Source organism: Schistocerca gregaria, chromosome X (genome assembly GCF_023897955.1).
Source record: "Schistocerca gregaria isolate iqSchGreg1 chromosome X, iqSchGreg1.2, whole genome shotgun sequence".
NCBI classification, from domain to species: domain Eukaryota; kingdom Metazoa; phylum Arthropoda; class Insecta; order Orthoptera; family Acrididae; genus Schistocerca; species Schistocerca gregaria.
Window position 1 is genome coordinate 546,012,770 of NC_064931.1, and position 246,303 is coordinate 546,259,072.

Here is a 246,303-nt window from a genome sequence, read left to right on the forward strand (position 1 = left end):
CATTTCTCCTAGTTTTGTGTGTGTGAGAGATTATGACACGACGTGTGCATATATATTGTGTGTACTCTATGTGTGCTTATAAAAACACCATATAATATTGTGTGTTTGTGTGTGTGTGTTGTGTGTGTGTGTTTGTGTATGCGCACATATGATTTTTTTCTTCTCCTGCAGCTGATGTTGCTAGTCCCCATTTACCATGTATATATTGTAGAGAGAGCATTAAATGATAAGGAAAAGAATAATTGATTAAATGTAAATACAATGGTCAGAACGAAAAAATGTATATATGAAATGGTGATGCAACTGATCTGACTGAAATACAAGTATTGTGTAAATGAGTATATAGAAATAAGTTGGAAAATGTAGTATTTAGATTTGATACCCCAAAAAACCGGAATTATTTTTTAAAAGCTATATATTTTCAAATTGTTTACAAAAAAACCTTATCCTCTTCAAAGTACTCTCCATTAAAACTAATACATTTGTCCCTGAGGTGAGTCCACTGTTGGAAACTTCTTTGTAGTCATCTTTAGAATTGGCTGACAGCTTGTACAGCCCTCTCGCAGTGTCCGGAGCAAGTATGGTGGGTCTGACACACCGGTGTCAATGTGTTCTTTTTTCCATTTCCAGGAGTGTATATATATATCTGTGTGTGTGTGTTTTTGTGTAGGTGGGTGTAGGTGTGTGTGAGTGTGGATGTGGGTGTAAATAGATAAAACATTTTGAAAGTTATTGTATGCAGAAAATAGCAAACGACTGTACATTAAATACAGTTAGTAAACAAAAAATTATTGTAAATAAAGAAAACTGTATAACAAATAGAACTGTTAATAGACAAAGGATTTTAAACAACATATTGAAAAAAGAAATTGTTGATAATAAAATATTAGTTAATTTGTTGTATCACCAGTATTTTTACAGCCCCCTTCACTACACAACTACTAGCGTCACGTAGCTGAACAACATGGCGAGAGAAAATTACTCTTGATAGTTTGTTGTTGTTTATAACAAACCTCTCCTGTATTGAAGCTCAGACCTCAAATGAAGAGCCCCACACACAGTTGAGTCAGTTAGAAAAGATGATAAGGGGGAGGAGGGGAGCTTGAATCTTGTTGGGCTATTAGGTTTTATCGTACCCCCATTGGTTTAGAGGAGTTTCCTCCAATTTTATGTCACAGGACTACTGCAGAGCTACGTCATGACCATGAATGTAATTCACACAGTTGGTTCTCTTGAGTGTTCTTGATCAATTCCGAGTGGTTCTCTGGCGGAGAGGGAGTGAGTGTGGCCCTGAATATAAGTCGCCTAAGTGGGTGACCTGACACTGGATGTGTAACATGACACAAGATTTGGTAAGGTCGTTATCTGACCAGAAAGGAATCTAACATCTTACTACTTATCATCAGCAGAATATCATACCACAATCCCGTATTGATAATGTGGCTGGTGGCTACCAGGATCCTGCAACTTTTTCTGATGTCTTTCAGCATGTTTTGAAAAGGGTATCCACCACATGCTTTGTGACACAACACACCACTGAGGATACTTCACCCTATGTTTACCTGTTCTCAAATATACACTGCTATTGTATTATAGTTTCATGGGTCTGTCACATAAAGGACAGATTGAGATCAACCACCAGAATGCTGTCTGCAATTGTGGGCCACTGTCTTAAGTCCTCCCTACCTTCCATTGCCAATTCTTGTATTCTGTGTTATAATGTGGATACATGGCTACCACTACTACTTGTTTCAGTTCCTTCATATTTACTATCAATTTTGCATTTCTGTTATTCCTTTCCAAACCTGTGCTTGCTTTAGCCTTTCTAACATTGAAGAGAAAAGTCGGAATAGTACAGTCAATTCCCAGTGTTCTGTCTGCTCTGCCTATCCACCTATCTTTCCTGCCCCCATCCTTGCAAGGTATGTGATGTTCTCTGGAGACCATCCAGAGAAGTCTCTCCTTGTTGAAAGCTACACTCGCTTAGTGCTGTATGCTCCACTGCCTTTGCTTGTAATTAGGGATCTGGCTTTCTCATTATTCGACTCTAAGCATGCGGAAGCCTGTGCTGTGATTTCAGGATTTCCTTGTGGACTTGCTGACACGTGTTAGAAATCAAGGCTGCCAATGTCCATCAATTTCTGGTCGATGTCGCTGACCAATCACCTCGATCGAAAGACAAGCAAATTCATGGGGTTTTGTAATGTCGGTCTCCACGCGAGTGCTGACTGTAGTGATTTGTAAGCATTCAATACGAATGCCTTCTGCCTCTCCTACCTCTTTTAAGGGCTGATTCAGTTTCGCACCATTATGTTACGAACATTGGACGACTCGTACACATCCTGCCATTACTCGAGTTCGTCGCGTACCACGGCAGCACCCTGTGGAGCACCGCTACTTTATCAGTTCAATCACCAACTCACGCATAACTATTAACTTTCTATCTACCAGCTTGTGAGGAACATATCTTTATGTAATTTTAACAAATACCGATTACTGAACGATTATAAGATTTGCCCATTGCGACACATAGTGTTGATTTTTTTAAAATAGTATTAGCTAGTGACACCACTGGCATATGGCAAACTGTTGATATTTATACTCGTTGGGGCATGCCGAAATGTTGTAATTAAAACGAGGTGCAGTATTCTACTCGTATTTGCTCTGTTTGTTAGTTTTGTGGGTACTTTACCATTTCAGGACCTTCTCTCGTTCTCTGGTACAATGTTTGAATTGTTGGACAATTTGCTGTACACACCTCATTGGACCATAATAATAGTTGACATGGACTTAACCCTACTAAAGGAAGCTGAAGTAGCGTTGCAGCGGATTACCAGTCGCTTGATAGCACATGAACCGCTCTTGAGAAGATCTGCACAGAGCGGGCTGCTTCGTACTATATAAGTTCTAAAACAGGTGCTTTCCACTACCCAAGGAGAACCAAAAAGTATTTTGGATGCTGTACAATCCTTCTGTACTAAGGGAGCTTTGTTTAAAGCGCGCAGCGCCGTGCAAAAAACACTATTTAGTATCCCTGATCGTCTAATGCTGACAGCTGGAATAAAGCCACATCCTTTGCTACTCAATGTCATGAAAGTGTTGTACGTCAGCATGTGTGACCCGCACACGTCGAAGATAACCTCCTGGTTACTAGTAAGCAAATTCCTAATGTAGCCACTGAGCTAGCACAACAGTATGAAGAACCTAGGAATTCAGTTCAAAATGAGTTAATCAGTATGCACCTTGAACTGTCGAACAGAACTGCTACTTTAGAAGTTACAAATTTTGAAACTTCCTGGAAGATTAAAAATGTGTGCCCGACCGAGACTCGAACTCGGGACCTTTGCCTTTCGCGGGCAAGTGCTCTACCATCTGAGCAACCGAAGCACGACTCAGGCCCGGTACTCACAGCGTTACTTCTGCCAGTACCTCGTCTCCTACCTTCCAAACTTTACAGAAGCTCTCCTGCGAACCATGCAGAACTAGCACTCCTGAAAGAAAGGATATTGCGGAGACATGGCTTAGCCACAGCCTGGGGGATGTTTCCAGAATGAGATTTTCACTCTGCAGCGGAGTGTGCGCTGATATGAAACTTCCTGGCAGATTAAAACTGTGTGCCCGACCGAGACTCGAACTCGGGACCTTCGCCTTTAGCAGGCAAGTGCTCTACCATCTGAGCAACCGAAGCACGACTCACGCCCTGTACTCACAGCTTTACTTCTGCCAGTACCTCGTCTCCTACCTTCCAAACTTTACAGAAGCTCTCCTGCGAACCATGCAGAACTAGCACTCCTGAAAGAAAGGATATTGCGGAGACATGGCTTAGCCACAGCCTGGGGGATGTTTCCAGAATGAGATTTTCACTCTGCAGCGGAGTGTGCGCTGATATGAAACTTCCTGGCAGATTAAAACTGTGTGCCCGACCGAGACTCGAACTCGGGACCTTTGCCTTTCGCGGGCAAGTGCTCTACCATCTGAGCTACCGAAGCACGACTCACGCCTGGTACTCACAGCTTTACTTCTGTGGCTAAGCCATGTCTCCGCAATATCCTTTCTTTCAGGAGTGCTAGTTCTGCATGGTTCGCAGGAGAGCTTCTGTAAAGTTTGGAAGGTAGGAGACGAGGTACTGGCAGAAGTAAAGCTGTGAGTACCGGGCGTGAGTCGTGCTTTGGTAGCTCTGATGGTAGAGCACTTGCCCGCGAAAGGCAAAGGTCCCGAGTTCGAGTCTCGGTCGGGCACACAGTTTTAATCTGCCAGGAAGTTTCATATCAGCGCACACTCCGCTGCAGAGTGAAAATCTCATTCTGGTGACAAATTTTCCTGTATAGCTCGCCTGCAACTCAGCTGCACGACAAGAACCTGCATGCCACCATTCAGTTACGTTTGCAACAGAGGCTCAGTCCTAACCTATTACCTGCTGAAGCCTTCCTGCAGTCGTTAACAAACATTTCATTTCATTTATCGGCACCCATACAAATTCTCTACCCCATGTGGGAATCGACTCTGCCACATTACAACACAAGGAGCAACGGTCACGATCTCTAGGTACGCTGCGTGTACATATATCATTACCTGTCACTTCTGTAAATTGTGAATTCGAATGTTGCAGCCTTCACCTTTTTCTAGTTGCATGGGTAGCTGCCCAGAAACATATGATCTGGCAAACAAGGTGTGTTCTACAAGGTGTTTTCAGTAAGTAATGAAACACATATTTTTCTGGAAGCAGATTGGTTTTATTCAGTATTCTAGTGCACTATATTATTCCCCACAAATTTGGCTTCAGAACCCGATTTTTGAACATAATCTCCGTTTAATATGACGGCCTACGTCACCTTACTGGGAGGGCTGTATGCCCCTATGGTACTACTTTACTGGCCGACATAATAGCCAACGTCTCGCTGCATCAATAACATCCCCATCATCCATGAACTGCTTCCTTTGGAGTGCATCCTTCATTGTGCCAAACAGATGGAAGTCAGTAGATGCGAAATCCTTTACGCAGAGTGCTTGAGAAAGCACAGTCCAGTGAAGTTTTGTGAGCTCCTTTCGAGTTTGCAGACTTGTGTGAGGTCTTGCGGGGCATGGAGAAGGAGAACTTCGTTTGCACCTTCATGCCGATGAACTCGCTGAAGTTTCTTCACTATCCTGAAAGTAGCACAATACACTTCATCGTTGATCGTTACACCAAGATGGAGGCCATCAAACAGAATAACCCCCTTCAGAGTCCCACAAGACTGTCGCCATGGTCTTCCCAGTTGAGGGTGCGGATTTGAGCTTTTTTTTTTTTCAGAGGAGAGATGACGTGGCGCCACTCCATGGACTGCCGTTTTGTTTCCGTTTCGAAGTGATGAACCCATATTTCATCACCTGTGGCGATCTTCAACAGCAAATTGTTACGATCAGTCTCGTAATGCTCAAGCAACTCCGCACAGATGGTCCTTCGTTGCTCTTTATAGACTTCTCTGTCCGTCCCGATAGCTGATTGGTCAGCGTGACGGACTCTCTTCCTCAGGGGCCCGGGTTCGATTCCCAGCTGTGTCGGGGATTTTCTCCACTCAGGGACTGGGTGTTGTGTTGTATTCATCATCATTTCATACCTATTCGGCGCGCAGGTCGCCCAATGTGGCGTCGAATGTCATAAGACCTGCACCAAGGAGGCCGGACCTGCCCCGTAAGGGGCAAACGCTCATTTAATTTCATAGTCTTCTGTAAGATGGCGAGGAGCCCAATGCACACACAGCTTTGACCACCCCAACTCTTGGACGAGTGTGTCAGCACTACCAATAGAGACATTCAGTTGAGCAGCGAACTGTTTGATTCTGATTTGTCGATCACCTCGAATGAGAGTGTCCACATGTTCCAACATTGCAGGAGTCACAGCTGTGTAGACATGTAGGAGATTGGACAGGTTTGCAAGACCTAGCTGCGATGATGACAAACGTCTCACCATACGACTCACTGTGTTTTGTTCACTGCCAGGTTTCCGTAGATATTCTGCAAGCACCTATGAATATCTGCACTGCTCTGGTTAGCCGCGAAAAGGAACTCAGTGACAGTTCTCTGCGTGGAACGCACCTTCGCTACAGATGCCATTTCGAAAGCTATATATAGTGCTGCTACCAAACGGAACTTCATGAAACTACAGGGGAATATTCCACGATGTCCCACAACAAATTCCGCATTTTTTCAACCGAAAAATAAGAGTAAAAATATATTGCATTAATTATTGAATGCTCCACGTAACTGCCAGTAAAAATTACCAATTACACTCCGCCAAGCCGCTTCATACTTTCCAATCCTGCACCCATATCAATTATTTTATGTGTTCTACCCTATCTTTTAGCACAAGGGTGAGGGACTGTGAAGTCGCACTGTTCCTGTAGGAATCTGGGATGCCTCCTTTTCCTCATACAGTTGTTACGATACACGAACCGCGGTTTGTCCCTGATCGGAACAGCTTAGTGTACTCCATACTACAGCCTACAGTAGTAGCTTTACTTTGTTACAACCATGCATTTGTGTCTCAGACCTACCGGGTCACTTTGATTGTCTGCCTATGAAAATATGCACACAACACTAGCTAAGAATCTTTTATACTGGACCTGCCTAAAGCCCCCCCCCCCCCTCTCCTGGTGTTAGCTCATCATGACAGCCTGCCTACAATGCGAAACAACACCAATGTCCACTTCTTGCAATCTAGCAATGATTTATCGGTTCAAGAACGAAGTCAGACCACCCTTGACTGTGCTGCCACACACGTTGTTGAATGTAATGCTGAAGACTAAATACACAGAACAATTATTCCTGGTGTTACATACGTTCCTTTAACTATGTTTACTGTCTGTCTTGTTATATGGGTTCTATAGAAACGCTTTAAGTCACTGCAGCTAGCAGTACCTCAGCAGCAGCTATCAGGTGAATGCCATGGCTAGACACTTTGGTGTAGGGTGTACTTCAGGCATCTATATCTACATGCTTACTCTGCAATTCACAGTGGTGAGCAGGCATACTGAGTATAAAGTTTTAGTGGAATTAATATTTCTTTGGATTTGTGGTCATATATGTTGTACAGTGGACCTATGAACGTAACTGGGCTGATGTGCCAGCAAATGTTTGTAGATACCGCATGTACCCACTCTCTGTCTGTGTGATTAGCATTCCCAATTCCCATACCAGATACTGCTGACAGGGAATGCCACTACAAAGTGTAGCTGATGGAAAGACACTCTGCCAGCCAATCAGAGGACTGGGAATGGTCATGTGGACGACATGTTGTCCGCCAGCTCTCGTCCCGAGCAGATGTGATTTTCTGCCCCTCCTACTGAGCATGGTGCTCCTCAGACTAGCTGTAGTGCATCAGTTTATATCTTTCTATATGCCTCAGTAGTAGGAGATGGGCAAATAAAACTCCAGCCATTGCATCAAACTCAGATTGTCACATCCCACCTAAATCATAATCTTGGTCCATTCATGTACATGTTGTACACAAGATTTTAACACTGCAGGAATAATCACACGTGCCTTGGATGGTTCTGAATGTACCAGAATGACGCCTTTGTACACTATAAGTACATGCCATATTCGAGTAATATTTAATCTCTGACTGATTAGGTAACTTCTTATCTTAATGAAATGTCTTCCTTACTTGCGTATATGATTATACACTGGTTGTACAAACGATTAGTGACAGATGAAAATTTGTGCTGGACTGGACTCGAACCCAAGTTTCCCACTAAACATGTGCAGTTACCTTAACCACTTTTGTTATCTGTGCACACCTCCCAGATTGACTCAAACTTCCATAGTCACATAATCTATGACCCATATTTGCACATAACAGTATTCCTATAATTCAAGCACAGGAAGAGACACTGTTATTCTTGGCAACATGCCTCGCTATGGCACGGAATACATGTAGGCAATGTCTGTGCTGTTCAGTGTCTATATAGCCTATTACAGTTTCCTTCAGACATGTATGGTTAGTGACAGTTGAAAGTTTGCACCGGACTCGGATTCTAGCACAGATTTCCTGCTTTCTTGCTTGCAAGTAATCAACTATTTGGTGGAACTAGATTCCACATTTCTTGAGGAAAAACTTGATTTCTTCCACTCTTCAAATGCATGTTTTGTAATTTGATGTGATTAAGTAAGGAAGAGTCAATCAAATGACTATTCTTCCTTTTTCTCTGGAAAACAATCAAGGTGAAATGTGGTATATCAAATTTTCCAGACATATAGTAATTGGTGATTACTACCTCAAAATTTATCTTTCCATTCAGTCCAGCAACACTGTGGTTTGTGGTTAAAAGAAAGAAATAGGAATTTTCGAATTTTTTAGTCTTTCTTTCTCTAGCTCGAGCGAATATTCTGGTTCATATAGAACCAGCCCACCGGAAAAGGCATCTCTAGCACTTGATAATAATGTAAATTTTACAGTTAAATCTCGTTGCCAAATAATTTATTTGTAATCTTTGAAAAATCCACCAAATATTTCTAAAGGGTAAAGTACTCAATTTTTCTTACTTTTTGTCTTCTCATCACTGAGGATATGACTCTCCATGTATAACTCAATAGCTAGAGACGAAATAAATCGCTAAGGACTGATGAAGAAATAAATGGATGTTTCAATCTAGACAAAATACTGTTTCCTTTCCTTAAGGTGATAACCCTGAACAGCTTCGCCATGTAGTTGTCAATCAATTTTTATTGTATTTTCCGCCAATCAGTTGGATAATCTGTACCATCAGCTCCAATAATATTAAAGCTCATGTACATTTGAGAATGATTATCTCCAATGTTTATATTAATCTCTGTGGTCTTGTTGGGAAGATTTAGGTTACTTTTAGACCCCTCATTCACGGGGAATGGTTAAAACTGATAGCTCTCTATTTTGTTAATTTTTTATTAATGGTAAGAACTGACTAATTCATTTTTGCTATTGTTACTGTTATTTACTGAGCATCCATTTTATCATATACAATGACATAGGAGTTGTCATGTTACATGATATGAATTTGTAATTATACAGTAAATTAATAACATAGGCCTACAGTGGTAAAACATATATAAATATATTTTTCATGCAGCATATAGTAGAGAATAACAAAACAAACAATAATTAATTATTTATAGAGCATACTACTTTCATACATTTGTTTTTCATATATGACCTTTCATTATCATTGACCACTATAGTAGAGAGTAACAGAACAAACAATAATTAATTAATTATAGTGTGTACAGGCAGACTATTTTGATACATTTGTTCAAATACAAATTATCATTATCATTGGCCACTATGAGTAACAGAACAAGCAATAATTAATTAATTACAGTCTGTACAGGCAGACTATTTTCATACATTTGTTCAAATATGAATTATCATTATCATTGACCACTATGTCACTATGTTCTGAAAATCCATGTACTCTGTAACACTGTAGAAACATTCACTTAATAACATATTTTGAGTTCATTTTTTAAAATGTACAACTTTTCTATCTTTTTGGTGCTTAACGGAAGAGCACTAAAAAGGATTTTGGTGTTATATATTGCACTTTTGTGATATTGGGCTGTTTTGTGTGTTTCTCTGTGGAAATCATTCCTATGTCTTGTTGGGTAGTCATGGCACTCACTATTTAAAGAAGAAGATTGGGGGTCAGATTTGAAAAAGCAGATACTTTCATAGATATATAGAGATGAAGGCGACATTATTTGAAATTCTTTGAAAATTTCCCTGAAGCCCCTTTCATTATTCTTAATGCTCGTTTTTGAATAATGAATGACTAGTTTGCCAGACCTGAATTACCCCAAAATACGACACCATACCGCAATAGACTATGCATAAGAGTATAATAAGCACATATTGCTGTTTTTTCACTGTAGCAGTTTTTCAGCATTCTGAGTATGTAGCAGCATTTACTTACCTTTTTATTGAGCATTTCAATATGTTTATCCCACTTTAGGTGCTCGTCTAGCCAGATACCTAAAAATTTTGTGTTTGAAGTCTGTAAAATCTTCTGTTCACCAAGTTTCAAAACTATATTGGGCTTTACTTTATTCGATACATGGCTGAAATTCATCCATACTGTTTTTTTATTATTTACAAATAAACAGTTATCTCTAAACCATTTCCCTGCTTCCTCTTTTGTTATTTCTCATTTTGAACTTTAATAAAAAATACTTGTATCGTCCGCATACAATACATCATTAGCTAGTATTAAACTGTTTGGTAGGTCATTTATGAAAATCAAGAATGAGAGGGGTCCCAGCACCAAACCTTGTGGCACTCCATTAATAACTTTCTTATATTCTAAAATGTAAGTGGTTCCTTCGTGAACAATTTCTATTTTCTGGTATCTGTCTGACAGGTATGATTTAAACCAGCTGTGAACAGTACCATAGCAATAATTCATGATCATACATATCTAATGCCTTTGATAAATATAAAAACACCCCACCATTTATTTCGTTATCATCTATAGACATCAGGAGAAGTTTTTAGGAAATAATATACAGTGTTTCAGTTGACCTATTTTTCTGAAGCCATTTTGCTCACTGACTAATATTCTACTTGTGATCAGGAAAGCGGAGAGGCTTTCATGCATTATTCTTTCAATAAATTTAGAGAAGCAGGATATCAAGGATATGGGCCTGAAGTTTTTTACATCATGAGCATCACTATTTTTATATAATGGTTTTATTATTGACAGCTTCAGTTCTTTAGGGAAAGTGCCAATGCTGAAAGAGGCATTAATTATGTCTACAAGGGTACGAGCAATATTTATGCTGTGATTAAGTACTTTATATGGAATGCCATCAGTGCCACAAGACAATTTATTTTTTAGTTTGTTGATTGCATTCTGTACTTCTTGTACACTCACAGGGTATAAGAACATAGTTTTAAGATTTGTGGAGATGTTATGTTTAATCTTTGTTTGTCTTCGGGTTTTTAAGAGGCTTTGTACAACACTTGCAACATGAAGGTTGAATATATTGGCAATACTTATAGTTTTGTCCTCACTTTTAATAACAAAGCTGCTGTCTCTTACTTTACTTCTGCCTACAGTTGTATTTATCACATTTCAAACTGAATTCATTTTTCTTGTTACCCTTGATCCTACTGATGTATTAGTCATTACGTAACTTTTTTGCTGCATTAATGACTTTCCTGCACAAATTTCTGTAGCAGGCGACATACTGTTTCAGAGCTGGATTTAGCCTGGCTGATTTACTTATCTTTCTACGTCGCTCTCCAGATTTCCGTATCCCCTGTGTTACCCAAGTATTAGGCTTGTTTTTTATTTTAATTTTCTTATGAAGGAATGCAATTTCATTGTATAGTTTTAAAATGGACCACTGAAGTCAATCAATTTACCATTTTTATCAGAAAAGTTATTTCTAAGGCCTGAATGTTACTGTACACTGGAATATGTACAAGAGAATGTGGTTCATGGATTAATGGTCCACCAACCATTGTGTTAGGCTTGAATGAAGCAATAATATCATTTTCTCAATGAATGTGATCAGTATGCGTTACAAACATTCCATCAGCTAACTAAATTTTATATTAGTTACTTCCAGTGGAATAAATTAGGCAACAGCTTTTGTATTAGCTTCAGTAGTTTGACCACTAAATCCAAGCACACTTCTAATACTATCTTTAATAGTATAAAATTTAACATAGCTCTCAATAATAACTCTATTTAAAATTTCATCTGCTTTAATGTAAATATTTGGCTTTTTTGTACCAACTAATTTTTCCAAACTTTTCAAACTATATTGTCGTACAAGAATTTATATTGTTTCTCCATCACAGCATAATTTATTATTTGTCTATGTGTATCTGGAGCTAATAAAGTTTTATAAAACCCAACTAGTGGAACATTACTATAAATTTCTCATATAGGTACAGTCAATCTTTTTTTGAGAACAGATAACTTATTACTCAACTGAAATAAGAGACTCATATAAGGGATATCTAATTTTTAAAATATTTTGAGTCAAGATGATGCAAATTTAAGTCACACACATAATGATTTTGTTGGTGGATATTTAAAATTTGATGATTTTAAAGGTAAATGTAATAAATGTTGAAACGAGGACCAATTTGACATTTTTACAATAGACATGACTAAGAAGCCTAAAGAAGAAAAGTACAGACATAAGATAATAAATGTCTTAACTTAGTAAATTTGTTTTTATTCATGTTTTTATCTTTAATAAATGTTTGCAAAATGTTACCCAGGGGTTATTAAAGTGCTAGACAAAATAGAAATATAAAGGAACAATTAAAAGAAGACTATAAACAATGGGAGAGACAATCTAGAACAGAGTATGGAAAATATCAGAAAGAGGATTAACCTGTTATTGGCACAATGGAAGGAGTGGGGGATGAAGTTTTTAAAGCTATTGACGAAAACAGATAGGTTGAAAAACAGATGGTTTCTTGTCAACACCACCACTGTTTTGATGAATTTGATGACATACCAACAATTAAATAACATGGAAGTCCATGGTGTAGCTGTACACTAAATAAATCATAAATACAAGATGCATTTATGAAATATGAAGAAGACATCAAAGTTAGAAAAGATCGGGGTGCTGTTAAACAAATAAACGAGGCTGATGTCAAAAAAAATCTAGAAGTGAAAGTACTCTAGAATATATAAACCATGGTAAAGAACAAGTTCTTGGATTAACACCTGCTGGTACATTTAAATTTGTTGCTAAATTACCAGTAAAATTTGATGGACATAAATTAATAGTTGGTGATAGCACATATGAAAGTACAAATGGATTGATGAATCTTTTAACTAAAAATCAGATAACTGTGGAAGATATGAAGACAAAATCTGATGCTGTTAATTTATCAAATTATGCAGATATTTTGTAATGTTCAGGAGAATCATATTCTCAAAACAATCCAAACAAACTAAAATTAAGTTGAAGTGTTAAATATAATGAACTGAGGAAAGAAATTGTTGATGTCTATTTCCTAAAATTAGTTGCATATTTACACTCAAGTGTAGATGAGAAAAAATGTGAAGGTTTAGTAAAAGATATAAAGCAAAACCAGCTGAATATATATGGATGAGTGATGTGCTTGAACTGATTTGTAGATTAGCAGTAATTCATGGTGAAGAATTAGCTGAAAAAATATTTGATAATGAAAAAGTTGGAATAATGCAAATGTTAACAAATACATTTAACGGTTTCATTATCAATAATCCGAAAGGAATTCAATATTCGATCAGGATTTTGAGTAATTTACAGCACACATTTTGGAAAAGTGAAAAACATGGGACAGGCTTAGTGAATTGTGCTTTAAATCATTTACTATTGTCAGAGACGCATCTACCAGGATTTTCGCATTGTGAACATTTTTCTGAACTGGAAGAAGGACTAGCATGTGGCGATAAAGGTACAAATCCACTAGATGAAGTTTGTAAAAAGCTGATGTTGCCTATAGAGATAATAAAGATTCAGAATCTAGACGTCATGTGGGTAAAGAACTTCAGTTAATTGTAAAAGAGAGAATGTATTCTAAAGAGGCATCACTTGGCAAAAAATTAGCAGCAGCAACAGTTAGAGGAATAATGTATGGAAAACGAAAATTGGGCATTGGAACTGATGAAAATGTTTGGGGTTTATAAAAATATTACTCCTTACAAAAATTTTTGGTTTATAAAAATATTACTCCTTACAAAAATTTTATCTATATAAATGAATAGCTTCAGCATTGATTATACTTTGCCACCTAGAGACAGAACTAAACCAAAATCAATTAAAATTGAAATAAATAGTGAACAGTTACATAGTACTGATCATTTAACTGATGTACAAAAAATCAATAAAGATAAAAAAACTGATGTTAATTTACTCATAACATTAGATATTCCCGCAGTAAAAATTACTGAATAGCTAACAAAAAGGAACAAGGGTTCAGGACTAAAAAACATAAAGGTGGTTTTCTTCCATTACTTTTGGCAGCATTAGCATATCTAGTAACTATTGGTTACTAGCTGGTGGAGCAGCTGGTACTGAAATAGCTGTAAGGGACAAGAAAAAGATGATGCACAATTACAAGAACAAAAAAGACATAACTTAGCAATGGAGAAGAATGAACTGAAACAACAAAAATCCAAAAAGTAGTTGATAGATATCCTAATGTATTAAGTAATTCTGATATATAGAGAAACTTGCTAAACATATCATACTAAACACTTTCGTGGGATTTTTATGACTAATGAGTAACCTAATCATCCTAGAGAATGTGAGTCTGCAGTAGTAAATTTAGATACATCTGATCATGCTGCCACATGTTGAACCTGTTATTATAAGAATGAAGATAAAAAAATTGTGCTTTATTCATTTGGAGGGAATATTCCTGAAGAATTGGTTAAATATCTTGGCTCATGTGAGTTGTACTATAATAGACAATGAATCCACAATTTCAATGGAGAAATTTGTGGCCATTAGCGTATATATGTTTTAAAACTGATGTCAGATAATAATAAGCTTAAATAAATAATGAATCTAGTGTATGGGCTTTTTGGAAATAAGCTGCAGCCTAAAAGTGGCATAAATAATGGACAAATAAACAAAATGAAACTGATCCAAAAATAAAAAATTTAATCAAACAATTTCATAGAGAATTACATACTATTTTTAAAGTAAGTGAAGGATATATTGATTTTAAATGTACAGGACTAGCAGATATGAAATAACGATAAGTAGTTATGATGCAGTTAGCAAAAATACTTAGAAAAAGAATATGTTGCAAACTCCGAATACATGAGTATTCTAACACAACTGAATAACTGCTTTACAAAAAGGAGATTGAAAAAGCTTTTACAGATTATTTTTCAGAGACAGATTTAACACCATACCTCAGTCAGTTAAGTGATCTTCAAAAAAGGATATGTGACAATCATAAACTGAAATTTCATTTTAAGACTGGTGAGGAAATATTAAAACACACATTTGAGTGTACTAACTCATAAGAACCATCTGCTTCAATTTCGTTACGAGATAAATTACTTCTAACAGCAACAAACACGCCATCACCAACTGTATTTAGCTTATCCTTTCTGAACACCTTTAGGTCAATCGCAAAAATTTCAGCTGCATTGATATCCAGCTTAGCCAGCTGTCAGAGACTGTAACGAATCGAGCATCAGTGCTTTCTATTAGGACTTGGAGATCTACTACTTTCTCAACACAGCTATGGCAATTTATCACTGTTATGCCGATGGTTCCTAGATCTATGTTCTTCCCATGTTCAACCAGCACCCTTTGAGACTGAACCCCTTTTAGTGTTACTGTGAAACCAAAAAAATCGTCCAGTCCACGCCACACTACTCGTGTAGTTACCTCCTGTGTGTAACGGACTCCTGATCTATTTAGTAGAACCTGATACTTCACCACACTATGGCGAAAATGGAGCAATCTGCATCCTAAATGATCGCAGAACCATCTGATCCTTTAATTCAGAGCCTCCACTTGGATCTCTACTAGGGATATGCCATTGGTCCTGTCGACTATGCTGCAAATATAGAGCTCTTCTTTCATCTCGAAAGCATGACTGGCGGCCTTTAACACTTGAGGTAGCGGCTCTAAACCAGAAAGAATCTCTTCCCATATGAATTGACACATATCATTGGTACCGACATGAGCTACCACCTGGAGTTGGCTGCACACTGTCCTCTTCATGGCATCTGGAAGGACCTGTTCCACCTCTGGAATGACTACACTCAGTATGCACACACAATGCACACTGACGTTCTTCCCCTCCTTGGCAGCCATGTCTCAAAAGGGCTTCATAATGTACCTAATACTGGAGCTCCAAACTACCAATAATCCCATCCTCTGTGGCTGCCCATACCTTGCAGGCTAAGTGGTTTTCTCTGAAACAGGATAAACGACTGCATCTGGCTGAAGGACATTGTCAGCCACAGATACCACCTGTAACCTGTTTGCCTTATGTTCAGCCTCTTGGGAAATCTTTCACAGCTCTCCACGCTTTGAGGCGACATCCTGCTCACTCACAGGTGAGGGATTAACCTCAATGCAAGTAATAAGTAGGCTGGCCACGGGCGTGGAGCGATCAGCATGCTCCTGGGTCGTACTGGACGTCCGTTGGATCCCCAAAGTCGGCCCTTAAGAAATTAAAACAGTTACCTGAAATTATCGAGCTTTTGAATCCAAGAGATGTCTTTTATGGTGTTGAACTAATACAATAAATTTAAGAGCTAAAGCAGGCGGTGTTATCACAAAAATAAAATATATTGATGTGCGTAGTCTTTACTCAACTGTACAATATTATGCTTGAAACTCCTTGGCACATTAAAACTGTGTGTCAGACCGAGACTCGAACCCGGGACCTTTGCCTTTCGCGAGCAAGTGCTCCATCAGCTGAGCTACGCAAGCACGACTCACGACCCGCCCTCGTAGCTTCAACTCTGCCAATACCTCGTCTCCTAGAGTCTCGGTCTGGAACACAGTTTTCATCTGCCAGGAAATTTCATATCGGCGCACACTCCTCTGCAGAGTGAAAATCTCATTCTGGAATATTATGCTTATTATCCTGTGTGATATCCAACAAAAATATATAGACCAAGATATCATTCTAAAAATTGTATGCGTTTATAAAACGTAAAGTACTAGCACCTAGAGGATTGTATCATCCTGTTTTGCCAGAACGAATAAAGATCGGAAAAAAACGAAAAACTGTTTCTTTGTGTGTCAAATGTATGGAAGAGAAAATAAATCAATGTAATTGGGTAATTTACTGGAACTTGGACAACTGATGAAGTAAATAAAGCTGTAGAAAAAGAATACAAAATTTTAGATATGTATGAAAAAAATAAAATTAGAGAGCAGTCCACATCATTTTGAAACCAATGAATTATATATAAAAACAATGAAAGAAAAACTAGTATTGAATTAGATCCTGATAAAGCAAAATCCAGGAAAACGTGCTGATGCTAAGATATGGCTAAATTCCTTTTGGGGAAAATTTGCACAACGACAAAACATGAGTAAACTTGAGTATGTTATAGACTTACAACAATTTACAAGACACTATTCACTGTCTGGAGTGTCTCCAGACACATCTTTGCTGGTCATTGGAGCTCAGTTCAAAGTGGGTCTCATCACTGAAGCAATTCTACTCCAGTCAATGATATCACAGGCGGAAGACAGGTCTGGAGCCTCCCCATACAGTGGTGGGAAACCAAACTGACTGTCGCCCACCATTTGGCCCACCAACCAGGATTGATGATCTGAGGTGCCACTTCTGTTCATAGTAGGTCCCCTTTGGATGTCATACATGGCACCCTCACAGCACAGCTGTACATCAACGACATTCTATGCCCCATTTTGTTGTCCTTCATGGACAGCAATCATGGGCTTACATTTCAACAAGATAAGCAGTAAATGATGCAGGCAAAAAGGAATACAAACTTCTCAAAAATGAGATCGATAGGAAGTGCAAAATGGATAAGCAGGGATGGCCAGAGGACAAATGTAAGGATGTAGAGGCTTATCTCACTAGGGGTAAGATAGATACTGCCTACCTTTGGAGATAAGAGAACCACTTGTATGAACATCAAGAGCTCAGATGGAAACCCAGTTCTAAGCAAAGAAGGGAAAGTAGAAAGGTGGAAGGAGTATATAGAGGGTCTATACAAGGGCGATGTACTTGAGGACAATATTATGCAAATGGAAGAGGATGTAGATGAAGACGAAATGGGAGATACGATACTGCGTGTAGAGTTTGACAGAGCACTGAAAGACCTGAGTCGAAACAAGACCCCCAGAGTAGAGAACTTTCCATTGGAACTACTGACAGCCTTGGGAGAGCCAGTACTGACAAAACTCTACCAGCTGGTGAGCAAGATGTATGAGACAGGCGAAATACCCTCAGACTTCAAGAAGAATATAATAATTCCCATCCCAAAGAAAGCAGGTGTTGACAGATGTGAAAATTACCGAACTATCAGTTTAATAAGTCACAGCTGCAAAATAATAACGCGAATTCTTTACAGACGAATGGAAAAACTAGTAGAAGCCGACCTCAGGGAAGATCAGTTTGGATTCCGTAGAAATGTTGGAACACGTGAGGCAATACTGACCTTACGACTTATCTTAGAAGAAAGATTAAGAAAAGGCAAACCTACGTTTCTAGCATTTGTAGACTTAGAGAAAGCTTTTGACAATGTTGACTGGATTACTCTCTTTCAAATTCTGAAGGTGGCAGGGGTAAAATATAGGGAACGAAAGGCTATTTACAATTTGTACAGAAACCAGATGGCAGTTATAAGAGTCGAGAGACATGAAAGGGAACAGTGGTTGGGAAGGGAGTGAGACAGGGTTGTAGTCTCTTCCCGATGTTAATCAATCTGTATATTGAGCAAGCAGTAAAGGAAACAAAAGAAAAATTTGGAGTAGGTATTAAAATCCATGGAGAAGAAATAATAAGTTTGAGGTTCGCCGATGACATCGTAATTCTGTCAGAGACAGCAAAGGACTTGGAAGAGCAGTTGAACGGAATGGATAGTGTCTTGAAAGGAGGATATAAGATGAACATCAACAAGAGAAAAACGAGGATAATGGAATGTAGTCGAATTAAGTCAGGTGATGCTGAGGGAATGAGATTAGGAAATGAGGCACTTAAAGTAGTAAAGGAGTTTAGCTATTTGGGGAGGAAAATAACTGAAGATGGTCGAAGTAGAGAGGATATAAAACGTAGACTGGCAATGGCAAGGAAAGCGTTTCTGAAGAAGAGAAATTTGTTAACATCGAATATAGATTTAAGTGTCAGGAAGTCATTTCTGAAAGTATTTGTATGGAGTGTAGCCATGTATGGAAGTGAAACATGGACGATAAATAGTTTGGACAAGAAGAGAATAGAAGCTTTCGAAATGTGGTGATACAGAAGAATGCTGAAGATTAGATGGGTAGATCACATGACTGATGAGGAGGTATTGAATCGGATTGGGGAGAAGAGAAGTTTGTAGCATAACTTGACCAGAAGAAGGGATCGGTTGGTAGGACATGTTCTGAGGCATCAAGGGATCACCAATTTAGTACTGGAGGACAGCGTAGAGGGTAAAAATCGTAGAGGGAGACCAAGAGATGACTGCACTAAGCAGATTCAGAATGATGTGGGTTGCAGTGGGTTCTGGGAGATGAAGAAGCTTGCACAGGATAGAGTAGCATGGATAGCTGCATCAAACCAGTCTCAGGACTGAAGACCACAACAACAACAATGCTCACCTGTACACGTCAAGAATTTCTAATGTTTGTCTTTGTGCTTGCCAAACCCTACCCTGAACAGCAAGGTCATTGGATCACTCCGCACATGAGAACATTTGGAGCATTATGGACGAGACCCTCCAACCACCTTAGGATTTGGACGATGTAAGCTGCCAGCAGGAAAGAATCTGGCACAATATCCCTCAGGGGAACATCCAAAAACTCTGTCAGTCAATGTTATGCTGAATAACTGCTCGCAACAGCGCCAGAGATGGATCAAGACGTTATTGAATTGTTCAATTTGTGAAGTTCTTTCTCTTGAAGAAATTGTACAATTTTTCTGAAACTATAGTAATTTGTTTGTCTGTACATGCACATCACATCTACCAATTTCCTTCACATTCGGATAATTCCTTTGTGGTGTGTCTTTTTTTATGTTATAGTGTATTTGTAACAAGTCATATTCAAATCTGTCTTTCCTGTGATTTCTCTAAATCACTCAAAGAGGATGCCAAGATGGATACTTCAACAGATCATGACTAGTCCTCTGCCTTACACTTCTACATTGTCTACATGTGTTCTGTCAATAATGATGTCTACTGGAGGCTAGATTCTAACTGTCTTTGTATTTCAAAAAGTAGCATTTTGGTAGGTTCTGGGTCAATGATTCCTAAGTCATAGAACTGATGTTTGGTTGGCTGCAAAAATTTTTAGCAGACTGCTTATATGAAACAACTCAATTTGCACAAGATTCCATCATCAGCTTGAAAATCTCATTACAGGTGCATAGAAGATTTTTTATTTGGTTCTAGTATGACAGTATTTAACCACCATAATTTATATAAAATGAAAGTAGGAACAATGTACATGTAACCGGCATCTGACACTCTGTGGAAAGGAGACATTCATGATTCGATGTCAGAATATAAGGGTGACAAGTATTCGAAGAGTGTTCTGGATACAAGTGACAGTAAGCCACTTGGTTGTATGAAAGCCAGTAATTCAGTTCCTGCATTAAGGACGACTGCTATTATATATTTTAGATTTTTATATCTGCTTGAGCTATAAACTTGACTAAGGCATTATATGTTCTTCCAGGTGGATCAGCAAGAACTAGGATAGTACATATAGGTTGAGAAGGACCAAGTCGCGATTTGTTCCTGTGAAAAGTTGACTCTGCAGTTTCATATTGCATGCACTGAAATAAAATGTGACTAATATCACAAATTGTGAAATCATCAGACTGACCCTGAAGTATCCTCAATAAGCTGAGCCGATCCATGTGCACAATAGACATTATTTTACTTGAGTATTTGGACTTCACAAACCATGGCCGTCTCAGTATGTGTGGCTTTACCCCATATTTGTCGACTATTAGTCATGCCTCGCACCTTGAAGGAACTGTTTGTTGTTTTAGTTACACAAGGCAGTCAATGTATGGGAGTTTGATGTCCATAGGCCTGCTGTTAATTGCATCTCTTGCTAGATGGCCTGTTTCATGCTTATATATATAATGCCAGAATGAGATTTGATCCAAGCGAAACCTGTAACGTGACCAGTCTTTTTTCCTTCATAATAGTGATCTACTAAATATAAGGTATATTTACAAGCTCATTTGCTCCAATTCTGATAGCTAATATATTTAATAATGCTTTGCGAGTCAGTGATTATCACTGCTTTGGAGATTGGTAAAAAGCTTACTCATTTTACCACCTGCACAACAGCGAGAAAGATGGAAACATCGCCTAGAAGCTGAAACTCTTGATGATTCCTTGCAGGAGACTTGTTGTAAGAAGATGTCCAGTCAGTTTATTCCGAAAGCGAATCCAGGTGTGTCTTTCAGCAAAGGAGGTGCTTACTCCGCAATCAGCTATGGTGGGATTCCTGTGGTTTCCAACATCTGTAGTGACACAGGTATGTGTACATTATCATATGCACCAACAACATCAAGAAAGACAGCTGTGACATTCTCCATCCATGTGGTCGCGCCATAGGTATCAGATGTTAAAATATTTAAAGAATCAATTATTCCCTTGCCTTTTCGAAACCAATACTGACACCACAGCAGGATTTCATTGGATGCCAACTATTATTCCAAGTATTTTTTAACCAAGGGCTCTCAAGTTCTGCCAGTGCAAGAAGAAAGAGAAATAAGTATATATGATGTGGCCTGTTCCTCATCTTTATGTGGTTTCAATACAGATATCACTACTTGGGTTGTCCAGTCTTTTATTAGTGCGCTATTCATCCAAATTTGATTAGATATCTGTAACAGTTTTCTAAGTGCTTTGTCAGGGTGATTTTCTATCATTTCATAGTGGATGCTGTCCTTGCCAGGAGATGAATTTGCCGCCTTTTGAATATTCCTCCTCAGTCTGTCATATGAAAGTGGTACCACAATAGGATGACTGTGAACTCTGAGTTCAGCTGCAGAATCGGTGATATTACGTTCATGAAGTCTTCAAGTAAGACACCAGTTAATAATGGCTGACGATTAGTTGAGTTATTGTGCTTAAGAAACTTTCCATCTATCAGTAAGACTAAGATTCACACAAAGTTTTCTATCTGTTCCTTTTAATGTATTTTAACTGTATTCGAACTCTCGCAGCTATTTTATGACACTCTTATCGTTTCGTTGTTTCTGAAAGGTGTGGTATAAATTTTTCGCTGTGCTATAGCCTTAGAGAACTCCAATGTCCACCAGACAGGGAGCCATTGCTTCAAAACAATTACTTTCTTTTTCCTTGGTGTAGAAGGTGTTGAAGCTTCTGTGATAATTGAAATGAACTGTTGATAAACAACTAGGAACCTAACAAATTTTAAAGGAATGAAATTCCTCCTGGACTGTCTCAGTATACAGTGGGGACTCTGCTTCCTTGATACACCAGTTGCTGGTTGGTTATATAAGGGTACCTGGATTTATGGGGAATTGTCGCAATTTCCGGATGGAAATGTTCTGAGCCAAGAGAGTCTTGTCTAACTGTCCACCTCATAACATGTTGAAAGACAGTGAAGTGGAATGTCAAATCAACAGCCGATGGTTGTCCGTATGGGTTATGTAGAATGGTAGGAGAGCCATTGTGGAGAAGTACTAAATTGAGATTTCTGAGGCTTGTGAGCAAATCTTTGCGATCTGCATCATCCAGTTCATAATAACAAGCAGAGTGGTGTGTGTTGAAGTTTTCACAGAGAGGAACTGGTGTTTGGAGCTGGCCAACAATCTGATCCAGAACAAGATTTCGCTAATTTACACTGAGTAGGTTTGTACATCGTGGAAATGGGGAGTGAATTACATTGGCCACTGCTTGGGAGTATGCGTCTGTAAGATTGGTATAATTTTTTTTAAACTAAAGCATATCCCTAATTGAAATGGCAATACCGCCTTTCCCAGCCTCTCTGTCGTGTCGAAGTGTTGCATAGCCTTTGAAGTACACTCGCTGAGACAGCTTAAATAAAGTTTCGCAAATGCCAGTCACCAGTATGTGGGTGTTGCTGAATTCTCTATAAAGACTCTCACTGTTCAAAATAGTCAATCATGCATTCCACTGGATGAATTTAAAAGTCACTGTTAGATTTTCAGAATTTTTCAACAGGCATTCCATATATAATCCTGTGTCGTTACCATGTCTGTGTCATTTTTTAGGGAAAGAAAGATCTGCAGTATTAAGGCACAAAAACTGTTAATAGCAGCTTCTCAACCTGTATGAGTTGTGGCCAGGGGAGTGGGAGGATATGGATTGTTCGGTATTGATCTCTGTGTACCCTGAAAGTCATATACCATGTCATAATAGCCATGCTTGTATGACTACAAGTGAATGTTTTATTTTTCTAAGACCTGGGAAATGGAACCAATATGTCATAACTTCACACATAGGTCGCTGATGGAGTCTATTTTTTTTGTCATTTGCAAACGTTCTGGTTTCCTGCAAACTTTAGGGCATGCACTAACAGAGAGCGCTCGAGATGAGGAATATCAGCAGCAATTTACGCAAATGATGGACACTGTGATGGAATATCAAATGTGTAAGAAAAGCTATAAACGAAAAGTCTCATAGGCTTCCGTGTGCTTAGAACAATGAGTGCTACTACGACATTGTGTACTTACAGGGTGACAGTTATTGAACTATATGAAACAAAATCGTCATAACTTCTGAACCGTTTGCGTTAGGACGTTCAAACTGCGCGGTTGGCCGTGGGGCATGACGGGAAGTAGTATGGTTTGCATCAGTGACGAAGCCCACCATTATAAAAACAGGTGACTGTGTGGTGTCGAGTTACGAAATAATCGGTGCGATATTCCTTGATGGCACAGTGACTACAGAACAGTACATGAAGGTTTTGGAAGATGATTTCATCCCAGTTATCCAAAGTGGCCCTGATTTCGACAAGACGTGGTTCATGCAAGACGGAGCTCGAATCCATCGAAGCAGGAGAGTGTTTGATGTGCTAGTCGAGCACTTTGAGATCTACATTCTGTCTCTGGAGTACCTTAATGCCGCTGGAATAGGTCTCAATTGGCTGGCGTATTGTCCGGATCTGAGCACACCTGACTCCTTTTAGTGGGGCTATATAAAGGTAAGGTGCACAGCAATAACCCCAAAATCATTGCTGAAATGAAAATAGGCATTCAGAAGGTCATCGACAGCATCGATGTTCTGACACTTCAGTACGTCATGCAGAATTTCGCTATTAGTCTGCGCCACATTATCACCAATGATGGCAGGCACATCGAACATGAAATAACCTAAATTCAAATTTATGTGTTGATATTTACATGTTGAAAAAAGTGTGTGCACGCCATAGTTTGTAACTAATTTAATTTTTTTTATATAGTCCAATAATTGCCACCCTGTAAATGGAAATATCAAAGGGAATTACGGCACTGAATAACTGAATGGACGTATGGCACAACTGGACAATGGATACTGCTGAAATATACATATTGTGGATGTTGTTGATTTTTAAATGCTAAGACACACTTTTGTGTGGGAAGGTACTCCACCTCTCTATCTTCAGTTACTTTCGTAGGAAACCTTCTCGCATCAGTGACTAAAAATTCAGACTTTATTTCTGCACCTTCCTGCCAAGAGACATGAAGCAACTGTAACTTATTTGCTAACTGCCCACATTTAGTTTCAATTTTATACCTGTTTCTCCCAATGGCGGAGATATGAAGAATTTCATGTCTCAAATGTTCTTTAAACAACATTCTGGTTAGAGTAATCGAGTGCAGTTTTCTCACATTACCATTTTCGCCTTCTATAAATACAATATATGAACCCATACCTAAAGATTGGTATGTATTATCCCTCCAAGCATATTTCCTGTTGTTAGGCTAGAGAATGAGTTGCTTCCTACAGGAGTGACCGCTGTGATCTATTCATGCCCTTACTTCCCAACTGTTGTGGAATACGCTGCCCCTTGTAACGGCGATTTACACAACTGGCACACAAGTTACTGTCTTCTGCTACAACGCCCGCATTGTAGGCGACATTTGCAAGCTCACCACATCAACAACCACTACAACATTACTGCAATGTGTGCCACTTGGCTTTACCTTTATTGGCGCGTTTGCGTCTGAAATTGGAACTTGTCGTGATGATGGTGAACTGTCTTGACTTTTGTCTCAGTGTGTTGTGCCAAGGTAGCTAGGTGCTGTGCATTGCAGACTGCGACGAGTCAAATGTATGCGAAAAATGAAGTTCCACTCCTTCCTGAAAATTCTGAGAACACATTTCAGTTTTACCCGACTGACTCGGGTCTGTAATGTACATTGTTGACGGAAAATGCGTCATGACTGGCTCGGCGGGCACGTACGAACGTCCATGACGCCGGGATCACGACATTAGTTACCATTTGAACTATAGCAACTGAGCGTTATTTCCCAGAGAATTGCGGAATTAATTGTTATGAACGATTTTTGAGCTTCAAGAACAAACATGGCATAGATACGTGAATCTAAACACACCTCAGAAAAATATACTGCTGATACACGAGGAAAAGCATACTGCCGTCCAGCCGGCAACTGTGACCGAGCGGTTCTAGGCGCTTCAGTCCGGAACCGCGCTGCTGTTACGGTAACAGGTTCGAATCCTGCCTCGGGCGTGGATGTGTGTGATGTCCTTAGGTTAGTTTGCCTTAAGTAGTTCTAAGTCTAGGAGACTGGTGATCTCAGATGTAAAGTCCCATAGTGCTTAGAGCCATTTTTACTGCCGCACACTAAGCTCACAGTTGTGTTGACTCGTCCGTGTCTCAGCGACGAATGCTAGACCTTACTAGCGGAATTCCAGCTCCCGTGAGAACATGCCTAGTACAGAATCGCGGTGTTTACTATCATTCGGATTGATAGTCATCGACGTTACGACGCCTTCCGCGCTACAGCTGGAGGTCTTTGACTTTGTCATCGCGAGTTTTTAAATTCCTTGCCCGCGAATGGCAGTAGTGCGTTTAGAAGTAGGAGGAAAGTTGTTTACTGCTTGCAAGTGGGTTTATTTAATAAGATGAAGGAACTAAATGTAAATAGTGGAAAGCATAATAGGTCGAGGAAACGAAGAGGCAAAGAGAAGGAAGTGCCGACAAAACAAGTATCGCACATACACAAAACTGAAATCAAACCAAAATTTTTTGTCATAGTCCTGGGTGAGTTATTTTTCTAGTATTTATTTATTTATTTGTTTATTTATTGGTCCAGTGAATCAAGGACTCGTCAATGTACAAAAGATTTCAGACCACTCCTCAGTTACTATACACAATTTTTGCAAAGAGTAATATTAGCCTACATAATATTTTGTCATTCTATACATCGTACAAATACTGTCGTAATTGATGCTACGGTCTTGATTTTCTACAAACACCCGTACTGTATAGAAGCAGTCCTTGACCAGGCAATCCTTCACGGCTGATTTGAAATTGTTTCTGTGGATTTAAATAACGCATTATATACTTTGATGTTGATATGACGAATGCCTTTCTGTAGTAGGCTGTATTTGTCTGCTGCACATGTACGTCATGTATTTGCTGCGTCAGATTCATAATAATTACATCTTCAAGTACGTGAATACATGGAAATGGTAGTATTTTGTTGTTACCAAAAATTTGTCTACAGGACAATCTTTGGCCTGCCACTTCCGTTAGTAAAATAAACTTTTTCTGTATGCTAAATTTTTCAACTTGCTCCACAGTTTTCCCAAAATACCACACCATATTTCAGCACTGAGTGAACAGAAGCAAAATATAGGCTATGGTCCTGAGATTATCATATGATTTAGAGTTTCTTTGTTTTAGTATGATGAAACATCTTTTGCTTAGTTTTCTGTTTATGTAGTCTACAAAGATATCCTATTTCATTTTCCATTGGATCCAAGTACTGAGGAACGTTGTACTCCCTATTTTTCCCATTGTTTGTCTGTGTATTTCAATATGAGGATTAGCTGGTGCTCCTGTTGTGGTTGGATAATAAGTTCATTGGAACAGTTTCTTCTGGTATTATAATCAAACTGTTTGCATCAATATACTGTATTATCTCTAGTACTTGCAGACAACACAGTTGATACATTTTGTATTCCAGTTACAAAGAATATAGTAGGGCTACCTACTTTTATTGTATTTCTTTAACCAGGATAGACTTTTACATACAAAATATCGGTGTACAGTGTAAATGTATTGTGAAGAATGTAGCAAGCTCTCCAGCTGTTTGACACCCTAATTTCTATATTTGAATAGTTTATTGAGATATGTGGGTTTATATTAAATTGTATTTTTTGCCAAGTCTTTGCTAAAATATCTTTTTTGGAGGCAAACTACTATTGTAAAGGCAAATCCATAGAAAAAAATTATATTTCTGTTCAGATCCTCAAGGGTTATTCAGAGTTTAGTTTACTGAATACTGAAACATTACTGAAAGCTAGGCTTGACATACATTAGGAATTAAGTAACTTGGCCACATCTACATATTTCAGCTTGTTTATGTGATCCAGCCAACTTGAATAATGTTTTTCAAACTCATTCTCTGAGAATGCCAGATGGCTCTAATAATAATTTGTGGGTCACATTATCCCCTTTGGTTACCTGCTATTAAGATTTGTGAAATAAAATAAACCCTTGTATTGTATGTTCATTGTTTCATGGCTATTTGACTTGAATCTATTTGAAATTTTCTGTTTAACAGTTGCATAATTTATTTTGTTTTGGTCTAATTCAGTGAGTTTATAATGTTTTACAACACATTATATGACTTATGTTGAGTGGAATGAAAATACCACAAACTTCTATTAGTGTCAATATAAAAGATTAACTGTGGAGTCACAATACTGTGAGCAAGTGTTTGCCCCTTAAGTTTGGTAGGAGTATTTTATGTACTATATTTTTACGCCTAGTAGAAGCAAATGCATGTAAATGTAAGATAAACACACAATTTGACACATATGCCTCTGCACTACCTTTTTCCCCATCCTTTCTTAGATGATTTTCTTCTTGATGTTAACCCTTTCAGGGGTAAAATTTATTTTGTATATAGCCTATTTGAAAAATAAAATGTAAAAAAAACTGTCTTTCTTTGTTATAAATAATACACTTCCACTATTAGAATTTTTGGCTAACCGATTTTCTAAATTGGTGAAGTTGGCGGGCATGTGTCCCACGAACCTAACTTGATCAGTATTTTCATGGGAACCTAGGATTTCCAGAGTTAAATATCTAATTTCAGGATGATTTTATGTGGATGGTATTATGGAAAAAAGTGTAACAAATCGGTATCAAATCACGTTCATTCTCCTGACACAGAAAAATGTGAAATATAACACACAAGTTTTTAATACAACATTTGATGATGGTTTTGACATACCACGCACCAATGGTTTCATGTTTTGTGAAGTTTTCTGGGTCATATATGTCCCAGTAAATACAGATTATGCATGAACCAGCAGAATTACTGAGGTGCGTAGTAATGTCTCAAAGCAATGTCTGTGATTTATACGAAAACGCTGTTAGCCACTTTAGACATTTATGGACTATATGAGATAGTGATTCACTGATTTTCATGAAACAAGCAGAGCCTAATTTGATTGCGCACAGGCTTCTGTATATCCACCCCATGGTCCATATTATTTTTCTCTGAGGTACAAAGGCATCTCATTACATGCTAGCACAATACATATACAAGACCATTATGGTTCAGATCTGGCAAATTTGGGGGCCGGCACATCAATTGGAACTTGCCACCGTGTTCCTCAAACTGCTCCATCACACTCCTGACCCTGTGACATGACGCATTATCTTGTTGAAAAATACCACTGCCATAGGGAAACATGATCGTTGTGACAGTCATGACATGGTGCACGTTGTCCGCAACCAGTGTGCGATACTTCTTGGCCATCATGGTGCCTTGCGCAAGCTCCACTGGACCAATGGACACCCATGTCAATGTTCAGCAGAGCAAAAGGAGCTGTGTCCAGCTTGTCTCTATTGCGCAGAACATGTCAAGGTGCTGTTCCCTTGGAAGATGACGGATTTGCGCCCTCCCATCAGCATGATGGAGAATGTATCGGGATTCATCACACCGTGCACTGCTCTGCCACTGCGTCAACTTCCAGTGTTGGTGGTCATGTGCCCCATTTCAGTCATAGTTGCTGATGTCTTAACACTGGCACATGCATGGGTTGTTGGCTGCGGAGGCCCATCGTTATGAGTTTTCGAAGCACTTTGTGTTCAGGCATGCTTTTACTCTGCCCAGCATTAAAGTCTCATGTTAGTTCCACCACAGTTTGTCTCTGTCCTGTTTTACCAGTCTGTCCAGCATATGATGTCCGACATCTCTAATGAGGGGTGGCTCCCCCACACCCACATTATTTGGACGTAGTTTCAACTTGGTTTTGCCATGAGTTGGAGACACTCACCCAGCACTCATTGAACACCTCCCGAAGTCATGCAGTTTCTGAAAAGATCGTATCAAGCCTCTGGGCCACCAAAATCTGCCCTCATTCAAACTCAGACAGATTGTGTGCCATCCCCTTTGTATACATACTCACTGATACTACATGCATTGTGCATGTGTCTGACCAGCAGTCATTCCTTGCCAGATACGCTGGATGGGTTATATTGATAGTAGGTAGGTGGTCATATTGTTGTGGCTGATCAGTGTAGGTCCCATGTGTTAAGACAAAACGCAAGTTCAAAAACATTGAGACAAGTAGATAACAGTGTCTTGTACTGGTCCATTGTTGTTGTAATTTTGCGAGCCCACACCTATTATCTGATTATTGCATCAGTTAGCACAACAATTAATTGTGATGTCATCCTTCTAAATGAACAGCAGTATGATAAAAAACAGGGGGCTTGGTGAGGAAAAATTTACAATCTGTGCAACAAAATGTCACAGAATCTGAGCCAGCACCACAATACCATACTGAGGCAGTTGTGCTGAGATAATTAATAAATGAATAAGTGTTTGGGTGGGATCCGATACAGCTGCACTGTATAATGCTGAAAGTCTGTCATTACTGTGGGGTAACGCTTGGACATGGCAACAAAATGGTACAATGAAAGTTTATTTTATTATTGTTTAGTTAAACAGGATTTTTACAAGTGTACTTCTCATTTTATGTATATGAATGGTGGAATGGGAAGGATCACTTTCAGCCTTTTATGCTATTTCACTCCAATGGCAAATGGTGCTCAATATTGCAAATTTTGTTTTCCACTCTAATGCCACACCTCATTTGACACAATTTTTTTGTATACCTCACATACTCCATCCTTGAATCTGACAGTATTAGGTATCAATGCTACATAGTACTGTCACCTAGGAAAATCTGCATTAACTCAGTGTCAAACTGTAGCAGTTGTGTTGAGAGAAAGGTTGTAATTATTACGTTCAAGTTAGTAGGCACAAAATGACTAGCTCTTCACCCACAGCCTTTTCTGAGGAAGAGCTTTTAGAGGAATGACTAAATGAAAATGAGGGTGATAATGATTTTGATGATAAGTCATTCATTTGTAAACAGAGTGAAATGATGATTAAAACAGTCTATCATGAGTTTAAAAAAAGTCACACAATAAAAGGTTTTGTATTGTAATGCTTATTTGAATGCAAGCACGCCTACCATTTTAATGTACACCCTGCTTGTTGGTTGGTGACCTCATTGTTTCCACAGAGAGACTCGTGCAATTGTCTGTGGTGTAGTTTAAATGAGAGTGCACAAAGATGACCTATATTTGCATTACAGAGTGCAAAGGTTTAAATTACAGTTTGAAATGAAGTTCTATGAAGTTTAAAAATAGACTGAGTTACTTCAAATGTGATTGGGTTGTGGGAATGGTAGGAATCTACGTCTCCATATATAAGCCCACATTAAGTACTGCGATGGCTTGGTCTTGGAAAATGTGTGTATCAGAAAATAATAGAACAAAACATATCCTGTGGCTAGCAAAATATTTCTGTAAATCATAGCACTTCAGAAGGATTTGCAAAACTTAAGTGTAATCAAACTTGCAGAACCATTTACAAGGTTATGGAAAGGTATACTACAGGTTGAAACACTTGAGAGCTGGCTAAAGAAATAAGCTTATTTAATACCCAGATAGTAGAGTAAACTGCCATAATTTTTGTTTTATGTAGCACTTTAAGTTAAAAGGGTAAGGATTGTTGTCTACATTGATGTTAAACATAGGGATACAAACAAACAAAAAACTGCAATTCGACCTGCATGATGATAGAAAAATCATGAAAAGAGTGATTCACGAGCTTGAGAAGACTGCTGTTTTAAAGTCTCTTTCAACTTACCGGTTACTCCAGTTCACTCCACTGCAGCAAGTGACTGAACAAGGTTATGTAGTTGTTGGAGTGCAGAACTGTCATTCAGGAGGAATAAGGTTTCCTTAAACCAGTTATGGCACATGTTGAGGTATTTCTTTAATCAAGGATATGACAATAATCCTTCCATTTCCTTGTTCCATCCATGTTTGTACTATCTTTTTACTGACCTTGTTGTTGACTGTCTGTTAAACCTTAATTTTTGAAAGGCCTGTGCATGCTGTTTCCTTGGAATCTCTGTTGTCAACAAAGTGTAAGTTATGGTGGTGGATCAGCTGATTTGTATAGCAAGCGATTTAAAGGGCAGCCTTCACCAAAATCAAGGCTTAACATTAACATTCGATTCTTTATTCAAATTCGTTGGCTTTGCCAACTCTGTCAGTCTATCACCTTCCAATGTAACATAGACCCAGGCTATGTGGAGTTTGAGCTATGCCACAGACCAGTCAGTCATCACAACCAAGATCCAGATGAATTCATTAACAACTATTTCAACATACATATAGCCCTACTACCATGTATCAATAACAGAAATGTCAGTCTGTGGCCGAAGCAGTCCGTGAAGTGAGAATTGTCCACCCAAGGCAAATACTTCATATTTTGTGATATGAGAAAGTCATCTGGCTAGTGGCTGATCATTGGTTACCCCCATACTGTCTTCCCACTGGCTGCCCACAGCTTGACATGTAGATGCAATGCCCAAGGGTTCAAATGGCTCTAAGCACTATGGGACTTAACAATGCCCAATTCTGAGACTGTACACAAGCATAGTGTTTCAGTGGCTGCTAATGAATATTAGATAAACCTTTCTTCCACCTAGTGAGATGAAATGGTGGTTTAAACACAGGACCCAAATATGGGAGGATTTTTGCCCACATACTTTTCCAGATGTTAAGATTTAGGGCTGCTGCAGATTCCCTAAATGATTGAGGATGAATGCTGGGATGCAATCCCATTCTTGTCCATCCAAGAGTTTGGTTTCCATATATATCATGGTTGTGCCCTGTATACCACATACTGAGATGTATTTATTGTAGATCGTCCAGTCCTAAGCTTTATAATGGAATTTTGGGCAATCCTGAAGTGGGCTACTCTGAAGAATGATATTGGTTCCCAAATGACAGCAAATACTGACACAAAATCCTGCACTTGCAGAACTGTAAGCTGCAATAAGCCTTTACAAAATGCATTTCCATAGTAAACTTACACATCTATCACCATCCTGAGACATTTGTTTGCTATTGAAAACATTATTATTCCACCATCATCATCGAGACGAGTACCAGTCATCAGTCAAGATGTTCAGTTTTAAACTGTGAAACTTTTGTTGATAAAGTTACAAACAATCACAAAAGAAATCTACATACCAGCAATGATAATAAGTGTAGCAGGTGCTCAAGGAAAACTTTAAATCACTGTCAAGAGTAGCCACGACTCATCCCTAAAGCAGTATGTGTAGGGGCAGCCAAACCAGTCCAGGAACAGCAGCTTAATGTCGCGGATGAAGTATCATACTTCACTACCACTACAGAAAGTGCAGGGGAAGAAGCTACTATCAAACTTTCAAAAGAATCTGGCCTGACTGAGGAACCAACCTCAGCAATTGAAAGCCATTTTGTATCAATTTTTAGATCCTTTCAAATCCATAGTGGAGAAAGATAGACCAAGCAGCTCATGGTAAAATACCATACCAACATTGAGGATCATCCATGAGTTTGCTAGCACTCATATAATGTGCTGCAATCTGAACGACGGCTATCCAGGAGGAAATGGAGAAGATGCTGCAAGGTGGCATCATTGAACTTGCAGAACATCCTTGGTTCTCTCCTGTGGTTCTTGTGAAGAAGGATGGCACATGGCATTTCTGCGTCAACTAATGATGTCTATCCATTGTTGCACATTGATGAGAGACTAGCCTGCTTGCAAAGAGCAAACTACACTTCTGGCCAGTAAAATTGCTACACCACGAATATGGCATTGTACAGACACGAAATTTAACCGGCAGGAAGAAGATGCTGTGATATGCAAATGATTAGCTTTTCAGAGCATTCACACAACGTTGGCGACACCTACAACATGATTACGTGAGGAAAGTTTCCAACCGATTTCTCACACACAAACAGCAGTTGACCGACATTGCCTGGTGAAACATTGTTGTGATGCCTTGTGTAAGGAGGAGAAATGCGTACCATCTTGTTTCCAACTTTTATAAACATCGGATTGTAGCATATCACGATTGTGGTTTATCGTATAACGACATTGGTGCTCGCGTTGGTCGAGATCCAATGACTGTTAGCAGAATATGGAATCGGTGGGTTCAAGAGGGTAATACGAAACGCTGTGCTGGATCCCAACGGCCTCGTATCACTAGCAGTCAAGATGACAGGCATTTTATCTGCATGGCTGTAACAGATCGTGCAGCCACGTCTCGATCCCTGAGTCAACAGATGGGAACATTTGCAAGACAACAACCATCTGCACGAACAGTTCGACGACGTTTGCAGCAGCATGGACTATCAGCTCGGAGACCATGGCTGTGGTACCCTTGATGGTGCATCACAGACAGGAGGGCTTGCGATGGTGTACTTAATGATGAACCTGGGTGCACGAATGGCAAAACGTCATTTCTTCGGATGAATCCAGGTTCTGTTTACAGCATCATGATAGTCGCATCCGTGTTTGGCGACATTGCTGTGAACGCACATTGGAAGAGTGTATTTGTCATCACCATACTGGCGTATCACCCGGCGTGATGGTATGGGGTGCCATTGGTTACACGTCCCAGTCAAGTCTTGTTCGCATTGACGGCACTTTGAACAGAGGATGTTACATTTCAGATGTGTTACGACCCGTGGCCCTGGCCAGCACATTCTCCAGATCTCTCACCAATTGAAAATGTCTGGTCAATGGTGGCCGAGCAACTGGCTAGTCACAATACGCCAGTCGCTACTCTTGATGAATTGTTGTTTGGTGTTGAAGCTGCATGGGCAGCTTTACCTGTACACGCCATCCAAGCTCTGTTTGACTCAATGCCCAGGCATATCAAGGCTGTTATAACGGCCAGAGGTGGTTGTTCTGGGTACTGATTTCTCAGGATCCCATATTGCGTGAAAATGTAATCACATATAAGTTCTAGTATAATAGATTTGTCCAATGAATACCCATTTATCATGTGCATTTCTTCTTGGTGTAGCAATTGTAATGGCCTGTAGTATACTTCCCAACAATGGACCTGTACAAAGGCTACTGGTAGATTTAGACTAGCTGGGAAAAGGCTGCCTGTATAACTCCTGATGGTTTTTGTGAGAGTTTAAAGCTATGACATTTTGTACTTGTAGGGTTCTAACCACCTTCAAACATAGGATGGGAAACATGCTTTGACACCTTAAATGGTTGACGAATCTTTGCTGTCTGGGTGACATAGTCATTCTTAGAAGATATTCCAAGATCATCTAAGCTGCCTGATAATCGTGCTGCAGTGTGTTCAGACTGCAGGCTCTAGCCTCAATTAGAAAAAGGGCCTCTTCTCTGCCGAAGAAATAAAAAAAAATGGGGCATCTGGTGAATGGAAATGGAGTTTGTTCCAATCCAGAGAAAAAAAATTTGGGGCATCTGCTGCATTTCTTTATTTATTTTATTTATTTATTGTTCCGTGGGACCAAATTAAGGAGAAGTCTCCATGGTCATGGAACAAGTCAATACATGAAATTATAACACGATAGTAGAAACAGATGAAATGAAATAAAAGAAACATATTCAGGCGACAATTCGTAAGTTTAAATAAAGAAAATCAACAATGTAACACTGGAATTTGCTTAATTTTTCAGCTCTTCCAGGAGCTCCTTGACAGAATAGGAGTAGTGAGCCATGAGGAAACTCTTCAGATTAGACTTAAAAGCGTTTGGGCTACTGCTAAGATTTTTGAGTTCTTGTGGTAGCTTATTGAAAATGGATGCAGCATAATAGTGCACTGCTTTCTGCACAAGAGTCAAGGAAGTGCTTTCCACATGCAGATTTGATATCTGCCTAGTATTAACTGAGTGAAAGTTGTTAACTCTTGGGAATAAGCTAATATTGCTAACAACAAAGAAATTAAAGAAAATATATACTATGAGGGCAATGTCTGAATTCTCAACACTATGGAATAGGGATCGACAAGAGGTTCTCGAACTTACACCACATATAGCTCAAACAGCCCGTTTTTGAGCCAAAAACACCCTTTTTGAATCAGAAGAATTACCCCAAAAAATAATACCATATGACATAAGTGTATGAAAATATGTGAAGTAGACTACTTTTCATGTTGAACTGTCACTTATTTCAGATACTGATCTAATGGTAAATAAAGCTGCATTTAGTTTCTGAACAAGATCCTGAACACGGGCTTTCCACAACAGCTTACTATCTATCCGAACCTCTAGGAACTTGAACTGTTCCATCTCGCTTATAATATGCCCATTCTGTCTGATCAAAATATCAGTTCTTGTTGAATTGTGAGTTAGAAACTGTAAAAGATGTGTCTTACTGTGATTTAGCATCAAATTATTTTCCACAAGCCACAAACTTATTTCATGAACTACATTATTTGATAATGTTTCAATATTACACACAAGATCCTTCACTACCAAGCTGGTGTGGCAAACAGAAAAAGTTTTGAATCACCTGTAATACTGGGAGGCATATCATTTATACACTCCTGGAAATGGAAAAAAGAACACATTGACACCGGTGTGTCAGACCCACCATACTAGCTCCGGACACTGCGAGAGGGCTGTACAAGCAATGATCACACGCACGGCACAGCGGACACACCAGGAACGGCAGTGTTGGCCGTCGAATGGGGCTAGCTGCGCAGCATTTGTGCACCGCCGCCGTCAGTGTCAGCCAGTTTGCCGTGGCATACGGAGCTCCATCGCAGTCTTTAACACTGGTAGCATGCCGCGACAGCGTGGACGTGAACCGTATGTGCAGTTGACGGACTTTGAGCGAGGGCGTATAGTGGGCATGCGGGAGGCCGGGTGGACGTACCGCCGAATTGCTCAACACGTGGGGCGTGAGGTCTCCACAGTACATCAATGTTGTCGCCAGTGGTCGGCGGAAGGTGCACGTGCCCGTCGACCTGGGACCGGACCGCAGCGACGCACGGATGCACGCCAAGATCGTAGGATCCTACGCAGTGCCGTAGGGGACCGCACCGCCACTTCCCAGCAAATTAGGGACACTGTTGCTCCTGGGGTATCGGCGAGGACCATTCGCAACCGTCTCCATGAAGCTGGGTTACGGTCCCGCACACCGTTAGGCCGTCTTCCGCTCACGCCCCAACATCGTGCAGCCCGCCTCCAGTGGTGTCGCGACAGGCGTGAATGGAGGGACGAATGGAGACGTGTCGTCTTCAGCGATGAGAGTCGCTTCTGCCTTGGTGCCAATGATGGTCATATGCGTGTTTGGCGCCGTGCAGGTGAGCGCCACAATCAGGACTTCATACGACCGAGGCACACAGGGCCAACACCCGGCATCATGGTGTGGGGAGCGATCTCCTACACTGGCCGTGCACCTCTGGTGATCGTCGAGGGGACACTGAATAGTGCACGGTACATCCAAACCGTCATCGAACCCATCGTTCTACCATTCCTAGAGCAGCAAGGGAACTTGCTGTTCCAACAGGACAATGCACGTCCGCATGTATCCCGTGCCACCCAACGTGCTCTAGAAGGTGTAAGTCAACTACCCTGGCCAGCAAGATCTCCGGATCTGTCCCCCATTGAGCATGTTTGGGACTGGATGAAACGTCGTCTCACGCGGTCTGCACGTCCAGCACGAACACTGGTCCAACTGAGGCTCCAGGTGGAAATGGCATGGCAAGCCGTTCCACAGGACTACATCCAGCATCTCTATGATTGTCTCCATGGGAGAATAGCAGCCTGCATTGCTGCGAAAGGTGGATATACACTTTACTAGTGCCGACATTGTGCATGCTCTGTTGCCTGTGTCTATGTGCCTGTGGTTCTGTCAGTGTGATCATGTGATGTATCTGACCCCAGGAATGTGTCAATAAAGTTTCCTCTTCCTGGGACAATGAATTCACGGTGTTCTTATTTCAATTTCCAGGAGTGTATAAATAAGAAACAGCCTTGGGCCCAGCACTGACCCTTGGGGAACGTCCCACTTAACAGTGCCCCATTGGGACTGAACATCACTACCACTCTCAATAATATCGGAGAATTCTCTTCTTTCTGTTCTCAAAGTAAGAGGTAAACCAATTGTAAGCTGCTCCCTTTACTCCATAATGGTCCAATTTCTGCAGTAATATTTTGTGGTCAACACTGTCAAAAGCCTTCGTTAAATCAAAGAAAACACCTAGCGTTCACAACCTTTTATTTAATCCGTTTAAAACCTCAAAGAGAAAAGAGAATATAGAATTTTCAGTTGTTAAACCATTTCTAAAACCAAACTGTACATTTGACAGCAAATTATGTGAATTTACATGCTTCAGTAACCTTGTATATACAACCTTCTCGATAACTTTAGCAAACACTGATGGCATAGAAATAGGTCTATAATTGCCAACATTATCCCTGTCTCCCTTTTTATAAAGTGGCTCCACTACCAAGTTATTTAATTGGCCAGGAAACCAACCAATCCTAAAGGAAAAGTTACAGATATGGCTAAGTACTGGGCTAACGTACATAGAACAATACTTCAGTATTCTGCTAGATACCCTGTCATATCCATGAGAGTTCTTGGTCTTTAGTGATTTAATTATTAACTTAATCTCCCTCTTGTCAGTATCGTGGAAGAGCATTTCAGGTAACAGTCCCAGAACACTTTTTTCTACGAGCGCTATATGATTCCCTGTTGGAACTAGGTTTCTATTTAGTTCACCTGCTATATTCAGAAAGTGATTATTAAATACTGTACAAGTATGTGACTTATCAGTAACACGGACATTCCCACAATGCGCTGATTCTATATCCTCTACCTGTCTCTGCAGACCAGCCACTTCCTTTACGACTGACCATATGGTTTTAATTTTATCCTGAGACTTAGCTATTCTAACTGCATACCACATACTTTATTTGCCTTCTTAATAACTTTTTTAAGCACTTTACAATACTGTTTGTAATGGGCTGCCACATTTAGATTTTGACTGTTTCTAACGTTTTGATATAATTGCCACTTTGTTCTAGAGGATATTCTTATCCATCTAGTCAGCAACCCAGACTGAGCAAATTTGATCAATAGTTACAAAAACAATTAGCATTAATGTACAGTTAGAATAGAACTTAACTCCTCGATGGAGGAGGCAGTTATTTATATGAACACTAAATATTTCAGAATGTAGGTATTTAGGGTATACAAACATCAAATATTCCATAATGTACAACAATTGCAAACATAAGATTTTCAAGAACCTTGCAGAAATGATAAATACATAACAACAAATAGCTCTTGGTGGTCAGATTGGAACTAGCAACCTGCAGCACACCCAACAGTGGCACTAACCACACTAACACACTGTGTGCACCACATTTCGCAGCACTGCTCTCTCTCCTGAAGAAACAGCAACCCACTGTTTCAGAAGTTCTCGAGCCGGCTATAGCACTCTGGGTCTAGATCTTGTTAATGGTCCTCTGTATGGGGTGCTGGTGAATCTTCATGTTCTGGTCATGTTGTTACATCCTCTTCACTATGATGAGCACTGAAAGTAGGCCCTCCCATCAAAGCTTTGCAAATGTTGAGGGGGGTCCTCACTTTCCTTGAACCTCCCATTATCGAACTGTATCTCTGGGATGTAGTAGGGCATCACACGGAGGAGGACGTGGACAATGTCTCTGCACGTTTGTCTTCTTGAGGAAAGGTGATAATCCTTGACTTCATATGTGACATTTGAAAAGTAATGAAGGATACGGTACAGCCCAAAGCAGGACTTTAGTAGCTTTTCTGATAGTCCTACTTTCTGCACAGGTGTAAAAATCCATTTCAAATCTCCTAGGCTGTATTCCACTGGCCGATGCTTGGTGTGATAGCACTCTTGGTCTTTACACTGGGCATCCAGGGTTCATATGCGATCCAGCTGCCTTGCTTCTTCAGTCCTGGTGATGAGGTGTTTAACACATCATCCTGATTATCGTCTTTCTGAAATGGTAACAGTGAATCCATTGTTGTTTCGGCCTCGCGACCATGGAGCAAGAAGAGCAGTGTGTTGCTTTGTTGTGTTGTATGCAAATGTCATGACAGGCAGTATTGTATGCCTCTCTCTCTCTCTCTCTCTCTCTCTCTCTCTCTCTCTCTCTCTCTCTCTCTCTCTCTCTCTCTCTCTTTCTGTTCGACATAACATATGTGTAGAGCTTGTCTGCCAACATCTTATTAAAACATTCTATGAGGCCATTTGTCTGTGGATGCTAGGCAAGTGTCATCCTGTGGGTAATGTTGCAATGTGAAATTGTCTCTGATAATAATCTTCACTGAAAAACTTTTCGACAATCACAGATCATCACAGGGGATCCTCTTTGCTTCAAAATGATGTCTTTTGTAATGAACATGGCAATTTCAGGGCTTTGACAGTCAGTATAACTTTAATGATTGCACAGCAGGTGGGGTAGTCAGTGCAGATTAGTAACCTTTTCCTGTTCGTTGACTTCAAGAAGCTCCCCAAGAGATTGATTCCAATTCAGTGGAATGGCACTGCTGCTGGTGGGATCAGTAGCAGTTGCCGTGGTGGTAATTTCGCCACATTTTTACATCATTGGTATTCTTTACAATGGCTTATTTAATGGCTAATGGATTGGTAGAACCCTGGCCAACAATTTTTGTATCTGATTCTGTATAAAGTCTTCACTAATCCCAGCTGACCAGATATTGGAGCATTGTGGAAATATTTCTGGGTAGCTGGCTGTAAATGAGCTCCTTTGGTCAGTTCCTCCTTATTCAAGGCTTCTATGGTTTTCAGGAGTGCTGGATCTTCTCTCTGTTTGGCAGCAATTTCATTTAATGCAGTGATGACGTAGATTTCATACAGGCTGCTGTCTTTTGCCACAGGATCTGCCTCTGCAGCTTCTTTCATACACACTGTCCAGTAAGATCATGGTCGGGTTAATCAGCAGGAAAATGTATGTGGCAACGAACTAAAACATGTACATAAATCATAAATGAACAGAAAAATGCCATTACAATAAATAATACATCCAGTCACCCACAGTATAGATAATTACTTGACATCTCCGAGGCATACTTGAAATCAAGTTTCTCATGTATCCACATGGAAGAGACCTCTCAATGCATCGAATTTGCAATGAAAGCTGTTTAAAAATGAATTTTGCTTGCATTTGACACAATGTTAAGAATGGGTTACCTGAAAACAGGTTAATAATCATTTTCTACACTTTTGGAGCCACTTTACTGATTGAGCCATGTTCTTCAAGGTCATTAATGTTTTAACCAATTTACAGTGTGTTACCCCTTCTATGCAAATGGCTTTGATTTCCTCATATATTTAGATGCCACAGCATGACTCATTTTCAGACCTTTGGGTGCCTAAAGAGAAACAAAGACTCAAAATGTGATGCATAGGCTGCACTCTTGTCTGTTCTTGTATATCTCAGTCAAGAATTCAAAGTAAACTACTGCTTTATGGATACTGCATGAAGGACAAAGGTCTATTGGGCTGTGAAAGAACTGAGGCAATATCTTTTATGATTTGTGTGTAATGCCAAACCTACTCTTACTTAACATTGCTACGTCATACTCCTAAGTCTCAGTACCCCTTTTTGTCAGTGGACCTGACAGATCCTTCAGGTTAATTAGCCAGCAGAAAGACTGGTGGTCCATGACAACAGCGAATGGTTTGTCAAATAAATATGGCCAGAAGTTGTAGCCCAAACAAATGCAAGGCACTCCTTCTTGCTTGTAGAGTAGTTCATCTCAGACTTTTAGGGGTACTTTGGAAACATCAACTATCACATTTTCAACACCTTCCAGAATCTGCAATAGATGCTAATGTCAGAGTGAAGTTCTGTCTCAGCACTCTCATCATAAAGTCATATGATTGGAGAAGCTGTTAGTGTCTCCTTAAGGGCAAGGGAAGCTCTTTCTCGTACCTGGTTTCGGGAAAATTAGCCTTCTCCTTGCAATAGTTCTTGTAAGCAGTGTATCTTGATACAGGAGACCTTTGTGAATTGCCGGTAATACGAGCATGTTCCGAGAGAACTTCTCCTATCTCAAATGTGCCAAGGAGTTAATCTGTGACTGCTCTCATTTTCTCTGGACTGGAACAAAACTCCATAGCCATAAAATGAAATAAAACAGGATTACACTTGCCTACCATCCACAGACGAATGACCTCAGAATGTTTTAATAAGATGTTGGCAGATATGCTCTACACATATGTTGATGTCGAACAGAAATGTCATGACATTTGCATACAACACAGCAAAGCAATACACTGCTCTTCCTGCTCCATGGCCGTGAGGCCGAAACAACAATGGATTTACTGTTACCATTTCAGCCAGATGATAATCAGGATGACTGTGTTAAACACCTCATCACCAGGACTGAAGAAGCAAGGCAGCTGGATCGCATATGAACCCTGGATGCCCAGTGTAAAGACCAAGAGTGCTATCACACCAAGCATTGGCCAGTGGGATACAGCCTGGGAGATTTGAAATGGATTTTTACACCTGTGCAGAAAGTAGGACTATCAGAAAAGCTACTAAAGTCCTGCTTTGGGCTGTACCGTATCCTTCATTACTTTTCAAATGTCACATATGAAGTCAAGGATTATCACCTTTCCTCAAGAAGACAAACGTGCAGAGACATTGTCCACGTCCTCCTCCGTGTGATGCCCTACTACATCCCAGAGATACAGTTCGATAATGGGAGGTTCAAGGAAAGTGAGGACCCCCCTCAACATTTGCAAAGCTTTGATGGGAGGGCCTACTTTCAGTGCTCATCATAGTGAAGAGGATGTAACAACATGACCAGAACACGAAGATTCACCAGCGCCCCATACAGAGGACCATTAACAAGATCTAGACCCAGAGTGCTATAGCCGGCTCGAGAACTTCTGAAACAGTGGTTTGCTGTTTCTTCAGGAGAGAGAGCAGTGCTGCGAAATGTGGTGCACACAGTGTGTTAGTGTGGTTAGTGCCACTGTTGGGTGTGCTGCAGGTTGCTAATTCAAATCTGACCACCAAGAGCTATTTGTTGTTATGTATTTATCATTTCTGCAAGGTTCTTGAAAATCTTATGTTTGCAATTGTTGTACATTATGGAATATTTGATGTTTATATACCCTAGATACCTTCATTCTGAAATATTTAGTGTTCATATAAATAACTGCCCGCTCCATCCAGGAGTTAACTTCTATTCTAGCTGTATGTTACTGCCAATGATAAATGTGCTTTCTGTACTAAGTGTTGTATTTCATTGATGACTGGTTTTGAATTTGGACTTCAGTGTGGTTACATGTTTATGATGTTCTGAGCAAATTTGATCACTAGTTACAAAAACAATCAGAAGTGAATGGATACTGAACTTGTTGTCAGCATCAGTAGAGTTTATAGCATGTTGGGTTGTGGCAACGTGTTTCTTTACCTGAGTTTGTACAAATATCCACAACTTTGTCACCTGGTTTATTAATTACCTTAGCTTCCAGATATCCAGATAAACTGAATGTCAAGTTAACATTCTTGTTGCACTCATCTGACTTCTTGTCATATCATAATGTTTTCCTTTTAAGTTCAGTGGGAGGACACATTTGTTAGAGTAGTTGTGTGCTAATTTCAGTTTTGTTTGTGATATTTGAAAGTTTGTCCAACACTACAACAGTGAATTAGAGGTGTTGACTACTTTTTTTATTGACATGATAGGCACATTAAAACTTACAGGGAACCTAAATGTTTAGATGACATACAAACTACTGCAAATTGTGCTATATTTTCCACACTAAAGTAAAATTGTTTCAGAAAAATGTGGTCATAGGAAGCTTATGTTGCATAGCAGTAGCTGTGCCTATTAATGACACATGTTACAGAATTTATGAAATACTGTTTCAGCACTTCTGTCAGGTGGTTTCAACATTTACCACGTATCATCGATGCATGAAAATTACAGGCATTTTTCGCATTTATCTTCTTTGGAGCGGGAAATGTCGTTTAGGACAGAGATGGTAAGTAGTGCTTAATTATAAAAGTGCTTCATATCACTAAATAAATACTTAGGTACTTTCACATTGTAAGATGTGCAATCACATAAGATGTGTAGAATGTGTGACATACTTGGCAGTGATGCTTTGGAGTATATTTAACAACAATAGTACAACATAGTTGCCGGCCGCGGTGGTCCAGCGGTTCTAGGCGCTCCGTCCGGAACCGCACGACTGCTATGGTCACAGGTTCGAATCCTGCTTTGGGCATGGATGTGAGTGATGTTCTTAGGTTAGTTAGGTTTAAGTAGTTCTAAGTTCTAGGGGACTAATGACCACAGATGTTAAGTCTCATAGTGCTCAGAGCCATTTTTGAACAACTCAGTTCATGAACAAAGTGACCAGTGTGTAACATTAAATTCTAATCTATTGAAGACTCTGGAAAGGGATTTACCACTATTGCCAACTCAAGAACGTCAGCATAAACACAGTGTTATAATTAACTAGGCATTACCTGCAGCTGCACTCGCATGTCAGTAGTTTTGTTATGATGAGTGGGTGACAAAGAAAGGTACTGTTCATGCAATAACATCAGTTGCCCTCATGTGTCTGCCTGTTCAGATAAGCATGGTTCATGATGTGCGCCCTGCTATCCCCCCTCCCAAGCTGTCCCAATGCACCATATGGGCAGTGTTGCTGTCAATCATTGCATACAAAGGGCCATGGGCAGGAACGCAAATGTATGTATCATGTTATTGAAGTAACTATACTTTTTACTCAATGTGTACATTATGCAACAAGTGGTGTGGAAGTAAGGATTAAACACATTGAAGAGTGTATAAGCATTCTATTCATTGTTTTTAATCATATCACTTAGCACATATCTATAGTACCATGTAAAGATACATTGTAGTTTAACATTGTTACTCAAAATCTTGAAAAGTTCGTGACCGATTTAATTCAGATTAGTACACAAAACTCTAATAAATGTTCAGATGGACGTGGGCCACACAATTTTTAAATGAATACAGTATATAAGTACATGTGCACTATATAAGTATGAAAGATTGTTAACAAAAATCTCGAAAAGTTCTTCACCAAATTGCTTCACATTTTTGCACAATACTGTCATAAACGTGCGAATTACTATAATTCCACCCGAACAGGCCATTAAGGCCCAACGGTACCGACAGGCTGCTGTGTCATCCCCAGCCTAAAGGTGGCACTGGATGCAGACATGGAGGAACATGTGGTCAGCACACTGCTCTCCTGGCAGTATGTCAGTTTTCTTCTCAATCAAGTAGCTCCTCTGTTTGCTTCACAAGGGCTGAATGCACTCCGCTAGCCAACAGCACTCAGCACACTAGATGGTCACCCAGCTCGATAGCACTTAACTTTGGTGATCTGATGGGAGCCGGTGTCACCACTGCGGTAAGGCTGTTGGTGTATATTGAAGAGCCAAAGAAACTGATATTGCTGCCTAATATTGTATAGGCCAACCACCGAGCATGCAGAAGTGCCGCAACACGACATGGCGTGGACATGACTAATGTCTGATTTAGTACTGGAGGAAATTAAGACCATAAATTCTGGAGGGCTGCCATAAATTTGTAAGAGTATGCAGAGGTGGAGATCTCTTATGAACAGCATGTTGCAAGGCATCCCAGATTTGCTCAATAATGTTCATGTCTGGGGAGTTTTGTGGCCAGTGGAAATGTTTAAACTCAGAACAGTGTTCCTGAAGCCACTCTATATCAATATTGGACATGTGGGGTGTCTCATTCTCCTGCTGGAATTGCAGAAGTCTGTCAAAATGCACAAAGGAAATGAATCAATGCAGGTGATCAGACAGGTTGCTAATGTACGTGTCACCTGTTCGAGTCATATCTAGACATATCAGGTGTCCCATATCACTCCAACTGCACATGCCACACACCATTACAGAGCCTCCAGCAGCTTGAACAGTCCCCTGCTGACTTGTAGGGTGCATGGATTCATGAGGTTGTCTCCATACCCTTACATGTCCATCCATTCGATATAATTTGAAATGAGACTCGTCTGACCAGGCAACATGTTTCTAGTCATCAACAGTCCAATGTTGGTGTTGACAGGCCCAGGTGAGGCATAAAGCTTTGTGTCGTGCAGTCATTAAAGGTATACGAGTGGGCCTTCAGCTCTGAAAGCCCATATCCAAGTTGTTTCTTCACGTTGAATGATTCTCTTCAGTCATAGTTGGTCCCATTCTTGCAGGATCTTTTTCCTGCTGCAGCGATGTCTGAGATTTGATGTTGTATTTGATTCCTGATATTCACAGTACACTCGTGAAATGGTGGTATGGGAAAATCCCCACTTCATCCCTACCTTGGAGATGCTCATGCACCAACTATAACACCAAGTTCAAACTCACTTAAAGCTTGATAATCTGCCATTGTAGCAGCAGTAACCAGTCTAATAACTGTGCCACACACTTGTTGTCTTATATAGGCGTTGCCGACTGCAGTGCCGTATTCTGCCTGTTTACACATCTCTGTATCGGAATACGCATGTCTATACCAGTTTCTTTTGTGCTTCCCTTGTGTGTGTGTGTGTGTGTGTGTGTGTGTGTGTGTGTGTGTGTGTGTGTGTGTGTAAGAGAACCATTGTTTGAAAAATTCTCCAAAAGTTCTTGATCGATTTACTAATATACATTCAGAGAGACATAGGCTACATAATTTTTAATATATATGGTACATAAATGTATATTCTATAAGGGGAAATGTAGTTAGCAAAAATCTCAAAACGTTCCTATACAACTATACCAAAATAATTCATTGTTAAACTTTGTTACTAGAAATCTCTAATAGTTTTTGACTGATTTACATCAATCTGTACATGATACCCAGGTAAACATTGGTACGGACATAGGCTACATATTTGTTTAAATGTATATTGCAAGTAAGTGTTTATGTAGTATATAAAGGGAAAACATTGTTAGCAAAAATCTCGAAAAGTTCTTGTCCAGTTTAATTCTGATTTTTACACCATGTTCTAATAAACATTCAAATAGAGACTGGCTGTATATTTTTAAATATATGTAATATATAAATATGGTGTTTATTGCAAAAGTCATGGCAACTATTTTTTGTCTCACAAATGGTTACGAATTAAAAAAATTCAAAAATATGCAAATGGAACTTTAGTCCATATGTAAACATTACATGTAGGGAGATGGATGAACACACACCACCAAGAAGATACAGTACAAGAAAAAAGATGAAACAAACTGTATTATGCCACATGTGTTTTACTGTCAATTGCAACAGCACAGGGTAGGAATAAGGACCTATGACATGTTAGAGGCCCTCAAAATAGTCTACTGACGAATCCATCACACACTGCTGTCGCTGTGGAAGATGCGGAATACCCATGGTCTCACCATTAGCGAATCATCGGATCTCACGTGGCATTGCTGTGACAATGTCTTCACATGTTCGAAGGTGTAGCCCATGCGCTTGCTCTTTCAGTTTTGGTATGAGCTCATAATCAGAAGCTGACATAATGGCGACTGTGGTGGATGCTCCAGTACTTCCCATCCCCTTCTCACAAGCAGATTCTGCATGCACACTGCTGCATGGCATCTTGCATTCTCCTGAAGTATTAATGCATCATGTACACATTCAGGACATTACTCCTGAATAGCCTGTTGCAGGTGTTGTTGCAGGAAAGTGCAACAGTAGTAGTGTGCATTAACAGTTTGTCCATGTGGGATGACATGGCGTGAAATCACTCCTCTAATACCGTAGGCTATGATGACCATTGACTGGATGGGAGAAGGATTGCGACGAAATTTCTGACTGCGTGGTGAACCTGGATGATGCCATTCTGTGGCCTGGCATTTCAGTTCTGGTGCACAGGCCATGGCCCAAAATTCATCTATGGCGATGATTCTCACAAGCATTTTGTCTCACTCCTCGTAACATGCTAGATGCACATGACAAATTTCCTAATGTGTCCACTTTCCCACTTCACTTAGTGCATGAGGCACCCACTTTGCAGCAACTTTACACATGTGTAGCTCATTGCCTAAAATCCTGTAGATTGTTGTTTTCTCAATACCGGTATGGCACTGTAATTCCTGCAGCGTCCATCTTCTGTTGTTCTCCAAGCATTGGGTTATCTGGGTACAAGCACAGTCCGTACGCACACTGACAGGTGGCCTGGATCGGTGCATGTTGGCTGCTGCAGATCTGCCATGCCAGAATGCATCTATCCACCAAGCAACTGTTCGGTAAGGTAAAATAGCATTTCCTGCTCCTACATAAGCTCCTTGTAGCATTGTCATGCATTTCTTCCTCGTTGAACTGCAGTTTTTACATAAGAGTGCTGTTCAAATCGGGTAACATCCATCCGGAATGACTATCCAGCTCACAATGTGATCTCTCTTCACACTTCGTCCTACTGGAAACGACTGCCATGTAACATCATGTCACATTACTGTGGAATCTTGTGGAGACTCCTGATACCATGAAATGTGCATAGTTTGTAATGTACTCTTGTGTACAATTGCAGTTGACAGTAAAACACATTTGCAACGCCAAACTTTTTTCGTCTTTCCTCTTGTGCTGTATTTTTATGGCAGTGTTTGTTCATCCATCCCCCTGCATGTAATGTTTACATATGAACTAACTTTCTGCATATTTCAGAATTTTTTAATTTGTTACAATTTTCAAGACAAAAAACAGCTGCCATGACTTGTGCAATAGCCCTCATATGTACTTAATACAGAAAGGCGAAACACTGTTAGCAAAAATCTTGAAAAGTTCTTGATCATTTTACTTCAGATTGTTATGCAGTACTCTACTAACATTCATATGGACATAGTCTACATATTTTTTTTTAAAACAAGAGCATACAGATTTTCTGTTAAAACCGACTGCGAGAAAGAAAATGCTGTGCTGTGAAATTGTGGGGTTTTGTTTTCTTTCTTGCAGTCAGTTTTAACTTAGATATTGGGGCATTTAAACCATTAGATATATTCTTCCTCCACATATATTCTTCCTCCAAATATATTCTTCCTCCACATATATAATTTAAACAAAAATTGTATGCCCAGTAGTGTGCTCTTTTGGTTTCTTCATAGTGGTAAGTTTTAAGAGGAAAGAGGAATGTTGTGTTTACAGCTTATCGACTTATGGTTGGTATAATACTGTGGAATCTGAATTGTCCAAAATTTTGCAATCTTACCAGTTCACAGATTAAAGCTATGAGAAATACTGTCACTGGAGCTACTATCCCCATACATCCTGCAGCTGGAGACGTCTCTCCTATACCCCTTATATTAATGATACCAACCAGTTTACCCATTCATTTTAAGTGACCTCATTTCTCGATCGAGTTTTCATTTGCGGTAACCATAAACAAAGCTCAAGTTGAGAGAAGGAGTGAAAGAGATGGACAGAGGAGGAGAGGGGAGAAAATGGCCAGAGAAAGGGGAAAGAAGGAGATGGACGGAGACAGGGTTGGGGAGGAGGTGGAGGGAGATTGGGGCAGGGGAGGAGGTGATGGACAATGAGAATGGGGAGGAGAGGGAGAAGTAGAAAGAGAGGGAGAAGAAGAAGAGATGGACAAAGAGAGGGGGTGGAGGGGATTGACAGAGAGCGGGTCGAGAAGAGAAGATGTATATACAATTCCTGTACATACACTATGTGATCAAAAGTATCCGGACTCCTGGCTGAAAATGACTTACAAGTTTGTGGTGCCCTGCGTCGGTAATGCTGGAATTCAATATGTTGTTGGCCCACCCTTAGTTTTGATGACAGCTTCCACTTTCGTAGGCATATGTTCACTCAGGTGCTGGAAGGTTTCTTGGGGAATGGCAGTCCATTCTTCATGAGTGCTGCACTGAGGAGAGGTATTGATGTCGGTAGGTGAGGCATGGCATGAAGTCGGCATTCCAAAACATCCCTAACATGTTCTATAGGACTCAGGTCAGCACTCTGTGCAGGCCAGTTCATTACAGGGATGTTATTGTTGTGTAACCACTCCGCCACAGGCTGTGCATTATGAACAGGTGCTCGATTGTGTTGAAAGATGCAGTCACCATCCCCGCATTGCTCTTCAACAGTGGGAAGCAAGAAGGTGCTTAAAACATCAATGTAGGCCTGTGCTGTGATAGTGCCACGCAAAACAAAAAGAGGTGCAAGCCCCCTCCATGAAAACACTAGGGCCTCCGAATTTTACTGCTAGCACTACACACGCTGGCAGATGATGTTCACTGGGTGTTCGCCATACCCACACCCTGGTACATTGTGTACCATGATTCGTCAGTCCCCACAACATTTTTCCACTGTTCAATTGTCCAATGTTTACGCTCCTTACTCCAAGCGAGGTGTGGTTTGGCATTTACCGGTGTGATCTGTGGCAGCTGCTTGACCATGAAATCCAAGTTTTCTCTCCTCCCACCTGTCATAGTACTTGCAGCGGATTCTGATGCAGTTTGGAATTGTGTTATAGTCTGGATAGATGTCTGTCTATTACACGTCACAACCCTCTACAACTATTGGTGGTCTCTGTCAGTCAACAGGTGAGGTCAGCCTGTACGCTGTTGTGCTGTACATGTCCCTTCATGTTTCACTGTGACATAGGAAACAGTGAACCTAGGGATGTTTAGGAGTGTGGAACTCTCACAGACGTATGACACAAGTGACACCCAATCGTCTTACCACGTTAAATCCATGTGTCCGCGGAACGCTCCATTCTGCTCTCTCATGATGTCTAATGACTACTGAGGTCGCTGATATGGAGTACCTGGCAGTAGGTGGGAGCACAATGCACCTAATATGAAAAACATATGTTTTTGGGGGTGTCTGGATACTTTTGATCACATAGTGTATTTAGCTATTGTGAAGCATTGCCAGATTCGGTAGGCGACCAATAAAAGCATTATTACAAGTACGGTAAAGATCAAAAGTCAAAGACTACATAGATTTTTCAAAGAGTAATAATTTTATGATAATTTGTATAATATTTTTCAAATCGGCAAGTATTTTACTACACAATTTCTAAAGTAGCCCATGTTCTTTCTCAGGGTTCAAGCTATCTCTATTCAAACTTCATCAAAACTGGTTCAGTGTGTTAGTCGTTAAAATGTAACAGAGTTACTTTCACATTTATAATACTGGTATAGATTGCATGTCTCAAAATATATTGGATCACACAAGTTTGTTTATATTTATTTCTGTAATGAGTTAGCGAAGATATTGTTCTGTTTTTGTAAAGAGTAGTAGTATTTCAGGTTATTGTTAGTGAATTCATTGTCATGGTTTGTGTGACAATGGTCTGTTGATAAACTTTTGAGTGATGCTGTACTGGCAACAAATATGTATGTACAATATCTTGGAGCTGTTAAGCTCGTTCACCTACTACTGATTGCTTGTCATGAGAAAAGCTACCATTTATAATGAAATTTTTAGCATCCCTCTATCGGCTAACTAGAACAGATATAGAGTGGTAAACACAGGAGAGGAGGCTGAACAGAAGCTATGCTGATTCACATAGGGTTGTAGAGACTGTATGAAACATAAGAATGAGGTCTCTTCTTACAGATTTGGGTGGAAATACCCATTGACCATAAGAATGGTATTGGAAAGATATTTGAAATTATTGTGAGAATGACACCAGGCTAAACAGCAACTGTAAATGTAACTCAAATGCTGATTTTGAAATAATGAATGAATCTGTGCCAGTGCAAGTAGCAAGAGAGAGCATAATTCAAATTGCATGTGACATACAGTTGCCTAATTTCAACCGTGATGCAGCATTGACAAACAATCTTTCATATAATAAATTTTTTCATGAGATTTTTTTATATTTCCCTTTTATTTACATTATAGTTATTATGAAACTGAATGCAGTGTGTATCATTGATTGTTGTCAGCATGATTGCAAAATTTCAATTACTGCAGATAAGCTCCTCAGTCTTCCTTCCAAAAACTGCACAATGTTTATTCTCTTTACTATGCACTGAAGTGAGACTTAGTTTGTAATTCAGATTAGTCAGCCTAGTCTAGTCATATGAGATTAGTGGGATTTGTAGATTGATGGGCCTAGGCATTTGTTGGCATGACAATAGCAGCAGCCCTTCACGCAAGGATCTCATGTTTGCGATGGAATCCATCAAATAACCCATTATCATACCTGTATACTGCATTAATTCAGAAAGAATTATAATGGACTGCAAGTCTTATACAACACATACAGAGTACTCATGACTCCGTGCTAGATATGTACAAACTGACTCATTAAGTGTTCCCTAGCATCTCTCCTCCTCAAGTCAGCAGCCCTATTTATTCCACTGTCAATGACATTATTTTGTAGTTTTTAACTCCACCTGGGGCAGCTGGCCTCTTATCCAGTGCTCACAGAGCCTACAGTTTATGGTAGGGCAACACGGAGGTGACTGGTATGATGTACCAATATTCCAGGCTGCTTCATATACTCTGGTCCATGACTGAAAAAAAAGGAGTATAGTTGTGTTGTTTACTATTCTGGCTCTACTTTTGATATATACGAGAGCAAATCTCACAAGGGAGGTACCCAGCTGGAACAGCTAAAGCAGAAAGGAAATGCACATAAAATATAACATAGTGCCTCTTTGAATTGATTGATGCCATTCATGTGTAAAACTAATAATTTATTTCTGCAAGCATTGTACTAGCCTAGCTGTGTTGTTGTAGTACAAACGGTATGAGTGGAACTGCTGCTGTTTGGTAGTGAAGTGCAAGTACCAACAGCACACATTAGTATATGGACTCCAATTAATCCTTGGAATGTCATTAAGCTGCTGCTCAAAATGATGCATTGAATTTACAGGCCTGCTAATGAAGAATTATTTGGAGTGGAGGATGGGCCATTTGCACACATTACACAAAATATCATAATGTAAAAGTGCTATGGACACTGAAAAGAAATACGTACTGACATATTGGAGAGAAATAGTAACAGTCTAAGAACAGAAATGAAACAGCATGTGGGTATAAGAGTTCCAACAGTTCTGAAATTTCGTATCAGCAATTAAAGGAACTATAAGCCAAAGAAAATACACACATTCAACTCCAAAAATATCACTCACAGAGTACTCAAGACCAAACATTAGAAAATTTTTATGAGGATTATTATAACCACAGTTACAGTTTTTAATAGAAACTAAAGAACGACAACAGCTGCATTCCTTTGAAATCCAACTGCAAGACAGTTTTAAATTGTGTGTCTCGGGCTACTTGAAGGGAAATAAAACATAATTGGAGGCTGTAAGAGCACGAGCTAGAGACAGTGGATCAGTAGATCACTATTGGTGCATTCAAGCGAGGGCTTTGAAAGTTGCTAGAGTAGTTACTCAGAACATTTGAAATCATCTCTGTATGTCATCAGTGCCTTCCGAAAAGAGTATAACCTTTTGTCCAGCCATATCACTATGATCATGGCTTGTACAGAGACTGAGGAAGGCTGTATTGTTATGCAGATAGCAGAAACGTGGCATATTGTAACATGTTCGTTAAAGACGAAAACATAATGATGTCTGTGGAATATTGATGCTATCCCTCTGTTTTTAACAAACTGTTGTCTTCTTCATAGTGGGAAGCATGCAGGTTGCAAAAGAATCAATGATGATTTGTCCACAGAAAATCCGCGTTGACGTTAGTAAAAGTGGGCAAATGTAAGAGCACATGAAAGCTTTTTACATTTTGTCACCGCTGAACATGCTGAAGTTGTAGCTTTACGATTCTTACTCGGGACATAAAGACTACAGTTTGATAGAAGAATGTTTTCCAAAAAAGATATTACATTAAAGATACTGCCACCTCAGAGAACTGAATATTAAAAACTCTTCACAGGATGTCTTGTTGATTCATTGGTATTCCTGTTTCATAATTTACAGTGTGATCACTATGACTTGTGCTGTTGAACTAATGCAGCTCCTGTTTTGGGTAAGATGTCTCTGTGATTACTGTGTGTGTTGATATATATTTTTCCAAGCAAACAATTAGTTTCTTGGCCTAGTAGTACGTCATTTGTGACTTTTACGACTCAGAAGGACATTATTGTTGTCACATGGTGTTGTTTTTACAGGGACCTGTGCTTCTATATTCTCTAGATTTGTTTAATATCAAACATTGATTGCACCAAAAAGCAAAATTTTACAGATAGATGACCTTGATAGGACGTAGGACAGACACGTATCCATATTTTACATAGTTTTTATTCAGTTGTAACCATTTTGGGTGTACTTCCATGTCAGGTACAACAAATTTAAAGTTTTGAGCACTCACTACCCTGAATTTTCTTTCTGTTTTGCAGAAAGAAGATAAACAAAACAGAAGTATTTACAACTGGTCAATGCACAAATGTATAGTATTGATACTGAGCTATCGAAGCACCTGCGACAGGTAGCTGGACTAGCTAGTTATTTAGAAGGGGACTGCAAGTAGAATTTATGTAAAAGATTTATAGGTGTGAAGGTTGTAGTGTGGAGGATTGGTTAGGATAATTGAAAGGGAGGGAGGGGGAGAGGGGGGGGGGAGAGATAGGTGGATGACTGTAATTACAAAGGTCCTGTCTTTTTTTAGTTAATAGCATAATAGGCTGTGAAAGGGAGGGCTGCACTTGTTCAGCACATTGTTTGTGTAGTTGATTTCTTCTTAGTAGTTTCCATGTCTGTATGAAGGGCAGGAGCCCCAGCATTTGAGGAACTCATTTAAAGCATCATATTTATTCTGTATGGAGTTCTCCTGTGTAGTTGCTATTTCATGTTGATTGCAGATGTTTTCCTTGTTATCTCATATAGTGCATTGTTCTTCCTCATAAATTTGATTTGCTCTTTGTATATGGATTCAACAAAAACACTCATTGTCCTATGTGAAAGCTGAGTGCCATTATTTTCCCTTGGGCTCAGCTTTTTTCACCTTCTTCCGGACAATGTTTTACATCACCTGTATGAAGAGGCAGTGAATCTTGGGTCTATGGCTGTACTCATAGCGTGTGTGCCCTGTACTTTCTTGACCCTTCAAATTTTATGCAGTTACCGTAAGTGGTGGAAGTGTTTTCCAGCTATCTGTATGTTCACATAGTGACTCAGCATATTTCTTATGATCATATGTTCTTGTTTGAACCTTCTTTAGCCACTGGTTGCAGAGCACTATTTTGCAACTTAACACATGTTCAATGATTACTCTTCTGCATAAAATTGCTATATAGTCATCATTAGGTACATTGATAAATTAGTAGTAGTAAGTCTCAGTCTTATCTTAAAGCAGAAGGGCAAGTGTTTTATCTGCATGACCCATCCACGTGGCTTAGTTTCCTTGTGACTGAATTACAGCTGCTAGTTTGTGGAACGTATATATTTGCTTACCTGTATGGGCATCGAATATATGCCCTAACCTCTCCCCCCCCCCCCCCCCTCCCTAACACCTCCTGTCCATCACCTCCTCTACCCTCTCCCTGCCCATCTCCTCCCCCTCTAAGTTCATTTCCTTTCTCCCCACCCTCCCCTGACCTTTTCTGCTTCCCCTCCTCTCTCTGACCCTGAGCCTCATTTATTGTTATTGTTAATAGAGTATCATCTAAAATTTGAACTTTTTGAGATTTTTGGTAACAATGTTAAACAATTTTTCTATATATAGTAGTACAGATTTGGAAACTGCAACAGTGTATAGAACTTTTCTATTTGCCGGAAACTTAATCATTTTTCTGCTTGATTAAAAGACCTATTGATGCCTTTATGATTAGTATTTTAGGACATAATATTTTCTTTGTCCATCCACTTAGTATACAGGTATGTATAATTTTATAAGCAAGTTCAACGGTTAAAATATTACAGAAATTCAAAAGCAACAGTTCCTAATATTTATTTTCAGCAAGAAAATATAATAGCTAACTCTAACTTCTTTCAGCAGTTTAGTGGTCATACACAGGAAATAATACAATTGTATGCAGTAGCCAAAAATTATAAAATTGTAAAGATGTAAAACTGCTGTTTAATATTGATGTTGAATGAGTGAACTACAGAACTGCTGCTGAACATGGCACATTGTGTGGTATTTTGTGACATTAATTGTTTCCCCATTCTCGTAACTCTGACATTTTTCTACAACTATATTCCACAGTAAATCTGTTCTGTATGCTTCCTATGACTGAGAGGTATGTGAAAATGGAAACAGTTAACATGAAACAGAATAGCCTCCAACTCTGTGGCTGACACTTCATAGTGGTTTGCACATTACATGACCAGTTCTATACACAAACATCTTCCTCCTCCTCTCTCTCTCTCTCTCTCTCTCTCTCTCTCTCTCTCTCTCTATCTCTTTCTTTCTTTCTTTCTTTCTCTCTGTCTCTCTGTCTCTCTGTCTCTGATGGATGATGTTTGTGTTCATAGCTCACCTAGGCCCTGACTTGTGCCAAATGATCAGCACTTTGGGACTGGATTTAAATTTAGGAAGCTCAGATTTACTAGGCTTGGGCTGTTGAGACCAGTTATCTATTCCTGTTGCATATGTTTGTACTTCAGAGACAGTGAAGCTGGCAGTGTTTTGTTTGTATGAGAAATATATAGGTACTCTGTGTTTTTGTTTGGTATAAAAGTAAGGGGCACCTGTAATTGGCTGAGAGAGCTGTTTCTGATATTCAAAGGAAGTGACAGCATACTGCCTCTAATAGGAGTGTGCCCAATAGAGCACTGTGATGTTAAAGCAACCAGTGTATTGATGATTACTTTAGGTTTGTAACTTTCTTTCTTTCTTTTTTAGTTTCATTTTTTATTTTTTAAACTATATTTACTGTTTCTGTCGCTGTTGCGTCCGCCGTGATAGCTGAGTGGTCAGCGTGGCAGTCTGCCACGCCAAGGGGCCCAGGTTCGAATCCCGGCTGGGTTAGAGATTTTCTCCGCTCAGGGGCTGGGTGTTGCGCTGTCCTCATTATCATTTCATCATCATCATCAGTGGAAGGCAATGGGAAACCACCACTGGAATCACCTAAAAGAACTGTTTCTACATTAAGAGGAAAATATGAGAGTGCCCTTCTATAAATATCAAGGAGTTGAATCAGTATTGAACATTATGGTGTGGTGGTCATTATTTGTTGTCACCCAGAAACAGATGACTGTTTATCCAAGACTCTTTGATTCTTATTAACTGAACGTAATGTAAAATAGTAATAAGTTTTGCTATGAGTGCCATAAATTTTCAGTGAACTCAAAAGTGATATGATTCAAACAATAAAATGTATGCAGTAGCAGAGAAGTGATGTTTGTTGATGTTTTTTTATTTAAATATTTTATCACGTAGTTTGTACAGTGAGAAACCACATCTGGGATCTAAATTGTGGTGTCTCAACCTCTTATTTGTTCAGAAATGCTCAATTATACTTCAGAGCATACTCCAAAGTTCGAAAGAGAGTGGTGGAAGTTGTGAAACAGAGCAATATTTATAATTTTTTTATTGGCACCATTTTTGTTGAAGGATGTGGTAAGTTTGCTGTAGTATGCCTAAGGAAAAAGCATCATGTAGGACCAAAGATAACTACTCACCAAATAGTAGAAATATTACCTCATCAACTGTGTTCCTATCGACTCAGTACATATGCTAAACAGTGACTTGTTACTCCTAAATTATTTAGTAGAGGTTGGAAATATCGCTTCAGTTGTAAGGTTCTTTTTATTTTAATCATGACTGGTTTCGGGCCTTTATATGCCCATCATCATGTGTTATACTAAAATAAACAAGAGAATGGAGATAATAATAGTTTTTACATGCATCAGTACACATAAAGAAAGCGAAAAAGAAGTTCCATATAACATTTTAGAAACCAGTGGTCAGGCTAGGTGCAGTAAAACCTACGTTAATGGCAAAGTGACACCAGACAATACTACGGATGACTGCCTGGGTATAGAAATATGACATTTACACTTTGTGCTGTGACCCCAATCGCTGTAGTGGACGAGTACAGGATGCGTTGTACCACCATTGAGTACAGACCATAGAGTAGGGTACATGAAGGGGGAAGTGAACTGGTAAAGCAGAGTGGCAAAAGTACTGCCATCTGTTGATGGGAAGAAGAATGTGGAGGCAATTTGAATTAGTGATTTACATTCAAAACGGCGAAAACCATTGTATAGAAAGTTACGTGAAAAGTGTTACAAGTACATTATGAGTGGTGAAGGAATGTATTGAACAGATGCAGCACAGAACTGTAGTAAAACTAACTGGAAGCCAGCAACATAAAATTTATGTATAAACTGTAAAACACGAAAATTTTTCCTTTTCCACGAGTGGCGTTCACGTTTTTAATTGTTTGCTTTTTTATGTGTACCACTGCATGTAAAAAATATTATTAGCTCTGGTCTCTTGTTTACTTTCTGTATAACACTTGATGATGAACATATAAGAGCTCAAACCGGTCGTGTCTTAAATAAATAAAAAGAACCTTACAACTGAAGTGGTATTTTCAACCTCTGCTGTAATGCTCAGTTGTGGATGTTTATTCAAAAAGATTGTTTGTACTAAATTATGTACATTCTGCCAGAGCTTACCACACTATATGAAAAGTATCACATGAAAGGTGTACATTACAAATATGACTTCTACAACTGTGTGAATAAAACAATGGCCTGTTTCAGTCAGACCAGTTGTACTTGTGAAAATGATTGAATTTGATCTTGGCTAGTAAAATAAGTCAGATATTTTACAGTTGGATGTTTGTTTGCTGCAAAGGTTGTTTTGTATTTTATAATTTTATTTGACGTGTGTATCTTTTTTCTGTAACAGGGCCTATATTTTTCGTACTATAAGAGGATTGTCGAGGCACCAAGACTGATAGATGGTCTCTTTTATATAATGAATGACAATTTAATTGAATACCCAGATTGCTTAAATGCAATTAAAAGGTTCAACATTTACCCTGAGGTAAGTTCGTGAGTATTGTTTTCTGATGTGTGAAGCTGTATAAAGCAAATGTGTAAATAGTCAAATTGGGGCTTCCATTCTCTCCTTTCCCTCCTCTTATTCCCCTTCATCCCTCCCCTCCCCCTCCCCTTCTCTCCTCTTATTCCCCTTCATCCCTCCCCTCCCCCTCCCCTTCTCTCCTTCCTCCCTCTCTCTCCCTCCACTCCTTTTCTCTCTCCTCCCCTCTCGTCAACCCTTTCACTCTCCCATCCTCTTGTTGTCTCATTCACTCTCCCTCCTTGTGTCTCTCCCCGTTCCACTCCTCCTCACCTTCCTCTTCATATCCCACCCCTTCCACCTCCTTGCCTCCCTATCCCTCTTCCTCCCTCCCCCTCTTCCTCCCTCCCCCTCCATCCCTCTCCTTCATCCACATCTTCTCTCTCCTCCCACTCCACCCCTCTCCTACCAGTGCCTCTACCTTTCTGCCCTCCCCATCATCCCTTTACATCTCTCTCCCACCCCATCTCTCTCTCTCCCACCCCATCTGTCTCTCCCACCCCATCCCTCTCCCCCACCCCATCTATCCCTTCCCCTCCTTCCCCCTTCCCTGCTCTCCCTCTCACTTTCTGCCTACCCTTCTCTCTCCTCTTGCTCTCCTCTACCCTTCTCCCTATTCTCGCCATCCTCATCTCTATCCTCTACCTCTCTCCTTTCCCCCCTCTCCCTTCCCCCTCCCCCTCCCTGTCAACCAACTCCCCCTCGACACTTCCCTTCTCACCTGCTCCCATTGTCTCCCCGTCACTCTTTCTCCCCTCCACCAAACTTCCCAACCCACTCTCCCTCCCCCTCCCCTCTCACCTCTTCCCTTCTACCTCTCCCTTTCTCCTTCCTTCTCCTCTCCCTTCATCCTCCTCCTCTGCCTGCCTGCCTGCCTGCCTGCCTCTCCCCCTCCCCCTCTCCCTCTCCCCCCCCTCCTTCACTCCCCCTCCCCCTCTCCCCTCCATCTCTACCTCTAACTCGCCCTCCTCTTCCCCTCCCTATTTCTGAAACGTCTCTCCATCCCTCTAACCTCCTCCCTCTCTCCTCCACCCTCTACCCCCCTACACTTCTGCCCCTCCTCTCTTCTTCCTCTCTTACAGCTCCCTCCACTTCCTTCAACCCTTTCCCTTTGTCTCCCTATCTCACCACTCTCTGCTCTCTTCCCCTTCCTTTCTCCGCCCTGATCTATTACATTTCTTAGATTGCAGCTAACAACATGGCACCTTATTCTGATTGATTTTATCATCATTGTATATAATGTGAGCACTGTTGTTGCACATAGCTATCCAGTATACATAAAGGTGAAGGAAAATTAATATTTAACATTGTATTGAGAATAAGGTCACCAGAGATGAAGACAAGCCCAGACAGGATGAGTATAGGTAGGGAATTTGGCTATCATTTTGAAAGGAACCATCCCAGTATTCATTTTAATGGATTTAGGGAAACCATGAAACATCTGAATGTTGAGGCCTGGACTGTGGTTTTTGGAACCACATGTCTTGTGAATTAGAGCCGATTGTCTTTACCAATTTTAAAGGAGCATTTTTTAAAAAAGTTTTTGATCCATTAACCATGAATGTATTCACATGCAGACTTAGGGCAGTTTCAACAATTTTCACATAATCTCTAATACAATGGTACTTTTATTTTAAAAAGGAACGTGTTGAGAGAGGTTTTAATTTTTTTTCTTTTGTGTCGTCCATCAGCATCACATATGTGTTTGTTGTGTGCCAGCTATCCTGTTATCCTCAGCAATGTTTAATTTTCAGTCATGAAGGACTGCCAAATATGTGTTACTTTGAAATATCAATTAATGTGCATTTTTGATCAAAAGAGAGTAATTGCAGTACCCATTATGCACAGAGATTCATAATGTGTAAATTTTTGTGTTGGCTATTGAGATGCCTACATTTTCAGGTATCTAGTTAATGATCTTGTTCCCATACAGTGAATACCCCATTCATTCGTGATTTGGAGTTAGCAAATTGACGTTAAGAGCATGACGTATCATTAATTGATGTTCAGTTATATTTAACTTAATTTGTCCTGAAGTGAATGGTATTTAATGCTAGGGCAGTTCATTGTTTATTTTTTCTTGGCTAGGAAAGGAAACAGTATTTAAAAGAGATGCCTCAACCCAGACTGTTCTTAAAGGCTTTTGGATCTTCCATGGTGTTTCCGGTTTGTGGTTTCAAGCGTAAGCATTAGTGTGACACTCGTAGTACTTTCAGGGCTTCTTTTATGTTAGGCAGTGGGGGTGTAGAATGGCCCATATATAATCTATTAATCAGTCTTTTCCATCGTGCCATTCCTAGTGATGTGCAGAGATACAAATGCAAACAGTATGTTTGTATGAAGCAAATTTCTGCAGACAGCATATGAAACTAGCAGCAGTATGATTGACATATACTATTTTTCCCATAGTGAATACAATTTTACAGTGCCTCTTGATGTAATTTATGATTTAGGGGTGATGTGATGCAAATCATGTTCAGAATATCAGAGGCCGTGTCTTGAGTATTGAGCCATAATCATGGAAATACTGCTTCTCCTGATTTTTTCCCTTTAGAATAACCTATATCTGTTCTGGTAGGCTGATGAGCTGTACCAGTGAATTGTCCATGAAGAGACAAATGGGTGGTTTTCACATTGAGCTATCTATACATATTATAAAGTATTTATCCATGTTTGTAGGGTGTGCTGATTTTGCAACTGTTAATTTAATTGATGAAAACTGCTCCAGTTGCTGTTAAGAACTTCAAGAATTCCACTACCAGTTTGTCATTTCCCAGTGCCTCAGAACCAATAGTGAAGTCAATAAAGAAGAAATTAAAGACCCCCACCAGGTTTTATTGTCTGTGTGTGAAGGCTAATCTCTCAGGCACTACTGTAGGGATTCGATATGATTTTCATTAATAGGCAGACTGCTTCATGAGGAAAGTTTGAGTGTATAATTTATTATCACTACACCAGACAAGTCCAGCTGTAGATACTTAGTACACATGCAAAACCTCGGTGGATTGTTAATAAATAATAAAACTAAAAGAAATGGTTGCCAGAATTCCAAGGGAAATGGTGTGATGTGAACAATCTTTGCCAATAAATTTGTACACTTGCCCCACAAAATTTTCAGGTAACTGCCAAATATCTGCAACTTCCTGCCATGATATTTTGGAACGGAGTCTTCTGGCCATCTTCAGGTGAATGCTGATGAAAATGCTCTGAGTTCACATTTCAACGACCCTGTCAGCGCATGTCTGGTTTTATGTGGTTGGTGTTGTGCATGCACTTCTGCTACAAGTCTGTGTGCTGCACTGCACGCCCTCTGTGGTGAAAGCTAGCCACATTGATACCAATTCACTTGTCTTCGCATGATAAAATTCAAGGGTGAAAGATTAATTTAGCTTTATATCTTCTTAATATTCTGCCTGATTCCAGTATATGGTAGACAAGCAGTTGTTTTGAAGCCCTCATCCTGCTCTTTGTGCTGTCGTCTGTACATCTGTACTTGCAGAGATGAATTATCCATTGTTCAGGAACACAGATTGCAGGTGTTCCATTTCTGTTTGCAGACTCTTGGCATCTGAGACGATATGGACGCCGTGGTTTGAGGTCTTCAGAGCACCCATCATTTGTACTGGGTAGTGTCAGTTATTAGCTTGTAAATTTCACAATAATTCCTACAGTTATTTATTGTCTTGGAACTTGATTGTTGAAGTGCAAAGTAAACTGCTATATGTAATATCATTCAGTGTAGGAAGAATGTCCTGTATGTCTCCCTCTGTAACAATAACTGAAGCACAACAACTAACAGTACTTTATTGATTTTAATTAGAATTAATCTCTGTGAAAGACATATGTTTGTTATTGGTGCCATACGACAAGTAGGCAAGAAACTTTTTATGGAAAAAATCTACTCCTGTTATAAAGCTGAAAATGGATACTGGAAAAATTTAAACCTCATAGAACTGACGTATTTTTTAATGCCTTCACATTAAACAATAAAAAGTAAGTTGATGTTACTGTTTAACTTCTAGAATGGCTTTATAGCAAATTATTTTGGAATTCAGGAAACGTACCTTAGCTATATAATTTTGATGACAAAATCTGCCAACACTTGCTGGCATATTCCTCAGTGATAAAAACCGGTATATGTGGAGAAGTTAGCTGCTTTGGTTGATATGAAGTATTAACAGTGTAAAATAACAGATGGTTCCTTGAAGGACTGAGTGAATGTGGTTTAGGGGGCTAATAATCAAGAGGAACAGAGTTGAAATTCTCATCTGGCTCTACAGATACGGTTTTCTGCAGTTAGCGTAGGCAAGTTTCACATGAAGCAAATGCAGGACTATTTCTATGAAAAGACTAGAGCTAATTTCCTGTTTTATCAGTGTCCAGTCTGAGCTTGTTGTCTGTCAGTAATGCCCTTGTGCCCTTGCTGTGAAAATATGTGTAGCTTAACTTTTTTCTTCTTTCCTTCTTTCTACCAAAGGAACAGACAGCTTTCAAAGCTTGATGGAGAAGATATCCTGTTCAGACAGACAATAACAATAAAACAGAAACTTTTTTCTATGTAGTGTCCTTCTCTTTGGTAACTTGGTGTGCACTTTTGTATGTTCATAAGTCAGTTGACTGGCCTTTATTTATAATGGGACCAATAATTAACCTGAATTGTCATAGTAGGTAATGTAGAATTTGGGGGCAGGATCTGAGGGATGTTACTAATGGATACGTGATTATGGTACTTATGATTATTAAAACATAATGCCACCGTTGTTTCCTTGGGTGGTTGATACGTGAAAAACTTGCAAATCATTGTTATAAAACTAATGTGTGTGTGTGTGTGTGTGTGTGTGTGTGTGTGTGTGTGTGTGTGTGTGTGTGTGAGAGAGAGAGAGAGAGAGAGAGAGAGAGAGAGAGAGAGAGAGAGAGAAAAGTGATGCAGAATTGTGGAATGTTATTTTAATGTAACCACATATATATCATTAGGTGCTCTCTACTTAAATGTGTCTTTTCATGCTGAACAGCTTGTTATTGGGGCACTGTACCGTTTATACCGAGTGGGAATGGAAGAGTGGTCCTTGCCTGGGGAACAATGTTGGCCTGTTGATAGAGGTAATGATCTGCCTCCTGTTAATAGCTGTGAAGGAATGGGGGAGCCAACATATTTCTACTTAAACTTTGTGTGGCTTTGTGCTGGCCTCACTGTGACTGTAATATTCCTTTTTGGATATACTATAAGGTATGTTAAATGTAACTCAGCATGTTTTTTTATCATCATCTATAGCTTTTGATACCTGATTCATTGTTAGCTTACTACTTTATTCATGTTAAATGCTGATAAAAAGTCCCTGCAAAAGAAATTTATTTGTATGGTCACTAATATCAGTGTAAATTGCACTGCTGTTGAAGTGTCATGAATGGTATTAAAGATATGTCACTAAGGATATTACTAAAAAGGATTTGCACTCTGAAGTATGTAAAGATCTATTCTGAAGTAATGGGGATTGATTAAAAGTGTATGTTAGAGAATGTATGAGTTATTTAATTTATGGAGATGTACAAGAGAAGTATGTCTGCCACCATAGCTGAGCAGTCAGTGCATCTGACTGTCATATAGACGATCTGGGTTCAGTTTGTGGTACTACCAGGAATATTTCCTTGATGGGAGAATTCTAACAAGGTCTAGGAGTATGCAGCTGCATGAGAAGGATTGATGAGCTGTTTGAGTGGAAAGGAACATGTCCAAGGTCTGGATGGCTGACAATGGCTGGGAAAATGGTGTCCATACCCCATGCCGCTCCGTACGTTGTCCAGATGATGTCTTCAGCAGAGAGTAACATGGTGCCTGGTCAGCATCGTGTGGTCTTTGGATTGTAGAGTTCCTTTTTTGTTTTTGTTTTTTTGTCTCTCTTTGTTTTCAAAAATACCAGGTAGCTGTAATGAGTGAAATGAAAAGCAAGTGCTGTTGCACATTCAATAGTAGTCACAGTTTTGTTTGGGTATTCAATCCTAGTTACACACTTTCCATGTTTCTAATGCATTTTGAGAAGGTGGGCTGCAACATCTGGAGGTTGAGGAGTGTCGTAATGCAACTTCCAGGGCACTGGCTGCCTGAAATTTTTAGTCTCACACAGTGGGACATTTTGCTCTGTTGTTGTTGTCTTCAGTCCTGAGACTGGTTTGATGCAGCTCTCCATGCTACTCTATCCCGTGCAAGCTGCTTCATCTCCCAGTACCTACTGCAACCTACATCCTTTTGAATCTGCTTAGTGTACTCATCTATCGGTCTCCCTCTACGTTTTTACCCTCCACGCTGCCCTCCAATGCTAAATTTGTGATCCCTTGATGCCTCGAAACATGTCCTACCACCCGATCCCTTCTTCTAGTCAAGTTGTGCCATAAACTTCTCTTCTCCCCAATCCTATTCAATACCTCCTCATTAGTTACGTGATCTATCCACCTTATCTTCAGTATTCTTCTGTAGCACCACATTTCGAAAGCTTCTATTCTCTTCTTGTCCAAACTAGTTATCGTCCATGTTTCACTTCCATACATGGCTACACTCCAAACAAATACTTTCAGAAACGACTTCCTGATACATAAATCTATATTCGATGTTAACAAATTTCTCTTCTTCAGAAACGCTTTCCTTGCCATTGCTAGTCTACATTTTATATCCTCTCTACTTCAACCATCATCAGTTATTTTACTTCCTAAATAGCAAAACTCCTTTACTACTTTAAGTGTCTCATTTCCTAATCTAATTCCCTCAGCATCACCCGATTTAATTTGACTACATTCCATTATCCTCGTTTTGCTTTTGTTGATGTTCATCTTATATCCTCCTTTCAAGACAATGTCCATTCCGTTCAAATGCTCTTCCAAGTCCTTTACCGTCTCTGACAGAATTACAATGTCATCGGCGAACCTCAAAGTTTTTACTTCGTCTCCATGAATTTTAATACCTACTCCAAATTTTTCTTTTGTTTCCTTTACTGCTTGCTCAATATACAGATTGAATAACATCGGGGAGAGGCTACAACCCTGTCTCACTCCTTTCCCAACCACTGCTTCCCTTTCATGCCCCTCGACTCTTATAACTGCCATCTGGTTTCTGTAGAAATTGTAAAATAGCCTTTCGCTCCCTGTATTTTACCCCTGCCACCTTTAGAATTTGAAAAAGAGTATTCCAGTCAACATTGTCAAAAGCTTTCTCTAAGTCTACAAATGCTAGAAACGTAGGTTTGCCTTTTCTTAATCTTTCTTCTAAGATAAGTCGTAAGGTCAGTATTGCCTCACGTGTTCCAACATTTCGACGGAATCCAAACTGATCCTCCCCGAGGTCCGCATCTATCAGTTTTTCTATTCGTCTGTAAAGAATTCGCGTTAGTATTTTGCAGCTGTGACTTATTAAACTGATAGTTCGGTAATTTTCACATCTGTCAGCACCTGCTTTCTTTGGGATTGGAATTATTATATTCTTCTTGAAGTCTGAGGGTATTTCGCCTGTCTCATACATCTTGCTCACCAGCTGGTAGAGTTTTGTCATTACTGCCTCTCCCAAGGCCGTCAGTAGTTCTAATGGAATGTTGTCTACTCCGGGGGCCTTGTTTCGACTCAGGTCTTTCAGTGCTCTGTCAAACTCTTCACGCAGTATCGTATCTCCCATTTCGTCTTCATCTACATCCTCTTCCATTTCCATAATATTGTCCTCAGGTACATCACCCTTGTATAAACCTTCTATATACTCCTTCCACCTTTCTGCCTTCCCTTCTTTGCTTAGAAGTGGGTTGCCATCAGAGCTCTTGATATTCATACACGTGGTTCTCTTCTCTCCAAAGGTCTCTTTAATTTTCCTGTAGGCAGTATCTATCTTACCCCTAGTGAGATAAGCTTCTACATCCTTACATTTGTCCTCTAGCCATCCCTGTTTAGCCATTTTGCACTTCCTGTCGATCTCATTTTTGAGACGTCTGTATTCCTTTTTGCCTGCTTCATTTACTGCATTTTTATATTTTCTCCTTTCATCAATTAAATTCAATATTTCTTCTGTTACCCAAGGATTTCTAGCAGCCCTCGTCTTTTTACCTACTTTATCCTCTGCTGCCTTCACTACTACATCCCTCAAAGCTACCCATTCTTCTTCTACTGTATTTCTTTCCCCTATTCCTGTCAATTGTCCCCTTATGCTCTCCCTGAAACTCTGTACAACCTCTGGTTCTTTCAGTTTATCCAGGTCCCATCTCCTTAATTTCCCACATTTTTTGCAGTTTCTTCAGTTTTAATCTACAGGTCATAACCAATAGATTGTGGTCCGAGTCCCCATCTGCCCCTGGAAATGTCTTACAACTTAAAACCTGGTTCCTAAATCTCTGTCTTACCATTATATAATCTATTTGATACCTTATAGTATCTCCAGGTTTCTTCCACGTATACAACCTTCTTTCATGTTTCTTAAACCAAGTGTTAGCTATGATTAAGTTGTGCTCCGTGCAAAATTCTACTAGGCGGCTTCCTCTTTCGTTTCTTAGCCCCAATCCATATTCACCTACTATGTTTCCTTCTCTCCCTTTTCCTACACTCAAATTCCAGTCACCCATTACTATTAAATTTTAGTCTCCCTTCACTATCTGAACAATTTCTTTTATTTCATCGTACTTTTCTTCAATTTCTTCATCATCTGCAGAGCTAGTTGGCATATAAACTTGTACTACTGTACCCGCATTCCTATTTTCCTATTCATTATTAAACCTACTCCTGCATTACCCCTATTTGATTTTGTGTTTATAACCCTGTAGTCACCTGACCAGAAGTCTTGTTCCTCCTGCCACCGAACTTCACTAATTCCCACTATATCTAACTTTAACCTATCGATTTCCCTTTTTAAATTTTCTAACCTACCTGCCCGATTAAGGGATCTGACATTCCACGCTCCGATCCGTAGAACGCCAGTTTTCTTTCTCCTGATAACGACATCCTCCTGAGTAGTCCCCACCCGGAGATCCGAATGGGGAACTATTTTACCTCTGGAATATTTTACCCAAGAGGATGCCATCATCATTTAATCATACAGTAAAGCTGCATGTCCTCGGGAAAAATTACGGCTGTAGTTTCCCCTTGCTTTCAGCCGTTCGCAGTACCAGCACAGCAAGGCCGTTTTGGTTAATGTTGCAAGGCCAGATCAGTCAATCATCCAGACTGTTGCCCCTGCAACTACTGAAAAGGCTGCTGCCCCTCTTCAGGAACCACACGTTTGTCTGGCCTCTCAACAGATACCCCTCCGTTGTGGTTGCACCTACGGTACGGCCATCTGTATCGCTGAGGCACGCAAGCCTCCCCACCAACGGCAAGGTTCATGGTTCATGGGGGGGGGGGGGGGGGGGGGGATTTGCTCTATACTCAGTAAATTTCAACAGTTTATTGGTTTGCAGCTGTGATTACACAGGTGTACAAATCAGCACTTTTTGTTGAACTTTACAGACAAAGAGAAAATTATTTGCATGCCACTGCTGTGAAAAATAACACTGCCAAACTTTTCAATATATTTCTGTACAAAATATTCATTTTAAAACCTGCTTGCTTCTGTGGTAGCCTCATTGTATGTGAAATTAGAGTTATGACTACTCAAAGTAATTCTATATTTGTACATTCTTGTGCTAACTGCAGTTTCTCCCTGGCCTCTATGATACTGCAGATTCTCAAACAGCTTCAATCTTTGAAGTGAAAGTGACTTTATATTGGGTTCACTGTGCTGGTTAACTTTAATATTGATCCAGTTGGCCATTTGATCGACCCTGCCATCTTCATCCTACTGAAGTGCTGCCAAAAAGTGATAATCAACATACAGTAGTCTAATCTTGCTTTGTGGATCTGCAAATACTCTTGAATTAAAAGTCTTCTTACATACAATGGACATTCAAAAGTTTTTAGACTTCTAACATAGTAACTATATTTTTGAAATTCACTCCTGTCCATCTTCTCAAAGTGCTATTCATGGTTTCCTATGTACCAATGCATCAGCTCAAAACACTTGTTGATGACTTCATGGTAGATTTCTTGGGAGGTCTTTTTAAGGACACTGACAGCTGCATATGGAGCTTAGATTGGTTTACTGCAGGTGATATTCGTTGCTATATGGAATAAAATGACATTGCCTGGAGCTTAATCAAGGCTATAAGATGGATGTGTGGACCTAAGACTCCTTCATCAGAGACTTTGTTTCCATCCCACAGAAAGCTGGAACATTGTTATGATAGAGCTGGGTTCCACATGGACCTGATTTCAAACATCTATTCCTGAAACCTCAAGTTACGTTCATCCACAACATTGAAATGTAATGTAGTCACTTGCTTTCTCACTTCTCATGCCCATTTTTCTTCCACTGAGTGGGAGACCAAATGCTTCTCTGCTGTTTTGATCTATGGCTGAATTGGTGCAGCCAAATTTTGTCAACAATTATTAAATTAAATACAACTTTACCACCTCCAGTGGAAATTTTCTTTCATTTCGGGCAGAATTCATGGTTGAGAAACTAGGAAGTGCACTGTCAAAAGCTGCAGAACTTTTCAGCCCAAAGTTTCTATAGCAAGAATATATAAACCATTGCCAATTTGATCTCAAGGATGCAGTCTTTGTGAACAACTTTCTTTTTCAGTAGTGTTTCTCTCATGTCTGGTCTCATTAATACAATGGCAAATTGTTGCTTAGGAAGATGAACATGTAGATGTTCCAAATACTAATTTATATTCATTCTTATATTAAAATAAAAAATGACAAATTGGGGAGTAATGATTCCATTTCAACAGCATTGCTTCTTCAGTCTAAAATAAACAGCAAAATAAGTGAAGGATTTGCGGCCCACCTATTAGGCTGAGTAAGCTGAAATTAGAATGACTAACACACACTGGACACCTCTACCATCCACATTCCTTGGAAATCAAACAATGAACAGCAATCCAGGAAATTTCATTTCTGTTCTGTCTGTTAAGGTTACAGTTTAATGCAGGGGGGATAAAGTGATTTAAATTGTGTAGGTTAGTGGCACTGCTTCTCCACTGCTGTTCTCGGAGGTATCACTCTTCTTTTCATGTGGGAGATACTCCTGCACTGCTAAGTTGTCAGTAGCTGCCTGTGGATACTGTCCGCAAGAGCTATATTTTCACCAACAGATACCACATATTAGAGCAAGGTGAAGTGGTCTCAGACCTGAAGTGAAAGTCTTTTTGGTTCAAAATTGTTTCTGACATTGTTAACTTTTAGGTTAATGCACTTCATCCAATGTTTTTCCAGCAAGGAGATTCCATCTACAAAATACCAGTAGATGACTACCATAACCATTTCACTGAACTTAAAGCTTTTCCCCACCAAAATAGTAGGAAGGAAAGGTGTACCAACTCTGGGGAATAAAGTGCATGTTTAAACATGGCATGTTTCAGTTTCAAAGTGTGGCTTGGTTGAGTGAATAAGTGGTGGATTACAAAAAAAAGGTCTAGTGTTGCATCCCAGGTCAGTCCAAGGATTTTTTCTATCACTTGCCACTTACTGACAATAATTTATTAATGTGAAAAATGCCAGTTTTAACTGTGGGTTGGAGCTCATATTAAGCTGTATGTACTCTTACAACTTGTTAGGTCAGTCAGTTCAAAGGTTGAAGTAAGGTAAGGGTCTACCACATTCCCAGTAGGACCACACCTGGTAAAGTTCCATGGTGTTCAAACTGATTTTGGGGCAATGACACATGTATTTTCAGTTTTGTAGTCTAAGACCTTCCTGTAGTTTTTCACTTATTTGGTGGAGGCGACTTGGGTTGCATTCACCAGTTATTGTTTCACTGCTTGCACAATAATCATTTAGAAAATCTTTTGTATGACAAAGAAAGCTCCAATGATAATTTTATTGCTAGATTGATTTCTCATTTATTGATGTAGTGCCACCATATCCCACCTACTGCTTTGATTGCTGTTTTGTTCTTGGCAGCAAGTGAGGGACCTATGTCTCATCACCAGTTAGAAAGTGGCACACAAAATCAGTTGGGGTCTAGTTGAAGCAGTAAATTGCTGAGGAAGTCATTTTTATATTTGCTTTTGATTAGTATTCGACAAATGCAGTGCCCATCTTGCACAAAGCTTTCACGTAGCTAATTACTTCTGTCAAGTGTGCAACACTCTTTTGTCTGATATTCATGCAGTAGTTGCTATTTGTAATATACTTTCCATTGGTTACTGTCCATTGCTGAATTAACATCTCAGTGGTTTCCTCTGTGGTTGCAGTTTTGGGATGCTCCCATATGTTTTGCTTCAAGAGATGTCTGACCACTCTAAATTCAACTGACCATTACACACTGTCCCTGTTTCTCCATTTTGAAACACAAAATGGCTACTAAAGAATCCTAATAGATTGAACTACTACTGTCCAAATCAAATTGATGCTTCACATAACATTATTGCAGAAGATGCACAACATATACCAACATAACAGAAACAATATTACGTTCATGTAGCTACCATCTTTGTGTTAGACCTCATGCATTGTAACAATGATTCAAAGTAGACTTACCACTTCTATTTTTACAGGTATCACTTATAAACAGCATTATGAGAACACACACACACGTGTAGTTCACAAGAGTAATTTAATCTCTGGGGAATAAGTATTTTCAAAAAAGAAAATGCAGATTTTCAACACTTTTATGTATACTTACCTTTCAAAAAAAAAAAAAAAAAAAAAATACACTTGAAAAATAGCAAGTAGGAAAAGAAAGGAAAAGTAGCTCAGGAGTCTTTCAAGCTTTTCCACAGGGTGATTGTCTCAAAGCCCTCTGATGACAATTTGAAAAAATACATTGAATATGAACTTGCTCCCTTTCCATTGCGTCTTTTTTTCTGAGGAAAGCATTCAAAAAGGGACCACATCCACATTTTACTCTGCCTTCTCGCCATTACCAAATGACATAGAAAGGGGACAGAGGAAAGATGATGTCGTAGATGGTGGTTACCTACTACACAGAGTTCACTGAAATTGGAGCGAATGTTTTTCTGCTAATTTTGAAACATTTGTCTACATCTACATCTACACATATACTCCGCCAGCCACCAAGCGGTGTGTGGCGCACAATTCGTGCCAAAGTCATATTCCCCTCTCCCCCCTCTGTTCCACTTGCGGATTGCACGAAGGAGAAACGGCTCCTGAATGCCTCAGTATGAGCTCTATTTTCCATTATCGTTGAATGGTGATCATTGCACGATTTGAAAGTTGGTGGTAATAATGCATGCTCTACATTCTCGGCGAAGATTGGATTTCGGAATTTAGTGAGCAGCACCTTCCGTTTAGTGCGTCGTCTATCTGCAAGTGTACCCCACTTCAAACTTTCTCTGAGATTTGTAATGCTCTCACGATGGCTAAATGTACCACTCACAAATCTTGCCACTCTTCTTTGGAACTTTTAAATCTCTTGAATGAGTCCCAACTGGTAAGGGTCCCATACAGATGAACAATACTCTAAGACTGGACGAACTAACATATTGTAAGCAATTTTCCTTTGTTGAAGGACTGCATCGCTTCAGGATTCTACCAGGATTTGTGACATAGATATAGTGATATCATTGACAAAATTCTATGGTAGTCTTTGATGGTTATCTCACAGAAAAAAATGTTTAAAAAAAAAGTGCCAAAAGAGCTTGTTGTTTCAGGCTACGATCTTGTGTAGAAGTTCTCTTTGATGGTACCATGTTTCCACAGATGCCATAGGACAAATTGTTATCAAATGGGGGGGAGGGGAGTCCTGCTTCATCTCAATGCTTCAGAAGGAATTTTAGCGAGGAGATATGGTCACCAAGCAGGCAATAGAAGATGCTGATGTGTTAATTGTGAAAACTGTCATTTCCATGTCTTCCAAACATGACTGTTTTGTTGTTATTGGAGAAGCTATTGATATTTTTGTGTGGTGACTGCTATAGCACCAGATAATGTGTCCTTTTGCAAATCTGGAAGGGGTAAAAAAGGCGATGCACTGTATTTCAAAATAACCTTCAGATATAAAGATATTGTGGAAAATATCCTTTCTCTCCATGCGATAAGTGGTTTTGATACCACTCTGCTCTGTTTGGCAGGAGAAAATTAAATTTTGCACCACACTTCAGAGTGATGCTGCCCCCAATAAAAGTTTTTCTATTTTCAAACAATCAGGTGCAGAAAAAGAGAAGATTGTGGAAGCAACTGAAAATTTCCTTGTGGCAGTTTATGGAGGTGTCTTGAACAGTTCTGTAGATATCCTTGCTGTTCTAAAGGGGCTATAAACACCAAATTTGGCTTGGCGCGAGACTCATGACCTCAGATGTTAAGTCCCACAGTGCTCAGAGCCATCTGGCTTGACGCACCTGCTGCCAACAAGGGATGCAGATCAATATCATGCATATAGAACTTATCCGCAAGTTCAAATAAGTTCAAATGTGGATGGCATATTAAAAAGACCAGCTCAAGTATGGCTGGAAGAAAGATATTGGTGGTCTAATTCCAGTTCCATTGAATATCAACCAGCTCCATAGACATTGCTGAACATGATTTCACCCCTGCAGGTTCGGGAGCTTGAGGAGACTCCAAGTATTTCTGCCTGTATCAATAGGTGACTAAAAGGAGTCTCTTACTTTTTGACTGTCAGTATTATGGTCCCCTTTAGGATTTCACCTCCACACTTTCCATATTTTTCAGAAGTGTGGGCCATTTGGGGAAGGACACCTTACGTGGTGCAGCATATATCCATTGTGCACTGAGATCTTCTGCACCTGTTATTGTTATGGCTCTGCTAGTCCACCTGTAATCCAGCTGTTTAGGTGAGGACACCTTATGGGGTGCATCATCTACATCCCCTGTCTGCAGTCCTCTTCTGCACCTATGGTAATGATGAATCCTTTCATGCCTTTATTCACCAAGGTAGCCAGACATCGTGAAGGGGTCATCATTTGCCCTCTTGGTTGTAACCCCCTGATGACACAGGGATCGCTCTGCTTATGCCTGAGCTGCAAACTCCCCACTTATGCCAAGGAGTAGATGCTTGTCTTCTTGAGCCATCAGGACTCGTGGCAATGGCCAATGTGCCAGGTGGCTTTTGGTGTGGCTAAGTGGTCTCCGTGGGGAGAGCCCATGATCAGAGAGGGAAGCATCAGGGCAGATAACTCACAAGGAAACAGATGAAGTTGTCTGACACTGGTGGTTGAACGGCCATAGCAATCTCTTAAGCGTGGAAAAGGCCAGTATAATGCTGATAGATGTGACCCCAGATCATTCCGTACCCTGGCTACCCCAGGGGAAGAACGCAGGGCTAAAGATCAAGGACAGACATATTCTCCTCGTTACTTAGTTTGTGCCAGATCTGATTGGGAATCCTTTTTAACAACAAAGCCTCTTTTTTGTGTAGAACTTAGAATACAAGTTTGAGGAAGTGGCAGGAATGTCCATAATGTGGAATGAGTTGGTATTGGTAAAAAAATTATCCCCTACCCGGTTGCGTATATTGGTTGCCTGTGACAAGCTGGGTGATGTCCATGTTTCCATCACCCCCCCCCCCCCCCTCTCCCCCCATAAGAGCTTAAACATGGTCCAGGGGAATATATCCCATAGAGATCTCCTCTTGTAGTCCAATAATGAGTTGCATAGCAATCTTCAGCCTCAAGGAGTACACTTCGTCAGTTGTGTAGTGGACCTAATGACAACAAGATTGTTACCAGTGCCTTCATCTTGGCCTTTGATTGTGATTCGTTGCCTGGAAAGGTCAAGGTGATGGGCTAGTTGTGTGGCGTTAAACCCTGTGTTCCTCTCCCTAGGCAGTGTTTCAAATGCTGGAAATTTTGGCACACTTTCTCTTGATGTAACGCTAGCCCCACGTGTCGGGACTATGTACATCCATCACACACAAACATTTCTTGTGCCCCTCCTCCCATTTATGTCAACTGTGGAGAGCACCACTCCCCCTGTTCACTGGAATGCACTGTTTTTCAGACAGAGAGGAAAATAATGGAATAGACTGACCTACATAGAAGCAAAAAAGAAGTATGCTTGCCTACACCCTGTCTTCATGATCTAGTCATACACTGTACCTATGACGGCGACACCCTGTCAGACAACAGTAACCATGCTTGCTGTGCTTCGTATAGTAGGCCCTCAGGGCTGCCAGGCAGTGCCTGCTCCCTTTATGGTTGGGGACACTCCTCCTCCCATTGCTCCCCTCCCCTAACATCTACTTCAGGAGCAATGCCCCCAGTCCCCCAGCCATCGGGGACATTGGTCTCCACCCCTCAGCCAGAGAAGAAACAATCTCCTTTGGCTCCTCTCACAAGGAAGGGATCTCTCAGGACACAGCCTTCCAAAGTTTTTGCTGCTGTGAAGCCAGACAGCAGCCAGTGGCTGAAGGAGCCGTAAGCTGTTGGTTGTAGAGCTTCACAATGATCATCGGTTCATGATACAAACTCTGAGTGTACCTGCCAGCCAGAGAAACTGAAAGACAAGTGAGAGGACAGAATGAAGAAGCCTATTAAGAAGAAAGAGGTCCCAGTGGCCCCCACACTGCCACTTCCGTCAGGCTCCAATTTTGACGATGAAGTGGGGATCCTCCAGTGGAATTGTGGATGACCCCCCCTCCTCCCACCCCGGCTGAGTTATGACAACTCTTTAAGCAGTACACCTGCTTTTAGTGTTGCCCTGCAGGAAACCTGGATTCCAGTAATGCCGGCATCCATCTTTAGGTGGCTATTGGGGGTATTACAAAAATCGTAATGACTATAACGGGGTGTCAGGTGGAGTATGTATATATTTCCATACCTCTGTATATAGCGAACCTGTGCTCCTTCAAACATCTTTAGAAGCTGTAGCTGTGAGGGTGGGGGCAATGCAGGAAACTACCATCTGCAACATCTATTTTCCTCCAGATGGTGAAGTACCACAACGTGTATTTTCAGCTCTAATTCTTCAACTCCCCCCCCCCCCCCCCCCCCACACACACACACACACACCTTTCTTACTTTTGGATGATTTCAATGTCCATAACCCTTTGTGCCCCCCCCCCCCCCCCTCCCATGAACCATGGACCTTGCCGTTGGTGGGGAGGCTTGCGTGCCTCAGCGATACAGATGGCCGTACCGTAGGTGCAACCACAACGTAGGGGTATCTGTTGATAGGCCAGACAAACGTGTGGTTCCTGAAGAGGGGTAGCAGCCTTTTCAGTAGTTGCAGGGGCAACAGTCTGGATGATTGACTGATGTGGCCTTGCAACATTAACCAAAATGGCGTTGCTGTGCTGGTACTGCGAACGGCTGAAAGCAAGGGGAAACTACAGCCGTAATTTTTCCCGAGGACATGCAGCTTTACTGTATGATTTAATGATGATGGCATCCTCTTGGGTAAAATATTCCGGAGGTAAAATAGTCCCCCATTCGGATCTCCGGGCGGGGACTACTCAGGAGGATGTCGTTATCAGGAGAAAGAAAACTGGCGTTCTATGGATCGGAGCATGGAATGTCAGATCCCTTAATCGGGCAGGTAGGTTAGAAAATTTAAAAAGGGAAATCGATAGGTTAAAGTTAGATATAGTGGGAATTAGTGAAGTTCGGTGGCAGGAGGAACAAGACTTCTGGTCAGGTGACTACAGGGCTATAAACACAAAATCAAATAGGGGTAATGCAGGAGTAGGTTTAATAATGAATAGGAAAATAGGAATGCGGGTAAGCTACTACAAACAGCATAGTGAACGCATTATTGTGGCCAAGATAGATACGAAGCTCACGCCTACTACAGTAGTACAAGTTTATATGCCAACTATATCTGCAGATGACGAAGAAATTGAAGAAATGTACGATGAAATAAAAGAAATTATTCAGATAGTGAAGGGAGACGAAAATTTAATAGTAATGGGTGACTGGAATTCGAGTGTAGGAAAAGGGAGAGAAGGAAACATAGTAGGTGAATATGGATTGGGGCTATGAGATGAAAGAGGAAGCCGCCTAGTAGAATTTTGCACAGAGCACAACTTAATCATAGCTAACAATTGGTTTAAGAATCATGAAAAAGGTTGTATACGTGGAAGAACCCTGGAGATACTAAAAGGTATCAGATAGATTATATAATGGTAAGACAGAGATTTAGGAACCAGGTTTTAAGTTGTAAGACATTTCCAGGGGCAGATGGGGACTCGGACCACAATCTATTGGTTATGACCTGTAGATTAAAACTGAAGAAACTGCAAAAATGTGGGAAATTAAGGAGATGGGACCTGGATAAACTGAAAGAACCAGAGGTTGTACAGAGTTTCAGGGAGAGCATAAGGGGACAATTGACAGGAATAGGGGAAAGAAATACAGTAGAAGAAGAATGGGTAGCTCTGAGGGATGAAGTAGTGAAGGCAGCAGAGGATAAAGTAGGTAAAAAGACGAGGGCTGCTAGAAATCCTTGGGTAACAGAAGAAATATTGAATTTAATTGATGAAAGGAGAAAATATAAAAATGCAGTAAATGAAGCAGGAAAAAGGAATACAAACGTCTCAAAAATGAGATTGACAGGAAGTGCAAAATGGCTAAACAGGGATGGCTAGAGGACAAATGTAAGGATGTAGAAGCTTATCTCACTAGGGGTAAGATAGATACTGCCTACAGGAAAATTAAAGAGACCTTTGGAGAGAAGAGAACCACGTGTATGAATATCAAGAGCTCAGATGGCAACCCACTTCTAAGCAAAGAAGGGAAGGCAGAAAGGTGGAAGGAGTATATAGAAGGTTTATACAAGGGCGATGTACTTGAGGACAATAATATGGAAATGGAAAAGGATGTAGATGAAGACGAAATGGGAGATACGATACTGCGTGAAGAGTTTGACAGAGCACTGAAAGACCTGAGTTGAAACAAGGCCCCCGGAGTAGACAACATTCCATTAGAACTACTGACGGCCTTGGGAGAGCCAGTCATGACAAAACTCTACCAGCTGATGAGCAAGATGTATGAGACAGGCGAAATACCCTCAGACTTCAAGAAGAATTAATAATTCCAATCCCAAAGAAAGCAGGTGCTGACAGATGTGAAAATTACCGAACTATCAGTTTAATAAGTCACAGCTGCAAAATACTAACGCAAATTCTCTACAGACGAATGGAAAAACTGGTAGATGCGGACCTCGGGGAGGATCAGTTTGGATTCCGTCGAAATGTTGGAACACGTGAGGCAATACTGACTTTACGACTTATCTTAGAAGAAAGATTAAGAAAAGGCAAACCTACGTTTCTAGCATTTGTAGACTTAGAGAAAGCTTTTGACAATGTTGACTGGAATACTCTTTTTCAAATTCTAAAGGTGGCAGGGGTAAAATACAGGGAGCGAAAGGCTATTTACAATTTGTACAGAAACCAGATGGCAGTCATAAGAGTCGAGGGGCATGAAAGGGAAGCAGTGGTTGGGAAAGGAGTGAGACAGGGTTGTAGCCTCTCCCCGATGTTATTCAATCTGTATATTGAGCAAGCAGTAAAGGAAACAAAAGAAAAATTTGGAGTAGGTATTAAAATTCATGGAGACGAAGTAAAAACTTTGAGGTTCGCCGATGACATTGTAATTCTGTCAGAGACGGTAAAGGACTTGGAAGAGCATTTGAACGGAATGGACATTGTCTTGAAAGGAGGATATAAGATGAACATCAACAAAAGCAAAACGAGGATAATGGAATGTAGTCAAATTAAATCGGGTGATGCTGAGGGAATTAGATTAGGAAATGAGACACTTAAAGTAGTAAAGGAGTTTTGCTATTTAGGAAGTAAAATAACTGATGATGGTTGAAGTAGAGAGGATATAAAATGTAGACTAGCAATGGCAAGGAAAGCGTTTCTGAAGAAGAGAAATTTGTTAACATCGAATATAGATTTATGTATCAGGAAGTCGTTTCTGAAAGTATTTGTTTGGAGTGTAGCCATGTATGGAAGTGAAACATGGACGATAACTAGTTTGGACAAGAAGAGAATAGAAGCTTTCGAAATGTGGTGCTACAGAAGAATACTGAAGATAAGGTGGATAGATCACGTAACTAATGAGGAGGTATTGAATAGGATTGGGGAGAAGAGAAGTTTGTGGCACAACTTGACTAGAAGAAGGGATCGGTTGGTAGGACATGTTTTAAGGCATCAAGGGATCACAAATTTAGCATTGGAGGGCAGCATGGAGGGTAAAAATCGTAGAGGGAGACCGAGAGATGAATACACTAAGCAGATTCAGAAGGATGTAGGTTGCAGTTGGTACTGGGAGATGAAGCAGCTTGCACAGGATAGAGTAGCATGGAGAGCTGCATCAAACCAGTCTCAGGACTGAAGACGACAACAACAACAACAACCCTTTGTGAGGTGGAACCAAGGTTATAGGCTGTAGTAAAGGTGTCAAGACACCACCAGCTCAAATCAACCTGTGGCATGTGGCACATAATGGCCACTGATCTCTCAGGTTATGGCCCTGACCTTCTGCCCTCTATCCTCTGGAGAGCTCACGATGACTTGTGTGGTAGTGATCACTTTCTGCTCTTCCTGTCCTTCCGGCAGCATCAGGCTGACTGGGACGCTTTCACCTCTGCTACCATCGTTGAATCTCCATTGCTTGGTAACATCATTGTGGTTATCCATAATGTTACTACCATCATTGTTTCTGCAGCTGAATTGGCAATCCCTTGTTCCTCAGGTTGCCCCCAGTGGAAGACAGTGCCTTGGTGGTCGCTGGAAACCACTGCGGCCATTCAGGATCGTAGGTGGGCCCTATAATGTCATAAGCAGTACTCATCAATGGAGCACCTCATTGCCTTCAAATGGCTCTGTACCCAGGTCTGTCAACTAATCAAAACACAGAATCAGGGGTGCTGGGAACATTATGTCTCCACCATTGGAACACAAACCTCTCCTTCCCAGGTGTGGACTAAGCCCAGGTGCCATTATGGATATCAGGCCCCTACAGGTATACCTGGGATTTCCACACAAGGAGCTGTATATACGAACCCAGATGCAATCACAGAGCATTTTGCTCAAACCTCTGCATCTGGGAATTACCACCCCACCTTTTGTACCCTAAAACAGCAGGTGGAACAACAACACTTCTCTTTTAGTTAGTGTTGGAAGTTCCATGCAGCTTTTCGTGGATAATGCTGTAGTATACAGAAAAGTTGCAGCATTAGAAAATTGCAGCGAAATGCAGAAAGATCTGCAGTGGATAGGCACTTGGTGCAGGGAGAGGCAACTGACCCTTAACATAGACAAATGTAATCTATTGCGAATACATAGAAAGAAGGATCCTTTATTGTATGATTATATGATAGCGGAACAAACACTGGTAGCAGTTACTTCTGTAAAATATCTGGGAGTATGCTTGCAGAACGATTTGAAGTGAAATGATCATATAAAATTAATTCTTGGTAAGGCGGGTGCCAGGTTGAGATTCATTGGGAGATTCTTTAGAAAATGTAGTCCATCAACAAAGGAGGTGGCTTACAAAACACTCGTTCGACCTATACTTGAGTATTGCTCATCAGTGTGGGATCCGTACCAGATCAGGTTGACAGAGGAGATAGAGAAGATCCAAAGAAGAGCGGCGCGTTTCGTCACAGGGTTATTTGGTAAGTGTGATAGCGTTATGGAGATGTTTAGCAAACTCAAGTGGCAGACTCTGCAAGAGAGGCGCTCTGCATCGTGGTGTAGCTTGGTGTCCAGGTTTCAAGAGGGTGCGTTTCTGGATGAGGTATCGAATATATTGCTTCCCCCCTACTTATACCTCCCAAGGAGATCTTGAATGTAAAATTAGAGAGATTCGAGCGCACACAGAGGCTTTCCGGCAGTCGTTCTTTCTGCGAACCATACGCGAGTGGAACAGGAAAGGGAGGTAATGACATTGGCACGTAAAGTGCCCTCCGCCACACACTGTTGGGTGGCTTTCGGAGTATAAATGTGGATGTAAATGTTACTGCATGCCACGCTGAACCACACAATACTCTGTTCAGTGAGTGTGAATTTCTCAGTGCCCTTGCAGATTGTCCTGACACCACCCCTGGGCCACGGCACCACATTCATCACCAAATGATTAAACATCTGTTAGCCTCGCCAACATTCTGTGCAAGCTGCTTGAATATGTGGTGAGCTGGCAGTTTTGTTGGCTCCTTGAGTCTCGGGGGCCTTCTGGCTCTATCTCAGGGTGGTTTATGCCAAGGTCACTTCATCACTGACAACTTGGTATACCTGGAGTCTGCCATCTGAACGGCCTTTTTCCGCCATCATCACCTTATTGCCGTCTTTTTTGACGTGATGAAAGCCTATGACACCACTTGGTGACACCACATCCTTGATACTTGTGCACAAGTGGGATCTCCAGGGCCCAATCCCGATTTTTATACAAAACTTTTTGCCGCACCGCACCTTCAGAGTTCGATTTGGTGCTTTACACAGTACCCACCCATATCCAAGAAAATGGGGTCCTGCAGGGCTCTGCACTGAGTGTCCAACTCTTTTTAGTGGTCATTAATGGTCTCACAGCAGCCGTGAGGTCCTCAGTATCACCATTCTTATATGTAAGGTGCACCAACGGCTTTCAGTTTTCAGCTGCCAAGACTTGCATCAAACATTTCTATTGCCATTGTACAGTTCACCCACATCCACTACTTATCTTGAAGACCCTCTCCTTAATGTCGTGGACTCTTTTTGCTTTTTAGGACTGGTTTTTGATGCCTGCTTAACTTGCTTCCCCATCTTCATGAGCTTAAGCACAAGTGCTGGCAGCACCTTAACATTCTTCGATGCCTGAGTCACACTGACTGGGGTGCAGGTGGCCCTACACTGTTGCAGCTGTACAAAGCCTGTGTCCAGTCCAGTCCTGTCCTGAATATGGGAGCCTCGCATATGGTTCAGCACCGCCCTCAGCATTGCAGATGCTGGGCCCTATACACCATTGTGGAGTTTGATTTGTCTCCCACAATGGTGGCCCAGATTGGAGATTATAACTGCAGTCTGTGTCTAGTCCCTTCTCACTGATCTCAAGTCATTCCCTCTACCCCCTCTCCTGCAGGTCCACTCACGTACACCTCCATGTTGTATAACTCAACCGCGCATTTTGTGTGGACCTCTCACAAGCCCAGAACACTCAGTTTACCTTGCCACTCTTGGGTGCCTGTTTCTCTCTATTCTTGATGTGTTCCAAGGTTCAGAGGTAGTTTACTCTGATGACTTGATGGTTGGGTTCGCTTATGCTCATGCAGAACATACTGAACAGTGCTCCTTGCTAGATGGCTGCAGCATTTTCACTGTAGAGCTAGTAGCCATCTCTCGTGCACTCCTGCGCTGGGGAGTCCTTCCTCATTTGTAGTGACTTCTTGAGCATCTTACAAGGTCTCAACCAGTGCCACCCTCGCCATCCAACAGCCTGTTTACGTACTCAAACAAACAAACGTACTCAAACAAACTTGCCGACAGGCTAGCCAAAGAGGCTACTTTTAAATTGCATCTGGAGACGGGCATACTGGAATCTGATCTTCGATCGGTATTATGCCACAAAGTGTTTGGGCTCTGGACTACAGAATGGCACTCCCTGACTGCTGAACAACTTACATATGGTAAAGGAAACGAAGAATGTGTGGAGGTGCTCCATGTGAGCCTCTCACAAGGACTCCATTGTTCTTTGCTGGTTCCATGTCGGCCATACTTGACTGACTCACAGTCACCTCTTGTGTCACAAGGACTTACCTCATTGTCGCTGTGGTTCATGCCTGGCAGTGGTCCACGTCTTGTTGGACTGTCCCAATTTAGCCGCCCTGAGACAGACTTTTAATCTTCCTGATGCACTACCTACAATGTTAGGTGATAATGCCTTAATGACTGATTTAGTTTTAAGTTTTATTTGGGAGGTTTTTTTTATCACTCATTCTAAGGGGGGGGGGGGGGGGGGGGTGTGGCCATTCTCCCAGGCCTTTCTCTACCTCCACTTTCACTCTTCCTCACTCCCTCTGGTGCTGTATGTTTGACTAGGTGTTTGTGTTTTCACCATCTGTGATTATTTTGCCATGCATTTTTAGGCTGGAGATTTTTGTGTGTTGCAGAGTGGCTGTGTCATCCTTTTTTATTCTTGTGATCAGCCAGTGCATGCTGTCTGCTATATTGTTTTAGCACCTTATACCGCTTTTTGCTTTATAGTTAATGTTTACACTTTTGGCTTGCTACTTTTGTTTTTTCTTTCAGTGTGGTTACACACTTAGTTTTACGCATTTTGTTCCTTCCCCACATTTCATTAGGATTCTAGTGGGGTATGGTTTTAATCCAAGACCTGTGTGGCTAAGTCAAAAGCGGCCGATGACCGTGCTGTTTAGTCCTTTTACCCTACAAACCAGTCTACCAAACATGATTTGATGCCAGTGCAAAAAGAATCAGGGCAATAAATGCACTTGCAAAAAAGTCGGACTTCGATGATACATTGTGCATGTTCATTGTGGATTCAAACCATGCAGTAATGCACTAGAGGTTGAATTCAACATGGAAGATGAGTTAGATGATCCATGTGTATTGGTCAAACTGATAACTTGTATACATCAACCACATCATAGCCAAAACAACAAAAATTGATTATTTTTTAAGTTAAAAATTTGTATATGTCATTAAAATAAAATTTAAGGCCTATTTTTAAACAGTATTTTGTTGAAATATAAGTATTGTAAAAGTGTTAAAACTTTGTGTTTTTCCTTTTCAAAACTACTTGTTCCCCAGAAATTACATGAGTCTTGTGAACCACATATCATATATTACATACATAATGGCTTAAAGACGATATTACATTGAGGAATACTATTTTTGACCGAGGATGGCATTTTCAGTTTCATGTCCACTTTCACTAAAATTTTTAATGCAACATTTTTCTGCATGTATAGAAAGTAATTACAAATATTTTGCATGACTCATGAAGAAAATTAAATCCTCTGCAACAGTGGCTATTATGCATTGTGCACAAAACTGAAGGGTTATTTAAGGTGAAACCACTGGCATATCTGACAGTTGTGATTTCTTGATTTTCATAGCCTTGTATCTCAGTAGCTGTTCTGAATTTTCCAACGTATTAGAGTGAAACTTGCAGGAAATGTAACACTCTTTAAAACTGATACTACCATATTTTTGCCTAAAATATTCTGGAAGCAAGTGCCATTTCTTAGTGGTTTCTCTGAGATGGTGAATAATGCTGCACAAGGGGAGACAGTCTAAAAACTTGGATTTTTCATGAGATGGGTTGTACATACAGCATTCCAGAAAATCAAAATTACTTCACTTTTTGCAATCCAAAATGCTATCTTTACTGGGTTATAACCAAAGATGTTGCCCACTCATTTGCAGACATGGCTTCAATGAGTTCCAAAACTGTCAATCTGTCTAGCTCATTCTTAACTGCATCACTGCGTCCGAGGGGCACAGGTCCTGCATGGAAGAAGCGAGGATGTGCCGAGTTCTTTAATGTAGTGTGTGCTGAAAAGTTCTTCCCAACCCCCCCCCCCCCCCAGAAAAAATGTCAAGGTACTCCATACCAAAGGTTTCCAATTCCCTAACCTGTATGTGGTCTGAGACAAATCACCAAGGCATGAAGGCCGAATTGAATCTCTGCATCCACACTGTGAATCACAAGGAAGGTGAGGTATTTTGTGACACCTTTGTACATTGCCATAATTGTAAGCTGTCCTTAGAGTGGATTGTGTTGTTTGTTATATGCCACTAAGTGGTGAGCTGTGGATTGAAGGGGCACTGCTCCCAGCTGGAGATATATTTGAGTGTTTAACTGGGGCACCAGTGCCAGCTTGTAGCTAAATTTGTTTATTGCACAAAGTGAGCATGATGAGCATTTCCTAAGTGACACCACTGTGGTGTGACTGACAAAATCACAGTAATATCCATTAGTACCTGTCAAGGTGAGTGTTTTTCGTCCAGAGCACAGCAGACAAACATGAGACGTCTTTCCTTCTGGCATGCCTCATACTGTGCTCACGTGTTGGACTACAGAAAAGAGCACCAGTTGGATGGCTGAGACTTCTTTCCTCATTTGTGAGACAGAACTGGAGTGTGACAGTGTCTGCACTCTACTGTTGCTGCATTTGCTGTGTTGACAAAGTTGAATCCCTCTCCCGTCTCTGATGTGACAGCCGCCACCTTGCCCCAGCCTGCAGTCCGGAAAACTTACAAGGATTCGGCCCATTTTAAAATATCCTCTAGAGTAGGGTCCTCAGCTTTCTGATGCACCTCTTCGTCTAGAACCACTCGAATTATAACAACTCCTAAATTATCTCCTCTTACGATTCCTTATTTACTGGATTCACAAAACAGCATTTCCTATTGAGTCCCTGCAATTCAGCTGCCGTTGTGCAATATGACTGATTAGAGTGTTTATGACACTGATAAAACTCTGTGAGGGAAGCAATGACATGGCATTGTAGAGTTGACATTCATCAAGAATCAGGTGTGCTGGTTCTGTGGGAGGGATCAGTTTGCATAAAAACTGGTATGAACTAGTTGAAATCCATGATAGGAAAAGCGATTTTATAATGGCTTGTTTTGTTACTTGGAATGTGGCAGAGTGTTGCTGGAGGCGTTTTTCACATGCTTCCCACTCTTCTGCTGTCTCATCATAAGGCAGAAATGATGGCATACTTGAAGGTGATTGCTGAGAGAGTGACACGGACAGCAAGGCCTCTTGACGTTTCTATCCCTTGAAGTGCTGTTGCAGAAATTTCTGTCGCACAGCTTCCAACAACACACCCAGTAATGTAGCTTGTTGCACAGGTCCAAGGTTATGTAACAAATGAGAAATGGCCATGATTGTTGCCAATTATGTTGTAACTCACAACATATAAAAACACTCAATGTCACCTCCAGAACAGTTAAATTTAATGATCTCACAGGACAGTAGTTCACAATAGATAAAATGTACACTGTAGCCATATGTCAAGATAGGTACAGTACAGCTGTAGCTAGTATAGGAAACAGTGACAGCGGACTGAGAACAATAGCTGGGCAGCGATCGCATATGGAAACTGTGTGTTTCAGGTGGCACTGAGAGATGCCTGTGCAGCTGGGGTGTGTGGTCACTTGGCCTCAGTGTCTCTCCCTGGTGGTCATACTTCCCAATAGTGCACATGGAGTGCCTGTCGCGTCATTTGTGTCAGTTGTGCGACTTCTCCGATGTCGGCTGGTGCCCGATGTCTAGGTGGTAGCACGGTGGTTAGCACACAAAAAATAAATAGAATAAAGGTAACCACCCATCAAGTAATTTGGGTGTTGAATGATAGACAAGGGAAAAAAATACTATTTAACTTGTAGAGGGAATTAATAAAGGGGGGGGGGGAGGATGTTGGGGGAGAGGGGGCGGCTAGGGAGAATGAGGTAGCAAGGGAACAGGATACAAAAGTGACACTAGTATGGCCACTGTGATGTGGACAGTGTTAAGTCGCTTGTTGTATGCAATGAAATAGGAGACGTGAATTAGAGGGAAGAGGGAGAGGGGCAGAAGGATGCGCTGGGAAAGATGTAGATGGAGAACTCAGAAATAACAGTGTGGTGGTAGTTTAGTAGAGTAGTGCAATGAACGAAAGGGTCATCATGAGCGGTAGAGAGGGGACAGGGGAGAGAAATCACACTTAACTGAGTGTCATAACCATATAAAAAGTTGTGCATAAGCTGCAACGGAATTGATATATGTCATGGTAACTTTCACAAGTAGTTCTGTATGTGTGTGGCTTGGATATGCCTATGACAGGACTGGAATAGTATGTGTTGGATAACTGCATGTGATAAGTCTTTCACCTCAGTCTTTCATAAAGATATGACCTATGTTCCATTGTACTGGGGGTGGCTGTGACATGCAGATTGACCAGAATTTTTCATGTGTTGGGTGAACTATGGAATTCTGTGTTGAGAGAGTTGGGAAATGTTTGGGAAGGATATTCTCATTCCAGGACACAATTGAAGATAGACACCAAAAGTGGCAAGGCCACCAGTAAAAAGTGCCATCTCCCATAACAATTCTGTTGCAACTTCTGTATGGTCTGTTATGTGGATATTACATAATTGGCTAAGAGCAAAGTTCAACCTGTGCAGTGGCAGAGCATTCCACAGAAAACACAACCTGTTCAACTCTCATGGCTGCTTCCTTCTTTCCAAAACCAGCTACTTCAAACTGTGTATCTTGGTACTGAACTATGCCTGGCCTCAACCTGTCCGACTCTTATCTCTGCACCTGTTCCCATGCCCCCCCCCCCCTCCCCCTTTTGTAACAGCTCATCTTCACTTCGCTTTAGTTCATTTCTGCCCAACAAGAATTTCATATCTTACAAACCATTCATTAAAATACAATCATCTCCAACTATTAAATTGGATGTGTCAATGATTATATGACAATTAGAAGGTTGTAAAAGTTGTTTTTGTCACACATAATTGTCAGAAGATCTCTGTAGGTACACAGTGTACATATCCTATTAGCATAGTTGAAAGTTCATTTTATTTTTTCGTTGTACTAGTGGTGCTGCTCTCATATTTCTATGGCTGTTGTATTATAAAACAGTTCATGAGATCGTGAGATTCATCAACTTCTTTCAAACTTCTTTCCTGTTTGCCTCTATTTACACAATAACTTCCATGGCGAACATAATCATGGCTCTATCAGACCGGCAAATTATCCAGCACATATTAGTTTCTGTTCCAGACACTCGAAAGTAGTAAACCTTCTTCACATGTTTTTCACTTAGAGTTTTGGACTGACCTTGAATTCTTAACGAGATCAATAAAGTTTTGGTCTTGTCATACTAGTTGCTTTGTAAAGTAAACAGTGCACTGTGCATGTGAATAACTGTTAAGATAAAACAATTGTTGCTGTGCATCCTCTGTGGTACCAGCTACATTCCACTTGGACTAGACTTACTCAGTTAAGCTCTTGGCAGACTGTGTACTTTTTTAGCATCAAAAAGATACTTTGAAAGAGCTCCCACAGGCCCTTTTAGAAGTCAAAAATAAAATTTTTAATTTGTTACAGTAACAAACACTTTTGTTAAAATTTTTACATGGAATCAATTTTGGGGCATGGTGTCTTGCATGTATGTCCTTAAAATATGAGGTCAAGTTGGTGACCTTGTAATACATACCTCCCTCCAGTTCAACAGATGGTACTGATTGCTTCTGACCCACCATTTATATAACACATTGTTTATTCAGCTACACACAATAATCTGCTGAAATTGTGTACTACTACTTACTGTACTGCAAATTTTAATTGCTTCTTCATAATAAGAGACAGTATGGTATTTTTAACAAATTAATAACTGTAACAAGTGACACACAGAGACAGAATAAATGTGTATAAAAATGACCTGGTGAAGCGGACACACCTGAGGGAGGTTATATTTCTGTATAAATGGAAAAACAAATGAGGACTAGGGCACTGTAAAATACCTGCATTTTGCAAGAACCTGCTTCATTGACTGGTCTGTGCTGAAATTCCTCTTAAGGGTTTTGGTTTTCATTTCACAGGTATATCGTTATCATACATTACTATGAATGTATTAAGAGAATAAACATTATGTTTGACCAAAGATATTCACTTAAAGTAGTTCTGCTCTGCAGATATGATTGGATAAACAAGATTACTTTCAAAGACTAATTTTCTACTGTGAGAAGATATTTAAATCACAATGAAAAGACATACAGAGTGCTTTTAAAATTAATCTTTGTGATGAGTAGCTTTTAAAAGAACAGAAGAAGGTAAGATGAGAAAAGAGCTTATAGTGGGTGGGATACTTACTTTAAGCCAAAGTTTATTGAAAGTATTAAGAACTGTACTATTGCCTGTCTTCACATTAAGTATGTGACGTGGTGGCATGATATTTTTAGCTAAAAATTTCTAAATGTTCCAGTATTTCCAGTTTTTGTTTGTATTTTTTGCTAGGTGTAAATATTGTCTTAAGTGTGTCAAAGAATGTAAATGGGCAGTTACTGCAGATTTATTTGACTGTTGAAGGTGACACACTGCAAGATGTTCATTACACTGCAACATATTGGGGTGGTTTATAGTAATAGATAAATGAAATGGAATTAATTGTCAGATATAGTAATTTGTTACTTTTCAACCACCAGAGAGCAAGTGCTCAACCATACATTATTTTAATGACTCTACAACTAGTCTAGGGCTCTGATTACACACTGTTGTATTGTGCCACAATAAAATCTCTCGAATCGTAAAAACTCAGCCTGAAGATGGCAAATTAATTAATAAAATATAAATTAATAGCAAAACACAAAAACAACATGACATAGAAATAATCCGTTGGGACAAGGACATACCCTGACAATGGTATTAATATTCAATCTCAGTTTTATTTAGCTCAAGAATACAAATTATATTGTATGGTGACCTTGCAGAGGCTAATATTAATTACAGTGAAACAAATTTGATTTGAAATAGTTGTGCAATCAAAGCAAGGAGAGCATATATAGGCAATATTTAACTTCTGTCAATGGCATTGTGCAGTGCACCAGAATGTTAACCTGAAAAATTGACCATATTTAATTGTTCACTCAAGTGTATCTGAATAACCAATTCACCAACAATAATGTTCAGTAACAAAAAGCTATTGTAATTCATAATGAGTACACATTACATACGTGACTTATTGCTTGTAATGTCACACCACTTTACTCTAAAATTCATGCCACTTGGACCTCCGTGCAAATGGGTACGGTTTTGGCAGTTGATCTTGTATACTCCAGAATGTGTAAGTCTTCTTGTGTTTTATTCTTGTATTTAGTGTGTGAAGTCATAGTTATTTTTTGTACAAAAACTAATGTGTATTTTGAATTGATTGAAAATGGTAGTTATTTTGTAAGAGAGGTTTCTAACAAATTCCAGACTATGGTGTGTCCTCTTGTTACTGTCAGCACGGTGTGATAAGCACTGAGTCAACCTTTATATAGTTTTATGGTAAAGTGAATCTACTTTCTTTAGGGCATTTGATAGTGTTTATTTTGTATGGTATAATGTATTGTGTATAGTATTGTGTGGTGTTGGTAGGCTTCCTTTATATATCAGAGTCAGTATAATTTAAGGAGTAAAGATAAAACTCACTGATCAGTTGAGGTACTGAGTCATTGATAGGCACATTAACGATATGTGGTTTTCTGCCATACACCCGTTATATGCAAGACCCTAGCCCATCCTTAAGCCACACCTATTCTCAACCATTTGCCACCTTGGTCAATATGATTTACATAAATTCTAATAGTAAGAAAATTCTAGTCTTTGACAGCAATCTGTTTAATCCAGTGTATTTACTCTAGAAAAGAATAAACTACTTTAAGTGAATATCTTTTGCCCCACACAATATTTATTCTCAGTGTTTTCATACTTAAGGTTCTTAACAATATACAAGGTCTGTTCAAAAACTTCCGGAACATTCATAATTTCGTGTCAATGGTGTGTTGGAGTGAAATGCGGACAGCATTCCTCCATATGCCTGTGTTTAATGTATAACTGTCAGACGTTTCCTTGTTGTATGTATGTTAGTTATTGTTCAGTACTGTGTTGAGTTGAACATTGTATCACACAGATTGTGAATTTCAAAATGGCAGAGCTAAAGGAGCAACACATCTGCATTAAGTTTTGTGTGAAACTCAAGAAAACATTTACAGAGACACACAAAATGATGCAGGAAGCCTATGGTGATGCCTGGTTAAGCTGTACATGGTGTTACGAATGGTTCACCTGGCTTAAAAATGGCCAGATGAAAGTTAAAGATGATCCTAGTTCAGGGTGCCCTTCAAATCTGCCAATGACGCTCATGTCAGAAACGTCAATGAAATTGTGTGTGCCAACTGGAGACTGACTATCTGAGAGACTGCAGAAGAATGTAACATTTCAGTTGGATCATGTCATGAATTCCTGACACAGCATCTTGGAATGCATCGTGCTGCCACCAGGTTCATCCCATGGCTCAAGACCAGAAAGACCTTCACTTCGCAGTCTGTGGAGAGCTTTTGGATCACGCAAATGAGAGCAAGATGCTCCTTAAGAGAATCATAACTGGTGATAAGGATGGGCCTAAGGTTATGATGTTGAGACAAAGGTTCAATCTTCACAATGGGTCGGGAAAAGGTCTCCAAGACAAAAAAAAACTCAAAAGATCAGGTCAGATGTCGAAGCCGTGCTGATAGTTTCCTTTGATTAGGAATTCATGCCACAGGGGCTAAATGTTAATCAACGGTACTATTGGAATGTGTTGCAATGCCTGCAAGATAATGTGAAAAGGAAACGGCCTGAAATGTGATGAGACAATTAATGGCTCTTGCTTCACTATAGCGCACTGGCACATTCATCCCTGTTGGTGCGTGACTCTTGCACAAAAAATTAAGTCACTGTGCTGCCTCATCCTCCTTACTCTCCAGACCTACCCCTGCACACATTTTTTTTTTTATTTCCAAAGTTGTAAATCCTGTTGAAAGGATGAAGATTTGCAGTGATAGATGAGATAAAAGAAAATTTGCAGATGGCGTCTTGTGTGATCCCACAGTAGGCATACAAAGGCTGCTTCCATAAGTTGAAACGCCGTTGGGAATGGTGTATCAATTGTGGAGGAGAGTATTTCGAAGGAGATCCTGCACAATAAGTAAAAGGTAAATGTAGAAAAATTTTGTGTACAAAGTTCTGGAAGTTTTTGAACAGACCTTGTATTTGTGAAATAAAAACCACAAATCGTAGATGAGTTTTAGCATGGACCATCAGTGAAACAGGTCCTCGGAATATGCAGATGTTTTATACTGCTCTGGTTTATTTTTTATGTTATTTTCCCATTTATATAACAACATAACCTTCCTCAGCAGTGTCTGCTTTACCAGGTCTTAAAGGAAAGCCTTAAGTGAATATTGGAATTCCTGATAATGGCTTTAAAATTCATAATGGGAATCAAAACCTGAAAAACTAAAATACAGTCAGTTGATAGTCTTTTATTCCTAAACAAATATAGTAATTATTTTGATACTGCCACAATAGCAATAAATGGGACTGTTTGCATCACTGAGGAACTATTTGTCATTTTGTATAAGTGCAGAACTAGTTTTTCAACCATGAACTGTGTTCTATGCTATGATGTTCATCAAAATGAAAAAAAAAATAATAATGAAAAACTGGCAGCAGTGGACAAATTCTTTACTGCAGCTATGATCTTGTGTGTCACCAGAAAGTGGCTTGGGTGAGCGAGGATACACACAAGCCACATGCTCCACAAGGCTACATGCTCCAAAATAATGTTATCTTTAGTTGATGGTGGTTACCTTCTAGGTAGGTCAGCATATCTCCACTCATTCCTTCCTTTGCTCAAAACATTACTGCACATTGTTTTCATGAGGCATATATGGGCCGCTTCATTTTCAACTTCTAACAGAGTGAGGGGACGTATGTGTTGGTGACACTTGTACACTGAAATTGCACTTCTATTAATTACAATTAGTACAAGTCTTAATTAACTGTTTACTTATTTTCAGTGATTCCATTGCTGGTGGAATATTATCAACTCTCTGCTTCTATTACAATCATGGTGAGGTAAGTAATTTAATCAAATTACATTAAAATTTTAAAAGACTTATAAACAAAGTGTTGTGTCCCAGAATCTGTTTCATATGGAATGCAGATGTATCACATGATTGTCATTTTAGATGTGAAGACCCAGTTATTTTATGCATAAAATTGTTGTATTAGGCATTGTAATTATAAAGACTAAGACCACCTTGATGGCTCCAAGTGGGTCTGCAGTCCTTATTTAATAGATAAATGGACAGAAATAACTTTCTACAACCACTATTGGTGTAATTTTATTATTTACAACAGTGCTTTCTGAACACTGCATTTCATGTTCAAGGTTAATGCTATGTACAGGATGAACAGAATTACCAAAAATTATGTTAGCTGATGTGTAGAAGAGAAGATAAAATGTTATTAAAATAAAAATCTTTCATTCATATGAGAACAATAATACATGTTAGAGAATTAAAGGACCAAAACTGTGTTGTCAATCAAGCAAATATATGTTGGACAAAATACTTGGTAAGTTGTAGTGTCACGTTGGAAGTGCACATGTGACTTTCACCTCCTAGAATAAATTAACATCTAATTTACTATATATAGTACACCAAGCTGTTACAGTTCTCTTCCCTGGGGCACAGGTGCCTAGTAGCACTTGTGCTCACCCATCTGGCAGGCCTAAGTTGTAGTCTGCTCACTAGATGCCATTGTATTGCATTCACATCCTGTTCATATGCCGTTTGTCCATCCGTGCCCACAGGTGCTTGGTTGAAGCATATGTTTATGTAGGCTACAGTGTGACTCCCTTACTGCCCATGCATCAGCTGTTCACCCACCCTTGTCTACATCTACCTGTGGCCACTCAAGCTGGAATTATTTACACTGTACAGTTTTACTTGGACGTGTTGCCTACATTTCAGAACAATAAACAATATACTCTCAGGTCATACATAAAATGTATTCAAATCCATCTATAATGATACCTTTACTGGCAATCCAGCTACCATGTATGTAAATTCACCAAACTGTAAGACAATAGCAAGATATAAAGCCAATTCATAAATGATAGTGTCATCTTAAAGCCTGGGCAGAACTTGTAGCTGGACACGTGCATCACATGAATGGAGATGAATGTTGTGTGGTCAGTGGCGACTGCTGTGAAAGAGCAAAAGAGCACGTGAACACCCTAACTTTTGACACCTTGAGGATATATTGGTTATTTTTCTTTGAGTGGTGTTAAACATAATGTAGATGCAGTAATCTGAAATACACAGCACTAAATCTACTGCAGTGTGCTACAATTACTCCTCTAGACTCAGTGAAACTTGGCATCAGGTTCGCAAGCACACATTCACTTGTGCACATATTAAGGAGCTTCTGCGCATGCGCAACGGGTGTGATGTAATTGCCTTACGAGCTGAATACATATGGATTTGGTAAACAATGTGCACGGTTCACTGCATGCACTGCTAGGCCTTACCAGTCAACTACAAGTTTACGTAAATGCCACCAGTCGGTAGCACACTGCATCACACTTTTATCTACATTCACTTGCAGAAATCCCACTATGCAGTAGCACACTCCATAGATATGCAAAGTCACTCACTATGTAGTAAAATTAGACTGGACAACATTTTATGTTGTAGTTCATTTAAATATGGGGGTCAAAGATGGTGTGTTTTTGGCCCGTATGGCTCGCAGAGCCACATTTGTATTCTACTCGAGTGACCTTGATGGTAGATAGTACTTCTTGAATGTAATCATTTACTCAAATGATAGTTTGTGTTTGGAGTTGGTTGTCTACTGTGCATGAATTGGCTTTCCTGTGGAATGTAAACATGATCTTTGTTGAACCTGTGTTAAGTGCTAACAGAAAAGAAAATTACCATGAAAAGTTAGCCACAAAGAAACTAGGACATTCCAGACCAGATCCATAGTCTGTGGAAGTGACAAAAATCAAATAAACATGACTACAAGCAAACACTTAACAAAGAAGTGTATAATAAGAATAAGTTGTTGTGTGGATGCAATGTAACAATGCCTGAGTTTTGGCCCAGACATTAATTCATTGAGTAATATATGAATTTGGGATCTTGCACATTTGTCCAAAAAAGTTAAAAGGCACAAAAATGCGAAACGGAGAGTAATGAAAGCTTAAACATTATTTCTTCTTGCCATAAACTGTACTGAATTATGTAAAAAAAAAAAAATCACAATAACAATTCTTCCTTTTTTCAGACAAGTTATGCCTATTGTTATTGTTATTATTGGCATCAGCTGAAGTTGCATAATATGTTGATAAGTGTAACTGTTATAATGCAGATTCTATTAATTTCGCACTCTCATATTTATCTGAACACCCAGCTTGTGTGCGTACGGGCCGCCACTGTGTGTGGTATAATGTGAAATACTACTATGTGAAACAATGAAAATGTCTCGTGGGCCGAGATTATGTCACACATTAAATCATTTGTCGATAACTGAAGTGTGTTACAAAATATTTAATTTAATTCTACCTATACATGAAGGTTCAGTATATGCAACTGAAACAAGAGTATATGCAGGTAAGATTGTATGCACCATTGAATGCCTACATATGGAATTGGTGTGACGACATAGTAAAATGTGACTTCTTCGTCTTCTTCTTCTACACTTAAGACATTTGCCTGTGGTGATGCCCATCTTTTCCTCAGTCTTCTTTGAGTTCTGCCTGATTTACAGGGTGGTAACATGTCTGGGAAACAAGGGAAATAGGGAATTCACAGGGAAACTGAATTTTATGGGAATGTTGGTGAACTCTTGGGTAATTCTGAAAGATTCAGGAAATTCTGAGAGACTCTAAGGAAAGCTAAACTCTTCACTGAACAAGGAAATGTGCCAAGTAATTTTGTTAAAAAACCGTACCGAGATCCTGTTCTGTAAACAACAGGTTCTGGAGAAGTGTAAGGAAAGGTGAAAATTTTATTCAATTGCTTTAAAGTTTGTTGCGCCATCATGGCCACCTGGGGCATGCTCACCAACCGTAGGAATCTTTGTTGTTGTCCCTAGGTCTTAGGATACAGGTCAATTTTTCATTGCATGATTGTAAGTGCGGCAGAGTGTAACGTGTGCCTGACAAATCACCAGACAGCTTTGAATTCATTATTTGCACAAAACTGCAGGTTAAGATTATAAATGTGGATCCACATTTGAATGTGTGTGTGTTGTAGATCAGAACTGAATACTCTCTTTTCACCGATCTCAATGCAAAGTAGTACCATTTTTTATGGACTATAAGATGCTACAGACTACAAGATGCATCTTAATTTTTAAGCAGTTTTTTTTAAATGATATTTTTACCATTTTTATTATTAGATTGCAAAGCCAGATTGAAAACAATTCTTAGTTTATAAAAGCAAACTGACCTTTAAAAATTCCTGAAAATGGTCATCTGGCTTAGTTCCACCCTGGTTTTCTTTTGATGTTGAGTTATGAAATGATGGAAACAATATTTTCTCTTCATACTCGTGTGGCGTTTTCTGAGATATTTTGGTTTTTGTTTGCACGCTAAGGCCATGACGCTTCATAAACCTGTAGCATCACCCAATTCCATCCTTAAAGTCTGTTAAGTTCCACTGTAGCAGTAGCTTATGAGCATGCATTTGAATCATTTTGGTATTAATTCCAATGCCATTTTGACAGTGCCCTTGAATCAATTGCAATACACCATCTTCTAGTTTTGGCCCTGTTGCCTTCAGTCCCCTATGGTTTTCTCTGTTGGTGGAGGGCTGAAATGCTGCTCAGTTGCTTTGTTTCCATGTTCTTCTGCATATTCTAGTAAAGGGCATTTCAAAAAGAACTTTACAACTTTAAATATTCATATAAATTTGTTGAAAGAAGATGTAGAGCTAGGTTTAGTGTTATTTTGTAGGGAAATATCTCAAGTTTTTTCACCTTAAACTAAAGACGCTGTATGTGGCTTCTGTTTGTTATCCTGCAGACATCCCATCAGAAGTCAGTTTCTTCCCAAGCTCACTGTAGCACTGCAGGTGTAACTCGCTCAGTGGCAGTGTAAATTCTTGCTCTAAATTCAGGTAGAGAAGCTGGGATGAGGCACAAACATGATATCCTTGATGAGTCCCCATAAAAAAGAAATCAAGTGGTTTCAGGTCTGGGGAACATGGGAACTGTGCAATTGACGCATCAAGGCCAATCCATTGAGCTGGAAAACGGTCACTGAAAAAATCCCAGATGTCATCCAGATTGTGGGGCAGTGCACCATCTTGCATGAAGTAAACATTTCATTCTTGGTCATCCTCATCGATATGTGGTCTTAAGATTTTTGTAACATATCTAGGTACACTATCCCATTGATGGTTCTCTCATGGAAAAAAAAGGGGCCGTACATGTTCTTCTTCCTCAGTGCACAAAAAACGTTCAGTTTAGGGCTATTATCAGCATGTTGCCATGTTTGATGTGTACTTTCACTGACCCAAATCCTACAGTTATGTGTGCTAACCTTGCCACTTAAGTGAAAAGTCAACTCATCAGAAAAGATGATTTTGTCCAAGAAATGTTCATCCTCATGTAATCGATTTAACATATTCACACAGAAATATTTGCAAGCAATTTTATCAGACAGATTGTCAATCTGTACGGTTTCAAATGCAAATGGTTTCTCAACACATGCCAAACAGTCGTATGTGTGATTTGCAGTTTGTGAGATGCATGTGGGGTCGATTTCGTAGGGCTGTTGACAAAACGTCTCGCTCAATCACTGATGTCATCAGATGTGCTTGGAAGACCTGATGATTTCCTATGTATTACTGAGCACCCTATTTCTACAAAACATTTATGCCACTCATAAATTGTAGGCCTACTACGAGGATCTTTAGTGTACTTGTTACGGAAATTATGCTTAACTGTTGTTGCCGACTTCAGTTCTTCAAACCAAAACACAAAGCTAGCACACTCGGGTCCAGTGAAGGCAACCATCTCTAATGCAATTGCTGCTAGAGCTCCTTATAGTGGGATTTGGCACTAGCAAGCTATACGAGACAAAACTTGATGTATTTTCCTACAAATTGACACTACAATCACCTCTGTAGGTACTCTGAATTAATTTGTATGAATTTTAGAACTTGTAAAGTCCTTTTTGAAACACCCTGTACTTTCAATTTTCAGCCCACATGATACGAATACCTTTTATTTTTATTTTTTCCCCCATTACAAAACAACACTGAAGCGCCAAAGAAACCGGTATAGGCATGCGTATTCAAGTACAGAGATATGTAAACAGACAGAATATGGCATAAGGCAACAAGTTTCTGGCACAGTTGTTAGATTGGTTACTGCTGCTACAATGGCAGGTTATCAAGATTTAAGTGAGTTTGAACTTGGTGTTATAGTTAGCACATGAGTGATAGGACACAGCTTCTCTGAGGTAGTAATGAAGTGGGAATTTTCCTGTACGACCATTTCACGAGTGTACTGTGACTATCAGGAATCCTATATAACATCAAATCTCTGACATTGCTGTGGCTGGAAAAAGATATTGCAAGAACGGGACCAATGATGACTGAAGAGAATCATTCAACGTGACAGAAGCGCAACTCTTCTGCAAATTGCTGCAGATTTCAATGCTGGGCCATCGACGAGTGTCAGGTTTTCGGAGGCAAAGGCTCACTCTTGTACCCTTGATGAGTGCACGATAGAAAGATTTATGCCTCACCTGGGCCCTTCAACACTGACATTGGATTGTTGATGACTGGAAACATGTTGCCTGGTGGGACGAGTCTCGTTTCTAATTGTATTGAGCTAATGGACATGTACGGGCATCTAGACAACCTCGTGAATCTATGGACCCAGCATGTCAGCAGGTGACTGTTTAAGTTGGTGGAGGCTCTGTAACGATAGGGGGCATGTGCAGCGGGAGTGATATGGGACCCCTGATAAGTCTAGGTATGACTCTGACATGTGACATGCACATAAGCATCCTGTCTGATCACCTGCATCCATTCATGTCCATTGTGCATTCCGATGGATTTGATCAATCCCAGCAGGACAATGTGACACCACACACATCCAGTATTGCTACAGGGTGGCTCCACTAACACTCTTCTGAGTTTTAAACACTTCCACTGGCCACCAAACTCCCCAGATATGAACATTATCAAGCATATCTAGGATGACTTGCAATGCATTGTTCAGAAGAGATCTCCAACCCCTGGTACTCTTTCAGATTTATAGACAGCCCTGCAGGATTCATGGTGTCAATTTCCTCCACAGGATTCATGGTGTCAATTTCCTCCAGCACTCCTTCAAAAATTAGTGAACTTCGTGTCATGTCATGTTGTGGCACTTCTTCATGCTTGCAGGGGCCCTACACGATATTAGGCAGGTGTACCAGTTTCTTTGGTGCTTCAGTGAAGCTACTAACAAAAATATTGTACTGTTACCGATAAAACAAAGCAATGACACGACATATGCTAGACAGTATTCTGGATTTGAGATGGCGGGGTGGGAGGGAGACAGAGACAGTGTTAAGAAGCTTGTGAATCCCTACAACTCATTTGCATTGTATTGTTGCACAATGCTGCCAGTTGAATCCAATGATGCCATATAGAAATATGTTTCCTGTGGCATCGAATTGATGGTCATTTTTAAGATTGGTGGGAATTTTAAATCAAACACTGGGAATTTTTATATTAATTTCTAGTATAAGATACACTTGATTTTTGGAGGCAATTTTTTGAAGGAAAAAGTGTGTCTTATACTGCACAAAATACAGTATTTTGTTGACTTTCATGCAGTGCCATGCTTCAAGTTAACAGTGATCATAGTGTGAAACGTGTTCAGTTTGTAACACAATGGGTTTATACTGTCAAAGAGTACTGATATTACATTCCAATGTCAACAGTTCAAAACATGTTGTTACTGACACACACTGTCTCATACTTGTGGTTGTCGGGCAATGACATGGCACTTCACCAAATGGTGACGACTGATGATAACAATGGCATTACCATTTTAAAGTTATCTACAGCAACAATGTTACCCTGTATTACAATTCAGCATTATTTCTTGAACAATAAAAAAATCATCAGATTCATATACATGAAGACTGGACATCAGTAATGGGCTAAGTCTCAAAAACGTGATTCTTAGTTATTCAGTTTTCTTTGGTTTATTAAAAATTCTTTGACAAAAAAACCTGCACTTTTTTCAGTTATCATCTAGGATAAGATTCATATTACTGTGGCAAAAGCATTTTAATTTTCCTCCTCTTATGAATGCCTAGCTATAAGCCCCTGCTTCACAACAGAAATTAAAGAACGGCCTTTGCATACCATTTCTTTTTAGTGTTCTGTATCTCAAAAAAACAGAACCCTCATAGGATCATGTCAATAAATTCACTTTTCCTAGACAAGAAGTCCAATATAAAGGAAACCTATCAAAAGAAACAAAGAAATTTCATTAAGTTTTTAATACCCAAACCAAAATCAGTAAATCAATATATCCTAGCCAGGTAAATTCTGTGTTGGTTTGTATTTGTAAAGATAAGATTGTGGCACTTAGTTTTGTAGGTGATGTAAATTTCTGAAAACACTTACGTAATTAAAGTACTGGTTCTTTGGTGTGCTATGCCATTATTAAGCTGAGCATACTCCTAAAAACTTAAATTATGGTATCTGTTTTTATTTTGGGCATTGTTTTTGATGAAATAAAGCCTACACTTTGCTCTAAGCTATACTCAAGTTACTTGTGAAAACCCCATGAAAGTTCAAGTGGTAGTTTATGTAGATTAGCACATTCAGACAGACAAACACTATGGTTTAGATAAAATTTTAAATTGATTTTTTTTTTCATGCTCTGATTTTTGTGAAATAAAGCCTATACATTGACCCAAGCTACATTCAAGTTAACTGTGAAAAATCCCATGGAAATTTGTCTAGTAGCTTTTAGCTTACCCTGTTCAAACAGGCAGACATGACAATTTTAAAGTTTTATTATTTGTATAGAAAAGTAATACTTTATACAGGAAAATGTAGAATGTGCCAAGTGCCATACTTTTATTGGCAAAAATGAGGTAAGTGCCAGTGAAAGAAATCACAAGGTTTTCCAGTAATTTTTGTACAACAACATTGCACAAGTACACTATCATGTGATTGACTACAACCTTTTGTTTAGGAGTAAGGAGACCACTCACCAAATAGTAGAAGTGCTGAATTGTCAACAGGCACTCACAAAAGAGAATAAATGCTTTGGTGGCTTTCAGAAAAAAATAATTTGATGAACTAGCTATGCACACAGACACACACGCACCAGTACATGTACCTACATTATGCTGGCTGGACACACAATATTGGGATTACAGTTCACCTGCTGAACTAAAATCCCAGCATTGTGTTCAGCTGGCAGAGAGAGAGTCACATTCAGGACGGCGACTGTTCAAATTCATGTAGGTGCCAGATTTAGGTTTTCCATGATTTTTCTAAATTGCTCCAGGCATATGCCATGATGGCCCCTTTGAAAGAGCAAGGCCAGCATTCTTTCTCCTCCCTTGACACATTCCGAGCTTGTTCTCCACCTCTAATGACCGTGATGTCAATGGGACGTTAACCTGATCTTCCTTCCTTCTAAATTTGTGTAGCTGTAACGAATTTTAAATTATGGACAAATTTGCAAAGAAACTGAATTAATTAATGAAAATTGGCACTTAAGCCCTGAAAACTTACAATGTTAATGTTGTTCATAATGTGTGCTTATGTTTTCCAACATGTGCTTCAATGCTTCTTATGTATCTGTCTTGTGTAAACAATTATGCAGACTTTAATTAATCATTTGAATAATATGCCTCTCATTGGCTAATTAAGTACATCAAGAAACATTTGAGAACCTCATTTGATTTGTCTTAGTGAATGCTTTCATTTGCTAAGTTGATCTTTTCTGTAGCATAATAAGTATAAATGTTATTACAGTTTATGTAAAAGTCATTAAAATTCTTTCTGATTAAATAATTAAATACATCATTTTGAGAGTCAATCTATACATCAAAAGAACTGTGTTATTGAGTTCTATAATGTGATTTATCATGTTGTGCTGGAAGTTGAATGCTTTACAATCCATGGGTGCACATGTTTCCAACAAAGATTGTCTTTGTGCAAACTATGTTGGCACTTTTGACATCATGTACATATTTTTGTGAACTGACTATAGCACATGGGCCTGCTACTGCTGCATCACTCCGGCTATGTGTGTTTCCAACCCCCTGTAAAGAGTCAGTTCGGCACAAGTGACTGCACTCAAACCAAACTAGCTAGCTCAAGTTTCTTTTTGGTATGGAATGTCACCCCTCACCACAGTACCATATCATGCTGCTGGTGTAGCTGAAAGTAAATTTCCCAACTTCATCAGTAAGCTGTGAAACTTTATTTTGCTGCTGTAGTGGCATTTCAGTGTGTACCAGGACTACAGATGTGTACCTACAAACAAACAAAAAATAAGTTATATTTATTTAATTAATTAATTAATTTATTTTGAGGTATTCGTTCCCCATATCAACTGACATACTATCCTCTAAGAAACAAACAAAAAATTACATACGTAGGGGTCTTTCCCACCCCACTCCCCTTCCCTCTCCTCAGTATTTTTTCTTTTTTTCCTGTCTACTGCCACTGGTGATTTTCCACTGGCTTGACTGCTCTTATGGTAGTTGTTACTGTGAAACAAGAGGATGGTAGAAAATTTAACTTCTAACAGAGAAACAAAAGTGGGTGGTAGATAAAAAAGGTTGACTGTTCCTGGTGTAGGATGTGGCATGGTCTCTGACAGACTGATGGACTGCTGTTTTTGGGAATCTGATACTGTTGTAATAAGTGTAGCAGACAAAGGATTGTTGGGATTGACCAGCTCATTATACTACTCTAGCAACTTAGGGATTTCCTCTCACTTCTCAATTGTCTGAGTAGGAGTAACTTCATACATGTTTGGGAGAAGTGCATTGTGACCCATGCTGTTCATGATGCGTATTAATAACTTGCTAGACAATGTTAATAGTAATCTCAGACTTCTGCAGATGATGCAGTTACCTTTAATGAAGTCCTTTCTGAAGAAAGGTGTACAAATATTAAGTCAGATCATGATAGGATTTCAAATTGAAGCATAGTTTGAAGGTTTGATTTAAATCTTCAGAAATGTAAAATATTGCTCTTCACTAAACACAAAATCCTGTGCCTGCAATATGAATAGGTCACAACTGGAATCAGTCGGCTGATACAAATACCTGCATGCAACAATGTGTAGAAATATGAAATAGAGTGATTAAACAGGCTCTGTTGTAGATGAGGCAGCAGACTTGGGTTCACTGATATACTAGGAAAATGCAATCAGTCCAGAAAGGAGTTTGCTTACATACACATCCTAGAATATTGCTAAAGTGTGTAGGACCCATAAGGAAACCTTCGGTATCAGAATGTCATGAACAAGATAATAGTGTCTCTCAAGGTAGCTCATTAAGTGCAAACTTCTTTTAGCAGTAATAAATACTGTAACATTCATATAAAGAGATGCACTCTATAATCCCTATTCAAGAATGGTTTTTCAATAGTCTATTATTCCCCAGCTACCATATGGAAGTTGCATCTAGCAGTTGAGAAGTAGCAAGGGGGGGAGGGAGGGAGGGAGAGAGAGAGAGAGAGAGAGAGAGAGAGAGAGAGAGAGAGAGAGATTTCAGGTGAAATTAAAAATAAAATAGTTTTATAAATTTCAAATATTAATTAATCTAACAAACATGTTATCATTTGCATATTTCAACCAAGGTGTGTAATTTCCTCAAAAAAAAAAAAAAAAAAAAAAAACAACTATGGATATAAAAGACTGCGCATTGTTCTGTATGTATTACATAAAAGGAAAATTTAATGCTGCTTGTCCAACAGTAGGGTGCAGCAGACATCTAGCAAAGAAACGAAGTGTATGTCAGTATCAAAAGAGAGAATGTAAACAAGAAGAGTCTTGCTGCTAAGTAGAAGCCATGGCAGGGGTGTAGACCCTATGGTACAGTACAAATTAGGAACAGAATACTAGATCACAAGTATTGTGAAGCCATGTGCTAGCCTTAGCAAGATGACAGAGGACATAGGAAATTTGTGTAAAGATTTTGGAAAAGAGGATCAGGCAATCATAGTAGGCAGAGCTGGGAACAGTCTGGCTAAATACAGAACTTATAGTCTTAGGGGTGACCTGGAGCAAATTGGAGCATTAACTACACAATGGGAGGTTTGTGGTCATCCTACAGCACCATGACCAGCCCTGGGTTAACACTGCTGTGAGTTGTGTGAATACTGAGGTAAGCATGCTGGTGCTGACTGAAATGAAATCTTGTATGAGTGTAGTTAGTGCCTGTTACTACAATTGCAAGATGGCGATATGCTAGACACAGCCTACATCTTAATAGCAGAAGGAAAGACTGGTTGGCTGAACCTTTTGCAGAAAATGTATAGGAGACCACCATCACATTAGCCAAGACCCCTGTGGCTGCTGGTATCAGAGAGGTAACTTTTTTATGTTAGAATCAGGATTCAGGCACCCTATTATTAAAGAAGTTAAAATAACAGAAGACCTGGACGAAATGCTTAAGGATGTGTAGAAAAGTAAGGTTAGCTAATTTCAGCAGAATATTAGAGGACTGAGTAATAAGGCAGAAAATTTTCTCATCTGTTTAGAAAATTTTGAGAGCTTTGAAAATATAGACCTTCTGTGCCTTTCTGAGCACCACATAACCACAGGGTCAAAGAAGTTAAACATAAAAGATTACACACTAGCATATTACTCATGTAGAACTAATATGGGAAAAGGGGAGGTATTGCATATATTAAGACAGAACACAAGTTCAAAAACATTGAGACAAGTAGCTTTTGTAGAAATCGGCATATAGAAGTATTTTCTTGTGAATGAATACTGAAAAATAGTTTACTATTAATTGTAATGGATATGGATCCCCACTGGGAAATTTTGAACTGTTTGTAAAAAATCTGGTATTCTTACTAAGCTATCGCAGACAGCAGCAAGCAGTTACTAGTCTGTACTGATTTTAGTGCAGACTTTCTAAAGGATTTGGATAGGAAAAATAACCTGGGTCCTACAATTTGATTTTGCTAATTAACTTTCCAACCCTAATTGATAATGGTCAGTAAAGCCTGCTCTGAAATTTTTTGTGAAGTGCTGTGTAAACTCTTCTTGACTAGAAACAGATCTAGAGCTGTTTCACTAGTTAGTTACATATCCCGTGGATCACTTTGCATGATAGACTGTAGAACAAGTCATTTTACATTCACATCGCAATTAGTTATTACTACCCACCACCGTTTACACATTACTTCAGCAGAATAGAAAGAGTTGTCAAGGAGAAATTTCTGAGTTTGGTATCAAATTTTACTTTGCTGTCTGTCAGACATTTTGTATCGCTGGGTAAGTTATCAGAAATTTTTGTTGTAGCTTTGTGCATCTCTTTTAGTGCTAAAGACAATCTTAACGTGGAGTAATGAGTGCCATTTTTCATTCTGGTATTCTAAATATGAATCTCATTGTTACTTTTGAATTGTAGTAGATTATTTACAAGAAATTACAAGAGGGAATAAATATAATGTGAAGTAGTAGTCAGAAAATACCTTAAACATATGCGTATGAGATGATCATGAGTGAGCACCATATATTATTATTACATCATGTTTTCGCACAATGAAGACTTTCTTTCTTAAAGATGAGTTACCACAGAACAGTATTCCATGTGTTGTTATTGAATGAAAATATGCCAAATATGGTAACTTACTGATTTATCTCTCCCCAAGGTTTGCAATGATGCTAAGTGCAAATGTGGGTGAAGGAATTGGTTTTAGTAGCTCCAAAGAGTGCTTTTTCCAATTTAAATTCTCATCAGTATGGACCCCTAAGAATTTTGAAGTTTCCACACTATTTATTATTTCCTCACCATGTGTTACACTTATCATTGGTGTAGTACCCCTAGATGTGCAGAACTGAATATGTTGTGTTATTAAAATTGGGGTGAGACCATTCACTGAAAACCAGTCAATAATACTTTTAAGAACTTTATGTATCATTTCTTCTTTTTCTGTATGTATGCTTAGTTTGATTATGACACTAGTGTCATCTGCAAAAAGAAGCAATTCTGCTTGTTATATATGAAATGGAAGATCGTTTACTTAAATGAGGAACAGTAGTGCACATAAGATTGAGCCTTGGGGAACCCCATAAGTTATTTCTCCCCAGTGAGAAGTATGACACTGGACTGCACTGCTTCAATTACTAAGTACAACTTTCTACATTCTTTGGTTAGATATGACATTATCCTTTGGTTGGCTATACCATCAGTCCCATAAAACTTCAATTTATCTAGGAGAATATTGTGATTCAAACAGTCAAGTGTCTTAGAGAGCTCACAGAAAATATCAACCAGCACTATTTTATTATTTAATGTTTGTAAAATCTGGTGAGTGAACATGTAAAAGGCATTCACAGTAGAGAAACCCTTCTGAAACCCAAACTGTGGTTTGTAAAGGATACTATTGTTGCTAAGAGATACTACCAGTATTCTAGAAGACATTAGCTTCTCAGAAATTTTGGAGAATGATGAGGGAATGAGAAGGGACCGCTACTTGGACAGCAGCTTTTCTTTCAACCCTTAATTTGTAGAATGTAACAAGATTCAAAACTCTGTGTGTTTCTACTATTTGTGAGGAAATGAATGTTGAAGTTACCACATATTGTCAAATCACAATCCATTTTATTTACTCTGCTTAGCAATGACTCCAATTTATGTAAGAAAAGTTCAGAATTTCCAGATGTTGATCAGTAAACTGTAGGAATAACCAGATTGAACTTAATAATATTTACCCCTACAATTTCATAGCTGTTTTTGACATTTGTTTCAGTTATATCAGGTAGGGCAGTAAAATCATATTTTCTGTTATGTCAATTACTACCCCACCATGCCTGCTGTTATTTCTGCAATAGTAAGAGTATAATATAAATAAATTCATTTTTTTGTATGTTGAATTCACTTTGGGGGGTATGCCAGTACTCAGGTAAGCATAAAGATATCATAAGATATCATTTAGTTCACTTGTTAATAGTATGTTAATTTCACTGACCTTATTAACCAGAGTTCCTACATATGGCAATAAATTTTTAGATGAGGTTTATTCACAACTTGGTAGTTAGGTGTCATATTTACAGTATCACATACCTTCAGTTTATATTTCAGTTGACAGTAGCATTGCATTATCTCTTTTCTTTCTTGTTCATTTTACTTTCCTCGCTCTCACGGTAGGAAACTTATAGTTTTAATTTTCGAAAATTTGTCTTTTATTATTTTGTTGACACAATCAAACACAAACCTTTTCCCTTCGCTGTTAAAATGCACTCCATGCATTATGTGCATGTTATCGCACAGCTTACTAATGTTCAAAGCATCACACTCTTAACTTCAGAGAGATAAGTTGGTGATGTGTTCATATTATTGATTTTTTATACGAATTGCTTTTTCAACATACTGCTTTGATTTTTCTCTTGAACTGTTTGTCCCACTATTATTTAAGACATGATTATTAAATATCTTTGCTACCTGTAACTCATCATTTGTAGTGCTTCCACTTAATTCAATAGTGATGCTGTCCTGTTGTGTGGCTAATATTCCTGTCTCTCATTTCACTACATTCCTTATAGCATTGAGCATGTTGTTGAAATTACTGTTTTCTGACATAATGTGCATGATCCTTGATTTTCTAGTAATTTTGAGTTGTCATGGTAGTGTGCAACTACCGTAGCTTCTCTTCTTGTTCTTGCCAATAGGTACATTTTCCTTTTCCTGTCACAAGATACTTTAATTCTTATAGTGATCCATGCTTTTTTACCTGACTGTTTAATGTGCTTTCTGATTATCATATACAAAAAGCTATTTTCAAATAGTGCTATGAGTCTTTATCACGAGATAGATTAAATTTTAGTTCAGAATTTGGTTCATTACATATTTCATCCCAGGCCATCTGTTGTAAACTATTCGTAAAATACTTGTTCGGAAGTCATTAATTGCTGTTACTGATTTCCACTGTGGAGTTTCAATTCTGTAAGGCACTATCTTATTTGTCCTAACTAGCTGTGCTTCTTGATCAGAGAGAGTATTTGTTACTGGCTGTACAGTAATAGCATAATGTACAATTTCTGCATAATAATATCAATGAAATTAATGTACTATTAACAGGCGAACAAAAGGATATCTGAATATGATGCATTTCTCAGCACAGGCTAAACCCTAAATTAATTCAACAGAAAAAATTGATATTATATTCGTACTATTGCAGAAGTAACATCAAGTAGGGTGGGGTAACAATTTGTATAAAGCAAAACCTATATTTTACTACCCTGTGTGACTTAGCTGTAATGAATGTCGAAAAGGACTATGAAATTGTAGCTACTAAATGATTACGTTCCATTTGGTTGTTGCTACAATTTGCCAATTGCCATCTGTAAATTTTGAACTTTTCTTAAAGAAATTGGCTGGCCTGCTCCATCACCAAATCTGTCTCCAATCAAGCACATATGGGACATCATCCGACAACTAAGTACAACAGGCATGGAACTCCATCCCACAAACTGACATCCGGCACCTGTACAACACAATGAATGCACATTTGCATGTTTGCATTCAACAGTCTGGTGGTTACACAAATTATTAATGTATAAGCATTTCACATTTGCAATGGCTTATCTTGCACTTACATTAACCTGGGATCTTGAAATGTAAATCATTTAAATATGTTACCTAGACAAATGTATTCACAAAATTTCAGTACTCTACATTAATTATTTTTTGGTGATGTGATTTTTTTTTGTCAGTGTACAGTACATTAAAATTTATTCATGGTTTTGGCACTGAGTACCTCTGAGGTCAGTATGATACCACGTTAAATTGCTTGTTCATGAACATGGAATGATGGATATTACATTGAACAGCTGTTCCATGAAACACATGCAACAATGAAAACATTGTTTCCTGGTTATTTTTGTGCCCATTGTTACAGTTTCTTGCCTCATCTGTTGTTTAAAGAAGAGTCCATGAAATCTAATTCTTCTTCTTGCATTACAGCCTCTGTAGGACCACGGGTAGCCCCTTCATGGACTGCATTTTCCTCTTCTCCTCCCAGAACCTCTTCATTCTTTCTCTTCTTCTCTCCTGCTCTTCTTCCGAGATCTTCAGTTTCCGTTTCTCCTGTCGGTTCCACTGGTGACACACTAATCTTTTCCTGTATTCTTCTCTGTCATTGAACTCCGTCATATTGGTCGGTGTATATTTGGTCCTCCAATTTTCCTTTCCTTTGACCTAGATCCCAAATTCCAACCAGTCCTTCCGAAGTTCAACAACCCACTTGGTTCCTGTCTTCCCCGTTGTCGTCCCTGTTGTTTCCCACACTCTCTTCGTCGTTCTGTCCATACTCATCCTAACTACATGTCTAGCAAACTTTGCCCTTTTCAGTCTGATTTCTGTGGATATTGTTCTCATGTTCCAGTACAATTCTTCCCTAGGTCTTCGCATCCACCTCTCTCCACCTCCTTTGGGACCTAGTATTTTTCCCAGTATTTTTCTCTCTTCCTTCTCTAGTTGTTCTTCCCCATTTCTTCCTAGTGCCATCATCTCGGAAGCATATAATACTGCAGTCCTCACCGTTGCCTTGTAATGGCTTAGCTTTGCCTCTGTGGATATATTCTTTTTATTGTATATCTCTCGTCATACAGAAGGATGACCTCATCTTCTTTATCCTCTCTGTTATTCCCTCCTTGCGCCTGTTCCTTCCTGTTAAAAATTCTCCCAGGTATTTAAATTTGTCCACCATTTGCACAGTGCCTGCCGGTGTTTCCCAGTCTGCAGTGGTATTTAATGCCTTTGTCTTGTTATAAGCAATCCTCAGTCTCACCTTTCTGGCTACCTTACTTAAGTTGTTGAGTTGTGTCTTTGCATCTTCTTTTGTCTCACTTACTATTGCTATGTCATCTGCAAAGGCCAGGCAATCCACTTGAGCCCTGTTGTCCTTTTTGTCCCCCACATGGGTCTTTGGTATTCCCATTTCCTCATCTATTGCTCTCCACTGCCTGATCACTTCGTCCAGTGCTATATTGAACAACAATGGAGAAAACCCATCTCCCTGTTTAACACCAGTCTTGATCTCAAATTCTTCTGACAGTGCTCCTCTGAATCTCACCCTTGCTTTTATGTCTGTCAGAATTTCTTTTATGAGTTCTTGTGTAGTTCCATCAAGTCCTCTGTTCTTCAGGATCCTAACAAGAGTCTGTCTGTTGATGGAGTCATATGCCTTTGTGAAGTCCACGAAGGTTATTAATGTCTTTTTGTTTTTTAAGGCCCTATGTTCTATCAGTTACTTCAGGATAAATAACTGTTCTATACAACCTCTTCCCTTCCTAAATCCTGCTTGGTAGTCGCCAACTGTATTTTCTACATGTTCTACTCTCTTGAGCAATAGTTTTGACAGCACCTTGTACCCAACCTCTAGTAGTGATATTCCTCAGTAGTTGTTTGCATCTCTCTTGTCCCCTTTCTTATGTATTGGTACTACAATTGCATTCTTCCATCCTTCTCGCAACTTTTTTGTTCTCCAGATCTGGTGAATTATGTTGGTCATGTTGTCTATTGCTTTGTTGCCTCCCCACTTTATCATCTCAGCTGCTATACCATCTTCTAATTGAAACACTTACCCACTTATGTGATTGCTCACTTCAAGCAGACACTTTCTCTGATCTATGGAAAATATTTAAGGTTATTCCAACACATATAAAAGGAAAGAGATCTTGTAAATAACTACAGACCCATCAGAATTTCCTCATGTGTTTCTAAAATATTAGAAAAAGTTGAGTATGACAAACTTATGAAATTGGTAAATAAAACAACAACCTAGGTAATGAACAACACAAGATTCAGAAATAAAAGCTCAACAATAAATGCCATTTATGAATGCACCAATTGCATAGTAAGCCTGACGGGCAAGAAACACAAATTGATAGAAGTATTTGTTTACCTACTGAAATCTATTGGCATAGTGGATTATAAGATTCTGCTGTCAGAGCTTTAAAAATAGGGTATTCCAGGTCTGTCCAACAATTGGATCAATTCCTTCCTGAGCAATCATAAGCAAGGAGTGTGCATTATGCACACAAATGTCAATCTAAAACTGTTTCTCTACACTTGTCAGACTGCAAAGTAAATGCATAAACACAGTGTATCACAAGGATCAGTAATAGGATCCATTCTGTTTCTTCTGGACATAATGATCTAAACTTAATTGTGGATGCTCATAAAATGATATCATCTGCAAATGACATCATGATTGTATTAAAAGGGGGAAGTAAGAGAGAATTACAGCAATCAGTAAACACTGTCACAAAACTTAGCAAATGGACACAGAATACTCAGCTTGTAATTAAAAAAAACCCTCACTAAAATTTCGCAATGTTGCAGACAAGGGTGTCTGTATCAGTGATGAAACAGTCAGTAATAGTACAGGAACTAAATTCTTAAGACTAATGCTGCAAAGCAATGTAAAATGGAATAAACATGCCTTAACACAAAACTGAGAAAGACATGCTGCCTACTTTGCTTGCTAAAATCCTGCTGAAGTGAGAAAACAGTAGTAAATACATATAATGCCTGCTTTCATTCTTGTCTTAAATAAGGGCTCATGTGATATTCATAACCACAAAATAAAAACATATAACCAAATTGACACTTCCCTGTGCCAAGACAGTACTTTACACATGGAAGTTAAATTTTATACCAAACTCCATGAAAACATAAAAGCAATTATTGAGGTCACACATTTGGAAAATCTTTAAAGTCACATTTACAGCGTCACTGTTCTTACTCAATTTAAGAATATTTAAATTTATGAAGTGTACTATAGAAATACCCGCCTCTGTAGGTGAGCTCGCTAATGCATACTTGTGTGATAGTGGTAGACTCAGAGGGAGCCTGATTCGAATCCTGGTGATAGATGAAATTTTTACTGCCAGTATTTGGCTGCCAAGGGGAGGAGAGGCGGTACCTGATCACCAGTCTTTGCACCACTGTTGTGGATTACATTCCAAACGTCTCACAGAGTCCAATAAAATAAGGGTATGTGACGCTGTTGATGGTGGTCTGTCCATTGGATGGGGACGTCAAGCTTGGCGGTCCACTTGATGCCATTTGCCAGGAGTAGGCCATGTGCCGGTACGAGATTTCACCCTCTCCCTTTCTTTCATCCATAAGAACACAAATCCAACACTATGATGTACTAAAATTCATCACAGTTATCCCCATTATGCAGATACGGACTTGACACTTTATAACAGGTCAGAGGGAGGCAATGGAAGCCACCTTCACTAGGACCTAGCCATGAGCAGTGTCACTGGATTCCTGCATCTGCTCCCCTATGCTCATATCTTGAGTATGGGACTATTTATTTATTATACTATATAAATATTTAATGTATGAAATTTGTTAATGTAATCTTAAATGAGTATGCATAGAAATTACTCTCACAACTCTAGTTATAAATTGGCTAGTCAAATGTCTTATGCATAATCTGCTTTTGTAGACAACAAGACCAATGAAATACAATATACAAGAAAATTTTATTTTCTCTCAAAAATAAAAGCTCATCAGGATTTCATGGTGTTTCCAACAGAGTACTAAAGAACTGTTCTTATATAAGAAGCCCTGTCTTATCTGTAATATGTAATGTGTCACCAGTTCAAAGTGTTTGTCCAAAGAGATTGAAATATGCCATTGTTACACCCCTCTATAAGAAAGATGATAAGAGAGATATCAGTAATTACCAACCTGTTTCACTACCGGCATCATTAGCCAAGATTTTTGAGAAGGTGATGTATTCTAGGATATTGCCCCATCTGAGCAACAATATCTTCAGTAGGTCACAGTTTGGATTTCAGAAGAGTTGCTCCGAGAATGCCATTCACAAGTTCACTCACCAAGCATTAAATAAAAGAATAGCATGAGCTGGTATTTTATGTGACCTATCTAAGGCATTTGACTGTGTGAATCACAATATTCTCATAGATAAACTGAGCTTTTACGGGGTTCATGGTACGGCCAGCCAATGGATAATTTCTTATCTAACCAAAAGAGTGCATAATGTTGTACTTAATTATTCAACCAATGTAAACTGTGGAAATTCTTCTGACTGGAGAGAAATCGCATATGGAGTTCCTTAAGGTTCACTCTTGATTCTCTCTTCCACAAGCAAAATTAGTTCTTATTGCAGATGACATATTTTAATCAATCTAAGCACACACACACACAGCAACAGAAAAAATGGTAAACAGTGTTCTTAAAGCTATCATTGACTTCGTTTCTGTGAATGTTCTCATCCTCAATTTTAAAAAGACAATATATTCAGATCTGCACATCTACAACTTTGTTCAGCCACATTTATGCTTAGAATCATTGCAGATCTTGGGGAGAGACAAGTAATTTGACATATTTTCATTCAATAATGTCATGTGCAATAAGGTACTGGAGAACTCATCTTTAAGAAAGAAAGTCTTCATTGTGCAAAAACATGCTGTAAGAATAATATATAGTGCTCATCCATGATCATTTTGTAGACATCTGTTTAAGGAATTGGACATTCTGACTATTCCTCCACAGTATATTTATTTCCACCTGAAGTTTGTTGTAAATAATTCACTGCAATACAAAAGATATCATGATGTATATAATTACAATACCAGAAGAAAAATAATGAGATTTATTACTCCACATTGAGGTTGTCTTTAGCACAAAAAGGGGCGCACAATGCTGCAACAAAAGGTTTGATTACTTACCCAATGATATAAAATATCTGACTGATAGCAAAGTAAGGTTTGTAAACAAACTGAAAAAGTTTCTCCTTGGCAACTACTTCCTTTTGGTAATTATTCAATGAGGAAAACATTGGTAGGAATTACTAACTCATATGTGTATATTTTTAAAATGGAAAGGAAGGAGGGGAAAAGCTTGTAAACGGTTAGTATGTAGCCACATTTACAAACTAATTTGTGTTGCGAATATAAAGTAACTTGTTCCACCTCATTGTGATTTATTGTACCAATGATCCATGGAACATAACAATAACTAACTGACTGACTAATTTGGAAAACAAGAAATTTGGTATACATGAAATGTATTTGCAGTTGTGAATGTGGATGACCATCGGCTGTATAAAAGAGTGAAGACAATGAATATTTGTACCGGACTGGGCCTCGAACCTGAATTTCATGCTTATCACGAATGCTTGCCTTACCATTAGGCTGTCCGAGCATGACTCACAGCCAAACTTTCATATGTCAACAGCAATGAGCCTACAACCTGCACTTGTTCATTCATTATGTATATTCCTGTACAGGGAAGACATTTTACTTTAATGTCATTTGCCCAGTGTCAGCGGATAAATACAATATCACCGTGCCAGTGTTGTTCAGAAGTACAATCCAGTGTTCCTTCGGACATTTATGCCTGCATGCCCCGTGCATGCATGTTCAAAGGAACATTGTAGCGTACTTCTGAACAACACAGGTGCTGCAATATCATATTTATCCACCAATACTGGACAAGCAACTTTCAATTAAAATCTCTCCCATGTAAAGAAATATACATAATGAATGTACGAGCGCAGGTTGTAGACCCATGTTTGACGACATTTGGAAGTTGGGTGTGGCGTAGAGTCGTGCTCAGATAGGGTAATGATAAGGCGACTGCTCGCAATAAGTGGGAAATCCAGGTTCAAGTCCCAGTCCAGTGCAAAATCCATTATACAGCTGATGGTTGTCCATATTTTCAACTGTGAATGCATTTCATTTATTTTATAACAGCTGTAGTCATCACAGAGCCTGTTGTTTTGGACATGCATGCATGCCCGAAGGAACATTGCGTCATACTTATGAACAACACAAGCACTGCCAGCCGGGGTGGCCGAGCGGTTCTAGGCGCTACAGTCTGGAACCGCGTGACCGCTACAGTCGCAGGTTCGAATGCTGCCTCGGGCATATGTATGATGTACTTAGGTTAGTTAGGTTTAAGTAGTTCTAAGTTTTAGGGGACTAATGACCTCAGAAGTTAAGTCCCATAGTGCTCAGAGGCATTTGAACCATTTTTTTTAACACAAGCACTGCAATATGCAAGGAATTTGGATTGTTATTTATTGTTTTGCTCCTCACATGCAGAAGTAACTCAATGTGCATGCCACCAATTGAGGTCAGTAGTAGGGCACTAGACTTCTATTTGGGAGGACAATAGTTCGGACCTTTGACCAGCCATCCAGATTTAGGTATGGTGACAACTAAAAGGACATGGCTAATTTCCTTCTGCAATCCCTGTTTATGACCTAGTCATTAGTGGGGTGTTAAATCTTAATATTTCTATTTTTTTAGCGTGTAGGTGTGAAAAATATGTATTAAGTGTGGTTCTCTTATTAATGACCTGTATTTTACTCTTTGCAATAGATCCACTTATAAATTCAATTTTTTTAAAAACAGTTCTTTATTAGTTAGGATATGTTTTATGGCCATGTGCAATAGACACAGAGGGCTACCAAAATAAAAATAAATAAACAAGTTGACTAACGTAGTAAAGTATTTGCAAAGCAGTTGACTTTATCTAAAAAGGGGCATTTTGTGTCTCTGAATGGCTATTTAGTAAACCTACATTGTCACTTTTTTGTTTTTCAATTAAACATGATCAGGTTAATGACAGTGGTTTGGTTGTTGACTTCTAGAAAATATCACTAGGTCATACATATTTTAAAAAGAAAGGATGACAGAATTTTTCTATAGTAATTCACTATCTTATATGTGATAGGTGAAGAAATCCCTCTGAGAACTGCAGCTTGTATTGTCGGTAGTGTCATCCAGATCTAAATCTGCACACTGCTGCATTCCAAGCCAGACATATGGTAAAGTTTCTTTTAAATGTGAGTGAACCATCCTGGCTTCATTATAGTTGCTTGGTGTACAGGTTAAAGACACTCTTTGCAATGCAACTTGAGGGAAATAGGGTAGCCACAATGGCAGTACCAGATCTATGCCCAGCATCTGCTGAAGCCAGGAGCCATCATTTTCCATCAGATGACATCTTTCCATTCTGTGATAAGAGCACACAATGTATTCAGTGTCTCAGCCTCATACACACCGTACATTCCTCAACCACCAATGGGACAATATTTTCATTACTGCCTGTGATGAACAGGGCCCTTTAGGCTATTCACTAAGAGTTTTCATTTAGTAAACTACTTCTTCTTCTTCCTGAAATGTTTCTAATTATGCAGGTCATTCACAGAGCCTCTTCCAAGCATCTCTTTTCTCCCACAGTCTGTTACTTAGCATCTCCTCCTATTGTTTGGTTCACATCATTTTTCACCTGATCTCTCCATATTGTCTGTGGTCTTCCAATTGGTCTTCGTTCAGATTCTTTCCATTTTAGTGCTCTTATTGGAAGTCTGTCTCGTGCTATTTTACTGTGGCCACACCATTTGAGTCTATTATTCTTTTAGTAATAAGTGTGGCAAATATCAATGTTTATGTTAATGTTTGACCTGATCACCACCTTGATGCATTGGGAGGGCCAGAGCTGTTTCAGATTTGACAACTACAGAAAAAGAAAGTACTCCCATGATAGCTTTTAAAACATTAATTTTCAGTATTTTAGACAAACACTACAATTTTAATACAGTATACCCAGATGGCTCTAAGCTGCCTTGATGCTCATTAATTTATTGTGTCCATGTTTCCACACCTTGCCTGACAAATGTAATACAGTTCACAGCTGCAGGGCTGCATGCTGTTCAGAAAAGACTGGAGCAGACAACACAAGATTCAGAGAGAAATTTCTCATATGCTCTGTTTCCTTCAATGCCCTTCAAGCAAGTCAACAGATATACCCAGCATAGAAAATCTAACAGATGATAAAAGGGTACACTTTTTCCTGCTAAAACTATGGAGTAAAAAGGATGATTCTGCTGAGCACCAATGCATGTCAGAATGCAGGGAAATGAAGAAACTGCTGTAGTAGCCTGGGAATCTTGTCTGGAAAATGGTTTACAAAAATGTCCTGTCTACTTCATAAGTCTTTTGAGACTTGAGGTCGTGTTGCAGTGTATAGCAAATTAACTGGAAGTAGAAGCATTAGTCAGTAAAAACTACTGTCTTGAAACTGTATTTCTCTTCGTGACCAGAGAAGTGATCATGATATCATCATAGCGACTAAGGTTACGAAGTTAATAAATAAGTCAAGATTATTTCTCCTAGAAAGAGCAGATAAGTGATTGTTAGCATCTCACTTAGACAAAGAACTGCAATCATTTAGTTTCAGGATGATGGCCATAGAGGAATTATGGGCAGAGTTTAAACAGATTGTAAATCATGCTCTGGACAAGTATGTGCCTAGTAAGTGGATTAAGTATGGAAAAAAAATCCACTGTAGTTTAATAACAAAGTCCGGAAAATGATGAGGAAGAAAAGGCTGTCGCACTCTCAGTTCAAAAGAGAATCTGAAAATGGTGACAGACAAAGATTAAAAGAGAACTGTGTGTCTGTGAAAAGATCTATGTGCAAAGCATGCAACAGCTACCACCGTCATACCTTGGCTAAAGATCTGGCAGAGAACCCGGAAAAACTGTGGTCCTATGTAAAATCTCTAAGTGTGTCTAAGGCTTCCATCCAGTCACTTATTGACCAGTGTGATTTGACAGTAGAAGATAGCTAAAGGAAGTCTGAAGTTTTAAATTCCACATTTAAGAAATGGTTCATGCAAGAAAATCATACAAACATACCATTGTTTGACCATCGCACAGACTCCCATGTGGAAGACATAGTAACAAGCATCCCTGGCGTAAGAAACACCTGAACAAGTTGAAATGAAATAGATCACTAGGTCCAGATGGAAACCCAATTTGGTTTTACAAAGAATACTCTACAGCATTGGCTCCTTACATAGTCTGCATTTATTGCAAAACTCTCAACCAGTGCAAAGCAACAGGGAAAAACCCCGGTGCCTCCCATATGTAAGAAGATAAAAGAACAGACCTGCAAAATTACAGACCAATCTCCTTAACATCAGTTTACTGCAGAATTCTAGAGCATATTCTGATTTTGAATACAATAAATTTCCTAAGACCAAAATGCTCATGTCCACAAATCAGCACAGCTTTAGAAAGCATTGCTCATGCAAAACCCAGCGTGCTTTTTTCTCGCATGGTATACTGCGAACTATGGATGAAGGGCAACAGGCAGAGTACATACTTCTATAGATTTCTGAAAAGCATTAGAGTCATTACTCCACTGCAGACTGTTAACGAAGGTATGTGCATATGGAATAGGTTATCAGATATGTGACTGGCTCGAAGACTCCTTAAGTAATAAAACCCAGTATGTCCTCAACAGCGGGTGCTCATTGGAGACAGGAGTAACATCAGGAATGTATATACCAATGTTCTGGCAGACAGGATGGACACGAATCTGCAATTGTTCGCTGATGGTGCTGTGGTGTACAGGAAGGTGTCAAAGATAAGTGAATGTAGGTTGATACAAGATGACACAGACAAAATTTCTAGTTGGTATGATGAATGGCAGCAGGCTCTTAATGTAGAAAAATGTAAGTTAATGCTGATGAGATGGCAGAACAAACCCGTAATGTTCAGATACAGCATTAGTAGTGTCCTGCTTGACACAGTCACATTGTTTAAATATCTGGATGTAACGCTGTGAAGCGATATGAAATGGAACGAGCATGTGAGGATTGTGGTAGGGAAGGTGAATGGTTGACTTTGGTGTACATGGCGAATCTTAGGAAAGTGTGATTCATCTATAAAGGAGACCACACATAGGACATTACTGCCACCTATTCTTGAGTATTGCTCGAGTGTTTGGGATCCCCACCAGGTCAGATTGAAAGAAGACATCGAAGCAATTCAGAATTGAGCTGCTAGATTTGTTAGCAGTAGATTTGGTCAGCATGCAAGTGTTACGGATATGCTTTGAGAGCTCAAGTTGGAATGATGTTATTTTGAAGAACACTACTGAGAAAGTTCAGAGAACTGGCATTTGAAACTGACTGCAGAACAATCTTACTTCCACCAACATATATTTTACGTGGGGACCACAAAGATAAGATACGAGAAATTAGGGTTCATACAGAGGCATACAAACAGTCGGTTTCCCCTTGCTCTATCTTTGAGAGGAACAGGAAAGGAAACAGCTAGTTGTGGTAAAGGGGTGCCCTTCAACACACACTGTACAGTGACTTGCAGAGTATGTGTTCAGGTGCAGATGTAAAAGCGATGAAAGGGTAGTAATACATTTATGTATAGATCATTGTCTTTCTGAACCATGATATTTTACTCAGCTAAGAGGATCTATCTGTTTGTGCTGCCTATGGCACATGAGTTTTTTTATACCTCATTTTAATTTAGTATGTTTTATATTCTGATAAGAACTGGGCAGTAAATTTAAATTAGGACTTGTGCATTTAGATTATGATGATGGTGATAATGATCATTATCATGCTAAGAGTGTTGCTGTATGTATCTTTCTACATGTCTTTTTGTGTTATTTTAGACTGACAGTTTTAGTGTGTTGCATAGTGGCTGGCTCATTCAGCTTTAGTTTAGCATGTTGTATAATTATCAGGTTAAATATTTCAATTTTGCCTCTGCTGTCCAGTGCTTGCATTTTGTTGTAAGGCTTGACAAATGACCTCCATTTTGTCTATCACAAAATTGTGTGTGGTGGGACGTGTGTTGCAGGAATATGTTTACTGTAATGAAAAATTTTAATGTTGATGCAAAAGGCGGACATGACAAACATCCAGAATCTTATTGTCCCTGTTATATGTCTACTTATGTCGTAAGTGGGCCTTGAAATTCGTGGGTTCAATCTTGTTTTTGAATTTAAAACTACTGCAAACTTAACATATTGTCATTCCTCTGAAGGCAGCATACAGTTTGCAATTATCCTACACTACATAATGATGCCTGACAGCTACATTTTTATTGTGAGTGGTCATTGCTTGGGTGGCAAAGAGCATGAGTGCTTGTGCTAGCCTAGCCACCTGCTGAACAGTCCTGGTTTAGTTGATGCAGTAGGAGAGTCCTTCAGTTTAGCACCTGACTGTGACATGCTATACTATGAGATGGAAGAACTTAGAAACAGTCATCCATTGAAGTTGGGGCCATTTTGTTTCATATTAGTACTTGTGTTCACTCTGCTAAAGTAATGAGAGACCTGTGTAATAACTTTGGGTGGGAACTGCTGGACCATCATGTCTGCACTCCAGACACTGACCTTAATTTTTAAGTCACTTTACAGCAATCCAACATCCAATGATTGCTCGTATCTTCTTCCATCCTTCTCCTATTGAACTGTTGCTGCATTTCTAACAACTTCACTGCGAACACTAAATTTGTAACACCTCCGTCTCCTTCTCTCTCCTCCTCACCCTCTACATACCCTTTTCCCTCCTCCTCCTCCTCCTCCTCCTCCTACTACTACTACTATTACTATTAATAATACTCATCATCATCATCATCATCATCATCAAAATTGTAATCACCATCTCTCCCCTCTCTCCACCACTTTCTCCCTCTCCCAAGCTTGTTAATTGGTGTGACAAGTGCCTGTAAATGTCTCTTGTAAATTGGTTTGTACACCAAAAAATATAGTTTTTATATTCATCATTTATTCAACTTTTACTAAAATTACTAGCATCTCCCTCACATGTGTAACATGCATTGTAGGAAATATAAAGAACTAGTACGAAACAAATGGTATTAAGGTTTTGAAAAAAGTTCTTTTCTATGCGTCTTCTGCTAATTTTGTGTCGCAAATACCTTAATCTGATAAATAAATTAATATAGTGACATCTCTTTATCCTATGGCTCATCGTAATACTGAAGTGTATTTGTAAATAAGTGATCAATTTTATGCATATGAATGACAGAAACAGACATGTTTCAGACATTCTGTGCCCATCTAAGGCTTCTATTGCAAATAAATGTATTTTTTTATCATCTGTTCTGAAGTTATGAGTGAAGTTGTTGATCTATGATCTTTTGTGTGTAACTTTGTGTTCTCTTTCATCCTTGTATATGTGGCATTTTGTTGAAATTAGTTACAATTAATGTGAACTTTTTGTGGTTTCACTCAATAGTCTTAATCTACAGATTCCCTATGTAGTAGTGACACTTCCATAAACTTTATCTTGTGGTTTTACATTAGAAAAAATCTCAAAACTACAATTAATGGAAAAAGTAATCAGACTATATTTGCAATGCACAATAGATGACAATGTCAAACAGCATTGTGTAGCAAAAAGTCCCATCAAGATGCCCATTTCCAACACACTGAAGTAGTCTCTGAAAGCCTGTTGTGTACACTGAGCTGACAAGTCATAGGATACCCCCTAATATCGCCTTGAACCTCATTTTGCCCAGCATAGTGCAGCAACTGTCCATGGCGTGGACTCAGTAAGTCGTTGGAAGCCCCCTGCAGAAATATTGAGCCATTTTTCCTCTATAGCCCTCCATAATTGTGAAATTATTGCTGGTACAGGATTTCCTGCATGAACTGATCTCTTGGTTATGTCCTATAAATGTTCAGTGAGATTCATGTCGGGCGATATGGGTGGCCAAAGCATTCATTTGAATTGTCCAGTATGATCTTCAAACCAATTGTGAACAGCTGTGGCCAGGTGACATCTTTGGGAATATGAAGTCCATGCAAATGGGCTCCAGGTAGCTGAACATAACAATTTCCAGTCAGTGATTGGTTCCGTTGGACCAGAGGACCCAGTCCATTGCATGACAGCCCACACCATTATGGAGCCACCACCAGCTTGCACATGCTTTGTTGACGACTTGGGTCCATGGCTTCATGCAGTGTGAGCCACTCTTGAACCCTACCACCAGCTCTTACCAGCCGACACCAGTACTCGTCTCACCTGGGTCAGGATTCAGCAGATATGGTCACTTACCCAGGAGCGGTGTTGCAAGCAATGTCGTGCTGTTAGCAAAGACACTCATGTCAGTCGTCAGCTGCCATAGCCCATTAATGCCAAATTTTGCCACACTGTCCTGATGGATAAATTCGTCATATGTCCCACATTGATTTCTGTGGTTATTTCATGCTGTGTTGCTTGTCTATTAGCGCTGACAACTCAACACAAACGTTGCTGCTCTTGGTCGTTAAGTATAGGCCATCAATCTCTGCATTGTTTGTGGTGAGAAGTAATGCACTCTTCATACTTTGGATCTCAAAATATTGGATTACGTAAGGATTTCCAAAATGGGATGTTCCATGCAGCTAATAGTCAGCATTCAGAGTCTGTTAATTTGCATGGTGCAGTCATAATCACATGTAAAACCTTTTCACATGACTCACCTGAGTACAAATGACAATTCTGCCAATGCACTGTCCTTTTATTCCTTATGTACACAATACTACTTACATTCGTATATGTGCACATTGCCATCCCATGATTTTTGTCACCACAGTGCACTTTTATGTCTTTGTTTTATTTTCTCTTTGCTTCATAGAATCGAGTGATTAATTAAGGCACATTCCCTTGCACAGTTCTTAATGCACGTATAATGTACTTCAATAGGACCTGCAATTTGTACAGGTGAATTTGTCTCTCATTTACAAGATCCTGTTGCGTTTAACAGAAATTAGTCTGTTTTGTTGTGCTAATGGTCATGGAACTGTTAACATGTGTTAAAGAAGCAATTTGATGGAATACGTTTGTGGCTGTTTTCTATAATAAGTTTTGGATGATTAGTGTAGGTACTGGGTTTCACACTTGCAGTTCTTTCCTTTCTTTCTTCTTCCTCTTCTTTTTCCTCCTCTTCCTCCTCCTCCTCCTCCTGCTCCTATGTTTAAGATACTGGGCTTGTTTATTTTGATGTGGTTATTTGTATCACAGAGGCACTTACAAATTATCCTTTTCTAGGCAACACGAGTGCAATGGACACCACCGCTGCGGGAGAGCTTTTCATATCCATTTTGTCTTGCACAGATGTTAGCAGTTACAAGAGCGCTTAGTTTGTTCCAATGGAAAAACATAAGTGGCAAGCGTGCAGCAGAGAAACCATCACCAGCTGTGCAGGTATGTAAAATACACATTTGTAGTAAATGTAGAAGTGTTGGAATATATTTAAAGTTTATTTCATGGTATACAGGGTGGACATTGTATGCAAACATAATCACAGTGTCGTACAAGTGTAACAAACTGTCAAGGAGCATCTCCTTCAGCTACAATGCATTCATGCAGCCACACATACAAATGATAATAGAGGTGTTGGATGTCATCTCTGCAGGTGGCATACCACATATTTTCCTCCTGTTGATGCAGTTGATCAAGGGATATTGTTGATAATACAGACTGGCGTAGATGCTGTGCACTCATGTCCCATACATGCTTATGGACAGATCTGGTGATTGTGCTGTCCAGAGGAGTTGGAAAACATGAAGAGTATATTATGTAATAAGATAATTGAGTGTGAGCATTGTGCTCCTGAAAGAGCATATCCCTCTGACATTGTAAGAATGACAACATAAGGGACTGTATAATGGTGTGGTTGCATCCCATCGTGTCCAGAACTCTCTGAATGATCATAAGAACTGTCTGATCCTCAGAAGCTGTGGCTGTAGTTTGTTTTGTCTGATACTGTTCTGTAGTTGCCACTCTCCTGGGTGGCACTGCACTTGCAAGTGACAACCAGTGATACAAATGCAGAATCTTCTCTTGATATTAAACACAGATTTTTATCATTCATCCATCGAGATGTCTCTCTCACTAAATCATTTGTGGTAACCACACCGTAATGAGTAGTTAGTTCAGACATGTCAAGCAGCTCCTGTTGTATCTAGTGTGTCCAATGATCTTGAAATAGAAGAAATTTCAGTACTTTGCTCGGAAGAGTGGTGCTATTGGACACACTAATCAACAAGCAGTAAATCACATGCAGGATCATAATACCCAATACACAGAATAATCGGAATGTCAAAAAGCCAGCCACTGCCTACATATGGGCACCATTGCTTTGTTAACCCAGGTGCTGTTCAAGCCCCATGTTCCTCTACATTCATCATCACCTGTCTGTAATTACTGCTGATCCATACATTGTTTATGGACATTGTTTTTGTTCGGACTTCTTTTTTGACATAGTGTCTGCTTGGTGTTGACTGTCTGGCTAGCTGTTGTGTGTTTCCACTAGGTCTGTGACACTCAGTGAGATAGTTTTGAGTTTTATACTTGTACTGAGTTTGTGTTCAGTCAATAAAGTGCCAATGCAGCAAATATGACATTGGTGGCAATATATGTTGGGTGCCTACATTTTCTATGTTGAAAGACTTCCTTAACCTTTTTTGACAACCGATCAAACTACAGGAAAAGAACGATTAGAGACAGACTGAGGTAACTGAAAAGGCTAATATGGAATAGATTTCACTACTATTACAGCATGTTGCTTGGTCAGTGCTGCTGGGGTCTCCACCAGTTGCAGCAAGTTGGGCTGACTAAGTAAGTTAGTTAGTTAGTTAGTTAGTTAGTTACGTGTTCCATTGAACAGTCTCATGGTAACCATTATGATGTGGAACTTCTCAAGAGCATAAGAAATGCATACATGAATGAAGGCTTTTTTTTAAATTTTGCTCTCTCTTTCTTTTTTTAAGGCTTAAAATTTTTATTTCCTACCCCTCTCCCTTGTACACAAATGATTTATGTGAAAAGGTGTCCATCATGATTATGGCCGCATGGGAATTAACAGACACTGAACACACATTATTAGTTGGAGCTAGAAGCATGGGACATTCCATTTCAGAAATCCTTATGGAATTCAGTATTCCCACATTCACAGTGTCAAGAGAGTGCCAGGAATACCAAATTTCAGGCATTACCTCTTGCCACGGACAACACAGTAGTTGATGGCCTTCACATAATGACCAAAAGTAATGACGTTTGTGTAGACTTGGTAGTGCTAACTGACAAGAGACACCGCATGAAATAAGTGCATAAATCAATTTGGTACATATTAAAAATGTATCTGTTAGGACAGTGGAGCGAAAAGTAGCATTAATGGGCTATGGCAGAGATGACCAACGTGTCTGCTAACAGCACGACATGACATGCAGCATCTGTCCTGGGCTCAAGACCATATCTGTTGCACCCTAGATGACTGGAAAATTGTGACCTGGTCAGATGAGTCCCAATTTCAGCTGGTAAGGGCTGTTGGTAAGGTTCTGGTGTGGCACAGACCTCACAGTCATGGATCCAAGCTGTCAACAAAACACTGTGCAAGCCAGTGGTGGCTCCATAATGTTGTAGGCTATATTTGTGTGAAATGGACTGTGTCCTCTGGTCCAACTGAACCAATCATTGACTGGAAATGGTTACGTTCAGCTGCTTTAAGATCTTTTGGAGCCATTTGTGGACTTCATGCCTCAAACAAAGTCAAATCACCAGGCTACAGTTTGAAGAACATTCTGGGCAATTCAGGCAAATGATTTGGTCACTCAAATTACCGAACGTGAATCCCATTGCATATTTATGGGACTTAATCAAGACGTCAGTTTGTCCACAAAATCCTGCACCATCAACACTGTCACAACTTTGGATGACTATAGAGGCAGCATGGCTCAATATTTCTGCAGGGGAGTTCCAATGATGTGCTGAGTCCATGCCACGTCAAGCTGCTGCACTAGAATGGGTAAAAGGTGGTTTGATATGATATTATGAGGTATCCCATGACTTTTGTCACCTTGTTGTATATTTGTTAGAATTATGTACGCCTGTCCGTAATAGTGCTTATTTGTCTATTGAACATGTACATCATTTATGCACAATTTTTTTTCTATTATGGTCACAATTATATATCTTGTCTGGTAGCTGGGTACATATTCATTTTGGGTGATGCATGGAATGTTACTGTTTAATTTTTTTAAATATTATTTCATTTTCTAGTATGTATGTGTTGCCTCAGTGCAAAGTTGTTGGGATGACATAAACCTGTCTGTAATAGCACTTGCTTGTCTGTTGTACATGTACATCATTTATACACAATTGTTTTTCTATCTAGGTTGCACTTGTCTTGTGTGGTAGCTGCGTACAGATTTATTAGTTTGGGTGATGCATGGAGTGTTGCTGTTTAATTTTTCTTTTTTGATAATTACATTTCCTAGTATGTATGTGCATGGAAGAGGTAGTATTCTGTTTTTCTTAAATAGTTGTCTGTGTGATATTTTTTGTTCTATGCTTGTAATTTAAATGATCTTTAACTTGCCTCACAGTTTCTCAAAAATACTACACTTAGTGAGCAAAATCAAAATAAACGGTCTTGAGATTATCATACGATATGTTTCATAGTATTTGTAGTATGAAATATATTTTACCCAGTTTTCTGTTGATCTAGTCTACATCTGTGTGGTGCCATGTCATGTTCTCTTTTATCCATTTACTGAGAAACTTTGTACTCAATGCATTTCCAGTTTTGGTCCATTTATTTCAATATTGGGATTAAGTATCTTATTCAGGATGGTGAAAAAGTCCATTGATACAGTTCTTTCCACATTTGTAATCAAATTGTTTGCATTAAAGACTATTATGCTTTTGTGACGGCTTTAACATTTTTTCAGAGGTTTTTTTGGTACTTCCTGTAATTAAGATTCTGGTGTCATCTGCGAACTGGTATAGTTTTCTATTGCTACTGTTTATATCTGAATCATTTACATATAGCAAAAACAGAATTGGACCCAGTGTAGAACTGTGTGGGACCCCATTTTTTACTGCTAATAAATCTGACTAATGGGTACCAACTGTGCCATTAGCTTTATGTGTTATCTGTATGAGCTGCTTTCTTTACAGAGATATAATTTAAAACAGTTACACACTGCTCCACAAATACTCTGATTCTGAATCTTACTAGGTAATTTATCATGATTGATGGTATTGAAGGCTGTTGATAAATCTAGGAATATGCTCAAGGTATGTTTCTGCCTGTCTAGGTATGTTTCTGTCTGTACCATTTCACACAGAGAAGAAAATGCCGCTATTTCAGGTGAATGATTTTTTTCTAAAACCATGCTCTTATTCTATTAGTATTTTATATTTATTTAAGAAATTAGACAGTTATAAAAATGGTTTTGCTAGGATTTTTGAAAATACAGACAATAGAGAAACAGGTCTTTAATTGGATACTTTTTAAGTATGTTGGAAAGTTCCCAGTGGAGGAGGACAGGTTTACAAGATAAGTTATGTCTGCACATTTTTTTTACAACATAATCTGGTATATTATCTATTTCTGGCGGAGTGTTTGGCTTTTAGTAACTTCATTTCTTACTGTACGTCCTGTATACTTGTGTTCAATTTTTGATGTCAAGGGTGTGTGGTGCTTATGTGTGACATTTTGCCCAATAAGTTTTTTCGCTACATTTACAAAATGCTGATAGTTTCGAATGTTCTTACAATTGTACATTATTAATTTTAATTTTGTTGCTTCCTGTTTCTTTCTTTGCAGCATTTCAAACAGCTTTCTTTTTATTGGATGCATTTCTTATGCATCTATCATTTTTCAGTGTTTTTTCACTTTTTGCTAGCTTTGTGAATGTTGTTTTATAGTTCTTAAAATACCTATCAAATTCAGGCGTTGTGTGACACTTTTTAGTAATTATGTACAGGGATTGTTTCTGTGCACATTATTTTATAATACCTGGAGTTATACATTTGTTTGTGTGAGAGATTTTTGACTTGCTGATTTTAAGTCGAAATGCTACATCAAAATAATATTTAATTGTATCAACGAAGATATTGAATTTCTCATATGGATTCTCAGTACCAAAAATTTATTCTTGTGGCTCCTTTTAAAATTGAAAAAAATCTAAATATTTTGATTTCCTAATTATTGTAAGTTCTGCTCTAATATATACTTGTCAATTTGGTAACCTTTTCACTTTCAGTGTGAAAAAATATGATTTGGCCATAGGGGTCTCGAAGTCCACTCCTTACTATTTCTGCTTTGTAATTTTGTTGAGTAGAGTTAAGTATTATTTGATCTATTGTGAACTTTGTATAACAAGTTTTTCATGTCGGCAGTGTATTGCAATTTTTAAGTTACAAAAGACTAAGAGATTCAATAACCCTGATCTTACTTTATAGGGTTTGATAAAGTCTATATCGAAAATACCACAAATCATCAGGATGGTTTGCTTGTTTCATTCCATTTGAATTAATGTGTTGGAGAAAGTTCTTTTATGCCTCTATGGGGGATCTGTACAGGCATACTACAACTGTTGTGACTGATCGTAATTCTGTGGCTGATATTTCAATATCCTTTTCGCTATTTAATTTCTTTAGTTGTTTTAGATGTTTGTAAGCTAGTCCTTGTTGAAAAATATGCATACTGGAGTTGCTTTCTAAAAGTGTAGGCTGCCAATTCATAGTTTATGTCACTGTTTTTAAAGCATCCTCTGTTAACAAGAGCTAATTCAAAGTATGGAAGTATCAGTTAACTCTTTTGAAAGAATTAGTTAAAATTCTGTTAACTTATTGCTTAGGGACAGAATGTTCTGATGAAAATGTAATAATGATCCACTTACTCTTATTCCTCATTAAATCTCTCAAGTAGGTGATCTAATGAACTGAGGGCTAGAGCTTATTAATTTTTTGTATGCTTATTTGTATGAGGGTTGTTCAATAAGAAATGCAATCACTCCTTTGTTTTTTTTGCTTAGCCAATTTTGGTTGAAAAAATGCGGAATTTGTTGTGGTACGTCATGGAATATTCACGCTTCAGCCCTTGTGGTTTCATGGATTTCCAGCTGGTGGTGGTGCTATACATAGCCTTCAAAACATCATCTGTAATAGAGGTGTGTTCCAAGCAGAAAGCTGTCAGTTTCTTTAGGCAGAAAATCAGGTCATCGCAGATATTCATAGGTGCTTGCAGGATGTCTACGAAGACCTGGCAGTGAACAAAAGTACGGTAAGTCGCTGGGCAAGGTGTCTGTCATCATTGAAACAAGATCATGCAAACTTGTCCACTCTCCCACATGCTGGCCAGCTGCACACACCCTCAAGAATTCAAGGGAATGATTGTGTATTCATCACCACAGAATGCAAATGAACTACTTCTCCATGACAATACAAGGCCTCACACAAGTCTATGCACCTGAGAGGAGCTCACAAAACTTCATTGGACTGTTCTTCCTCATCCACCCTACAGTCCAGATCTCGCACCTTCTGATTTCCATCTATTTGGCCCAATGAAGGATGCACTCCATGGGAAGCAGTGTGTGCTCCATGGGAAGCAGCACATGGATGATGGGGAGTTTATTGATCCAGCAAGACGTTGACAAGTAGAGTGGCACTATGTGGTCACGTAGTCTCTCCCAGTAAGGTGATACAAGCCTGTTGCATTGAATGAAGATTACGTTGAAAAATAAGGTCTTGTAGTCAAAACAGTGGAGAATAGTATGGTCTATCAGAATACTCAATAAAACCAGCCTACTTTCAGGAAAGAAAAAAAAAATGTGTTGCATAACTTATTGAATGTCCCTCATTTTATCACCCTCTTCACTAAAAATTAGTATCCCTTAGTTTCCTATAAATGCATACACATCTGCCAATACTTTACTGCAAATTTTAAAGCCTAACCTTTCCAAATGCAATACATTTTATGCAAGGCACTTATTCATAAATAATTTATTAATATCCAAAAATGCTGCCTCAAAAGTATCAAATTGTTCCCCAGTCATTTATCCTGTCTATATAAGCTTTGCTCACTGATTTGCTGTGCATAATTCCACTGTCACTATCTTGGATTTGGGATAGACATTTTTGGCTGGCTTTTACATTTCATGGCCTCACTTTTACAGTAGCTCCAAAGAGAATTTGTCCCATATGCATAGACATCTTTGTATATTTCAAGGCGGACTATTGGTCTAACCTTCTTTGAGTTTTGTCTGACACTCCAAACATTTTTCAGGTGAAACTTCCTGGCAGATTAAAACTGTGTGCCAGACCGAAACTCGAACTCGGGACCTTTGCCTTTTGCCGGCAAGTGCTCTACCAACTGAGCTACCCAAGCACGACTCACGCCCCATCCTCACAGCTTTACTTCTGCCAGTACCTCGTCTCCTACCTTCCATTCATTTTTCAGGTGTTTATTCATCCGATGTGTCCTGATGTGAGATAATACGTTGATTTTACAGTTTGGGACATTGATGTTTTTCATAAGCGAATCTGCAGCTGAGGACCTCATTTTCAACAAACTGTTTCTCTTCATGATTATTGGTCCTATTTATGTTTCTTACTTTAGCTCATTTGTATGTGTGTGTTGATGTCACATGTATTCGGTCCTGGTTGTTCATGGGATATTGTTATCCAGTGCGGAATTGGTTAGTGATTTGCTGTGCTGTGGTCAATCTGTTTGCTATTACAATCCGTGATGATGTTAGACATTGCCTCATCATCACTACATTGCTGCCCTCAGCAGATGACTGCCAGCATAGATTTCCCCCAAATCGAGGTACTCGTGGGTCACCCTCGAAATGCCAGTGAAAAATCGAGTGCTTGCACAACACTGACTCATAGGTAGTGTGATGTGAAGTGATGATCCCCCACATCTTACCACTTGTGTGTCGCACTAAACCAAAAACAAGGTTTAATGATATCCCAATCACATGACACACAAAACTGTTCCATTAATTGTGACCAAAAAACTCTCTCCCCAACTCTGCAGTTATTCTTGATTCCATTGTTTGTAAGTATAACACTCTAATAATACATTTTAAGCATGGCTGTTACTGAGTAGCCATATACTAGTTTCAACATAGGATTCTACAGGCAACTGGTTGCAACTGTTTGGTACATTGTCCTAGGTTTCAGCACCTACTATGCGCGTCCTCATCAGAATGAAATATTGATAAACTGTAAAATTACATTGCAAAAAAACAATGTATCAATTTTAGAGCAGCTATACTCAAGTCAAAAATAAAATAAAACATTCCAGCCTGTGCCACATGGCAAGACACCTTCAGTAGGTGTTGAAACATAGTTCAGTGTACCAAACAGTAATTTGCAACTGGTTGGCTGTATAATCCTATGCTGAAACACACTAATAATGTTAAAAATCTTGCCACTGACATACTGCACTTTGAGATCTGTAAATAAGTAAATATAGAACACATTTCAATGCGAGGTGTATGTAAATTTCCATGATGAAACTTCGTCTTGAAACCTGGCAGAAAATCCAAAGAGGTTCTGGTGGTATGTAATGTATGCTAATGGCAAGACACAGTTAGTTTCTTCTCTGCACAATAGAAATAGAAATACTATTGATGATAGTGCCACTAAAGCAAAGTTACTGCACATGGTTTTCTGAAATATCTTCACCAAAGAAGAAAAGTAAATATCCCCAAATTCAAATCAAGAATGACTGCCAACGGGAGAATTTAGATGTAGATATCCTCAGAGTAGTGAAGCAACTTACATCACATAATAAAAGCAAGACTTCCAGTTCGTATTGTATACTAACTAGGTTCACTCGCTCGACGAAAGATCCATACCCAAAGACTTGAAAGCTGCACAGGTCACATCAGTATTCAAGAAATGCAGTAGAAGTAATCCACTAAATTACAGGCCCATATCATTGATGCTGACATGCACAGAATTTTGGAACAAATATTGTGCTCGAACATTATGAATTATCTCAAAGAGAACAGTCTGTTGACACATAGTCAACCCAAAGTATCACAGTTTGTAGTAATTGATGGAAAGTTATCGAGTGAAACAGAAGTTATAAATGATTTAGGAGACAATCTCAGCAGCCATCTTAGGTTGTTTGCCGATGATAGTGTCATTTATCATCTAGTAAAGTCATCAGCAGGTCAAAACCAATTGGAAAATGATTTAGATAAGATATCTGTACAGTGTGAAAATTGGCAATTGACCCTAAATAATGAAAAGTGTGAGGTCATCCACATGAGTGCTAAAAGGAAATTTGTTAAACTTCAGTTACATGGTAGATCAATCAAATCTAAAGGCCGTAAATTCAACTAAATACCTTGGAAGTACAATTACTCACAACTTATATTGGAAAGAACACACAGAAAATGTTGTGAGGAAGGTAAACCAAAGACTGTGTTTTATTGGCAAAACACTTAGAAAATGCAACAGATGAGCTAAAGAGACTGCCTACACAATACTGCCTGCACAATGCTTGTCCACCCTCTGTTGGAGTACTGCTGCACAGTGTGGGATCCTTAACAGTTAGGATTAACAAAGTAAATCGAGAAAGTTCAAAGAAGGGCAGTACATTTTGTATTGTTGAGAAATAGGGGAGAAAGTGTCATGAGCATGATACAGGCGTTGGGCTGGACATCACTAAAACAAAGGCATTTCTCATTGCAGCGGGATCTTCTCACTAAATTTCAATCACCAACTTTCTCCTCTGAAATGCAAAAATATATTGTATATGCTTACCTACATAGGGAGAAATGATTTATCATAATAAAATAGGGAAATCAGAGCTTACACAAAAGATATAGGTGTTTGTTTCTTCCATGAGCTGTTCAAGAGTGGAATAACAGCGAATTATTGTGAAGGCACTTAAGTGTGATTTACAGAGTAACCATGTTGATGTAGATAAAATGTTTTCATTGATATTTATATAATTCTTGAATAATGACTAAAGGGAAGAAATGGATATTAAGGCAGACGTAATTAGTTTTAGCTTATTTTGTAAGTCTTTTTATAGCATGTACTAGTCCTTGCATGTTTTGGTATTGTTGGTTCATCATATAGTAATTTATTTTTCTTATTCCACTCATGCAGGTTTGGCTCATAACCTTTTTGACTTGGATTTCTCTAACAACCTGGCAGTTTGCACAGTTTGTGCTCTGTACACAGACAATAGCAATCTATTTTATGCATACTGCAGGTCTGACAGACAGGAAAACTGTTCTCATGGTTCTTCGGGGGATGATTGTAAGTATTGTGAACTCTATATGAGCGAGTAGATAAAAAAAAATGTAATTAGTTAGTCTGTCAAATCTATCTGTCATGTGTACTCAATATTGGTCTTAAAATTGTATTTTCATCTACTTTCTTGAAATATCATGGTATTGAATAGTACATAATCAAGGCACTCGAGTTGAGTTTCAGAGCAAGCAAAAAGTGTGGCTGTTGCAAAATTTGGAAAAATGTTTGGAATAACTTTGACATGCAATTTTAAAACATTGGACTTCACATAATGGGCTATGGACATACATCCTTTCTTCATTGTGGGCATAATGAAAGTACCGTAAAAACTGTCTTAAATGATTTTCTATTAGGAACATTTGACTACCTACTGACATAAGGGATGGGAGATTATAAACAGTATTGAAATTATAACTTAAGATAGCTGTAAGATCGTATTACAGGCATGCAAATGAAAACAAGCCAGACACCAGGATATCTTGTTCCTGATTTATCATATCAAAAATAATCTTCATAATTGTCATTGCACTTCTCACATACAGATACAAGAGAGTGAAACCACTGGTGAAGACACAATAGCAGTTATTCTCATCCAACTTAAAATAAATGTCGAAGAATGACTTTTCGGAGTTGATTCAGCTGTAAAATTTACAATGTCAAATGTAGACAGTGGAGGGATGAACAACAATCAATCACAAAATCTGTCATTCTTTTGCAACAGATCTAGACTTTTACATAGTCATGTCAGTGCTGAATTTCATAACAGGAGAACCAGGAATAAATATAAGGTAGTTGACACCAAGTCTCTAGTGCAAATGTAAGCACCAGACAGCTATGTACTGTATAACAACAGGTGACATTAGTCCAAAGTATCATGTAGTAAACATTATTGGGTGATGTAGAATATACAGGACTCTAACATGAACTAAAGTCGTTGTTTACGTGGTTGAATAGGAGGAAAATGTGATGTCAGAGCTGTGTGGTGCCCTCTATTTAGGCACCAGTGAATAACTAAATAATAGTAAAATTATATCATTTTAAAAAAAAAAAGGTTTTTTTATGTGCTGAACAATAAAACCACAAGTAATCATTAAACATAGGAAACAAATCACATGTGTGGAGCAATAAGTATTGCACATTCAATAATAGTAAGTATAGGGTAGCATGTAATGTATTTGTGCACTACAAACTATAGTCCAGTCCATGAACGATGGCAGTTTGTGCAGGTCAAGACAAGGATGGTGACTGCATTGTTGCCGGCTCCAAGTAAAAGTTGTGGTATGTGCATACATGTGCTTTACACTTGAAAAAATTGTATATTCTGCAAATTTTGTCTCTTTCTTGCTTACCCAGAATTTGTCACATACTGCAATCATCAGCAGTGATAACTAGCAACAAAAGAAATAAAAAATCACTAAATAACTCACCGTGATCATGTATTATGCTTGCACTGGCCATGATATTCATCGCAGATTGCTGAGAACATTACTGAACACTCATTGGCTGTCGGTAAATGTGTCACATAGGTGCACAGAACAAGCCTAATCTTGACTGCCATTGTTTGTGACTCCAACTGTAATGGAAGAAGATCCATTTACAGTTCCATACAACAGCAAAAAGTACAATATTAAAAATAATATACCAAAATAATTAAAATATAAATGAATGAAAATGGTACCATGAAGTATGGTGTCCCTCTCTGGGCTTACAGTATGAGGATGAAGTTAGCCAATGGCACATAAAAAATGAACAAATAAGTGAAATTAAGGAATGAAAATAGCACAGTGAAACATTGTGTGCCCTCACTGGACATAAACTACAATCATACAGATTGTAAAAATGCATTAGTGCCATCTGTGGATTTACAGTGTAGACATATGGAATAAAACAGTATTATAAGGTTGAAAGTTGTGAAGCTAGCCAATTTAACATAAAAAATGAACAAATAAGTAAAATAAAGGAATGTATCACAGTTATGGGAAATAGAACATGCTAATGTAAGCCACGAAACCAGCTGAGGAATAAGATAACCACTCAGTGTTTTTGTACATTATGGTCTCTAGAGACAAATAAAAATATGAAAGTTGCACATTAACTTAATAAAGCATCCTTAAAAGGTATAATGCACTGGATTTATTTTACTTAATTGTTCATATTTTATGCACCACTAGCTATCTTCATACCTCAAAATATTGTAATTCTGTTTTGTTCCACATGTTTATACTGTAAACCCAGAAATGGTGATAGTGTATTTTCACAATCTGTGTAATTTTGGTTTATGCCTAGTGAGGGCACACAACGTTTTACTGTACTATTTTCATTCCTTTATTTTACTCATTTGCTCATTTTTTTACACGCTACTGGCTATCTTCACACCCTTCGACTTTGTAACGCTGCTCTATTCCACATGTTTATATACAGTAAGCCCAGAGGTACCACTAATGTAGTTTTATGGTATAAATGAGTTTAGTTCGTGCTAAGTAAGGGCACACCATATTTTGTGGTACTATGTTCATTCATTTATGTTATTTTGGTACATTAGTTTTAATATTGTTCTTTTCATTGGTGTATGGAATTGTAAATCGATCTTCCATTAGTTTCTAATGCACAAATACTTTACATTATATAGTGTACTTGCTAGTACTGAGCATACATATGGCTCCACACATGGGATTTGTTTTCTGTTGTTTAACTGTTCCTGTTGGTTTTTATTGTTCAGCAGATTTAATTTTTTCTAATTATGTAATTTCACTATTATTTACTTATTCATCAATGCCTAAATAGAAGTCACCAGACGTCTCTGATGTCACCTTTTCCTCCTGTTCAACCATGTAAGCAACAGCTTCAGTTTATGTTGGACTATGTTCTACATCAACCAATATTGCTTACTATATGACACTTTGGATTAATGTCACCTGTTGTTATGTGGTATTTAATTGTATGGTTCCTACGTTTGCACTTATGCCTCTGTGTTAACTGTCCCCAGGGGCTCAGCATTCACTTGCTGAGTACGGGCTTGGCGACCCCGGGGTCCTGAGCTGGGGACTGGTCAGCGCTGCCAGTCTCTTGTCACCGTAACCCCCGGACATGCTTCAGCGACCACCGTACGGTGGGGCGGTGAAATGTTGTGTGCTGCGGGGAATGGTAATCTTGGCTTGACCACCTGGATTGCGAGGAAGGCCAACCTCTATAAAAAAGCCTCAATCTTTCGGTGTGCTCCGCGCCTATAAGATGTATGGCTGTTGGGGTGGAACAGTTGCAAGCGGGCAACCTCTGGGGCACCTGCCGCACCCCAGTTGTATAAGGTTTACTCAGGCACGCGGGGCTCTGTCTGAGCGGACCTTTAGTTCCCTAGCTGCTCGTGGAACCGAAATGGACCCTTCGACCTCTACATTTCCCCCTACCAGTGGCTTGGGTGGGCCACTGGTAGGAAAACACACCCCATCGAAAAAGTGGCTACGCGCTGCGAGTCCTCCAGCGCCTGGTGTTGCTAGAGATTTAACAGACTGTCGTAAAGGAGCACATGCTGATAATCAGAATGTGTTTTTGATTATTAAACTGAAGGAGGGTAGCTTTGAGAGGGTTTCTACCTTTTACATCCACAAGGGTCTTGAGGGAATTGCAAGAACACTGAAATCTGTGAAGCGACTGCGCAATGGGACTCTGTTAGTTGAGACTTCTAGTTCCCGTCAAGTCGCTTCCCTTCGGAAAGCAACCTGTCTAGGAGAGTACGCTATCGAGACCGAGCTCCACTCCACTTTGAATTATAGTAAGGGTGTTGTGACGTGTAGGGACATGCTGGAAATCCCCATAGACGAGTTAAAATCTGAGTGGGCTGACGAAGGTATTGTTGACGTGCAGCATATTATGAAACGAGTCGATGGGGACCTCGTCAAATCTGACTCGTTTATTCTCACGTTCAGTTGCCCGAGACTCCCAGAGCATGTTAAAGCGGGGTTCTTACGTTTGCCAGTATGGCCATATTTCCCCAACCCAATGCGCTGTTTTAAATGTCAATGCTCATAATGTCTTATGGGGTTCTCCGACTACTTGCCCCAGGGGTCGCATTCTGGAAAGCCTCATGATGTGTGAAGAACTGTGCATCCTCAACTCTGGTGCTCCCACTCATTTCTGTACTGCTTCCGGGTCGTCATCGGCTATTGACCTTTCCTTTTGCTCTCGAGCACTTGCGGATTCTGCTCTGTGGGAGGCTGCTGCTGACCTCCATTCTAGTGACCCCTTCCCCCTTTGGATTTGCCTCCTGGATGAGGCTGTGGCATTACCAGTGCCGCCTCGGTGGCACCTCTGCAGAGCTGACTGGACGCTTTTCAGCCAACTGGCTGTTTTGGAACACCGTGCCAGCATCTACGAATGGGTAGACCATGTTACAGCCGTGATCTCCCATGCTGCTGAATTGTCAATCCCATGGTCATCCGGTCATCCCAAGAGGCGTCCTGTCCCTTGGTGGACCACTGAGTGTCGCTCAGCCATCCGAGCCCGCCATGCAGCTTTGCGCCGCTTCAAGTGCCGTCCCTCAGCTGACAATCTTGCGGCCTTTCGGGTGGCAAGGGCCAAAGCGCGGCGAGTGATTAAAGAGAGCAAACGACGGTCATGGTAATCGTTCTTGAACTCCATTTCTCGCTGCACTAGTTCTACGAAAGTATGGGAAGCCATCAGGAGGATTTCCGGGAAACTCGGCCAACTACCTGTCACGGCATTGCTGCATCAGGGATGTCTCCTCACGGCACCAAGAGACATTGCCCAGACACTGGCCATGCATTTTGCGGACTCTACCGCTACTATTAACTGTGATCCAGATTTCTGCTGCTACCACACTGCCATCGAGAGGGGTCACTTGGACTTCCGGTCTCTAAATTCTGAACCCTACAACTGCCCCTTCACAATGTGGGAACTGGATTCGGCGCTGTCTGTGGCTCATGATACTGCGCCTGGTCATGATCAAATCCGGTACAGCATGCTGCGGCACTTGTTGCTGCCATCTAAGGAAGTTCTCCTGAACTGTTTTAATATGGTATGTTTATCTGGCACGTACCCTGACTCGTGGAGGGAGGCGATTTTGAGTCCCCTCCTGAAACCAGGGAAGGACCGAACGCATCCCAGTAGTTATCGAAGTATTGCTTTGACGAGCTGTGTTGGGAAGACGTTGGTACGCATGGTCAACCGTCGCCTGGTTTGGCTGCTCGAGACCAGGCAGCTCCTTGGCCCCTCTCAGTGTGGCTTTCGGAGACGTCGCTCCACTATAGACAACTTGACCCTGCTTGAGGCCGCCATCCAGCAAGCCTTCCTACGTAACCAGCATTGTCTAGGTGTCTTCTTTGACTTTAATAAGGCATATGACACTACTTGGCGTCGCCTTATACTCAATTAACTCCATGAGTGGGGCTTTCGTGGCCGTCTCCCCATCTTCATTCAGTCCTTTCTTTCTCACCGCCTCTTTCGGTATCGGGTTGTTAATGTGCTATCTGATTTGTACGTGCAGGAGAATGGTGTTCCTCAGGGCAGCGTTTTAAGTGCCACCCTCTTTGCCGTCGCTATTAACAGTATCACGTCCACTATCCGGAGTCCTGCCCAATGCTCCTTGTTTGTGGACGATTTTGCTGTTTTCTGTTCTTCCTCCAGTCTTGTCACTGCTAGTCGGCAGTTGCAGTTTATGATAAAGCGCTTAGAGACATGGACTGCAAAGACGGGTTTTACCTTTTCTGCAGACAAATCTGTGTGTGTTCATTTTAATCGTTCTCGGCGTCCTTTTACCTCCCCTGAATTGCGTCTGAGGGACACCGTTCTTCCTTTTAGAGACACTGTGAAGTTCCTGGGCCTCACTTTTGATTCCAAGTTGTCATGGTTGCCTCACCTTAAAGACCTCAATGTGTGGGCCCTGAAGGCACTGAATATTTTGAAGTGTCTGAGCCACCGGTCCTAGGGTGCAGGTCGGGCACGTCTGCTGCACTTTTATAGGGCTTTCGTCCGATCGCGTCTTGACTATGCTTGCACCGTGTATGGGTCAGCAAGGCCTTCGTATCTGAAGATCCTTGACGCAGTACACCATGAGGGTATCAGGCTGGCCACTGGTGCCTTCAGTCCCATCCCCAGCCTGTGTGCTGAGGCAGGGGAACCGCCGCTCGCCATCCGGCTGAAACTCCTCATGGTGCGACGGGTGTGTCATTTCTTTGCCTGTCCTACCTCCCCTGCGTACCCTACAATTGCCCGACCGGCTATGGAACGTCTCTTTTTCCAGTTGTCCCAGGGCAACAAGACCATTTGGGATTCGTGCCAAGCATTTGCTTGAGTCCCTTGGTGTGGAGCGTGTGGCCCCCCAACGACAAGGTTTTACTCACCTGCCTCCTTGGTTTCTCCAGAGGCCCGCATCCTTCTAGACGTGTCGGAGTACCAGAGGAGCTGCACTCCAGCGTTTGTTTTTACCTCCTTATTTTACAATATTTTAAACCAGCATCCGGACCATGTACCTGTATTTACGGATGGCTCTAAACGGGGGGACTCTGTTTGTTGTGCTGTTGTTTTCCCTGATTGAGTCGTCAAGTTAAGGCTTCCTGCGGCGTTTACCATCTTTGATGCCGAATTGTTTGCAATCTTGCGGGCATTGGAGCAGATGAGATGTGTTCCCAGTCTTAAGTTCCTCATCTGTTCTGACTCCCTGAGTGCCCTTCAGACCATGCAACACCCTTCAGACTGTGCAACACTTGTACCCAGCGGATACGGTCATCCAGAACATCCATGATGCCCTACTCCACCTGCAATGGCAGGGGAAGGAGGTTTCTTTCTGCTGGGTGCCGGGGCACGTGGGTATTAGGGGAAACGAACTGGTGGACGTGGCTGCCAAAGATGCATGTTCCCTCCCTCACGTTGTTGAATATGCCGTCCCCCTCCATGCTGTTACCTCCCTTTTGCGTTTTTGTGTTATGCGTCAATGGGAAGAGGAGTGGCTGGCAGTTGGTGACAATAAGCTGCGTCTGGTAAAGGCCACTATGCGGCCATGGCGTATGTCCTACCAGTCATGCAGGCGGGATGAGGTTCTCCTCACTTGCTTCCGCATCGGGCACAGTCCCTTAACGCATGGTTTTTTACTCCAGCGGGAGGACCCCCCAATCTGCAGTGCCTGTGGCGTCCAGATTACTGTCCGCCACATTTTACTTGACTGTCTTTTATTCTCTGACCAGAGGGCGGTGGTTTCTTTGCCACCGGATTTGCCCTCTATTTTGCAAGACGACGCAACGACTGTGGTTAAGGTCTTACGGTTTTGTGTCCCGTCCAATTTGTTGCCTCGGATTTTAGGGAGAGGGTTTTAATGTACTGCTGGGTGACTGGCTCACCCAGGTTTTAGGTAAGAGGTCCGCCAGTCACGATTACCTCCTTGTTTCCCTTCGGTTTCTGTTTTCTTTTCCTTGTGTTTACTTTCCTTTTTTAGTGTGTTATTTCTCCTCTTGTTTTGCCTCTGTATGTGGGGATTTGGAACTGCGTCAGGTCTGCGTCTTTTAGCCATTCTCCTTTATCGCTGTTCGTCTTAGGCCCTTCACTGCATGTGTTCCTGTTTTTATGTGCTTGGGCGCTGATGACCGTGAGCATTGAGGATGACTCTGTAATAGTTGAATTCTAGATCTGCTGTGAACAGGATGAAGTGAATGATTTAAAAGTTAGTCAAGGATATGTGGTCTCAGTAAAAGCTGAGCAACAAACCCAACAATCTGTTGTAGTAAAAGAAATAGGGAGTAGGAAGATATTTTCTTATGCATCAGTATGATTTTTTAGGGTTGATGTAAAGTCAGGATGGCAACCATTAGTCTTGAAAACAACTGCTAAAACAGTCTCTTTAGCCAAGTATGGTATGGGTTCACATTGTAGCACTTATTAGAATCTCTAAAAATTTCAGAAGAGTAAATTTTCAGCTATTAGTATAAGAAACCTGAGTGAAAATTGGAAATATTAAGGAAATCACTAGGGGAACATAAAGGAAACATTAGCCAAAGTTGAGGATGCATTATGAAGGCTATAACTATGCTATTAGAAGAATCTTATGAATTTAAGCAGGGGATAGCCAACAGTGTTAAAGGCCATTGAGAGAAATATGTGAAAGGAATTAGTTGATTGACACTTCTGCTGAATAGATAATTTAAAGTCCTCTACAGTAAAAGGACCAAGAAAAAGAGCATTCACTGAAGGAGGAAACGTTAAAAATCTCTAAGCAGCTAATTCAGGCATTAAATAATAACAGTAAAGCAGAAGTGGGTTGATTTTGAACAATACAGGAGGGATTAAAAATAGCGTATGAGAAAGACTGTGAAGGCTATGAAGTATAATCCATTCATTGTAATAATAAACCTGATGTAAACAAACACAAACATGATGATTGGTCAGAAGCCATAGCACACGTACACTGGTGGTGTTATGCTCTTGGAAGTAGGTCCTACTTTTGTATTAGATATCTTATTACTAAGTTACGTTAAATGAAATTTTAAGATATTCAAATGTATTAACAGCCATCGTTTTCCTTAATAATGCTTTAGCTACATAGCTTTTATTTAAAAATTCATGTACAGTCACAGCCTCTGCAGCATTTTGCTCTGATTGTCATGCTGTCAATGCACAGTACAAAACTGACTGGGGCTTCTTTCTTTTCCATAGTGAAACACGCGCATGGAACATGCTGAGAAATAGGCAGTTCTTAGTGTTTTTTGTAAATTTACGGAACAATGAAATGATTGTGTGGCATTTATTGGCCGGGATATCTCCTCAGGAGTTCGGCCGCCGTATTGGATAATCGGCTTTGAAGTTTTCCCAGTGTTGTATATACTGCAGTATGAGACACATGCTCACGTTGGTCATGTAGCGAATTCAGTAGTGTAATTGAATGATATAGATGCAGTTGTTCTTGCAGTGGTTCAAATCTCCCCAACATTATATATTTTTCTCCTTCAATTTGAAATACCTACAGCTCATAATTACAAAGCTCATCATTATTTTTTATGAATAATGCACGTCATCCTGTTTCTAATCACATGTTCGACGCGGGATTCCTGTTTCCATTTCAAATACAAATTCGTAATTATCAATGTTTTATGAAAGGCTGTTTATAAATGTTGTTTAAATAAAAAAAACATAAGAATTTAATTTTCAAGGCAAAAATGAAAAACTAAATCCTCTTTATTTGGACTGTGTCAATCGTTTTATACCATAGAGGTGGATAAGTATAGCAGAAACATAAAAAACAATCATTTTCACAGCATCAACCACATCATACAAATGGTTGATTTTTATATTTACTGCTGTACCATTACAATATGAACCCAACAGAACTGATCTGGAGCCAAGCTACAGGATTTGGCCCGAGAAGTAACAAGACTGTTAAGGTGGCATATGTACTGGAACTAATGCACGCAGCTTTTTCACATGTCACTGCCGAGTGCTGGCGGGATGTAGAATGGCTCGCCATAAAAAAAAAAAAGAGAGAATGCTGCGCCTCATTGGCTTAGCAGATTCTGTTGTTGATAGGCTCATTATCAATGTAGTAAGTGACACATCCAGAACTGAAATGTGTTGCTCAGATTCGGATAAGGAAGGAGCTAAGAGATTACCAGACGACTGACTGTAAGTAAATACGTTCAGTGGCTTCAATATTTAACTATACCGTGAAATCATTCTTGTTTTTAATTACTATAGTGTGTTTGCTAAAAACAATAACATGTTGCTGTTTTCGTCTGGTCATCTAAGAAGCATATTGTGGAAGATTTGCAGTGTGTTATTTCATTCTGTTTAAAAATTAAATGACATTCAAACCTGTATTGCTCCTCTGCTCATCTCTTTTTGCGTGTGAACTGCAGCTGGCCACATCACTGCAGGCTAGCTGTAACAGGTGACTGGCCAGTGCAATCTAAGTTAAATGCACCAGTAAAGTTGTGTCCCGTATTATCACTAAGTTGATGTGCACATAAAGCACAACAAAAAACGTATCCTTATTATCACACTTGACAGTAATATAGACAGCTTGGCTGCAGTCCCACGTGAAACGGAAATCCAATGAGGTTTCAGCAAACACAGAACAATACATAGTGCAATGTTTACATAAGGTTTATTCTTATGATGAACAGATTATAGTTCAATAAATGTGACAAATTATGTAACAATCATGTAAAGACAGCAAGAAAATGTGATCCAAAGGGAAACATTTGCAAAGGAGGCTTAATTCACGAATACAAGGTCTGTTCAAAAGATTATGGATCATTCATAATTTTGCACCAATGGTGTGTTGGAGCAGTTGGCATCCTTGCACATGCCTGTGCTTAATGTGTAACTGCCGAAAGTTTCATTGTTGTATGTCAGCTAGCTACTGTTTTGTGCTGTATTGAGTAGAACTTTGTGTTGCACAGTTTGCAAATTTCTGTACATTAAATTTTGCACGAAACTCAAGAAAACCTTTAAGGAACACACCAAATGATGCAGGAAGCCTACAGTGATGAGTGCTTAAGCCATACTCAGTATTACGAATGGTTCACATGGTTTAAAAATGGCGGGACAGAAGTTAAAGATGGCCCTTGTTCAGGATTCCCTTCAACGTCACTCATATCAGGAACGTCAACAAAATTGTGTGTGCCAGTTGAAGACTGTATCTGAGAGATTGCAGAAGAATGTTAACATTTCAGCTGGAACATATCAGAAATTCTGACACAGCGTCTTGGAATGCATTGAGTTGCCGCCAAGTTTGCCCTACAGCTGATGAGTCAAGACCAGAAAGACTTTCGCCTTGCAATCTGTGAAAGAGCTTTTGGATTGTGCAAATGAGAATGAGATGTTCCTTAAGAGAATCATAACTGGTGATGAGGTGTGGGTCTATGGCTATGATGTTGAGACCAAGGCTCAATCTTCACAGTGGGTCATGAACGTCAACAAAATTGTGCATGCCAGTTGAAGACTGTGTATGAGAGATTGCAGAAGAATGTTAACATGTCAGCTGGATCATATCAGAAATTCTGACACAGCATCTTGGAATGCATCGTGTTGCCGCTCAGTTTGCCCTACAGCTGATGAGTCAAGACCAGAAAGACTTTCGCCTTGCAATCTGTGAAAGAGCTTTTGGATTGTGCAAATGAGAATGAGATGTTCCTTAAGAGAATCATAACTGGTGATGAGGTGTGGGTCTATGGCTATGATGTTGAGACCAAGGTTCAATCTTCACAGTGGGTTGGGAAAGGTTCTCCAAGACCAAAAAACGCTCATCAGTCAGGTCAAATTTCTTTGACATTGAAGGATTAGTTCATTATGAATTCGTGCCACAGGGACCAACTGTTAATCGACAGTACTATCAGGTTGTGTTGCAATGTCCATGAGAAAATTTGAGAAGAAAAGGGCCTGAAATGTGGCAAAACAATTCATGGCTCTTGGATCACGATAATGCACCTGCACATTCATGCATGTTAGTGTGTGACTATTGCACAAAAAATGAAATCACTGTACTGCCTCATCCTCCATACTCCCAAGACCTGGCCCCTGTAGACTTTTTTCTTTCCAAAGTTAAAAAAGTTTGTTGATAGGTTGAAGATTTGCAAAAATAGACGACATCAAAGAAAATTTGCAGATGGCACTTCGCGTGATCCAGAAAGAGGCCTACCAAGGCTGCGTCCAGAAGTGGAACAGTATTGGGAGCAGTGTATCAATTTTAGAGGAGAGTGTACCGAAGGAGACCATGCACAATAAGTAAATGGTAAGTGTAGAAAAATTTTGTGGCCCAAGTTCTGGAATTTTTTGATCAGACCTTGTACGGGGAATGGTCACCTGAAGGCTGTATGAAGAGTGACAAAATTAAGTTGATCACAATAGTTGCACCGGCAGTTGTAAGATATTTTATTTAGAAAACGTGATCCATGTTGGCCTTATTTAAGTATATCTTCAATCAGATAAACATTTAATTGGTCTTACTTGAAAATGCTAATACATTTGATTGACTCTGGTCCTGTTTTTTTAAATAAAGAATAACTAGTGCTTTGGCAGCTGCTTTAATAGTCATCACTTATCTTTGGTTGTGAGAGTCACAAGGAGATGTTAAAAAGTAAGTTTCTTTGAGCAGTGATTGACTACAGATGTCCAAAGATCAGCAGAAAAGTGTTGGAAGGATATAATACCTTCAGTTAACTAAACAGAATGTTTTGCACAAAATACTGGTAAGGATATAAGCAAAGCAAATTGCATTCATGGAAATCTGATTTTTGAAGGAATTGGATAGAAAAGCAATATTGCAAATAAAAGTGTTAAATGGTAGAATATTTAGATCAGCCATTCAGGAAAAGAAGATAAAGTATTTTACCCATGAAATAAGATACATTAAAGGGTCTTTACAAGAAAATAGCTAATCAGACTCAGAAATGAAAGATGAATGCAAGTATAAGAGAAATGTCAAAATTTTGACATATTACTGTATGCACAATTTATCTTAGCTCTTTTTTTAGAGTGAAGGAATTGATGGAAGTTGAATGACTTTGGGCAATATGGAATGTTTCTCTGCACTGGCAGCTCTAGCTAGTAAACAGTACAATATTCGGTAGCATTGTAGTAGGCAGGACAGTTGTGAATGCAATGTTGATTACTGTGTTCTGTGTGCCCTGTGAGAACAGGCAGCAGTAGCCATGAAGCTAGACAGCTGTTGTGACAGAGAGAGGTGGGGCAGTGGTTAACCAACTGGTCTCATATTCAGAAGGACAACATTTCAAATCTGTGTCCTGCCATTCTGATATAGGTGTTTCGTGATTTCCTTAAATAACTTCAGACAAATACCTGGATGGTTTTTTGAAAGGGCATGGCTGACTTCCTTCCATATCCTTCCCTAATCTGTTGGGACCGGTGACCTCACTGTTTGATCCCCTCCCCCAAATCAACCAACCAACCAGCTGTTGTGAACTTATGGTCCCAGTATCCCCTGCAAAATGGCCAAGTTATATTGTGTGTTTGAACCCCCTCAAATTTGATAGGAGGAAAGCTTTTAATGAGATTCCTCTTTACTGGTTACCTTATCAGTTGCTTTAGTGGTGTTTCAGCCACATGTGTACTATTACTACTACTACTACTGTTACTGTTTCACCACTGGCTCACAGGTTGCATGTAAGTAGCAGAAAATAAGTAGAACAAATATTTTTCACCATTATTTCTCTTCCTTTGCTGTAGCTGATACTGTTTCATATTATCACATTCTATTCATTGTCATAATAATCATCTATATGCACACTTACCAGCTGCAAGGCAAGTTCTTGCACCTGACTATGTATTTCCTTTGCTATAAGATTGTCAAACATCTGAAACTTTCCCACAAATCCAGTCAGTAATAAAAAATTGCTATAGTTGTCTGCTGCTATACTCTCCAACTTTGCCAGTAGCTGTTAAAAGCTGAAATGACTAATAATAATTAATGCTCCAAATTCACGTTAAAAATGTCACTACACTCATTTGTATTTTTCTTTTGTACAGTCATGGTGACTGGGCTGTAGTGGATTAATGGAAAAACAAAATGAACTTTTTGAAACATGAATTTGAACAAATCAATAAAATTTATGGGCCACACAATTATGTATAGTTTATTCATTATAAAGATTTTGAGGCAAAATTCTCAACATATAGCATGGATAACCAAGACAAATATTAAATAGGTGATAAAGTTTATGATTGTATCACACTTTTGGCTGATTGTGAAACCAGCAGAATATACTAGAGGACAATTGTTGCATTCACAGTATGGCTTTTGTAGGCTGATAAGTGCTGAACATTTATGTAATTTGTTGTGCGAGGAGTCTAAGTTATTATCAGTTGCATTACAAAAGTTTGTTTTTAATTTGTTATCTTTTTAATATAGAAACTGAATCCCTTATATGTGTGCATGGACATAGGTTTGTTGTTATCAGGAATTTCAAACTGAACAGAACCTAATTTAGCACACTGTGTTTTGGTTGTGTTATGTTAACTCTGGCCATTTTCTGTTCTGTCCACAGCTGGGTCTCTCCCTTGCTATACTTTCCTTATTTGGAAATAAATTTCTGATCTGTTCACTGCTAACCTGCCTATTGATTTCGGTGGTATTGACAGTTAAGCATGTCAATATAGACCATTTGATAAATACTGGTTCCTTATTAAGGTTGTTTCTGGTGTTTCTCCTGCCATTTGCTGGGACACTGCTGATAAAAACAGCAGTCAATTTTAGCTTTGGAATGGATGATGTAAGTACCCTTATCAGAATTATCTTTCTTGTAACAATGTCCATTGTGATGTTCATTTAATGTAGGCTCTCAAAGCAATGGCAAAATTCAATAATTTGCTGATTGATTTATCCTTTCGTAAGTTTTTACTTTAAAAATACATCGTGTTCATTACATACAATTGACATCTTAACAATACAGCTATCATAATTTTTAAAGATATGACCTGATATTTGCTTGATTTATTGTTCATCATTGTGGTTAGATACCTAAAATAGGGTGGTCTCAAATGTCTAACAATATTATTTGAATGAGTGTAAAGTGTACATTTTTGCTAGTTTATGTAAAATTTTGAGACTAGAGTGAAACTCACACAATGAATATGTAATGCTACAAATTATAGCAAAAAATGTCCCAACTCTAAGTAACAAAGAAAATAAACTAGTACAGAATGCATTTTTCTGTGTCATTCATTGTATGTAATTGGAAACTGTAGTTATTGCAGTGCTAAGAGTAAAAAGGAAAGTTAAGATCAACTTTTGTGGCTGCCTATAATCCACTGCAGTCATACACACTTACCTATTCAACCTTGTACTGATTATTTGCAGATTGGTGATATATTGAATAATCATTGTCCAAAAAAGTAAAAATCTAATAATAACACCACCAATGTGCAGTATGAAACAAACAAAATTTGTAGTTCATCTGTAGCTTTTTTTTTCTTTAAGTAATACTGTAAAACTTTTGACACATTAGGACATTGTACTGGACCAGGACGTGATCCTCATAGTTACCATTTGTGGGCAATGCATATGTCAGCTCAACTATACAGGCAAACTTTGTGGCCTATCTCACAGCTTTGGTCTACAAGTACTGTACACATAATATAATTTAGTTCATTGCACAGGGGATGGTGGGAGCAGAGGAATTGCTAGAAATCAGTCAGTATTGATTTGTTTCCACTAAGTGTGAAACCGAGTCAGCAAACAGTATTGTTCACTGTAGGATTGTGTAATAGTATTTTGTAATTTGTTACAAAATTTTAGTTTTGACTGTAAAATCATTGAAGCAGTTGTTACCACCATCTTTCACTTTTGCTGCTGTAGAAACTCAAATGTGCGTGTGTTTCATATGCCGCTTGTTCTGTGAGAGTAGGTATTTGAGCATTTACATGTGCTGCCAGCACTCACCATATAAAGTGCCAGGTCATTTTTGCCTATAGTGCCTTCTCTCCTAATCTGCAAAGTCAAGTAGCTCTCCTGCAAATATTGCTCTCTACATGATATGTTTTGAAAGAGTAAGAAAATTACAAACTTGGTTGACATACTTAACCCTATATGTTTTGTCATTCCTCAAGATTTTGCATATGTGAAGATACCAGAGAAACTATAAAAGCAGGAAAGAATACTGGAGTAAAATAATGTATGAATTGAAATTATGTTTTACACAGGTTGGTGGTGGCTGTTCATATCATATAGAAAATGGCCTAGTTTTCTTACTTCTCAAGTATAACAATGGATAGCAAATGTTGCAAGTTAAGCATACGTTTTATCACAGTTGTTGATTATAACAGTCATAAAGTTATCTTTTATCGATTAATATTGGCAAGTACTGGGTATTCTAAACCAGGTAAGATTATAGATATTTGATATGTGAGCTGAAAAAGTGGTAAAGAAGACAAAGCATAGTTTAGTTACTTCACGTCTCTGTCATGTCCGTATCATATTAATATTGTGAATGACTGTCCTGAGCAATCTTAACTGTGCCTGTTGAAACTATATCGCATTAGGAACAGTACAATAAGACTGTAAACTGCACAAGGCTCGGTTTAACAACTGATGTTGCCTTTTTGTTTTGTTTAAAATAAAGAAATAGGAGATAATCTGCTTTGGTATGCAATTTGTGCATTCCACCAAGATTGAATTCTTTTCTAAAGTGATGCCAAAGGTTTTTACCTGTTATGATTAAGGGTTTTGACATGTATTTGGCAAGAGTAGGTTCAAATCCTCACTTTCACTACATGATTTAGGGTTTTCATGTTTTACTGTAACCGGTAGGATGGCAGATTGTGTTCTCCAAGAAGATCATAGCTAATTCCTTCTCTTGTGCCCACTGGGCTTATCTGACTGGCACATGGAGTGCCTATGTTTAGTTCTTAATATTACCAGGAATTTTTCCTCAATAGTAGGACTGGAATAGTGTTTTTCAGCCTAAAGAGGACAACTGAGGACATTTTTCAAGAAAAAGTAGGAGCCCCCTCCCCCCCCCCCCCCACCCCACCCCTCCCATCAGCTGTCATCAGAATCCATACAAGATGACATTGTGATTTTTGTAATTTTTTATTTATTCCATCACTGAAATTTTCATCTATCCTTCTGTGGCAGGTGATGCTGTATGCAGTGGGATCCTGTAACACTATACCTTAACAGTATCTAACTAACAGAATACAAAGTCACATTAAGAAATCCAGGTTTTGCACAGAACTAAATAGCATCTTCAGGTGTACCACAGGGATTGATAATGATTTTTCTTGTTATATACAGGGTGTATCACCTAAGACTTGCTCCACAAATATTGTGGAAGTGGAAAGTGCTATTAATGTGTGGTTTTCAAAGAATGGATTGGTAGTCAGGGGTTCATATTGATAGCCAATAAACAGATTTATTACAGTATTATTACATACTTGAAAAGTGTGTTTGTTGTGCAAACATACACTTTTTAAAATGGAACAATGCCTATTGTCATTAACAGACTAAAATTAGAGCAAATTAGAATGCCAGTGGTGTTTGTTACAGAATACTAGTGTGTGTTGTTTACGAGATATCAATTTTAGAAAGTCCCCATACCAACACTTGTACAGTACGTGTGGTAGCATACACTAAAGAACACAAGTGCATACACTAGTTATGTGGATTCTGACCAGGTTGTTTCAAAATGACCACGGCAATGGCAATACGCACTTCCAGTCTGGTATGGAATGACTGCTGCACTCGTGCTAGCATTTCAGAGGAGATGTCCGAGCGGGCTGCAGTAACATGTCATCACATATCTTTGGGTGTATTTGGTTTGTCCCTGTAGACAATGTCTTTCAACTTTCCCCACAGAAAAAAGTCCAGAGGTGTCAGATCTGGGGAATGGGCCGGCCAAGGTACAGGCACTCTGCACCAAATCCAGCAATTTGGAAACAATTTGTGAAGACATGCTCCAGTACTTCATGCACTATGGGCTGAACAGTCATCATGTTGGTACCATAGGTTCTTCCTAGTCTGCAGAGGAATGTCTTCTAGTATCTGTGGAAGATGGTCTGTTAGGAGACTACAATACTTGTGCGCATTCAGTGCTCTACCTATGAAAAACGATCCTACGAGCTGATGGTTCACTATCCCACCCTACACAGTTACACTCCATGGATACTGACAAAGCCAACAAGGATGTCAACAGACCAATAGTACATGTTTCGGTGGTTTACGTGGCCATGATTGGTAAATGTGGATTCATCACTAAACAAGATACATGATACACCTGGAGTATCCTGTCTTAACACACATTTACAGAAGTTAACAAAATTCTCTTAATCATTTCCATGCAGCTCTTGATGGAGACAGTCATGACAGGGATGGAACCTACGTCAGTGGAGAATAAGTAACACACTTGCCTGGCTTGTGCTACTTCCTCATGTGATTGTGTGGGTGCTAACATTCAAAACAACTCCAACTGCAGCAAGAATGTTAATTTCCATCTCTTCTGTCATCACTTCTTTCCTTTTGTTATGTTGTCTAGCTATTACACTACCACTTACATGTAAATTGTTGAAGAGGTTGATAACTAATTGCTGAGGTGATTGACATCTGTTGGGATATCTTGCCATATGCACCATGCAGCAGTGAACTGTATTCTTCTTACACTCTTCATACACCATGAGAATGTTGGATTTTTCTGCGTTGGTAAATCCTATTGTCCTGGTACTTGGATTGTCGCACACTGACTGACTAGCAAGTCACAATGCAGTCAAGAAACACACAAGATCATTGTAAGCAAATATAACATCATCGTACCTAACAACTACGCATGTTGAACGACACATTCAAAATGCGATATCTTGTAAATGACTCGCACTGGAAACCTACAACAAACACCAGTGACATTCTAATTCACCTTACTTTTAGTTTGTTAATTTCAATAGATATTTTAACCAAGTGTATGTGACGAGGGCTAATAGAAATCCTTGGGTAATAGAAGAGATATTGAATTTAATTGATGAAAGGAGAAAATATACAAATGCAGTAAATGAAGCAGGCAAAGAGGAATACAAACGTCTCAAAAATGAGAGCGATAGGAAGTGCAAAATGGCTAAGCAGGGATGGCTAAAGGACAAATGTAAGGATGTAGAGGTGTATGTCACTAGGGGTGAGATAGATACTGCTTACAGGAAAATTAGAGAGACCTTTGGAGAAAAGAGAACCACTTGCATGAATATCAAGAACTCAGATGGAAACCCAGTTCTAAGCAATGAAGGGAAAGCAGAAAGGTGGAAGGAGTATATAGAGGTCAATGCAAGGGCGATGTTCTTGAGGACAATATTATGCTAATGGAAGAGGATGTAGATGAAGATGAATTCGGAGATATGATACTGCGTGAAGAGTTTGACAGAGCACTGAAAGACCTAAGTCGAAACAAGGCCCCCGGAGTAGACAACATTCCATTAGAACTACTGATAGCCTTGGGAGAACCAGCCCTGACAAAACTCTACCATCTGGTGAGCAAGATGTATGAGACAGGCGAAATACCCTCAGACTTCAAGAAGAATATAATAATTCCAATCCCAAAGAAAGCAGGTGTTGACAGATTTGAAAATTACCGAACTATCAGTTTAATAAGCCATGACTGCAAAATACTAACACAAATTCTTTACAGACGAATGGAAAAACTGGTAGAAGCCAACCTCGGGGAAGATCAGTTTGGATTCCGTAGAAATGTTGGAACACGTGAAGCAATACTGACCCTTCGACTTATCTTAGAAAACAGATTAAGGAAAGGCATACCTACGTTTATAGCATTTGTAGACTTAGAGAAAGCTTTTGACAATGTTGACTGGATTACTCTCTTTCAAATTATGAAGGTGGCAGGGGTAAAATACAGGAAGCAGAAAGCTATTTACAGTTTGTACAGAAACCAGATGGCAGTTATAAGAGTCGAGGGCATGAAAGGGAAGCAATGGTTGGGAAGGGAGTGAAACAGGATTGTGGCCTGCTACCGATGTTATTCAATCTGTACATTTAGCAAGCAGTAAAGGAAACAAAAGAAAAATTCGGAGTAAGAATTAAAATCCATGGAGAAGAAATAAAAACTGAGGTTCGCCAATGACATTGTAATTCTGTCAGAGACAGCAAAGGACTTGGAAGAGCAGCTGAATGGAATGGACAGTGTCTTGAAAGGAGGATATAAGGTGAACATCAAAAAAAGCAAAACGAGGATAATGGAATGTAATCAAATTAAATCAGGTGATACTAAGGGTATTAGATTAGGAAATGAGGCGCCTAAAGTAGTACACGAGTTTGGCTATCTGGGAAGCAAAATAACTGATGATGGTCGAAGTAGAGATGCTATAAAATGTAGACTGGCAATGGCAAGGAAAGCGTTTCTGAAAAAGAGAAATTTGTGAACATTGAGCATAGATTTAAGTGTCAGGAAGTCGTTTCTGAAAGTATTTGTATGGAGTGTAGCCATGTATGGAAGTGAAACGTGGACGAGGAGAGAATAGAAGCTTTCGAAATGTGGTGCTACACAAGAATGCTGAAGATTAGATGGGTAGGTCACATGACTGATGAGGAGGTATTGAATAGAATTGGGGAGAAAAGAAATTTGTGGCACAACTTGACTTGAAGAAGGGATCGGTTGGTAGGACATATTCTGAGGCATCAAGGCATCACCAATTTAGTATTGGAGGGCAGCATGGAGGGTAAAAATTGTAGAGGGAGACCAAGAGATGAATACATTAAACAGATTCAGAAGGGTGTAGGTTGCAGTAGGTACTGGGAGAGGAAGAAGCTTGCACAGGATAGAGTAACATGGAGAGCTGCATCAAACCAGTCTCTGGACTCAAGACAACAACAACATGTTTGCACAAAAAATATACTTTCTAAGTATTGTTACAATCTGTGCAGTGGCTAACATAGCAAACCCATCCTGTGAAAACCGCAAATCAATAGCAATTTCCATTTCCGCAGTATTTGAGGTGTAAGTTTTTTGTGATTCACCCTGTATAATGATATGGCATTTTATACCTAGGAATCTGAACTAGTTCTTTGTTGATTATACAAGTATTAAGTGTTAAAATCAAGCCGTATGGAGTTACTCTGACACTTCAGAATGTGTGTGTGTGTGTGTGTGTGTGTGTGTGTGTGTGTGTGTGAGAGAGAGAGAGAGAGAGAGAGAGAGAGAGAGAGAGAGAGAGAGAGAGAGAAATAATGCATCAATAAATGAAAGAAATATTCTGAATTCATGGGTGTTTATATTTTCAAATTATGATTAGTTCCCAAAATGAACTTCATAGTAGAGTAAATGTATAGTGAGTCTGGTGTTGGTTGGCTTGAACTATGCTGGGTACACTTTCACTGAAGTGTCTGAATATCTGTGGTGGAATGACAGCCCATTCTTCCTTAAGAGTTGAAACCAGAGAAGATAGTGATTGTGGTCACTGGGGTTTGGAGCTGAGTACCATTGGGTTCAGGTTGGGACTATAGGCAGGCTAGTCCATTTCAGGAATGTTGTCGTCCACAAACAATTACCTTACAAATGCTGCTATATGACTGGGTGCTTTGTCATGCTAATACAATCAATTATTGTATCCAAACTGTTCCTGTACTGCGTGCAGTTTGCAGTGCTTAGAATGTGTTCATATCCTTTCACATCTAAGGTTTCCTTAAGCACTTGATGCCACAGGGTATAGCATGATTCATCATTCCAAATCACTTGTTTCCAGTTGTCCTCTGTTCAGTGGCATCACTCTTTACACCACATCAAGCATCACTTACAGAGATGTAAAACTACCAAAGGCTATCATAAGTCAGGGCAGAATATTGTAGTTTTCCTAGTTGCTTTGGCCGGTTAAGATCATAACAGCATTACCTGTACATTAGGTGTGTTGCATACCTATTGAGTGAGTGTTACCTCATTTCGATTACTTTGTTTGCATATATGATCTGTCTTTTACAAGGTTCCCTAGAAAAAGACAGCAGTGACCATCAAGAAACTGAGTGAGAATTTATAAAGGGCACTATAACCCACAAAACATTTTTTCTCTACATAAGCACTTTGTCACACACGAGTGATTCATTCCACTGATTTCCTGTGACTTTTTTTACAGCCACCCTCCGCAGTGCTCGACAGTCACTGTCCGTCAGTACATGAGGTCTGTCTGTTCTTGGTTTAGCTGTGGTTGTTCCATCAGGTGTCCACTACACACTCACATTATCAACAGTCAAAATGGGCAGCTTTAGAAGGGCTTAAATGGCCCTGATGGATTTGTTACTCAGGTGACATCCAATGACCCGTCCACATTCGAAGTCACTGAGATCAACTGACCAACAAATTTTCCTTCTCTAATGACAACACAGCGCTACCCACTTTTCATGTTGGTGGGTTCACCTCTAGTGACATCTGGTCATTGCACATTACGTAGGAGTGTCTGGATACTCTTGACCAGATAGCGTATATTGTGTATAAGTGTGCCATATTCATAATATTTTATTCAGTTTGATGTTAATGGACAGAAGTATGTGAAGTAGGCCAAAGCTAACTTTCTGGCACTTTTGTCACTAAAATTAACAATCATGCACGAAGAAAATATTGCTGAATTCTTTGGGAATATCTACAAAAAACAGTTTGAAAGATAAATATTTGACCCATTTTTGAGTATTGATCATCTGTCTGTGATCTTAATCAGATGAAAAATTCTAAAGAAACTGATTCTTTGAAGAACGCATTGGTAATTCGTGACTTTTCTGCAGTAAGTAAAAGAGATTCACAGAGATGCTCAGCTGACTGCAAGAGAGAAGACATTGCCATCCACAGCTTATCCTCAAAACACATCATCACCTCCCAAATTATGTACTGAGCAAAGATAAAAATGATAAATAGAGAGAATGGGACACTTTTAGAAGCACACTAACAACAATTTTTGTGTACATCATCTATGACTCAATTGCTAGTGGGGAAGGGCAAAAAATATAGATACAAGTATTCTCTGTCATAAACATGTGATGTCTTCTATGTAAATATTGTTGTAATATGTGTAGTTACTATACCAGAGCTTCATTGTACTAACTGTGTAAATTAATGTCATACATAACAAATATCATGAATCTCAGCAGTTTTTGTGGCATTAACTTGATGGATGGAAAGTCTGGGATAAATACAGTAGTCATTATTTGGATTGCTAAATATACGAGGGTCATCCACAAAGTAAGTTCCGTTTCTATTTCTATTCGTGGCAGCGCTACAATTGCAATTCCGAGCATGCGAGGTAGTTACTACGACTCAAGGAGAAGACATGTACGCTGTTTTCAGATCGCTGCTGGCAACATGTGCTTTGTAGTGCTTTTTTATAAAGTCAGTCGTAATTGAAAATGCCGCCGCGTGTGAATCAGGTCTGTGATTCATTTTCCAAATGCAAAAAGAGTTAAACCAAAGGAAATTCATCAGCAAATCTGTGAGGTTTACGGACAAAATGCTATGAGTGATTCAATGGTCAGAAGATGGGTCAGACTGTTCAATGAAGGAAGTGATCAAGTGCAAGATGAAGAACGAAGTGGACACCTATCTGTGGTTACTGATGAACTGGTTCACACAATTGAAGAGAAGATTAAGCACAACTGTAAGTTTACACTTAGTGCCCTTGCTATGGAAGGTCTTTGGTGGTCAACACTTCAACAATGATGACAAGCTGAAAGAACATGTTACCACATGGGTTGATTACACAGCCAGCAACCTTCTATGAAGAAGGCATAGAGAAATTGTGTCATGCTATGACAAGTGCCTACAAAATTTCGAAAGCTTTTTAATCCTTGGAAATGAACATTGAACAAAATGTATCCTATGTACATATGAGATGCAACAAGGGTTGCAAATAATATGTGGCCATCATCAACTGACCTGCGTAAAGTGATACATGGATCCAGTACGCAGTGATAAAATGTCCTACAAACATTAGGTGCCTCAGTCTGCTTGCCTAGCTTTTGTTATCAAATACACTGCTTGTTCCTTGTAACTTAAATTCTGCTCTCATATCAACAACTGTGGCTTGCCAACTGTTTCAGACAGTTGTAACTAATCACACTAGATGACATGAAGTAGTTGTTATTAGCCATTGTGCTCTTCATAGTAGATGTCAGTATATTCAGTGCAGTATTTTCATTACAAAAGTCACTTGATGGATTGTGGAATTTTAAATGTTGGCACAATTTCAGAGATGAATTGTCCTGTTCATCAGATAATCAAAATCATGTTTGACTGAAATTCAGAAATGTCATCACCTTAGTATTAGTGACCTAATCTTTGCTGAAAATAAAGAAACAGCTGAGACATATCAATGCATTTGAAAACTATTGAAGAGTGTACACATTTGGCTGTATTGCAATATCTGTCAGTGATAAATCATAAATTGAAACAAGGGAAAAAACACATGCCAGTTAATGATGTAGTACAGTGTGATTATGTACCTTCTATCATCTCATGAAAACTATTGTACATTTCAGTGTACAAAGAAGATTTTATTAGCAGATTACAATGAATATACACTGATCAGCCAGAACATTATGATCACCAACTGCTAGCCAGACTCATCCACAGTGCTTGTAGTATTGGTAAACATGCTACTCATGTGTAGAATGGGGAAGATGTGTGAGCTATCTGACTTTCACCGAGGTTGTGATGGCCCGGAGGCTCAGCACAAGCATTTTGGAAACTGCATGACTTGACAGGTGTTCGAGGAGTGTTGTGGTGAGTGCATTCAACATGTGGTGAAACCGAGGTGAAATCACATCCAGATGTTATGTAACAAATAAATACCCCACTCATACGGTTATAGTTGGTGGGGACTTCAACCTACCCTCGGTATGTTGGCAAAAATACTTGTTCAAAACCGGTGGTAGGCAGAAAACGTCTTCTGAGATTGCCCTAAATGCATTCTCCGAAAATTATTTCGAGCAGTTAGTCCACGAACCCACGCGAATTGTAAATGGTTGCGAAAACACACTTGACCTCTTGGCCACAAACAATCCAGAGCTGATAGAGAGCATCATGACTGATACAGGGATTAGTGATCACAAGGTCATTGTAGCTAGGCTCAATACCATTTCTTCCAAACCCATCAGAAACAAACGCAAAATAATTTTATTTAAAAAAGCGGATAAAGTGCCACTAGAAGCCTTCCTAAAAGACAATTTCCATTCCTTCCGAACTGACTATGCGAATGTAGACAAGATGTGGCTCAAATTCAAAGATATAGTAGCAACAGCAATTGAGAGATTCATACCTCATAAATTGGTAAGAGATGGAACGGATCCCCCGTGGTACACAAAAAAGGTCCGAACGCTGTTGCAGAGGCAACGGAAAAAGCATGCGAAGTTCAGAAGAACGCGAAATCCCGAAGATGGGCTAAAATTTACAGACGCGCGAAATTTGGCACGTACTTCGATGCGAGATGCCTTTAATAGGTTCCACAACGAAACATTGTCTCGAAATTTGGTAGAAAATCCGAAGAAATTCTGGTCGTATGTAAAGTACACAAGCGGCAAGACGCAGTCAATACCTTCGCTGCGCAGTGCCGATGGTACTGTTATCAACGACTGTGCCGCTAAAGCGGAGTTATTGAACACAGTTTTCCGAAATTCCTTCACCAGGGAAGACGAATGGAATATTCCAGAATTTTAAACATCTGCTAGCATGAGTTTCTTAGAAGTAGATACCTTAGGGGTTGCGAAGCAACTCAAATCGCTTGACACGGGCAAGTCTTCAGGTCCAGATTGTATACCGATTAGGTTCCTTTCAGATTACGCTGATACTATAGCTCCCTACTTAGCACTCATATACAACCGCTCGCTCACCGATAGATCTGTACCTACAGATTGGAAAATTGCGCAGGTCGCACCAGTGTTCAAGAAGGGTAGTAGGAGTAATCCATTTAACTACAGACCTATATCATTGACTTCGGTTTGCAGTAGGGTTTTGGAGCATATACTATATTCAAACATTATGAACCACCTCGAAGGGAACGATCTATTGACACGTAATCAGCATGGCTTCAGAAAACATCGCTCTTGTGCAACGCAGCTAGCTCTTTATTCGCACGAAGTAATGGCCGCTATCGACAGGGGATCTCAAGTTGATTCCGTATTTCTAGATTTCCGGAAAGCTTTTGACACCGTTCCTCACAAGCGACTTCTAATCAAGTTGCGGAGCTATGGGGTATCGTCTCAGTTGTGCGACTGGATTCGTGATTTCCTGTCAGGAAGGTCGCAGTTCGTAGTAACAGACGGCAAATCATCGAGTAAAACTAAAGTGATATCAGGTGTTCCCCAGGGAAGCGTCCTGGGACCTCTACTGTTCCTGATCTATATAAATGACCTGGGTGACAATCTGAGCAGTTCTCTTAGACTGTTCGCAGATGATGCTGTAATTTACCGTCTAGTAAGGTCATCCGAAGACCAGTATCAGCTGCAAAGCGATTTAGAAAAGATTGCTGTATGGTGTGTCAGGTGGCAGTTGATGCTAAATAACGAAAAGTGTGAGATGATCCACATGAGTTCCAAAAGAAATTCGTTGGAATTCGATTACTCGATAAATAGTACAATTCTCAAGGCTGCCAATTCAACTAAGTACCTGGGTATTAAAATTACGAACAACTTCAGTTGGAAGGACCACATAGATAATATTGTCGGGAAGGCGAGCCAAAGGTTGCGTTTCATTGGCAGGACACTTAGCAGATGCAACAAGTCCACTAAAGAGACAGCTTACACTACACTCGTTCGTCCTCTGTTAGAATATTGCTGCGCGGTGTGGGATCCTTACCAGGTGGGATTGACGGAGGACATCGAAAGGGTGCAAAAAAGGGCAGCTCGTTTTGTATTATCGCGTTATAGGGGGGAGAGTGTGGCAGATATGAAACAGGAGTTGGGATGGAAGTCATTACAGCATAGACGTTTTTCGTCGCGGCGAGACCTTTTTACGAAATTTCAGTCACCAACTTTCTCTTCCGAATGCGAAAATATTTTGTTGAGCCCAACCTACATAGGTAGGAATGATCATCAAAATAAAATAAGAGAAATCAGAGCTCGAACAGAAAGGTTTAGGTGTTCGTTTTTCCCGCTCGCTGTTCGGGAGTGGAATAGTAGAGAGATAGTATGATTGTGGTTCGATGAACCCTCTGCCAAGCACTTAAATGTGAATTGCAGAGTAGTCATGTAGATGTAGATGTAGATGTAGATGTAGATGTAGATGTAGATGTAGATGAGGCAGGCATGCCTCATTACAGATGTCAGATGTTGTGGGCTGGGCACATTGGTGAAACAGAAAAGGCAGTGAGCTGTGGTGGGACTAACATCAGACTTTAATGTTGGGTGGAGTACAAGTGTGTCTGAACTCACAATGCACAAACACTCCTAATGATGGGCCTCAACATCCAATGACCCATGCATGTGTCAATGTTAACACCATGACATCAGCAACTACTAGTGAAATGGGCACGTGACCACTGGCGCTGGATGTTGGTGCAGTGGCAGAGCATTGCGTGGTCTGATGAATACTGATACCTTTTTCATCATGATGATGAGAGGGTGCGAATCCGTCGTCTTCCAGGGGAACAGCTCCTTGACACCTGTACTGTGGGACAGAGGCAAGGTGGTGGCATCTCCATTATGCTGTGGAAATATTCATGTGAGCATCCATGGGTCCAGTGGAGCTCGTGCAAGGCACCATGATGGGTAAGGAGTATCATACACTGCTGGTAGGCCATGAACTCCCCTTTATCGATCATGTTTTCCGATGGTTGTGGCATTTTTCAGCAAGATAATGCATCATGTCATAAGGCCAGGAGTGTGATGGAGTGGTCTGAGGAACACAGTGGCAAGTTCCAGTTGATGTGCTGCCTCCCAATTTGCCAGATCTGAACCCAATAGAACACATCTGGAATGTGGTTGAACATGACATCAGAGCTCATCGCCCCCCTCCCTGGAATGTACAGGAATTAGGTGACTTGTGTGTGCAGGTGCGATGCCAACTCCCAACAGCGACATACTCAGGCCTCATTGCTTCCATTCTACAACATGTTGCCACTGTTACCCATGACAAAGATGGACATACCAGCTATAATGCATATGATCGTAATGCTTTCTTCTCATCAGCGTAACTATTCTGTAGTTACTTTACAGTATTGGTATGTCATTCTCCTCACATACAAACTACCACCATCCAGCTCACACCACTTCAGTCACTTCACTTCTTTTACTTCCCATTGCAGTTGAGGTGAACTTTCTCACACGCCACTTCACCAATTCTTGCATTTCCAAACCAATCACAGAGTAAAAGAAATATTCTTTATAAAGGCTCTTGGTATTGAGGTCAGTAGTTGTCATTAAACTGAGCAAAATTTTGTAATAACCATAGGTAAAAAATAACAATAATAATTGATAGGTAAAAATACATATTTGTGGAGCAGTGGCCATAAATTGCAGCCAGTCAGCAGTGAACAGGTAGAAGTTTATTTAGTGAGAGGACTGGACTGGGTTGCTCATGTTGGTTTGTGCAATGGTTGTTATTAAATGGTGTATTTTGTGCACTGTAGCCTGACATTCGGGTAATATTTGACGTAAGTTGATTGGGGGCATTGGTTCCCTAACGTGACTTGGAAGAATGATCTAGATAGTTTTGTGTGGAGTTTTGTGGAAGCCTGCATTTTCCAGTCACAGATGAACAGCTAATCACAATAATGTTTTATAGCAGAAGGAATCATTTCCTATACGCCAAGAATTTTTAAGATGATGTACCAAACATTTGTTTCACTATGTCAGATTGTAGCTATGTCAGGAAAAAAGAATTTGAGCACTTCAGTAGAAAATGTGATTTACAAAAACAACAGTAGTGTTTTTGTTTTACTTTCCATCAGTGTCTTAGATTACAGTTACTGATCTAATTTGTAACAGTAGTTTATTCTTGTTATTCATATATTAGTGAAAACGAAAAAGTGTGGCTTTTCCATGCCATCATTAACAGCGTTACACCCTGTGGATACTTCATGTTGACTACCTCACTGCAGTTTCCAGTGACTGATTACTAATTATGAAATCCAACAATTATGGTTTTCTGATTATTTCTATTAACTTCCCCCTACAATGTGAAACCAGAAACCAGTGGCACTGCTATTAACAGTATTTTGCTAGACACATCAAAAATACAAAATCATTATATAAATCCTGTGATTCCTGGTTCCTTAGATCTTAAACTAGAAAACAACTTCAATGATAAATGAAAAGGGAAATGACAAATTCAAAAAAAAAAATTGTGAAATACAGCCTAGAGATGTGTACAAAATACACCTAGTGTAAATGAAAAATATGGTATAAGCTTCTCAGTCACTTTAAAGCAAGAAGGGCTGTCTGCACCTGAAGTTGTCTGTCAAACTGGCATACAACAAAGCATATCATTCTAACATTCATCTGTTATCGGGGGACGTGAAACATTGAAAATCTACCTTATATTGATCACCCCAGCTTCACACAACCTGATGATGACCACTATCATCAAATTATGGCTTGTAGATGCCCTGAGGATAATGCAGCATAACTGCACACTACATTTTTGGAGATAACTGGAAAGGGTGTGTCAACCCAAACAACACACAGCGTATGAACAACAGCACAAATTTCCCTCCCCTCCCCTGCCCTCCCCTCCCCTCCCCTCCCCTCTCCCACACAAAAAGTGCTGCATGAAGAAGGCATACAAGGGAACATTTGGAATGGAAACTGAATCAGTGTGTGTGTAACACCTGTTAATCATTGTAGAAGAGTGTGGAGGCAGACAGTTACCAATAAACATTTCTGGCATATAGTCCCACAGGCCCAGCAAGGAGACAGGTCAGTCATGTTTTGGACTGGTAGACTGCATGGATCTCAGAGACCTCTCATTCTGATTGAGGGTAATTTGAGAGTTGTGTAGCATCAACACATGATCCTCTAACCTATTGTTCAAACTTACAGTCAATAGTCAACAATGGGTTTTTGTTTGTTTGAAGGTGATGATTCAGATGTACACTGTACCCACATGTAAACACCTTCCTCCTGGGGATAGGACTCAATGGGAGGTTAGGGGTACTATATGATTATATGTATGGAACCAGCAACTCAAAAATTTTGTTGTGCCATGTTCACAAATGTTTAATATGTGAACCATTAGCCACAAGTCCAGTCCACAGTCTAATTCGACCCATTCTCATCCCAAAGTGTCCGCATTGATGTTGATCACAGCTTCCCTGATAGTCATCAAAAGTGGTCAGTGTTGTGTGAAAACCGTGTCTTTGCTGTAATGCATAGGTAAAAATGACATGGTTTCAGGTCTGAAGAACATGTTTGCCAGCTGCTGCACTGCTAATCCAGTGTTGTAGTATCTTAGCACTGGTACTGGTGTCCAAGAACTCGTGAACATCATTGTAGAAGTGGAGAGGAGCACCATCCTGTTCCAAAATGAAATTACCACTGTCCTCTTAAAGTTACAGTAAGAGCTATGCAAAATACCTTCTTTGTTAGTATGGGAGGTACGTGCTGGAAAACACAGAAAATAAAAATAAAAAAATTAAAAAAAAAAGAAGAAGAAGAAAAATGACTTCTCGAATTGCTGTATCCATACATGTAATCATATAATACCTTATTTGAATACTAACATTTTTTGCAACTACTTCAAAGTATCTAAAATACAGACATCAAAAAATGTTTTGCATCATCCCAGTTCCCAGAACTACTGAAGATAAACATTGGCTGTGAATATTGTATCACAGACACAGTCCCTTTGACTGTTCAGAGATGTCACTAAACTTGCTCAAATATGTAAACAATCATGCATGAGCAGCACCTATTAGACGGGTAGCGTCCGATGGCCAATCAGTTCCAGTCATTCCAAGGGACGGGGTACACGGCTCGTGTTGTCTGTAGTTCGAGCATGCCTAGATGGTCAATACAGCAGTTCGATCGCATCTGCATTGTTACTTTGTGCCAGGAAGGGCTCTCGACAAGCGAAGTGTCTAGGCATCTCCGAGTGAGCCAAAGCGATGTTGTTCTGACATGGAGGAGATACAGAGAGACAGGAACTGTTGATCACATGCCTCACTCAGACCGCACAGGGGCTACTACTGCAGTGGAAGACCGCTACCTACAGATTATGGCTTGGAGGAACCCTGACAGCCTCGCCACCATGTTGAATGATGCTTTTTGTGTAGGCACAGGACACTGTGTTATGACTCGAACTGTGCGCAATAGGCTGCATCATGCACAACTTCACTCCCGGCGTCCATGGCGAGATCCATCTTTGCAACCAAGACACCATGCAGCACACTACAGATGGGCCAGCAACATGCCAAATGGATCGCTCAGGATTGGCATCATGTTCTCTTCACCGATGAGTGTCGCAAATGCCTTCAACCAGACAATCGTCGAAGACGTGTTTGAAGGCAACCCAGTCAGGTTGAATGCCTTAGACACACTGTCCAGTGAGTGCAGCAAGGTGGAGGTTCCCTGCTGTTTTGGGGTGGCATTATGTGGGGCCGATGTATGCCGCTGGTGGTCATGGAAGGCGCTGTAACTGCTGTACAACATGTGAATGCCATCCTCCAGCCGATAGTGCAACCATATTGGCGAGGCATTCGTCTTCATGGATGCAATTCATGCCCCCATCGTGCACATCTTATGAATGACTTCCTTCAGGCTAATGATATTGTTTGACTAGAGTGGCCAGCATGTTCTCCGGACATGTACACTATTGAACATACCTGGGATAGATTGAAAAGGGCTGTTTATGGACAATGTGACCCACCAACCTCTCGGAGGAATCTGCGCCAAATCGCCATTGAGGAATGGGTCAATGTGGACCTAAAGTGCCTTGATGAACTTGTGGATAGTATGTTACGACGAATACAGTCATGCATCAATGCAAGAGGATGTGTTGCTGGTACCGGTGTTTACAGCAATCTGGACCACCACCTCTGAAGGTCTCGCTGTATGGTGGTACAACATGCAATGTGTGGTTTTCATGAGCAATAAAAAGGGCAGAAATGATGTTTATGTTGATCTCTATTCCAATTTTCTGTACAGGTTCTGGAACTCTCGGAACCGAGGTGATACAAAACTTTTTTTGATGTGTATATATTGAATAAGTCTGTGTTTGCACATAGACTGGCAGTGCAAAACTCTTTGTAAACAGTTTATTTTGTAATGTAGCCAGGCACTACTTTTAAAACTCGTTCTTAAACAAATAAAAAAATATATAAAAAAAATCGTTTGAGTAAATTAAATGCTTATAAGCCTTGGGTTTCAAACTGAATCAGAAAATCATCCAAAATTAACAGAAGACTTTACTTAACGTCATGCTGATGATGATAAGACTGCATCACACTACAAATTGTATTGTAAAATTCTAAGAAAAGCCATAAAAATATGAAGATGTGTACTTTCAAGTAAAAATAGTCTCTTCCAACAACAATATGTTAATATTTGGAACATATTAAAAAAGGTTATTATATTATTTTCGGGTCATGATTAAAACATCTGTTATAGTTGCACAGTAATTTATTGACTGATGTCCTTAACGCTACCAGACATCCAGGTCTTAGTCGCATCTCTATGTCTATTTGTAAGTTAAAATAAGGCAATATCTCTAAACTGCAAGACCATAAACAAGCTAACAGTAATAGAGAAAAATGAAGTTGGGACACAAATACACTCCATTGAGCAATTACCCATAAATAGTAGAATGAATCGTCCATGTCAAAGCTAACTTGCAAGGCAACACATCTACCATACATGGCTCATCAAAGTGAATACTCAAATATGCCCACACCTTTAGCACCTTTTAACTGTAACTGACATAAGTCACCTGTATCCTGAAAGTGCTGGTGAGAGGTCACCGAGTCTGAAAAAATGAAATAAAGCCACAGTAGACACTACGTGGAAGACAGAGCACTGGAAACAGCAGGCTAGAAACTACTTAATGTGTAGTTGCACTTACAAAAGGACTAACCAATCAAATGTTTATGTAGTTCGGTCATTGGAAAGCAGCACACAGATAACATGTATGTGGAACAATGAATCCTTTATTCAGGTGCCATTAACAGAGAAACCAAAACACCTGAAACGCAACACTGTTGTGGTGCAACTAACACTTGCCAACTACTCGGACAGAGCGCCATTGGAAAAAGAACTTAGCACTGTCACTAAGGGCTGCACCATTGTAAACGAAGGGTAAGAAGTGCACATCACTGGCTGAAGCGTAACTAGGATAAGAGTCAAAGTCACAACAAAAATTTGAAATCAGATCTGGCTATATATAAACAACTCGAAGTAATAATGGCACATGTACAAGAGATGTTCATTCGTGAAAATAAAAACAAAACAGTGAGCAGTGACCATAGTTAATGGAACATGTAATAAACCTGCATTAAAAATAATAGAACCACAAATACCCTTACAGCTTAATACTAATGATAAACAATTGCTTAATGCAGAACATGCATTGAATATAAATTTGTATGTGCTGAAGTTAACATTACTATCCAAACTACAGTAAAGAGTCTGTTGTCACGAATAAAACACTAGACCACCTAATTTTAAAAAAGAAAGTGTAATTAACAGTGACAAAACCATCAGACCACAGTGCAATTAATAACAATGCCACAGTCTAGAACCAAAAGAAAATAGGCCCAAACATGACAACCACATAATAAATGGATGGCATAGGAATCAAACACATTAAAAACATTAGGTCCAGGTACTGTGACAGGACTATGGTAAGGTGCCAACAAGATGCCAACAGTAGAAATTATCTATTGAAAGTAATGGGCTATTAAAAGCACAGACACTGCGGATTTACGTTTATTAACATTGTAGTGTTTCCTGAAATTTTTACCAGTTTGTCTGACATACTTGCAATCACAATTTGGGCACTTAATTCAATAAATACCAGTTTTATTGTGTGGTTGGGGATTCCTATATTCATTCTCTATAAAATGTTGTCCATTACTATTAGCAATAAAAATGCTGGTATAATATTAAGTCTCTCAGCTAGTTACCCACTTTATCTTAAATATTACTATAACAGGGAATCCTAATGAACTACTTCTCTTTCTCCCCTAGATTGTGTAGGATTCATTATGTCATGTGGTTTGTAGTTTTCTTACTTTTAACGATGTATTTTTTTTAACTTGAAGTAAGTATTTTATTCCTGACAGTAGCCTCTTTATTCTAATTTATGTTGTAAAGCTAATTTAAGCACATACTAATTTCTGTTCAGTGTGCACTTTGCATTGAGCACCATTAATATTAAGCTGTGAGGGTAATTGTGCTCTGAGGTTCTATTAGTTTTAGTGCAGGTTTACTGTGTATTTCATTAACTATGGTCACTATCCACTTTTTTTTTTTTTACGAGTGAACATCTCTCACATATGTGCCATTATTACTTTGGGCTGTTTATCTACAAAACAAGTTCCCCACACAGGCTGTGAAGGCCCAAGGGATGCCTACTGGACACCCCATCTTACTCAGCCTTAAGGCATCATGCGGATGAGGTATGGAGGGGCATGTGGTCAGTACACCGGTAGCTCCTCAGTAAGCATCAAGAGGATGAGTGAAATCCATACCAGTCTTCTCAGCAAGGAAAAATCCTTGACAGTACCGGAAATCAAAACCAGGTCTTCCACATGGCAGCCCTCATCATTGACCTCTCGGCTATGGAGACAGACCTTGTTTATCTATAGCCAGTTCCAGTTCTCAGTTTTAATTGTGTCTTTGACCGTTATCATAGTTATACTTCAGCCCATGGTGTGCACTTCTGATACCGTTTTTATAACAGTGTGGCCTATAGTGCCACTACTCAGTTCTCTTTCCATTGACAGGCAGTATGCATTGATGCACTGTGTGAGGATTGGGTGAGTGTTAACTGCTCTGTGATAACATCATGTTTCAGGTGGTTTGGTTTCTCAGTTAACACTTTTGCCACTATGTCCATTATATGTGATGCACATGGTTTTTCTGTTTTTGGTGTGTTCATCATATTTGAGCACGTGAGGGGCTGTGAGAATTTGGCTGTGGTGCATATACAATCACAGCTGCATTAAAAAAAAAAAAAGTTCTGTAATGTTGGTTTTGTAATTGCAGTACTGGATGACACAATTGTTACCTGAGTATGCTGCTAAGTGTCTATGCCAGACTTGTGCCTCTTCCATCTATGCCAGACTCGTGCCGAGAGGCAGCAGGTCTTGTCCCATGCATGGCAGTCTTTTCTCGTCAGCGTGGAAGAAGCAGGTCTTGTCCCATGCATGGCAGTCTTTTCTCGTCAGCGTGGAAGACATGAGCTGTGCCTAAGTCGACAGGGCATCTGCATTCGATATTAGACGACCGATGCAGCAAGAAGGAGCCTTGGCCTACTGATGGCTCTCTTTCCAGGTCTGACATCAGCATTTCTGTGCATTGATGCAAATACTGTCCACCAGGGGTGGAGCCAGCCCTACGCTGACCTTCACCAGCCTGCTAGTATGGAGGGGGGCATGACTGCCTCCCATTGCTCTCAGACAAATGTTGTAATTAAAATCAATAAAGTGTCACTGAGCCCCACCGGACCTAACCAGTCACCACCACTCTCTGCCAGCTGGTCCCACAGAGTGGTATCAGAAGAGTTGATGTCACTGCCAGTGGACAGTGAAGGGTGTGCCACCTCCCGTAATGCAACATATGACCCACAGGGTACAATATCTTCTTTGTGGCGTGAGTGTGTTGTGTGGAAGAGTTGGTGAGAACTGAGGGTTATTGCGAACTTCAAAGTTACATTTTTATGGCTAAAGGACCCAGTGAATGTTTCTCAATTCAGGGGAATTGTAAAGATCAGTGGTTGGAACACATGGGATGTACATAGTGTAATTTTCTTGTGTACTATGCCCACTGTGCCGAGTCTGTGGCAGTTGTCTGTTTTACTCGTTGTCATTATGACCATAGTGTAAGACATGCTGAGAGTCCAGGTGGCTAATTGATTAGACATAAAGATTAAGTATTGTAGTGTTGTCAATGAAGGATTTTTGTTGTTGTTGCTGCTGTTGTGGTGGTGGTGGTGGTGGTATTGCATTTATACAATAGTGTGAGGATAGAGCAATAGCCGAATCAGAGATACCAAGGTGTTACCAGTCCAGAAGCTGTGGAATCATTAGTAAATGAAGTAGCATAATTAAGAGTAGAAAATACATCTGCTAATGAGCTGACAACGAGGAATGGTGAGTTGGGATTATTAAGATCACAGAGTCTATGATTAGATCCAGATGTTGCAAACTGTTAATCCTTTACCCACAGGGCATCCAAGAATGTGTTATTGTTTGTGAGGAATCTCTTGTCACATGCTGAGATAGGGGGTTGGTTGGACAAGCAGTTGATGCAATTAGCGAGATCGTGCCTTTCAGGAGGAGTGAAATCCTTTGTACAATGCACAGAAGCACTAAACAATGCAGAAAGTTTTGAGCAGCTAAAACAAGGATTACTGGAAAGGTACATGAAGTGGAATAGTGCATAGTTTCTTCGTGGGCAGCTAAGTGGTCTAATAAAGCAATAGAGGGTTAGGAAAATTCACATGTGTACGTATGAATTAACACAGTGATGAGGCGAACAAGGTGATGTTAAAGGAAGCCAAGCAAAGGGACTCGATGCATTCGTAAGGGGAAGTACACTCATGCTCATAAATTAAGGATAATGTTGGCACCAGAAATGTCTAGGAGGGTACGCACTAGTGCACCTAAGGCTCTCCAAGCAGCAGCAGCAGCAAGGCTGACAGTGGATTTTGAGGAGATTAATGTTGCAATATGTGTGAGAGGTAAACAGACTGTGGGTGTGTATGGGGCATGTGCAGAGGTCATGCCAATAGCCAGGAAGGAGTAGGAGTGATATGAACAATCAGCAGTATTACGGGAATATCAGTAGGGGTAGTCAGGATGTTAATCAGTACCTGTTAAACTCATAAGGGAACTCCAGGACTGCCGAAATGCAGTCCCTGTAAAAACGAATGCAGAGGCAGAATGTGCTGATGTGGGTGTAGTAGGTAGAAGAAGGTGTAAGTTTCTCTTGGACCCAGGGGCATGTGTGTCAGTGGCCTCAAGAGATTTGATAGGTAAGAGGCGCTGGGACTTTACCACTTTATGGTTTGTGTGGGGGTGTAAGATAATGATATATGGCTACCGGGGCTGGTAATGCTGAATTTTCAGTTGGAGGCAACCAAGTATAGGCAGCGTGCAGAAGTGATGTCTCATATAAGGAGGGCTACACCACAATCCTATGGTTAGACTTTGTGCATCAGCATCATGCCATAAGTGACCTTTGACAATGGGTGGTGGAACGTAATGGGAAGACATTCTGGATATGGGTAACTGTTGTCAATGTTGATTTGTCACAAGGAGCATCTGTTGTAGCAGGCAATCCAGGTAAACTGTGCACAGTGACGTTAAGGCTTAATTTGCAGGATTGTGTGTCGAGTGGCTGGGAAGTCACTGTGGATGAGTGTGGAGCCTGACTTGCTCCACTTAGTATGTTGCATGTAGTGAAACCACTGGAGGATGTTGTTTAATAAGACGACATGTTGTATGTTTACAGGAAAAGGACGGAGGCAAGGTAATACATGTGAATGTGAATATTTTGGCTCCAAGGAGGTTACGTAATTGAAGGGAACATTAATGACCATGCTAGAGATTCCAGAAGAGGAAGATTGCTGCACGGAATGCGTCAGCTATGAACAGACACAGGATGCCACTAAGACTGCATTGTGTGAAAAGATTAAGCATTTTAAAGGAACAAAGAGAGCGATTATGGAAGAAATTTTGTTGGGGTTTCAGAATTTGTTTATCCATGGAGGCCATTGCCTGCAGCTCCCGTGATGCAATATAGAATTACTACAGGGAATGAAGTGTTGATGATGTACCAGAAGCCATACAGAATACCATGGTACCTGCAGCCAGTTTCAGAAGAATTTATCAGCAACTAGCTGATGGCATAATAGTAGAAAATAGTAGCCCATGGAGCGCAGGAATCGTAATCGTACCCATGGTTCCTTTGAAAGGGCTCGGCCGATTTCCTTCCCCATCCTTCCCTCACCCGAGCTTGCGCTCCCTCTCTAATGACCTAGTTGTCGACGGGACGTTAAACACTAATCTCCTCCTCCTCCTCGTAATCGTACCCAAAAAATCAAAGGATTGTTCAAGGAAGTATCAATTTTGCAGCAACTATTGCCATTTGAACAGTAAGGCAATCGCAGATGCTTACCCATTTGAAACACCATGGAAAAAATTGATAATCTTGGGCAGTGCTTGTGTTTCTAGCCAATGAATTTGAGGAGTGGGTACCATCAGTTGGAGGTAATTCCAGAAGACGGACCAAAGATTGTTTTTTTGTTGCCTTTAGATGTTATCCGTATAAAGGAATTCTGTTTGGTTTGAAGGATGCACTAGTAACATTTCAGTGTGTGTTAGATGGAGTGTTGAAGGGATTAACACCTCATCAGTATTTAGTGTATTTTGACAACATAATTATTTCTTAAAGATAGATGCAAGAGCATAGGCAGTTGCTGAGAGAAATGTTTAGGAGATTTTGGATTGCACATTAACACTGAGTACTGAGAAGTGTCATTTTTTGTTGGAAGAAGTGAATTACTTGGGGCATGCAATTAGTAAGGATGGTGTGAAGATTTATCCAAGATTAATACAGGCTGCATGAGATTCTCCAGCATCAGGGACAAGCAAAGAATTACAGTCTTTCTTGGGCCTCGCGAATTATTACAGGAAATTTGTGAGAAGGTTCGGGGATATAGTGGAACTGTTTATGCAACTGCCGAGAAATTGTTCAAATTTGTGTTGTCTGAGGAGTGTCAGAAAGAATTTGATGAGCTTAAGGAAGTGTTGGTGTTCCAGATTTTTAGGAGGAGTTTATACTATCATGTGATGCATCAAACCATGCTCTCAGGAGCATTTTGAGCCAGGAGATCAAATGGAGATGAACACCCAATTGCTTGTGCATCGAGACAACTGAACAGAGCCCAGAGAAATTATTCTAATACAGGCAGGGATACTTAACCTGGTGTACAGAGTATCATGTTTCCGGTGTTACCTTTATGGGAGAAAATTCAAAGGAGTGGCTGATCAAGCTGCTTTGAAATGGTTATTATTTTTGAAGGCATTAAAACTCAGTTAATTTGAGTATGAAGTAATCCAGAAATTGGGGAGGAAACATGGGGATACAGACACATTAAACAGCAAGATAGTGATGATACAAGTACCATGTCAAGACCTTGTTGGGTGGGAAGCAGTGCAGCATGCTGATGGAAAATTTGAGCAATACAGTATACATCAGCTGTTCAGCATGCCTTAATGGGCTGTTATGTAAGGAGGCAAGATTGGGGCCATGAGTAGTAGTATCAGTGGAACAAAGGAAGGAGGTGCTTAGAGAGGTGTATGATCAGATTTTGTTTCGCCATGGAGGGTGCAGAGCAATGAATCAGACGGTGGCAAAGAAATGCTGATGGAGAGCAATGTGCAGATTTGAGTCAAAAACAAGTATTGTTGCTGAGATTTCCGGAACCTATGGAACTGTTTGGGTGATTGGGGAGGATGTGTTAGGACCGTTTACTGAACTCCAGTAGGGAATTGTTTTGTGCCGACTATAATGGACCATTCGTCTCATTATATCAAGATGGTGCCAGTGCCAAACCAGCAGGCAGTCACTGTTATACAGAAGCATTGGTGAGTAGATGGATGTTGAAGTTAGGGTTCCAGACACAATAACAATGGATCAGGAGATGATATTCATGTTAGACCTGGTGGAGCTATGGCAGTTGTTGAGAGTGAAGAAATTAAGAACTAGTCCACTTCATCCTCAGTTAGATAGAAGGAGAGCTGGTTCAATGAACGATTGGGAGGATAATCAGTTATTACATGAGTTGCCACCATAGGAACTGGAATATGCACTTATCTCTTGTATTGAGAGTATAATTTGAAAGTGCACACCAGCATGGGGTTATCACCATTCAAGGTGATGTATGGTAAGTAGATACTATCACCATTTGTTATGATGAATCAGAAAGGGAGCAGGAACAGAAAGTCAGTCCAAGAGTTTGTGAGAGCTGTGAGAAAATTTTGGAAGAGGGTCCTAAAAGCAAACACCAAGGCATTGGAGAGGCTGGAGGAAGCATTGAGGCACACAGAAACCTTAGCTCAGTACAGGATGATGATGTCAAATCCATATACTCTGAAAGGAAAAACAAAGAAGTTTGTGACAAGATACTGGGACCTGTACCAAGTGACTGAAACAACATTGTGGTGCTATGTGCACTGAACACTGAAAAGCTCATTCACCAGACAGGATTCACATTTTTGGAGCATTCCGGTGGTTATACTGTATACATTAAATAGGCCACATGTATTTTGATCATTATACACTTTGAAAATATTTTTCTTAAGAACACTGTCATTGGCACTCTAGAAGAAAGGAACATAAAAGATAACAGCATTGATTGCAAAATGTAAACATTCAAAGGGAAACTTTGTAAGCTATAAATTACAAAATGATCCAAACCAAGTAACCTACTGTGCATGGTAACCATGCACCATGTCCGAAAAAGTGGTCTACAACACGACTGGAGAAATTTGAAAAAGCTAACATGAAAGGAGAAACAACAGTTGCCAGAATGTAGAACAAGGAACACAAAATGCTGGCAGTAATGTCTGAAATAAGTCATCCTTAAGCAAAACCATCATTCAGTCTATAAATACTGAAAGTATGTGAAAAATTATCTGCTTGTAATGATTACAGTATTACCATTTATGATGCTTTGTTAGTAAAAACAAAATGTGTGAGTGTTGAACTTTTCAGCTTCCAGTATGCTTACAGAGAGAACCCAAATCAACAACTAGTCCACCAAGCTGAGTGTGGTGCTGAGATTCTATGCAGTACCTGCGCAGTGTGTTATTAATTTAGCCATTGACATTTTGATACAAATGATGCCTCTAGGCTACCACAATATACTCATGAGAATTATCGAGTTGTAATGGAACAGTATAGATGGGCAGATGGTTGTAGAATTTGTTGAGATTATCCATATGCAGCTTATTCATAACAATAAAATACCACAATGTATGAAACTCCGTGGCATATTAAATCTGTGTGCCGGACCGAGACTCAAACTTGGGACCTTTGCCTTTTGCGGCCAAGTGCTCTACCAACTGAGCTGCCCAAGCAAGACTCACGCCCTGTCCTCACAGCTTTAATTCCGCCAGTACCTCATCTCCTACCTTCAAAACTTTGCAGAAGCTCTCCTACAACCTCGCAGAATTAGCACTCCTGGAAGAAACGATATTACAGAGACATGGCTTATCCACAGCCTGGGGGATGTTTCCAGAATGAAATTTTCACTCTGGGCGTGAGTCGTGCTTGGGTAGCTCAGTTGGTAGAGTACTCGCCCGCGAAAGGCAAAAGTCCTGAGTTCGAATCTCAGTCGAGTTCAAGTCTCAGTCTGGCACACAGTTTTAATCTGACAGGAAGTTTCATATCAGCGCACACTCTGGTGCAGAGTGAAAATTTCATTCTACCACAATGTATGATTGTAGCCCAGACTTAATTTCTGCCTGTGAAAGAATTGCTCAACAGCGGACGAATAGTATCACACTTCTGCACCCAACGCACAACACAGACCCATTATATGCCTATTGATCACAGCAAAATGCTCCATGTTTGCATCTTTATACCGATTTCTTTCATAGCAGACTGTCACCTCATAGTGGAGGCTAAAAACTAGTGTTAAGATTAGCCACATCGTCGTTCATACCGACTTCCTCCCCCTCCACCACATCTACCATGGATGTCTTGTAATGTATGACAATGAAAGCAGATTTATGACGACAGCATGATTCCGTGATGATTGTACAAAATTTCAGGAATGGTGGAGAAAAGTGGTTGTATGGCTTTGAAGTAAGGGACCATGGTCTGGTAATGACTGAGTGGAAAGTTGTAAGCGAAAATCTGTCTGATACCTCTGACATTGGACCTCTTCTACTGCAGGCTTTTTGCTTTCCACATTTTCGAAGGAGGTAGTATGGTCGAAACAAAAACAAATTGTCTATAATCTGTTCACCATAAGAATAAACCAGATGTAAACAAATACAAACTCGATGATTGGTTATAAGCTGTAGCACACGTACACTGGTGGTGTTACGCTCTTGGAAGTAGGTCCTACTTATGTATTAGATATATTATTACTAAGTTACGTTAAATGAAACTTTCAGATATCAAACGTAGTAACAGCCACCAACGTTTCTGTTAATCACGCTTTAGGTACGCAGTTTCTATTTCAAAAATCATGAACAGTCAGCCTCTGCAGCGTTGTGCTCTGGTTGTCGCGTTGTTAATACAAAGTATGAAAATGGCTGAGGCGGCTTTATGTTCTGTAGTGAAACACAATTAAAAAGTGTCGAGAAACAACTGTTGTTAATGGTTTTTTTTTTTATAAATTTACGTATATACTCGACTTTGAAGTTTTTCCCAGCGTTGTATATGCTGAAGTTGACACCCTAACCTTCATTAAACGTGTATCGCAGTCGGTAGCGTTATGGAATGTAAACTAAATGTTGTGAAATTTAAAATTTTCCCGGCGAACTAAATATTCAAAAAGATTTCGGGCTTGCAGCCGGTCGTCGTTAGCTACCATCCACGATATTTCGACTGGACAACTGCCAGGCATCCTCAGGTGAGCCATCGAAGACTGACGAAGACGCCCTCCGTTTTTTAATATAGCGTGCAGCGAGTATTCCGCGCATGCGTCTGAATCATATGGACAGACGAATCACACCGCCCGCCAGCAGCGCCCTCGCTGGTGGGACTGCAGAACTCAGCTGTCTTCGGCGTTGTGAATTGCCGCGGCTATCGGAGTACTCTGACATCTTCGTCTGGAGCAGATCTTAGAGATGACGGTGTTCCACGCATTATCTAGCTGGTAGCCATTGTCACGGTTGATAACATGGTATGACATGCGAATTTCCACTGATTCTTTTATGACAGAGTCCCAAAAGAATGTTACTATGGCCAAAATTGTTGTCTTGTCATACTCCATTGAGTGTCCAGTGGAAATGCAATGCTCAGCAATTGCAGACTTGCTAGGTTGCACAGGCGAGTACAGCGTTGATGTTCAGTGCAACGTTCTTTTACTGTTCGCAATGTTTGTCCTATATATGACCTTCCACACTGACAAGCTATTTTATAAATTCTCGCCTTCACAGTTTGTATGTGGATAAGATGTATGCCTACAGGAAAATTGATAACGATCCTACAAGACGTGGGCAATGGAAGACATCTACACTCCTGAATTCTTCCTCGTTGCCTCCAGAGACGATCAAGTGCTTAAGACCTCGTGGCAGCGTACCTCCAAGACTGTATGGCCTTCCGAAGGTACATAAAGACGGACTACCCTTACGGCCAATAGTGAGCAATATTGGGGCCCCCACTTACGATGTAACCAAACATCTTGCATCCTTGCTGAGGCCATTTGTGGGCAAATGTCCACATCACATACGTAACTCGGCCGGTTTTATCAACAGACTGGGGACTCTCCACCTAAGTACTTCTGATCTTTTAGTTAGTTTTAACGTGGTGTCTCTTTTTACAAAGGTACCTCTTGCAGACTCCTTGGCACTGATTGGTAATAAGTTTCAGGTGGGAATCACTGCTTTGTTTCGCCACGCTCTCTCATCAACATATTTTATGATCAACCAAGAATATTTTGAACAGATCGACGGCGTAGCCATGGGTAGCCCCTTGTCCCCCTTGGTGGCCAACCTTTTTATGGAGGATTTCAAGGAGATAGCACTTTAATCAGCAGCCCTCAAACCAACTGTTTTTTGGAGGTATGTGGATGACACTTTCGTAGTGTGGCCTCATGGAGAAGAAAAATTAATGTAGTTTTTAGATCACCTCAACTCCATTCATGAGAACATTCAGTTTACCATGGAATTAGAGAAAAATGGTTGCCTCCCTTTCTTGGATGTGCTAGTCAGACGGAAGAGTGATCTCTCTCTGGGGCATTCCGTTTATCGAAAGCCCACACATACTGATTTGTATTTAAATTCGTCCAGCTGCCATCACCTATCGCAAACAGTGAGTGTACTTAAAACACTTGTACACAGAGATCATGTAGTGTCAGATGCAGATAGTTTGCCTGAAGAGCTTGCCCATCTGAAGAGGGTTTTCAAAGAGAATGGATATTCTACCTGGCAAATTAGCAAGGCACTTGCAATTGAAAGGCTGTTCATAAACGTTGTTTAAATTAAGAAAACATAAGAATTTAATTTTTAAGACAAAAATGAAAAACTAAATCCTTATTATTTGGACTGTCAATCGTTTTACACCATAGAGGTAGATAAGTATCGCAGAAACATTAAAAAAACAATCATTTTTACAGCATCGACCACATCATACAAATGGTCCATTTTTATATTTGCTGCTGTACCATTACAACATGAACCCAACAGAACTGATCTAGAGCCAAGCTGCAGGGTTTGGCCTGACAAGTAACAACACTGGTAAGCTGTCAGACGCACTGGAGCTAACGCACGCATCTTTTTCACACGTCACTGCCGAACGCTGGCGGGATATAGAACGGTTCGTCATAAAAGACGAGAAAATGCTGCGCCTGGTTGGCTTCGTGGATTCTGTTGTTGACAGGCTCGTTATCAACGTAGCAGGTGACACTTCCAGGACTGAAAGTATTTCTAGGATTCGTATAAGGAAGGAGCTCAGACATTACCAGACGACTGGCTGTAACACCTTCAGTGGCATCAATATTTAACTATACCGTGAAATCCTTAAATACTCTCTTACGTTACACACAACTTCTGCAGAAAAATTACCCTGTGGTTAAGTCGGCAATTTTCACCATTCTTATTTTTAATTACACTAGTACGTTAGCTAAAAACGATAAAATGTTGCACTTTTCGTCTAGTCGTCTAAGAGCGTATTGTGGGAGATTTGTAGTGTGTTATTTTATTCTGCTTGAAAATTAAATGGCATTCGAAACTGTATTGCTCCTCTGCTCTTCTGTTTTTACATGTGAACTGCAGCTCTCCACGTCACTGCAGGCCAGCTGTACGAGCTGTCCGGCCAGTGCTGTCGGAGTTAAATTCGCCGGTAAAGCTGTTGTCCCGTATTATTGCTAAATCGATGCGCGCGTAACGCTCAGCCCAAAACGTACGCTTATTATCGTACTTGACAGTACTCGAGACAGCTTGGCTGCAGTCCCACGTGAAATGGGAACCAATGAGGTTCCGGTAAACGCAGAAGAATCCATAATGCAGTGTTTACATCAGGTTTATTCTTATGATGAATGGATGGGCTCTAAAATACATAACTGAAGAGCTATTGAGCACCTGTGCAATGGAAGAGATTTGTTTCACAGTAGCAAAGATGAAAAAGTGCTCATTGCGCTGGCCTTAGAACCCGTGTTTACTGGACATTTTTGTCTTATTTTCGCCGATGCTAACGTTAATATGGAAAGCAAAGAGCTTGCAGTAGCAGAGATCCACTGTCAGAGGAATCGGAACGAGTTTTGCTTATAAAGCCTAGTCTATATGACGAGACTAGGTTGCAGGCAACTGTGCTACCGGCAACTGCGCATGCGCGCCGGGCGTTTGTGCAACTCGTCGGTGAAACTTAACACTTTCGGCGTGTTCCAACTTCGGCGACACTAATTGCATGAGTTTCGATGTTATGTGTGTTCACAGAGTGTAGACAAACTGAAAGATGACGTGGGGAACGGAGAATAATGTTCGATTTTTGAATATCTATGCTTTGCATAGGTGTTTGTGGGATTTCAGTGATGCTGATTACAAAAATAAGCAACATATTACTGTTCCTGAGACCTCAACATATTGCTGTTACCGAGACCTTCACGTGTGATCAGAACATAGATAGTTTGACAATATCTGAGCTGTAGGGCAAAATTTATTGAATTAGGAGCGCATATACAGCTGAATTAAGAAAAATACAAGCAAATGTATCTGTGGAAATACTCTTGTCTACAAGACTAAAATCACACAGTTCGAGTTGGCCCACTCTTCTTCTTCTTCTTTTTAGGAATTTTGTTGACAGGAGGGAAAGCTACAAAAATCAAGAGGCTGCATTCTTTGTTCAATATTCATCTATTTAAAACGTCCTAGCTGTGCTCCCCATTCACATATGTTTGAATATTGAAATATTGCCACTGTACAGATCTATCTTCAAAAGGGTAGTTTGGAAACCATTCTCTTCTTAATGCGGCCTGCTTTGAATAATTACTACTGTTAATGTTAATAATTATTACTGTTAATGTTAATAATCACTGGTGTTAATGGAAAAGCGCCATCACCACTAAAACCGCATCTTATAGCATGCCGAGTGTTCTCGATTGTAATGCACGCAATGTGATACGGTATGTAATTTTAGTTCTAGCGACAGTGCTTCATGCGTCACGTATCTTTATTCCTTATCGCTTAATTAACTCTATTTAGAAGAAACGTGAACATTTCTGGTACGACATTCTAAGATAATTAAAATAACTTCTTGGGTCTTCCATTATAAATTACTTCAGAAAGGATGCTAAGCAAGCGAGCTGACGTCTTTTTTTCATCCTGTCACGATTCGAAACACGTTTCTTATTTTATTTTTCTTATGCAGCGATTCCGCGCAACAAGCTCTAACTCCATCACAACTGGCGTGATGTGCAGCTGGCAAAACTTTCATTTCAGACACGACTCAGGAACCCACGAAACGACGAAAATAAAGTGTGTACTGGTTTCGCCGTGTCTACAGTGAAATACACTCATGCTCGTCAATTAAGGATAATAGCAAAATGTGGTGCCACACAACGTGGCACTACACAAAACTGGCGCTAATAGCATAGGCACATAGGGAACACACACGACACAGACTTGTATGTCCACGGTATTGGTGATAAGTTGAGAAAACCGTCCCGAAACACACGTGCTACAAAACACCACTGTTTCCTGCGTATGTACCCCGACATTAATATGAGATATGATCACCATTCCCGGCGGGGTCAGGGATTTTCTCCGCCTCGTGATGGCTGGGTGTTGTGTGTTGTCCTTAGTTTAGTTAGGTTTAAGTAGTTCTAAGTTCTAGGGGACTGATGACCATAGATGTTAAGTCCCATAGTGCTCAGAGCCATTTGAACCATTTTTTATGATCACCATGCACACATACACAGGCTGCACAACGGGTTGGCATACTCTGGAGGTGGTCGAGCAGCTGCTGGGGTATAGCCTCCCATTCTTGCACCAGTGCCTGTTGGAGCTCCTGAAGTGTCTTAGGGGTTTTTAAGACGTGCAACGATATGTCTACCGAGAGCATTCCAGACGTGCTCGATGGCGTTTAGGTCTGGAGAACAGGCAGGCCACTCCACTCGCCTGATATCTACTGTTTCAAGGTATTCCTCTGCGATGGCAGCTCGGTGGTGCCGTGCATTCTCTTCCTCAGGAGGAAGTTGGGACCCACTGCACCCTGAAAAGGCGGACATAATGGTGCAAAATGACGCCCCGATACACCTGACCTGTTACAGTTCCTCCGTCAAAGACATGCAGGGGTGTACGTGCGCCAACCATAATCCCACGCCACACCATCAAACCACGACCTCCACACAGGTTCCTTTCAAGGACATTAAGGGGTTGGTATCTGGTTCCTGGTTCACGCCAGATTAAAATTCGGCGTGAATCACGCCAGGCTTTACAGGCTTTCCTGTGTCCAGGGGTCAGCGGAATGCACATTGCAGGTCTCTGGGCGAATAGACCATGTCTGTTCAGTCGTCTGTAGACTGCGTGTCTGGAGACAACTGTTCCAGTGGTTGCGGTAAGGTTCCGAGCAAGGCTACCTGCAGTACTCCGTGACCGTCTGCGGGCTCTGATGGTGAGATATCGGTCTTGTTGTGGTGTTGTATACTGCGGATGTCCCGTACTGTAGCGCCTGGACACGTTTCCTGTCTGCTGGAATCATTGCAGTAATCTTGAGATCACACTTTGTGGCACACGGAGGGCCCGTGCTACGACCTGCTTTGTTTGACCAGCCTCCAGTCGCCCTAGTATTCTATCCCTCATAACGTCATAAATATTTTCAACACACAGTCACCATTAGCCCGTCTAAAAACGTCTGCCCACTTACTCGCTGCACTGTACTCTGATATGCACCAACACACCTCTGCATATGTGGACTTCTGCCAGCGTCACCGTGTGACGACCGCAGGTCAAATGCACCCCATGGTCATACGCAGAGGTGATTTAAACCCACAAACCGCCCACCAGAGCGTTGTTTCACCATGTATCAGCATTATCCTTAATTTATGAGCATGAGTGTATGAAACCATTTGCGTGCAACTCATTCCACGCAACGAGTGGCGCAACCCAATGTCGTCTTGTAAACTAGGCTTAACTTTCGACCAAGTCGTTTTTAGTCCAGTGACCCTTACCTGAAATTGATACATTTACTCTTCTCCCTCGTGCGTGAAAGTTTGTACCGTCATCATGGAAACACCGTGTAGGTATAAATCTCCGTTCACTATCATAAGTTATGAGACATCCACAGTGGGTGTGGTGTGTTGGGAGAGGGTTGGGTTGGGTTGGGTTGGGGGAAGAGACCAAACATCGAGGTCCTCAGTCTCATCGGATTAGGGAAATATGGGGAAGGAAGTCGGCCGCGCCCTTTCAAAGGAACCATCCCGACATTTGCCTGGAGAGATTTAGGAAAATCACGGAAAACCTAAATCAGGATGGCCGGACGCGGGATTGAACCGTCGTCCTCCCGCATGCGAGTCCAGTATGCTAACCACTGCGCCGCCTCGCTCGGTGTCTTGGGAGAGGGAGCGAGCGTTAACGATGGTGTAGAAGATCGTAGCACTTGTTTCTCGCCTCCACAACAGTGTGACAGTCTGCTGCAAAAGAAATTAATTTTTTGGGAGAAAGATACAGGCATAGAGCATTTTGCTGCGATTAATTGGCATACAATGGGTCTGTGTTACTCGCAAATGTGGGGTGCAGGTGTGTTAATGCTATTCACCCATTGTTGTGGAATTCTTTCACAGGCAGCAATAAGTCTGGGCTATAATCTGACGTAGTGGTAGTTTGGCATTATGAATAAGCAGCGTAAGGACAGTCTGGGCAAATTCTACAACCGTCTGCCCATCTATGCTGTCGCATTAAAGCTCGATAATTGTTATATGAATATTGTTGTAGCCTAGAGGCGTCGTTCGTACGAAAACGTCAGAGGCTAAATAAATAATACTCTACTCAGACTCTGCATCGAATCTCAGCGCCACGCTTAGCTTGGTGAACCTGTTGTTCTTTCGGGTTCGCTGTGTCTTAAAGTGTACTGCATGTTAAAAGTTCTTTAACATAGACGATTTTCACTTTTATTGGCAATGCGTCACCAGCGGATATATTGTTCTCATAACGAGTAGATGATAATTGTCGTTCTTTCACTATTTGTGTACTGAATAACAGTTTTGCTTGAGGATGACTTATTCTAGACATTACCGTCAGCGTTTTGTGTTTCTTGTTCCATGTTCTGATAATCTGATAACAACTGCTCCTTCTTTCGTCTTAGCAGACGCTGCACTGAAACGTGGACTGCATACATTCGCTGGTTTCATTTTCATCAAAATTTTGAGCCCACATTTTCTGTCATTGTGTAGCATTTCCTGCCTTTCTTGATTGGGAATGACTCTGTAATTATAATTAAGATTTGTAGCCCACTCAAAATGATTACTGTATAACCACTGAAGATGCTTCAAAAAAGTGAATCACGTCTGGTGAATGGCCTCCTTAGATTTCAGTAGGCTTAAGACAGACAAACACAAATAATTGCGACGGTTATTGATTTATGACGTTTAGTTTGAAGTCATCAGAGTATTACTAACAACTACACCCTAGTCCCTAAACCTAGTCACTGAAATTCGAATAAGACTCATTGACGTATCCTTTGATAACTTCGCACCTTGTCAGCTGTGTCTTCGAGACGCCAACTATAATTGTGGGTGGTATATACTGGATCAAATTCCACCTGCCTCTTAAGACCTCTAACTTTTCGTCTATTGTAACTCCTTCTCATACACAATAACATTGTTGGCACCTCAGAACAAATTTATGAAAAATGTCCCGAATAGTGGCAAGACGATCTAGAGCTTTCCGCTGTTCTCTTGTTTCTCTGATGCCAAACCTCAAAGCCCGAAGTAAGAAACGGAACCGCACGAGAGTCATGGTGGGTCGGAAAACCTCAATCCCAAATCCGTCGCCAGCCCATAAATCCTCGAGGTTTAGTTTCCGAGCTTTGTAGAGTCTAGCAGTAGCCTATATAAAAGTCCAATAAATGCTTTCAACTCTGTTTGATCAGTGGGTTTGACGTCTCTTTCCCGCGAATAATGATCTTTCACGGAATCGATATATTGGTGTGTGGAACGTACAATGATGTCCAACATGTTGCCATCAAATAAACATGCCCACGTGTCTAAAATTATGTGCATGTCCCGAGCTTTACCGATCGGGCCTGGGATTTTCCGAGGTAGGTTATGTTTCCCATTTTTCGACGAACGATAAGGAGTTTTTTTTTTTGCAGGAAATGGAGTCGATGACTTTCTTGCTCCCTTCTTTTTATGGCAAACAGAGAATTCATCGTCGTCTTCGCCCTCAGATGGAACATTCGTGTCGCTTTGCTCCGTTTCGGAACTGTCCTGGCGTTCGTCGATTATTTCCTCCGCATCCGTGTCACAATCTTCTTCAGGTAAATCGCACACTGTGTGCCGTAGGCTCGGTACCAGGCCTGAAAGACCTGGTGCGGAACTCGAGAAATTCGGAATGTTATTAGGACTCATGTCACATCCGTCAAATAGGAGTTCGTCTATTTTGTCGATGTCAGAAGGATTATTGAGATCATAATTTGGTCCAGTGTCCATATTGACCTGTAACATGTCGACGATAGTATATCATCATCCAGAAACATTCACAGATAGCCGTAAAGACAGTACATATATCACGTGTCACATATATAGCCGCGTTGCTTCTGTGAGATACGCGTACTTATTTGGTTACGGTATTTTATCGACGAGTAAATGACTACAAATGATAGACATCACAATGTAAACGACTTACATCAAGCATCAAAATCGGAAAGCAGACACAATGCATTTCCGTGATAATATAGTCGCGTGGTATCTCCGAGATACAAAACGGCCTCACACCCATCAAACTGAGCAGACAAGGTCACCGCACGACATTTGCCCTTAGCAGTAGGATTTCATCCCGAACAAGTTCCGCCCATTCACCCCCCTCCATGCCTATCCATAGTGTAAGGCCCTCCACCAAGTTTTTCTGGAAAGTAATATAATATGAATGTGCATTATTAAATAAATAAAAGTATTTATAGAGAATTGAAAGCATCACCAGCAATAGAAAACAAAAAATAACGTGATGTTATTTAAGGGGAATAAGGACAAATTTTCATTAACTAATTCACTTATTATAATAAGTTTATTTGAGGGAAACAGCAGAGCAAACATACAGTGCAAAAGCAATGGTCTTGAATCTGTCATGTCGGTAATGAAGCCACGGATGCAGTCGACTCACTCTGTTGTCTAAAATCAACGTTATATAGAAACAAGTGAATGCTTATATGCCATATTTCGTTAGTATTTGCATGGGTAATGGGTGAATTGTAACTTGTAAATTGTTCCAATGCCATACCTGCGGATTATAAACGAGGTTATAAAGAATTGTGGCTGTTTCCGTGTGATTAGTGTCCTATATGCTGTTGCAAACGTCTCAGGAAAATAATCTGTCGTTATTCTTTGTCTTGTCTGTTTTTAACCAAAAGATTTTTTAATTTCGCAAATGTCATTCAAACCACTTTTTTAAAATAATAATGATGATGTGTGTGTTTGTTCAAAATGGTTCAAATGGCTCTAAGCACTATGGGACTTAACTTCTGAGGTCATCAGCCCCCTAGAACTGAGAACTACTTATACCTAACTAACCTAAGGACGTCACACACATCCATGCCCGAGGCAGGATTCGAACCTGCGACTGTAGCGCCTAGAACCGCTCAGCCAATCCGGCCGGCGTATGTTTGTCTCTGAGCAGTTATGGAGGAAATAAATGCTGCAGTGTTTCACGGCTGTAAAACGTCCTTCATGCTGTGCTAGTTCTTCTTCCACCCCTAAAACTTTTCAGCAAAACTATTCAGTGAATAACACGCAAAACAGCTTGGATCGATCTAGCAAAAACAAAGTAATTTTGATGCCATCTGGAAGTATAGTGAACATTGGTGCTTGTTTCACATATACTGTCTGAGTTCTGAAACTTAAGTGTCAAGTATACTGTGGTTCTTCTTTCACCAAGCAAATTATTCTTTGAGGGTAGGGTTTTCTTTTTGTAGCTTTGGGCGCTTTTTCTCACATAGGAGTATGTTTCTTCATAGGCTATTCATCTGAATACGAGTTCTCGTATTTAAAGAATTCAGTGCTAAATTGCTTTCTCTTATGTTTGCTGTGGAAGTACCTGGCACAGCTGAGGCCAATTGTGCACGTTTTTTGTAACGTGTCTTTTAACTATCTGGCAAAATTTGAGACCTAGCAAGATACTAATTTAACATTCACTCCTAGTGCAGCCGAACGCTGTAAACCACATGGGTCAACTGAAACGATGCCCAGGCGCCGAACAAAGACCGAGGAAACCGGGGGTGAATGGGCGGGACTTGTTCCGGGCGAAATCCTAGCGCTAACGATTCCTGCCCGCACGACTGGCACTCGACCCGCAGATACGGAGAGGGAGAGGGGGGAGCTTGGTCCACACATGCGCGGGCCGAGCATACGTAGCTTTGTATCTGAGAGATCACACGCGACCACTGGAGTGTAAAATGGTCGCAGTTCATCACATACACTATGTGATCAAAAGTATCCGGACACCCCCAAAAACATACGTTTCTCATATTAGGTGCCTTGTGCTGCCACCTACTGCCAGGTACTCCATATCAGCGACCTCAGTAGTCACTAGACATCGTAAGAGAGCAGAATGGGGCGTTCCGCGGACTTCGAACGTGGTCAGATGATTGGGTTTCACGTGTGTCGTACGTCTGTATGCGAGATTTCCACACTCCTAAACATACCTAGGTCCACTCCTTCCGATGTGATTGGTAAGTGGAAATGTGAGGGACACGTACAACACAGAAGCGTACAGGCCGACCTCGTCTGTTGACTGACAGAGACCGCCGACAGTTGAAGAGGGTCGTAATGGGTAATAGGCTAGGCAGACATCTATACAGACCATCACACAGGAATTCCAAACTGCATCAGGATACACTTCAAGTATTATGACAGTTAGGCGGGAGGTGAGAAAACTTGTATTTCATGGTCAAGCGGCTGCTCATAAGCCACACATCACGCCGTTATATGCCAAACGACGCCTCGCTTCGTGTAAGGAGCGTAAACATTGGACGATTGAACAGTGGAAAAACGTTGTGTGGAGTGACAAAAATCACGGTACACAATGTAGCGATCCGATGGCAGGGTGTGGGTGTGGCGAATGCCCGGTGAACGCCATCCTTCACCGTGTGTAGTGCCAACAGTAAAATTTGGAGACGGTGGTGTTACGGTGTGGTCGTGTTTTTCGTGGAGGGGGCTTGCACCTCTTGCTGTTTAGCGTGACGCAATCACAGCATAGACCTACATTGATGTTTTAAGCACCTTCTTGCTTCCCACTGCTGAAGAGTAATAATGCACGGCTTGCGGCGAAGTGGATATACGACAACAACATCCCTGTAATGAACTGGCGTGCTCAGAGTCCTGACCTGAATCCTATGGAACGCCGACTTCGTGCCAGGCCTCACCAGTCAACATGGATACCTCTCTTTAGTGCAGCATTCCGTGAAGAATGGACTGCCAGTTCCCAAGAAAACTTCCAGCACCAGAGTGAACGTATGTCTGGAGAATGTAAGCTGTTATCAAGGCTAAGGGTGGGCCAACATCATATTGAATTCCAGCATTACCGATGGAGGGCGCCACGAACTTGTAAGTCATTTTCAGCCAGGTGTCCGGATATTTTTGATGACACAGTGGATGTCAGTTATCGTGTCTTCGTGAATGTGGAAAATCATTCATGCCAGAACTATCTTTCGCGAAATAAGAAGATGCTTTTCAGGCGTGTTTTGCACAATATCACTCGCCCCCACACACAATACAAAGGTTTAGAACTGCCTCCACTGCCATATATTGAGCCAACGGTGGAGAATGTGACGCAAGTGTTAGACATTTTTCACTTGCGTCTCTATCATACAACGCTTGAACAACGTTTATAAGTTTCAAGTGTGCAAACTCTAATACGTTACTGCAAGACGAATACTAAAACTTCAGATAAGAAAATGCAAGTTGTTAAATACACTCACAGTACCCTGGTTGCCTGGTCTGACGGTGCATAACGTCCAGCAGCGAGTGAGGCCGGTAACCTGATCTTGGCGCTGCCACGAGCTGTTTTGCGAGATTGTTTGTGGACGTTTATGCTGTTACTGCTGGCTTAGCAAGTGAAGCGAATTATCTCTGAGGTTCCACCAGTCTGACGGAAGTGTCCTCCAACATGAGATTGTTTTATCTACCTTGCGCGACGCTTACCTCTAGACCACGAGCAGTTACAGCGCCAGGACAGCCCCTGAGAGCTGGTAGCACTTCCTCCATACACTTCCGCATCGTACAGTGTTGACATATCGTGTATATGACCGGAGTTAACAATTCTGAGGCGCGGTTGGTTGTATTGGCCACCTTAAGTGAATAATTCCGACTTAGTCTCTCTGGCAGCTGGGTTTTACACTGAGGTGACAAAAGTCATGAGAAAGTGATATGCACATTAATATCGCGTACAAAAGGTGTAAAAGAACAGTACAATGGCAGAACTGTCAATTTTACTGATGTGATTCACGTGAAAAGGTTTCTGCTTGATTATGGCCGCACAAGGGGTATTAACAGACTTTGAACGCAGAATGGTAGTGGGAGCTAAACGTGTGGGACATTCCATTCATCAGGGAATTCAATATTACGAGATTCACAGTCTCAAGAGTGTGCAGAGATTACCACATTTCAGACATTACCTCTCACCATGGACAACGAAGTGGCCGGCGGCCTTCACTCAATGACCGCGACCAGCGGCGGTTGCACGGAATTGTCAGTGCTAACAGACAAGCAACACTACGTGAAATAACTGCCGAAATCAATGTGGGACGTACGGCGAACGTATCTGTTAAGGGAAAGTGCGACGAAATTTGGCGTTAATGGGCTATGACTGCAGACGACTGACTTGAGTGCGTTTGCTTAACAGCACATCGCCTGCAGCGCCTCTCCTTGGTTTGTGACCATATTGGCTGAACTCTAAACGACTGCTAAACCGTGGACTGGTCAGATGAGTCCCAGTTTCAGTTGATAAGAGCTGATGGCAGGGTAGAGTGTGGCGCAGACCCCACGAAGCCATGGACCCAAGTTGTCAACAGGACACTGTTCAAGTTGGTGGTGACTCCATACTGGTGTGGGCTATGTTTACATTGAATGGACTGGTTCCACTGGTCCAACTGAATCGATCATTGAATGGAAATGATTATTTTCGGCTACTTGGAGACAATTTACAATCAGTCATGGACTCCACGTTCCCAAACAGCGATGAAATTTTTATGGACAACAGTGCATCTTGTTACCAGTTTGAATAACATTCTGGACAGTTCGAGAAAATGGTTTGGCCACTCAAATCTTGCGGCATGAATTCCACCGAAAATTTATCGGACATAATCGAGTGGTCAGCTCATGCACAAAATAATGCAGGGGCAACACTTTTATAGAAGGCTGTAGAGACAGCATGGCGCAATATTTCTGCAGGGGATTTCCAGTGAGTCGTTGACTCCATGCCACACCAGGTTGCTGCTCTACACCAGGCAGAAGGAGATCCGACATGCTATTAGGGGGTATCACATGACTTCTGACACCTCATTGTATATCTAAGACTGTACCTCATATACCGTATTCATTAATGGCAAGAAGGTAATCGATGCGTTTTGTTATGCTTCATTGTTTTTCGTGTAGGTTGTTAAAGGAATGTAGGGTAGGATCATATTTAGATATTGTGTGAGAGATCAGAGTAAGCAGGCTTCTGGGGAGAGGGGAGGTGATAATGGTCCTTGTCCTCAGGTTGCCGTTCAGCAAGGGCAAGGAAGGAAGGAAGGATGCTTGCCTAGACAGTGGTGTACCATTTTTCCTGGGGCGGAGTAGGAGCAATGTGAGATCCTCACCTGGACGGGGAAGTTTCGTTTTCCTGGCAGCACGATGTGGTGGTATCAAGTTTCAGATGGACAATAGGTTTGATATTTAATGTATGCGAACTGTAAAATGAATTAAAGAGAGTGAAAGAGGTATTCTCAGATTTATGGCAGTTATCGAGCAGCATTGGAGTATTTAAAGAGGTCTTAGAGAAACAAGAAAAGTTACACATAGTGTACGGGTGATTGAGTGAGCAAAGGCAAAAATGATGGAAAGGTGCGTGAGGAATGATACTCAAGATAATATTTGAGACGACGTGAGTGAGCTAAACAGGACAGCGGAAGCTGCAAGAGAGTTGGCTGGAGGGAATGGAGTGGCATTCCACACAGATTAGGAGTTTGGAGAGCAGCGTGCTGAAGAACACATGTATGCTTCTAAGATAACCGGCGAAATAATGAATTATGCCAACGCATCAGCTAGCACTCTGAACCGTGATTCAGAGGCAGTTTAAACAGAAATGAAAGTGTTGGATGCGAGAATAACGCTAACAAGACTTTGCAATGACTATGGGATAGTGTCTAGGACGCAAGAGTGAAGTGGCATTGCAGGAAGCCGTTCATCAGGAAATGCTTGGGCAATTGAGTCCATTCCTGTTGTCACCTGAACAGTGTCTGAAGGGATTGAGAAAGGTGCGGAAAGAGCTACCAGCGGAACTAAAATTATTAGCGGAGCCTAATAGTTAAGACATACTTTTTCTCCTATCTTGGAGCAACTGTGCAGGTGAGAATACATACACTCCTGGAAATGGAAAAAAGAACACATTGACACCGGTGTGTCAGACCCACCATACTTGCTCCGGACACTGCGAGAGGGCTGTACAAGCAATGATCACACGCACGGCACAGCGGACACACCAGGAACCGCGGTGTTGGCCGTCGAATGGCGCTAGCTGCGCAGCATTTGTGCACCTCCGCCGTCAGTGTCAGCCAGTTTGCCGTGGCATACGGAGCTCCATCGCAGTCTTTAACACTGGTAGCATGCCGCGACAGCGTGGATGTGAACCGTATGTGCAGTTGACGGACTTTGAGCGAGGGCGTATAGTGGGCATGCAGGAGGCCGGTTGGACGTACCGCCGAATTGCTCAACACGTGGGGGCGTGGGGTCTCCACAGTACATCGATGTTGTCGCCAGTGGTCGGCGGAAGGTGCACGTGCCCGTCGACCTGGGACCGGACCGCAGCGACGCACGGATGCACGCCAAGACCGTAGGATCCTACGCAGTGCCGTAGGGGACTGCACCGCCACTTCCCAGCAAATTAGGGACACTGTTGCTCCTGGGGTATCGGCGAGGACCATTCGCAGCCGTCTCCATGAAGCTGGGATTCGGTCCCGCACACCGTTAGGCCGTCTTCCGCTCACACCCTAACATCGTGCAGCCCGCCTCCAGTGGTATCGCGGCAGGCGTGAATGGAGGGACGAATGGAGACGTGTCGTCTTCAGCAATGAGAGTCGCTTCTGCCTTGGTGCCTATGATGGTCGTATGCGTGTTTAGCGCCGTGCAGGTGAGCGCCACAATCAGGACTGCATACGACCGAGGCACACAGGGCCAACACCCGGCATCATGGTGTGGGGAGCGATCTCCTACACTGGCCGTACACCTCTGGTGATCGTCGAGAGGACACTGAATAGTGCACGGTACATCCAAACCGTCATTGAACCCATCGTTCTACCATTCCTAGACCAGCAAGGGAACTTGCTGTTCCAACAGGACAATGCACGTCCGCATGTATCCCGTGCCACCCAACGTGCTCTAGACTGTGTAAGTCAACTACCCTGGCCAGCAAGATCTCCGGATCTGTCCCCCATTGAGCATGTTTGGGACAGGATGAAGTGTCGTCTCACGCGGTCTGCACGTCCAGCACAAACGCTGGTCCAACTGAGGCGCCAGGTGGAAATGGCATGGCAAGCCGTTCCACAGGACTACATCCAGCATCTCTACGATTGTCTCCATGGGAGAATAGCAGCCTGCATTGCTGCGAAAGGTGGATATACACTGTACTAGTGCCGACATTGTGCATGCTCTGTTGCTTGTGTCTAAGTGCCTGTGGTTCTGTCAGTGTGATCATGTGATGTATCTGACCCCAGGAATGTGTCAATAAAGTTTCCCCTTCCTGGGACAATGAATTCATGGTGTTCTTATTTCAATTTCCAGGAGTGTAGTACACAGTTTTATGTGTCAGTGAAAGTCCCGGACAAACATGTATTGTTGAGATGTTACACAGAGCACGCCTATCCAGTAAGGTTAGAAACAGTGGGGACGTTTGTGCAGATAAAAAAAGAGTGGTGTGTTACTAATATCAAAGACTGGAATCGACATGCAGTAATGACAGTAGAAGATTTACAGTAATGTCAAAGCAGGGTGGTCACCATATGTTCCGTATGCGAGATCCAAATGGGAGGAAACACATTTGTCACACAATTGTTCAGGGCAAGGCAAAGGGTCAGCCATGTGAAAAGTAGGTGATGAAATTTAAGCCATACTTTCAGCAAGCAGGTCTACGTGGATATGCTGGCATACGACAATGTAATAGTAATGGAGAGTTGTTACGAACAAGGGAAACTCATGGGAGTGAGACGCATGGAGCTAAGAAGCAGTGGGTTGTTAGTTAATGGAACCATCTGCAATATGAAGAGACCAATGTTTCATTTACCAGCTATGATGACAGAGTTACTCACTTGAAGTGACACAACCGCAGCTGTATTTTTCTGGAGAAACCCTCAGAGATGTTTCCTAAACAAAACATTACCTTCCTAAATGATACCTGGGAACCATGTCTAGTTCATTCTCTGAATCAGATGACAGCCACACAGGTGGAGTGGATCACTGCATAGTAAGTAATACAGCACATTGAACACTATCAGGACAGTAGACAATGGGTAACAGTGGCCTTGAGTGTTGCAGTTCCTAGCACCATAGTGACTATGATTTTGTTTTGCGTAGCTTTTATTTACTTGAGATAGAGACCTGTTCAGCAACCAGATCCACGGGTAATCCAGGTCCCAGTCGACTGTATCACCTGAGCACGAGATGGAGAATATTTTTTGTAAAAGAGACAGTAATGAGAATGTGTAGCGGACACAGATACAGAAAGGAATGAATGTGCTAAAGGAATTAAAAGGAAGCAACCTGGAAGTTTAATGTAGTGTAAGAAGTTTATAATATTTAAGATTGATAGCATAGTATAATCTTGAGAGCGTGTCACTTGTTTTGTAATTTGATGGTAGTAGTAGTTCACGGTGGGGAGCCAGTTCTGAGCAGCACCCGAGGGGCCGGCTCTTTCCTGTGAAGGGGGCAAAGCGAACTATGTAAGGAGCATTGTGTTAGTTGCTGCTGGCCGGTTAGTGCAGTTTGGTGACACATAAGTCATAGCAAGATATACGTGAAATGATTTGCTCTGCAAAACCTGCACCGCACAGTGGTAATGGCTAGAGCTGGCAGGACTGTGTCACCACACTAGGGTTACTACTTTTTTATGAGCTACGTGACTGGGAGCCAGGCAATAGTGCAACAGATGCACCCCAGAGTAGTATAAATAACTGTGAATTTTGAGGCAGAGGCATTTGGTGCCTAGCAGTACTACCACGATGCCAGGGCTATGTGAGACGACAAGACACCTGAAAGCCTCCAGCTGCATTAGTGGGTTTGAGATGGGGATGGGGCAGCAGCCTCTTGCACTAAGCCCACCTTGAGGACTTGGCACAATAGCACAGCAGACTTACCTTCTATGCCAGCCACTGCTAGACTCGTGCCAGGAAGCTGCGCGTCATTCCCTGTGCGCAGCAGTCTTCCCTTATCACTGTGGAAGACATGAGTTGTCCCTGAGCATGGGTGTTCATCATCAGAGGGTCAATGCAACAAGAAGAAGGAGTGCACTGTTGATGTCAGGGCTTTGGCTTACTGACAGGCTGCCGGCTTGCTTCCCAGGTCTGACGTCAGCATTGCTGGGCACCAGTGCAAGCACCATCCATCTCATTGATTATGGAGAAATGTTATAATTAAAAGCAATAAAGTGTCTTTTCAACTACCTGTCTGTCCCTAGCCCCACCGGCCCACCACTCAGCCCCCCCCCCCCCCCCCTTACAAATCAGCCAGCCAGGCTCTACAATAACAAAATATTAAAATATTCTTAATTTCGGAGAGCCAAGTGGTTGTTCATTCTTGAGTGTGTCATGCTTTGTGTTTTTCCTGTTTTATAGGTACATGCAGTGCCTAGTCAGCCAAGCATGATTGGTTGCATGCTAAGAACCCTGCCTCTTCCTCCCTTCTCCATCACTGCAGTCTGTCAATTACAAAGTTATTGTATTTAATTGGAGTGTTTACTGAGCTGTTATCTTCTCATTTACAGTTGTACATTTCACATTATTAATCGTGAGCATAGTGGCCAAGTATATGAGCTCTCTGACTTGTAAACAAATAACTGAGCTACCTACACTCAGTTCAAACATAGGAAGGATCGTGGAAACAAATCGAGAGGCAATACAAGAAATAACACATATTTATTTGAACAGTAATTGCAATAATCCAAAAATAGGTACAATGTACAGCAGATGCTGGATTACACTATTAAGAACAAATTCATATTACACTGGTGTAGTCAGTATAGAGGATGGTGTGGCCTTCACAACTGAATGGTGCCTTACAGTCTTCCTGTCAGCTTCCTTCGCAAAAACATTGATAAACAAGCCTCAGTGAAAATCTAAGACACACATTTTAAAATAATTACACACATGGTGCTAACTAAAAAAGCCATCAGTCATGATTCAGTATTAAAAGGAGATAACACTTAGTAAGAACAGACTTGCTCGGCCAGTGTTGCCTTGGTTAAGTAAATCAATTATTAATTTAATAATGACTCATCATCAGAGAATGACTCTGATGATGAACACCCATGCCCAGGCATGGCTCGTGTCTTCCACAGTGATGATGGACGACTCCTACACATGGGGCACTCAGTGGCCAGAAGAGCCCCATCTGCTATAGGAATTTCAAATGTTTAACTAGAAAAATTTTAAGGAAGTAAATTGCTCTGTGAATATTGCCACAAATTTTAAAAAAAAACTTAATTGAACTTAACAATGACCAACAGTATCATATAAATCTCAAAGTGGCTAGAAGCACCTAATCTTTAAGAAAATTTAAAAATGTTTAACCAAAAAATATTATAAGGAATCTCTTTTCACACAATAATATATATATATATATTATTGTGTAACTCTATTCGTTTGCAATTTATGTGAAAAGAGATTCCTTATATCCATATGCCTATTAAAAAATGTAACTCTCATCCCTGGCTTACCCCAAAGTCTGAATGGAAGCCAATCAAAGCTATTTAGCTTTAATCACTCTATAGGCGCAGTTACCGAATAAGTTGTCATTAACTAAGGATGTGAGCCAACACATGAACAACCTAAAATATTGCAATGAAGGAGCAGATTAATCTATAGACAAGTTTACTAAACAAGTGGATGCCTCCAGCCCTAGAAATCTAGGCAATCTAAAAATGAGTTATCTACCACAGTTTCAGTCGAACTAGTGAGGCACTGGTTCATATGCAGTTTCAATCTCTTTACAAGTGGATACCAAATCACCATTTCATGCATCGAAGTGTTGATCAATTTTCGGCATTAAACTCCATCATCCATGTATCAGAAGCATCCACCACAGGCAGCTAGTCAATGAAGGGCCCAAATCGCCTCCTGATCCATGCTGCAGGCTTCGTTTATCACCACCTCCTAGTGATTCACCAAGGTAGTAACGCCTCAAGCGCAGCCACAGTGTTTGCTAAGATTGGCTCAATATACAGGGTGTAAACGGTATAAGGCACCAAAATTATACAGATAGTACATCTCGGTGCGCTTGACAAAAAAGTCTAATGACATTTTTGTGTTATTAAAACCTAATGTTCGTAGGATAGATGGTATACACATTTCTGCTTACGTAGTCAACCGACAGTACACGGCGTACCGAGCTTATTGCCTATAATGACGGAGCGGCCAGAGAAAGGCAACGAGCCGACCAGAGGATTGAAATCATTAGACGTGTACAACGAGGTGGTGTGATAATCAGGTGGTACCGAAGAAAGAAATGTAAACGGTTTTTGGGTTGTCAAGAATGTGTAATTCGCTTTACGTGAATGGAATACAACCAGTCTGTTTCTCACCAAGTCGATAACGAAGGTCGTAGTAGTAATGACAAGCTAATATCAAACACAATGGATTTCCATTAGTACACATTCAATCAATCACCAAGTAGATAGTTGTGCATTATTACAATCAACTGTTTCATCTTGCCATAACGAATACTAAATTCACATTATTTTCCTTCTGTACAACAACATCGTAACGAAAAGAAAACCCATTTCTTCCTTTCCTCTTACACCAATACTACAATAAATGTTCGAAATGACCACCATTCGCTTCTACACATGCTTCATTAGGGCGAACCTTTCGTCGCACTCGTTCACACACACATGCACAGTGGCCTTTATGGTATTGGCAGCATCTAAAATCTTCTGCGTCAGTTCGTCCACATTATTTACTGGCTCAGCATCAACAAGTTCCTTCATATGGCCCAAAAAGTAAAAATCCAGTGGATTTACATCAGGGCTGCATGTCATCGACGTGGACCCGAACGCACGATCCATCGTCCTGGAAATCGACTATCCAAAAATCTGCGTACTCTGTGACCAATGTGGGATGGAGCGCCATCGTGGAGGAACCACATGTTGTGACGTATGCCTAACGGAATGTCTTCTAACAACGTTGGTAACAATGTTTCCTCTAGAAACGTTCGGCAATAGTTACCAGTCAAACGTGCAGGTAAAATAATGTAATTATCGTGCATACCCGCCCACATATTTGCGGAAAATCGTCGCTGAAAATGTGTTGCGTCTACGTGGCGAGGATTGTGTACATTCCACGTGTGCACGTTATGGAAATTAGTTATTCCGTCGGGAGTGAAACACGCTTCATCTGTGACGAGTATTTTGTTGACAAAATCATGCTGCACACTGTGTAATAAAAACCACTATGAGAATTCACGTCGTGAAGGGAAATCTTATTCTTCCAATGCTCGTACGCGTTGAATGTGGTAAGGCCGTAGACGCTCCTCTTGCAAAGTGCGACGAACGACAGTGTGCGATATACGCACGTGGCGGGCGATGCTTCTAGTACTGTGAGAAGGATCCTCCTAGATGCGGTCCACAATTCTTTCCTCGGCTTCCAGTGTACGATCGGCGCGTTGTGGGCCTCTGCCTTCTGCGCGGGGCAGTAAATAGCCAGTATCTCTCAATCTAAGGAAATTAAATACGTATTCGTCAGTTGTATTCTGTAATGATGTAACAAAAACGGAAAGCATATAAGAACAGAAGATACGATTCGCATACGGACGAAAATTTACAAAGGTGCAGATAAGTACTGTACTTTATTAAGATGTCAATTCATAATAATCGCATACAAGTAGAGAATTACGTGACGCAAATCTTTGGTGCACAGCAGCAAATGTCTTTCGCGCAGGAAGTCGTCGTTGTGGGAAACGTTGTCGATAAATTCGTACAGCTGCCCTCGCAATAACTTTTTCCTCGCTATAAATTAAATGCATATCGTATAGTTCAGCTATAGTAAATCTCCTTTCCATCCTAACAGTTAACAGAGCTGGAATAACATGTGCACAGGTTACTCGCCTACTCTCTTCGCTCGGTGTATTACAATGACGCAGCCACTCAGGCCGCAGTTGCCTATGTGTTTACGATTTACGCTCGTGATGTCAATACGCGCAGCGGGCAATAACACGAACCGATTGCTTACGTACGTGCACGGCCAAGCATCTACTTTTCCAAAACCATTATCCTGAGACGAACTTTTTTTTCTGGGACAACCGTAGGAAATACGCAAACATGTCACTAGACTTGTTTGTCAAGCATTGCGAAATGTGCCATCTGTATAATTTTGGCGCCTTATACCGTTTACACGCTGTAGATATCACAACTGCTTTGAAGTAATTAGGACTGATGACCACAGATGTTAAGTCCCATAGTGCTCAGAGCCATTTTGAAGTAATTATCTTAAATTATAATGTAATACATAAATATGAAGTGACTTGTAGTAGTACAACACAAATAATTATTTCCTACTGTTTTAACTAAACCATCTTTCAGCTCGTTTTCTTGCCATTATTATTTATTTTCACTGTGAAATACTTTGACTTTGTCCTTGGCTGGTATCAGCCTCTGATACTGACAAATACTGCAGAAAATCATTAATAAAAACAAAAAAGGCAAATCCAGAGACTTGGTGGTATTCCATAGCTGAGTTTCCTGTATCAAGAGAAACTATTCTGTATTATGACATAACTTCTTGCTTTCCAGAAATCAGTTGCAGGCACTTCCATGAAAATCATAATGGTTTAATTTCGTAAGAAAACGGGCACAGTTTATTACCTCATTAGAATTAGTTCCATCTAGAAACAGCTCACAGCTTAACCTACTACGATCTATGGCACTGAAGGCCTTTTATGTCCTAAAAAGCGGTGCACATGACTTTTCGAGGTGTCAAGATTTGCTTGGGCTTAACCTTCGTTGGGGATGAAGTGCGCCTCCATTCCATTGATTGCCGTTTTGTTTCAGGGGTGTCGTACGATACCCAAGTTTCATCCCCCGTGACTATCCGAGAAAGAAAACCATCGCCTTCTTCATTGTAGTGTTTGAAAAACTGAAGTGCACTGCCCGTCCGTTGTTTTTGTGTTGTTCAGTAAGAATTTTGGGTACGCAATGTGAGCAAAGTTTTCGAAATTTCAGTTTTTCAGTAACATTTTCATGAATTAGTGATCGTGATATTTGCGGAACTTCCAAAGTAAGGGCACTAAGTGTAAACTTACGGTTGTGCTTAATGTTATCTTCACTTGTGTGAACCAGTTCATCCGTAACCACAGATGGGCGTCCACTTCGTTCTTCACCGTGCACTTGATCACGTCCTTCATTGAACAGTCTGACCCATCTTCTAACTATTGAATCACTCGTAGCATTTTGTCCGTAAACCTCGCCGATTTGCGGATGAAATTTCTTTGGTTTAACTTTCTTTGCATTTAGAAAACGAATCACAGATCTGATTCAACACGCGGCGGCATTTTCAATTACGGCTGACATTATAAAGAAGCACTAAGTAAAGCACATGTCGGCAGCAGCGATCTGAAAATGGCGTACATGTCTTCTCGTTGAGTCAGAGTAACTGCCGCGCATGCTCGGAACTGCGATCGTAGCGATGGCGCGGATGGAAATAGAAACGGAACGTACTTTGTGGATGACGCTCGTATAAATGTTTCAGTTACACCAACAAAGAAAATTAGATGAGACGAGCATGCAATTTTGTGTATTATGCATTCCATCGTATTCGAGAACTGGTTTTACTGGTAATTGTTTGAAGTTATTTTTGGGATATTCTTGTGCCGTAGGAAACATTAATGAGATCCATAATAGTAACAATGTAGCAGCACAGTTCATAAAATGTTCTGGGCTACTATACCGTTATCAAGCCAATGTTTAGTTCCCATCTGTGGAGGACATTTCCAAAGGGGATCACAGTTTCTTTGAGTGTCTGATTGATACCCTTTTGACTCGCTACTGGCTGCAGCAAAATTTTGTCTGCATGTGCAACCTTCCAGTGGCACGGCGTAACATGCTTTCAATACTCGAGCAAAATTGACCATTGTCGGTTGCCGTTGTCAACTGTTGTTATCACCCCTTGGTGGAAAACTAGTACGCACTTTTAGCACCAGGATCCAAATGTCATTCAATTTCAAATCATCGTCCTTCCTATTGAAATTTCTGGGATGTTTAACAATCTCTATGACTTCTGTGTGTAGCCTTTCATTGTAGCGTCTTGTGGCTGCCTTTATTTGGCTCCTATCAAAATGAATGTGGTGGTCTTCTGCCCCCTGCACAGCATGTTCCGCAACAGCTTATCTGTCACTTTCTCCCCTTCTGCAGTTGTCCCTGTGCTCATCTATTCGATTTTTGATCGTTCTTTTTGTAGTACCCGTGTACACCTCCTCACGACTTCATGGAATCCTATAAATTCCTGCGTTTACCAGCAGTTTGTGAGCATTCTTGCCCCTTCATTAAGGATACTACTGACCACGCACGAAAAATCTTAACAAAATGGAACATTGCGATACTCTAGAAACCCACCTGGAAGATACAGAATTACCTAAAATTGACCAAGGATACTAACAAACCGCTGGAAAAGCAGTTGTGAGAAAGGGTATGTGGGTACTACAAAAAGAACAGTCAGATAACGACTAGAGGAGCACAAGGGCGATTTTAGAAAGGGAGAGATTGAGAGATCAGCTGTCATGGAACATGTTTTTAACTAATTAACTAACTCCATCCGAACAGGGCCTTGGAAGGATACCAACCGGGCGGCGTGCCATCCTCAGCCCACATGCGTCACTGGATGCAGATATGGAGGGACATGTGGTCAGCACACCGCTCTCCCGGCCATGTGTCAGTTTACGATACCAGAGACGCTACTTATCAATCAAGTAGCTCCTCAGTTTGCCTCACAAGGGCTGAGTGCACCCCGCTTGCCAACTGCGCTCGGCAGACCCGATGGTTAACCATCCAAGTGTTAGCCCAGCCCGACAGCGCTTAACTTCGGTGATCTGACGGGAACCGGTGTTACCACTGCGGCGAGGCCGTTGGCGTGGAACATGTTTTGTAGACAGGAATCCACCATATTAATTTTGATAGGACTCAAGCACTGGTAGCTACGAGCGGATACCATGAAAGGCTATACAGAGAGACAATAGAGATTCTTCAACACCCCAGCAATTTCAGTAGGAAATTTAACGATAGCTGGATCCCCGTGCTGAAGATGATGTGTACTATTCTTCCACTATGGGGTATTGGCAACAATAGACGACAGCAACCAACAACAGGCAATTTCACTCGGTCATTCAAAGCACATGATATCACGCCACTATGTGGGAGTAGGAGCAGCAGTGAGCAGTTAGCAAGAAAATTGGGGGAGGGGAGTGTGTCACCCAGTTCATACCACAATTAAAGTTAAATTTTTGTGAAACATTTACCACAGGGACGGCCAAGATTTCGGCTCGCGGGCTACGCCCGGGATCGAGTGCCAAGGCGCTCGGCCTTGCTTCGTGTTTCTCCAACGCCAAGCCAGACTGAGCGCGAGGATGCAGTGCATACTATTTGGTTTTATATCTTGCGACAACATAGGTTCACAAACAAAACAATTTTTTAGTATTAGTTAATTATTTGTATCACACTGAAGACATAATGTACTTTTTATCTGGTACAAACTGTCGTCATACGGACAGACACAGACAATTTTACAGAGTTTTTCACTCAAGTTGCCACGTAATCGTGACTTCTTTAGTTTCATAATTGAAAAAAAAAACGGTCTTTCACGCTGATACGTCGATCGAAATATTGTAGCACTTTTGCAACCTCTTTATGGAGACTTGGAAACTCTGCATGAGGAAAGCAATGTAGACGTTTGAACGTAAAAAGAATTGTCGCTAAAACTGGAATTGCCTTGCAGGTCAGTCAGTTACATCTGCACATGTACTTTGGCACTTTCATCTGAAACGGCGAACTGTCTCAAAAACAGCTCGGAAACAGATGTAAGATTGACACTGTGCTCAAAATCTTTGTAAAACTATCCTTGTAAGTCTTTCAAGGTCACCATGAATTCTCCAAACGCCGCGTTTTCTTTAACGCCAGTGAGCTTATGGAACTGGACTGTCTTTTGTCAGAGTGCGTCCCTTCCAATGCGAATTTCTTTTGAAATGCATCCCCACCAAATCAGAAAGAAGTTACCTTGCTGTGGGCAGTGTGCAGTTAAGCCCACTTACAATGCGAGTACACTCCATTGCGAATGTTCTAATTTTCATTCTAGCACTCCTTTGACCGTACTATATTCGTCAATAGTCAGTTTCAAATCTAAATATCGTTCCAGGTATGCCCCTTGACTTATCCAACATGCTTTTTAGTAATGTATAAGGTATCCATACCCTTTGTTCCGTTCCAGTGAAAACTGTTGCATCTGACCATGGAATAATGCGTGCGACTTCGTTATCTATCTGCACCACCAATTTCTTCCGTGCTACAGACCGGCAAACTTGGCACTAGTGATTTTTGATATACAGAACAATGAATCCCATCTGTCAGTCGTTGTAACATTTTGCTCTTTCATTGTCAACTAAATCTCCAAATTCTTTCTGCATGATATTGTAATCTTGTTTCATAGCGAATATGTAGTATCTGTCGCTTATGTGAATTGAGACTTCTCATCCCTCTCATTTGTCATTCCTACGTTTTAAAGGATTGCGAAGATAGCTCTTTAGCTGCCTGTTTTCGTACGAACAGCCACAGGATTTGTGAACGCCCTTCACACCTTGAACAAATTGGGAAAGTTAAACAGCGTTGACAGTGCGATTCCGCCGAACTCAAGATAGTTGTAGCGACCGAAAAACGCCGCACCGCAAGGCTTAATGAAACGTCGTGGCGTTCTGCGTTACTTTCGAGCAGGACCGAGCAACGCCGTGTGACAGACCGGGGTTTGGCCCGCCCGTTGCCTGTACTTGCTGCACGCGTCAATTTGGCACGCCGTGTGCGTCCTGCCCTTATCAGATTCGACGTACATTAATATACCAGTTTCTTGTGGTAGTACTTAGTACCAAGACTGGTTTTGATCGACACCTGTAACTGTGCAGACAGTATTAGAAAAGTGGAAAACAGAATCTTTGTTGATAATAATAATAATAATAATAATAATAAAAATATTTTAATCCCGGATGAAACAATGATTCCTTTACAGTTACTGTTCAGTGTTTGTGGCAATGCAAGTCTCAGCCTACTAAATGTAACGAATTTGTTCATAGATATACTTCAGTTTATAGCAGGCTAGTAAATGCACCCTATGCAAGCGATGTCTTTGATGTTATTTAGTGGATTTGGAAAGAGCTCAGAAGAGCAAAGAGCAGGGCTATTGAGGGAAACATTTAGTGTTTTGTACTTGACTGTCCTGTTTAATAAATGAGTTCAATGGTAGTAAGACTTTATTCGGCCTAACACTACAGCTGCTCATGTATTGGAATATATTTACTAATCTTTATTGTTAAAAATATGATAAAGTATCATATGTTGTCCAGATTTTACAAAGTTTCAGCAAACTTATTTGTTGCAATCCTCAGTCTGTCTGGATGACTGCTTGCAGTGCAGATTGCTGAAATGTCACAAAAATCTGGAAAAGGGACCGGACAGAATACATCTTCATCAAAACTTAATAAGGAACCCTATGGTCTGTGGCAGACGGTGTTTCTGGTATCATTATAATTTCACCCTCCCCATTTCCATTTGCAAATGGTCTGTGGGAAGAACAGCTGTTGATGAAGCTCGATATGAACTTTAATTTATCTGATTTAGACACTGTGGTCATTTTGTGAGATGGATGTGTGAGGAAGTAAGATGGTACTCAACTTTTATTCGAACATATGCTCACAGAATTTCAACAATAACCTTCTCTGTGATGACAATGCCTGTATTTTAGCACCTGCTACTGGAGTTTGTTGAACGTCTCTGTAACACTTTCTCACACTTACTAAACAATCCTGTGAGAAAACGTTCAACTCTTCATTGGATCTGCGTTACTTATTCTATTACTCCAACCTGGTAAGGGTACCAGGCTGGAGAGTAGTGCTCAAGAATCCATTTTACAAGTGTTGTGAAAGATACTTCTTTCATGGACAAATTTAGTTCCCATAAGATTTTTACAGTGAATTTCAGTCGGGTGTCTGCTCATCGTACAATTGATAATAAGTGATTGTTCCACTTTAGTTCAGACTGTTCGGTTACTCCCAGGCATTTTACGCAAGTTTAGGGTTTCTAATGATTTATCACCAATAGCGTAATTAAACTGTAATGGATCTCTTTGCCTGTTTATGCCCAATATGGGACATTTATTTACATTCAGGCTCAAATGTCTTCTTCTATTTTGCTACTGTCTTCTGTTGTTTCAATCATCCTACAGACAACAACACTGTCAAATATCGTACAGGAACAGCAGGCCTCACAAGTATCAGAACAGTGGGGTTTATAAGCTGCTAGCTCCAATAGGGGTGGAGATACAGGCAAAAATGTGTTTTTTTTCCAGCCCCTGGTGAATAGCCTGCCCTGCATGATAGACATGTTGTGTGGGAACGGTATCGGCCTGCAAAATCAACCTGATTTGCAGGACATCAGGGACAAGAAATGGCTCTCCAGGCCCCAACATGTAGGCTGCCCTGAATTACAGGCATCTTGTGTTGGAGTAGTATGGGGCTGATTTATCAACCTTCTTTGCATGGCGGCCTGTACATCTGGGGCAAATAAATGATGTTAAAGCCACTGATGTGCAGCCTGCCCTGTGTTACAGGTGTTTTGTGGGAGTAGTATCGGCCTACTTTATTAAATTGTATTGCAAAGGGTACATATGCTGATGGGCATAGGTGGGGACAGGTTGAGATGTATAGAGAAGGGGATTGACAAAACAAGGGGGAGGAGAAAATGGACAGAGAGGAGGGAATTGGGGGAGATGCATGAGGCATCTGGAAGGTGTAGAGGAGTAGTGGGTGGGTGGGAAAGGAAGAGGGGGAGTCAGAGACGGAAAGAGGGAGGGAGCAGGAATATGTGGTCAGAGAAAGGGAGTGGAGGAAATAGACAAAGAGAGGTGGAGGAGAAGATGCAGAGACAGAAAGAATGGGGAGGAGGAGTTAGATGGGTAGAGGTGGGAGAATGAGGTGGACAAGGAGAGGAGGAGGATAGGGTGTGTTCAGTATACGTGTGGAACGCATATGCAGCCGAAACTGAGGGAAAAGTCGAGTTATTTGTACGTATTGTAAACGGTTGTGGCTTTATAACACTCCCTCGTGACTCCTGCTATCTGTCGATTTTATTCTCGTAAGAACAATATGTTGTATTCTATCTGCCAGGAAGTCCTGAATCGTGTTAAAAATCTGGTATGATACTTAGCTTGTATTTTACTTACAATGTGACAATGCAAAACTATATATAATTTCTTCCAGAAGTCAATTGACTCTGCATCAACCTGAGTGCATTTGTCTGTGGTGCTCTGGGTTTCACAGATAAACGGAGTGAACTGAATTTCGCATGATGTCAGTTTATGGAATCCATATTGGTTTTTGTAGTGGAGAGTCCCAAAAAAATCATAATTTGTAACTATAGAATATGTTCCATAATTCTACAACAGATTGATGTCAGCAGTGTAACACTACTTTTACCTGTGTCTGTCCAATGAAGCTTCTTGAAAATGTGGTTGACCACCACTTTTTCCCAATTGCTCAGTAGCATTTGCACTCCAGTGATCTATAATAGACAACTACTAGAAGGGAAGAGCATGTCCTTTCACATAGCCTCTGTAGAGTCTAACAGGTATTGTATCCAATCCAAATGCTCTCCATTACTTAGCAATTTTACTTGATTTTCTTTTCCACAATCACTTATCTCAATATCTGTCATTTTGGCATTCCTGTAATTATTGAATGGGTGTACAGTGTACCTTTTTTCAGCTATTATTTGCCAACTACACTTCGACTGAGCATAAGTCTGTAGTCCAGCTCTCTGTACTTATAACTTACAGCAGGAACCGGCCACAATGTAAGGTGTGCTTTACATTGTGAATACTCAGCCACGATTTTATAAAAAGTCAGTATTTGACAAAATAGTATGCAGCTCTCTTTGCTTTTGTAGTAACTTCCAAACACTGCTCTTGAACCAGGTTGGGTATTTCTATAATTGGAAAACCTATGTCTCCCCCTGTTGCAATATTATAATGGAAAACATACTGGAGGTATTCCCTAAGTTTTCTCTGAAATACTCTGCCAATATTGTCTTTAAATGCATCAGATTACCATGTTTGATCAGCCTTTATTGCCTATCCTCACCCAGATTATTTCACATTAACATACCGTAATGACCTCACTAGATATTATCGACTTCTTATGGCAGTCGATATACCACAACTGTTGGCATGCAGCCTGTCTGTACAATATGTAATCTGTATTTAAGATTCCACTGATATTCACCTTCAGTTTCAGAGTTGGCATTATTACCCTTAGTAAAGATTCTGGAACCTTATCATGAATGCTGCACGTACATGCCACACACATCCTGATGGCCGCAAAGCAACTTCTTTTTGTAGTATATACCTGACCTATTGAGGTGGGCCCTAAATTTCTCCACTCAATAGCAGAGGTTGAAAAATTCACATCAAAGATTGAATAAGAATTATCTGAATCTCTGGTTAAGACTTACTAATTAGCTCCAAACCAGAGAACCATGATTGATACTGGCTACAGTGCTGTAAATAGAGGACTTTGCTTCCACCTCATGTGTGGGCCTGTCTTTGCCAATTCAGCCAACTATCTAAAGAAGAAAGAATTGCCTCGAAACTCATGTACAACAGTCATTCGTGCTGAGATGAGCAGCAATTTGCAGCTGGATGTATTCAGTACATGCCAACAGAACCTCCTACATGTCTTGGCAAGCATACTGTATGCACACTGGTCTTCTTTCCCAATCTGCATGTTATTTCCATCTCTGTATGAGAAAATGTACTCATCTTCTTGTGTTTTCTGGGCTTGACAGGGTAATCAGCCACTAGTGAAACAGATATTACGTACCTGTTGCATAGGCATAAGTGGGTAGCTGTGCAATCATTTCCAACATTCGCCTTCTGCCTAGAGATATGTGAATCCACCACTGTCTGCCAATAACACTCGAGTGAGGGCAGACGAGTGAATAGTTCCAAATCATACCCTTGGGAAACTTAAAATCACACATTTACATGATACTCTGGTAGAGAAAGCAAATTGAACCTTAAAAGATGTTCACAATTGATCAACATGCAATAAACTAACATTGATCACACAAAGAAGTGCATTACATTGAGGTGACAAAAGTCATGGGATATGCTAGGCACCTGTACAGATGGCAGTAGTATCGCGTACATGTTGCCCACTGCTGTGAATTCACCTGGACACTTATAGAATATATCATCTGTTTGGACTTTTGCCAATATTTCTTCAAAATCCAGACAAGCCAGAAGAGAATGCTGGTCACTGAAAGCTCTCCAGCATTTGGTGCTTAATAGGACCCTTCAGGCAAATGCCAATTATATAGGGAAGGAAGCACAGTATCATTATAAGTCATCGTTTCTGACAGGAGGAGGAAACTCTGCCAGAGGCTCTTCTTCTTCCCCTTAAATTCTTCATCCCCCTGTCTCTTCTTCCACCTCCTCGTACATCCTTCCTTCATCTGTTCTTCCCACCATACATTCCTCTTCCTTATATCTTCATCTTCCCTTATGTCCACCTTCCTGTCTCTTCTCCCCTCCCTGACCTTCTCGCCCACTCCCTTCTCCTCTGCGCCCTTATTCCCTTGCACCCCCCCCCCCCCCACTCCCTCATCTCACATGCCCTAATCCCCCCTCTGCTCCCTACTCCCCTAATGCCCTCCCCCTTGCAGCCTACCCCCCTCAACACCCAACCCCCAGAAACCTACTGCCCCAGCACTCTACCTCCCATGTGCTCTCCTCCTCCTGCAACCTTCTCCTCCAGCACCCTTCACCCCTTATACCCTTTTCCCCCTGTACTCTCCCACAGGCAGCCCCTCTCCTCGTCCTCTGCCTCCTTTCCTCTGTGCCCAAAGTTCTTTCAACCCTCAGCCCTATTATTCTTATTTGAGTAGAAATTTGTCAGTGTTGTGTGATTTTTTTTTTTTTTTTTCACTTTCAGTTTTAAAATGTAGCTGTAACAGTGATCTGTTGTATAATCTCATTCCACACATGTTTTTCACACTCATATGATATTTCTTTTTGATTATTGTACACAATAACATAAATCACTTACTTCAATTTCAGGCTCATGTATTTAACATCTTCAGGGCAAAGTTCACAGGCTACAAGGATTTTCACACAATGTTGTATACCTGTGCTGCTGAATTTGATTTTATGCCCGTAGAAGTTATAAAAAATCTGTCCCAGACACTGTTGTTACCTGCAGCTATTATTGCAGTAGGAACTGCATGTTGGAGTTGGTACAGTCAGTGGAATGAAAAATCTAATTCAGAACCCAAAAAGTAAGATGAATCTCTAATTGCAGTTGTGTTTCTTAATCATGATTATCATTTAGTAAATTTACTGGTACTGTAATTAATACAAGTATAATTCTGTTTCAAGTTTTGAAAAAACCTTAAAAATAATGTTACAGGAGGTGGCATGAGATGGTCAGTGTTTTGGATGCTGATGTCGTTTACACCTTTATCCAGCTGGCAGCATTTGGTGTTATGGCTGTTTTAGTAATGAGACTGAAACTGTTCCTCACACCTCACCTGTGTATTGCAGCATCACTACTTGCTTCAAGAAAGGTATTTTGTATCTAAAACATGACAATAACAAAATTATCAATTTTTTAGTGTTACATTGAATGTTACCCTTTATGCCAAGTGTTAGACATTCCTCCACCATAAAAATGTCTACTATTACCACCACCACCACCACCACCACCACTACTACTACTACTACTACTACTACTACTACTACTAATAATAATAATAATAATAATTTTACTTTTTTGAAAAATATGTAACAATCAGCCAACCAGTTGCATAGGTTTTCTATATACCTTGACCAGGTTTCGTCACCTCTAAGGGTGACTTCATCAGAAGGTAAGGTAATTACCTAAAATTAATATGTCAGATTAAATATCTTAAAAGTTACATTAATGTAAACGAGTGTAAAACAAATAGTGCTTACATGAAGAACATATTGTCAAAGATGTACTGTGGCTTAAGAGCTGAGTTGCTCAAGTCATACATTAAAATATAAAACATAATGTTCTTCAAAGGGTCTAACATTAAAACATAAGTAACACTGGTGTGGTGTGAGGGGACTGACTGTGTGGCAACTAGTCACACTGCCAAGTAAACATAATGTAGGGCGCACCACAAGCGGGCCACTAGTAACGTGAGCAAAACAATTTTGTATATTACACATTTTCTGAAGTAAGTCAAACGTATAGCCAATATAGCTTTTAACAAAAATTAATTTTACAAATTATTGAGTAACATTTATAAATGAGCTTCAAACGGGATAAAATAGTACAAAGTCCGCTACGTTTTATGTAGCACAGGTAGAACCAGAGTTAAATACGACTGGAATTACATACGTAATGAAGAACATCAGTTCATTATATGACAAAATTTGAAAAGAAAGCTTGCATAACTAGGGTACAGAGGTCATTTGGTAATGAGTGTAACTTAACAGAGGTAACAATGTTTCTGAAAAGGAGGAGAGAACGTGGATTATAAGTATCATAAAACTGAGAGCACTGGTTTAAAAGCATTAAAGAAATTTCTTATTTGGTGTGCACCTGAAAATTTCAAGTTCTTCCAAGACATCAAGTTTTCTCCCTTTCTTTTCTCTATGCAGAATTGTCATTTCATTTAATTCTGTTAATTTTACTGTTACTGCTGCTAGGTTTTGTAGCTGTTGTAATCTATTTCTGCTTGTGAGAAACGATTTCTTCGGAGTTTCAATGTGTTGTGTTACTAAAATTGTGTTGTTCAACGTCGTGTTCATTTTCTCTTCGCCTCAGATTGCTTCTAGATTACAGGTTGCTTTCACTGTTGATGAAATTGCAAAATTTGTTATGTGGCCATTTTGCAGAAAGAACATTTTGTGATGTCTTTTGTGCAGCTAGAGCAGGATTAATCCTACATTTGGAAGTGTCACTCTTATATTTTTAAGGACAATAATAATCTAATTTAATATGCATAAGAAACATACAGTTTTTTCATAGTCACTTGTAGAGGTAACAGCATTTAGGCAATGGTGGTTACATTACATTAATCACTTTCTATCCTACAGTGAGAGATATCTGTGATTTGGAAACAAGTCAAGGATGTTCATTTTATGTAAGTGCAGTAGAATGAGACATTATTTAATATTATTATGTTTAAGTGCTAACATTAATTATAAAAGGGCCTAAAACATTAATTCTAAGAGGTTCTGTTCTAGTACTTCTTTTTATTGGAGTAAAGGAAGTTGCACTTCATATTTCTTGAATTCAGTTCCAACCTCCACTATCTATTCATAAAACATGAATATGCTCTGGTGGCAGGTTGATGAGTACACTTGTATCTCATTCCAATTCTTTACTGTTGTTAAGTCATAATATTTACTCATGCTCTGTACTGTCTTTTTTATAGCAACAGAGCACATTAAAATATATAAGTATTGCAAAACTGTTGTTAAAAATACGAAGTTTTGTGAAGAGATCTCTCAGGTTGTTCTAAAACAACACCAGATAGAATTCACATAATGTGCTTCAGTATTCTTAAAATACAGAGTGTGGATAAAATATGCATACATGAAAAATACAACCTGCTAACATGCCTAGTATAGTCTGGGGAATATGTTGACATTCAAAACAGCTTTGACTCATCTTGGAATGGATAAATACACATGCTGTATGGTTCTTACACCATTCTTAATGCAATATAGTGGCAAGTGCAGCTAACAATGATAGAAATGGATAGTGATCATGTACCCTCCTCTCCAAAGTAGACTGTAAAGAGGCGCAGTAGCACTGAGATCTAGTGACTGTGATGTCCAGGGGAGAGGTGACAATTCATCCTTCTGCACACAAAACCGGTCCTGGATGATGCAAGGTGTGTAAACAGGTTCCCTATTGTATGGAACATAGCATCACCATTGGGGAATCAACACTGATGGACCTGATCAGCCAAAACGGTCACATAATCCTTGACAGTAATGCTACCTTGTAGAGTAGTAATGGAGACCATGGAATACTGTGATATGAGTGCCCAAATCATCACCGAACCCCCATCATGTTTCACTCTTGGAACATGAACTTGGTCAGAAGTTGAAAACAGTGTGAAGCAAGACTCATCTGACCAAATGACTTTCTTCCATTGGTCCATAGCTCAGGTTTATGGCTTTCCTAGTGCAGCATTTTTGTCACTGAGGAGTGGCTTTAGAATTCCAACTTGCACTGTAATTTCCTGCTTCTGGAGCTTCCTTCGTGTTGTTTTGGTGCTGACAGGGTTCATGAATCCAACATTCAGTTCTGCAGTGACTTTTGCATCTGTCACAGTCATTCAACACACACTTTTGTTTGTGTTGTGACTTAGTGGATGATGTTTTTCTGCTTTCCCTGTATGTGATATAAATCATCGATACATCCTCGTGAGACACGGACACTCAGCCCCAACATAATGCTCTCACAAATATACAGAACACTGTTCTGACCATGACTAACACTTGCAACTTATTGAGGATATTGTACTGGTGCCGTTTGTAGTCAGATACAACAGCGCAACCTGCAGGTTGGCTAGCATCTGCATTTATGTTCAAGGATGCATTTCTTGTGGTGTTTCCATATTTCTGTCCAACCCCTTTGCTAAACTTGTGCATTGAGTTTCCACTGAAGAAATTATTCCAAAACACATTAGTGGATGAAAATATGCAGAATAAACTAATTTCCATATTTTTAAATCAGCTGTAACAAACCATTCATATTGCAAATGTAGCTGAACTAAAGTGACTGATTAATTCTAAGACATGTATGTTCCAGTTAAGATTGTTATCTATCTGTCTCCCCAGAAACGTGGCACTATCTACTTCATTTATTTCATTGAGTAGTCTTTTTTTATAGCTTATGTAGTTCTCTGAGAAGTACTGTACCTTTTGACACATTGCTGAATCTGTTCAGTGTTAGTTTGTGTGTGTGTGTGGGGGGGGGGGGGGGGGGGGGCGCACGTCCCAAACCAATGTTCTAGCTATTTGAAATTCTCCACTGATCATAATGCACCTGTAGTTGTATCTGCATCCTTGACATCACCATGGATTAAGTATTACATTTCATGATCTGCCTGCTGGCAGATGCCTTCTGCCACATTTTCATCTTTTCTTTGTCTTTATTTACCAGCACTATCTCATCCCCATTTCCATGTTAACCACTGATGATGTGCATTAAGTTCTGCACCATCCCATTTTCATTTATAAGCTTGGCAGATGATCCATTCTTGCACTAGACTGAATAAAACAGTATATCATCACCTTGTATTCGGGTGGTGCTGGTGGTTCGAGCTGGAATATCATATGGAACACAACAAAAATTTTAAAGAACATAAAGGAGTTTTTATATGTCCAGTTCACAAAAATGGTTGAAAGGATACACTGCAACAGCTACCAAAGCCTGTACCTCCTCAACGCCATATCTATGACATTTTAAATGATTTTGTCAACAAGCCTTGAAAAATCTCCAGAGCACATCTTGAGGAAGATCAGACAGGCTTTTTAATGGAAGACAGAAAGTCTTTATAGATACCTGAAACTATAATTCTCCTATATACAAAATTTTCTGTCTAGGTCATCCTTTATTTCTTCTAATTACGCATTTCAGCAGACTGCCATCATGAGCTCTGAGCCCCATTGCATGCTTTTGATACCTTCGCAGTAATGACTGTCCAACTACAAGAGACATTCAGTAAGTAATGAAACACATTATTTCTCTCAGCCAGTTACGGTTTTTTTTAAAAAAAAAAAAGAAAGAAAGGAATTTGTTGTGTGACATTGTGGAATAGTCCTGCTTCAGCCATTATAGTTTCATGACTTCCGATAGGTGGCAGTGCTACACGTAACCTTCAATAATGATTGTAGTGGAGGTGAATCCCAAGGAGAGGCATCATTGAGTTTCTTTGGTAGGAAAACCAGAGCATCACAGAATGGCTATGAAGACCTGGCAGTGAACAAAAGCATGCCGAGTCATTGGGCGAGACATCTTTCATCATTGCAACAAGTTCGCACAAACCTCTTCAATCTCCTGCATGCCAGCCACACACAGCTGTCTCTCTTGCAGTGTTGGAAAGTGTGGACACTCTTATACATCACCACAAAAATGCAAACGAACATCTCCTTCTCCATGACAATGTAAAGCCTCACACAATTATGTGCACCTGAAAGTAGCTTACAAAACTTCATTGGATTGTTCTTGCTCATCCACCCTACAACCCAGATATCACACCTTCCGACTTCCATCTCTTTGTCCCAATGAAGGATGTACTCCACTGGAAGCAGTACCTGGATGATGGGGAAGTTATTTATGCAGTCAGATGTTTGCTTTGACATTGAGCAGTAGATCAGTACCATGCAGGTGTACAAGCCCTCCTGGTAAGTTGACGTAAGACTGTTGCAGTGAACAGAGATTATGTTGAAAAATAGAGTTTTGAATCCAAAAGATCAGAGAATAATGGGGTGTATATGAATCCTGAATGAAACCAACCTGCTTTCAGAAAAACATGTGTTGCATTGCTTATTAAACGCCACTTGTATGTTGAGGATGCTTTTTACAATGTGTAAATGAATCCTTTGACATAATTGGATGGTCATGGCTGCAGAGGTAGCAAATTTGCAATGATGCTCATATCTGATGATTGCAGACTGCTGAAATGTGTGGTTAGAAGAAATAAAAGTGTAGTGTAGACAGAAATTTTTGTGAATAATCCAGGCTTTTGTAACAAACAGTCAACTGGCAACATATGCCATATCTGAATACCTGCCATGCAGAACAACGATCACATTCTACGACACTGTCATTTACTCAGTTTACTTTATGCCTCCAAAATACTGATAGTAGGTGATATGGATAGAAAGAAATTTTACATTTTCTATAAAATAACGTTCAAAGGATTTGCAGACCTATTAAACATAGAGTGGTTGGTTGGTTGATTGCGGGGGGTGGGGGGACCAAACACCAAGGTCGTCAGTATCATCAGATTAGGGAAGAATGGAGAAGGAAGTCAGCCATGCCCTTTCAAAGGAACCATCCCAATATTTGCCTGAAATGATTTAGGGAACTCACGGAAAACCTGAATCAGGATGGCTGGATGTGAGTTTGAACCATCGTCCTCCCGAACATGAGTCCAGTACAATGCTAACCACTGCGCCATCTTGCTCAGTAAATGTAGAGTGATTGACACAGTGCACATCTGATTACAAATGTTTTGAGAAGCAAGTTGATCCAGAGGGATCCTGTGACAAGGATATTTGAAAGATCACTGCCCAGAGTTGTGATGGATGGAAAAACCACAGACAATGCATCCCTTCTGTGGGATAACATTGTATCAACTGATGAGCTGTCAAATTATCTAACCTAGCTGTGTGCTTTAGGAGACTGGAAGGATGAGGTGCTAGATTGAAGAAGGTTGAGGAACCTTGTTAAGTCAGCTGTTGGCCTTCATGACATCTGATTGCTGGATGGTGGTGGTGATGATGGTGATGGTTGTCAGTGTTATTTGTGTCATTACTTGAGTGCATGACATGCTGCAATTTTCTCCTCACAACTACCCTACCATGAAATGGGTAGTTTTAATTATGTGACTGATATAATTGGGAATGTTGTATGCATTTTAGATGGGCAACTTACACTCCAGAAGAACTGCTTTCAGTAATCCAATGAACCTTCAAGCATTATAAGTTTGTGGGCAAAGAAAGTGCCCAAATTATTGAGTGTATTGAAATATACTCTTCTCTGAATTACTAAAAATTAAAGATAATGAAAATGACAGGGCAACTTAAGGAGAGTTGGAATGCCCTATCCCAACAATGTTAAATTTAGTGACTTGGTTTCCCTGTACTTCAGGAACCACTGTAGCCATTGACATGAAACTTTTACAGGACATTAAACTGTATTTTCTGAGTCTACTGAACTACAATAATTGCATTTCAGAAACAGCTTTCGGAAATACAGTTTTTTAATTACATGGTTAAAATTTTGTGTACTTTTTTGTATGTTATCCTAAATAATTTTAATTATACATAACATTATGTTCTTCTTTTAGTTCAGTATACTCAGGATATGTATGTTATTATTCCCTGAAAATTTGAATACTCTACTCGAAGTGGTTTCTGAGATTTAAGGAAAAATTCAACAGAAAATATAAATTTTCAGGAACGGCTTCTAAAGTTTCAAAAGACTGTAACTCATTTAATATATGCTTAGTGTTTTAATCCTCTTCATCTTTTTCCAAGTTTTTTCTTCTTTTCTTATTTCTGGACTCCTTAGTGGCCAACTGTGCTTTACACTCTGCTTTATCAATGTGAACCTTGTCCATCCATTCAAGTTCTCTGATGCAGTTTGCTCCAGGATTAATTCCCATATGCTGTAGTACTTTCACCCTACCAATGTTGCCATCTTTAAAAGCAATGACAGCATCACAGGACCCCCACTTTAGTGTCTTCATTTCAACAAAAACATTTTTTGGTAAGAGAGTCCATATAAGATTATTGAATGACTCATTACGATTTGGAGTCGGACTATGCAGACACTTCTTCAGTACTTCATGATTTGTCAGGTCTCTGTAAATAGCTTTTATGATATCTATGACTGCTGCTGGGATGGAATGTTTTTGGCTGTATGAACTGTTTGAGTACGGAACATTGCGGTAATTGCACCATGAATCAGGTCCAGGAGGGCAAAGGTGGTGTACTGGTTTTTCAGTGACAGTCTGTGGAAGAAGGTAGCCTATAGTGTCTGCTTCATTTTCAGCAAATGCTTTGTATTATTTCTAATGGAAATCCCATAATACTGCTGTACATTTTGTCTGTCAGCCTGCCTCTTATGGTTTTACCATCAGAATGTTTCTGGTCTCTCAAACTTTGTTTCAACTTCCTCAACCTGGTGCCCATCCTCTTCTGGACATGAGCTTTATAACTCAGCAATCTATATAAAAAATTACCAATTTTATTAGATCTTGAAGCCATTCACATGAAAATTTTAACATTTTCAACCAGTGTAGATTATTTTTTTTTAAAAAATAAAATACTTCCCATGTGAGTTTATAAGTGATATATATATACACTCCTGGAAATTGAAATAAGAACACCGCGAATTCATTGTCCCAGGAAGGGGAAACTTTATTGACACATTCCTGGGGTCGGATACATCACATGATCACACTGACAGAACCACAGGCACATAGACACAGGCAACAGAGCATGCACAAAGTTGGCACTAGTACAGTGTATATCCACCTTTCGCAGCAATGCAGGCTGCTATTCTCCCATGGAGACGATCGTAGAGATGCTGGATGTAGTCCTGTGGAACGGATTGCCATGCCATTTCCACCTGGCGCCTCAGTTGGACCAGCGTTCGTGCTGGACGTGCAGACCACGTGAGACGACGCTTCATCCAGTCCCAAACATGCTCAATGGGGGACATATCCGAAGATCTTGCTGGCCAGGATAGTTGACTTACACCTTCTAGAGACGTTGGGTGGCACGGGATACATGCAGACGTGCATTGTCCTGTTGGAACAGCAAGTTCCCTTGCCGGTCTAGGAATGGTAGAACGATGGGTTCGATGACGGTTTGGATGTACCGTGCACTATTCAGTGTCCCCTCGACGATCACCAGAGGTGTACGGCCAGTGTAGGAGATCGTTCCCCACACCATGTTGCCGGGTGTTGGCCCTGTGTGCCTCTGTCGTATGCAGTCCTGATTGTGGCGCTCACCTGCACAGCGCCAAACACGCATACGACCATCATTGGCACCAAGGCAGAAGCGACTCTCATCGCTGAAGACGACACGTCTCCATTCGTCCCTCCATTCACGCCTGTCGCGACACCACTGGAGGCGGGCTGCACGATGTTGGGGTGTGAGCGGAAGACGGCCTAACGGTGTGCGGGACCGTAGCCCAGCTTCATGGAGACGGTTGCAAATGGTCCCCAGGAGCAACAGTGTCCTTAATTTGCTGGGAAGTGGCGGTGCGGTCCCCTACGGCACTGCGTAGGATCCTACGGTCTTGGCGTGCATCCGTGCGTCGCTGCGGTCCGGTCCCAGGTCGACGGGCGCGTGCACCTTCCGCTGACCACTGGCGACAACATCGATGTACTGTGGAGACCTCACGCCCCACATGTTGAGCAATTCGGCGGTACATCCAACTGGCCTCCCGCATGCCCACTATACTCCCTCGCTCAAAGTCCGTCAACTGCACATACGGTTCACGTCCACGCTGTCGCGGCATGCTACCAGTGTTAAAGCCTGCGATGGAGCTCCCCTATGCCATGGCAAACTGGCTGACACTGACGGCGGCTGTGCACAAATGCTGCGCAGCTAGCGCCATTCGACGGCCAACACCGCGGTTCCTGGTGTGTCCGCTGTGCAGTGCGTGTGATTATTGCTTGTACAGCCCTCTCGCAGTGTCGGAGCAAGTCTGGTGGGTCTGACACACCAGTGTCAATGTGTTCTTTTTTCCATTTCCAGGAGTGTATATATATATATCATTTTATTTGGAAAATTGCAAATTTTATAATGAGATAAAAATCCCAAAATGTGAAAAAATTCCATTCTAACTCCCCTTAAGTTGTTAATAATACACATCTTTTTTCAGAAACAAAGATGTGCTCCAATATGCGACAAGGTTGTAAAGATTTAAATAATAGCATAAAATTAATTGAGGACATGGAAAATGGCACTTGTTGCATCAAGGCAAGTATGTATTGCCACATCTTATTTACCCTCAGGTCTGGGAACTTAGATGACTCTTTTTTGCTTAAGCCACACACTGGCTTTCTTCAGCGAAGACAGGCATCCCATAGATGTAGGGTCCCAAGAGTGATTGATGATCTTGTTAGTGAAATGAGAAAGTAGAGGAAGTGGGAATATTCTGAACCACAAAAAGTTGTCATACACTTCTGTTCTCTAGATGAAACTTTTGTGTTTTTAGGATTTTTGTTATGTTAGTTTCTTGCCATTGGTATGGTCAGAGCACCTGTAAGATCAAACTTACTTGAGGCCATGTTCTTGGTGGTTTGTGGTGTTTCTTGTTGTTAATCTGGCTTGTGACATGGTGCAATATTCTGATAATGTAAATGACAGCTATAACTGTTATTTCATTAGGAAGAATGCCTTCTCTCACACATTTAAACAAAATTCTATACAAAGTAAGGTATTACTACTTATGGAGAAAGGACTTCATTCCCTGTGAAGGCTGAAGAAAGATTCTGCTGACTTAGGTAGTTATCCTACTACAAGCTAATAATAAAAATGTGATCCTTAAGTGAAAAATGTTATATATTATACTGAATTGACAGTAGACTGTTGCCTTTAAAGACCCAAAAGAACAGTCTCTAGTGGGCACTTACTTTAAATCTTGTCTGCTTACAAATTTTCATCAGCATGCATCTCACTCTGAAAACAGGGACAAATTGAGTAGAAACTGTAGTGTTTATACCTTTCCCCAAGAAACATTTATGTGTGAATGTTAACTGTTCATGTGTATGATGTTTTTGCTGCCTCTTTTATGAAATTGTAAGGGGAGAACTCTGCAGGCTCCAGTACCACCGTTATACCTATGGCGTGACCTAGTTTGCAACTCAGTTCTGCTTATTGTAAATCTATACAGCCATCACACATTGTCAGCTAAATCAATCTTGTGGTATTTAGGGATCAAAATAATGAAGTACTTGTGTGTAATTCATCATACATGTTGTGGAAGTAAGGAGTTTTATCACAGATATTACATATGTCATCTCCGCCTACTACTTGAAATCAGAAGTTGTCTGGTGTCCCAGCCCAGTGAGTTCGGAAGACTGCCAGAGTGTGTGGACCATGATAACAGCTGCTAAGCAGCACTCCTAATATTTGTGAGCACTGCTCTCACCACCTCAATGCTAGGCACAGGCCACATCCCCCATGTCAGCCTATCGGTGCTCAGAGCTGCACTATAAAGCTAGCACCGAGCGAGGTGGCGCAGTGGTCAGCACACTGGACTCGCATTCGAGAGGATGGTCCAATCCCGCATCTGGCCATCCTGATTTAGGTTTTCCGTGATTTCTGTAAATCGCTCCAGGCAAATGCCAGGATGGTTCCTTTGAAAGGCCACGGCCGACTTCCTTTCCCGTCCTTCCCTAATCCGATGAGACCGATGACCTTGCTGTTTGCTCTCTTCCCCCAAACAACCCAAATATAAAGCTAGCAGCACAGGGGCCCAGATGTCAGTTGTGTTCAGATTATGCCCTCGTATTGTTCATTGTACTTAGCTGCGTCTAGGCTGTTGATTTAGTTCACTCTCCAGACTTGTCATTCTGTCATGTTGTCTTCATTGTTCATCCTTATTATGTGGTTTTCAGCAACTCACCATTTCGATGCCCTAGGGCTAGTTGGCCAGTGTCTCCTGGCCATGTCTGATTCTGGTTACTATAAGTTGCATGTGAGACTCATGTTTCCTTCAAGTCATGATGTGTGTCTATGTGTGGGGATGGGGTTAATATTTGTTGCATCCACTGCATTCTTCAAACTACAGGTGTGCTCTGGTTGTTGCTGACTTGTGGACATCTTCAGGAAATTTTATGAAATTTGTTGAGCACTAGAAGTGCCTAATGCCATAAACTCCAAGCATGAACCAGTCTCCAGTGTGGGGACAACATTGGAACATTCTTTGTTGCAAATTGTAAAGATCTTGATTTCATTGCCTACTGAGGAATTATCTGAACTTCAAGGTAGGCAGAGTGATGAGAAGATAGTGTTGATACATATCATCCATAAATGTAGGAAGTCTGGAATATATACTGGATTTTGATTGAGTTAAATCTCTTGAAACATACTTGACTGAATCTGGTCATGTACTGGGTGGTTATAATTAAAGTGCAGGTACTCATAGAGCTCCAGTGTGGGTTGTAATTATCAAATGGCCATGAAACTTGGTAGATATTCTAATGTGTTCGTGCAGAAGTGAGTTACAATGGAAAAATATTAATTCCAATTTTGGATACTGGGTGAAAATCTGGAGCTGTGAATGCAAGAAAGACATATAGACATGTTTTCATATGTAATAGATTAGGAATGGGATGTGGGCAGAAAAGGACAAATGGCATAATGTTGATTTTATTATTAACCGCTGATTACACAATTTGTTCAATATGAGTACCGGACACATTGACAAAATGCTGTAGAGCTCCAGATTTGCGCCTGCACTGGAACTAATTCTCTTACCAGCATCAATCAGTTCTGCAATAATGCATTAGCATATCTGCCAAGTTCCACTCCGTGTAGTAGCTGCACCTTAATTATAACCACTTGGTATGTTAAAAGCCATTCCCAGCTACTCATGGAACCAACACATTTTTCGCATTTGAATGCTGCTTAATTCTTGCCACATCTAGAGTCAGTGAACCCTAGACAGGTAGAAAAGTGGAGGTGTGAGCTGAGCCATTCCTTTTTTCAATCCAGCGTGGATGCCACCATAGGTTTTTATTATTGTCAATGGAAGGTATCAATCATAGTAAAGTACAACTTGATAAAGTATCTCCTTTCCTGAGATAGATGAGTTTGAGACACTTATGTATCATGTCACAATGTAGTGTTAGTCTATTTTTTAGAGGGAACATGAAACCAATGTCTCCAGTACCTCTTTAAACCATTATGAGACAAATCTGATTAAAATTCATGAAAATAATTAAAAGGATAGCTTGCTACACACCACAAGAGGGGACATTAGAGTTGCAGAACACACCACAAGAGGGGACATTAGAGTTGCAGACAGGCACAATGAAAAGACTGCTAAACATTTAAGCTATCAGACAAAAAGTCCTTCTTCTGAAATGGAAAACACATGTGCGTGCATTGACACACACACACATGGCCGCATGAGACGAAAAGAATACTGCCCTCTTTTTGCCTTGTTGTGCAGCCATAGGCTTGCCCATACAAAGACCTGCCTGTTTCCTGCTACCCTCTCCTTGCATCCCTCCCTACCCCATTCACACCTCCATCACCTCAGACAACTACTTTCAATACTGCGGTATCAATAATTAGTCTTGCCATGGCCATGAGAGTGTGCACTTGGGTGTCTGTGTTGTTGTGTGTGGGAATGTGTGTTCTTATGCTAGAAAAAGAGCTAGTGCTCGAAAGCTGGTGTAATGCTGTTTTTTTACATGTTTCTGTGCTCCATGCATTGATACACCGTAGGTGAATGGTTACATTTCCTTTATTTTGTGCGTTGATCCATTCAGGAATTTCCATTGTTGTTAAACATACTATTATGTTTGATAAAACTAAAATCACATGTGTCTACCTACTGGGATTCTGCCATCAAAGAAGCCATTGAGCTCTAAATAATTTGTTACAATAAATTTAACTGAGACAGTGGCTACACCCTTAGTTGCATTGGAAATGGATATGATGCTGACAGGTAACAAAGAAATCAATTTATTCAAGAATTTTGCCACAAAAAACTGCGGTCTTAGCTTGGTAATAAGATCAGATCAGGTAGGGTACACTGAATGGAACAAAAGTTTTCAGGCAGTCATAGGTCAGAAATGTGCCATTTTGGAGCTGTGGCTATAAAACAACAGCTTATCAGCCACAAGGTCATTCAAGTCTGTGCATATAGATTAACTTGCCTCAGCTACTACCTGTAGTACCTAATGGTTTCCTCTGAGCAGTCAAAGAAGGCAGACATTAAAGTCCTGTCCCAGGCTAGTCATAGTAGACACAAATTTTCTGCGATGTTTACTGCATGAATCTTGACTAAATCACTTACACTAAAAATACCATCATTTTATTAATGCATTGAGATATTAAGCTGTATGGGAGAAGTTTTAATTTTTGCTAATGTGTAGAGAACATGGATGTGAACAACACTTAAAGCTTTTTAAATAAAACAAGCTTTATTAACATCGTACATGTTTATTCTTAATAACTACAAATTTATTTCGCAACCTAATCATCTTGGCAACGAAAACATTTCTTCCAGTGAGAGACCAGTTTGTTGATACCATCTCTGTAAATTGTTTGACTTTGAAGTGTGACATCATCATGTTGATCAACAGGGTGGACAAACTCTTTGAATTTGTGCTTTCAGTTTCCTGAGGGTTACGCAGTACCTCCAGAGTTTATGGTGGTGCCTTTAGGCATGAATTCCAGATGCGCCACATCTTGAACATTCAAGACAGTATGAATATGACTTTCCCTGCTCATGGCATGGTGTTGAACTTGTTTGATGTTGGTGATCTTTTGTGGTGGAACTGCATTGATTCTGTCTTGTTTTTGCGATAAAAATGGTGAAACTAGCTTTCATCACCTGTCACAATGTTATTAAGAAACCCACATCCTCATGCTCAAAACACAAAAGAAATTGTTCATAGGTATCTAGTCTCCTCTGTTTCATGTCAGGGGTGAGCATTATAGTCACCTGATATGCACACAGTTTTCTGTACTGCAGTTCTGCAATGATGGCCTGTTTTCCAACAGTTTTGTGTGATGAATTCATCAGCTCGTTTCGATGAGTCTCATCGGCTGTCACGCGCAGTTGTCTGCTCAGAGCTCTGTCACACACATTGGGTTAGAACTATTATTTCCTTCATTATGAGCACAAACAACCCAATGTCACATATTACTGCTATCAATAAAATCACCACCATACACAGCTTTCAGTCTTCTACGGATTTCAGTTGTAGGCACATTTTCTTTGGTTAGAAACTTGATTACAGCATGCTGTTTCTCACGCACCGACGTAGTTATGTTACATGCTGCCATGTTACATGGTACAATTCAGTGCCCCCTATTGGCAGAGGGTTGCATCTTGCTTCAGCAAAGCAGGAAAGTCAATGAAGTAATATGTGTGACAAGTAATACCTCAACCAATATCGACAACAGAATTAAAAATTCGGAGGCATTATTTTTCAGCTCACACTCATATGATAGACGAGAAAGTGTGAACTAAGACAGAAAGAAAACAAAAATTGAAATAAATACACTTTTTTCTCAAATCACAATTTCTGCAACACATGATCAGCAACTCAGGCAGACATAATCGAATTGCTAGGACACATCTAAACACTTTTGCTTCTGGACAAAATTCCAAGCACTCATCACTGATCTGTCATTGTTTTTGTGACTGTGTCTCCACAGTGGTGCTTTTCCAACATGTTTTGTTTGATTTGATGTCCACAATTGTGTTTGGACTTTATCATCATGTTTTTCTTTGCCTTATATAATGTTTTAGCTTTCTTCTTCAAGGAAGAGTTTTAAAACATGACTGATTTAATGGTGTGTGTGTGTGTGTGTGTGTGTGTGTGTGTGTGTGTGTGTGTGTGTTTTATGAATTTTAATCACATTCATCCCACAATAGTTTAGAGGGGTGCTGAAGACATTGTTGTTATATTGCCCTTAAAAATATGCCACCACACTGTAGCATGATACTTTGTGTACCACCTCATCTCTCTTTGTTAAGCAGAAGAGGTGATTAACATTTGTAGTAACTCAGTACATCCTGTCAAAATCAGAAAACATATATTTTCCATGGATGTGTTCCTCTCTGTTTAACAGCAATTAACAAGAGTGGCTTTCCCAATATCGCTATTGTGAAAGGCAATGAAACTATCCTTTTCCATCATCAGTATGTATTTTATGTTTTTCATTAAGTCAGCTGCCTTTCTTTCTGTAATTTATTCCTGGTCTGCACATTAAGAGAATTGTACATCTTTTGATTTGAATTAAATCACAATTAGAGGTAATAATCATTTCTAGAGCTTCCAACACTTTCATCCTTCTAAAAACAGATTCTGCTTAAGCCATAGCAAAATTATTTCATTTGATATAGAATATCTTATTGCAGATTATGATATTTTGCTCCCAGGGAAGAGAGACAGCAGTACTTTTAAGCACTTTTAACCATTTTCGCAATCTACTTCTACACTGTACAAACCACCTTTTATCGTGTGGTTGAGGTAAATTTTGATACCGCTATGATTTATTCCTTTTCTGTGTTTGTATTACAAATGATGTGTGACAAGAACAACTATTGATAGGACTCCAGATAAGCTTGAGTTTCATTCTTCTTGGAGACCAAAAAGATAAAATGTTAATGTGGTGTTAGTTAACTGTCCCTTATCAGCAGTTAATGTTCACATAGTACTAGGTGCAGGAAGCAGGCATAAATCAGAACTGAATATAGTAAAATCTGAAATTCAGATTGTAATCTATATTGCAAGAATGGGCTGGACACCAACATCTGTGGTATACTGTTATTGCTGTAAAGAACTCTATAGTATCTAGTGAGCTCCTGAATGTGAAATAATCATGGTGAAGGTAAACCTCAAAGGTGGTCAAATATGGCAATCATATGATTCTGTAGACTTTATGCCTCAGTATTTATAGTGGTGGAAGTCTGCTGAGAAAACCTGTAGAATATTGTGGCTAAATTTTCTGAATATGTTGTGATGGGGAAGAGTTCAGCTTATGGGCTATAGAGTGTGAAAGTCGCTTGACTAAAACAGGTGCCAGAAAAAGGGATTTATGCAAAACTGTTCACAGATTATTTGCTGAAAATTATCTTGACTAATTAGAGAACCAACTAATGAAGGTGACAGCTTAGATCTCCTAGTAACTAAGAGAGCCAAACTTTTTGATTCAATTAATGCAGGGACGCAGATCGGTGGCCATAAGGCTGTTACAGCATCAGTGACTACAGTTATTAAAATGAATGATTTAAGTGAAATCAAAGCACTGTTGGGAAACAAAGCAGAATGAAGCCAAAATGAGAATAAGATGAGCAATACTAGGAGCATTGAAGAAATTCAAAAGTGAAATGTAATGACAGCATGTAAGAAGTAATGTCTGTTGTGGTCAAATATGTTAAACTGCTGCTGAGTGCAGCATTCACATATTAAGTAAAAGGGGTTGCAGTATCTTAAATTTCACTTGCAGATGTCCGACTCTAGTGACCGCTGACCGCTTAGGTGGCGCTGCAGCTGCATGGCTGGCAGACAGTGCCGCATGTAGAGGACGCACATAACTGCGCGGCGGCACTTTGAAAGATCAGCAAGGCACAACACTTTTCCCCCCTTTGAAGTTTTTGCACAGGTCTTGATGGAGGTGGCCTGTAGGTTTCTAACGTTCATAGGTGTTGTTTGACTGGCTGTAAAGTCTCAAGGAGGAGGCTTCCCGTACGGACGGAAGTGTCCCTGATGATAAAGGGTTGAGATGGCAGGAGATGTGAGGGTCGAATCTGCTGGAACCCCGTGCACCAATCTGTGCGTTGCGGCAAGTCCAGTTATTATAACAGGAGGCATGGGCGATGTGTGTGTGTCCGTAGGAGAAGGAGGCGAGTAGAGTTGCTCCAACAGATGGTGGTCATCTGGTTCCTGCATGGGCACATCTCCTGTTGGCATCAGTTCTTGTGCTGGCACCGATGTGATGGTGAGACGACTGTGTTGTGAGTAATGAGAGATTCCAGGATCCTGAGCATCAGCGAAGGTGGTGTAGCGGCATCCAGAACAGGCGTTGCTGGCACACAAGGCCGAAGCTGGTCCGAATGACGCACTGCAACTCCCGTGTCCATCTGGATTTCATACATGCGTCAGCCACAGTGTCGTAAGATGTGGCCAGGACTCCATTTTGGCCACCTGCCATATCCCCTTACCCATACAAGGTCGCCGGTGGTGAACCAGCCAAGCGAAGGCACCCGCGTCCGTGAGGTGGAAGACTGCAGAAGATGAAGTAGCGTGCAGGGCTGTCGGCCATGTAAGAGTTCAGCCGGGCTGTGGTCACCCATGAGGGTGAAACAGTAAGAAGCCAGAAATTGTAGAAGTGCGTCATCAGCAGCAGAAGAAGTCAGGAGTTTGCTCATCTGAGCCTTAAATGTGCAGACCAATCATTCAGCCTCACCGTTTGACTGTGGATGGAACGGAGGGGCCGTGACATGCATGACGCCATGACGGGCACAAAAATCCGCAAAATCGGAAGAGGCAAATTGCGGACCATTATCAGTAACAAGAGTAGAGGGAAGGCCTTCCAAAGAGAAAATGCGAGCTAGAGCATTGGTGGTTGCCGCGGTGGTAGCCGACGTGCAATGGACAATGAAAGGAAAGTTTGAGTAGGCGCCAATAACGAGAAGCCAATAAGTACCTAAAAAAGATCCTGCGAAGTCAGCATGAGTACACTCCCAAGGCTTCTCAGGCGAAGGCCACGGTGACAAAGATGACTTCGGGGCGGCGGCCTGTGACGCACAAGGGCTGCAGGCAGTGACCATGTGTGTGATTTCAGAATCGATGTCGGGCCAGTACACATGACGGTGCACCAGAGATTTTGTGCGAGACACACCCCAGTGCCCTTGGTGAAGGAGGCACAAGACCGAAGCATGCAAAGATGCAGGTACAACACGCGGCGAAGCATTTTCGGTGGAAAGGAGGCTAACACCATCCCTAGCCGTGAGGCGGTAACGCAAAGTGTAGTAGTTCTATAACGGAACAGAAGTCTTAGCGGGCAGACGATCTGGCCAACCCTTCTGAATGCAGCGTAAAACCCGGGAGAGGGTAGGGTCAGAACCCGTAGCAGCCGCCAGCCAGTCTCCGGTGATGGGGAACCCGTCCACAACCCGCTGCTTGGCAACATCCAGGTGGAAACACAAAAGTTCGTCCCTATTGAATGCTAGATCAGGACCCATGGGAAGGTGAGACAGTGTATCAGCATTCGTATGTTGAGCCATCGGCCGGAAATGAATCTCATAATTGAAACGAGACAAGTAAAGAGCCCAATGCTGTAGGCGGTGTGTAGCCTTGTTGGGAAGTGACGTTGATGGATGGAACAAGGAAACAAGTGGTTTGTGATCTGTAACAAGATGAAATATGGATCCATAGAGAAAAACACCAAACTTATGAAGAGCATAAATAATGGCCAAAGCTTCTTTTTCAATTTGAGAATACTTTGGTTGGGCATCCGTGAGCGTTTTGGAGGCATAAGCAATGGGTTTTTCAGAACCGTCAGAAAAATGGTGCGCAAGGACTGCACCAACCTCATATTGAGAGGCGTCCGTGGCAAGAACAAGATGTTGGCCAGGTCGATAAATAGTCAGCACGGGGCCTGTTTCAGCATAGTCTTCAATGTCTGGAAAGCCGCATCGCATGACACGGACCAGTGAAAAGGCACGTTTTTATGCAACAGGCAATGCAATGGCTGAGCCACCGAAGCAGCAGATGGTATAAACCTGTGATAGTATGCTATTTTCCCCAAGAAGGCCTGCAGTTCCTTAACAGATGTAGGGCGAGGAAGGGCATCGATCGCTGTGACAGTTTGCTGAAGCGGACGAATACCATCCCGACAGAGTTAAAACCCCAAGTACATGATAGATGCCTGAAAAAATTTTGATTTCTGAAGATTATGCTTAAGACCGGCAGTCTGTAAGACATGAAAGAGTATGCGGAGATTCTGAAGATGTTCTTCAGTGGTGGAGCCAGTGACAACAATGTCGTCCATGTAATTTATACACCCAGGGACAGTGAGCAACAATTGTTCCAAGAATTGCTGAAAGAGAGCAGGGGTGCTGGCAACCCCGAATGGCAATTGTTGGTATTGATAGAGGCCGAAAGGTGTGTTAAGGACCAGAAACTGCTGGGAAACAGTGTTGAGAGGAAGTTGATGATAAGCTACTGACAGATCAGGTTTAGAAAAATACTGGCCTCCAGCAAGTTTAGTGAACAATTCTTCAGGTCAAGGCATAGGGTAAGTGTCGATAAGGCATTGAGCATTTACAGTGGCCTTGAAATCACCACAGAGGCGAATATCACCATTTGGCTTAGCAACATCAATGACAGGAGAGGACCACTCACTGGAAGTGACAGGAAGCAAGACCCCTGAAGCAGTGAAACGATCCAGCTCACATTTGACCTGATCACGATGGGCCAAAGGAATGGGCCGAGCCCAAAAAAATTGTGGCCGAGCAGTAGGTTTGAGAGTGATATGAGCTTCAAAGTCGTTTGCATGGCCTAACCCAGGAGAAAAAAGGGAGGAAAATGTCGTCGACAAGGAATCCAATTCAGCATAAGGAATAGCATCAGAGACGATATTGACAGAGTCATCTATGGAGAACCAAAAAATGTGAAAGGCATCGAAACCAAAAAGATTCTCCGCGTTACCATGGTCGACCACAAATATGGGAACAATGCGAATGACAGATTTGTAAGATACCTCAGCATGAAATTGTCCCAAGTGAGAAATCTTCTGTTTATTGTATGTCCGTAGCTGCCTAGTGACAGGTGACAGGATATGAGACCCATCTGAAGATACGTCTGAGAACTGATGATAGTGGCAGCAGAACCAGTATCCACCTGCATGCGAACATCTCGACCAAGTATTTGGGCAGTGAGGAATAACTTCTCTGAAAGGGAAGAAGTATAATTGACAGACAACACAGAATCAGAGTCAGCGCCATGTTCATGAACATCATATATGTGGTCGTATTTGCAAATGGATGACACATGACCCTTTCTTTTTTGCATTTGTGACACATGGCCCAATGTTATGGACAATCCTCTTGTGAATGTTGCGTAAAACACCGCGGACATGAAGGAAGTTACCGTGGGTTTTGCTGCAGTTTCTTAGAGATTTGTTTACAGTTAGGCCGAGGCTGCACTTGGGAGCGTACTGCGGCCACGTCGGCCAGCAAGGACATGCCACACGCTTTGTCAACAGCGCACAGGGTTGTATTTCCCGACGTCACCCCATGCCTCTGTTTGCGCTCTAGTGGCGCGAGAAATTTCAAAAGACTGAGCGATGGATAGGACTTCATCTAGAGTCGGATTTGCCAACTAAAGGGCACATTGCCTAACTTCTTTGTCGGGCCCCGACCGGAAAATAGCATCTCATACCATGGAATTCGCATAGGATTCTTTGTGAAAGTCAGTAACAAATTGACACTTTTTACTGAGGCCATGAAGTTCAGCAGCCCAAGCACGATAGGATTGATTTGGTTGTTTTTGACAACAATAATAGGCAACATGAGAGCCTACCACATGCGTATGCTTTTGAAAATAAACGGACAGAAGTGAGCACATTTCAGCAAAGGACAAAGACGCAGGATCATTTAAAGGAGCCAATTGCGACAACAACCAATACATTTGAGGTGAAATCCATTAAACGAACAGAGACTTACATGTTTGGTCGTCCGTGACATGAAATGTCAAGAAGTGCTGTCGAAGGCGTTTTTTGTAATCAGACCAGTCTTCTGCTGTCTCGTCATAAGGAGGAAAAGGAGGTAGAGACGACGAGAGATGCCCCGCATTGGATGTCGCGGCGAAATCATGAATCGCATTTGTGAGAAGCGTTTGCTGTTCTATGAGACCTTGCAATAGTTGTTTTAAAGTAGCCATGGAAACACGTGGGTCAACGATGAAAAAGAAAAATTCACTACCTCGTCGCCAATTGTTATAACTTCAAGTTGAACAAATATATTTCAAGGATGACGCAATACATGAAAGTCACAGATCTAGTAAGACGTGTGTCACTTTAACAGTCAAATCATCACTGAGTCCGAGTCTAGCGGCCGCTAGCTGGCTGGCCGCTTAGGTAGTGCTGCTGCTGCTGCATGGCTGGCAGACAGCGCCGCATGTAGAGGACACATGTAACTGTGCGGCGGCACTTTGATAGATTGGCAAGTCACAACAGTTATACTATTCTGTCCACTATACTGTCAGCAGGAGGGCAAACATGGGTGATAAAAGGAAGGCATGCATAGCAAGCAAGTGTTCTTTCCCTCCATTTCACATTGACTTCCCATGTCCTGTGCAGGCATCCAGTTGTCTCCTCTATCCCTTCATCTGAAAACATGTCCCTTTTCTCCTGCCTTGCAAGGTCTTTGAGTCTGCACCCATTTTATACTTCTCAACTTTAGAGTTGATGCGATGCATCAGGATTTCTTACTCTCAGGACATACAGTGCTGGCTGGTGGGATGAGGCAGCCTGCACCGTCACTCGGCCCCAGGCATGTGTCTTTTATAAGTGGTGGCAGACCCTGGAGGCATTGATTGTGTCTCAGTAGTGGGATGTCGAAGTGTGCACGCATCACTAGTCATTAAGCATCAAAATCCTCTGTACAGTCACTCGCCGATCATACTGGCACCAAAACAGAGGATAACAGAGAGGGGACTAAAATACTGAATTCATGATTATGTTGATGTAAAAGAAATTAGTTGTATGCAAAGTGCTCACAAATTTGTGAGTGAAACAACTGGATAATCCAGTGTTCAGTTTTTTCCTTCTTCTTCCAGTACAAGGTTGGGACAGAATGAATTTGGCTGTGGGTGTCATTGGTGATATTTTCATCAATTGGATCTGAATGTCAAATTTTCTAGCGGAGGTCTTCACTATAAAATCTGCTTAAATGACCAGAAATTGGAGGATAATGAGAAGAAATTGTGACTTATAATAATCATCTTCTTTAATGTAATAATGTAAATGTATATGAATTTTTTATGTAAATGATGTATTTCATTTTCAGTATTTCTCTTCTTTGAGGATAGAAGTTCATTGTGCTCTTATTGCACTAGCTGTTGGGCTAATGAGCATTAAAGGAGTCTCAAACATGGAACACCAGAGAGGCATCAGAGGTAAATGTGATTCTTGCAGTTATTCCTACTTTAGTTTTTTTCTTAACCAACTTTAATGTGTGCAGGGATTTAATATACAGAGAATAAATTAGAATTAAGGTACAAACATAAAGTACAATGGGAGCATAAGAATAAGAAGAAGTAACGTGTAATGAGTTACTGAAATTTAAGCCAAGGTGCATTGAAAAGGTACAGTTTGGAGAACCAATTTTTGTCCGTAACATGGTAAGGAAAATTGTAGCAGAACTAGGGGCAGAGGAGACAACTCATTGATTAGTAGAAGCACAAGAGTAGAGGCGCAAGGGAGCATGAAGACTTTGTTAGCTTTCAAATGAGTCCTTTAATGAGCTAGAGTACACACACATAAACACACAGCAGCTACATTATGCCAAGTGAACACACAGCACTGAAACTGCAGTTCAACAGATACTTCACTAGCAAAGTAGAAGCTGACTTGTTGACCCATTAGGTAACAAATGCCACTGAGTGCCCTGGAGTGTAGTTTTGTGACCATGGTCCCATTTCATATAACTAGGAGTACTCACAGGAGAGAGCAATCACATCCATGAGAAACTAAAGCCAGACAGGTTTGTTACCTGTTCTTCACAACCTTTTTGTAATAGGCAGCAGAATGCAACACAATTGTCTCAGTCCTTGCAAACAATAACAGGCTGCATAATATCAATCCAAATTGTCTCCTTTAGGATATCTGCTATTCACATAGGCTCATGACATTTTGTTGAGGAGACACACTATTGAAGGTGTATAAATGCATTCGTTGGAGAAGAGTTTGCAAATATGGCTGCACAGAATCAAGCCGTATTTAGTTTTCTGGCAATTTGCAGCTTAGGTTTGTTTGTGAAGGTGAAAGTGTTTTTCTATGGAGAAAGGGTGTGAAATTACTCCACATTTACTTATAAAGTATTCTCATATTGGGGTAGTGAACCTGATAGTGTGGTCAGTAATGAGCATGTAGGATATACAGACCTTCATGTGATTCAGATTGTTTTTAACACTTCAAAGGTATACAGACAAGAGTCTCTGGCCCTTTGTTCTGCTCTAAACTGCTACCGTAGAGCTAAATTGAATCACACCAGGTGGTGGTACAAATCTCTGCCACGGCCGGAATCAGCTAGCATCACTGATTCTTTATATTGTATTATTGATGCATACTTTTCAAAAACTAGTAGGATTGATAACATCTATATATGTTCCCCTGCTATTGTTTACATTTTATTTGTATTAATGTACTGTACATGTTCTTTACAGTAACCTACACTTTACACCACTGTAGTACAACAATCAGGTTCAACTTTCCAGTGTAAATTAGTTGTATTGTTCTTAGCAGCTACTGCACTGCAAAGAAAAGCTGTTCAAAATGATGGCCAACAATCTCAGTGCATGCCCAACATCAGCATATCATATTCTGCTGGCCTGTTTCAAAATTGCAACAGTATATTGTGAATAACATCACAGGCAGCAACACTCCTGTCAACTAAGTACCTACCTGTATCCACTGGGGTCTCAAATAAATGATATTAGAATTCTATATAGTAAATGAAAAAGTGTTGTACCAAGATGGCTGTGAACTTCCTCACTGACATGAGGTAGTTCTTTATTGTGCTGGAACCAAATCCTCTCACAGACAACTGAAGATGTATCTTGTGACAACTCAGCTAAAACATTTTGCAATAACTGACTAACATTACTATACAAGCAATGATGTGGAAAACAAGGTTCAATAAGATGGTTGTATACAATGCCGTAAACATTTACAATAAAGTGTGCTTGGTGATGTGATAGAATTATCTGCATATACATCCATACTCTGCAAACGACTGTGAGGTGTTTGGCAGAAGTATCACACATTAAGGTTTCTTTCCATTTCATTTGCGTCTGGAGCTCATATAGAATGATTATTTAATTTCCCTTGTGCATGCTGTAATTAGTCTAATCTTGTCTTTGGAGTCCCCATGGGAATGTTACATAGAGGGCTTTTGTATAGCCCTAGATTCCTCACTTAAATGTGGGTACTGAAATTTTGTAAGTTGATTTTGTCCACAATAGTTGGTGTCAATCTTCAAGCATCTTTCCAGTCAGGTTTTTCAGCTTTCTGTGATGCTCTTCCATGAGTCAATGAAACCAATTACCATTAAGCACTGCCCTTCTTTTATACATGTTCATTACCCCTTGTATGACCTGATTGGTGTGGTTGCCACATACTTGAGCAATATTCTAGGATGAGATGTATGAATATTTTGTAAGCAATCTTCTTTGTATACTTTTTCCCAATATCCTACCAGGGAAAAAAAGTTTTCCACTTGCATTGCTTTTCCTCTGGTCGAGTCTGTGTGATAATTCCATCATAACTTCCAATTTTTTACATCTAGATGTTTGTATGGGTTGACTGATTCCAGTTGTGACTCACTAATATCCTAGTCATGGAATACTTATGTTTATACATTTTGTAAAGAACAAGGTTGTGCAGTAGTTAGCATACTGGGCTCTCATTTGGGAGGATGGTGGTTCAAATCTGCCTCCAACTGTCCAGATTTAGGTTTTCTGTAATTTCCCTATATTGATTCAGGCAAATACCAAAATAATTCCTTTGGAAGGGTGCCATTGATGTCCTGCTCTATTCTTAACAGAAATAATCCAAGCTTGTGCTCCATCTGTAATGACCTTGCTGTCGATGGGACTTTAAACCTCAATCTTCTTTCCTTGTTTTTTCTACATTTTGTGAAGTGCACTATTTTACATATCTGAACATTTAAAGCAAGTTGTTTATCTTAGCACAACTATGAAATTTTAGAAGATCTGACTGAATATTTGTGCAGTTTTTTTCTAGATAACTTCATTATCTGCAAAAAATCTAATGTTGCTGTTAATATTGTTTGCTAGGTCATCAGTATACAACATGAACAACAAGTGTCCCAACGTACTTCCATCAGACATTAACAAAGTTACTTCTGTATCTCCATCCAAGATAGCATGCTGCATTCTCCTTACCAAGAAATTACCAGTATAATCACAAATTTCGTTTGACATCCCATAGGATTTTACTTATGTTAATAAGTGTTGATATGGTTCATAGTAACACTTTTTGACAGCCAAGACATATTCCATCTTTTCTACTGCCTTGGTTCGTCACTTTCAGGATGACATCTGAGTAAAGTGAAACTTGCATTAGGCATGATAGATGTTTTTAGAATTCTTGCTCATTAGCTTGGAGGAGGCCATTCTGTTTATGATATCTCATTAGGTTTGAGCTCAGAATGTTATAATATTATATGACCTGTTAGGGTTCTGTTGATCCCATACATGGCTATTCCTGCTGCTTGTAATTCCATTGTGAGTAAATGAAGTCTCAGCCATAAATAGTCCAAAATAGAGGAAATGTGGCCACACAACAAGCTGCTGAAGTAACCACTGGTATCATTGGATTTATGGAGTAAAGTCTGTCTATCTTGTGATGGGATCCTATGCAAAATGTATCAGCACTCTTCATCAAACTCAGCCACTGTGTGACCAACAGAATACAGTATTGGCAAAATGTCTAAACAAAACATAGCAAGAGGAATTTCCAAATGTAAACAATAAAGGTTACTAAGTGATCGGTGTAAGCTTACCAACCTAACACTTATGGAATGTTCTTGTTGAACATGTTAAATAAAGTGTACCATACTCCAGCAATAGATGTTTAATGTCATAATGTTATTTGCACACAACATTCCTTATGTGATGATCAGCTTTGTAATATGCAAGAGTCTCCAAATTCGAACCAGATATTAAGTTACACCAATTAGCACCATATCACCAAATTCTCTGCTGGTAGACTAACACATTACTTTATGCGACTGTACTGAATATTACATGATGTTTATGTTTTCTCTCCCAGGCACTGACTTAGTAAATGTGCATTCTAATAACTTGGTGTGTACTGATAGTTACAAATTGATTGTTGGGTATTGGGTGACTACATGATATTAATGTAATGATTGCTGAACACAAACTAAGACTTTGTGTGCGGCTCCTATTTATAGGCATGCATAATACAGGAATCACAAAATGGTAAAATAATTCTTATTACATATTAAATAATAACATAAAAAGCAGAAAGATTAAAAGAGATAAAGATACAATAGTGCTATATATATATATTTGTTAAACTAATAGCTGTATAATTAGGAAATTGCCAAAGTAGCAGTACTGTTTTGTGGGAGGGCAATGTTAACAAAAAGGGGATTCCCTTTGTTTTCTAGTAACATCTTGAGGAAGTGAAATTTTCTGATTTGAATAATCAGCAAACTAATAAGTTATTTTAATATAAATATGCACTTTTGGAATCAGAGAAATCAAAGCTATGGAACTGTGGTACTGAATTTTGAAAAGAAGTACAAGGGGCATTCAAAAAGAAATGAGCCAGAGTCTGGAATGCACAAAACAGGTGACAGGAGGGTAATATTGTGGCATGTGTAATGAGGTGTGGTTCCAACGAAAGCATGGAAGTTCACAGGCCATTGCTAAAGTGCATGCGTGTATGTCACGTGACTATGCATCAATTGTGACTATGCATCAATCGTCCAATGCTGCCAGTCGCATTACAAACAGTAACATGGAGGCGTCAACAGAAGAGCAAAGAGGTATTATTCGTTTTCTGACAGTGGAAGGAGTAGGAGGGAAAGACATTCATCGACAAATGTCACAAGTGTACAACAAACACTGCATGCCCCTTGCAAGGGTCAAGGCATGGCACAAGCGCGTCAGGGAAGGAAGGATGTTGTTGGTCGTTGATGCACAGTTTGGAGCACCACACTGCATTACTGATGACATCATCCAGCTGGTGAATGCACTTATTACCCAGGACTGCCGAGTGACAGTGAAAGCCATAGCCACCGTGGTCGGATTGAGCATCGTAAGTGTTCACACCATCATGGCGGAATGACTGCACATGTGGAAATTGTGTGCCCAATGGGTGCCTCAATCTTCAACCACACCAGGAAAAATGTCGAATGGCCCATTGTCTTGCTCATCTGCAGTGCTATGCTTGGGAAGGGAATGTGTTCCTGGCACGAATGGTTGCTGGAGATTAGTCATGGTTCATCACTTCGAACCAGAATCAAAACGACAAAGTCTCCAGTGGAAGCATCCAGTGTCACCACCACCAAAAACAGCCAAGGCCATCCTCACAAGTGCAGGAAAGGTTATGCTGATGTTCTTCTTTGACCAAGATGGCCCTCTTCTGATTCACTTTCTGCAGCATGGGACAACAGTGAATGTCCAGTGTTACTCCTAAACCTTGATCATGTTTCGCCAAGCGATCAAAACGGCCAGGCAATATCACCCGTGGGGTCATTCTGCTCCACGACAATGCAAAGCCTCATATGACCAACACAGTTGAGGCACTCCTGCAGAAATTCAAATGGGAGGTTCACAGCCACCCTCCATACAGTTTGCACCTCTCTCCGAGTGATTATGCCATTTTTGATTCCCTTAAAAAGGCTCTGAGGGGGCAAACAATTCGCCTCGGACAACGACGTCCAACTGTATGTGTGGAACTGGTTAACATTGCAGCCCCAGGAATTTACGAGACAATGGGTCAATACTTCTAACATACAGGTACTGGTTTCTGTAATTATGCCTCTGGCTCGTTTCTTTTTGAATCCCCCTTATACATTTTAAGAGTGGAAAATTCTGGAACATGAAAATTTTGAATACTGATGTCTTTTGAAAGATGAAGTTTTAGGAAAAAGTTAAGACATTTCTTGGAAAGAGGAGAATGAAGACCTTAAAATGAACTATATCAGTTTATAAAGAAATGACTATTTGCTCATAGAAAATTTCACCTTCATCACATTTGCATGTATAATTAATCAGTAATATTCCTTTAATAAAAATGTTTCTATTAGGGTCAAATGTACTGTTATTACCAGTAGTCTGCAAACTATCTGGTGAATAATAAATTTTAATGAAATACAGCATGTATAAGAAATTAGCTATTTTGTGTAACTGTCGTATATCTACTACTAATGAACATATGTCAAACAGGGAAAAATAATATTGGTGTCACGGGTGGTATAAGAACAAGTAAGGTGGTTCCACCTTGCTCTCGTAAAAGTGGTGGAGGATCCTGAGATTGGGCATTTACACATCACCTAAGGAAGACAAGTAAATGTCTGTAAGTCCAGGCGGAACAAGAAATTTAGCTGACTAAATATTTCGTACATTACTTCTGAACAACAGTGTTGAGGGATTTGTATATTCTTAATTTGGTCTTCCAGTCCCTAAGTACCCTATCTCAAATGTTAGCAGGGCGCCCCTTATAACACACTGTTTAGTTTTTGGAAACTTGCACTAAATCATGTTGTATAAGCCCATTGAATTCATACCTCACATATCGATAGTAGTGCCATTCATGTGGACCAGCAGGTGAGACATAACACCGCCTGTATTCAGAAAACACCACCTGTATTCAGGGAGAATAGGTTTAAACTTCTTGCATAGTCATCCTAAATAATGTCTTCATGATTTGCCAAAATCACTTTTACTGTATCGATTTATTCAATATGGTGATGGTCAGCAACTTTATCTCTTTTCTTGTTTGCAACTGGATTAGTACTTGGGCTTCTAATAAACCCAGTGTCAGTAAGACATTAAGCCTCAAATTTTCTTCTGTTCTTTGATTCACAGTTGCTACATACTATGCAAATTATTTAAGAGTAAAGGCAACAATTCACCAGATACTAAAAGCTTGGAGGTGTTGTCGACAGGCACACAAACAAGACAGTAAACTTCACTAGCTTTTGAATCAATCCTTTTTTGAGCTAGATTAAAATTATTTATTGTGAGTACACGCTATGTCAGAAGACTGTATGCAGTATTGCTTCACCAGTTTTCGAGTTAATTTGCTGCTGCAGTCATCTTAAATATATAGATTGGAATTGCAATACACATCACTTTATGGAGAAAATAATACTATATTTGAAAGTATATGCTCTTATCTTTCATCTAAGAGTAAATTGAAAGCTTAATTTATGTTGATTAGGCTATCTTATCTGCACCTTAATTGTTTTGACCAATGTATGTGTACCTGTGGTATCATATATGTGACTCATGATGTAAGGGGATGAGCGTGGAAATTCCATTCAAAAATTTGACTGAAGGAGCTGTAAGTTTTGCAGAGAAGTTAATGTGAATAATTTGACTGAGGACAGCTGCATGTAAAGGTGGAATGCTAACAGTTCAGTTGTCTATTTTGCACCTTTTTATTTCCTCAGTTTTTTCTGTAGTTATTTCTACTTTATTTGAATCCAAACATTGCTTGTGGTTCTTTATTTTTTTTGTCATTATTTGTAATGTTTTACTAAACCATTGTCGTGAGCATGTACTAACTACTTACAAGTTCATATCTTGATTTTTATATTTCATTATTGCTGCTTGTTTTAAAGGCTCTGTCCCTGTCTTGTTCATATGTTCATTTTTGCAGCATTCGGGATGTTTTTTGTTATGGCTTCCTTAATGTCTTTCCCATAATATACTCACATATAAATACATGAAAACTAGTACACTCTTGCCCTATGTGAAATATAAACAACGGTTGAGGTGACAGTTCAGCTCTCTACCTTTGTACACAGTCAAGCACAGCAGATAACACATACAAGGGATGCACAAAAATATGAAGAAACACCAAAAACACAATGCATTACAATGCCTACACACACACACACACACACACACACACACACACACACACACACACCCTTCTCTCTGTGGTAGATCATAAAGGCTCAATAACATTGAGATCTGATAGTGACTATAGTTCCCAGGGGAGGTGTGGCAGTTTGGCCTTGTGCTAAAAAAACCAGTCCCAGACAATGTGAGGTGTGCAAACAGGTGCCCTATCATCATGGAACACAGCATCACCATTCGAGATCAAACATTATACCATGAGGTGGACCTGATCAGCCAAAATGGTCACAGAATACTTACAGAGTAGCCACGGGGCCCATGGAGTACCACAACATGGCTGCCCAAATCATTTCTGAACCCCTGCCACGCATTACTCTTGGAACGTAAACTCGACAAGACTCATTGGGCTGAATGACTTTCTTCCGTTGCTCCGTAGCCCAGGTATTATGACTTCAGCACCATATTTTCCTGTTACAGGCATTTGCATCAGGGATGAGTGGTCAAACACTTACATCCTGATTGGTGTTTCAACAGGTATTGTATCGAAGATTTATACTGGGTACAGGGAAAGTGAAAAAACATCATCTCCTGTGTCACAAACACTTTAGCTACCTTGGTTCCGAAAACATCCACCATATGACATGTTTGAATGTACTGAGCTCTGACATAATGCACTCACAATTACACAGAACACTGTTCTAATCATCATCGACACTTGCAATATATTGAGGACATTGCACAGATGCCATTTGTGGTCAAATACAACAGTGCAACCTGCTGACTTGGCTAGCATTTGCATTTATGTTCAAGTTTGCATTTCTCACAGTGTTTCTGTATTTTTGCCCACCCCTGTAGAAACTAGGAGATTATTGCTTAGCATTACAAAATTATTTTTTTAAACCATGACTTAAAATTTCCATCACTGTAATTGAACTGTGTTAAAGAGTAGTACAATATTTTATCACTGTGGTTAACATTATAAATATTGTAATCTGTGGTTAACTGAATGTAATTTGCCTGTTTCAGTCAACAGTGACATCTTTCACAACTTCAGCACAATAATTTAGTATTTGTACATATTACTTTTATTTTATATAGCATTCAACATTGTTATATAATTTCTCTTTTGTTGCAAATTTATAAATTGGAAATGACAGGACTTTCGCAAAACTTCACAACAATTTGACACAACAGTTTAACAAACACTCTTACAAATTGTCTCCTTCTATATATTATATTATCATTATTAATTGCATTATCATATTTTATGTGAGTTTAGGCGAATACAGCAACATACCCATGGAACAGTTAATGATGTGGATAGATACACATGCATCTGAGTCTGCAGTGTTTGCTGGCCCCATGTCAGTGATGGCAAATGTTGCACTATCAACAAAGAGACCTATTGTGAATCATCCACATTATGAGGATATAGAAGCCAGGTCTGTTGTTCAGCTCTTCAGTATTAACTAAATGGCATTAGGTAGATAATAGGAAGATGTAATTTGTATTGGCATGAGTGACTGTTGTAGCTCTGTCATCAGATGTAGATTTTCTATATACATTCTATTTTTTAATGTGTTATATATTAATAGCTTGATTACCTGTGGACCAGATTCAGATTATTCAGATTCTTTATTAGCCATTGACCACATGTAGCAGAACGGGCTTTACATTGTTAATTACTATTTTTCCTTGACCATTGCCCTTCTGTGTAACAGTTGCTTTTTGGTGATATTAATGCAGGTCAGTAATTAGGGCACTACATTATATTGCAGACACTGTAATGTGGCAGTCATTGTGAGTATAACCAAACAAGAACTTATAACACCCAAGGTGAGAGGAATGGAGTGGGGGAACAAGCCCTCTAGCAGCAGGGCTGGCAGTTTACATCTGCGTTCTATGCTCCTACGAAAGCAGAGCTGAAGTAATGGTTGTAAAGATCACTGATCTCTTCTCATGTTGCTAGGGTCATCCTCAAATCCCATCAAAGACCCAGATTAGTCTCTTCACTCATTTCAAAATAAAATAAGAAACAAAAACAACGAGGAATGCAAAACACAACACAAAGCAAAGTGGAAGACACAAAGCATTCAGTAAAGGCTGCAGCACAGTTGTTTGCTGAGGCAGGCAGTGTCATAAACATGGTAATTCTGTCTTGACCTGTATTGTTATCTTACAGAACCACAGTTTAAAACACCCCTATGTAAAACTGCCACATTACAGTGTCTGCATAATATTGATGCTATTTATTATGCTTCAGATATTGTTTACACTAGTTTCCTCATGTTTACTCAAATGAAGGTATGTTACACTTTAGGGTTTGCTAAGGTAAACATTCATCATCTTTCTCAGGGAACGTACAAAGAAGGTGTACATGATATTTGGCCGAAGACCAGCTTGGCAAGTGTTTGAAGTTCTTTCCGACATGGGTGTGGACTATGTTGTCCTAGAAGAGGCCTGGTGTTTACCAAAAAGCAGGTTGGTTAATTTTTTTGTATTGTATGAAAGCTGTTACTAGTACAAGATATTTGCACCACAGTAGTAAATATCAAAACCTTGATGGAACTATGCAGTAGCAGGAAAGAAAATTATTCTTAAACATATTTTCAGTTTTTCTAAGTTTCGTATGTCATTCCAGGGAAGAAAATAGATACTGCTTTCCATTAACTTAATTGTTTGTTGGGCATAACATCTTATTTCTTGAAAAACTACAAACTATTAAAACTAAATTATTATACTTCAATACTTAATTTTTCACTAAAATAATTAAAAGTGTTGATTCCACATTAAGGTTCAGTTTCCCTACATTCAATACGTGCAACTCTCACTACAATGCCATTACTAACACAGTAAGTTGTGTTTTTCTCAATTTAGAATCATGTCATGCTGATAACATAAATTTGCTTATTTATTTCTTCTTGTGTGGTGAAGGGACCATAATTTGTTCATATGGGTGGTTGCCTAAATTTAATTATAGCTTTGATTTGGTTTTTGGTTTACTGATGCACTTCCTAGTGAATGAACAACTTGAGGAACGAAGGTATTTGTGTTAATACTGTGAAATTAATTGAGCAGACTAATACAAAAGACAATTTTCCTGTCAGTTGCTAAAGTTTTCTTGGAAAATAATATTTTTTAAATGATTTAAAATATCAGAGCATTGTCAGAATCAAATAATAGTGTTGTTATTTCATTGATTCTATTTGTCCTTCTCCCTGCCATGTTACTGATATAGATTTTCAAGCAATGGAAAGTCCAGTGTGGAATAACAGCAATATGAAAAAGATAAATTCCTACTCACCACATAGGTCACACACACACACACACACACACACACACACAGCCACTTGGGCCCCTTGAGCCTGAGTGACTGTATACAGTAACTCATTGTGTGGGTGTGTGTGTGTCTGTGTGTGTGTGGTGAGTAATTCTTGTTTTCCATCTTGATGAGAGTCTAATTAAAGTACTTACTCCATGAAAATGAAAACAGTTGTTGATGAGGTTTTCATTATGAATGTTATCTTTTTGAGTGTAGATTTTAGACATTTATCTCAAAATACTTTGTAAGGGTCATTGATAACCAAACAACTGAGTGGCTGTGGACCTCCTTCACCAGGCTTTTCATTTGGTTTCTTTTTTCTCACCCAGTATTGTTATTTCTGATTTTGCAAGTGTAAATTCACTTTTAGCTTCACAGGTTTTGAAATCTAACCTCTTACTATCACTGGACATTGATTTCCCTCTAATTCTACACTGCAGTCCGTGCCCTGGTATCCTGGGTGATTTTACTACTTGGTCTTGTTGTCCATTCCTTCAAGTGGTAATTTCATTGGGCTTCTAGTCAGTACCACACTTATTGTTAGAAGCAACTATCACAGACATAAAGACAAATCCTTCTCTTCTCCCTAAACACAGTATGACATTCATCACTGCAGTTGTGTATTTCAGAACACTCTAGCTCAGAGCACATCCCTTCAAATGAACTATTCCTGGATGGTTCTAGCAGATGCTGTGCAAAATTGGTCATAATTTGTGTTCCTTATGCATGTAGGCAACAACAGTTGTTCATCAGATACAGCACTTAAGACCTCAGTCTACATCTAGCTGCCACCTGGAAGCAGTCTGATGAACATCTGCACCTTCCTTAAGCTACCGGCATGAACACTGATACATGGCTGGCACCTCACACACAACAACCACACTATGTATTCAGTTAAATTGTACCCACCAGCACCATTCTGGTATGTTATGTGTAACAACAGATCACTCATTCATTAGCTCAGTTACACTGTTTTGTTTTCATGCTTAATACATGTTGCTTACTTGAACCCCAGCATGGCAATTTCAATGACAAACTTTACTGCCCCTTTGTCAAATCCTCATTCAAATGTGGTATTTCCACATCATGCGTTAAGAAGTATCATTTTGGACTTGTGCAGCATCCTCTGTTTGGTCATGGTAGTTAGTGTGATTAAGATATTAATGCTCTCCTATTCTTCCTTTATAATTTGCATGTGTCAGTGAATTTGTACCTCCTTGATGATACATTTAATAGAATTATGCAGATTGCTCTTTCTTTTGCAAACCAATTTTGGTGCTGATGTTATCTTCCTTTTTCATTGCCAGCAGTAGCATCCATGTTTTCTAATACAGTGAAGCTTTCTGCTAGTTTTTACTTCACTAATAGATTGTCAGTATGTTCTGATGTACTTTTTCTTTCTGATGTTCATAATCTGTCATTGGTATCAAAACTAAGGTACTGTGGAGACAATAGTCATCGCACTGATTGAAATTCTGTGTTTGGAAATGGTCATTTTTGAGACGTAAATTGCAGCAGCCACTCGCCTTTGTTTCTTCACAAGGGACCAAATACATGATCATTTAGAAACTAATTCAGATGTAATTTCTGTATTAATTACCACTGACAGAGATTGTTTATTGTGCTATTAAATTTGTAGAAAACGTACCAACAGAGATACATTTGCCAAACTTTTCAGCATCTGGTATTATTGCACTCACGTTGTAGTGTTCTGACATTTGCTTATTAGTATTCTTTCTGTTACCAGGGCAGGATGCAGCATCCTAGAAATTTGGGATACAGTGGAGGAGAAATTGCCTTGGAATCCTGTTTGCCCAAAATTGTTTCATGGGGATCCAGACCCATTTGAGAGAGTATTCTCAAATGGCATGTATGTAGTCCTAAAAATACATCAGCGGGATCAGACACCACCTAGCTATGTTGAACTGGTGCCCCCAATGGAGTATATCATGTAGACACCCACGAATGAACTGAAAATGAATACCAAAGAAGAGAAAGATTAAGTGTTGTATATGATTATAGTAAAGTTTTTTAATATTTTATGTGACTTAGCAAGTGAACTGTATTTTTTTTGTTTTGTACTGTTGAATTTTATATTAAAATTTGACTGGTTCGTAATGAATGGTGGCACATGAATTCTATTTTGGCATGACAGCTATTCTCCTAAATAACCCCCCACCCCCACATCACTTCCCCCCTCTCAGTCTGTGTGTGTGTGTGTGTGTGTGTGTGTGTGTGTGTGTGAGAGAGAGAGAGAGAGAGAGAGAGAGAGAGAGAGAGAGAGAGAGAGAGAGAGAGACTTGACATACCAGTTGTGTAAGAACTTTTTTGCTATTTTTACTATAAACAAGTTGCTGTTAGATAAACATTTTTGGTGCTCTGCTGGATGTGTATGAATCTAGTGTTGCATATGCTGAAAATAGCAACATATCAGTGTGGGCATTTGGAAACAGCATTGACATAGGAAATACAGGGTGGTGCATGAAAAACTGGCCCTGAGTACAGAGTGCTTGCCAGTTACACATGAATTGTTGCCTATTATGAGCAGATACAAGAAAAAAATAGCTGAATATGTAATTATCAAGTAACAATTAAATAACAAATAACCTAATGCTGTTGTATCTGCTCACGGCGGGCAATAGTTCACGCGTAAGTGGCAAGCAGTCTGTACTACTTAGGCCAGTTTTTTGTGCACCACCCTGTACTAACGACCCACCATATCTTTAGACAGGTAGCAACAAGTATCTACAGGGTAGCAGTAATAAATTATTTATAAAAACCATCCTTCATATCAGTCTGTCAGTGAAAACTATCAAAATCAATGCAGTTGTTCCTAATATTAGCCTTAACATGCAGCCAGAAAAATGTGGCTGAAGCCTTTAATTTATAATAAGTAGTGAAGTAACATTTCAGGATGTTGTTAGTGGGAAGTATTTCTGGTTACAAAGAACCTAGCAATCTTGCCTGAATACACTCTGTGGCAGAAATTTGTATATTGGAAAGCTTTCAACCAAATGTATTTTGTATGGATTAATTGATCATAATATCCATCAGACTGCACATGTCCCAAATTCTTTAGTCCATTATTAATTCATTGTGAATAAAACTAGTCAAAAAATAAGAGCAGATAGTAGAATGAACAAGGAGGGAACACTATGAGCAGTTGGCTTTTATATTAGTGATAGAAGGAAATTAGGGAAAGAAACAAGTGTTACGAACTGGAAGAGACATAAAAGTGGTGAAAAACCAAGGAAGAGGCTATGACAGACAAAACATGGATAAACAAACTGTAAGAAATTAACATTATGAGAAGGTAAGTAATGGAATCAAAATGCTATCGAAAAAGTTCTCATGAAGTAAAGTCACATTCCGGTTCAATGTAGTACATATTGTTACCTAGGAGTGCTAGCCCAAAAAGTGATAATGGAAAACACCTTCACAGGAAGCTGTGACAACATACGGTTCATGTTATTACGTTTGGTGAGAAAGAGAAAGTTGTTGTAGTGCTGACAGACATGGAGACAGAATGTGTAAGCAAATAATGTTAACAAGCAAAAGTTAAGTAACTCAATAGTATGCAAATTATGAGAGGAGAGACATGCTACTGAGTGGAGCAGGAGATAGATCTCCGGGCCAGAGCAGTGTAAGTGAAATGCAAACAATAAATATTTCATTGATGATATGGATGAATGTGTTATTAGATAGCAATTTCTGCATTATTATGTGCAATACACAGCTTTTCTCATGAAAGAACATTTTGGCATAAAAAGCATAGTACATTAGGTTTTTTACAGAAAATGAAGCATTGGAATTAAAGTGCTGAGTAGCTTAGTTAGATGAATTGTAGATTCATACACACTATTGTGATGAAATGTTGCATACAGTATTGTCAAACAACAGTGCCAGTCAACTTTTCGTTGTTGTGAATGCAGAGTTTTGTTTCATGTTCTGTTCTCCTCCATAGCTATAACAGGAAAATGGCAGGCTATCATGTATAAATGGAGAGAAAAAAGTTGAAGATACATAGCAACAAGGAAAACTAAATGTTTGACATTAATGAAGGAAAAATAAAATTAGAAGGAAGGTCAGCAATGGCCATAATTTTGATGATTTATTAACAGCAAAATTGATTTTCTATCACATAATGATCATCTTCAGTGCTTTAGCGTACAAATTAAAGCTCATAGGTACTGGTGTCTAGTTATTAGCAGTAACAGAAGCTATGAAGCGATCACAATAACTCAAAATTACGGCCAATGCTAACCTTCCTTCTAATTTTATTAATCCAATAGTCGTCATGCACGCAGCACTGTATGGAGTCGCCAATCAGTTAATGAAGGAGTACCAACCCTCTCCTATTTATACGACTGACAAAATTTTGCAAGTAAATGGTTCCCTTCCTGCTTCCCCTATACAGTCTCGACCTAAATCTTATAGAACTTATCTGGACTCTTGCAAAGAGTTAAGATCTGTAAGCATAATAATCAAGCATTTCACTCTCTAACCCCAAAAAAATAAAGGCCGATGCATTTGTTACTAATAAATTAATGTCATGTGTTGTTATCTAGTGTGGTACAAGCCTTTAGAGTAAATTGCTACCTTGGTAACTTGTACATCAGTTTTGCTGCTTTTATATTCGAGCAGCTTTTCAGTTGGCTTCACAAGGCTGAGGGAACCTCCTTTCAGACCTTTCCACGACAGAAAAAATTAAGGTGGTCACTGGGAATCAAAACCGCGACCTTTTATTGCTGTGACATCAGGTTTTAGTGCTATGATATTAGAAAACCAGAAATTCTGTGTAGCATGCAAAGAAAGGCATGTGATGATTAGGGGAAGGGAAATGCATTGACAGATGAGAAAACTGAAAATGCAAAAAAATAGAGTTGGCATTATCATCTGTGACTGAAAAAGGACAATTAATCGACATACAGACCATCGAAAAGAAGCAACATCACAGGGGAAAGTAACAGTCAGAGTAATACACTCCTGGAAATTGAAATAAGAACACCGTGAATTCATTGTCCCAGGAAGGGGAAACTTTATTGACACATTCCTGGGGTCAGATACATCACATGATCACACTGACAGAACCACAGGCACATAGACACAGGCAACAGAGCATGCACAATGTCGGCAGTAGTACAGTGTATATCCACCTTTCGCAGCCATGCAGGCTGCTATTCTGCCATGGAGACGATCGTAGAGATGCTGGATGTAGTCCTGTGGAACGGATTGCCATGCCATTTCCACCTGGCGCCTCAGTTGGACCAGCGTTCGTGCTGGACGTGCAGACCGCGTGAGACGACGCTTCATCCAGTCCCAAACATGCTCAATGGGGGACAGATCCGGAGATCTTGCTGGCCAGGGTAGTTGACTTACACCTTCTAGAGCACGTAGAGTGGCACGGGATACATGCGGACGTGCATTGTCCTGTTGGAACAGCAAGTTCCCTTGCCGGTCTAGGAATGGTAGAACGATGGGTTCGATGACGGTTTGGATGTACCATGCACTATTCAGTGTCCCCTCGACGATCACCAGAGGTGTACGGCCAGTGTAGGAGATCGCTCCCCACACCATGATGTCGGGTGTTAGTCCTGTGTGCCTCGGTCGTATGCAGTCCTGATTGTGGCGCTCACCTGCACGGCGCCAAACACGCATACGACCATCATTGGCACCAAGGCAGAAGCGACTCTCATCGCTGAAGACGACACGTCTCCATTCGTCCCTCCATTCACGCCTGTCGCGACACCACTGGAGGCGGGCTGCACGATGTTGGGGCGTGAGCGAAAGACGGCCTAACGGTGTGCGGGACCGTAGCCCAGCTTCATGGAAACGGTTGCGAATGGTCCTCGCCGATACCACAGGAGCAGCAGTGTCCCTAATTTGCTGGGAAGTGGCGATGCGGTCCCCTATGGCACTGCGTAGGATCCTACGGTCTTGGCTTGCATCCGTGCGCCACTGCGGTCCGGTCCCAGGTCGACGGGCACGTGCACCTTCCGCCGACCACTGGCGACAACATCGGTGTACTGTGGAGACCTCACACCCCACGTGTTGAGCAATTCGGCGGTACGTCCACCCGGCCTCCCGCATGCCCACTATACGCCATCGCTCAAAGTCCGTCAACTTCACATACGGTTCACGTCCACGCTGTCGCGGCATGCTACCAGTGTTAAAGACTGCGATGGAGCTCCGTATGCCACGGCAAACTGGCTGACACTGACGGCGGCTGTGCACAAATGCTGCGCAGCTAGCGCCATTCGACGGCCAACACCGCGGTTCCTGGTGTGTCCGCTGTGCCGTGCGTGTGATCATTGCTTGTACAGCCCTCTCGCAGTGTCCAGAGCAAGTATGGTGGGTCTGACACACTGGTGTCAATGTGTTCTTTTTTCCATTGGCAATTTCCAGAAAAAAACTTAATGCCTAAGGTAAAAAAATAAAGACTATCAATGAAAGACATTTCGTACCTATGGCATTTTAGCTTGTAAACGGTGGATTTTGCAATGGCTGATAGATGTGAGTTTTGAATCTGTTTGCATAATTATAACATGTTGTGTATTGCACAGTTATGTGAGGATTGTTGGCAGTTACAACTTTGAGGAGAAAGTGACATGTCCATGACAAATATGTCTGCATGCAGAACTAGAGGCAACACAAGTGAAAAATTTGTCAGCGACCAATCTGCAGACTTTTTATGGTGCCTTGGCTAAACTGCCTTATGGAATTAATCTTAATTGACTACCCTAACAGAAAGATGAAAAACAGCTTCCTTATAAATTTAGGTGAAATAAAAAATAAAACATTTTTATAGTTTTTGTATCTATCAGCTTTATTCCTTTCTTCCTGTACCATTTTCTCCCACCATCCCCCAATTAGAGCTATCGTAATTACTAGCCTCCATGCTCCTGTTTTTATGGTCTTGACTCATATTGTAAATACATAGGTATTTTTGTACCTCTAGAATTAACAGCTCACTGTTCACGTAATGTTATACATGAACACTGAAAGGTTCTGGTCAGGAGTGTGTGACTAGCAGGACACCACATGAAAAAATTGCTCATGTGGACACTCAAGCAGAGCATGCAGAGAAATAGGCCAGGTTGCAGTCTGCTGTGTATGATCTTGAAGATGTGCTCTGCATGTGCAGCAGCTGTGT

General features: G+C 40.2%; 1 protein-coding gene across 1 annotated transcript; it reads left to right on the forward strand.

Annotated features, from left to right (window-relative positions):
- Positions 1-25,507: 25,507 nt before the first annotated feature.
- On the forward strand, positions 25,508-241,268 carry LOC126298788 (probable C-mannosyltransferase DPY19L1). Its single transcript, XM_049990249.1, has 14 exons — positions 25,508-25,899; positions 43,123-43,235; positions 58,010-58,147; positions 63,196-63,410; positions 91,707-91,764; positions 121,784-121,939; positions 131,660-131,812; positions 145,810-146,034; positions 205,593-205,810; positions 205,942-206,098; positions 228,031-228,139; positions 237,108-237,270; positions 238,184-238,309; positions 240,898-241,268. The coding sequence occupies exons 1-14, from the start codon at positions 25,761-25,763 to the stop codon at positions 241,103-241,105; spliced, it is 2,178 nt and encodes a 725-aa protein (XP_049846206.1). The 5' UTR covers positions 25,508-25,760; the 3' UTR covers positions 241,106-241,268.
- The last annotated feature ends 5,035 nt before the right edge of the window (positions 241,269-246,303 follow it).

Bases quoted from the DNA above. Each gene is read 5' to 3' on its own strand.
- LOC126298788 (XM_049990249.1), top strand. From the start codon at position 25,761: ATGAAGGAACTAAATGTAAATAGTGGAAAGCATAATAGGTCGAGGAAA. The intron at 25,900-43,122 runs GTGAGTTATTTT...ATACTGTTTCAG, and splicing joins ATTTTTTGTCATAGTCCTGG to CACTTCTGTCAGGTGGTTTC. The intron at 43,236-58,009 runs GTAAGTAGTGCT...TTTCTGTAACAG, and splicing joins TGTCGTTTAGGACAGAGATG to GGCCTATATTTTTCGTACTA.